Below are 283,497 nucleotides of genomic sequence, written 5' to 3'. Positions count from 1 at the left end.
TGTTCTGTTGTATTAGAAACCCTCTTATCACTGCTTTGCTTGCGTCCCAGATTATTCTTTTTTCCACATTTGTCTTTAAGTTTATTTCAAAATAGTCCTTTAAAACTTTTTGGGCCTTCTTAACAATCTCCTGATCTCTTAACAGGGCGTCATTCATTCTCCATCTGAACGATCCGGTTGTATTTAGTCTCAATTCCATTCTCAAGGCGTTGTGGTCGGAGCAGGTTTTTGGGCAGATTTCCACTTTTCTGGTCTTAGGTGCCAGCCCTCTAGTTATCCATATTTGGTCGATTCGCGTCCATGTCATATGGGCCTCAGAAAAAAAAGTTCCTTCTTTCCCTAGAGGGTTCTTGATCCTCCATATGTCGATCAAATCCAAATTGTCAGTCATTTCAAAAAAGGTTTTTGGTAGTCTGCCATCTTTCGTTATATTAGCACTTTGTGACTTATCCATATTCACTGAGGCGACACCGTTCATATCTCCCAACATGATAATGTTGTTATAGTCCAAATAGTCCAGCATAATCTCGTGCAGCTTCTTAAAAAATTCCGATTTTCCATCATTTGGGGCATAGATTCCTAGAATTAAAAACTTTTCTCCTTGTGTCTGGATTTCAATTGCCAAAATTCTGCCCTGTTCGTCTTTAAATACAAATTTTGGGGACAAGTTCTCCTTTGCATAAATCACCACTCCTCTTTTCTTAACTTTATCCGATGAAATAAATTCTTGGCCTAACCTTTTATTGATTAACACTTTTCTATGGAGTCTTGTCACATGTGTTTCTTGCAGGCAAATAATGTCCAATTGTTCTTTTTTCAAAATATGAAATACTTTTCTGCGTTTTTCTGGAGAATTCCCGCCATTTATATTCCAACTAAGAAGCTGTAGAGACATCCCGGTCTACTTCTTGGGTATCACAGTTGGGTATCTAATTTGTCGTCCTTTTCCGGAAGCTGTGGTGCCGGGCCGCCTCCAGATGGTATGGATCCTGGTGGTAATCCCGGTGGTGGAGGCCAGGAATCTGCGGCTCTCTTTTGGAGGTCCTCCTCGTTGTCGTGTAGGAACTTCTGGTGGTCTTCTGGTGTTTTAATTCTTACCTTCTTTCCTTTATAGGTGAATGACATGTTATTCTAAAGCACCAAGGCTGCAGCAAGCAAAGGCAGCACCGTCTGCTGCTTGTGGCTGGAAAGCCAAACAGGATGTTTGTGACTGTTGCCATGGGAACAAAGGGGCAGTCCATTCTGTACTGAGCACCGGATGTTAGCTCAGTGGGTTTGTCATATGACCTGTACAGGAAGTACATGTGTGGAGTTTCTCTCTGTATGTTGAAGAGAGCAGACATGTTTTCTGGATGACTGCTAAAAGACACAAATAAAAGGACATGTAGATACGTTACTGTCTGTGTCTGATTCCCCTCCCTGGGGATATGCAGGGAGGAGGAGAGAAGGAGAAGCAGTTGGTGTGTTTTCCTCACAGCCTGAGGAAAATCGCCGGAACGGACCTCGTGTTGTTTATCCTGCCGGGAGACGCCGGAGGGAGGTCTAAGGAATTCAGCCGGTGCCTGATCAGATAGGCACATACCGATGACCGGGTAGCAGAATTCCAACATTGGTAGCAGAGCTGATGGTTCCGGTTTTCATCGCCCTCTGCATCAAGAGGTGGCTTCCATGGATGCCTGAGGTGAGAAAGCTGATTCTCTGCAGCCAGAAGCTGACCAGAGCAAGCTGGAGGCAAAAGCCACGGAGCCCAGGTATGTGATTTTCGGGCTTAGAAGAGTGAACGCAGATTGAGTTATTTCTCTGCTTCGAGGGAGCAGCGTATGGGAAACGGCTCCGGTTAAAAGTGAAACCGCATACCAAACATTCCTGTGGTTTCTTCTCCAAGGGATTGGAATGTGCTGTTGCTAAGCGACGCCTTTCAGTGAAGGCTAATCCTCAGAGAGGAGAAGTGAAAGCAACAGTGAATTGTTATGACTACGAAGTCTGAGGAGCTCCTGGAAATTTCCAACGCAGCCAGCGTTGAGAGCTGCCAGGTGGCACAGAGTGTAAACAAGCCAGCTTTTGGATTTTAGAGGCTTGTGTTTGAGAGTCAATGCAAGGACTCAAAATGGATGCCAAGAAGGGGGGAGCCCTGCCTTCTCCGCCCCTTTTGACCAGTGACAATTATGCATCTTGGTCTATTAAGATGAAGGCCCTGCTGCAGAATCAGAGACTGTTTGACGTGATTGAGAACCCCATTCCTGCAGCGCCAACGCGTGCTTGGGAGTCACAGGATGTGAAGGCCAGAACTGCTATAATTCTGTGCGTGTCAGATTCGCAGTTGATACACATACAAGGCTTAGAGCACGCGAGAGATGTTTGGAACACGCTAAGAAGGACACATCAGAGAGATGCAGGTTCTTCAGCGTTGCTGTATTTTGAGAAGCTGACCAACCTGAGGCTTGCGCCTGATGGAGATGTTCAAGCGCACCTGACGGAAATGAAATTTCTGCGTCAACAGATGGTGGAACGCAATTTCCGTTTGCAGGAGGAAGTGTTTTGCTTCATGGTGATCAACAGCCTGAATCGGACTTACAAAACAGTTGCCAGTCAGCTGGGGTCCCTCCCAGCGAATGATCTCACGTCGGAGAGGGTCTTTGCCGTGGTTCTTTGTGAACATGACAGACTTGCCGCCCTGGAAGTCAAGGACAGGGGGAGCCAGGAACGGAGTTCTAACACCCCCACTGCTGAAGCTACTGGAGGAGATGCTGTAGCTTTGAACGTTGTCCGATGCTACAATTGTGACCAGACTGGGCATCTACAGCGGAACTGTACGAAGCCACGTCGGAAGAAAGGAGCTAAGGCGAGCTCCACAAAGTCTGAGGCGTCAGACAAAGGTCACACCAAGCCAAAGGCAAAGACTGCAAAGGCTTTGATGTCGCTAAAAGCCACACCAGAAGCGGGGAATTTCTTTGTTTTGGATACTGGAGCCACAGTTCACATGACGGGACACAGAGGACTGTTTTCTACATTTAAGAAGCAAAGCTTCGCTGTACAACAAGCCAACGGTCAAGAGCTGGAAGCGACCGGAATTGGGACTGTGTATCTTAAAAGTCTGAACTTGACTATAAACAATGTTTATTTGGTTCCAGAATTGAAGTACAATCTGCTCAGCGCTTCGCAGATTGCCAAGAAGGGACTAAAACTGTCCTATGATGATCAGAACTGCGAGATCTACAAAGATGGAGAGTTGTATCTTTCTGCCAAAGAGAAAGATGGACTGTATTTGTTGACTTTTGATCAAAGTGATTACATGGAATGTAATTCTTGTGATTCTAACATGATTTCTTTTGCAGGTGTAGCTGAGAAAGACGTCAAGCAGGTCTCCTCGAGGGTCAACAGAGCATTTAAGCGGGTGTATGCTGATGTGATTGGTCCTTTAGCACCATCTAGAGGCAATGCAAAGTATTACCTAATATGTGTTGATTCTTTTACAGGTTTTGTCTGGATTTATCTTTTGGAGAGACCGAGAGAAGCCTTAGAAAGGTTTAAAGAGTTTTGTGACAAGGTTAAAAATATGCATGATGCTGACATAGATTGTCTTTGCACAGATGAGAAGCCAATTTTTCTTTTACAGGAGTTCCAGAGGTTCCTGAAGAAGAAAGGGATAAAACACAAACTTGCAGCTTCCGAAGAAGCTTGGAATAGATGTGTTTGTGTTAGGGTGAACAAAGAATTGCAAAAGGGAATGTATGCGCAATTGCTAAGTTCACATCTGCCACATGAGTACTGGGCTGAATCGCTAATGTCATTTTGTTACACGTGGTTGAGAAAGTTTTCAAAAGAGTTGGGATGTTCTCCTTTTGAGAAACTGTTCCACAGAAAACCTTCTGTTGCCCATTTCAAGGTTTTTGGGTCTCATGTGAGAACAGAAGCTCCAGGTGGAGTAAAGAATGCCAGAGGCATTTTTGTGGGTTATGAAAAGGGTCTCTACAGAGTAATTTTGTCTGAATCTGGAAAGGCGATTCTCACAAAATTTCTAGAGAGTGCTCCTGAACAGGAGAGAGTGATTGTTCACACATTTCCCACAGGAGATGATGATGATTCTGATGATGATGATGATGTTGATTTTATTGAGTTCAGCAGCACTGATGATGACAGCGATAGCTCAGACAGCTCAGTTGTCACAGTCATTGAGAGGAAATCTCACATAATGACTAGACCCTCAGAAGAGGAGGACGAACCACTGATTAAGCTTAGTACTGGTTCTCCAGAGAGTCCAAAGGCTGAACCAGAAAGCAGAGAAGAGCAGCACCTCTTACGTAGGTCTGAGAGAGCAACGAAGGGTGTACCACCCAAGAGGTATTCACAAGAGTTTGCTTACCTAACTGTTGCTGTTGTAAATGACCAAGGTCAGATTGAAGCTGTGTCTGAGTCAGAGACAAAGGCACAACAGAGAGTTGTTAACCAAGGTAATGCAGAAGCACTCATTCCTTGGAAGTCACACAACCAGAGAGGTACATTGGTAAAACCAGTGGCGGGTAGTTCCAAGGGTGGAACTGAAACAACAGGGGAATGTTATAAGTATAACAACTGTTTGTTTTCTTCTCTGGATGACGCTTTGCTCGCAGCACGCATTGATACTTTAGGGGGAGGATGTTATTCTAAAGCACCAAGGCTGCAGCAAGCAAAGGCAGCACCGTCTGCTGCTTGTGGCTGGAAAGCCAAACAGGATGTTTGTGACTGTTGCCATGGGAACAAAGGGGCAGTCCATTCTGTACTGAGCACCGGATGTTAGCTCAGTGGGTTTGTCATATGACCTGTACAGGAAGTACATGTGTGGAGTTTCTCTCTGTATGTTGAAGAGAGCAGACATGTTTTCTGGATGACTGCTAAAAGACACAAATAAAAGGACATGTAGATACGTTACTGTCTGTGTCTGATTCCCCTCCCTGGGGATATGCAGGGAGGAGGAGAGAAGGAGAAGCAGTTGGTGTGTTTTCCTCACAGCCTGAGGAAAATCGCCGGAACGGACCTCGTGTTGTTTATCCTGCCGGGAGACGCCGGAGGGAGGTCTAAGGAATTCAGCCGGTGCCTGATCAGATAGGCACATACCGATGACCGGGTAGCAGAATTCCAACATGACAGACCTTGAGGAAATTCCCACCTATAAGGGATTGCGTTGTATCTTAACAATTTGGCCAAGTCTGTGTATGTGGCTCTAAGGTCCAACAAATATTTAGGAATGTCTCTATAAATTTCTGCCCTTTTGCCTTCGACTTCCAGGGATTTTTTAAAATGTTGGCCTAATATCTTGTCTCTTTCCTCTCTTGTTCTCAAACAAACCAAACAGTCTCTGGACTTATCTTTCTTAACCGATCTTCCCAGTCTGAAGGCCGTCACAATCTTGAAATCTTTATCTTCTTCAACCCCCCAAAATTTAGAAAACAACTCCGTCAAGAATTTCTCTAGGTTGCCCTGTTCCAACTCTGGGACAGCCCTCAGCCTAAGATTACATTCCTTACTTTTCAGTTCCACCATTGACAGGTAGGCTTGCTGTTCTCCTACCTGTCTTTTCAGAGGTCTTACTTCCCCTTTGATCTCTTCCACCTTCTTGCACGCTTGCTCAGCTTTTTGATTGGCTTCTGCAGCTAATTTGTAGTTCTCCGCCGTAGCTCCTTGCAGTTTCTCAATAGCCTGAGTGTGTTGCGAAACCTGATCTGTTAACTTACTGATAGTAGATGTAGCTCTATCAATTTTAGATGACTGATCGTCCACCTTCTTATTCAAAAGTGCCAATTGTTCCAAAATTTGTTTCAAGACTGGATCAGTTCCTCCAGCTGCCATTTCTTCTGTAGCAGGCGTTTCAACTTCTTCCTCCTGCGCCGTCAACACAGTTGGCACCGAGGATCTACGATGATGAATCAAGGTTGTTTGGACAAGCTGCCCAGCTCTCTTATCTTTTTTCTTTTCTTTAGCTTCCTCAGCTAAAGCTTCCTTAGCTTTAGCTGCTCTTGTTTTCGCTGGGCCACTCATTCCCCAGCTGCTGTTCAAGGTCAAATAGTCTTTCAATCCATGAGAAAGGCAAGTCCAGAGTATAAACAATTAAACCACAAAAAATCCCAATAGGATACAGTTCCCAGACCTCTATGCCTCCGCAAATCCACTAGGGGGGGTTTCCAAAGGAAAGAAAGTTTCTTTTCCACCATCAAAGCTCCTATTTCAACTGAAGTCCCCAAGTTCAGAAAGGAGGATTTCAGAAAGTTCTGTTTCAAATTAGTGCCACAAGGTAACGGAGAGGTTTCGATGACAGTATTAAAGCGATAGTGTATCCATCAATGCAACAGTTTATGTTAAGAAAAAAGTTTCAGCAGCCTGACAGTACTCGTTTGCAACACTGGCAGTCCAATAACTCGGTTATCCCCTTCAATTCCACATCTCTTCACAATAGGAGGAGGATTCTCTAGCACACTGAACCAAAACATTTATTTCTTCACTCTTTTTCGATTTCTAGAAACACACAGTCTATTAATGCCCCTTCTTACTTCTTTCAAAGTCTCTTTTTAACGCTTCAGCCCGCATCGGGTTCTTTGCTTTGCTCTGATTAGCAGGACCGGAAGGCGGACTTCCTGTTACTCGCCTCCCGTTTTCAGCCGAAATAGACAAATTTAAGTTAATCCTTAATCAGTTCTTTGGTACCCCTTACTCACGGGTAGATTGCAGCCAATCTCGATGTTTTTCAAGAAGAAAGGTCGGCGCTCATCAGCAACAGCAGCGCGGCTTCACTTCCGCGAAAAGAGCGATGAACTCACAGCGCCGCTCCCCCATTCACGATCCGGAGCCTCTTACGAGGTCCCTTCCTCGCTTCTGGGGGGGCTTCTGGCACCCGCCGAGTCCCACGGCCACAGGCTCGCTCTGCCTGCGGTTTATCTGGATGGGTCTCCGCTTCGCCGTAGCGGACGACCCTTTTTCGCGGAGCCCCTCTTCACTGAGTAAAGAGGACCGCCATTGCCGTTTTGCGCCGCCTCCGGAAGTCCTTCCTTGGAGGTTTTGAAGCAGAGGTTGGATGGCCACCAGTCATGGTTGCTTTAGCTGAGATAACTGCATTGCAGAGGGCTGGACTAGATGACCCTTGGAGTTCCTTACAGCTCTGTGATTCAGTTTCTGGATCTCTTGTGTTATGTACTGAGTTGAATAGGATCCAAAATGCAGCAGTCTGATTGGTCCTAGAACAATAGGATCCAGAATGCAGCAGTTTGATTGGTCCTAGAACAATAGGATCCAGAATGTAGCAGTTTGATTGGTCCGCAGGAGCCACCCAATCCAATTCCAGGTGGAAGTGAATCCGCAACCTGATTGGCCTACAGGAGAATCCTGGAATCACATGCAATCCATTGTGTAAATAATGTATATAAAGAGGATTCTTTGGGGAACTTTTGTTCCCCACTACTATGAGCTGAATAAAGAGCATGAAATCCACACTCGACTTCGAGTATATTTCATCTTGGCTCTTGCAAAGCCAACCTGCTCTGCTAGTAACTCAGCACGTGGGCCTCATTGCAAGGACGGCTGTCGTAACTTGTGTGTTGCACAAACTCATTAGGCAGCATGGCGTTGGCACCAGGCTGGGGAGTGGGCTGAAACAGTCGATTGGGCAGTGGTCCCTCTTAATGGATGCCACGTGGCTGTAGCATCAAAGTGCCGGCTCCACTGACATATCTGCTGTGACGGGAACATCCCTCAGGCTCACTTGGATTGTCAAACAAAGACACCAGTCAAGAGTATTGGAGCAAAACAGCAGCCACTTGGCCTGATCTTTATTGTTGCAACAAGACTTCAAACTACCACATGGAAGAAGCAGGAAGAAGCACTGGACAAAGGAAGGCTCCTCTTCTTCCCTGGGGGGTGGCAAGACCAGCAGGAGGTGGCCGCTTCTCCCTGGGGGTGTGTCAGTGGTACCTGTGGGCCAGCGCATGTGCCACCTCCCCAACCAGCTTGTGGAAGGCATGGTGGTAAGCAGGGTTGAATTCCTTCCCAAAATGCACAGCCAGGAGGGTGATGAGGACTTCGTCCAGGAGCTGGAAGAGAAACGAGGGGGTGACTCCTTCTGCCAGGGGGCCCATGTGCGGAACGCCCTCTCCCCACAACAGATCCCACTACGGATTCAACAGATTGAGGCTGAATCCTGACAGGACAGAAGTAGTGTTCTTGGGGGACAGGGATAGACAGGTGTGGAGGACTCCCTGGTCCTGAATGGGGTAACTGTGCCTCTGAAGGACCAGGTGCACAGCCTAGGAGACATTTTGGACTCACAGCTGTCCATGGAAGTGCAGGTCAATTCTGTGTCCAGGTTGGCTGTCTACCGGCTCCATCTGCAATGCAGGATGAGACCCTCCCTACCCACAAACTGTGCTCTCATTTCTCCCGCTGGGACTACCACCATGCGCTTTGCCTGGGGCTACCTTTGAAGGTGACTCAGAAACTACAAGTAATCCAGAATGCGGCAGGTCCAATGATGGCGGAAATGGTGAAGGGGTAGACGATCAACAGGCTGGAGGGAAGGAAGGAAGGAAGGAAGGAAGGAAGGAAGGAAGGAAGGAAGGAAGGAAGGAGAAAGGGAGAGGCACGGATGGTTATGGAGTAATGCCGCCCCTGAGCCAAGGAGACAATCAACTATACAACTTTTAAAAGACACCTGAAGGCAGCCCTGGATAGGGAAGCCACGAAGGAGCGTCTCCACCCCATTGCTCAGCCTGGACACTGAGGTCCACCTCCGGTGATTCAGCTACAGTGTACCAGGGAAAGGGCCCTCTTGGCAGTGGCTCCCTCCCTGTGGAAAGACATCAGATGTCAACCTGGGTGGCCTGAAAGAAGGACTAGGCAGATTCATGGAGGAGAAGCTCTAATGGCTCCTAGTCCGGCTGCCTCTGCTCTCCCTCCACCATCAGAGGCAGTGATGCTTCTGAATCCCACTTGCAGGAAATGACAGCAAGGGAGAGGCTCTGGGGCTCCAATCCTGCTTGCCCATTGGGGTCCATAGTTGGCCATTGTGAGAAGAGGATCCTGGACTCGATGGGTCTCCTTTGGCCTGACCCAGAAGGCTCTGACTTTTGTCATTCCCAAGGAACCTTGGGAAATGGAATTCTGTGAGGGAGCACTAGGAATTTCCAACAGAACTTCCATCTTTCCCTCTGTTGTTCTCTCCTTATGCTGTGAAACCTTAATGTAAGCTCCCTGGAGCAGAGTCCTGTCCTACACTTCAAGGCCCCTCAATTGTTAAACCCTATAATAATAATAATAATAATAATAATAATAATAATAATAATAATCTGAAAGTGCACTTAATTATCCTCAATGGGCTCAATTATCCTCAAGAGACACGTGATTGAAACTCTGTTTGCAATGCTTTCTTGGGCCCTGCTTCCTCCCAGACAACATCCACACCTCCCTCCCTTACCTGGCCTTGAACATGGCTGTCCGACCTCCAGCCCCCATAACCAGCAAATCAGCCTCACTAGCGCGGTCTGCAGAGGGTGAACATGAAACCCCTAGGGGTTGTTTGTATAAATATATAATATACATTCCCTCCTGTAACACTCCCAATCTCCCAGCGCCACCCACCCTTCACATTCCACCAAATTTAATCATCAGTTTTACATACAACCAGCTCATTAAGAAATATGCACAATCCATTTCTCTTCTTTTGCGTCTCAGAAGCCATCAAGATGCTGCACAATGTGGTCCCTCCTGTCCCTTTCCCTCTTCTTGTTTCCACCTTCAGGCTCCAAGGAGGGGGGCTGATGTAGTAATCTCCACAAAATCCTGGTCTCCTCTCCTTCCTCCCCCCTGAACTCATAAATCTTCCTGCTTAGCAGACAGTCGATCCCGTTGTCACCCCTCTTTTCTTCTTTGCTGCTTTTATTTCTCATAAGGAAGTCCCAAGGGGGGGTCAAAATCCCTCAAAAGTCCCCCAAGGTTGTTGCTCTTCATCTTCTTTCAGGCAAAGTCCCTACTTCTAAAACTAACCCATCGCAAAGAGGCAAATTTAAAGTCCGCTCTTCCCGAAATCTTTGCATTCCTTGCTTCAGGGGAAGGGAGATGACGCAGATCCCGAAAAAGCCCCATAACTTAAAACATTCCCTCCCCTCCTTGCCCCGTTCAAGCAAAGCAGAAATCAGCCTCTTTCCACACAGATGCTCTTCTCCTGCAGCAGAAATCAGGATCTCTTCCACGGGGGCGGGAGCCTCTTCGCTTGCCAATTCTGTCCCCATTCAAAGCTGTTCCCCGCCCTCCCCACGGGAGTTGGCCAGGGCTGTTCGGGGACAGTCAGAAATCCTTTGCTGAAGGAGCCAGGCAGCTTTCTGGGCCAGCGAATGGCCTGAGGGCGCAAGGACGGCGCTTGCTCTGCGCCCGAGGACACCTGGCTGGCAGTCAGAAGGACAAAAGCCACAGGGGGAGCGGCTGCTTCCAAGCCTGGGACTGGGGGAGAACCTCGCCTCTTCTTCGTCTGGGAGACAGCGATGTCCATCCCGGCTCACAAACCCCCCCAAAATAAATTACCGGACGAGCGCGGGTCGTGCCCATTCTATACCCTCGGAAGGTTAGGGGAGACCTGCCCCTTTCCCCCCATAGACCTCCGCCTGGGACCCCCAAAGGGCGACTTGCCGCGTTCGCTGCCCCCCGGCATTTTATTTTGCATCGCTTAGTTTGACATTCCAATGAAGGTGGTAAACTCCTTTGATGTTATTATGGGTGTGAAATATGTTGGCGGGGGTGTTTATTGGTTTGTATTTGTTTTTATTTGATTACGTGTTTTGTGTTTTTATATCCTGTGAACCTCCAAATTTAATAAACAAATAAATGGATAAATCGAAATGAATTCCCCCCTCTCTCTGCCGATTCGGAGGCAGCTCCGTCCCCGACACCCATCTGGAAAGAGGCAGGGAGGGGCATTGCGGGGGGAGAGTGGCCCTTGGGGGTCTCCCTGGGTGGCCCCTGTTGATACCCCCACCCCTTATTCAGAGGGATGGAATCCAGAGCAGGGGAAGGGTCCGCAACACCCTCTGAGTCTTTCGCGCCCAATTTCTCCACAAAAGGAATCACAGAGAGGGCAACTTGCCAGAACTGCGTGGGGAGATGACGGGGGGGGGCAATTGGGCCATGGGGGGGTCAGTCTGGCAGGAGCTTTGAGGGTGAAGGATTTGGGGAAACAGTGAGGGTCCCTGGTTCCGAAAAGCACTCCAGCTTCAGGGAGGGGGGCAAAGTGCTACAGAGGCCTGAAACCCCCCCCCCAGTGGTGCTCAATGGTTCCTCTTGAGTGACAGAGAAGCCCCCCATTTCCCAGCCCCCCAACTAAAAGGAGGTGTTTCTACCCCCCCCCACGCCCAGGCCAGTCCCCTCCCTCCGTCCCAGAGAAGGAGACACAGGAAACCAGGTCAGATGCAGAGGGAGGATTTATTAGAGGGTCAAGCGTCACATGGGGCCTGAAAGGGGAGACCAGCAGGAGGCGGCCGCTTCTCCCTGGGGGTGTCTCAGTGGGACCGGCAGGCCAGCGCATGAGCCACCACCCCGACCAGCTTGTGGAAGGCATGGTGGTAAGCAGGGATGAATTCCTGTCTAAAGGGGGGGCTAGCAGGAGGGTGCTGAGGACCTCACCCAGGAGCTGGAAGAGAAAAGAGAGGGTGACTCCTTCTGCCAGGGGGCCCATGTGTGGGTCCCCCACAATGTGGGATGTAAAACACAGGAGCAGTCAATGACAACATTCCTAGAGTGTACATGTTAGAACATGGGGAGGGATGTCTGTCCAGCAAGCAGGTAAACTTCCTGGGGACGGACTTCCTCCGCATGTGACCAGAGGTGGGTGTGGCCTCACCTGTGCAGGTAATGATAAAAGCACAGGGCAGGCAGCCATCTCTCTCTCTTGCCTCTTGCCTCTCTCTTGCCTCTCGCTGCCATCTTCCTTCCATGAGGAACATCTAAGGATGCTCTCTTGGCTCCCAGCCAAGAGAGGAGATAAGGACTATCTTGCTACAAGATAGATTCTAAATGTATTTTACCTTTTTAAGTCTGTGTGCCTTCTGGGATCATATTGTGAACAGAACGTGAGTAAACTCTTTTATACTTTTATAAAGACTGTGTTGTGTCTTGTATTTTAAGAGGGAACAAAGGGGAAATTACCAGAGTAATTATTATAGAGGTTCTAGCGAACCTGTGCAGACGTTACCGTTGCGAACTAAAAGGGGAATGTTTATAAACTCTGCTGATATTTTGGGAACTTGTTAGCACAAGTTGGATTAGGATATAATCTTACAATATATCCTCTCCTGCACCCCTGAACATTCCCACAAAGGGTTATGGGGCCCAGTATTGCATATTTCTGCGCATTTTTGAAGGATTGCTTTGGATTGTGATTTTGAGTTGAGTAGTATTTTTCTGAGTTAACTTCCTGGTAAGCACATGGTCCTTTGTTCCATTGTGCAGTGGGGATTAAGCAACCCCCCCCCTTCCCTCAGAGTTCACAGTGACCCAAGGCAGTGAAGAATTATTTTGAGATTTTTGAGATTTTGATTTTAAAATTTTGAGAAATTTTGAAATTTTGAAGAATTTTCAAATTTTTGGATTTTAAGATGGCTAGAGCAGCTTTTGATAGTGATGCAAAGCTAGGAATGCCTGTGCTGAATGAACACAATTTCATACACTGGAAGCAGCGCTTGATAGCATGTTTAGATTATAAGCACATTTTGGAAGCTTTAAAGCCTCAGCCTACAGGATCGTCTGAGGAGGATTTAGCCAAGATAAGTGCTTGGAAACGCATGAACAGCGAAGCTAGACACATAATTTTGAGTGGACTTCGCGATGAGCAGCTATCATTAATAAATAGTACAGATGATGCATCTCAAATCTTAAGAGATATTGAGCGCGTGTATGGAGAATCTAGCATAAACTGCTTCAGAAACTTGGTGTGTAAATTAACCAGATTGAGGATGAATTCAAAAGAGGAATTCACAGAGCACATCAACAAGTTTACTGAGATTATTCAAAGAATTGATTTGACTCCCAAAGCTTTTGATGAAGATACAAAGATAGCATTTTTGTTATCATCACTTGGACCACGCTTTAGCGCATTTGTAAGTTTGATGGATCATAGACAAGGTCTGACTTTTAAAGACTTGATTGGTTATTTAAAAGAAGAATGCAGAGATAGAGCTGAATCTCCAGTGAGAAATGCTAGAAGCAAAGACAGTAGTTATGCATCTAGGCAATTTACAAAGTCGAAAGAGATGCCTAAGAAAGTGATTTGTTTCAATTGTAACAAAGAAGGACACATTGCAAAGAATTGCAGGGCTCCTAAAGCAAAGAAACCCCACCCCTTTCAGCCAAAAGGAGAAAAGAAGGGGAAATGTGAATGCACATGGCTACTGCAAGAAAGGAATTTAACAGTCCAGAATCGTGAGAATAGACGTAATAAATGGATTTTAGATTCAGGTGCCAGTTCACATTTTTCATATAAAAAGGACTATTTTAATGAGATAAATGATGAAGAAGGATCTGAAATTGAGATTGCAGATGGCAACATTGTTAAAGCAAAAGGTGCAGGTTCCATGAGTCTGAAATGCAATATAAACAATGAATGCATTGAGAACACAATCTCTAGAGTTTTGTATGTTCCAGAGCTGAGCTGCAATTTAATTAGCGTGTCCACTTTGGACAAGAAAGGTTTCCAGATCACATTTGGAAATGGAGAATGTAAAGTGACTAGAAATGGCAAAGTGTTTGCTCAAGCAAAGCTAATCAATGGTGTATATGAGCTTGATCTTTCAGAGAATCAGTCTGCAAAAGTGGCACATTCCAGCCAGAAGGATGAAGCAGATCTGGACCTATGGCACAGAAGGCTTGGACATAGAGACACCAACGTCATTCTGGATCTACAGAAAAGAGATCTTGTAAGAGGTTTGCAGGTAAAGCAGAGCAACAAAGCTCCAGCAAAGTGCATAAGCTGTATTACTGAGAAGGCTGTAAAACCTTCATTTCCACGTTGTGCAGAACAAAGAAGCAACAAAGTGCTTGACATAGTGCACACTGACATATGTGGACCCATGAATGTTCCCTCACTGGGAAAGAATAGATATATTTTAATATTTCTGGATGACTTTTCAAGATTTTGTGTTGTATATTTCCTCAAAGAGAAGAGTGAGACAGTGGACAAGCTCCAGGAATACATTGCCATGGTCAAGAATAAATTCCAAAGAGCTCCAGCTGTGCTAATGAGTGACAATGGAGGTGAGTACTGCTCAAATGAAACGCAGGCTCTCCTGGCCAAGGAAGGAATTGCACACGTAACCACAATTCCTTACACACCACAGCAGAATGCCATAGCTGAGAGAAAGTTTAGGTCCATTATGGACATGACAAGGTGCATGCTAAAGGATGCATGTTTGCCACAGAAGCTGTGGGCCGAAGGAGTGTACACGTCGGTCTATTTGCAGAATAGACTGCCAACTAAAGGTGCAGAGCGCACACCATTTGAACTTTGGCATGGGAAAGCTCCCAATCTTTCGCACATACGTGTGTTTGGAAGTCCGTGTTATTTCCACGTGCCCAAAGAACACAGACACAAGCTTGACTCCAGGGCAAAAGCAGGTATCCTTGTGGGATATGCCTCTGGAGGCAAAGGATACAGAATTATGGACTTACAAACTGGTAAGACAAATGCATACCATGCGGTTTATTTTGATGAATATGGAAAAGTAGACACTAAGAACACTGTTGTGGATTCTTCAGATGAGTCAGAAAGGACTCAAGAGTTTGTATATTTCCCTTTTGAGACCCCACAAAGTAATAATCTGCCTTCGAGTGTTACAGCGCCCCCTACAGGCAACACACTAGAAGACGCAGAGGACCAGAACCCTGGCAGCACCAGAGACGAAGATGAGGACTCAGATGGGGACATGCCTGCATTGGAGGAGGATGAGGAAGCTGATGCGGTTGCAGAACCAGAGGTCAGACGCTCGTCCAGAACCAACAAAGGTGTCCCACCATTACGGTTGTCCTACTTTGCAGGGTCGGCGTTTCCACAGGAACCTTCCACTTGGGAAGAGATACAGGAGATGCCAGCTGCAGAAGCCAGTCTCTGGAGGAAGGCCGCGCAGGAGGAGATGGATGCACTGCATCAGAACAAGACCTGGACACTCACTGAGCTGCCTCCCGGTAAGAAGGCCATTGGCAGTAAATGGGTTTTCAAGGTTAAGAAGGGGTCAGAAGGAGAAGTGCAGCGCTACAAAGCTAGACTTGTAGCACAGGGATTTTCACAGCGTTTTGGTGAAGACTATGATGAAGTTTTTGCACCAACCGTGAGGTACAGCAGTGTAAGAATGCTTTTAAGCATTGCAGCCTCCAAGAAAATGAGAGTGAAACACATAGACATTGCTACCGCTTTTCTACATGGGCAGATTTCAGAAGAAATTTATATGAAACAGCCCAAAGGTTTTGTGAAACCACATGAGGCGCATTTAGTGTGCAAACTCCAGAAAGGACTTTATGGACTTAAACAGGCTGCTAGAGCCTGGAACCAGAAGTTGCATAAAATGCTGACGCAACTTGGGTACAAGCAAGGCGACGCTGACAAGTGCTTGTACAGTAAGTCAAATAATGGACAATTCTCATATATTCTAGCATTTGTTGATGACCTGATTATTGCCACAGCAAGTGAGAAAGACTATACACAGATAGTAAAACACCTTAGCAAAGAGGTGGAGGTCAAGGAGCTAGGAGATGTCCAGTACTACCTCGGGATCCAGGTGGAAAGAGAAGAGGACGGTTCATTTCTTCTCAGCCAAAGACAGAAGATCCACGAGCTAATTGAGCACATGCAGATGCAAGACGCACATCCAGTTGCTACACCGATGGCTACTGACTTCCTGAAGAATCAGCAGGATTCGAAGCAGTTGCCAGACAACAATGACTACAGGTCGGCGATTGGTAAACTTTTGTATTTAGTTACCACATGTAGACCTGACTTAGCTAATGCTGTGGGGATTCTTAGCAGAAAAGTGAATTCTCCCACTGAGCATGATTGGGCAGGTGTAAAGAGGGTGGTGCGATATTTGAAGGGTACCATGAATTGTAAATTAAGGTTACCAGCCGTCAGAGACCCTAAGTTGGTTGGGTATACTGATGCGGATTGGGCTGGGGATAATGCTGATTATAAATCAACAAGTGGTCATGTTTTCATGTTTGGTGATGGACCTGTTGCATGGGGCAGTTATAAACAGAGCTGTGTAGCATTATCTTCCACAGAATCAGAGTACGTTGCAGCAACAGAAGCCTGCAGAGAGATCGCCTGGCTTGATCAACTCATAAAGGACTTTGGGTTGGTGAGAAAAGGGCCTGTCAGCTTGCTGGAGGACAATCAAAGTTGCCTGAAGCTGACACAGAGTGAGAAGTTCCTGGCCAGAACAAAACACATTGGGGTTAAATACCACTACATACGCCAGATGATCCAGGATGGACTTGTGGAGCTATCCTACTGCAGCACCCAAGAGATGACTGCTGACATCCTGACGAAACCCCTACCAAGAGAGAGTTTCCAGAATCTACGTGTCAAGCTGGGACTCTGGGTGGTTGAATAAAGTTGTTTATATTTTGTGTATGTTGTATTGCCTGAGAAGGGGTATGTGGGATGTAAAACACAGGAGCAGTCAATGACAACATTCCTAGAGTGTACATGTTAGAACATGGGGAGGGATGTCTGTCCAGCAAGCAGGTAAACTTCCTGGGGACGGACTTCCTCCGCATGTGACCAGAGGTGGGTGTGGCCTCACCTGTGCAGGTAATGATAAAAGCACAGGGCAGGCAGCCATCTCTCTCTCTTGCCTCTTGCCTCTCTCTTGCCTCTCGCTGCCATCTTCCTTCCATGAGGAACATCTAAGGATGCTCTCTTGGCTCCCAGCCAAGAGAGGAGATAAGGACTATCTTGCTACAAGATAGATTCTAAATGTATTTTACCTTTTTAAGTCTGTGTGCCTTCTGGGATCATATTGTGAACAGAACGTGAGTAAACTCTTTTATACTTTTATAAAGACTGTGTTGTGTCTTGTATTTTAAGAGGGAACAAAGGGGAAATTACCAGAGTAATTATTATAGAGGTTCTAGCGAACCTGTGCAGACGTTACCGTTGCGAACTAAAAGGGGAATGTTTATAAACTCTGCTGATATTTTGGGAACTTGTTAGCACAAGTTGGATTAGGATATAATCTTACAATATATCCTCTCCTGCACCCCTGAACATTCCCACACACAACAGATCCCACAACAGATTCAACAGATTGAGGCTGAATCCTGACAAGACAGAAGCACTGTTTAGGGTGGACTGGGGGCAAGCGGGTGGGTGGGGGGGACTCCCTGGTCCTGAATGGGGTAACTGTGCCCCTGAAGGACCAGGTGCGGACCCTGGGAATCATTTTGGACTCACAGAGGTCAATGGAGGCACAGGTCATTTCTGTTTCCAGGGCAGCTGTCTCCCAGCTCCATCTGGTCCACAGGATGAGACCCTACCTGCCCGCAGACTGTCTCACCAGAGTGGTGCATGCTCTAGTTATCTCCCGCTTGGACTACTGCAATGCCCCCCATGTGGGGCTACCTTTGAAGGTGACGCGGAAACTGCAACTAATCCAGAATACGGCAGCTAGACTGGTGACTGGCAGTGGCTGTTAAGATCGCTGAGCACAATTCAAAGTTTTGGTGCTGACCTTGAAAGCCCTAAAAGGCCTCAGCCCTGTATACCCAAAGGAGGGTCTCCACCCCCATTGTTCAGCCCAGACTCTGAGGTCTAGCTCTCTTTTGGCGGTTCCCTCACTGTGAGAGGTGAGGTTACAGGGAAGCAGGCAGAGGGCCTTCTTGGTAGTGGCCCCTGCCCTGTGGAATGCCCTCCCACCAGATGTCAAGGAAATGAAAAACTAACTGAAATCTGAAGGCAACCCTGTATCAGGAAATGTCTAATGTCTTACCATGTTTTATGTCCTGTAAGATACCCAGAGTGACACACACACACACACACGGCACCCCCAGTCCTCCCCCCCTGCCAGGCATCCCCTTGGGGCGGGGGAGCAGCCTCACCCTGAAGTTGAGGGGGTCCATGTGGAGATTGTCACAGAGCAGTTCACGCAGCTCAGAAAAAGCCTCCTAGACCTTGCTCAAAGAGGGCTGCAGAGGCTCCTAATGAGAGGTCAGGGCTGGAGAGGTTCCCAAAGTTAGCAAAGGTCCTCTCGCACCAGGGGTAGACCACCAGCAGGCTGCAAAGAAGGAAGGAAGGAAGGAAGGAAGGAAGGAAGGAAGGAAGGAAGGAAGGAAGGAAGGAAGGAAGGAAGGAAAAAGGGAGAGGCATGGATGGTTATTATCCAGGTGGAAAGAGGAGCACCTACCCAACCTGCTAAGAGAGGCAACCACCCCTGGCCTTACCTGCCAAGGGCTTCCGCACCACTGACGTCCATATCCCATCTCATCCAAATAGTGGTGATGAGATCGGTCATGATGTCTGGCTGTGGGCTGGGAGCTTCTCTCGGCTGCTGGAGAAAACCTTCTGGGCTGAGCTGGAGCTTCTTCCAGGCCTGGAGCCTTTTATACCCTGCGCCTACCCTCCCGGATTTACAGAAGCTGTCCTGGTTTCTGATTTGATCTAAGAATGTCCTGCTTTTCCTGAAGACATCCCTATTTTCCCCTGAGAAATCCTGGAGGGTATGGAGTAATGCCACCCCTGTGCCAAGGAGACAAGCAAGTATAAAGGCTTTAGAAGACATGTGAAGGCAGCCCCAAAGGAGCGTCTCCACCCCCATCGCTCAGCCCAGACACTGAGGTCCTCCTCCTCCTGTGATTCAGCTACAGGGTACCAGGCAAAGGGCCTTCTTGGCAGTGGCTCCCTCCCTGTGGAAAGATGTCAGATGTCAACCTGGGTGGCCTGAAAGACAGACTAGGCAGATTCATGGAGGTAGAAGCTCTAATGGCTCCTAGTCCGGCTGTCTCTGCTCTCCCCCCACCATCAGAGGCAGCGATGCTTCTGAATCCCACTTGCAGGAAACGGTGTCAAGGGAGAGGCTCTGGGGCTCCAATCCTGCTTGCCCATTTGGGTCCATAGTTGGCCATTGGGAGAAGAGGATCCTGGACTCGATGGGTCTCCTTTGGCCTGACCCAGAAGGCTCTGACTTTTGTCATTCCCAGTCTTAAGGAACCTTGGGAAATGGAGTTCTGTGAGGGAGCACTAGGAATTTCCAAGAGAACTTTCAGCAGACATTCTAGACCTTCAAGTCCCCAGAATTCTGCAATTGTTTGTTAAATTTTCTCAAGCCTATAAAACTTGATTGAGTGTATTAGCCCAGACTGATTCAGGGGACCTTTCAAGGGACGCAGAATCAGATTTCGCCTGTGGCCTCAACTTTTCTGGTTGTATGACTTTGGGTCACTTTAGAAGTCCTCAATTCTTTCCTCACTCATGCCCCCTTCTGTACACCTGTTCTGCTTCAAAGCCCATATTCTGAGCCAAGCTCTTGCTCAGAGATGGGAAACCTGAGATCTTCCGGATGTGGTCTGACTCTGCTTCCCATTGGCAGGCAGTGGGCTCCCAATCCTTGCCCTTGTTGAACCTCCCTGTCTTCCTGCCCCTGCCGCTTCCAACTCTCCCTCTGCTGTTCTCTCCCCACGCTGTCAAACCTGAATGTGAGCTCCCTGGGGCAGAGTCCTGTCCTACATTCCAAGGGCCCTAAATTGATACATGGTGAAGTAATAATCATCATCTGTAAGTGCACTTAATTATCCTCAGTGGGCTCAATTATCCTCAAGCAATTGCAACTCTGTTTGCAATGCTTTCTTGGGCCCTGGTACAGATCAGGGCATGTGGCCAGGATTGCCCAGGGCCACCCCTGTCATTGGGAGTGAGGTGGCTGCTTCAGGGGCAGATGCTGGGCTGGAGGACACAGTGGTGAGGCATCGTAGGACAAACACAGCCTGCCACCCCCAAGCTGGCTTGCTGCCTTCAGGTGCAGGAGAGAACATTGTCCCATCTCCAGCACTGAAGAAAGAGATTCAGCTTCCAGCTGAATCACGGGAGCTGCAGTTTGTTAAGTATTGTGGCTCTTTGAGGGGGTAAGCTACACTTCCCAGCAGTCTTTGGGGGAAATCATGTGCTTTCACTGTATGTTGAGTACAGAGCCTTAGAAGATTTGGGTTTCCCCATCTTTGCTGAGGGTGGGGACAAAACCCATCACCCTCATGCCCTGGCTGACCACCATCAGTGACAGAGCACTGGGCTAAATGGATCTTGGTCCAAACTGACAGGGCCGTTTCAAATTTCCCAGGAACTCGCCTTAAAGCCCTGCCAGAGATATCTATAATTTTGTGTTGGGAGTTACCTGTGAGTAAAAGGGTAAAGGTAAAGGGACCCCGGACCATTATGTCCAGTCGTGGCTGACTCTAGGGTTATGGCTCTCAACTCGCTTTATTGGCCGAGGGAGCTGACATACAGCTTCCGGGTCATGTGGCCAGCATGACTAATCCGCTTCTGGCGAACCAGAGCAGTGCACGGAAACACTGTTTACCTTCCGGCCAGAGCGGTACCTATTTATCTACTTGCACTTTGACATGCTTTCGAACTGCTGGGTTGGCAGAAGCAAGGACCAAGCAACAGGAGCTCACCCCGTCACGGGGATTTGAACCTCTGACCTTCTGATCAGCAAGTCCTAGGCTCTGTGGTTTAACCCACAGTGTCACCCATATCCCAATATTTGTAAGACCCATCAAATTCAAGAAGACACCCCTCTAGCTAGATACGCCGAGAACTGCGCTGTTACTTGTTGCCCTTAAATCCCATTTGTATTGGCCATGATTAACTTGATTTTGATGAGTTCTAAGCTCAACAAACTTAGTTTGCATTCCACTGTATGTTCTAATCTGTCAAATGGGAATAATAGGGACTTCCTTTGAAGGACTGTACAAGATTATTCATTGCTAACCACCAGGCAGCATTTCTGGGCTTCTCAGAGGTGCCTAATACATTGCCCCCTTATGCTCCTGATGAGCTTTGCAAGTTGCAGCACCATTAAGAAAGGCCATGCTAGTCCGCCATGACAAGTGCTGCTAGAGAAAGCAGAGATGGAAGGGGGTGTCCTTTGTGGAGTGTAAAGGATTCACCCAGCACACGCTTGAGCTCATGGGAAAGAACACATGTCCCCCCCCCCCAGACTGTGGCTGAATCCATTCCCCACAACCCATAGGACAGGCTGTCCGCCAGACGGCACCCAGCAGAGAACTGAGCAGATCTCCCACTGAAGATTCATCCTTGCTACCAACCTTCGGGCATGTAGTCGTGTAAAAGTGTCAGCAGTCTCTTAACAGAAATCTAAACTCAAGAAACCTACTGCACCTGAGGTTATTTACTGCAAGGAGCAGGAGTGATTTGCAAGTGATTTAAGTTTCGGGTTTTGATGCACCCATAATTCCTTGGCAAAAGCAAATGAAAACATTAGTGGAGTAACTGGTGCATTGCAAGGCAGAAAAGACCCTCAACGCTGATATTAAAAGCACTTGCATTTGAATTCTATGTCCTGTTGTTGCCTGGTTATTTGACTGACCAGTTCCCAGATGCAGGGCTGGGGAAAGTTCTGAACAAAACAAAACCAGAAACACTTTCCTGTGAGAAAACAGCACCAAAGGTCTTGCGCATGATCAGGGCCTGAAAGCTGCCCATCAATCAGCTGTCTTCCTCTTTTGGCAGAGGGAATTGCTAGCCTGATGGACGGCCCTCTTATCATCAGAGAAATGTGATCCTGGCTGCTGAAGATGGCTGGAAGGTCGTTAGTCCCGTCAGCTGGATGAGCTGATCTGCAGAGCCAAGCGGGGCTCTCTGGGCAGTCTATAACTGAGGATTTGGGCTTCAGTTCCCCAACTGAAGCGGTAGGTAAGCCAGAGCAGTTGCTCTTTTGCTCAGCCTGTTAGATACATCAGCAGTCAGTCTACTAGCATTTAGGAAAAGATGCTGCGATTACTGAGACCCAGCATAGGTTTCCCCAAAATAAGTCAGCCAGACCAATCGGATTTCTTTCCTTCTTTCTTTCTTCTCTTTTTGGACGGAGTTACAAACTTGGTGGATCAGGGAATGCTGTGGACATAGTGTATCTTGAATTCAGTGAGCCTTTTGACAAAATCCCCCATTATATTCTAGCGAGGAAGCTGTTAAATGGAGGTTGAACAAGGTAACAATTTGGTGGATTTGTAGATGCTTGACTGAGGAAACCCAAAGAGGACTCCTTAATGGTTCCTCATCAACCTGGGGAGAAGTGATAAGTGATGTGCGCAGTGTGCTGTCCTGGGTCTGTTGTTGTTTGACGTCTTTATAAAGAACTTGGATGAAGGAATTGAGGGTGTGTTCATCCAATTTGCAGTTGAAACCAAACTGGGAATGGTAGCTAATGCTGCAGAAGACACAATTGGGATTCAAAATGACCTTAACAGTCAACCAAAAACTCTTTGAGATTACAGGATTACAGGAATAGAGGAATCGACTTTTCATTGGAGATTGAATGCGAATTTATTAGATGATCAAGAAATATATGAAAAAGCACAATAAACTTTAAAAGACTATTTTATGCCTAATTGGAATGGAGAAATAAAAATCAATGTAATGTGGGGGAGACCTGGCTTACTAGCAGTACATGTGAAAAGGATCTAGGAGTCTTGGTGGACCACAAGCTCAACATGAGTCCACAGTGTGATGCAGCAGCAGCAAAAAAAGCTAATACTATTCTAATCTGCTTCCACAGAAATCTAGTGTCCAGATCCAGGGAAGTCATAGTCCTGCTCTCTTCTGCCTTGGTCAGACCACACCTGGAACATGGTGTCCACTTCTGGGCACCACAGTTTAAGAAGGATGTGGACAAGCTGGAAGGTGTGCAGAGGAGGGAGACCAGGATGATCAAGGGACTGGAAGGCAAGCCGTATGAGGAGCGGTTGAAGGAGCTGGGTATGTTAAGCCTGGAGAAGAGGAGACAGAGAGGAGATATGAGAGCCATCTTCAAATATCTCAAGGGTTGTCCCATCGAGGAAGGAGCATGCTTGTTTTCTCCTGCTCTGGAGGGCAGGACTCAAACCAAAGGCTTCAAGATGCAAGAAGTGAGATTCCAGCTGATCATTCAGAAAAGCTCTCTGACAGTAAAAACAGTTCAGCAGTGCAACAGACAAGCGGAGGTGGACTCTCCTTCCTTGGAGGTTTTGAAGCATAGTTTGGATAGCCAACTGCCAGGAATGCTTCAGCTGAGATTCCTGCGTAGCAGGGGGCTGGACTAGATGAACCCTGGAGTCTACGATTACAGGTCTACGATTAAGTTTCTGGATCTCTTGGCTCTTGCAAAGCCAACCTGCTCTGCTAGTAACTCGGCACCTGCGACTCAGTCCAAGGACGGTTGTCGTAACTTGTGTGTTGCGCAAACACTGTGGGCTGCATGGCGTTGGCACCAGGCTGGGGAGTGGGCTGAAACAGTCGATTGGGCAGCGGTCCCTCTTAATGGATGCCACGTGGCTGTTGCATCAAAGTGCCGGCTGCCCTGACATACCTCTCCGTCTGGTGGAAATAGGGACATCCTATTCCCTAAAAGAATATAATTCATGCCCTGCCCTTCTGACTGGGTTGCCGCAGCCACTCTCGGCGGCTTCCAACATATACAAAAACACAATAAAACATTCACAAGCTTCCCTTTCCAGGGCTGCCTTCAGATGTCTTCTAAAGGTCGTATAGTTACTTATTTCCTTGGCTCGGGGGTTGCCTGACTCCATACCCTCCACCATTTCCCCGATGAAAACAGGGATATCCTAAGGGAAAGTGGGACATTCCGGGATCAACTCAGAAACTGGGAAAGAGGGACGCTTGGAGGTCTTGCCTTGAATGTCATGCTTAGAACTAGGAGCAGCCTCTCGTTTATCGATCCTGGTTGTGTCCTAGTAATCTGCGAAGGAGTTTGGGATATGGGTCTTCTTGTCCCATTGAATCCCCACAAAGACCCTGGGAGGTGGCCAGGCCAAAGCACAGGCGAGCTTTTGGGCAGGGGTTCGAGCGCAAGTCTCCTTGCCCCTTTATCCTGCACCCGACAACAGCTGCCTCTCCTTCAACACTCCCCAAGTCCATGGCACATATTGGACTGCTTCTGTTTTCAATATGCATTTCGTGTTTTTACGTTGTGATTTTATCCTGTGAGCCGCCTGAGACCTGTGGGTATAGGGTGGCCTACAAATTCGGATGATGATGATGATGATGATGATGATGATGATGCAGTCCTATCATGGTGCCTTGTAGCTGCCTCCCCTCTCCACTCAGAGCTCCACTTGTTTCTTCACAGGGCTGGAACAGGAGCTGCTCTGGCATCCCTTTCTGGAAGGCTGTGGTGCACGGTCCCTGCTCCAGGGTCCTGATCCTGCAGCCCCTTCTCTTCACCACTTTGCAAATCTGCCCAGCCTCCTGCTGAGTCAGGCCTGGCTCGCCCTGATAGCTCCGCTGCAAGAGGCCGACCTGTTGCTCAGGAGGAGGTGAAAATGACTCTGCTGCAGATCACCCAAACAGCAGTGATTCTGACACAGCAAAAATATACTTTCGCCAAGCGAGCATTGGAATTAAAGGAGCATAACTCAGTCTGCAGGAGCATCACTGGTTGTTGGCAAGACTCGTTTGACAACAGAGAGAAACTGAACCTTTAGTGTCCTCAGGCCAGTGGAACTCTCTGCCACTGGAGATTCAGGGGGCACCTTCCATGCAAAGCTTTAGTTGCCTGCTGAAAACATTTATATTCCTCTCGGACTGTGCAGGCAATTAAGAATGTATCCTTTTACAAATGGTTAATTGATGTCTGTTGTTCACTTTTTCAAAGGTTAAACAGGTATTATGTCTTTACTGATGTAAATCTCTTGGATATACATTTGTATGACACAGTGGTGTACCAATATTTTTATAAATAAATATGAAATGTTTTTTATAAATAAATATGAAATGTTTTTATAAATACACATGAATGAAGGAAATAAACGAGGAGAGCTGGGCTCCCGTTCCTCCCACTGGCCAACCAGATGTCCAACGGAAGCCCCCCCTCCCCCAGCCCCCCTCCCGTGCTTTGCTCTCCCCTCCCCCAGTCACAGGCACTCAGTGGCTCAGAGCATATCCCCTCAACTGTGCCAGAACAAACGGGACATCTCATATTTCTCTGCGTGAGGATGGCAGTCATTTGGGCCCCCCTGCTCTCACGCAATGTCGGAATGCGATGTCCCCTCGAAAAAGCACATTGGGGGGCCAGGGACCTTGTGTGGGTCACGTGATTCACACAGGAGTTCGGCCCCAGAAGATGGGGTCCCGCTTTCCCCCCATGTGGCATTTGACAGTGTGCCATGGGCTGGCTTAAAGAAGCCTGGTAGCCACTGTGCCCAAGGTCCACAGAAAGGTCATCTTCTGCTGCTGTGAATGTAATATCTTATTCTGAAATATTGTTTTGAGTTTGGGGTGGGTGGCTTAGCCAGTAGGATGCTGGAGCGAGTCCCTTCTCATTCCTGGACCCAGCAAGGGTTGAAATCATTTGCTGAAGGAGCCAGGCAACTTTCTGGGCCAGCGAATGGCCTGAGGGCGCAAGGAAGGCGCTTGCTCTGCGCCCGAGGACACCTGGCTGGCAGTCAGAAGGACAAAAGCCACAGGGGGAGCGGCTGCTTCCAAGCCTGGGACTGGGGGAGAACCTCGCCTCGGCTTCGTCTGGGAGAAAGGGATTTCCATCCCGGCTCACAAACCCCAAAAAGACAGGCAGTGGGCTCCCCATCCCTGCCCTTGTTTAACCTCCCTGTCTTCCTACCCCTGCCGCTTCCAACTCTCCCTCTGCTGTTCTCTCCCCACGCTGTCAAACCTGAATGTGAGCTCCCTGGGGCTGCGTCCTGTCCTACATTCCAAGGGCTCTCACTTGATTAATGGTGAAATAATAATATTCATCTGAAAGTGCAATTAATTATCCTCCATGGGCTCAATTATCCTCAAGAGACACACAATTGCATCTCTGTTTGCAATGCTTTCTTGGGCCCTGGTACAGATCAGGGCATGTGGCCAGGATTGCGCAGGGCCACCCCTGTCATTGGGAGTGAGGTGGCTGCTTCAGGGGCAGATGCTGGGCTGGAGGACACAGTGGTGAGGCATCGTAGGACAAACACAGCCTGCCACCCCCAAGCTGGCTTGCTGCCTTCAGGTGCAGGAGAGAACATTGTCCCATCTCCAGCACTGAAGACAAAGATTCAGCTTCCAGCTGAATCACGGGAGCTGCAGTTTGTTAAGTATTGTGGCTCTTTGAGGGGGTAAACTACACTTCCCAGAAGTCCTTGGGGGAAATCATGTGCTTTCACTGTACGTTGAGTACAGAGCCTTAGAAGATTTGGGTTTCCCCATCCTTGCTGAGGGTGGGGACAAAACCCATCACCCTCATGCCCTGGCTGACCACCATCAGTGACAGAGCACTGGGCTAAATGGATCTTGGTCCAAACCTACAGGGCCGTTTCAAATTTCCCATGAACTTGCCCTAAAGCCCTGCCAGAGGTATCTATTTCTCTGTGATGGGAGTTACCTGTGAGTAAGACCCATCAAATTCAAGAAGACACCCCTCTAGCTAGACACGCCGAGAACTGCACTGTTACTTGTTGCCCTTAAATATCATTTATATTGGCCATGATTAACATGATTAACTTGATGGAAATCCCTGTCTCCCATACGAAGCAGAGGCGTGGTTCTCCCCCAGACCCAGGCTTGGAAGCAGCTGCTCCCCCTGTGGCTTTTGTCCTTCTGACTGCCAGCCAGGTGTCCTCGGGTGCAGAGCAAGCGCCTTCCTTGTGCCCTCAGGCCATTCGCTGGCCCAGAAAGCTCCCTGGCTCCTTCAGCAAAGGATTTCAACCCTCGCTGGGTCCAGGAATGAGAAGGGACTCGCTCCAGCATCCTACAGGCTAAGCCACCCACCCCAAACTCTGGCCCCCCAATGTGCTTTTTTCGAGGGGAAATCGCATTCCGACATTGCGTGAGAGCAGGGGCCCCCAAATGACTGCCAAGCTCACGCAGGGAAAAATGAGATGTCCCGTTTGTTCTGGTACAGTTGAGGGGATATGCTCTGAGCCACTGAGTGCCTGTGACTGGGGGAGGGGAGAGAAAAGCACGGGAGGGGGGCTGGGGGAGGGGGGCGTCCGTTGGACATCTGGTTGGCCAGTGGGAGGAACGGCAGCCCAGCTCTCCTCATTTGTTTATTTCCTTCATTCACATATATTTATAAAAACATTTCATATTCATTTATAAAAATATTTGTACACCACTGTGTCATCCAAAATTTATCCAAGAGATTTACCTCAGTAAAGACATAATACCTGTTTAACGTTTGAAAAAGTGAACAGACATCGATTAAGCATCTGCAAAAGGATACATTCTTAATTGCCTGCACAGTCCGGGACCTGAAGGCAGCAAGCCAGCTTGGGGGTGGCGGGCTGTGTTTGTCCTACGATGCCTCACCACTGTGTCCTCCAGCCCAGCATCTGCCCCTGAAGCAGCCACCTCACTCCAAATGACAGGGGTGGCCCTGGGCAATCCTGGCCACATGCCCTGATCTGTACCAGGGCCCAAGAAAGCATTGCAAACAGATTTGCAATCGCTTGAGGATAATTGAGCCCATTGAGGATAATTAATTGAACTTTCAGATTATTACTGTTATTATTACTTCACCATTTATCAAGTGAGGGCTCTTGGAATGTAGGACAGGATTCTGTCCCAGGGAGCTCACATTCAGGTTTGACAGCGTGGGGAGAGAACAGCAGAGGGAGAGTTGGAAGTGGCAAAGGTAGGAAGACTGGGAGGTTAAACAAGGGCAAGGATTGGGAGCCCACGGCCTGACAATGGGAAGCAGAGTCAGACCACATCCGGAAGACCTCAGGTTCCCCATCCCTGAGCAAGAGCTTCGCTCAGAATATGGGCTTAGAAGCAGAACAGGTGTACAACAGGGGGCAGGAGTGAGGAAAGAATTGAGGACTTCTAATGTAACCCAAAGTCGTACAGCCAGAAAAGTTGAGGTCACAAGCAGGCGTTTCTCTGGAGAAACATGATTCTGCGCCCCTTGAAAGTGTTGGTTTCTGCTTTCTTCTCTGTGCAGCGAAGTGCTTGTCACGAGACAGGTTGTTTACATTCCACAGAGTCTGTACTGTTGGAGGTTTTCTCACGGGAACGGGAGACTGGATATGACGTACACTGGTTTCCTGTTTTTCACTGTTCTTTGCAGTTTCTGTTTTGTGATTCTCTCCGTGCTTTAGAGGAGAGAGGATGCCTTTCTCTGCTCTCGCAGAGGGAAGATGTTTTTCTGTAACTTACCAGCTTTGAAATGTAAATAAAGCAATATAGAGTATGTTGGCACGTACTTTTCATCATTCCGCTGTGCACTGGACACTGCTTATCCCCAACAGAAAGGTCCCCAGAATCAGTCTGGGCAAATACACACATGGTATTCAGAAGCATCGCTGCCTCTGATGGTGGAGGGAGAGCAGAGCCAGCCAGACTAGGAGCCATTGATAGCCTCTCCTCCATAAGTCTGCCTAGTCCGTCTTTCAGGCCACCCAGGTTGACATCTGATGTCTTTCCACAGGGAGGGAGCCACTGCCAAGAAGGCCCTTTGCCTGGTACCCTGTAGCTGAGTCACCAGAGGATGACCTCAATGTCCAGGCCAAGCAATGGGGGTGGAGACGCTGCCTTCAGATGTCTTCTAAAGCCTCTATACTTGCTTGTCTCCTTGGCCCAGGGGTGGCATTACTCCATACTCTCCAGGATTTCTCAGAGGAAAATAGGGATGTCATAAGGAAAATCACAGCATTCTTTGATCAAATCAGAAACTAGGACAGCTTCTGTAAATCCAGGAGGAGGAGCTTTGGCGCAGGGTATAAAAGGCTCCAGCCCTGGAAGAAGCTCCAGCTCAGCCCAGAAGGTTTTCTCCAGCAGCCGAGAGAAGCTCCCAGCCCACAGCCAGCCATCATGGCAAGTGTCATGATGACAGTTGACGTGGCAGAATTGGGTGGGGATAACCCTGTCTAGTAAGTCCAGGGGTGGTCGCCTCTCTAAGCAGGTTGGGCAGGAACTCCTCTTTCCACCTGGATAATAACCATCCGTACCTCTCCCTTTCTCCTTCCTTCCTTCCTTCCTTCCTTCCTTCCTTCCTTCCTTCCTTCCTTCCTTCCTTCCTTCCTTCCTTCCTTCTCTCCAGCTTGTGGATCGTCTACCCCTGGACCCGGCGTTTGTTTCCCCTGGACCCTAATTTTGGGGACCTCTCTGGCCCTGCCCTCTCTTTAGGAACCTCTCCAGCCCTCTTTGCACAAGGTCAAGGAGGCTTTTTCCGAGCTGCGTGAACTGCTCTGCGACAAGCTGCACGTGGACCCCCTCAACTTCAGGGTGAGGCTGCTCCCCCGCCCCAAGGGGCTGCCTGGGGGGGGGACTGGGGGTGCCGTGTGTGTGTGTGTCACTCTGGGTGGCTCACAGGACATAAAACATGGTAAGACATTAGACATTTCCTGTTACAGGGTTGCATTCAGATTTCAGTTAGTTTTTCATTTCCTTGACATCTGGTGGGAGGGCATTCCACAGGGCGGGCGCCACAAGCGAGAAGGCCCTCTGCCTGGTTTCCTGTAACCTCACCTCTCACAATGAGGGAACCACCAAAAGGGTCGCCTTCAAAGGTAGCCCCACATGGGGGGCATTGCAGTAGTCCAAGTGGGAGATAGCCAGAGCATGCACCACTCTGGCGAGACAAGCTGAGGGCGGGTGGGGTCTCATCCTGTGGACCAGATGGAGCTGGGACACAGCTGCCCTGGACGCAGAAATGACCTGTGCCTCCATGGACAGCTGTGAGTCCAAAATGACTCCCAGGCTGCCCACCTGGTCCTTCAGGGTCACAGTTTCCCCATTTAGTACTAGGGAGTCCCCCACACCTGCCTGCTCCCAGTCCACCCTAAACAGTGCTTCTGTTTTGTCAGGATTCAGCCTCAGTCTGTTGAATCTGCTGTGGGATCTGTTGTGGGGAGAGGGTGCCCCATACATGGGCCCCCTGGCAGAAGGAGTCACCCTCTCTTTTCTCTTCCAGCTCCTGTTGAAGTCTTCATCACCCACCCCCACCCCCTTTGGTTACCACCATGCCTTCCACAAGCTGGTCAGGGTGGTGGCTCATGCGCTGGCCTGCCGGTCCCACTGAGACACCCCCCAGGGAGAAGCGGCCGCCTCCATCTGCTCTCGCCACTCACCAGGTTTGGTGGGGGCCACCCCTTCGAGTCCCCATGTGACGCTTGACCCTCTAATAAATCCTCCCTCTGCAATCTGACCTGGCTTCCTATGTCTTCTTCTCTGGGACAGAGGGAGGGGACAGGCCTGGGGGTGGGGGGTTAGTTGGGGGCGTGGAAAGGGGGGTCTTCTCTGTCACTCAAGAGGAATCATTAAGCATCAGTGGGGGTTTTAGGGCGCTATGGTATTTTGCCCCCTCCAAGCTGCAGTGCTTTTCAGAGCCAGAGACCCCTGCTGTGTCCCCAAATCTTTTATCCCCCTAATTCCTGGCAAGATCCCCTCCCCCGATGCTCCCAGCCCCCCCCCCCGTCTCATTGGTTGTCTTCCCTCCCATTTCTTGCTTTTTGCTCCTGTTCTGTTGCCCTCTCTGTTCTTTCTACTCTGGAGAAATTGGGGGTGAGAGACTCAGAGGGGGATGCGGACCCTTCCCCTGCTCTGGATTCCATCCCCCAGAATAAGGGGTGGGGGTACCAACATGGCCACCCAGGGAGACTCCCAAGGGCCACTCTCCCCCCGCAATGCCCCTCCTTGCCTCTTTCCAGATGGGTGTCGGGGACGGAGAGAGGGGGGAATTCATTTCTATTTATCCATTTATTTGTTCATTAAATTTGTGGGTTCACAGGATGGAATGACAATATAAAAACACAAAACACATAATCAAATAAAAACAAATACAAACCAATAAACACCCCCGCCTACATATTTCACACCCATAATAACATCAAAGGAGTTTATCACCTTCATTGGAATGTCAAACAAAGCGATGCAAAATAAAACGCCGGGGGGGGGGCAGCGAACCCGGCAAGTCGCCCTTTGGGGGTCCCAGGCGGAGGTCTATGGGGGGAAAGGGGCAGGTCTCCCCTAATCTTCCGAGGGTATCGAAAGGGCACGACCCGCGCTCGCCCGGTAATTTATTTATTTTTTTGAGGGGGGGCGGGTTGTGAGCCGGGATGGAAATCCCTGTCTCCCAGACGAAGAAGAGGCGAGGTTCTCCCCCAGTCCCAGGCTTGGAAGCAGCCCCTCCCCCTGTGGCTTTTGTCCTTCTGACTGCCAGCCAGGTGTCCTCGGGCGCAGAGCAAGCGCCTTCCTTGCGCCCTCAGGCCATTCGCTGGCCCAGAAAGCTGCCTGGCTCCTTCAGCAAAGGATTTCAGACTGTCCCCGAACAGCCCTGGCCAACTCCCGTGGGGAGGGCGGGGAACAGCTTTGAATTGGGACACAAAAGCAAGCGAAGAGGCTCCCGCCCCCGTGGAAGAGATCCTGATTTCTGCTGCAGGAGAAGAGCATCTCTTTGGAAAGAGGCTGATTTCTGCTTTGCTTGAACGGGGCAAGGAGGGGAGGGAATGTTTTAAGTTATGGGGCTTTTTCGGGATCTGCGTCATCCCCCTTCCCCTGAAGCAAGGAATGCAAAGATTTCGGGAGGAGCGGACTTTAAATTTGCCTCTTTGCGATGGATTAGTTTTAGAAGTCAGGACTTTGCCTGAAAGAAGATGGAGAGTGAAATATACTCAGAGTCGTAAAGTGATTTCATGCTCTTTATTCAGCTCATAGTGGTGAGGAGGAATGAATTGTTTCCCCACAGTATCTGCTTTATATACATTATTTACAAAATAGGCTGCATGTGATTTGCTAATTCTGGAATTCTCCTGTAAGCCAATCAGGTTGTGGATTCACTTCCATCTGGAGCTGGATTGGGTGGCTCCTGCAGACCAATCAGACTGCTGCATTTTGTTTTTTTGTTTTTTAAAATAATATTTATTAAAGTTTCAAAAGAATTACAAAATGAAAAAAGAAAAAGAAAACAAAAAAATACAAAATACAGGAAAAATAAAAAAGCAATTAAAAACATTTCAGTCTTTCCATATCTTGTCTTTCATTTGCTTATTTCCCTGACCTCCTCACACCTCCCTCTTTTGTATTCTAGTTCAATAGTTGTTTCAGCAAGTCCTTACCCTTTTTTGCATTTATCTTGATACTTTGTCGTATATTATAACTTTACATTTTTACATGTTAACAATCCATTTTTACATACCCCTTAACCACATTATTGCTAAAACCACTTAGCTCCATTCCAACCTCCCTCTAACATTCCTTAATTTTACAGTGTTTCTGTAAATAGACTTTAAAATTCTTCCAATCTTCTTCTACCGACTCTTCTCCCTGGTCTCGGATTCTGCCAGTCATTTCCGCCAGTTCCATATACTCCATCACCTTCATCTGCCATTCTTCCCGGGTGGATAGATCTTGTGTCTTCCAATACTTCGCGATGAGTATTCTTGCTGCTGTTGTCGCATACATAAAAAATGTTCTATCCTTCTTTGGCATCAATTGGCCGACCATGCCCAGGAGAAAGGCCTCTGGTTTTTTTGAAAAAAGGATATTGAAATACCTTTTTCATTTTGTTATAAATCATCTCCCAGAAATCTCTAATCCTTGGGCACGTCCACCAAAGGTGAAAAAATGTACCTTTATTTTCTTTACATTTCCAACATTTATTATCGGGCAAATGATATATTTGGAGGGACTAAGCTGGCACTCCTGTCTGCCGTGGATGCTTTAGTTGAGATTCCTGCACTGCAGGGGGTTGGACTAGGTGGCCCTGGGTGTCCCTTTCAGCTCTACAATTCCCTGATTCACTTCTTCCATGCTGTGCATCATTTTATAAACTTCCATCATCTTCCTCGCCTTGTCCCTAAATGAAAAAAGTCCCAAAGGCTGCAACTATTCTTAAGAGGGGAGTCACTCCATCTCCTTGGATCGTTTGGGCTGCCCTTTTCGGTGTTGGGATGTGTCCAGGGAGACGGGGGCATTTGGCAGGCCCCCAGCTGGCACCAGCCACCGGCCGGCAGCCGGGCAAACTCTGGTTCTCGTAACAGCATCAATCAGCAACTCAAGCCTCAGAAGCCTTTAGAGACTGAGCACGCTCTAATCAGCAGAGTGAATAAATCTAATCAGAAGAGTGAATAAATCTTCACAACGGAAGTGGCGGATAGAGACATATGTAAGCATATTTACAGCATTTTATTCAGCAGCAGGACAAAGGAAAAAACATGTCTGATTCCCTTCGTGTCCAAGCAAACAGCACCATAGCAAAAGCAATATACAGTGGTACCTCAGGTTAAGAACTTTATTCGTTCCGGAGGTCCGTTCTTAACCTGAAACTGTTCTTAACCGGAAGCACCACTTCAGCTAATGGGGCCTCCCGCTGCTGCTGCGCCATGCAATTTCTGTTCTCATCCTGAAGCAAAGTTCTTAACCCAAGGTACTATTTCTGGCCTAGTGGAGGCTGTAACCTGAAGCATCTGTAACCCGAGGTAGCACTGTACAACGGAAGTAAAGTAAACAGACATGTGACATACAACAATCCACAAATCTGTTCTAAAGGTGGAATGGAAATATGTCCTAACATTCGGAACCTTTTCCAACTCTGCGATATCCTCCAGACCACCCCGGGCTTCCCTTTGTTAACGGAGAAATCTGCGGGCTCCCTTGGACAAAAAACAAGGACACCAGCCAGGAATAGCAGGACAAAAGAGCAGCCAGTCAGCTTGGTCTTGACTGAAGACTGTGGCGACAGGACTCCCACCTGCCACAAGGTGGAACAAGATGGAAGCCCCAAAAAAAGAACTCCCAAACTTTTATTAGCTGCTAATCCCCATGTTACACCCCCCCCCAAACTACATCACAGTTACATCATGGAAGGGGAGGTCTGGTGGCAGTAATCTGAGCATCCTGGACCCTGCCCCATGGTTCCCCTTGCCCTCCACCAAACACCCATGGAGTGTAACAAAAGAGATATTTACATTTCCCTGTTTCCCAGCCAAGTCAATCACACCCTTTTGTCTTCCTCTGGGTTTGTTATTTCTAGAATGGCTACCTGTCTGGCACTCAGGTATCAGGATGCCAGGGATTATCCCTCAGGCAGAGGAGCTGCTGAGTAGCTGAGCTCACATGTCTATAGGAATTCCGAAGGTTTCCCAGTGAGCTAGTAAAGGTAAAAGTAAAGGGATCCCTGACCAATAGGTACAGTTGTGGCCGACTCTGGGGTTGCAGCACTCATCTCGCTTTATTGGCCGAGGGAGCCGGCGTACAGCTTCCAGGTCATGTGGCCAGCATGGCTAAGCCGCTTCTGGCAAACCAGAGCAACGCATGGAAACGCCGTTTACCTTCCCACCGGAGCGGTACCTATTTATCTATTTGCACTTGGACGTGCTTTTGAACTGCTAGGTTGGCAGGAGCAGGGACCGAGCAACGGGAGCTCACCCCGTTGTGGGGATTCGAACCGCCAACTTTCTGATTGGCAAGTCCTAGGCTCTGTGGTTTAACCCACAGCACCAACCGCACCCCAGTGTGCCAGTACATAGATACATTTATCAGTGAATTCTTACATTTGGTATTGTGCAGTAGAGGCCCTTTGAATAGATAGGACGAAACGGTGATGAAGTGTTTTGTGGGCCAAGTCACAAAAGTGATGGGGCTGATTTTGGTAGTGGGCTGCATGTGCATGACATTTGCTGGAAGGGCAACCTCCCCCCCCAACCTATACATAAATTCCTGCAACACCTTTCTGAAGAAAGACCATGATTTTGGCTCTGGATGCTCCCAGCCCCACAGCTGCTGCGACGCACGACCCTGATCGCCTTTCCTCCTGCTCCCTGTTATCTCTGCCCCCAGTGAGGGTGGAGCGGGCGTCCTATCAGGTCTCCCAGGGCTCTGGGTGCGGGTGGCTGCCTTCAGCTGCTTCACCCAGATAGGGCGAGGGCTGGGAGGAGCAGGCCTGTGCCACGGCAGGGCGCACCCAGGAACCTTCGAGAAAGCATTGGCTCAGCTCCAAGGCCAAGGAAAGGGGAAGCTGCAGGCAGAAGTCCACCTGGTCAGTCCATTGCCAGGACCAGGGAAGGGAAGAGTCACAAAAGTGAATTGAGGGGAAGAAGGGTCATGGAGTTCGGCCATCGCCTCTGACCATCGGTCATGCTGGCTGCAGTGTTGTCTGCTGGGCGGCCAGAATTTTAGTAGCAAATTTAGTAGAAAAACACGACAATACCCAAAACGGAAGATTGGCACATCCTATTGGTAGAATATCTGCAGCTAGCGAAAGGGACAGGAAGAGTAAGAGTCCAACCAAAACAAAAAGTCTATAAGGATCGGAGAATCTTTAAAGAATGTTTAGAAAACTATGGAATAAAAGGAAACATCTTGGCAGAGTTAGACTGATCCCTGTATTGTATAAATATAAGTTTGTAGGGAGGTAAAAAGAAATTATATAAGAAATATGTAACTGTGTGGTATAAAGGAATGGATAGATAAAGTACAGTGAGATTAATTGGAAGTCAGTTTTAAATTTCTTTTCTGTAAATTTTATAATTGTGTTCAATACCACGAGTACATATGATGATAATTATATTAATTTTCTTGTGTCTTATGGTGTGGTGGTTTGTTTGATTTTTCTGTTATTTGTTTGTTTGTTTGATTGTATGTTTGTTTACTTGTATGTACGTCTGTTTTTCATAAGTGTATTTATTTTAAATTAATAGAGATATATTTTTTAAAAAGAACCGTAGAATGGCAGTTGGAAGGGACCCCAAGGGTCATCCAGCCCAGCCCAGCCCCCTGAGACGGGAATGTCAGCCTCGGAAGAAGGCACTATCCCAGCAGCAAAGCGGTCTCAGTACGCCAGGCAGCAGCTCAACAGGTGCAGCAGAGAGGCCTGCAGGGTCATAGTTGCCAGCCATCCTTTCTTGGCGCCCAGAGGTTGTGGCGGTGCCTCTGCCCACCTGGCAAGCCATTCCTGGTCAGTCATATGGCATGCTGCTGAGAGGCCCTGCAGAACCAACACTCCCATTACCTGCCTCACAGCCTAGGTCACCCAGCAAGGTTCTTTCAGTCCCCCATCCAGATCTGAACCCAGATGGAAAAGGACACAAATACTCCTCTTGGTCTATATGCCATGATAGGAATTTTTAGGTCTTAGATATATGTTAAATGTTCATAAGTGTACCAACCAAACACATACAAGATCAGCACAGGAAGACCGACCTGAAACTATTCTTATTCTCTGCAAGGTCAAAGGAAAATGGAAAAGCCCAACAATACCTCTTGCCCAGAACTTTGTTATGAATATTCAGAACCGTTGCATTGTAGAATTGGACGGGACCCCAAGGGTCATCTATTCCAACCCAGGAATCACAGATAAGGAAACCCCAGCAGGTGGTCACATGACCTCTGCCTTAAGACCTCCGTTTTCTATTACTGCATTTATAGCCCAGATTTTCCTCCAGGGAGCTCCAGGTGGTGTGCAAGGGGGTTCTCCCAGCACCTCATTTAATCCCCTCAACAACCCTGCGAGGCAGACTAAGCTGAGAGGCAGTGGCTGGCCCCCAGATTCATGGCTGAGCGTGGGATTCGAACCCTGGCCTCTCCCAGGTCATAGTCTGACACTGACCACTATAACACGGCGACTCTTCTGTGATATTTTCTGGTTCCGTTCAAGCACCGTCTGAACTGTATGTGTGCCGCACTATCACAGCACTTTGAGCAGTCATGGCACCCCACCCCCCAAAGTATCCAGGGAACTAAAGTTTGTACTGGGTGCTGAGAGGATAGACCCCCCCCCATTCCCCTCCCAGAGCTACAGTACTCAGAGTGGTTTAACCATCGAGCCCTCTTGACAGGGGGCTCTGGGAACTGTAGCCCTGGGAGGGGGAACTCTCAGCACCCTTAACAAACTACAGTTCCCAAGAGTTTGTGGTAGTGGCTGGGAAGCCACGGCTGTTGAAAGTGGCATGCTACTTTGCCACCTTGCCAACAAAGGTCCGTATAGTTAAAGCCATGGTTTTCCCAGCAGTGATGTATGGAAGTGAGAGCTGGACCATCAAGAAGGCTGATTGCCAAAGAATTGATGCTTTTGAATTCTGGTGCTGGAGGAGACTCTTGAGAGTCCCATGGACTGCAAGAAGATCAAACCTCTCCATTCTGAAGGAAATCAGCCCTGAGTGCTCACTGGAAGGACAGATCCTGAAGCTGAGGCTCCAAGACTTTGGCCACCTCATGAGAAGAGAAGACTCCCTGGAGAAGACCCTGATGCTGGGAAAGATGGAGGGCACAAGGAGAAGGGGACGACAGAGGATGAGATGGTTGGACAGTGTTCTCGAGTTTGACCAAACTGCGGGAGGCAGTGGAAGACAGGAGTGCCTGGTGTGCTCTGGTCCAGGGGGTCACGAAGAGTCGGACATGACTAAACAACAACAACTGCTTTAAATGCCAAGTGCTGGTGGGGGTCTCAGAGAGCCATAGCTGAAGCAGCAACATTTTTTATCAGTGAGCTGCCCGTCCAGGCCCACCAGGAGATGGAGACGGCTGGCTCATACCTAGCTGGAGAGACTGGGGGCTACCATGAGATCATAAGGAGAGCCTGCTAGATCAGGCCAACGGCGGCTCATCCAGACGAGCACCTGTTCACACAGAGACCAAATACTCATGAGGAATCGAGATAGACTGTCTGTAGACTTGGAGGTTCCATAAGAGCATTGGAAAAGCATTGCTGGATCAATGGCTCACCTAGCCCATTCTGTTCTTGCCATGGCCGACCAGGGGCTCATGATGGGGAACCCAAAGTGAGGCCTGAAAACAGGACCCAAGCCGGGAGCACTCTCTCCGCTTATCTGAGTCCCTGTTGACCGAACGCCCAAAGTCCCCACAATCTGCAGGGCGGTATCTCCCCTCTCGCGCCCTCAGCTTGCAGGAGGGCAGAGCCATTATCTTCCTCGCGCACATGAGGAGGCCCAGGGAGATGGGCTGGGCAGGCAGCCATGGGGAGCTGGGTGGGGAGGTGTCCTTGACTATCCGACTTTGAAAAGCTGTCACCACTGGATCAAGCCCATCCGCTTTGTTGCATTAATTAAACTGGATAGTTTTCACTGGGTTTTGAATAGACGTGTATTTGATTGTTGCAGTTTTGAACTTCATTGGGTCCTTATCTTCCAGAGTGGGCTGTGCACTCTGCTTTTCTGAATCATGGTTTTGGTAGGGGAGGGGGCAGTGGGGAGGGGGGTTATCAAGAGGATAGTCTTCTCCCAGCCCCCAAAATATTCCATCAACTTCCCCCAAATTCCTCTTCTGGTACTTTAGGTGTTTACTTCCCTTGCTTGTTTTTCCCCTATTGCACTCTTTAAATTAAATATTGTTATATCCTTAACATTTTTGTACCATACTTATTTTCAAATTACCTCTTGCACTTTGCTATTTTCCAGTTATTACGTCTTAATTTCTATGTTTGTTAATTGCAAGTGTTTACTCAAACCCTGCTAGTGAGTCCACTTCTTTACAAGGTTTCTGTATGTACGACATAAACGGTTCCCAGTCCTTTTTAAAGTCTCTTAAGTTTTCCAGTTCCACTTTGCCATTTCAGCACATTCCATGAGTTTTTCTTGCCATTCTTCTTTCATGGGTACCATGTTGTCTTTCCATCTTTGGGCTAGTGATATTCTAGTCACTGTTGTCACATACACAAATAACTTCTTCTGCTCTTTTGGGAAGTCTTGGCCTGCAATGCCGAGCAAGAAAGCCTCTCGTCTTTTAACAAACGTTATCTTAAACATTTTTTCATTTCATTATAAATCATTTCCCCAAAACTTTTGGTTATTTTACAGTACCACCACATATGGAAAAATGTCCCTCCACTGTCTTTACACTTCCAATGTAAGGGTATCCCTCTGTTTCCAGCAGAAGTCCCAGAGCAGGGCTGGGGGGGGGTGAACAGGCCGCCCTGATGTGGCCCCTCACCCCAACACCTGGGAGTCCCAGGCAGGTAGATGCAGTTGCAAAAGGTTCAGAAAAGGGTCCCTCAAAACGGATCGAGGGGGGTGAAGTGACTCCCCTATGAGGAAGGCTTGCAGCATTTGGGTTTTTCTTTTTTCTTAAATTTTATTTAACATAATTATTACAAAATACAAGCAAAATACTGCAAATACATACATACATACATGTATATTTCAGATAAACACACACATATAAAAAAGAACAAAAAAGAAAAAAAGAAAGAAAAAGAAAACTTAAGGAGGAGAAGAAGAATTGGAAGAATTTCTTCCAAATTTATTCTACAAATATCTCAATAATAATAATAATAATGATAATAATAATAAATTTTATTTATATCCCGCCCTCCCCAGCCGAAGCCGTGCTCAGGACGGCTAACAACAATAAAACAGTACAAAAGTACAGCACAAACAACACTCTAAAATCATTCATTATAAAATTAATTAATTCAAGCCACTGGCAACCATTGGGCCAGAGCTCTGCGAAGAATAAAATTTCATTGATTGACTTCTGTCTCTTACACTGCACTTCCTATATAGATTTTAAGCAAAGTTGTATCTGTTATTCCGTGTTTTTCCCATAAAGTCTCATACAAATCTTCTAATCAACAAGTTTTCTAGTCTGGGGTTTTCTAGCTCAGAGGCAAGGCGGGCAAGGAGTTTGCACAGTTCTGCATGGCCTTGGGAAAGGGGAGAGAGGAAAGCCTTCGTCCATCTCGCCCAACGCCAGAACACAGGGGCCTCCAGTGAAGCTGAGGGTTGGAAGATTCCGGAGAGGCGAGAGGAAGGACTCCTTCACAAGACGCAGAGTTAATCTGTGGAACTCCCCCCCACAGGAGTCAGTGGTGGCCACCAGCCTGGGTGGCTTTGAAAGAGGATTGGGCAAATTCATGGCGGAGGAGAGAGCTGCCCATGGCTGTGATCTGGGATGGCTGTGCGCTGCCTCCACAGGCTGAGGTAGCAATGCTTCTGAAGACCAGCTGCTGGCAGAGGGGAGAGGGTTGCTCTGGTGCACAGGTCCCAAGAGAGGCATCTGCCTGTGAGAACAGGATGCTGGACTAGGCGGCCCATTGGCCTGATCCAGCAGCCTCTTCTGATGTCCTTGTGTTAGGTAGATAAGACATAGATAGTCTCTGATTAAAGAGGAGGAAGGGTCTGTAGCCCCAACAGCACAACCCCAATCTCTCCACTGCTGACACCCCCTACTTTGCCCAGAACAGGGGTTGGACTAGACAACCTGGAGAGGTCAAGTTGTATGCAACCTCTCCCAGTGGCGCCAGCCCTCAGCCCTGACCTCCGAGACTCCCAAGGGCTGGGATGAACCTCACCCCACAGAGAGGACCATGGGAGGCCTCCTGTAAGAACTAAGAAGAACTTGCTGGATCCATCTGGTCCAGGACTCTCTTCTCACAGGGGCCAGCAAGATGCCCGTTGTGCAGTCAGAGCAGAGCCATGCTGGCTAGGAGCCACTGATAACCTGAATCTTGCCCAGGCCTCTATCAAAGCCATCCAGGTTGGTGGTTGCCTCTTGTGGGAGGGAGTTCTGCAGTTTAACTCTGTGTTGTGCAAAGGACTTTCTTCATCTCCGTCCCAAATCTTCCAACTCTCAGAGGCAGAGGGAGAGAGGGAGCGGGAGAGAGAGAGAGAGAGAGGGCAGCTATCTGGGGCCTCCTGCCTGGCCTATGTAGCCCCACCCCAGGGCTGGCTGCCACCCTGTTCTGGCTCAGCCCCACTGAGCCAGACCACCCAACCTCTGGCCAAGGATGGCCCCGCCCACACGAGGAGGAGGAGCCGCAGCTTTGGCCCAGGGTATAAAAGGCTCCAGCCATGGAAGGGGCTTCAGCTTCGCCCAGAAGGTTTCGTCCAGCATCCGAGCAAAGTACCCAACCCTCAGCCAGCCACCATGGTGCAATGGACCGATAAAGAGAGGGAGATCATCACCCAGATCTGGAACAAAAGCGACGTGGGCGTGATTGGGGCCGAAGCCCTTGGCAGGTAAACCTTCACCCCTCCCCTCCACTCTCCCACTTGGGACAGGGCAGGTGTGTGTTCTTCAGCCAAGATGACCACCTCTCTCTTTCTCTCTCCTTCTTTCCAGCTTGCTGGTGGTGTACCCCTGGTGCCAGAGGCTCTTTGCTCACTTTGGCAACCTCTCCAGCCCTGCCGCCATCATGGGCAATCCCAGGGTCAAGGCACACGGCAAGGTGGTCATGGCCTCCTTCGGAGAAGCCATCAAGAACCTTGATAACGTCAAGTCCGCCTTTGCCAAGCTGAGCGAGCTGCACTGCAACAAGCTCCACGTGGACCCCGAGAACTTCAAGGTGAGGCCCCCATCTCCCCAAAGGGCTGCCCAGAGTGGCGTCTCCGCACGGGGTGGGTGGCAGGGAAGAGGGTGCCTGAGTTCCCCTCTGTGGAGACCAGAAGAAGGGAGCAGGAGGCATGTGGGTGAGGAGATAAGGACCCATCCAGACCACTTATTTCCTGGCCAAGAAGCCAGAGGCCCTCAGGCCACTCCTTAACATTCAGCAGAGCAGCGAGGAGAATCATAGACCTGCGGAGTTGGGAGGGAAGTTGTCTTTGTCAACAAAACTTTTCTGAACTGTCTTTTTCTTTGCAAACTGGCTGCAAAATGTGGAGCCACAGAGCAGAGTGCTTTAGGTGTCTGGTGGGACGGCTCTTGGCTTCCCTTCCAACTCTGCAATCCAATGATTCTATCGTTCACAGGAGGTCTTTAAGCAGAGGGTTGGAGGGCTATCTGCCAGGGCTTCTTTAGTAGCAATTCCTGCATTTTGGGGGGCGGGAGGGCGGTTGGACTAGATGACCCTCTACAATTCTAAAGTTCTATGGGTGTTATGCTGGAGATGTAAGAGGGAGGTGGGAACCTTTTATCATACATGGTGGGGATGTAAAACTGTAAGGAAATTTTGGAACGAGGTAAATGTGGAGCTGAAAAAATTATTCAAGATTTCGTTTGCCAAAAAGCCAGAGGCTTTTTTTTGTTAGGCCTAATATCAAAAGACATTCCCAGAGATAAGAAAAAATGTATTCCTTTAGGCAACAGCAGCGGCCAGGATACTGATTGCAAAGAACTGGAAGGGGGAGAAAATAGCACCATTATTAGAATGGCAAAGTAAACTCTGTGAGTTTGTGGAAATGGCAAAATTGACGGCAATCGTTAGAGGCCATTCAAATCCGAGACTAATTAAAGAGTGGGAGGGAGTGAAGGAATACATGAAAAAATATGGTTCCGGAACTGGAATATTATAAGCCAGGAAATAATAAAAGAATCAATTGAATAATGATTAAATTATAACAACACAACAAGACGGAAAAAGTGAAAATAAAAAATTGAGATCACACATGGGTGAAGGGGAATGGGGGGGCATAGGGGAATTTGAAATATTATTTATAATATGAAAGCTTTAACCTAAAATTTCTAACTGTGTCGTATTTGTATACAGCAAAGAGAAGTTTAGAGTACCGGTAATTAGGTACACTTTAATTTAGTTAATGATGTAATGGGTTTATGTTAGAAAATGAATATGGGTGTTGAATTTGGAAAAGAAAGAAATAAATCTAAAGTTCCATGGGGGGCTGTTTGTGACTCGGCTCTGCTCAAGCCTGGAGCCACCTGGGCTTCGGGACCCCCGTCTCCAGCACCCACCGCCCTTTCCAAACCCCGTGGCAGAGCCTGCCTGGCGAAATACACGCGTGGCACCGTGGTGGCAGCCTCTGAGGAATGGTGGGGGGCAGATGGGGGCGCCCCGCCCAGATCCCGACCCTTCCCCCCCCCCGCCCGGCTCCCTCCCCCTTCGCGGTCTCCACCGAGCGCCTCTCTTCTCTTGCAGCTCTTGATCAACATGCTCCTGATCGTCTTGGCCTCCCACTTCGGGAAGGACTTCACCCCGACCGCCCACGCCGCCTTCCAGAAGCTCGGCAACGTGGTGTCGCACGCCCTGAGCCGCCACTACCACTGAGCGACCCTCGACCAGGGCCAGCTGCCTCGCGGCCGCCCGGTCGCCCACGCCACCAGCACCGCCAGCGCTTTCCCTCGCGGGGAAACCCCCTGCCAGACCCCCCACGCGGGGCCACTAGCTAATAAACGTCACTCCCTGCAAGATGAGCCGGCTCCCGTGTGTCTTTGGGGGGGGGGCCTTTGGGGGGTGGGAGGACGGGAGAGGTGACCCTTGCAGGACGTAAGATCCTGCTCTCTCAGTGACCAAACCCAGGAATATAGGCGGACTGCCTTTGGACGTGGAGGTTCCATGAGATGCTGCCTGTCACTGAATCCTTGCCGAAAGGCCCCCAGAGGGCTGGAGAGGGGGCTTACCTTATTGGCTGCTTGCAAGAAACCCCCCCCCCCAATCTGGTTGCACAAGGGGGCTTGATGGAATATAAGCCAGCGTTCTTTGAAGCCCCCCCCCCCACCCGCGCTTTAATCCCAAAGTCCCGCACTGCACAGTCAACACAATTACATATGCTGGGGAGAGAGCTGTAGCCTGGCCAAGTTGAGCTGCCCCATCAGGCGGCCGAGTTCTCCTTCTAGGGTCTCTGTGTGTTTTCCAGCCCTTTGCAGCGTCCTTGGGGGGGGGGGGAATGCCCCTCCAGGAAGCCCCAGGATCTGTGCTGTGAGGCCCAGTCCTGGCGCCAAGACTACGCCGTGGCGTAGCGTGGGTTGTCAGCACCAGGGGCAAGGCAAGTACGGTAATTTGCGCCCCCTAACCCGTGGATTTGTGCCCCCTAACCCACAGATGTTGTGCCCGGTGCGGCCAGCCCCCCTGCACCCCCCACGCTACGCCACTGAGACTACTCAAAGAGAGTCATTGAGAGACAGAGTGGTGTAGTGATTAGGGTGTCGGACCCTATAATAATAATAATGATTTATTATTTATACCCCGCCCATCTGGCTGCCACTCTGGGTGGCTTCCAACAGAACACTAAAATACAATAACCTATTGAACATTAAAAGCTTCCCTAAACAGGGCTGCCTTCAGATGTCTTCTAAAAGTCTGGTAGTTGTTTATCTCTTTGACATCTGATGGGAGGGCATTCCACAGGGAGGGCGCCACTACCGAGAAGGCCCTCTGCATGGTTCCCTGTAACTTGGCTTTTTGCAGTGAGGGAACTGCCAGAAGGCCCCCAGAGCTGGACCTCAGTGTCCGGGCAGAATGATGGAGGTGGAGATGCTCCTTCAGGTCTACTGGACTAGGAGCTGGGTTTGAATCCCCACTTAACCACGAAGCTCCCTGAATGTGTTCTCAGCTGGGGTGTGGTGGGGTGGGGGCACAGCCATTGCCTTCCAGCCTCATCTACATCACATTGTGAGGAGGAAAAACATCTACACCAGCTAGAGCTGCTTGGAGAGAAAGCTGGGATATAAATGTATCAAATGAATTTATATTCATCCACGAGGACCAGGTCTCTGGGGGTCTCCCAGCCATGCACCCTCCTCCTCAGTGACATGACTGCATTCTCTTGCCCCCCCCCCCCACAAATCCTCACTGGGCATGACATGTGAACAGCTCTGAAATGCTGCGTGTCTGTTGTGCAAACCATAATTCATTGCTAGAGTCTCCTGTCCAAAGGACTGAGAGCTAGAGTTCCCCTGAGCGTGTGCAGAGTAACTGAGCAGCTGGCTGTGGGTGGAAAGGCTGGGCACCTGTTGCCCTTTTGCAGGACAAAGAGATCTTGTGGGGTGGGGGCCTTGATTTCCTCTCCCATGGCCCCAGCAAACATGGAACATTCTTTATTATCTTTATTACTTATGAAATTTCTATACTGCCCTTCACCCACCCAACTCAGGGAAGTTCACAACACACAAACACGAAGTGCATGATAGAAACAAGAAAAACACGTGCAAACCAATAACCCCCACCCCCATGTTCCACTTGGGGTGGGGCAGCAGGGAGAGAACCCAGCAGGCCGTTTCAAAGATAAAGACTCCCTTGCGGGCGGATATCTGGCAACATCTGCACCTCACCCTCCTCCTGCGTGATCACGATGGCCGTGACACAAGGCAATGTGCCTCTTGCGCATCTGCAAGCACCTCCCGGGTGTGCCAAGGGCTCTCTCACAGAATTGTAGAATGGTAGATTCACAGCTAAAGAATCCAACCTCTGCTTAAATACCCCCAGCTCTTTCAACTTCTCCTTAGTCCTGGTTCCCAGACCCTCGATCGTCTTGGTTGCCCTCCTCTGCACACCTTCCAGCTGGTCAACAGCCTTCTTGAATTGTAGTGCCCAGAACTGGACAGAGTATTCCAGGTGTGGTCTGACCAAGGCAGAAGAGAGAGGGACTATGACTTCCCTGGATCTGGAGGTGGATGCAGCCTAGAATAGCCTTTTTTGCTGCTGTATCACACTGTTGACTCATGTTGAGCTTGTGCTCCACCAAGACTCCTAGATCCTTTTCACATGTACTGCAATAATAATAATAATAATAATAATAATAATAATAATAATAATAATTTATACCCTGCCCATCTGGCTGGGTTTCTCACAGTGAGGAACCGCCAGAAGGCCCTCAGCACTGGACCTCAGTGTCCAGGCAGAATGATGGGAGTGGAGACGCTGCTTCAGGTATACTGGACCGAGGCCGTTTAGGGCTTTAAGGGTCAGCACCAACACTTTGAATAGTGCTCAGAAACGTACTGGGAGTAGGCTATCTGGTTCTTTCTGCCAAAGTGCAGAACCTGACATTTGACGGTGATGACGACGAGGACGACAAAGCAGACCAGACTCCTTTGACTGGGTGCACGAACGTGGAGCTATGCATGGAAACGGAATGTGAGAATTGCCACCCCCGCATTTCTAAGCTTTGGATCAGGCGTCATTTCTCATCCACCTGCATCAAAGGAAACTCTGCAGCACTGGGGCTAGAGATCTCTGCCCGTAGGTGTTGTTGTTATTTTAAAAAGAACCCTGCAAGTTTATTCTTAGCGCCCTCTAAACTCTGGGCTCCAGGGTGGTCCCATGTGGGGCAGCAGCCCCTGGAGCACCGCCAGGTGAGCCTGTGCATAAGAGCTTCCTCCCAGCTGCTCCTTTGGTCTCTCCTGCCGCAGAGAAAGAAGGAAAGGCTCAGGACAGGCAGCAGAGAGTCTCCCAGCAAAGGCGGAGTGGGGTGCTCAGCCTTCCAGGTAAGGGAGTGGGTGCTGAAGGATAGGATCCAAGAATTGTAGAGTTGGAAGGGAGCCCAAGTGTCATCTAGTCCAACTCCCACAATGAAGGAATGAGGTAGCCACCACCACCAGACCTGCAGTTGAGTTCCTCCTCTGCCACAATGGGTCTGGCCAGGCCCATGTTGTTGCCAGGGATTCAAATGACGAGAAAGAAGGATCTGACTAAACATCCGTGTGGGAGTGATGCTCCACCTGTGCTGAGGCACACCTCGCACCCGGCATGCCACAGCGTGCCAAGGAGCCTCGTGGCTACTCGCCCTGAACTCTAGCCTCGTGGCTAGCAAACAGGGTTTTCCCCCCTGACCGTTTGTCCTCTTACAGATTTGGTTACTAGACTTAACGCTTGGCTGGAGCATGACCAGGGACACAGATGTAATCAAGTATCGGGAAAAACATTTTAGGGAAACACCTGCTGACACGTGTATTTGACAATGTGCTTAGATGGAGATACGTCATGTTCAGGGTGGTTTCACTACTGTTTCCAATTCTTGACTTCTGTTAATAAAAGGAGCCTCTGCACAGTTAGTCAGCAGCCTGCTTGGAGCATGCTTGCCAGCGTGCTTCTGCACAGCTCACCTGCATTCAACCTCCCATTGTCCTTCATTATTCCTACATATCAGGAAGGACTTTCTGAGAACCAGAAGGGGTGGGCTCTCCTTCCTTGGAGGTTTTTAAGCAGAGGCTGGATGGCTATCCATCCCTACTATCCTGGGTAAAGAACAGGCATCTGCCCAAATGATCTCTTCCAAAGATGGTTGCTAGCTGTCCAGGCCCTCAGCTCATCTCTGCTCAGCATCTGGAGGCAGCTGGTGGGTTTCATCCTTGGAAGGGGCCTTTAGTTAAGCTGCTCTCACAGATTTAGCTGTGCCCCCCCAAAAAAACCCCCACGTCTCTCACCTCCAAGAGCCAAGAGAAGGCCACCTCCTGCCTTTGCTCTCCCTGAGCTCTGGCCGACCCAAGCACTGCTGGTTCTCAAGCTGTGGGGTGGACTCCCCTCTGGGCTGTGGGGGGAAAGTCCTACGTGGCACAATGGGTCAGAGCGCCTGGGTGTTAACCAGAAGGTTGGTGGTTCAAGCCCACCCAGAGACCGCTGTGGGTAGGATTCATTCATGGCAGGGGTGGGACTAGATGTCCTCTAGAGCCCCCTCCATATGAGGCTGAGGATTCAGAAACAGGCGGTGCCTTTTCCCCTCCTCCCTCCCAACCAAGGCTACTGTGCAGATCAGGATGAGCCGTCCCCCAACCCAGAAATGTGGGTGTGACGGACTGTGCACCTTTATGGGGCCCCCACAGATGCTGAGAGACACTGTCTTAGCCTTTGGACAATTTGTGCCTTCAAGGGATGGGGGGGGGATTGCAGTCCTCAATCAGCTGTGAGTCCTGCATTGCAAGGTCTGTATGACTCTTTGCTTCCCTTCCAACTCTGAAATTCTACCGTTCTAGAATTTCTTCTCCAGCTGTTAGGAGGGTGGGGTGTGTGTGTCGCTGGGTTCCACACTTATCATCTGCAAGCAGCTGCCTGAAGTTCATTGCCCTCATATTTTTATTATTATCAATTCCAAACCAAACCTCTCAACTGCCTCCTGAGGGTGGAATAATCATTTTCTCCTTCCTGATTTTGGGGGGGAAATATTTTTTATTAGGAATTTCAACATAGTAATTTATCAAAAACACATCATCCTCATCCCCCCCCCCATTTCCCCTCCCCCCTCCTCAAAAAAGAAAAACCCACCCCCCAGACTTCCCTCAGCTCCTCTCTCTGGTTTTTCAACACATGTTATTCTCTGCATATTATAAAATTGTAAAGATCCTTAATTTATCTATCTATATATTACCAATAAAAAGTTTGTGTATGTTTATTCAAAACCTGCCAAGGAGCCCAGTTCATTTTGTTGTTTCTTTAAGTACAATGGTACCTTGGGTTACAGACGCTTCAGGTTACAGACTCCGCTAACCCAGAAATATTACCTCGGGTTAAGAACTTTGCTTCAGGATGAGAACAGAAATCGTGCTCTGGCGGCGCGGCAGCAGCAGGAGGCCCCATTAGCTAAAGTGGTGCTTCAGGTTAAGAACAGTTTCAGGTTAAGAATGGATCTCCGGAACAAATTAAGTACTTAACCCGAGGTACCACTGTACTTTGTAAAAGGTTCCCATTCTTCTTTAAAGTCACAGTTGTCCTTATCACGTGGTTTATGAGTCAATTTCGCCAATTCCACTTAGTCCATCAGTTTCCCTTGCCACAGTTCTTTGGTCAAGATTTCTTTGTTCTTCCATCCTTGTGCTATTAAGACTCTTGCCGCCATTGTCGTGTACATGAAGATGTTTTTCAATTTCCTTGGCAGGTCTTTTCCTACAATCCCTAACAAGAATGCTTCAGGCTTTTTTTTTTTTTTTTACAAATGTTAATTGGAACATTTTCTTCAACTCATTGTATATCATTTAGTTGTTTGCTTCTCCTGACCTGTGGCTAGAATGATCTACGACAGATCAGTAATTAACTCTTCTCTGGCAATGGTGATAGGATCATAGAACAGTAGGGTTGGAAGGGACACCAAGGGTCATTTAGTCTGACCCACTGGGATACAGGAAACTCAGCAAAAGCATCCATGCTTGATGGCCGTGCAACCTCTGCTCTGCTCAAAACCCTCGCCACTGAGTTGTAGTGGCACCCCCACCCCCACCTGTCCACCAGCACCCAGACTTGCCTATTCCCTCCCACTAAATCCACTTTTAAGGAAAAGCAGATCTGTTCAGCTGAGTGGATGTGGCTGGATTTGTCTTCAACCGCCTGCCATCTACTGCCACCTCCTGGCTGATGGACAGAAAAATGCAGGTTTCCAGGTTCACAAGTGCTAGCAGCCCTCTTCAGTTCCACGTCTAGCTTTTTGGCGTGATAACCACTGGGAAATGCTCTGGCTGTATGGTTCAGCTTTACGGTCAAGTCCTAAACACCTTCTGCTGTGCTTGGCCAGTGGCCCGTGGAGGCCAGTGTTTTGCTACTTTGGCTAACGGGGTCCTCCCCCCTCTCTCACACACAGAGAGAGCACTCTGATAGTAAGAGCCTCTGGACAGTGGAATGGACCTCTGAGGAAGGTCATGGACCAGAGCTGGATTTAGGTTTGATGAGGCCCTAAGCTCCTGAAGGTAATGGGGCCCTTTATATGTCCAGCTGTCCTTTGTCAACAACAAATAGTCGCTGTTTTTTGTGTTGAATTTTGAAATTGAAATATTGAAATACTTGATTGTCACTTGTACAACTTGTATACAGTGAGATTACATGAGCACCCCCCCCACTCAGCTCTCTTAGTCTTAATTCCCCTCATTTACTGACACCCACCCACCAAACCCAAAAGTCAGTTGCCCTGTTGTTATCTTTTCATAAAGCAGCCTAACAGCCCATGGATAAAAGCTGTTCTTTACCCTGTTGGTGCAACTAACCATGCTTCTATATCTTCTGCCTGAGGGCAGGCGATCAAGAAAGTGCCAGCCAGGGTGTGAATCATCCCTGAGAATTTTCCTCACTCTCCCGAGGCAACGTTCTTCCGCTATTTCATCCAGCGGATTCACGGGACAGCCCATAATATCTTGTGCTGTATTCACCATCCTCTGTAGGCACTTCCTATCAGTTGGTGTCAAACCAGCGTACCACACCGTGATGCAGTATGAAAGGACACTTTATATTGTGGACCAGTAGAAGGAGATCATCAGATGTTGATTGACATCGTTCTTTCAAAATACTCGTATATGCTATATGGTAATCTATGGACATAATAGTTATCTAAAGCCATTTGCACATGTTGCCCTGCAACCAGCCCATGCAGAATTTAGGCACCCTGTATATAGAAAGGAGCAAACCAGTGATATTTGAGGGAGCAGGCTAGTAGGCGGGGGCCATTGCTTACATCAGAGGAGCCTACACAACACAAAACACGGTTGCTGGATGTAGGTTTTATTTTATTTGTTTTTTATATTTTGGAAATGTACATCCAGTTGTTTTTTTCTTTAATTTTTGGGGGGTCCCTCAAGAGAGTGGGGCCCTGAGCTATAGCTTGTTTCGCTTATATGTAAATCCCACACTGTCGTTCGGTGGAAGTTCTAAAGCAGAGGCTGGGTGGCCGTCCCTCATGAGTGCTTTGGCTGTGATTCCTACATTGCAGTGGGTTGAGTGAGGTGACACTTGGGAACCTTTCTAACCCTACAATTCTGTGATTCTTTGTCCCTAGTCTATGGTTTTCAATACACTGTCTTTATCTGCTGTGAGAGCTTCTGGTCATTTTCATGCCCCATCTCTAGACTTGGAGCAGAGGAGCATCAGTGTAGCAAACCCCACTGGTGCCTGGGGTGGAGAGATTGCCCACAGTTGTTGAGCTTTTTTGGGGGAGATTGCACAGTGGCTCCAGGGCCCTGTATCCCCCCAGTGCCACCCCTACCACTCAGTGCACCTTCCTTCCTTCCTTCCTTCCTTCCTTCCTTCCTTCCTTCCTTCCTTCCTTCCTTCCTTCCTTCCTTCCTTCCTTCCTTCCTTCCCTGGATTTCCACTCTGACTTTCTCTTGACTTCCCTTGTCTTTATATTTTAGACCCTTGCAGCAGTTACTCCAATGTTTCCCACTTGACCTTCTTCTCAGCAGCTCACTGATGGAGTCTTCCCTCTCTCTCCTCTCCTCTCCCCTCTCCCCTCACTCTCCTCTCCTGCCATGTGCTTCCCTCTCTCTTGTCCCGTGGCCAGAAGCCTCCTGGTCCTTCTTGTTTCCTTTCCAGGGAAATCCAAAGCCCACGAAGGGGTGCATGGAAGAGCTCAACCTCACCCGCTTCCAGCCTGCCACCTTCCACCTCACTGGCTTCCCAGGCCTGGAGCAGTTCCACTTGTGGATTGCCATCCCCTTCTGCTTGCTGTACGCCGCCTCCATCGCTGGCAACTGCACCATCCTCGCCATCGTCAGGGGGGACCGGCGGCTCCACGAGCCCATGTATTTCTTTCTGTGCATGCTGTCCTTCAACGATTTGGGGGTTTCCCTCTCCACCCTCCCAACGGTCCTGGCCATCTTCTGCTTTGGCCTCAGTGACGTCCTCTTCGATGCTTGCCTGGCCCAGATGTTCTTCCTCCACTCCTTCTCCTTCATGGAGTCAGGGATCCTGCTAGCCATGTCCTTCGACCGCTTTGTTGCCATCTGCAACCCTCTCCGGTACTCGTCCACCTTGACCAACCCCCGGATTGCCCGGATCGGCTTGGCCATCGTCCTGAAGAGCACCATCATGCTCTTCCCCTTCCCGTTCCTCATCAAGCGTCTGCCCATTTGCAAGTCCAACGTCCTGTCCCACTCCTACTGCCTCCACCCGGACATGATGCGCCTGGCGTGTGCCGACATCACTGTCAACAACATCTACGGCTTCTTCGCCGTCCTCTTCACCTACGGCCTGGACTCCACCTTCATTGTTCTGTCCTACGCCATGATCCTGAAGACCGTCTTGAGCATCGCGTCCCGGGAGCAGCGGCGCAAGGCCCTCAACACCTGCGTCTCGCACATCTGCGCGGTCCTCTCATTCTACGTCCCCATCATCGCCGTCTCTGTCCTGCACAGATTTGGGAAGGGCGCCCCTCCCGTGGTCCACATCATGATGTCCAACGTCTACCTCTTCGTCCCCCCGCTGCTCAACCCCATCATCTACAGCGTCAAAACCAAAGAGATCCGGAAGGGAATTGTCAAGATATTTTCATGAGCGGCAAACGCAGATCGAACAGGCGTGGTGTGGCAAGTCTTAGCGCATCTGTCTAGGACCTGGGAGGGACCAGGGTTCAAATCTCCCCCACTTGGCCACAAAGCTGACCTTTGGGGGTTGGTCACTGCCTCTCTCTCTCTCTCTCTCTCTCTCTCTCTCTAAATAAATATTTATTGTTTTAAAATACAATCATACAACTAAGGTAAGTATAACAAAGTTAAGTACAAAAAAAGAAAAAGAAAGAATTTAAGGAGGCGAATAAAAAAGAAAAAGAAATTATAAAGAAAGAACCAAATTTTTATACAACATCATGTCTTATCCAATAAAGTTTTCTGTAAGAAACTTCCAATCGTTCTCATTACACTTTTTCTGTTGTCATGATTTTATCACACAGTTTTGTTTTATATCTTTTTTCATACATTCCGCTAAGATGATTAATCCATTTATTTATTGTACACAAGTATCATTCCAGTTCTGCTAGGATGATATCATTTTTACAGTATAATCTTATATATTCCTTGAATATTTTCCATTCTCCCTATGCTTTCTGGTTTGAGGCCCCCCTGACTTTTCCGGTCAGCTTTGCTAATTGGAGATATTCTATCATAAGTGCTTGTCAATCTGTTATTGTTGGTGTTGTTTCGCATTTCCAGCTTCTTGCTACAAGTATTCTTGCTGCCGTGATTGCGTACATGAACAGTGGTCTTGTGTTTTATTATTATTATTAGGAATATTACCAATAGAAATTAAAAAAAAATCACTGCCTCTCTCAGCCTAACCTCCCTCGCTGGGTTGTTGTGAGAATAAAATGGGGGGGGGAGGACCATGCACACTTCTTTGTTCTCCTCGGAGGAAAAGATAGCACATTAATGTAATAAAAAAACCCAAAATGAATGAATAAATGAATGAGTGTTCACATACTGAGTCATAATTGTGAATAATTTTTGGAAGGCTGGATGCTCTCTGGGTGTCCCTGCATCCCTTCCTCTGGCCTCCAGCTCTGTGGCGGAGCATTACAGAAGATCTTGGGTTCTAATCTTGGCACCTCCAGGCAAGGCTGGAAAGGTGTCTTGGCTGAAACCCCGTAAAGCAGCTCCAGCGCTGTGCATGATGGGGCAAAGGTTTTTCTTCCTACATGCCTGGTCTTGGAGGTTTGGCCTCTAAACGCAAAGGCTCTGTTTACCTGTGATGCATATTCATTTAGGCAATTTCTATATAGTACTTAATTACAATTGTTTCTTAAGCCAGTCAAGGCTCAGTGCCAGTGGGTGTGATGGTTGGGTCTCTCCCAAAGAAGCGAGACAACTCTGGCAGCAATTAACTCAGGTTTATTGCTCAAAACACACAAATCACTCTGGAGCTCAGTCACTCAGTGACTGCTTCCAAATTAGCCGTTGCCGAGTCTGACTTCCGCCTCTTTCTCTTCCCACCTTTAAAGCCCCACTTACGGTGGTATGATAAGGTCAAAGCTCATAAAGCATTTAAAAACCATATTGTCAGAGAAGCACTGTTTAATGTCTGGATAAGATATAAGGACTTGCTAGAAAATAAAACCCCAAGGTGGTTGTCACCAATGGAAGCGAAGGCTCAGAAAAAGCTCAAAATGGAGGCCAAATGGCCGAAATATTGGGAAATTTTGGAACAAGAGGGAGACAGATTAAAACTACAGAGTTTTGAAAAATTAAAAAATAGAGTGCAAGACTGGCTCCATTATTACCAAATAATGGAGGCTTATAATTTGGACAAAAAAATTGGTTTCCAGGTGGAAAAATCAAAATTGGAAACAGAACTGTTAGATCCCAAAATTAAGAACTTGTCAAGCATGTATAACTTGCTGTTGAAATGGAACACTCAGGATGAAACGGTGAAATCTGCCATGATTAAATGGGCACAAGATGTTGGACATAACATTATGATGGCTGACTGGGAACAGTTATGGACCACAGGTATGAAGTTCACGGCATGCAATGCCTTAAGAGAGAATATAATGAAAATGATCTACAGGTGGTACATGACACCAGTCAAGCTTGCAAAAATTTACCCGATTTGCCCGATAATAAATGCTGGAAATATAAAGAAAATGAAGGTACATTCTTTCACCTTTGGTGGGCATGCCCAAGGATTAAGACTTTCTGGGAGATGATCTATAACGAAATGAAAAAGGTATTTAAATATACCTTTCTGAAGAAACCAGAGGCCTTTCTCCTGGGCATGGTCGGCCAATTGGTGCCAAAGAAGGACAGAACTTTCTATATGTATGCTACAACAGCAGCAAGAATACTTATTGCAAGGTACTGGAAGACACAAGATCTACCCACCCGGGAAGAATGGCAGATGAAGTTGATGGACTACATGGAACTGGCGGAAATGACTGGCAGAATCCGAGACCAGGGAGAAGAGTCGGTGGAAGAAGATTGGAAGAAATTTAAAGATTATTTACAGAAACATTGTAAAATTAATGAATATTAGAAGGATGTTGGAATGAAGTTATATGGCTTTAGCAGAAATGCTATGAAGAATTAAGTAAAAATAGATGGTTAATGGGCTAAAGGGGGAAAAATAAGGTTAGATTGTGTCAAGACAAATTATAGGACAAAAACTGAGAAAGATGGAAAGGATTTGCTGAAACAGTTAATTTTTGTTCTTGTTTTATTTCTTTATATCTCACCTTTTCCCCAGACTGGGACTCAAGGCAGCTTATGCAAATTCAGTTGGTAGAGCACAGGACTCTTAATCTCCGGGACATGGGTTCAAGCCCCACAGTGGGCAAAATATAGCTGCACATGTTGTAGAGGAAAGCGAAGGGTAGGCGAGGTTCACCCACCTGGGAAGGCAGTGCATCTATGAGAAAGAAAACTCTGGTCTTAAACCTCTTCTGCCTTGAGGGACATCTTCAGGAGAGGAAAAGGCTCAAGAGTAAACCCCACACAAATCTGGAGTCCCTAAGACAGTTGGGTGGCTCCCTGTACTCCTTCTTCCGACAACTCCTGCAGCCAAGCATCTTGCTCTGCTTTCATTTTGGACCACATTAGCAAGTCTGAAATGTGTTGTCGTCTGGGTAGCCCAGGAGCTCCATACACACTGTCCAGGCTTGCACCCTGAGGAGGTCACTTTGGTGCCGCTAACACAGTGGCTTGGCTTCACCCCAGAGGCGCACTCCATTGTCCCTCAAGACAGATGGATGCCAGCTAGTGTATTTCTGTTAATTCTCACATTACCTCACATTTTTAATTATGAACAGGTTATAAATACCTAGAATCCCACTGTTATTCTCTTCTCTTCTTGTCATTCTCCTCTATCATTTTTCCCCTTGCCACACACAAACACAAAATTGGTCCACATCCTTGGCTGCTGTTTTTGCTGCTGCAGCTGCTGCAACCTGCTCTGTTGAGGAAGGAAAGTGCTTAGCATCAGAAGAGTCTCCTTTGGGTTGGTGCCCCTTGGGGTCTCTGCAAGCTGCTGGCAAAGAGTCTCATCTCCTCCTCCTCTAGGGATTCCCAAGAAAGCAGCATAAATCTTTCTGCCGCGGAGTCTCTGGCAGAACTGGATCTCGCTCCTAACCACCAGCAGAGACCAAGGAGATTCCATTCAGGTGGGTCTTTTTATTTTTCCAGTTTGAAACTTGCTCTTCATCAGAGAAGGTTGCCACAAACTTCCTTCTGGCTTCGGCGATATTGCTCCACGATTCAATTCCTATAATGGACAGCCTTGTTGAGGTATAGAGTGTGCCATAATTGTCAAAGGTGGCTGTTCTGAAGCATTTGTGATGGCAGATGGAAGATCAAATGTGCCCAAAGTCCTCCATCTCTTAAAAGACATTCTGAATTGTAGGAAATAAGTATGTTGGGGAGAAGGTGTCCTTATAAACCTCCCATGAAGGAGAGTCCACCACTTGTGAGGTCATCCATTCCACAGCTGAACAGCTCTTACCGCCAGAAAGTTCTTCTGAAGTATTAGTTTGAATCGCCTTCCTTGTCATTTGAATCCATTGATTCAGGTCCTCCCTTCTGGAGCAGCAGAGAACAAGCTTGCCCCACCTTCCATGTGATAGCTCTTTGGTCTATGGTATTCAACCATAGATGAAAACCCACTCCTTAATCTCAGGAACCATCCTGCAAGGTTTGGTTAAAATATGTTAAAAGGTGTCCAAATGCAGAGCAAACAAACCAACCAGCAACTTTCCCCCCAAAAGTGCTAGATTTACTGAGTTTTTTAAAAGACAGTTTTTGTGATGCTTCAATATTAATTGCTGTCATTGTGTGGGTTCTTTATTATTTTTATTTTTTTGGTGACCAAAAGGTGAGCTACCAAATAAATAAGATTAAAAAAAATATAGCTCATGAACGGTATGGACATCCCAAAAATGCAGAACCAAGGCACCAAAGGCTCCCATGTGGATAATGGTGTATTTTTCTTTCCTTATGTCCATCCAGGTGCGGCTGGATGGGAGAACTTGATCACTCACCATGGAGCTGTTCAGTAACCAAAGCTTCCTCCACCCCACCGTCCTTCTCACTGGCATCCCAGGGCTGCAGGCCAGAAATATTGGGGTCTCCATCCCTTTCTGCTTTGCCTATGCGGTTGCTGTCTTGGGGAATGGCGTTGTTCTCCTAGTGATTGTGAAGGATCAGACCTTGCATAAGCCCATGTACCTCTTCCTCTGCATGCTGGCTGTGAGTGAGCTGGGGGTCTCCCTGTCTACCCTCCCCACAGTGCTGGGCCTCTTCCTGTTTGATGCCAGGGAGATTGGGCTGGATGCGTGCCTCAGCCAGATGTTCTTCATCCACTCCTTCTCCATCATGGACTCCGGGGTCCTCTGGGCAATGGCCCTGGACCGCTTCATAGCCATTTACAACCCTCTGCAATACACCACCATCCTGACAAACCTTAGGATCATTTTGTTGGGATCTGGGATTGCCTTGAGGAGTGTTCTCCTGATGACCCCACTGCCTCTACTCCTTAGGAGGTTGCCGTTTTGCAGGTCCAATGTGCTTGCTCATCCTTACTGTCTGCACCCCAATTTAATCCAGCTCCCCTGTGCAGACACAACCATCAATAACCAAACTGGTCTGTTTGTTGTGCTCTCCACATTTGGCCTCGATTCCTTGTGCATCGTCTTGTCCTACGTGATGATCCTCAAAACCGTGCTGAGCATGGCCTCCAAGGAAGGCCGTTTCAAGGCCCTGAACACCTGCGTCTCCCACATCTGTGCTGTCGTGCTCTATTACACACCAATGATCGGTGTTTCCATGGCACACAGGTTTGGCAGGCATAATTCTCCAATGCTGCACTCTCTGATGGCCAACATCTATCTCCTGGTTCCTCCCATTCTGAACCCCATCATCTACAGCATCAAAACCAAAGAGATCCGCAAGGCCTTTAGCAGGTTTTTGTCTCAACAGAGACTGATCTGAAGTGTTAAAGTGTGTTGTGATATCCTCAAGAGCGTTTATGGGTTCGCAAGCTCAGCAGAGGGAAGTTGAGTGACCATTTGGTTTTTCCCCTTTTCAGAAGTTACTGGCATTTCTTAAAGCACATCCACACACAGAGTAGATTCTTTACAAGCTCGTATTTCTATTCTTTCCTTGTTGTGCATCATGTCATTGTGAAATGGTACTAGAAAGGTATGTTCTGCAGAGGGTCTGTGCATTGGATCACATGGCCTGACTCTGTGGAAGCATCAGCTTCTGAGCATCTACTGAGACCTGCGGGTGTAGGGTTGTATATAAATTTAATAATAAGACTTCCCACATATCTTTGACAGTGTCCAAAAGACCTCTTATGTTGCATCCATAAAGACATTCAAAAGGAGTTAAGCCAGGGCTCTCTTGGCCTTCCTTTCTGTGGGCAGATAGGAGGTGTTGCAAGTTCTGGTCCCAATCATTGAGATGTGTTGCTAGGTACATCTTCAGAATTTGTTTTTAATTCCCAAAAAAATAATCTCTGGGCGAGATGCGATACTTGTCACTTTCTTCACAGGCCTTGCACTGTCTCTGCATTAAATTAAACTGAGATCTGGAGTAATTATACACTCAGCATTAGGGATTTTAAGATCAAAATTCAAAACTGGGGGGAAGGGCTTCAATATTATCTTCCTTCTGGAACCTGGGCGATGTCTTTGTATCAACAACAAGGTCTTCTTGCACGGCTCTTGCCTGTCCCAAATCTGCCACCCATCTCAACTCCTCCGGCTTAAGTTTCTGATGCTCAGTTCCATTTTGGGCTTCTTCCTGCCTTAGTTCACACTCTCTGGCTTCTCTTTTTCCCTTTCGTGAGCCACACACACCAATCTCAGACTGTGCAGGCAAAGGCAAAAGAACTGGAGGTGGCTGTTGTTGTCTTTATTTGGTTTTACGAACAAGAATGATGTTATACTAATAAGTATACCAAGTTTTCTCGTGTCATTTGTCTATCACAAAAATAGCATAATAAATGTGAAACTGGAGGTTGTTTTAATCTGTTTTTGAAATATTGTGTTTCAATGTTGTAACCTATCCTGGGACCTTAGGAAGAAGGGAGAGTAAGCTCTGTGGGGCTTTGCACAGGAGGTCTATCAGCAGGGTCTGTCAAGCCTCCTTTTGGCATAGCTGCACCTTTACCTGCCCTGCACCTGATGTCAAACATGGACAGGTGGCTTATTCAGCCTCATGGCCCAATAGGGAGCCTTGGCAGACCCATTTAGGCCCATGGACCAGAGGACGGCATGAAGTGTTTGCATGTAACTAAATGTAAAGCATTGCTGTCAGTTAAGCACTTCACATAACCACTCCTTAAAATGTTTGTAAACTAGGCAATGAAAGGCTGGAATTCCACTGCCGTTCACTTCTTTTATGGCATTTCTGCCTGCTTCCCTCTCCTCCAGCCTTGACACACACAGAAACACACAGAGTTGGTTCACAGCCTTGACTACTGTTGTTGAGGCCGCAGCTGCTGGCACCTCGTTTGTTGGGGAAAGATGGTGCCCAGCACCTGCCCTGCCCAATGCGGAAGAGTCTCCTTTGGGTGTCCTCTGGAGTCCCAGAGAGCTGCAGGAGGAAAGTCTCCTCTCCTCCCTCTCCAGGGATTCCCAAGAAAGCAGCATAAATCTTCCTCCAGCTGAACCTCTGGCAGGATTGGATCCGTCTCCTGGACACCAGCAGAGAGAGTCCTTTTATATTCCACTTTGGAACTTGGTTCTTCATCAGAGAAGCTTGTCGCAGATTCCCTTCTGGCTTTAGGGGTAATAATCCAGGATCCATTTGCTGTCATGGAGAGTGTTGCTGAAGTATGGCTATGCTAGAGTAGGCAAGGATTGCTGCTCCAAAGCATTTGAGAGGGCAGGTGGAGGATCAAATGAGTCAGAGGTCCCCTGATATATGGAAATCTAGCAGGTTGTGGCGAAGGTGCCCTTATCCCTGGCATTCTAGCTTTCCATGGGCAGGTGGTTCTGTTCTGTTCACCTGCACCAGTGGCCTTAGATGCTCACCTGCTGCCACGGAAAGACTTCAGGTGGAACCAGGCAAGAAGAGAGGCGAGATGGAGCCAAGTACTCGCTGGGTGAATTGGGAAACATGGGAGCCATTGCAAGGCCTGACCAGATCACCCCACTGCTTCCTCTCAAAACTGCAGGGATGATGAGTTATTCATATCCACACCGCTTTATACTTTCAGGAAAAAGAAAATCTCAAACAACCGACATTAAAAGATCAAGTAAAACAACCCAGAATAAAAAGTTACTGGAGAAAGTCAAGAATACATTCAAAGCAACCTATTTAACTGGAAACAAAAGTTTTATCTTAAAAAAATCAAAATAGAATGTTGCTAAAGGAAGTAAGACATAGAATGCACATTTAAAAGAGCATAATTAAAGAATATAAAACTGTGCGAAGAAAACTATGGCAGTATAAACAGTACAATGAGAATGATTGGAAGACTCTTTTTGTCAGAAGTCTTTTTTATATGAGTGTTTAGTTGGGAAGAATGAGGTTTTTTGTGCATGTGGATCTGCCTTTTCTTCTTTCTTTTTTCTGTGTTTTCTTCTTTTTCTTCTTCTTGGTTGCTTGATTTTCTTTTTGTGGTGTGAGATTGTAGATTCTTTGTAGATTCTTTGCATATGTGTGTGATTTAAATTAATAAAGATTATTGTAAAGAAATAAAAGAGCATAATTAGCAAAAGAATGAAATATTACCACACGCAAAGGACATACCTGCTGTTGCTGATGTTCATCATGCCCAAGGTGGGTGTTGGCTGTGAAAGCTCAAAGACCTGATATGGATGAACCAAAATGCATTGTTTGGGCATTTTTCTTCTTCACTGAATAATAATAATAATAATAATAATAATAATAATAATAATAATAATAATAATAATATTTATACCCCAGCCATCTGGCTCGGTTTTCCCAGCCACTCTGGGCTGCTTCCAACAAAACACTAAAATACAATAACCTATTAAACATTAAAAGCTTCCCTAAACATGGCAGTCAATGTTGAAGGCATAGCTGTCAAAGTTTCCCGTTTTTTTAAGGGAAATTCCCTTATTCCGAATATGATTCCTCACTAGAAAAGGGAAAAGTTGACAGCTATGATTGAAGGTACTCATCTGTGGATGAACATGCACAAAATCACATGGGGGAAATCAATCTTATGGGCCACCATGCACATTAACACTCTGCTGTGTACACAGACTCTGCTAGCTGTTTATTTATTTGCTTGCTTCAATATCATTCTATTTGCATAGAACAGTTTCCCCCGAATCTGGTCCCCCCGAGATGTTTTGCGCCATCAGTTGCATCAAGGTCGGCAGGGAGATGTCCTTCTTGATGCAGATTCTGTTCCAGATTGCAGAACATGATTCGCTGTGGCTGATGGGAGATGTAGTCCAAAGTATCCGGAAGGTGCTGTGATTTGGAAAGGGTTGCTGGGAATGGTAACACTGTGAGGCCCAGAATTCTTTGAGGGGAAGAATGTGCTTAAGAGCTATAGTGTTTGTACACAGTTGGGTGCAGCGTGAAGACATTCCCTGTGCAACGCAGACATGGCTGTGTTCGCAGACTGTTCTGATGTCCAGAGCGAGTCCAGAAGGGAATATATAACAGAGCAGTGGATAAATCAGGGCAGTTTTGGAAGGTTTAGTCCATCATCTTGATTGAAAATGGCATCTCTTTGTGACCCAAAGTAGATGAAAACCCGTTCCTTGATCTCAGAAAGAATCCTGCCAAATTTGGTTAGGGTAGACAAAGAGCTTTCCAAACAGGTTCCCCAAATATATGGCAGTTTATTGATTGCCACTGTCTGTTTGACTGGCTGTGCAAGAAACAGACGACAGTAAGCCTAAGTTCCTGGGAAGAAGAACTCAATGCCCTGTCATTTTCACTCATGGATGGTGAATGGATTGATGCAACTGTTTCAAGACATCAGAGTTTCTGTGAAATGTCCTATACAAGTGTATCAAGACAATAGATCCTGTTTAGCTTTGCTGAACTCAGAGAGTTGCAAGCAAAGAACCAAAACTTGCAGATTAAGTTACATGGTGCAAGAGAGTGTATTCAGAAAGGACTCATTCAGGTGTCCTACATGCCAGGAAATGAAATTCCTGCAGATCTGTTGTCTAAGGTTGTTAACAGAGAACAACTTAAGATTTATGTATAGAGGTTGCAATTGGGTTGAACCACAGGTACTACAGGCTACACAGAAAGGGGGAGGATGTTAGGATATAGTTCCGTTCCACCTTAAAAGGGAACAGGCTGTTGTGTGTCACATGCCTGTTTACTTCCAGCTGTCTGCTGGGAACTTCCGTTTTGTATATAGCCTTTGTTCCAGCTGTTTTCCTGGACATGGAGGCAAGCAGTCATGTTTTTCCTTTGTTCTGATCTACGTTGAATAAAGCTGTAAATATGCTCTCCTGTCTGCATCTTTTGTCATGGAGATTCTGCTGAAAGGGTGTGCACGGGTCTTGGAATGTCTCTGAGGCTCGTGTCACTAATTGACTGACACTGTTCCATGAGAGACCGGTGGTCGTCCGGAGACAACTGGGGGCCTGCCTGATGCCCCTGTCTCCCTGGCAGCATCCCAACAGGCAAAGAGTGTTGCAATGTCCCCAGAGTGTTAGCGACTTCTCAAGTTCAGAAGAGAGAAATTGGGTGACCAAATATGACATAATAGGCATCACTGAAACCTGGTGGGATAAGTCCCACAATTGGAATGTAATAATGGAGGGATACAATCTATTTCAGAGAAACAGACCAGACAAGAAAGGAGGAGGAGTGGTGTTATATGTCAGGGATGTGTATACCTGTGAAGAGATCCAAGATTTAGAACCTCAAAGCCAAAGTGAGAGCATTTGGGTCAAAATTAAGGGAGAGAAGAATAACAGGGACCTCATTGTGGGAGTTTACTACAGATCCCCAAGCCAAACAGAGGACATAGATGATGCCTTCCTGGAACAGATGGCCAAGCATGCAAAAGGAAGGGAGATAGTAGTAATGGGGGACTTCAATTACCCGGATATTTGTTGGATGTCAAACTCAGCCAAGAGCATAAGGTCAAACAGATTCCTCACTGGCCTTGCAGACAACTTCATTGTCCAGAAAGTGGGAGAAGCAACAAGAGGAGCAGCCATTTTAGATCTGGTCCTAACCAATGTTGATGACCTGGTTATTGGGGTAGAAGTGGAAGGATCATTAGGCACGAGTGATCATGCTCTTCTGAAGTTCTGTCTTGTCAGGATTCAACTTCAATCCATTAGCCGCCATCCATCCTCCAACCGCCTCCAGGCATGCACCTTGTAATTACATGCACCTTGTAATGACAGAATAATTCTGGAGAGGAGCTCACTCTGCAGCTCACGCTGCTTCCGACCATGAAACATTGCTATCATTGCTAGCTCAATAGCCCATTGCTAGCTCAATAGCTCAATTGCTAGTCATAGCTAGCTCAATAGCACTACACATTCATTCCAATCTATGTTACCAGAGAGAAGATGGTGGCATCGCTCATGCTCCTCTTCTGGTTTTCAGTCTAGCAAGCACACTGAAGTCTATGTCCAAGTAGTCTTCAGGTTCATCTACATTGGAATCCAAACAGTCTGTGCATTCATAGAATCATAGAATTGTGGAATTGGAAGGGACCCTGAGGGTCATCAGAATTGGTTATGCTGTATGGGAAGTGGGTGGCGCTGTGGTCTAAACCACTGAGCCTCTTGGGCTTGTTGACTGGAAGGTTGGCAGTTCGAATCTACTCAATGTCCAGAGTGTGATGGCCTGGGAATCTGATTCAGAGGCTGAACTGGAGGAATCCCAGCCTGCACAGGAGTCCCCGCCTCCAGGGCCGGCTGAGCCGGGGCAGGGGCTTGAATCTGAAGGGCCCACACCTGTGCCGGATCCTCAGGAGCAGATACCAGATGAATCCACTCTGGCTCCGGGGGTGATTGAGGACCCATTGCCTACAGGTGCGTCTCTCCCAGCCCTGTCCCAGGGGAAGGTGAGGCAGTCTCTGGGTCCAGTAACCCTCCAGCCTCTTCTGAGCTGCAGAGGCTCAGGGCAGAGAGGCGGAGGGAACTAAGTTCTATCAGGAGGAGTGCTCGCCTTAGGGCCATGAGAGGCGAGTCACTTGTGGGCTGGGACCACCCTAGGCCCCAGAAGAGATAAAGGCCAGTCAGCCCAGTCCCAGGTTGCGGGAGCAACATCGTTGGAAACCTGTTTCTGCCAGCACCCAGACCTGTTTTTCCAGAGTTCCTGACCATGCCCGGCTTCTTGCTTTGAACCCCGCTTCACCCTTGGTGGACAGTCTCCAGACCCTAGACCCAGGACCGGACTCTGATTGCGGCTCACGGTAAACCCCCCCCCCCCCCGGACCAGCACAGTGAGGTCCTGTTGCTCTGTCCCAGCTCCTGCCAACCTAGCAGTTCGAAAGCACACCAGCACAAGTATATAAATAGGTACCACTGTGGCAGGAAGGTAAATGGTGTTTCCGTGTGTTCTGGCTTCTGTCACAGTGTCCCGTTGCACCAGAAGCGGTTTAGTCTTGCTGGCCACATGACCTGGAAAGCTGTCTGTGGACAAACATTGGCTCCCTCGGCCTGAAAGCAAGATGAGTGCCACAACCCTGTAGTCACCTTTGACTGGACTTAATTGTCCAGGGGTCCTTTACCTTTACCTTTTACCTCCTATGTCCATTGTCAGAGGCAGCGTGGACATCACAGGTGGGGAGAGTGGCTCTTGTGCTCAGGTCCTGCTCATTGGGGCATCTGGTTTGGCCTCTGTGAGAGCAGGACGTTGGTCTAGATAGGCCACTGGCCTGATCCAGTAGGGGTTTTCTTATAAACAAACAAACAAAATCAATATTGATATTTCTCTCTTTTTTTTAATAGATATTTATTAAAGTTTCAAAAGTTATATAAAAACAAAACAAAACAACAATACAAACAAAAAAAAACAAAAACAAGTATAATTTCAGTCCCTTATTTTCTTATACCTTACTTCCCCGACTTCCTCATACCTCCCCTTTCTGTATTCCAATTTCTGATTATTAATTCAGCAAATCCTCTCCCTTATTTTTCATTTAGTTTTTAACCTTTCTTTTCTTTTTACTTAACCATTACAGCTGGAAACCACATAATTTCTAAACCAACGTCATTCTAACATTCATTAATTTTGCAATGTTTCCTAAGATAGTCCTTAAATTTCTTCCAATCTTCTTCCGCTGTCTCTCTTCCCTGGTCTCGAATTCTGTCAGTCATTTCTGCCAGTCCCATATAGCCTATCACCTTCATCTGCCATTTTTCCAAGGTGGGTAGATCTTGTGTCTTCCAATACTTTGCGATGAGTATTCTTGCTGCTGTTGTAGCATACATGAAGAAACTTCTATCCTTCTTTGGCACCAATTGGCCGACCATACCCAGGAAAAAGGCCTCTGGTTTCTTCAGGAAGGTATATTTAAATACCTTTTTCATTTCATTATATACCATTTCCCAGAAAGCCTTAATCTTTGGGCATGTCCACCAAAGGTGAAAGAATGTACCTTCAGTCTCTTTACATTTCCAACATTTATTATCAGATAAGTGGTAAATTTTTTGCAAGCTTGACTGGTGTCATGTACCACCTATAAATCATTTTCATAATATTCTCTCTTAGGGCATTACATGCCGTAAATTTCATACCGGTGGTCCACAACTTTTTCCAGTCAGCAAACATAATGTTATGACCAATATCTTGTGCCCACTTAATCATGGCTGATTTCACCGTTTCATCCTGTGTATTCCATTTCAACAGCAAGTTATACATTTTTGACAAATTCTTAGTATTGGGTTCTAACAATTCTGTTTCCAATTTTGATTTTTCCACCTGGAAGCCAATTTTCCTGTCCAACTTGTAAACCTCCATTATTTGATAATAATGAAGCCAGTCTCGCACTTTATCTTTTAATTTCTCAAAACTCTGCAATTTCAGTTTGTCCCCTTCTTGTTCCAAAATTTCCCAATATTTTGGCCATTTCAATATTCATATTTCTCTTGGTGCAACCACCAATATAGTATTGCAGCTAATTAGCCACTTCACATAGCCAATGCTTAAAATGTACAGATAAGACAGTGGAACTCAGTAATTGCATGGTTGCAGCTGCTGTGACCTAGTTTGCTGTGGGAGGATGGTGCTCAGCACCAGTGTCTCTCTTGGCTTAGTGCCCCTTGGTGCCCTGCAAGCTGCAAGAGGGACATCTCATCTCCTTCCTCTCCAGGGATTCCCAAGAAAGCAGCATAAATCTTTACACAGCTGAGCCTCTGACATGACTGGATCTTTCTCCTGGCCGTCAGCAGAGACTAAAACGCTTCCATCCAGATGGGTCTTTTTATGCTCCAGGTGGAACTTGTTCTCCATCAGAGAAGGTTGCCACAAACTGCCTTCCGGCTTCAGGGATATTGATCCAGGATTCAGGGCTCATCCACTCTGGCCAGTGCTTTCTAGACACAGGACAAGCAGAAGTCTAGATGAGCCCAGAATCGCCATAATAGAGAACCTTGCCGAGGTATGGAATGGGCCTGAATATTCAAGGGCTGTGGCTCTGGAGTGCTGCAAGTGGCAGGTAGGGGGTCAAATGGGCCAGATGCGCCCACTTTCTTTAAAAAAAACTGAATCCTGTGTACTTGCTGCCCCAGCTAGAAATGCTTCTCCCTGGCTTCTCCCAAGATGATGGAGTTCAGGGACAAGGCTCCTCCAAATTCCTGCAGAGCAGAGCAGCTCTTCTGCCTCCTCTTCCAGAGTGGCTTCTGGGATGTCTGTTGGCACCCATTATTTATTGGGATTTTTAAAAGAGGGTGTAATTTATTTATTTTATTATTATTATTATTATTATTATTATTATTATTATTATTATTATTTATACCCCACCCATCTGGCTGAGTTTCCCCAGCCACTCTGGGCAGCTTCTAACAAAATATTAAAATATAGAGTCTGATAAACATTAAAAGCTTCCCTAAACAGGGCTGCCTTCACATGTCCTCTAAAAGTCTGGTAGTTGTTGTTCTCTTTGACATCTGGTGGGAGGGTGTTCCACAGGGCGGGTGCCACTACCGAGAAGACCCTCTGCCTGGTTCCCTGTAACTTAGCTTCTTGCAGTGAGGGAACCGCCAGAAGGCCCTCGGAGCTGGACCTCAGTGTCCGGGCAGAACAATGGGGGTGGAGATGCTCCTTCAGGTATACTGGGCAGAGGCTGTTTAGGGCTTTAAAGGTCAGCACCAACACTTTGAATTGTGCTCAGAAACGTACTGAGTATTGAGATGCTTCAGTATTAGGGTTTACTCAGATTTTATCCAGACCAAGGTTTTAAAGCTCCACGTCTGAGCGAGGTTTTTTCTTGTGTGTCCTGACTTCTACCCCAAGAAAAACTTGTGTTTCACTGCTGAATCAGAGCAAGTGGATTGCTGTTTGCGCCAATTCACTGGTAAAACGTGGGTTTTCCCATTGAAAGTGTCAGGACAAAAAACAGCCGCCACCACTTAGACATGGAGTTGCTGAGGTCTGTCATGCGCATGATGCGCAAACTCTGCAGATCCCTATGTTCAGGTGTCGGTTGGCATTGGTCACTGTGATGTTTGGGCTGAAGAAAACTTTTGAAGCTCCCAAACAAAAGACCAGGAGAGAACATGCCAGTCAGGCATGAGTTTCTGCCAGGGTCCTACTCGAGTGTAGGCTGAACTCCTGACAGGAGTAAGCTTGATTTCTGCTGCTCCAGAGAGCACGACCAAAACAAATGGATTCAAATTGCATGGAAGGCGATGCTGAGTAAACCACCCTTCTGAGTAATACCCCTCCCCACCTTCTCACTATATAGAAGGGTCTGGTGACTTCTGTTTCAGTGTATCTGAAGAAGTGTGCATGCACACGAAAGCTCATACCAAGAACTAACTTAGTTGGTCTTTAAGGTGCTACTGGAAGGAATTTTTTTTGCTGAGTAAACAGTGAGAGCTGTTCAACAGTGGAATGGACTCCCTTGGAAGGTGATGGACTGTTCTTCATTGGATGGCCATCTGTCAAAGATGCTCTAGCTCTGATGCCTGCTTGCAGGGGGTTGGACTAGATGGCCCTTGGGGTCCCTTACAACTCTACATAGCTATGATTCCATGAAGCTCCCATGTTGATGATGAGGCCTTTTCCTCCCTTATGTCCATCCAGGTGCTGCTGAATCGGAGAACTTGATCGCTCACCATGGAGCTGCTCAGAAACCAAAGCTCCCTCCATTCTACATTCCTCCTCACGGGCATCCCAGAACTTCAGGCTGGAAATATCGGGGTCTCCATCCCTTTCTGCTTTGCCTATGCAGTTGCTGTCTTGGGGAATAGTGCTGTATTCCTAGTGATTGTGAAGGATAAGAGCCTCCACAAGCCCATGTACCTCTTCCTCTGCATGCTGGCTGTGAGTGAGCTCGGGGTCTCCCTGTCTACCCTCCCCACAGTGATCGGCGTCTTCCTGTTTGATGCTAAGGAGATTGGGCTGGATGCGTGCCTCAGCCAGATGTTCTTCATCCACTGCTTCTCCATCATGGATTCAGGGGTCCTCTGGGCGATGGCCCTGGACCGCTTCATAGCCATTTACAACCCTCTGCAATACACCACCATCCTGACAAACTTCAGGATTGCCATGATAGGCTCAGGGATTGCAGCAAAGAGCATTATCCTGCTGGCCCCACTGCCTCTTCTCCTGAGGAGGCTGCCATTCTGTAGGTCCAATGTGCTTGCTCACCCCTACTGTCTGCACCCCAATTTGATCCGGCTCCCTTGTGCAGACACCACTGTCAACAGCCTCTATGGGCTCTTTGTCTTGCTCTGTACATTCGGCCTCGATTCCCTGTTCATTGTCCTGTCCTACACAATGATCCTCAAGACCGTGCTGAGCATGGCCTCCAAGGAAGGCCGCCTCAAGGCCCTGAACACCTGCGTCTCCCACATCTGTGCCGTTGTGATCTATTACACTCCAATGATCGGCCTGTCTATGGTGTACCGGTTTGGCAAGCATGCTCCACCTCTGGTTCACTCCCTGATGGCCAACATCTATCTCCTGGTCCCTCCTCTGCTGAACCCCATCATCTACAGCATCAAGACCAAGGAGATCCTCAAGGCATTTGGAAGGGTTCTCCATCGGAAGAAGTTCTGACATGGAATGGCAATGACCTGAACCATGATTTTTATATTTTCTGAGAATCCTCTGGAAAAACAATCTCTCAAAGGACCTGTTTATGGCATTTTACCATTCTACTGTGGAGAGTGTGTTAACTTATGGTCTGTGTGTGTGGTTTGGGAGTTGCACGGTCAGGGAAAAAACAATGCTGCCCAGGGTTGTAAAGACTGCGGAGAAAATAATTGGGTGCACTCTTCCCACCTTGGATCAAATTCTACGCTTCCAGGTGCTATAAGAAAGCTGCAGAGATAGTGCAGGATAGTGCACACCCCGGAAACGATCTCTTTCAGCTTCTGCCTTCTGGAAGAAGGTACAGGGTTATAAAGACTAGGTCTAGCTGCCTGAGAAACAGTTTCTATCCAAAGGCGATTTTAGTTTTAAATGCATTGTAAGGAGTCTCTATGGGAGTATATTGTAATTAAAAATCAGAGTTTTTAGGGGGCTAACCAGGTTGGGATAGCTGGGATAGTAGGCTTGTTGGTTTTGAATGTCTTATGCAGATTTCTTTCTTTCTTTCAATTTCGTTGTTCTGTATGGGACAATGACAATAAAGATTATCATATTGTATAGTATCATATGATGCAGTCACATCCCAGCTTTTTCTCCAAGGAGCTCAAGGTGGTAAACCTTTCCTTGCTCACCCATCTTTTCATTGACTACAGAATGCACTCACTTTAGCATGGTGGGACTGATCCATGGGGCAAGTTCATTCATATGCTCCAGCCCTAGTTGGGGGTGGAGTAGTCTGAGACCAGAAATGACAGCTCCAGTTCGGAGAGAAAACTCTGTGGGTGTTTAGTGACTTTTAAATGTACCTGAGAGACAGCTTTTAGCTATGCTCAATCCTTTTCTTCTTAAAAAATGTTCAGAGGTACTCTCATTTTCCTACTCTTGTTGAAATACTGCCCCTCAATGAGGCCAAACTTAGATTCACAAAATGTTTAGGGGTATGTGTCCCCCTGAGTCCCCACAGAAAACAACATTGGCTATGCTTATTAAGATGGGACACGGGTGGTGCTGTGGTCTAAACCACAGAGCCTAGGACTTGCCAATCAGGTCAGTGGTTCGAATCCCCGTGATGGGGTGAGCTCCCATTGCTCGGTCCCTGCTCCTGCCAACCTAGCAGTTCAAAAGCACGTCAAAGTGCAAGTAGATAAATAGGTACCAGTCTGGCAGAAAGGTAAATGGCTTTTCCGTGCACTGCTCTGGTTCGCCATAAGTGGCTTAGTCATGCTGGCCACATGACCCGGAAGCTGTACGCCGGCTCCCTCGGCCAATAAAGCGAGATGAGCGCCGCAACCCCAGAGTTGGTCATGACTGGACCTAATGATCAGGGGTCCCTTTACCTTTACCTTTACCTTTATGCTTATTAAGAAATGACCATGGACTCCATAGGACTGTGCACCCTCTGACATAAGTCATTTTATTTTGCAAATCAATGCACACATGTATTTTCATTTATTGTTGCAGGGTGTGTGTGTGTTTTTTTTGGGGGGGGCAGTCCAGTCGCATTGATACTCTGAGTCCTGTATTTTCCACATGGGAGCAAATGATCAAGGCTGCTTGTCAAAAGAAAAGGAAAAAATACCCACATCGGTTTGCATCATCATTAATTATAATTAAAATCATTTTATTTATATACCGCTTATATGCATGATTGCCTTCTTGCATTTCTAGTTCCTATCGCTTTCAGTTAGGTGAAGCCTGCCTGTCTTCCTTCGCTGTCATCCTGCTTAGGTCTCCTTTCAACTCCCCTCCCCACTCCCTCCAGAAGCATCTCTCGGAGCCAAGGGTTTGGGGTCCAGTGCAGTCGTCAACCTTTCACCCATCCAGGTGTTCTATTCTTTTCTAAACTGCCTAGACCAGTGGTTGCCAACTGATGGTCCACGTAACCCACCTGGGGGGGGGGGTCTGTGGCCCCATTCACATAACAAAAACTACCACCAAGATGTCAACGTTTTCAAAAGTAGGAGGTCCGTGGCTTGGCTTTCAAAAAACAGGGGGTCTGCGGTGCTTAGCTAATTGGGACGTTCATCAGTTTTGTTGATTAATTCAGCTAAATGGTTTCAATTGGATTTCGAACAAATGTGCAATTAATTGTCACTGTCCTGAATTTCATTCTGCTTTTGTCTTCCTTGGTGGGTCTTGCAAGCCACTGTTGTGAATGACGCTTTTTACAGGGCAGGGGCACTGGGGGTGAGTTCATGGAACCAAGGGGATGGCGTCCTGGAAAAGTTTGGGAACTGCTGGTCGACGAATTTTATTGGCGGGTGGCCGCATAATGACTAACAGCAACAATGAGGTCATATGAGTACTTCCTTTTCAGGCAAATGCTACTTTGACGTCAGTCAGCTCTAGTTGTATCCAACAGGTGGTACAAGTCCCAGGTGATGGTCCTATCTTTGTGTGTGTGGGTGACTAGACTCTCTCCACCTGAGGCAGGTGTGGATGGTAACATTTGAAGTGATGTTTTCTTTTCTTTTTTAATATGATTTTTATATATTTTCCATTTAATATTATACATTCACATCCGCTATACCACCTTGGCTCTAAGACCCTATTGACTTCCTTCCCACCCACCCACCTCATGGCTTTCAAAATTAACCTTTATATCATTGCAATTTAAACATTTTCCAATTCTAATTACACTCATTACAGAATATTTCTAAAATTTAAATGAATAGAGAAAGATAGAAATGTCTCATTACAAGTCTTCAGACAACCCTGCTAGTGATCTTAATTGCTTACAATGATCTTTCAAATATCGTATCAATTTAGTCCAATCTTTTTGGAATACTTGATCGTGCTGGTTTCAGATTTTTCCCGTCAGCTTCGCCAGTTCTGCAAAGTCCATCATCTTCCTCTGCCCCTCTTCTTTCGTTGGTACTTCTTGTTGTTTCCATTTACAGGCTAAAATAATTCTTGCCACAGTTGTTGCATACATGAATAGTCTTTTATCTTCCCTTGGTGTTTCTTCACCCACTAGACCCAATAGAAAGCTTCTGGTTTTTGAACAAAAGTATTTTAAAACATTTTCTTTAACTCATTATATACCATTTCCAAGAAAGCCTTTACTTCTTTGCAAGTCCACCACGTCTGGTAAAAGATACCTTCCCTTTCTTTACATTTCCAACACTCATTAGTTCTTGTCTTCTACATTTTAGCAAGTTTGGCTGGTGTTAAATACCATCTATACATTATTTTCATAACATTTTCTTTAAGTGCACTGCATGCCTTCCTTCCACAACCTTTCCCAAGATTCTAACTGAATATTATATCCAAAATCTTTAGCCTATTGTCTCATCACCCCTTTGAGCTCCTCATCCTTAGTGTGCCATTCCAATAGTAATTTAGATGTTTTTGATAATATTTTCCTCTTATCATCCAATAATTCTATCTTGAACCTAGATCTTACTGTATCAAAACCCTTCTTCTTTTTATCCTCCTTAAACACGTCATTTATCTGGTGATATTGCATCCAATCCGTCAATAGGTCTTTTATTTCTTCAAATGTTTAAAAACATCTTAACTGACAACCAATCTCGGTCAATAATCCTACTGTTTTCTTCTTCCCCTGGAGAGTGCCTGGAGCTAGGAGGCCAGATCTCACATAGTGGAACAACCTCCTGCAAGGTGTTTTCCCCTAGATGAGTGTATACCAAACTTGGGTCTCCAGCTGACTACAACTCCCATCATCCCTAGCTAGCAGGACCAGTGGTTGCAGATAATGGGAACTGTAGTCCAAAACAGCTGGAGACCCAAGTTTGGGAAACCCTAGATGTTTGAGAAGACAATTCCCCTTAGCCCCAGTCAGCACAGCTGTGCACTCAGCTTCACACAACATCCTTCAAAACCATCCCATGAGCTGTATGTAAACAAACCATACAAGGCAGAGAGCAAACATATTATTTATTTAGTTATTAAATTTATAGACGGCCCTTCATCTGAAGATTTCAGTCTGGTTCACCAGACGAAAATATAGGATAAAAACACAAATAAATAATTGGAACAAAAGGAAAACAAGTCAATAACCCCCCCAACACATTTAAAAGAGCATCAGATGTCAATCAGCCAAAGGCCTGGTTGAAGAGGAATGTTTTTGCCTGGTGCCTAAAGGTGTATAATGAAGGCGCCAGGCAAACCTCCCTGGGGAGACCATTCCATAGACAGGGAGCCACTGCAGAGAAGGCCTCATTCTTGTGTTGCCATCCTCTGGACCTCTTGAGGAGGAGGCACACGAAGGAGGGCCTCGGAAGATGATTTCAGGGTCCAGGTAGGTTCATATGGAAAGAGACGTTCCTTGAAGTATTGCGGTCCTGAGCCATTTAAGGATCTATAGGTCAAAACCAGCACTCTGAATTGGGCCCAGTAACTATTTGGAAGCCAGTGCAGTCGGACCAGGATTGGTTTAATATTCTCAAACCGTCCTGCTTGGTGAGCAAACTGGCTGCTGAATTCTGCACCAGCTGAAGTTTCCGGACCGTCTTCAGAGGCAGTCCTACACAGAACACATTGCAGTAATCTATCCTTGAGGGTAACAGAGCATAAAACAAACTTAGTTAGTCTTTAAGGTGCTACTGGACATTTTTTTATTTATATAGACTACAGTAATTAGGCTATTCCTGTTCAGATAGGGGTATAGCTGGGCCACCAACCGAAGCTGATGGAAGGCACTCCAGGCCACCGAGGCCACCTGAGCCTCAAGCAACAGCAAAGGATCCACGAGGACCCCAAAGCTACAAAGCTGCTCCTTCAGGGGCAGCGTAACCCCATCCAGAGCAGGCAACCTCCTGTCAGGAGCTCATCCTACACTCGAGTAGGACCCTGGTAGAGACACATGCCCAAGGCATGTTCCCTCCCTCCTGGTCGATCGTTCGGGAGCTTCAAACGCTTTCTTCAGCCCAAACATCACAGCGACTGGTGCCAACAGACACCGGCACACTTAGGGCTCTGCAGAGTCTTCACAACTTGTGTAACAGACCTCAGCAACTCAGCATTCTGGCTAATCTACTTTATTTACATATAAACATACACGGAGCACTGCAACACAGCTCCCTCTCTCTCTAGCATCAGACAGCAAAGAGAAAAAGAACAAAGGACAACAGTCCCACTTCACGGAACACAAACATCCTGTCTCCGTCACTTCCCACTCTGTGGAGTCAAAACATATACCGTCATGTAATAGATAACAATCCCATGATTGCAGTCATGGAGCAGGAATTCTAACACCTCCCACCCATCTAGTCTAAGGAAGCACAAGCTAACAGTTGCCTCAGTCTTATCTGGATTGAGCTTCAGTTTGTTGGCTCTCATCCAGTCCATTACCGAGGCAAGACAACGGCCCAGCACTTCCACACTGTCTCACCTGCAGATGTAAAGTAGAAACAGTGCTGAGTGTCATCAGCATGCTGCTGACAATGTACTCCAAACCCCACCCAGCGGTTTCATGTAGATGTTAAACAACATGGGGGGTAGGATTGAGCCCTATGGAACCCCACGTTGACATGCAGTCATCAGGGCAAGAAACAGTTGTTCCCAGAGCCAGGGAATGTGCAGAGATGCCTCCTCATCAGGCAGTCACAATTCACCACTCAGAGGCAGCAATAAACAGTGACGGCAATACATACAGAGAGCCCCTTCCTGCTATGCCCCATTGGTCAGGGGTGGGGCTCCAGTTTTGGGACTGAGAAACGCCCCCACCCCTTGCAAGAGGAGGCGCCTGGCCGCTTCCCGAATCTGCTTCGTTTTAACCCCGTAGACGATGGGGTTGAGCATGGGGGGCACGATGACGTAGAGGTTGGCCAGCAGGATGTGGACGTGGCGAGGGATGTTGTGCCCAAAGCGGTGAGTGAGGAAGGAGAAGAAGGCCGGCGTGTAGAACATCAGGATGACGCAGAGGTGGGAGCCACAGGTGTCCAGGGCTTTGTGGCGAGCATCCTTGGACGGGAGCCGAAAGACGGTCCTGAGGATCAGCGAGTAAGAGATGGCGATGAGGACGGAGTCGACCCCCAGGGTGGACAGAGCTGCTGTCAAGCCATATACCACATTGGGGGTGATGTTTCCACAGGCCAGGCGAGCCACACCCATGTGTTCACAGTAGGTGTGCGGGATGACGTTGTGGCCACAATAGGGCAGCCGGAGCAGGAGGAACACAAGGATGACCACGGCGAAGAAGCCCCGGAGGACACAGACCACCCCAATCCTCCCGATCACCACGCGGGTCAAAATGGCCGCATGCCTCAAGGGGTTGCAGATGGCCACGTAGCGGTCAAAGGCCATGGTCATCAAGATGGCTGACTCCACGGCAGAGGTGAAGTGGATGAAGAAGACCTGGGTGAGGCAGGCGCCGGAGGAGATGGCCCCAGCACCGAACCAGAAGATGCCCATCGCTCTGGGGATGGTGGTGCTGGAGAGGACCACGTCGGAGGCAGCCAGCAAGGAAAGGAATAAATACATAGGCTGGTGGAGGGCAGGCTCTGAGGCGATGGTGGCCACCAGCATGAGGTTGCCCAGCAAGGCCACCATGTACATCCAGCAGAATGGGATGGAAATCCACACATGGAAGTCCTCCAGTCCTGGGATGCCGGCAAGGAAGAACCAGGGAGGGATGAAGCTACTGCTGTAGTTGGGGGCAGACATGGCCAAGTGAAGCTCCCTGAGCAATTCATTCATTTGTTTGTTGTGGGTTTGAGCCCCATGCTGGGCAAAAGGTTCCTGCATTGCAGGAGCTTGGACCACGTGGCCCACACGGTCCCTTCTAATGCTGCAAGTCAATGGTTCTATGCTTTCAACATTTTTTACTTGCAAACCTCAGAAGGAAGATGGTCCCTGCTGCCTACAATCTAAGAGGCATGGTATGAAAGGCAAGCGGATTGGGAAGGAGGAGGCAGAAAGCAAACTATCCACTGTTTGCTCTGCTGCTTTTTGCAGGCTCAAAAGATGTCCAAGCTGAAAAGATCTGTGTCTGGCTGCTTTTGTTTCTTTGTATTTCGCCCCAAGCTTTCAGGATGAAAACCTGCTCTTTATAGGGCTCAGAGAGAGCAAACATCAATTTGCGGATTGCCATTTGCTCTGACTGAGCTTTAAAGAGCAAGTTTTTATGGGGAAAGCACTGGAGCAAAGGGAAAAAAGGGTGGGTGTGCTCAGATACAGAGTTTTAAAGTGAGGACCGTGCCTGGAAAGAGCGGAGGAAAGGTAATTGTGGACAAACCCTTAGTTTTGTGTCCAGTTGGTTCAACAGGCCTTGAGGCTGGATCCAAGCTCAATGGAAGGACTGTGGCTGCCTCCCCTTCTGCTGGGTGACAGAGGCTGGGAAGAAGGCGGGTTCTCAGCTGGACCTCTATCCAGGTGCAACCTGCTGCTTTCTCTCCCTTGGGTGACATCAGAAACGGCAGCTGGTAGCTGGAGAGATTGGGGGGGCTCTCAGGTGCAGGCGTTGCTGTCGACCCTTTTTAACACCAAAAAGGGACCCTTGTTGCTGCTCCCCTCTTATCAGAACTGGACTTTTCATAGAGTTGGAACGTACCCCAAGGGTCATCTACCTCAACCCACTGCAATGTAGGAATCTCAACTAAAACATCCAGGACAGATGGCCATCCAACCTCTGCTGACTGAGCTGTTCATGACTGAGCTTCTAGAGATGATCCATTCTGGTGATGGTCACTGCCTTGGTGCCCTTGGGGAGGATAAGGAATGTATATGAATGGATGGGTGGAAAAATGAACAAGGTGGGATGATGCAACAACAACAACAACTGGAAGCACAGCAAGATTTTTGAATGCTCCACTTGGCCAGGCCAGAAAATGAATGATATGCCAAGCTGTATGCAGCCAACCTAGTCTGGAAATCAAGCTTTATGGTAATGGTTGGGGGAGTTGGGGGCATTTAGTCAGGAGAAGAGGAGACTGAGACATGAGAACCATCTGAAGGGCTTGTTTTCTTCTGCTCTGGAGGGTAGGACTCAAACCAACTGGCTTCAAGTTACAAGAAAGGAGATCCTGAACTAAATACACGGAAGAACTTTCTGATGCTAAGAGCTGTTTGACAGTGGAATGCTCTCCCTCAGGAGGTTGTGGGCTCTCCTTCCTTGGAGGTTTTTAAGCATGTTGGTCGGTCATGGATGCTGTAGCTGAGATTCCTAAACTGGAAGGGGTTGCGTTGCAGGTACCTGTGGGAACCCCGTAAACAGGATCTGAGCACAAGAGCCCTCTGTCTAATCCTCTTCTAAGGCCAATCAATTGCTGGCCATCACGGTTTCTGTGTGATAGCACATTCCACAGTTTAACTATTCACTGTTTGAAGACATATCCCCTTCTCTTTTTTGGTCAGCCATAAGAACGTGAGAAGAGCTTGCTGCTGGGTCAGGTCAACAGACCATCTCATCCATCACCCTGTTCTCACAGTAGCCAACCAGATGCCTGCAAGCAGGACCCAAGCACAACAGTCGTCTCTTCTCTTGTGGCTTCCAGCTACTGGTAGAATCATAGAATCATAGAGTTGGAAGAGACCACAAGGGCCATCGAGACCAACCCCCTGCCAAGCAGGAAACACCATCAGAGCACTCCTGACATATGGTTGTCAAGCCTCTGCTTAAAGACCTCCAAAGAAGGAGACTCCACCACACTCCTGGGCAGCAAATTCCACTGTCGAACAGCTCTTACTGTCAGGAAGTTCTTCCTAATGTTTAGGTGGAATCTTCTTTCTTGTAGTTTGGATCCATTGCTCTGTGTCCGCTTCTCTGGAGCAGCAGAAAACAACCTTTCTCCCTCCTCTATGTGACATCCTTTTATATATTTGAACATGGCTATCATATCACCCCTTAACCTCCTCTTCTCCAGGCTAAACATGCCCAGCTCCCTTAGCCGTTCCTCATAAGGCATCGTTTCCAGGCCTTTGACCATTTTGGTTGCCCTCCTCTGGACACGTTCCAGTTTGTCAGTGTCCTTCTTGAACTGTGGTGCCCAGAACTGGACACAGTACTCCAGGTGAGGTCTGACCAGAGCAGAATACAGTGGCACTATTACTTCCCTTGATCTAGATGCTATACTCCCATTGATGCAGCCCAGAAGCATCACTGCCTCTGAAAGTGGAGAAAGAGGAGGTGATACAAGCCGTCTGTCCTGCAGGGTTGCCACTGCAATAGCTGGCAAGGTCCCTCTCCTTCTCAGAAAGCCGGTGTGGATTTCTGCTTTGGATGTAACATTTCCCACCGATCTTTCCTTCCCTGAGACCCACACTAGGATCCCTCCCTACGTCGAAAAAAGCATTCCGCTCTTACTCAGAGGGGCACAGCCCGTTTTCTCTCATGTCCTGAAATCCATCTTCATTGCAGGCAACCCCTGATTTTGGGACGGAAAAGTATTTCAGGGAAGGGACAGAACTGCAGCCTGAAGTGGAGTAACATGGGGGAGGGAGCCCAGGCGAAAAGATGCCAAATGAAACTGTAGTCTCCTGGGATGAGGGCTGCATTTCAATATCATTGGGGAGGTGGCTTGGCTCCTTCCTCCAGTGCCCCCTGCCAAAAACCCCAAAGAGGCACTTTTTAGCTTCTTCAGAATTCTCTTTAAAATCATAGAATTAGAGAGTAGGAAGGGACCACCAAGGACCATATAATCCCTGCAGTGCAGGAATCACAGCCCATGAACCCCTGACCATCTAAGGTCACCCAACGTCTGCTTAAAAACCTTGCTCCATCTTCCCTAGGTCAGCCCTTCAGTGATTTGAAGATGGTTATCTCCTCTTTCCCCAGCTAAACATACCCAGCTCCTTCAACCATTCCTCACATGGCTTGGTCTTCAGACTCTTGATCATCTTGGTCACCCTCTTCTGCACATCTTCCAACTTGTCCATGTCCTTCCTAAACTGGGGGTTGCCCAGAAGAACTGGACGCAGGACTCCAGATGGAATCTGACTGGGGATGGGAGATGGTGATATATTTTTTAAAAAGTTCTTCCCAGGGTATAAAAAGACTCACCAAGCTCTTTTCTATATGGAAATACTCACATTTGTTGGTGAATCAGAAGAGGACTCTGCAGTGTCGCCAGCAGTCTGACCATGGCAATTTATGCAGTTTCCTCTGGAATCCCAGGAGGAGGGACAGAGGAGGGTTCAGGTGAGCAGAGATCCCAGGAGGTGCAGGGACTGAATCCCAGGTGTGATGAAGCAGCAGAAGCTGGTGTTGACTCCCCCAACTCTCTCTCTCTCTCTCTCTCTCTCTCTCTCTCTCTCTCTCTCTGTGTGTGTGTGTGTGTGTGTGCTGTACTCTTGAAGATTTGATTCTGTTAACAATCAGCAGCAAACGGGAGCTGTAAAACAACTACTACGGGTGTCATTATGGAACTGAGAGCTGTATAACAGCTGATGCTCTTTATGCTCTGGGGCAGCTAAAGCTTGATTTCCAGACTAGGTTGGTTGCATACAGCTTGGCAGATCATTCATTTGCTGGCCTGGGGCTGGGGTCCTTCAATTTGGCTAACTGGCATGCTGTCTAGGCGGGTGAGAAGCTGTGGTTGTGTTGGGTTGTGGGCAACCTTTAGTCCCTGTCGTCAGGCATGGCTTGCCGGTGTTGGTGTTAGAATTCCTGCTCTATGATTGCAGTCATGGGATTTTTGTCTATCACATGACGATGTATGTTTTGACTCCACAGAGTGGGAAGTGACGGAAACAGAATGTTTGTGTTACTGTGTTCTGTGAAGTGGGACTATTGTCCTTTGTTCTTTTCTCTTTGCTGTATGACGCTAGAGAGAGAAGGAGCCATGGTGCAGTGCTCTGTGTGTGTTTATATGTAAAGAAAGTAGATTAGCCAAAATGCTGAGTTGCTGAGGTCGCTCTGATTGTTTAGAAATACACAATCGCTTTGAGGTCCTCTCCCCTAGCATGGAAGACGAAGAGCAGACTCCATTTGAGGACCTCTCCCTCATTACAGTTGATCAGGTATATGAAGACGAGCAGCAAAGTCAGTCCTCAGGGAATGTGCAGGCGTCCTTGGAACCGACAGCTCACGGAAGAACCCCGACCAAACCTAAGAGGAGGCGTGTAGTGGTGATAGGGGATTCCCTACTGAGGGGAACCGAAGCAGTGATCTGTGGGCCTGACAAGATGTCTCGGGAAGTGTGCTGTCTCCCCGGGGCTAAGATCCAAGATGTAACTGAACGACTGCAAGGAATCATAAAACCCACTGACAAATACCCCTTCCTCTTGGTTCATGTGGGAACCAATGACACTGCAAGCAATAGCCTCCAGAAGATCAAAAGAGACTACGAGGCTCTGGGCAGGAAATTGAAGCAATTAAATGCACAAATTGTCATCTCATCTGTCCTCCCAGTTGAACGACGTGGCCCAGGGAGAGAGGGAAAAATACTGGAAGTGAACAGCTGGCTTCGCAAATGGTGTAAACAGGAACGGTTTGGATTCTTAGATTCTTAGTTTCTTGAAGATGGACTTCTGGCAAGTGATGGGCTGCACCTCACAACGGTCGGGAGGAATGTTTTTGCCAAAAATCTCAGAAACCTCATCAGGAGGGCTTTAAACTGACTAATGTGGGGGAGGAGAAAGTGCTCCTGAAGGTAGGAGTCTATCAATTGATGAAGATGATCATCCAAATGTCATAGACCAAATGGAGCAAACAGCACGCAGACCTAGTGGTGAGAGGAAAAAATCCTTAAATAAGAGACACGGGGGAATGATTAATGGACTTCAATGTCTGTACACTAATGCGCAAAGCATGGGAAATAAACAAGATGAGCTTGAGCTCTTGGTACAGCAAACTAAATATGACATAATAGGCATCACTGAAACCTGGTGGGATAAGTCCCACAATTGGAATGTAATAATGGAGGGATACAATCTATTTCAGAGAAACAGACCAGACAAGAAAGGAGGAGGAGTGCCATTATATGTCAGGGATGTGTATATCTGTGAAGAGATCCAAGATTTAGAACCTCAAAGCCAAAGTGAGAGCATTTGGGTCAAAATTAAGGGAGAGAAGAATAACAGGGACCTCATTGTGGGAGTTTACCATAGATCCCCAAGCCAAATGGAGGACATAGATGATGCCTTCCTGGAACAGATGGCCAAGCAAGATGGAGAACAGGTGAAGTCCTGGCAGACTGGAGGAGGGCAAATGTTGTCCCTATTTTCAAAAAGGGGGAAAGAGAGGACCCAAATAATTACTGCCCAGTCAGTCTGACATCAATACCAGGGAAGATTCTGGAGCAGATCATTAAGCAAACAGTCTGTGAGCACCTAGAAAGGAATGCTGTGATCACCAATAGTCAGCATGGATTTCTGAAAAATAAGTCATGTCAGACTAACCTGATCTCGTTTTTTGACAGAATTACAAGCCTGGTAGATGAAGGGAACGCAGTGGATGTAGCCTACCTTGATTTCAGCAAGGCATTTGACAAGGTGCCCCATGATATTCTTGTAAAGAAGCTGGTAAAATGCGGTCTTGACTATGCTACCACTCAGTGGATTTGTACCGTAACTGGCTGACTGACCGAACCCAAAGGGTGCTCATCAGTGGTTCCTCTTCATCCTGGAGAAGAGTGACTAGTGGGGTGCCACAGGGTTCTGTCTTGGGCCCGGTCTTATTCAACATCTTTATCAACGACTTGGATGATGGACTCAAGGGCATCCTGATCAAATTTGCAGATGACACCAAACTGGGAGGGGTGGCTAACACCCCAGAGGACAGGATCACACTTCAAAACGACCTTGACAGATTAGAGAACTGGGCCCAAACAAACAAGATGAATTTTAACAGGGAGAAATGTAAAGTATTGCACTTGGGCAAAAAAAATGAGAGGCACAAATACAAGATGGGTGACACCTGGCTTGAGAGCAGTACATGTGAAAAGGATCTAGGAGTCTTGGTTGACCACAAACTTGACATGAGCCAACAGTGTGACGTGGCAGCTAAAAAAGCCCATGCAATTCTGGGCTGCATCAATAGGAGTATAGCATCTAGATCAAGGGAAGTAATAGTGCCACTGTATTCTGCTCTGGTCAGACCTCACCTGGAGTACTGTGTCCAGTTCTGGGCACCACAGTACAAGAAGGACACTGACAAACTGGAACGTGTCCAGAGGAGGGCAACCAAAATGGTCAAAGGCCTGGAAACGATGCCTTACGAGGAACGGCTAAGGGAGCTGGGCATGTTTAGCCTGGAGAAGAGGAGGTTAAGGGGTGATATGATAGCCATGTTCAAATATATAAAAGGATGTCACATAGAGGAGGGAGAAAGGTTGTTTTCGGCTGCTCCAGAGAAGCGGACACAGAGCAATGAATCCAAACTACAAGAAAGAAGATTCCACCTAAACATTAGGAAGAGCTTCCTGACAGTAGGAGCTGTTTGACAGTGGAATTTGCTGCCCAGGAGTGTGGTGGAGTCTCCTTCTTTGGAGGTCTTTAAGCAGAGGCTTGACAACCATATGTCAGGAGTGCTCTGATGGTGTTTCCTGCTTGGCAGGGGGTTGGACTCGATGGCCCTTGTGGTCTCTTCCAACTCTATGATTCTATGATTCTAGGTCTGTTACACAAGCTGTGAAGACTCTGGGATCCCTAAGTGTGCCTGTGTCTGTTGGCATCGGTCTCTGTGATGTTCGGGCAGAAGAAAGCTTTTGAAGCTCCTGAACGAATGACCAGGAGGGAGAGAACATGCCAGTCGGGCATGTGTCTCTACCAGGGTCCTACTCGAGTGTAAGATGAGCTGCTGACAGTTGGCGGGTGCCCCTTTGACTTCACGCACTCATCAGGGTGAACATTGGCCAATGGGGTCCACTGGGAAAGGAGTCTTGGGAAACCTTGTTGTGTGAACACAGCGTTCGGCTGTTAACTTGCGCAGGCGATGGAGGTAGAAATTATCCCCATCTGTTAACGAACTCCTGCCCAGACTTGATTTGATTTGGTTACAATGCTTAGCTTTGCAGATCCCAGACCCTCCAAGTGGTCCTATTTTCCAGGGACGTCCCTGATTAACAGAAGCCATCCCAGTTTCTGATTTGATCCCAGAATGTTCTGCTTTTCCTTAGGATGCCCCTATTTTCGTTGGAGAAATGTTGGACGGTATGGAGTTATGCGACCTCCAAGCTGTCTGAAGGCACTCCTGTAATAGGGAAGGGTTTTTTTAATGCTTACTGTTTTATTATGTTTTTTAGATATGTTGGAAGCTGCCCAGAATGCTGGGGCAAACCAGTAAGATCTGTTGGGTATAAATATTAAAATTGTCATTATGGAATGGGCACATGAAGAGTTGTTACAGTTCCACAAAACCCTTTCACAGAGTCTCATATGTAATACTGTATTACAGGATAGTGGAACTTATATCATAGTAATTATAGCATAGTTATAGCATAAGATCCACTATTCTGTGATATTACATATGAGCCTGTTCTACTGATGATGCCTAGGATGGCGAAGCAAGACTAATATTCCGGAAATCCTTGTCTTAGACTCTGTGAAAGGAAATGCAATAAAGAAGAGAAGCCAAAATGAGAAAAAAGATAAAATCTTGGAGAAGATAAAAGAGGGGGGAAAGAAACTAAGAGCAAAACCAAAGTCTCAAGAGATTTTGAGAGAAATCAAGTTATATCAAACACAATATATGGAATTGATGAACCAAGAAATAGAATGGAAAATTAAACAAATGAGACAAAAGACATTTGAATCCGCAGATAAATGTGGTAAACTATTGGCTTGGCAAATGAGGAAAAGACAAAAATTAAATACGGTTACAAATCTAGGTGGAAGGAAAGAACATTTATAACCCAATTGAGATCAGAAATTGCTTCCAGAGGTACTTTAAACAATTATACTCACAAGGGCCACAGAAAGAAATGGACATAGACCGGTTTTTGAGATAAATGGATTACAAAAAATTTCCCATGAAAGTAAAATACTGTTGAGCCATAAAAAAACTGAACAGGAAATAGAAGGTGCCATTCAAAACATGCAACTGGGCAAGTCTCCGGGACCGGATGGGCTGACTTCCAGATATTATAAAGCTTTGAAGGAGTGGCTATTACAACCTTTGAAGGAAGTCTGCAATGAAATTTTGGAGGGGAAAAGGGCACCAGAAACGTGGAAAGAGGCTTATATTACACTTATACCGAAAACAGAGACTGAAAAGACTCAACTTAAGAACTACCGCCCCATTTCGTTATTAAATGTGGATTACAAAATTTTTGCTGACATTTTGGCTAAGAGATTGAAAAAAGTATTGATGGAGGAGATTCATGGAGACCAAGCGGGCTTTCTCCCGGGAAGACACTTGTCAGATAACGTGAGGAATATAATTGACATTTTGGAAAAATTGGAAGTGAACATAAACACTAAAGCAGTTTTGATATTTGTTGATGCGGAGAAAGCCTTTGACAATATTTCTTGGAGCTTTATGAAAAAGAATCTTCAGGGGATGGGGGTAGGCCAAGGGTTTGAAAATGGTATAGGTGCAATATATTCTGAGCAAAAAAGCAAAATTAATTGTAAATAATGTGGTTACCGAAGAATTCAAGATAGAAAAAGGGACACGTCAGGGGTGCCCAATCTCCCCATTGCTTTTTATATCAGTCCTGGAGGTTTTGTTGAACATGATCAGAAGGGACCGGTTGGTTAAAGGTATACAGGTCGGAGCTAAACAGTACAAATTGAGAGTATTCGCAGATGACCTAGTACTAACATTACAAGAGCCAGAATCTAGTACCAAAAGGGTTTTAGAGTTAATCCAAGAGTTTGGTCAAGTAGCAGGATTTAAACTGAATAAGTAAAAAACTAAGGTTTTAGAGAAAAATTTAACAGCAATTGAAAAAGAGAGGTTTCAGAATGAGACAGGTTTAAATGTGGTTAAGAAGGTGAAATATTTGGGGATTAATATGACAGCGAAAAATGTGAATTTATTTAAAGATAATTATGAGAAATGTTGGACAGAAGTGAAAAAAAGATTTAGAAATCTGGTCAAATTTGAAGCTTTCCTTGTTGGGCAGAATTGCAGCTATAAAGATGAATGTATTGCCTAGAATGTTGTTTTTGTTTCAAACATTGCAAATTGTGGACAAGATGGACTGTTTCAAGAAGTGGCAGAAAGATATTTCTAGATTTGTCTGGCAGGGCAAGAAGCCCAGAATAAAATTTAAGATTTTAACTGACGCAAAGGAAAGGGGGGGATTTGCCCTGCCAGACTTTAAACTTTATTATGAATCAGCAGCATTCTGCTGGTTGAAAGACTGGCTGCTTCTTGAGAATACAGACATTTTGGACTTAGAAGGTTTTAACAATATTTTTGGGTGGCACGCATATTTGTGGTATGACAAGGTTAAAGCTCACAAAGCATTTAAAAACCATATTGTCAGGAAAGCATTGTATAATGTCTGGATTAAATATAAAGACTTGCTGGAAAATAAAACCCCAAGGTGGTTGTCGCCAATGGAGGCAAAGGCTGGGAAAAGACTTAATATGGAGTCCAAATGGCCGAAATATTGGGAAATATTGGAACAAGAAGGAGAGAAATTGAAATTGCAGAGTTTTGAGAAATTAAAAGATAAAGTGTGAGACTGGCTTCATTATTATCAAATAATGGAGGCTTATAAGTTGGACAGTAAAATTGGCTTCCAGGTGGAAAAATCAAAATTGGAAACAGAATTGTTAGAACCAAAAACTAAGAATTTGTCAAAGATGTATAACTTGCTGTTGAAATGGAATACACAGGATGAAACGGTTAAATCAGCTATGATTAAATGGGCACAAGATGTTGGTCATAACATTATGTTTGCTGACTGGGAACAGTTGTGGACCACCGGCATGAAATTTACAGCATGTAATGCCCTAAGAGAGAATATTATGAAAATGATTTATAGGTGGTACATGACCCCAGTCAAGCTTGCAAAAATCTATCATTTGCCCGATAATAAATGTTGGAAATGCAAAGAAAATGAAGGTACATTCTTTCACCTTTGGTGGACGTGCCCAAGGATTAAGGCTTTCTGGGAAATGATATATAATGAAATGAAAAAGGTATTTAAATATACCTTCCTGAAGAAACCAGAGGCCTTTCTCCTGGGCATAGTCGGCCAATTGGTGCCATAGAAGGATAGAACATTCTTTATGTATGCAACAACAGCAGCAAGAATACTCATCGCAAAGTACTGGAAGACACAAGATCTACCCACTTTGGAAGAATGGCAGATGAAGGTGATAGACTATATGGGACTGGCAGAAATGACCGGCAGAATCCGAAACCAGGGAAGCTAGACGGCGGAAGAAGATTGGAAGAAACTTAAGGACTATCTTGGGAAATATTGTAAAATCAATGAGTGTTAAAATGATGTTGGATTAGAAATTAAGTGGTTTACAGCTGTAATGATTAAGTAAAAAGAAAAGAAAGGTTGAAAATTAAATGAAAATTAAGGGTGAGGATTTGCTGAGCTTATAATTAGAATTGGAATACACAAAGGGGAGGTATGAGGAGGTCTCATACATCCTCATAAGGGAATGAAATTTTACTTGTTTTTTTAAACTTGTTTTTAATTTTGTATTTTTTCATATTTGATATGTTTTTTTTGTTTGTGTTTTGTTTTTATTGTTGTCTTTTTTGTAAAAAAAAAAATTGAAATGCTAATAAATATCTTTTAAAAAAAAAGACTGTGAAAGGATTCTGCGGAACTGTAACAACTCTTCATGTAGATTATTGGATTCTATGAACAGACAGGTGGAATACATGTATGGACTTTATGCATGAACGGGATATAGAATGAACTGATCCACTGGGTCTTCTGCTTTTTTCGTTGAACTTTATGAAACTTCCATTGAAATCTACAATTTGATACAATGAATAGTATACTTTATTTATTCAAAAGTATAGCCGGTTACATCTTGTGTGTTTATTAAGTGGATTTGGAGACAACGTTGGCACCTGGGCTTGTTGCAGGGTCTGTCCCCCCATGTTTGTATCTTTGTTATGTAGGCTGTTGTTTCTGGGAAGCAGCTGTTTCGGGGTGGAAGGGCTGCCTGCAGGCAAGCAGGGATAGGACCACCGCACAAGGCATGTGTGTGAGACCCACCATTGCCTAGGATGAACTGCAGAGCAATGGTCGTGACGCTGGAGTGGCTGCAACTGGCAGGCATCAGGGACAGCTGCTTAACATAGCAAACATGGGCATCCAATAAAGTGAGATGCTGTGAGATTCAGGACCAAATAAAGGTCTTCTTCATGCTGAACGATGGAACTTGGCTGCCACAGAAGGCAGAGATGGACACCAACCTAGTTGCTTTAAAAGAGGATTAGTCAAATCCATGGAGGAGAGGGCTGTCAATCACTATGAGTTGGAGGCACCAATTCTTCTGAATGCCAGTTGCTGGAAACCCCAGGCAAGGAGAGGGCTCTTGTGGTCGACTCCTGCTTGTGGGTTTCTTGCAGGTATCTGGCTGGCCACTGTGAGAACAGGATGCTGGACTAGATGGGCCGTTGACCTGATCCATAGGGATATAGGAAGTTACTTTATACTGACCCAGACCAGTAGGTCCCTCTAGCTCATTATTGTCTGCACTGACTGGCATATACTCTCTACGATTTCATACAGGAGTCTCTCTCCCAAGCCTAACCTGAAGGTGCCTGGCACTGAACCTGGGACCTTCTGCAGGGGCAGATGTTCTACCACTGAGCTACAGACTTTCCCCATAAGCAGAGTTGTGTTGGATCAGGCCAATAGCTCATCTGGACCAGCATCCTTTTCTCATCCTTTTCTGTGGAAAATAAGCACCATTTTACTGCCTGTGGCACACTCATGTGTGCTCTGACCTGTTGTGCAACTTGAGGATTGACGCCACATGGTTGCCTACAGTCCAAAGCGAAAAAGCAGATTAAGAAGACCAATCTGGTACCCAGGAATTATCTACTTCAAGAGAAAGCAGTGGTGCTCCCAGTAAAGGCCACTCCAGTTTATCAAAAGCCTCCTTCAAGCATAGCTTGGATCTGCTGGTTCTGCCTTTGATGGAGCATCACAGGAGCCCAGATGGGGGCCCAGACACCTTCCTGTGAATTGTTGGGGGCTTTTCTTTCTGTGCAGAGATGCTGACCCGAGAGGGACTTGCCCACAGCATATGCCCACCCCCTTTCATGGGAAGATGTTCAAAGTGCAGACCCTGGTTGGCGCTGAGCTCCCCACCCAGTCCCGAGACCCCGCAGAGTGTCTGCACAAGCGGGAAGTTTTGCAGCATGGAAAAGGCACCAGCAAACTAAGACTTCTGAGGGAGCTAAGCTGCTCACTTCAGCAGCTTTGTGTGCCCAGCCACACGGCCACCCAAAGGGATGTGGGCGAAAGGAACTGAAGCCCATGCCCACTAGGCCCACTGAAACTCTTGGTCCTGGGTATCTTAATGCTCTGTGACAGAAAGATATAAGCCAACTAGAAGGAGAGAGGAAGAGAAGACTAGAAGCAGCTCCAGAGCTTTGGCTGAGACCAGCACAACAGCTTCCCAGTTGGAGTCCTGAAGTGCTGGAGGACATCCTGGGTCAAGGCAGCTCCTCTGCCAAAAATCCCTCCAGCATTGTCAATGAAGTTCCAGGAGGCCAGCAGGAGACCAAGAGGGGCTAAGGGCTTTCTGGACAGCTAGGGCGGACCCAGCTAGGGTGGACCCAGCTAGGGTGGACCCAGCTAGGGTGGACTCCTCTGTTCCCCCTAAGACTGAGGGAGCCAGAAAGGGCCCCAAAGGTGATGACGCAACACACACCTACTTCCTCGGTGGCTTTCAGGCATCTGCTGAGGATGGTTTTTAATGTAAGGTCTTCCTTCCCAGGCTCTTATATGCAGAGCCACCTCACCCCTAAGAAAACCCAGCCTGAGTAAAGGAACACTGAGGCAAGGCCATTGTAATATCCACCATGCTGACTTTAGTGTGTCAGGTGACCCTACAAGAGGCAAAGGTAAATCTGTTGCTAGGATGCACGAGAGTTCGTAAGCTTTTCAACCGCTGCACCAATATCTCCATCTGTGTCAATTAAAGCTTGCAGGTTCAGTTCCTGGTTCTGGAAGCCCATCATCTGGAGCTGCTGCAGCTGCATCTGATAGAGGACCACTGGAGCTTGCTGATCCATTTCTTCGTCTTCCTCCTCCTCCTCCTCCTCTCTTCCTCCTCTTCTTCTTCTTCTTCGTCGTCCCCGTCTTCTTTCTTCTGCTTTGGATTCACTGCTTTCTAACTCCAGGCTTTCGTCAGCCGAGATGAGGCTCCCTGCTTCCGAGGACGGGCTCTCTCCCTCGTCAGAGTCTTCCATGCTCTCGGGCTCAACGTCTGGGTCCGTCAAGGCTTGGAGGAAATCGGGCACTTCTCTTGTCAGGGTCAGCAGGCTCATCTGCAGCTGGAGGAGAGCCTGGACCGCTCTGGGGTTGGTCAGCAGTGCAGCGGCCTCTGACCTCTCCAGTTTTGCAGGGAGCTGCTGCACCCACCCTTGAGGCAGAGAAGCATCGTTACTCTCGGGGGAGTTGCAATGGCTGAGGAATAACTGGGTAGGCCCATCGGGTTTCGAGAGGGCATTGGACATGTTCTGCATGAACTCCAGGTTCTCTGTGAGTTGGTGAACCATGTTTTGGATGCTTTCGGACTTGCTCAGCTCAGGCTGGACTCCTGGGCCTAAAGCAAGCAGGATGTAGCCCTGACCAGCATCATTATTGGTACCATTGAGGTCACTGTTGCAGAAATTGTCGCCACCACTGTTGTTGGACTGAGGAGCCCAGGGATTTGGCAGGGGCTCTCTGTTTTCTGTCCGGGCCAGAGGGCTGATCCCCCCAGAAGGGGGCTTGTTCTCTGATGGGGCAAACGTGTTGCCCTGGAACTGGGCTTGGACTGCGTTCAGCATGGGGGCCTCTATGTCATTGTAGAGCTGCTGCAAGGCACTGTACCCACCTGGGATGCTTTCGAGGTTGCTCAGGGCTCGGTCGTGGTTCCTGATGATCTCGTCCATCACCGCCGGGCTGGTGGCCACGTCGATCATCTCCCGCAGGAACTCGGAGTTGTTGAGGATATGGTTGATCTCAGGGTTCTGCTCAGCCAGCTGCTGCATCTGCGGGACGGACATGATCATCTGCCTGACCTGCTCGGTGTCACCAAAGAGGTTCTGCATGAAAGGATGCTGCATCACCTCGCTGATGAGCTCCTGCCGGGTCATGTCCTGTTCGTGGGCCTCGCCCACAATGTCAGACACGTCCATGGAGCTCAGGCCCAGAACGTTCATGCCAGTGACGCCAACGAGGAAGCCCAAGAGAAGCGGGTTGTTGTTCAAGGTGGAGGCATCCAGGTTCAGAGTGACCATCTGCAGCAAGAGGTTCTCCATGGTCCGTGCAACCAGCTTGTGGCATGAAGCCATCAGCTCTTCCGGCTGGTTGCTCCACTCGGACAGGTCAAGGCTGTGCTCCGAGGAGGCCTCGCTGGAGAGCAACATGCTTGTGGGTGGCACGGGCAGGAAGGCAGCGGGGCCGGTGTTTCCCAGGGAGGGCACAGGGTTCCCCGACAGCCTCCTCTGCGACTTGATGAAGAGGTGTACCTTGGACCCACTGACAATCTTGTGCTGCGCCAGAGTGTCCTGGTCCTTGAGGATCTCGCCGGCAAAGATCAGCGACAGCTGCTCCAGGGGCATCTTGAAGCGCTCAGAGATGAGCTTTTTGAAGTCCTGCACCAGGGTGCTCTCAGCCACCTCAAAGTGCTCCTTGCGCTTGAGGGTCTTGACGGTCACCTTGATGACGCGGGTGCCAGCGGCAGCCCCGTGGGGCTTCTTGCTCTCGGACATGGCTGCTGAGGAGCAGAGGTTCAGGGAGAAGGAGGAAAGCGGGACGTCTTCTTTTCCTTCCGGTGTGGCGGCGATGCTGCTGCTGCTGCTGCCGCCGCCACTTGTTCCCGTAGAGGACGCGAGAGGTGGGAAGGGGCCAGTGGTCTGCTGCTGCCCCCCTTTGTCTCAACACTAGCCAAGGCCAGAGCGCACATAACAGCGAGATGTTGCCTTCCTCTTCCGCTTGCTCACAACCTGGCAGGCACCTTCATTTTCCTCTTCTCCCCTCTGCTGCTGCCAGAAGACATGGCCTCTCTGTGAAGCTGCCTGGACTGTGAGGTCACCGCTGACCTCACAGAGAACCGGGAGGGGAGGCCCTGGTGGGCCAGGCCTCCATGGGTGCCCCCCTCCCCAATAAAGGGGAGTGCAGTGGTGCACTTAACTGGAGTGACGGGGGAGTGTGCTTTTGTTGCTAATTTTTTTCTTTTTAAAAAATTTTATTGGGAATTTTATTTACAACATAACATAGACCCCCCCACCCCCCAACAGAGAAATCCACCTTCATTAAACGTGAACAATACATACAATAAGCATAACATAAAGGTAAAGGTAAAGGGACCCCTGATTGTTAAGTCCAGTCACAGATGACTCTGGGGTTTCGGCACTCATCTTGCTTTACTGGCCGAGGGAGCCGGTGTTTGTCCGCGGACAGTTTCCGGGTCATGTGGCCAGCATAACTAAGCCACTTCTGCCGAATCAGAGCAGCACACAGAAACGCCGTTTACCTTCCCGCCGGAGCGGTACCTTTTTATCTACTTGCACTTTGATGTGCTTTCGAATTGCTAGGTGGGCAGGAGCAGGGACCGGACAACAGGAGCTCACCCCGTTGCGGGGATTCGAACCACCGACCTTCTGATCAGTAAGCCCAAGAGGCTCAGTGGTTTAGACCACAGCGCCACCCGTGTCCCTAAGCATAACATACAACAATACAAACAACCAAACAAAAGACTTCCTTTATCCTGTATCTGGCTTCTTTATTTACTTCTTATAAGCTGTTTCCTTTATGAATAATTATTAAGATTTTTCTAATTATAACTTAAATATCCACAAAGTCTCCTGCAGACATTAATGGAAACAAGTCCAGGTATGTATTTTAGGGCACTGCTTTGTGAAGTATTCTCTGCATGCACCCCATGCTTTTTGAAACTCTTGTCTAGTGTGATCTCTCATTGCTCTGTTAATCTAGCCAGTTCAATATACCCTAGCAGTTTGTCTTGCCATTCCTTTCATTGCTAAATTCAATGACATCTAATGACCTGGATGTTGGAAGATTCAGGACAGATAAAAGCAGCACAGATTTAAACTGTGGAACTCATTGCCACAGGAGGCAGTGATGGCAATCAACCTAGATGGCTTTAAAAGAGGATTAGATGAATTCGTGGAGGAGTGGAGGGCTATCAGTGGCGACCATCCAAGATGGCTGTGCTTTGTCCTCCACATTTGAAGGCAGCAATCTTTCTGGATCCCAGTTGCTGGAAGCCACAGAAGGGGAGAGTGTTGCTTTTCTTGTGCTGGAGTTTTGCTTGCAGGTTTTCCATGGGGCTCTGAGTGGTCACTGTTGAGGACACTGTGAAAAGAGCAGCACTCCTCTTCTGTTCTTAGGAATTTGCCTACTAGGCCAAGCAACCTCTGCTAGTCTTGTTGGATTGCTTGCTTTTACTTACATTCCGCTTGGCCTTTGGCTTGGAATCAATTTGATTCCGTCCCCCTCTTTCTTTTTTCCCTTCTCCTCTGTGATGGAACTCCTATTTGGGGACTTCCCTGGCTTTTTTCTGGCCCATGTAGGACCAGTCTGGATAGTTAGCCTTGGTGAAGACTTGACGTTTTTATCCCCCCCAAACGTTTTTGAGTGAGTTTCCACTGAAATGAGGCTGCATTTTAATGTTTTAATGTATTTTAACCTTGTTTTTCAAGCTGTATTTCAATCAATTGTTTTTATATTTGGTGTTAGGCACCCTGAGCCTATTATTATTATTATTATTATTATTATTATTATTATTATTATTATTACATGCCGTTTTCCCACAATGTGTTGTGCCCAAAGGGGCTGACAGAAAGCATCCCTAACATCAAAATAGAGAACACTGGGAATACAACCAGAACACGCCAGTAAGTTCAAAATAACAAAAGTCAACTATTTAGCAAACACAGAATAAATTCAATTAAAACAAAACAAAACCCCAACCCATTAGGCTTAAGAACACAAATACAAAGCGAAAATGTATATTAACCAACAATAAAGTTTCTGGTCCTGGCTTTGCTGCTCTGCAAGGAGCCTGGCTTAAATGCAGTTCAGAGGGGAGAGCATGCAGCTGGCTCCCATGTCTTTACTCCAGAGGAGGCTGGCGGCAGCAAAAGGTCAATCTCGGGGAGGACAACGATGGTCCGTGTCTGCCTCAGCCTCCTCAAAGTACCAGCTGCTGGTGCAGGTCTAATTGCACTTCCCTCCTCCTCATTCTGTTGAAGGGGGCACTGGATATCTGCCCCCAAAGTCTCACCCTATTGGCACCAAGTGGCTGAGGATTTAATACATTTACACACAAGTTTTCAATAACAACCCTTCCCAAAGAGGTTTCAGAGATACCACAATGTCACGTTCAGGGATCCCCTTCTTTCTTTGAATTCTAGGAAGAAGAGCCAGTGTGGTGTAGTGGTTAAGAGTGGTGGACTCGTAATCTGGTGAACCGGGTTTGCTTCCCCGCTCCTCCACATGCAGCTGCTGGGTGACCTTGGGCCAGTCACACTTCTTGGGCTTCCCGTCGGAGGCATTGGGTTGGCCAGTGTGAAAACAGGACACCAAGCTAGATGAACCCTCTTTGGCCTGATCCAGCAAGCCTTGGCCTCTTGCATGATCAACAGCAGTGGGATTTACACCTAGGAAAGGTCAAGACTCCCAATAGTTTGGAAGTCAGTTCTAATGGAAGTGTCAGAGTTGGGTAGCACCAGGAGCCAACTGTCCGCAAGAAGTCCTGGAGAAGATAGGCATTTATTTATTTATTTATTTATTTATTTATTTATACATACATACATACATACATACATACATACATACATGTTGTTGTTGTTTAGTCGTTTAGTCGTGTCCAACTAAACAACAACATGTATGTATGTATGTGTGTATGTATAAATACATACATACATACATACATACATACATACATACATACATACCCCGCCCATCTGGCTGGGTTTCCCCAGCCACTCTGGGCAGCTTTCAACAGTGCAGTACCCACTGCACCTCACAAACAGCCACCTCTCCAACCATTTTCCAACGCCAGGGTCTCTTTGGCAGTGTGACTGAGCAAATGATGGACACTTTTAGACATCATTCTTCTCCACAGCAGGGACGTGGGTGGCGCTGTGGTCTAAACCACAGAGCCTAGGGCTTGCGGATCAGAAGGTCGGTGGTTCGAATCCCTGTGACGAGGTGAGCTCCCGTTGTTCAGTCCCTGCTCCTACCAACCTAGCAGTTCGAAAGCACGTCAAGTACAAGTAGATAAATAGGTACCGCTCTGGTGGGAAGGTAATCGGTGTTTACATGCGCTGCTCTGGTTCACCAGAAGCGGCTTAGTCATGCTGGCCACATGACCTGGAAGCTGTACGCCGGCTCCCTCGGCCAATAAAGCGAGATGAGCACCGCAACCCCAGAGTCGGCCATGACCTTTACCTTCTCCACAGCAGCCTTGCAGAGCAGGCCTGGAACACAGGGAAACCCACAAGTGATGGTGTGAGGCTGAGTGGGTGGTTTGGCTCCAATGTGGACCTGGTTCTAGCATAAGGTTGTCTAGGCAGCAGCCAACTTCATCTGAAGCACAGAACAGCTGGTTCTTGCTAGATGCCCAGAAGGAAGATGGGAACCACGTTGAAATAAACCAGCCAGGCTCCTTCCACAGACAGCACATTTATTGTAGCATAGCCACCCCTCTGCTTGTTTGCTTTTTCTGTGGCATCTGCACAGCATCAGGAACAAAACATCCTCCTCTTAGGTTTTCCCTTTTTGGCTCCCATCCCCTCTAGAGCTCAGAAGACCCACCTTTTAAAGGTGCAATGTCCAAAAGAGTGGATGGCCCACGGCATTGCTTGTTAGCCTGTTGAAACCTATACAGTCACTTCCCAAATTGGTCTCTGTGTTCCCCTCTTCGTGGCCTGCCTCTCCTCTGTAGGAATTGGCTCTGTCACCCCAACTCTTCCCTTTCCAAATATCATTGTGACCATATCACTCCCTCCTCCTTTGCTCCCTCACTCCTAAATTGTCGGCAAGTGGGGGCACAGCCATGACCGAGAGTGCAATGGCGAGGGAGGGTGTGCTTAACCTTTTCTCCTCTCAGGAGAACCAGGGTCGTGCAGTGGTTAGAGTGCTGGTCTAGGACCTGGGAGAGCAGGGTTCAAATCCCCCCACTCTGCCATGAACCTCACTGGGAGACCCTGGGGCCAGCCACTGCCTCTCAGCCTAACCTACCTCATAGGGTTGTTGTGGGGGTTAAAAGAAGAAGAAGAGGAGGAGGAGGAGGAGTTTGGATTTGATATCCCGCTTTATCACTACCCTAAGGCATTTCCGTGCGCTGCTCTGGTTCGCCACATGACCCAGAAGCTGTCTGTAGACAAATGCTGGCCTATAGAGTGAGATGAGCATGCAACCTGAGTCATCTGCGACTGGACCTAATGGTCAGGGGTACCTTTACCTTTAAGGAGTCTCAAAGCGGCTCATAATCTCCTTTCCCTTCCTCCCCACCACAAACACTCTGTGAGGTGAGTGAGGCTGAGAGACTTCAGAGAAGTGTGACTGGCCCAAGGTCACCCAGCAGCTGCATGTGGAGGAGCGGAGACATGAACCCAGTTCACCAGATTACGAGTCTACTGCTCAGTCCAGTATACCTGAAGGAGCATCTCCACCCCCATCGTTCTACCTGGACACTGAGGTCCAGCGCCGAGGGCCTTCTGGCGGTTCCCTCATTGTGAGAAGCCAAGTTACAGGGAACCAGGCAGAGGGCCTTCTCGGTAGTGGCGCCCGCCCTGTGGAACGCCCTCCCACCAGATGTCAAAGAGAACAACCACCACCAGACTTTTAGAAGACATCTGAAGGCAGCCCTGTTTAGGGAAGCTTTTAATGTTTGATATATTACTCTATTTTAATATTGTGTTGGAAGCCGCCCAGAGTGGCTGGGGAGGCCCAGCAGATGGGTGGGGTATAAATAAATAAATTATTATTATTATTATTATTATTATTATTATTATTATTATTATTATGTTTAGGTGTACTCTCTGACAAGAAAATTACAATTTTATAGTTCAAAATGGGGAAAATACCGGTAAATACAGTAATTGGACAAAAGTTACAAAGATTCACAAAATGTTGAGGGGTAAGTGTACCCCTGCATCCCCCCAGAAAAAAAACACTGATTATTATACCGGAGAGACATGATTTGTTGCAACTTGGGCAGATGAAGGTGTCCAGTTGCTGTGTTGCAGAAGCGCCATGCAGATGCTTCCAACTCTACTTTTCTTTGATTATGACTCAGGGCCCCACCCTCCCCCACCAACCCATCTCCTGGTCCCACCAGAGGTTTTGGGGGCCCCCAGTGACTTTGCCCCAAAGCCCAGACCTGTAGCAACCAAGAGTGGAGATGGCCACCACTATTGTTGAGAAAGAGAAGCAGGAGAGCAGTGAGACTGTTGGCTTTTGTTTATAACATTGCGTGGACATTAAAGTCAACCCATTTCAGAAGCCCCAGCCTACCAGAGGAGACCCTTTCACCGCCCTCACAGTCAGAACAGCCTCCGGTGGCCCCCCAACTGTTCAGCAAGAAGGGGACCCCTTCCCTCCAAGCTTCCTGCTCTTGTCCGTGGGCAAAGGGTGCTGTCGGGGCTTTGTGGTGGCGCAGCAAGTTTATTCTTGGGAGATCTGAAGCTTGCCCAGGAGTTGGGTGGTCTTGGTGCCTTATTCAGAAGCTGCCGACCCCGGGCAGGGGTAGCCATTGACCCAGGGGCTCACCCCCGTGGAGTAGCCTTTCAAGCGCAGCATGAACCATGGAACCAGCACGGGCGCCTCGGCCATCAGCGCCTGGAGCCCTTGTTCCATCTGCACCCAGGCCTGGATGGCTTTGGGGTTGGACATGGCGGCCACCATCTCTGGGCTCTGCATCTGCTGGGAGAAGTGGAGGACCTGCTCCTGTTGGGCCACCGGAGGACCTTCTGCGGCCCACAGGGCGCTCTGCATGAGGGAGAAGATCATGCGCTTGGTGTAAGCGTTGCAGAGGTTGACAATCAGCTTCGGGATCTCACTGGCGTCCGGTGGTGGGAGGCTGCCCAGGCCAAACGCCCCAGCCCCGGACGTGGGCGGCAGGTTGGGCATGGAGGAGCTTTGCCCTGGAGGGGGAGCCAGGCTACTGAAGGCAGTGCTCTCCTCGCTGCAGGTGCTGTGGGTGCTGTGGGAGCTGTGGCAAGGGGGCAGAGAGCCCACACGCTCCAGGCTCTCCAGCTGGGACCCATGGCTCCTCCCCAGGGTGGAGGCGAAGAGCTCCTGGATGGCGTTCAGCCCTGGTTCTGGTAGCTCACTGTTCAGCTGCCTCAGAGGGTTGTCCCCTCCAGGGATGCTGCCGTGGAGGCTGATCAAGGCTTGGTCTGGAGCCTTCAGGTCCTGGAACATCTCTGGGTTCTTTGCCAGGTCCACAATCTCCCTCATCTTGTCCAGGATCACCCTCATGATGTCCATATTGTTGAGTATGTGTCTGATGGCCGGGACTTGCTGGGCCAGCTGCTGGATCTCTGGGTTGGCCAGGATCACCTGCCGGACCTTCTCGACAATCATCTCTGAGGTGGGCACCAGCTGCCACTCGGAGCTGGAGGGGGCTGCTTCAAGGGACCCCCAGGAGCCCCGCAAGCTCGAGCCGAAAGCCGGGGAGGGAAGGCTGCCCCCAGATGGTGTCAGGGCAGGTGGCATAGTCCCAGGAACATAGGGAGACTGAGGAGGGTCTTCCAGGTCCCTTTTGAGAGTCCTGATCACCAGGTGTACAGTCATCCCATCTGTGATCCCGCAGTGGCGGAGCGTGTCCTTGTCCTTCAGGATCCTCCCAAAGTAGACCAGCACCAGCTGGCTGGTGTCGCAGGAGAAGTGCTTGGCAAGCTCCTCCTTGAACTGCTGGATGGTGCTGAGCTCTGGGAGCAGGAACTGGGCGCTGCTCTTGGGGGACTTTGCCGTGATGCAGATGAAGTTGGGGTTGGAGGCGAGGATGGGGCAGGCCGCTGGGGGCCCTTCCGGGTCTTTGTCCATGGTTTCCATGATGCACGGAGGAGGAAGAGGGGCTTGCATGGGAGAAGCGGGGCAGAGGCGTCTCGCTAGGTAGAGAAGGTGCCTGGGGAAGGACGGCACTGCTTAAGTCACCTGGAGGACTGAGCTAAGACAGCCACTGCGGTTGTGGTCCTTTAGGAAAGCAGCTGGCTGCCCCATACACTGGCGGTGGGGCAAGCCTGATGGCGTGCGTGACAGCCCCCTCCCTGGACCTTCTTCTCTCCCCTCCCTCCCTCCCTCCCTCCTCCTGAGCGAAGGAGCTGCTCTCCACACCGCAGGTACATCAAGGAGTGGGGGGGGTCACTGTGACATCGCCAGTGATGCCAGCAATGATGTCGCCGCCACCCGCAAAGCTCTTGGTAGCTGGCAGAAGGAGCCTCCAGGAGGGATCGCAGCCCTCAGGTCCCCTCTGGAAGGGACAGGGCTGCTGCTCTGAGGCAAGGCCACCCGAGGCCAGGACCTAGAGTTACCACTTCATAGAATTGAAGAGTTGGAAGGGATCCCCGAAGGTCCTCTATTATGATCCCCTGCAATGCAGGAATCACAGCTAAGGAATCTCTGACAGATGGCCATCCCAACCTCTGCTTACAGACCTCTAAGGAAGGAGAGTCTGCCGCCTTCTGGATGAGTCTCTTCCATAGCTGTCAACTTTTTCCTTTTTTTAAGGGAAATTCCCTTATTCCGAATAGGATTCCTTCCAAGAAAAGGGAAAAGTTGACAGCTATGGTCTGTTCCACCGTCCAGCGGTTCAGGTCACAAAATACTTAATTAGGCTCTCCTGGTGTATGTGCTGGAATCTTTTTGGGGGCTGGTGGGGAGCTTTTATCCTCCGAGGCTTTTCAGAAACTCATTTTTTTCATGCATTTCAGCTTAAAAAACAGCAGCCCTCTTTTACTCTCCCCTTTGGATTTTAAAGCTTTTTATACTGATTTCTTTTTTTAAAAAAAAGAAGAATACTTTATTTAGAATTCAACAATAACAAAGGGGGAAAAACCACAGTAATTGTTACACCAATTCATTACAAATAACCTGATTTTAACAATATACAAATAGTAATAGAAAAATTACACAACATCACTTTTAACTTACTGAAGTTTTCATATTACACTTTTTTATCTTTATCTCTTTCTTAACAAATCAAAAAGAGAAAAGCTAAAAAAAGGAGGCACAAAAAAAGAAAAGAGAAAAGGAAGAAGAAAAGGGGGAGGGGAAAAAAGAAGGAAACAAAACAAAACAAAATAAATATATTTGACTTCCGAGTAGACTCATTGTATTACTATTTCTACTATTTTTTCACACACAGTTCCAATATGATAGAATACTTTATAGTGATTTTATGCTGCTCTATGATAGCATTATATCGGCCACGCTTGGTGTGGATTGTTTTAGGGTTAGAATTTGAATATTGCATTTCTATTGATTCCCCCCCCCCCCCGACAATGGGTGGTGATAACATTCCAAAGGCGGAGGGATAGTGAGCAGAATACACCTCTCTCCTTTTCCAAACCGTTTCCTGTGCCTGACGAGCCGCAGAAAAGATTCCTGCATTGCAGGGGGTTGGAATAGACAACGTTTGTGGTCCCTTCCAACTCTACAATTCTATGGTTCCATGAGTTCCCTCATCCTAAACAACCCTTACCTTTCCATCCTCTGGACAAGACCTTCCTCACTGCACTGCACCAAATATCATATTACTGGCACAAAATAAATGTTACATCTTTCTCTCTCTCTCTCTCTCTCTCTCTCTCTCTCTCAAACACACACACACACACACACACACACACCATTTCTTCTTCATCTTCTTCCTCATCCTCTTCTTTCTTCTTTGGCGGCCCCTCGTAGCCAAGTTAAAACATGGTTTTAACAATGAGTCTGTAAGTGTCTGTGGAGGCCAATTCTGGATCCACAAGTCCTTCCACAGGGGGGACATTGGTTTCTGGGTGGGAGTTGATCCCAGTGAGGGTTTGGCAAGCGTGCCTTCCTCTTAGCACATTTTTCCCTTGCGTCCTGAGTTCTAGCATCTTCAAAGTCCATGGCACCTTTGGTCAAGGCTGTTCTCCAACTGGAACGCTCACAGGCCCGTGTTTCCCAGTTGTCAGTGTTTATATTACATTTTTTTTAGATTTGCCTTGAGGCAGTCTTTAAACCTCTTTTGTTGACCACCAGCATTACGCTTTCTGCTTTTAAGTTTGGAATAGAGTAGCTGCTTTGGAAGACGATCATCAGGCATCTGCACTCGCTGGATCATCACCTTGTCGTGGTGAGTGGGCTTGCATGTTCCTATGACTCTTGTGAGCGAAGCCATCGGGAATCTCGTACTCCTAGCAGGGTCACCCAAGGTGGTACGGTCAAAGAGAAGGAGCTAGACAAAGAATGATCCAAGAAGTCCTCAACGGCTTTGAAGGCGGATGAAGGCTGCAGCAGATAGGAATCTACTGGTTTGTCGTGACTACTTCATACCATCGGAAAAGAGCCCTACTGTGAAGACTGTGCATTGGTCAGCGTGCACTGATCTACACACATAAAACAAATTCACGCACAGGTGTCTTCCAAAACACACACACCTAGCAGCTCATCTGTACAATTCTTGATGCATTCTGCAGAAGGCACATGCAGAAGACGATGGTAGGGGCAATCTTTTCTGGAAGATATTTGTATTTCAAGGAGTTTAGTGATCTGACATGGTCGTCTCTTCCTGCCTCTCTTTACCTCCCCTCTCTGTCTCTTGTTCTGCTCTTTGATGGCTGAGAATAGCCTTTTAATGCCCTGGTTTGTGGAAGGAAGTAATAGTGTTGGGCACTGTCCTTCTTTGAAGTGAGACATTGGAGAGGTGGGTAGCTAAGGAATCATCTGCGCTAGCTAGTCGGGCGAGGCACGTAGGCTAACAAGTTAGCTATCTATAAATCAAATGGTTTGGGGGCATAGCTCTCAGAAGCTCATGCTACCTGAGTCCACCTGGGGTCCCTTCACCACTTCTTGATGGCTTCCCAGTGGCAGATCAAAGTGCTTCCTTGGTAATGTATATAATGCTTGTTGTTTAGAATAAAATCTTTAATCTCGCTTGTGTTTGTATTGCTTCTGAATCTCATCAAAAGAACCATCTGCATTTGGCAAAACAACAGCCTAGCTCAGGGTGCTGAGCACAGCACTGCTATGGTTACTCTTGGTATATTAAAAAATGTAGATGAATACATCAGATGGAAACCTCTCTCCCTTCATTCTAGGGATCGCCCTCCATCCCTTCAACTTTCCTTGTCAGTGAATGGGGAGCTGCTTTTAGGTAACTGGTCTGTTGAAACATTGGTGGAACAAGCTGGTGACTCTCCGCAGGATCTCCTTGGTCTTCACCCCATAAACAATGGGGTTCAGCATGGGAGGGATGAGGACATACAAGTTGGCCAGTAGGATGTGAACATAGCCTGGGATGTGGTGGCCAAAGCGATGGGCAAAGAAGGAGAAGAATGCAGGTGTGTAGAACATGAGGATGACGCAGAGGTGGGAGCCACAGGTGCTGAGTGCCTTCAGGCGAGCGTCTTTGGAGGAGAGCCGAAACACAGCCCTCAAGATCAGACCGTACGATGCTGCTATCAGCAAGGTGTCCACACCGATGGCCAAGATGGCCACCATGAAGCCATACCAGATGTTGACCGTGATGTCGGAGCAAGCCAGCCGGGCAATGCCCATGTGCTCGCAGTACGTGTGGGGAAGGATGTTGCGTTGGCAGAACGTCAAGCGCTTAACGAGGAAGATGACCGGGAAAATCACGCAGAAGCTTCGGACCATGGCAGCCAGCCCAATTCTCCGGATGACTGAATTGGTCAGCAAGGTGGTGTAGCGCAGCGGGTCGCAGATGGCGATGTAGCGGTCGAAGGCCATGGCCATGAGGATGGCCGACTCGGCGATGAAGATGCTGTGGATGAAGAACATTTGGGCTAGGCAACCTTCGAAGGAGATCTCCCCGGCCTTGAACCAGAAGATGGCCAGCATTTTGGGAGCGGTGGAGGTGGACAGAAGCAAGTCAGTGACAGCCAGCATGGAGAGGAAGAAGTACATGGGCTGGTGGAGGCTGCGCTCTGTGAAGATGGTGAACAACAGAGTGCTATTCCCCACCAGAGCCACAATGTACATCAGGCAGAAGGGGATAGAGATCCAGATGTGAAAGGCCTCCATCCCTGGGATGCCAGTCAAGATGTAGGTGGTGGGGGGCAAGGAGCTGTGGTTGGCTGGCAGCATCTGGGGCCTTGGAAGGGCTTCCTGGTAGCTGTGGTGGATGTAATCAGGAATCCGTTCCCTCTCCAGCAGGCGCTGGATGGAAGACAGTTCACAGGGAAGAAAATCTACTGGGATCCGGAACAAATCCTGAGGAAGATGAGGCAAGTATGTCTTCTGCTGCTCCAAAGGGGAGGACCCAAACTGATGGATTCAAACCACAAGAACGGAGATTCTGATAAGCATTAGAAATAATTTTCTGAGGCCAAGAGCTGTTCGACAGATGCCCTCGGTGGATTTTTTAAACAAATTTGGGTATTCTTTTGTATTGTGCTTCCTGCATTTACGAAGACAGCAGAGTCAACACAGAGTTAAGCCAGAATGTGGAAACCCTGCAGCCGCGTAGCGGGTCTGTCTGGGGGGGGGTCTCCTCTCCCGCCCACCCTGAACAAGGAAGCTTTGTGTGTGCTAACAAATAATAAATAAATAAATGATACACACGTCTAGGGAACTCATTCAGCTGTCAAACCTCTCCTTCCTTCCTTCCCTCCCTCTGGCCTTCGTCTCCTGTTAATCTGACTTTAGCAGGAATGGCACAGCAGACACACAAAGGTGTACGAAAACACTTCTGTGTTTCTTTGAAGAGGGTCCACCTGGCAGCAATGGCAGGTTGCAAGCAATAGGTGTCAAGTTTAATGCATATACCTCTTTAATTCCCCCATAATTTCCATCTCACATTGGACTTCCCTTCTGTGGTTCCCCGTATTTTCTAATATTGCTGCATATGATAACTTATTCTGCACCCTGCCCTCACCATACTATTCCAAAAGTCATCATTTACTGCTGCTCCTTATTCAAATCCCACTTGTGTCTTTATATGTTTACAATAGCTTTTTAAACATTCTGCAAATAGTTTCCAGTCCTCCTTAAAACCTGCCTTTTCTGGATCTCTAATTTCACTGGGCAGCAATGTCAAGGGCCCTGCCAGATAAGTCCTTTCTAGTCCACGCTGCCCCTCCTAACCCCGTCTAACAGATTTGAACCACACCTGCCCCGGATATTTTGCCCAGCTCCTCCTTGGAAGGCGGCAGCAAGAAACGGCTCTGTGCAAAGTTCTCACCTGCCTTTAGCCCCAGCAAGCAGAGAAGCTCAGAGATGGGATTTGGGTCCCCCCGGCAGCAGCAGAGACAGGCATTTGAAGGAGGCTGGGTCCAAGGAGCTGAGGGACTTGATCTGCCTCGTGTCTCCTTGGGAGTCCTGAGGGGGATTTGGAGGCAGGTGCTGGTGGAGGAGAAGGGACCTCCTGGGACCCATTTTTCTCAGGCTCAGGGGGAATTTTCAAAAGGCAAGGAGAGCATAACCCTTAGTTTGCTCTGGGAGGCTAAACGATCTTTTCTTTTGTTGCACAGTAAGGTACTTGCTTTGTAGTCAGGTCCCAGTCCCACCTGCGCCTTGGGTTCAGGAGAGTCTGGGATTTCCCCAGACATCCTCAGTGGGCATGTTTCCCTACATGCAAACTCTGTGGCCCAAGAACCCCACCCCTGACTCTGTGGGCTTCACAGATAGCCGTGGATTTGAACCCATTTGCAGAGAATCAGAGACTCAACTTGTAGAGTTGGGAGGGACTCCTAGAGTCATCAAGTCCAACCCCCTGCAATGCCAGAATCCCAATTAGAGCATCCATGACAGACGGCCATCCAACCTCTGCTTGAAAACCTCCAAGGAAGGAGAGCCCAACACCTCCCAAGGGAGACTGTCCCACTGTTGAACAGCTCTTACTGTCAGAAAGTTCTTCCTGATGTATCTTCGGAACCTTCTTTGTTGTAATTTGAATCCATCGGTTCAAGCTTGCTCCACCCGCCATGTGGAAGCCCTTCAGCCTACAGTGGTACCTCAGGTTACAGATGCTTCAGGTTACAGACAGTTCAGGTTACAGACTCTGCTAACCCAGAAATCGTACCTCAGGTTAAGAACTTTGCTTCAGGATGAGTACAGAAATTGTGCTCCGGTGGCGCGGCAGCAGCAGGAGGCCCAATTAGCCAAAGTGGTACCTCAGGTTAAGAACAGTTTCAGGTTAAGAACAGACCTCCAGAAAGAATTAGGTTCTTAACCGAAGGTACCACTGTATTTGAAGATGGCTATCACGTCAATTCGCTGTCTTTCCTTCTCCATCTCCATCCTTTGTCCCAAAGTGTCCACCTCGATCTCCAGAGCAGCCTTGAAGCCATAGGGATTCTCAGCTCCTAAGAGCTGAAGCACTTTTGCCCCCTGGGGGGTTTTTGGGCCACCGAGAAGAGGCTGCTGGACTAGATGGTCCCCTCTTTGGCCTGGCCCAGCTTTTTAAGTTCTTATAGTTGGTTTAATGGTTTATTTCATTTTTTAAAAAATGTACACTGCTTGATTGTTGTTGTTGTTGTTTTTAAACCCACCCTCAAAGCATTTTACAAAAAGATGAAACAAGAAAATCAAGAACAAATGGCAGCCATACCATGTCCCCCAACATTCCTGGGATGAAAATAGGGACATTTCTCAGCCCCCCCCATGACCCTCATTGATGTCCCATTTTTGTGACCCCCCCCCCAAGCATTTCCTATCTGGAGGACGCTTGCAAGTATTCCCTCCCCCCACAAGCAGGACACCCTCTACCGTCCTGAGAAAACCCATTGATCCCAATTTTATTCTTTGGTAGATTTACACAAAGAAAAACACACAGAGATAAAAAAAAAAATAGATGCGGACACACAAATCATTTCTTTTCTTACTTTTTTTTTAAAAAGTCAAGACTCCTTGTGCTCCAGTCCCCATTTCTTTACCCCCCCCCCCCAGGGCGGCTCTGTCCTCTGCCTGCACCCCAGAGCTGGTGTATTATGCAGGTGGGGCCTTGGCAGTGATGGCCTCTCTTCATCCTCACCCGCTCTTTAGCAGCTGCCATGAGCTGCCCAAGGGAGGAGAGGCCACGGAGAGACAACGGGATGCTCCCTCGCCACCACTCAGGGCAAACGCCAGCTCACCCCAAGCTGGGTGGTGGCAGCACTGGCAGGAGGAATAGGGACATTCTGGGATCCAATCAGAAGCTGGGGTAGCTTCTGTATACCTGAAGGAGTGTCTCCGCCCCCATCGTTCAACCCAGACACTGAGATCCAGCTCTGAGGGCCTTCTGGCGGTTCCCTCACTGTGAGAAGTGCGGTTACAGGGAACCAGACAGAGGGCCTTCTCGGTGGTGGCGCCCTCCCTGTGGAACGCCCTCCCATCAGATGTGAAGGAAATAAGCAGCTATCTTATCTTTAAAAGACATCTGAAGGCAGCCCTGTTCAGGGAAGTTTTAAATATTTAATGCTGTGTTGTTTTTAACACTCGATTGGGAGCCGCCCAGAGTGGCTGGGGAAACTCAGTGGCTGGGCAGGGTATACACAGATTATTATTATTATTAGTAGTAGTAGTAGTAGTAGTAATTCCATGACTGTCCCTGGGAAATCGGGGCGCTTGGAGGGTACGCCTACCAACAGAGGAGCCAACAGATGAGACTTTTTGAAAGATTTAAAGCCTTTTAATCACAAACCATGCAATCCACGCCTTTGCAGAGCTCCAGCATCGGCACAGCAGCTGCAGGAGTCCAGCCTCGGCTCAGCTTCCGTCCTCTTCCGCCTCAGAGTTTGTACGTCCGCTTCTGCTTGGAAGATGGCTGCGCGGACGAGCCCCGCAGGCGGCTGGCGGTCTTCACGCCAGCTAAGAAGTCAGCGCCCACCAGAGTCTCCAAGATCTGCTGGGCAGTGACATCCTGGCGCCCCACCCTCGAGACGGGGGGCACCATGTCGCAGAGGGAAGTGATGGAGTGTGCCCTCCGTGCGGGCCGCTCGGATCTTCCTCGCCTCTCTGTTCCCGGCTCGTCTGTGGCGAGTGCCTGCAGCCTCTGCTGGATTTCTACGAGCCCCTGGATCTCCTTGGGGCTCCAGTTGGCCAACAGGATGTCTGTGTTTTGAATCTGCTGGAGGAGGTCTGGGACCTGCGGGGCCGCCTGCCCCCGGGGACTCCTGGACACGGAGGTGTTCCTGCGGACCATCTTGGCCACCACCTCTGGGGTGTGGCTGCTCCTGGATGGGCTGCTAGATGCGAGGTTCTGCATCAGATGCTTTATGATTTGGTGGAGGAGGTTCTTCACCGCTGCCGAGGCGAGTTGTCCTGTCTCTCCTCTGAAGGCGCCGCTTTCCCCGTTGCTCTGATCGTTGCCGTTGGGCACTAGGTTCTGGGCACCAGGCTTTGGAGGCCAAGTTCTGGGAGAAGGCAGCCTCTCCCGGGCCCGTTCAAGCCTTTCTCCGTGGTCAAAGGTGGGTGGGTGGCCCCCCAGGGATCCTGGCGAGGGGCTTGCCCCACACCGCTTTGGAGTGGCCTTCTGCCCTAGTGCTCTTTGAGCTTCAGGGAACGCACCCTGAAGGACACTGTTGTTGTCTCCACCGGGGACGCTTCCAGGACAAGTGGTGGCCTGGGGAGGCGATTTGATGAACTCCTTCACGACCGCTGGGTTCCTTGCCAGTTCCACCACCAACCTCATTCCTTCTGGGGAGCTGAAGACGTGGCTGATCTCAGGGGCTTTCTGCATCACCTGCCGCACCTGCGGGTTGCTGGTGACCAACTCCTTCATCAGGTCAGGGCTGGAGAGCTTGCTCTGGATGAAGGGGTTCTCCAGCAGTTGCACCATCATGTCTGGGTTGGACATGAGCTGGCTCTGGAACTCTGAAAAGTTGGCTGTGTTGAGGCCCAGGCTGGCGGTCAGCTCCCGGAGGCCATCACTGGCAAAAGCGTCTCCCCGGGGAGGCTTCTGATCTGGGGCAGTGCTGGTAGGGCTGGCGGAAGCCTGTCGGGACAGGCGCCCCCGGGGAGATCGGACAACCACGTAGACTGTTGCGTCGTAGTCTAGGTGGATGCCATGCTGGCCAAGGGTCTTGTGGTCTTTCAAGATCCTTCCAACATACACCAGCACAATTTGGTCAGGAGAAGAGGAGAAGTGCCTGGCGACATGTTCTTTGAATTCTCGGACCAACATCTCCCTGTGGACCAGAAACTCTTCCTTCTGCCACGGAGTCTTCACAATGATCCGAACAACTTGGGGCTCAGCGGCTCTGAGGTCAACCCCCGGGATTCTCTGGCTTTCGACCATAATGCTGCCAAGATTTGAGAGCAAGAAGCAAAGACCAAAGTCAGGCTTGGCTTCTCATCGCACTCCAAAGTGGTCCTGCCTTCTTTCCTCTGTCACCACGCAAGCTGTGGGGTCCCTCTTCTCGACACCCCCTCCCTCCCCCAGCCCAGAGGCCCTACACAACCTTCTGGTGTGGAACCCGTGATTTGTGATGTCAGCGCTGAGGTCGCCAGATGCAACTGCCCTTGGCCCAGTGACCCAAGAGGGACTCTGTAGCCCAACCCAGCCCAGAATTCCTCCCCGGCCCCCATATAATTTTAACTGGAGTTTTAACATTCCTTATTTTCCGACTGTAAATCATTCCTTTTCTTACAATGCTACAGTTTACAGAAAGAAAATAAGGAAGAGCAGTGAGAGAAAGATGATACAGAGAAGGGCCACCACGATGATCAAAGGTCTGGAGACCAAGCCTTGTGAGGGAGCAGGTTTAGCCTGGAGAAGAGGAGGCTGAGAAGGGATATGAGAGACATCTTAAAATATGTTAAGGGCTGCCACATGGAGGATGGAGGAAGCTTGTTTCTCCTGCTCTAGAGGGTAGGACTGGAACCAACAGATTCAAGAAAGGAGATTCTGACTAAACTTGAGGAAGAACTTTCCAACAGAGCTGTAGAAAGGACTCCCTTGGGAGGTTATGGACTCTCCTTCCTTGGAGGTTTTGAAGCAGAGGTTGGGTGGCCACAGTCATTATTGTGATTCCTGCACTGCAGGAGGTTGGACTAGATGGCATTTGGTGCATCTTTCACCCCTACATTTCTATGATTTTATGCAGCATCAATGCAGACATGGAGTATGACATGCAGCGTGAGTACAGCAGGGTACTTTTGAGGCTGAGCAAATATTCCTACATCTTTGGAAAAGAAAATACCGCAGGAACTGTTGGTATGCTGAACACAAGGGGGATGAAACAGAAATGTCAATCCTAATTCCCTCACTTTCTTATCATGTGGACACCATATGGACAGAGATGCAAAGGGCTTAGGACTGCAATACCCCCCAAGGACCACCTCTCCCCATATGAACTGACCTAGACCCCGTGATCATCAGCTGAGACTCTTCCTCATGCGCTTCCCCCACAAGGGGTGCATAGGGTGGCAACACGAGAACAGGGCCTTTTCTGCAGTGGCTCCCCACTTGTAGAATGCTCTGCCCAGGGAGGCTCACCTGGTGCCTTTGTTACATATCTTTAGGTGCCAGGAGAAAACCAGGCCTTAGGCTCATTAACATTCTATGGCCTTTTGCGTGTGTTTGTGGGAGAGGGCTGTTGGTTTGTGTTTTATTATGTATTTTGTCTTCTCGTTTTCTATTTTTATGCTGTGATCTGTCCTGTGGCCTTTGGAGGAAAGACGGTATGCAAATTTAATTACTAAATAGAATAAAATAAAACACAATATAAACAGATAAAATAAAAGAGCATGGGTGCGTTGCATCTTATTGGTTATATTTTCATGCAACCCACACTTTAGCATAAGTTGAAGGGCCCATCCATCCATTTGACTCCAGTCCAGAATTCCCTCCTCGCATTCCCCAAAGGTTCCCACCACATCCAGAATGACAGAGTTGTGAAGAAAATTCCTGAAACTAAAATCCAAGCCAACCTGCTGCTGTTGAATGCACTGCCAGGGTCCTTTTCAGAGTTAGCAACGAACATACTCAACTGTTACAACCATAGTTTCCCTTTTGCAAAACACCCTTCACAAGCAACGCTTCCTGGGATTATTTGGGGGGAGTCATGTGCTTTCAATGTGCACTGAATGTGCTTTGAATGTAGAGTGTGGGTCCGCCCAGAAAATCACCCGGCTACCGATTCGACATTAGAAGCTGCCTTCTCTTGAGTTGCCACGCAGGTGGTGCCGTGGGGGTGATTCCACTGTCCTTCAGACCTTGTGGGGAGCCAAACTATATATTTGGGGGGGGGGATGAACGAATTCCTATGCCCCACAAATAGCCCATAGATAGGTTTTAAATAAAAGCACACAATCTACTCATGTAAAAACATGCTGATTTCCAGGCCATCAGCAGGCCAGATTTAGAAGGCGATTGGGCCGGATCCAACCCCTGGGTCTTAGTTTGCCTACCCATGGCCTAGGGCTTGCCGATCAGAGGGTCGGCGGTTCAAATCCCCACGACGGGGTGAGCTCCCATTGCTCGGTCCCTGCTCCTGCCCACCTAGCAGTTGGAAAGCACGTCAAAGTGCAAGTAGATAAATAGGTACCGCTCTGGCGGGAAGGTAAACGGTATTTCTGTGTGCTGCTCTGGATCACCAGGAGTGTTTTAGTCATGCTGGCCACATGACCCGGAAGCTGTCTGCAAACAAATGCTGGCTCCCTCGGCCAGTAAAGTGAGATGATCGCCACAACCCCAGAGTTGTCCGCAACTGGACCTAACGGTCAGGGTGAGGAGATTTCACCCCTCCCATATCCAAGAATCTCCTGATGAGTCTGCTGATTCTCCAGAGAGGAGGAGGCGTGTTCTGCTCTCTACTTATTCTACTCCAGCACCAAATCAGTCAGTCAGTGAAGAGAGAGAGACTGAGTGTTACAGATCGTGTGTAGAGATAAGGTTGCTGCTAAGAGCAGCTGCAGACACTCAGTGTAGTGCAGCATTCATTTATGCTTAGACCTCGTCAAGCTCTGTACATAGCTGTATAATAGCTGTAGATAGAATAAAAGAAGTTATTCTACAGAGCTGCTCCCCAAGTCGTTTATATACTCTGCTAGACTCTGCTGTACTCTGCTATGCGATGACTGTCTTCTTGTTGGAGTGAATCCGGTGCTCACAACTCTAAGCTGTGAGTCCACAGCCCTTTGACCTGTTCCTGTCCAGAAGGTGGTCTCTGGAAGTGCTACCCAGCTCGCCTAGCCCAGTCGGGGCTGAGTGGATGAGTCCAGTTGGTGGTACTGGCTCAAGGGCGATGCTGACACAGGGGTCCCTTTACCTTTACCTTCTCTTGAGTCAAACCATTGTTCCACACAGCTTAGGGTTGTTCCTTCTGCTGCACCAACTGGAAGTGGCTGTCATGGGTTTCAGCCTGGAGGTGCCCTTGGGAACTGAAATTGGGACCATACACACACACACACACACACACACACACACCATATATATATATATATATATATATATATATATATATATATATATATATATATAATATTTTTATTAAATTTTCAACAAAAATAACAAAAACAAAACAAAAACACACAATAACCAATACAATAACAACCACAAAGAAAATTGTGCACAAAAACAATGTCAAATCCATAAAACGGGATTCTCTTAACCCTGTGACTCCCCCTCCCGCCCCCCCCGCCGTTCCTTAAGTTTTCTACATTCCAAGCAGGGGCTCTACCACTTAACAACGAGGCTTCCCAATTCCAATGGACTTTCAGTATCACAGCTTAGGGCTGTGTCACATTCTGTGTCACAGTGGCTGACCACATGTCCTAACGAGACGCCATCAAGCAGAATCTGAGCACAGAGCACCTGTGGTTTCTAGCAACCAGTATTCAGAAGCATTGGTGCCTCTGATTGTGCAAGCAGGGCAGAGCCGTTGATGATCTCCTCTGTGAATTTGTTTAATCCTCTTATAGGTTGGTGGTCATCGTCTGGTGGGCATGAGTTCCACAGTTTAACTCTGTGCGGAAAAAGTCATTTCTTTTATCTGCCATGAATCTTCCAGCATTCAGCTTTATTAGATCTCCATCGTGTTAGGTGAGAGGGAGAAAAACGTTTCTCTATCCATTTTCTCCATGCCAAATACAATTTTATCATGGCACCTCTTCGTTTTCGTAAACTAAATATTCACAAAAGTTGCTACATTTCCTTGTTGGGGAGTCATTTCACCCCTTGATAATTTCGGTTGCCCTTTTCTGAACTTTCCCCCAGCTCTATGAAACTGAGAGCAGAGAGCCGGGTAAGAATCGCACCATAGCTTCCTGCTCACCCAATTTCTCAGCTGCCTACCTTCCTTCTCTCATGAAGGAGGGTCTCCATATCTCAGGCAACCTTCCGCAAAGGTTCGGGGGGCTGATGCACAAAGCACAGCCTTCTAGCAGCACCTCCACCTCCCTGTCCGCGAGAACACGAGGGTGACTCGCTCCCGTATCTGCCTCGTTCTCACCCCATAGACGATGGGGTTGAGCATGGGAGGAACGATGACATAAAGGTTGGCCAGCAGGATGTGAATGCAGCTGGGGATGTTGTGGCCAAAGCGGTGGGTGAGGAAGGAGAAGAAGGCAGGCATGTAGAACATCAGGATGATGCAGATGTGGGAGCCGCAGGTGCGGAGAGCCTTGAGGCGGGCCTCCTTGGAGGAGAGCTGGAAGACGGCCCTGAGGATCAAGCCGTAGGACAAGGCAATGAGCACCACGTCCACCCCTGAGGACAGGAGGGTCGTCGTGAAGCCATACCAGATGTTGATGGTGATGTCTCCGCAGGCCAGGCGGGCAATGCCCATGTGTTCGCAGTAGGTGTGCTGCATGGTGCTGTGGCCGCAGTAGGGCAGCCTCTTGAGGAGGAAGATGGGTGGGGACATGATGCACAGCCCCCTGACCACGGCCGCCAGGGCCACCTTCCCAATCACCGATGGGGTCAGGATGGCCATGTAGCGCAGTGGATCGCAGATGGCAACGTAGCGGTCAAAGGCCATGGCCAGCAGGATGGTGGACTCCGCAATGAAGCTGAAGTGGGTGAAGAACATCTGGGCAATGCAGGCATCGAAGGAGATCTTCCTGGAGCCGAACCAGAAGATGACCAGCATCTCGGGCACAGTGACCGTGGACAGCAGGAGGTCCGACACAGAGAGCATGGCCAGGAAGAGGCACATGGGCTGGCGAAGGCTGTGGTCCGTGGCAATGAGGAAGAGGAGGAACGAGTTCCCCAGGAGGGCCACGACGTACATGAGGCAGAAGGGGACAGAAATCCACACGTGGGATTTCTCCATGCCAGGGATGCCAGTCAGGACAAACGTGACGGGGTCAAAGCTGCTGTCATTGAGAGCAGCCATGATGATGGGAGGCGAAAGGTCTTCTCCACTGGTGTCTCCTGCTCCTAGGGAGAGAGAAAGAGAGAAAGATTACAAAATCAATAGCCCGCAGGACCACATCAAGGAAGTAAGAGCACCACTGGACTGTAAGCAGGAACAGAGGGAAGGAGAAGCAGCACTTTGAGGGTGTGTGTGTGTGTGTGTGTGTGTGTAATGCAAATCTTTAAATATGTGTTGAATTTGAATTAATTTGTTCTGAATTTCTTAACAAAGTTGGAAAACTAATAAAAATTATTTGGTAAAAAGAAAAGGTAGCAGCACCCCTGTATTCTGCCTTGGTGAGGCCCCACCTGGACTCTGGTGTCCAGTTCTGGGCACCCCAGTTTCAGAAGGATATTTTCAAGCTGTGCAGAGGAGGGCAACCAAGATGATCCAGGGTCTGGAGACCAAGCCTTATGAGGAACGGTTCAGGGAGTTGGGGATGTTTAGCCTGGGGGAAAAGGAGACTGAGAGGTGATGAGAAAGCCATCTTCAAATATCTGAAGGGCTATCACATGGAAGATGGAGCAAGCTTGGCTTTTTGCAGTTTTGGACGGCAGGACCCAAACTAATGGATCTAAATGACAAGGAAGGAGATTCTGGCTAAACATTTGGAAGAACTTTTTGACTGTAAAAGCCTATTGGCGGTGGAATGGGCTCGCTTGGGAGGTTGTGGACTCTCATTCTTTGGTGGCTTTTAAGGTCCGTATAGTGAAAGCTCTGGTTTTCCCAGGAGTGATGTATGGAAGTGAGAGCTGGACCATAAAGAAGGCTGATCGCCGAAGAATTGATGCTTTTGAATTCTGGTGCTGGAGGAGACTCTTGAGAGTCCCATGGACTGCAAGAAGATCAAACCTATCCATTCTTAAGGAAATCAGCCCTGAGTGCTCACTGGAAGGACAGATCGTGAAGCTGAGGCTCCAAGACTTTGGCCACCTCATGAGAAGAGAAGACTCCCTGGAAAAGACCCTGATGTTGGGAAAGATGGAGGGCCCAAGGAGAAGGGGACGACGGAGGACGAGATGGTGGGACAGTGTTCTCGAAGCTACCAGCATGAGTTTGACCAAACTGCGGGAGGCAGTGGAAGACAGAAGTGCCTGGCATGCTCTGGTCCATGGGGTCACAGCTAAACCACTAAACAACAACAATAAAGCAGAGGTTGGATGGTCACCCTCATTGCAGGGGGTTGAACTAAATGACCCTTGGTGTCCCTTTCAACCCTACAATTCTATGATTCTGTTACTCTCTTTCAGCAAGCTGAATTGGTACATCTGTGGAAAGCCAGTACGAAGAGTTCCCTGATCCTGATTGTCCAGAGCTACAAGGGTTTGTTTGATAGCTGCCAGCGTTGGTCTCACCTTTGACCTTTTCACACCTTTTCTGGGCTCTCTTGGTGCTTGGCACTTCCCCATCTGCTGCTTCTGGCCCCATTGAGAGACACAGACACAGCCTGTTGTTACAGCAGGAGGCAGGGGCAGCCTTTGGGCAAGCCTTTTGGAAGGGAAGGAGGGAGGGAGGGAGGAGGGAGGGATGTCCAGAAATTAGAAACACAAGACGCATTTAGGTGTTCCGTTCCCTGCACAGCTTTTAAAAATGATTAACGAAATAATTATTTGGGTGCCCCAGGCTGTTCTAGACGTGTCCTGGAAACAGGGCAAAGGAACAAGTTCTGCACTCCCTGCCCACTTATCCCCAGCCGCTGAGAGACACAAAGATTAAATCCTAGGAGCATTATTAGCCTCCCTGGGGGCCCCATGTTGTTGTCTTGGTCTGCTTCTCTGTGCGGCATCTAACTGGATCTCTTTGGCCTGTTTCAGCTGCCAGACACCTCTGAGGTTCTCATGCAAGTAAGGCAAACTCTGCTTTCTCGGTGAATTCAGCCAGACTTGAGTCCAGTCCTTCACTGCCAGAAGGTGGCTTTGAATAGGTCTCCCCATAGCTCAGGAAAAATCCCGTAATAGCACATGACAAACAATGATGCTTTCATGGTCCTACATTCCATTCCCAGGGCCACGCACAGAACGGTCTCACAGAAGTTCGTTCCTGCCCTGAGTGTCCTCATCAGTTGGCAGCAGAGCCACGATGGGAAGGATCTTGGTGCCTCTGCACTGTCATTGCTCAGTGGGTGACCTTCACGGCCAAGTGGAGATCTGAACCCTGGTGTCCCAGGTCCCTGTCTCTCAGGGCCAAGCATTGTCTGCTCCCCATCTCGGGCCAGTCATCCTGTCTCCACCAAACATAGGAATGTAGGAAGCTGACTGATACGGAGCCAGCCTCTTGGTCCATCTAGCTCAGGGAGTCCAGCACACAGCCCAAGGGCCACATGTGGCCCTCAAGGCCTTTCTGTGGCCCTCAACAACATTTGGTGCCTTTCCAAAACCGGTAAGCAAGGCACTGGGCTTTGGGAAGGAAATGTGAGAGCTCTGCCAGTGAACTGGGACCTCCGCCATGCCTGACAGAAAAGCTGAGCCACATCCCTTCCCTTGCAGGGTTGCAGTGAGGATAGAACAAGCCCGAGGGGCAGCTGTTTAAGCACCTTGAGTTTTCAGGGCATGAAAGCAAAGCAACAAGCAGGACTTACTTTCAGGGTGGCTGCTCTTGAGTTCTCAGGGGCTCTCCTTCGTGAGTGAAGGCCAGTTGGCTCGCCTTGAGCAGCAGGAGGTGAGGAAATGCCTTTGCTAGGAAGAGAACGGGCAGAAAAGCCCCACCACCGCTGGGGAAGGAAGTGGCACTGGTCTCAATGCTTCCGGACTGGGAATTCCAGCAGGGGGGGCGTGCTATGGGGAGCTCCCAGCTGCAGTGGGGCATCCAGGCTTCGAATTAAAGATTAACAGGACCTGTCTGAGCTCTTTCCTTCCTGCCTGCTCCTTTGGCATTTGCATGCCAAGGGATGGGAGTCCTCTGCATTGCCATGGAAACCTCTGCCTGCCCACCCCCACCCTTGTCTTTCCCTGTCCGTGCCAGCCCCTTCTCCCTAAGACTGCCAGCAGAGCCCTTTGCGGTGGAGGGAGAGAGGAGAACCATCTGCTACCCGCTGCCAAGGACTGGCGAAAGAGGCGCAGCCTGCTTAGCAACTGGGAAAGGGGACGTCCAGGCAGGATACCTACATAAGAACCTAGGAGGAACCTAGGTTCATCTAGTTCCAGTGCCCTGTTCTCAAAGTAACCAGGGTTTGCCCCCCACTGGAACTCAGTTCAGGCCCCTCTCAAGTGGGTGCCATTGCCATTATAAGAGAACAAGGGAGAAGTTCATGGTGAGTTCCGGCAGCTCTTTTTCTAGGAAAATTGCACAGGCAGTAACCAACAAGTTGCCCCCAGTGGGAAGCCCTCAGGCAGGATTCAGGAGCTCTCTCCCTTCCTGTGTTTTCCAGCGACTGCCCTTCAGAAGCATCGCTGCCTCCAACTATCAAGAGCCCTTTCCGCCTCCATGAATTTTGAAATGTGGTTGTGAAGAAGAGCAGAGGTCGCAGAGAGAGAGCGAGAGCGCAGGGAGAGTTATTGGCACGGGGTGATGGCAGGGTCATGCACTGCCTTTGAAGGGTGCTGAGTCCCTGCAGTTCCTGAATTATCTGGGAGGTGCCCCTTCATCATTGCCCAGGGAGCTTCTCTTGAGTGCCACCTGTGTCTGCAGAGCAGACACCATTCTGAGCGTAGGTCAGCCAACCTTTTCAGCAGGGGGCCGGTCCACTGTCCCTCAGACCTTGGGGGGGGGCAGACTATATTTTGGGAAAGGGGGAATGAACGAATTCCTATGCCCCACAAATAACCCAGAGATGCATTTTAAATAAAAGCACACATTCTACTCATGTAAAAACACACTGGTTCCCAGACTATCTCCGGGCCAGATACAGAAGGTGATTGGGCTGGATCCGGCCCCTGGGCCTTAGTTTGCCTACCCATGGCGTAGGATATGCAGTGTGGCGAACAGAGCTATTAGAAAAATCATCTCATAAGACCAAGGGGACAAGAGGACAAAAGGACCACGGCCATTTTCATGCTATTGGGCATGATTTTATTGTACAAATGAATAATGAAGCACACAGATGCACCTTCAGCATATAATATGGTCTGGCTTGTATGAATGTGTCTTATCATCATCATCATAATTTTTGACCCATTACAATCTGACTCCTTCAGAGAAACAGTTAGTAATGAAATAGCTGCAATAATAAGAGAAAACCAGTGGGTTATAATTTATCCAATTCAGATCTGAAGCGGGTTTCATGTATATGCAAAAATTCGTTTATGATGTCTCATTATCCTGCATTTTGTTGATTTTTTTAATGATGATATTAGTTATAGCTTTTGCATTTTAAGCTGTCTTTCTATTGACAATTCCACCAAAAATTCAGCAAGACCCTGTGGTTTGTTGATACTGCAGATTGAGCAACATCCCAATTAAATTTCATTTCATGTATTTTATAAAATTTACACAGTGCTTGATTGAAACAACAACAACTACAGGCAAAAATAAAATAAAGTAATTGAACACATTCCTGGATTCCTCAGCGCCACTTCCCAGGCCGCCAGAGCAGCTGAACCAGGCACTCGCGGATCTGCTTGGTTTTCACCCCATAGACAATGGGGTTCAGCATAGGGGGCACAGTGACAAAGACATTGGCCAACAGGATGTGAGCAGGGCGAGGGATGCTGTTGGCTGCAAACCTGTACGCGAAGATGGAGAAGAAGGCTGGGACATAAAACATTAGGATGACACAGACATGGGAGCCACAGGTCCCCAGGGCTTTGGCCCGGGCGTCCCTGGACGGGAGGCGGAAGACGGCACGGAGGATCAAAGCGTACGAAATGGCGATCAAAACCGTGTCGACCCCAGTGGTCAAGAGAGCCACAGTCAGTCCATACCAGATGTTGAGCGTGATATCAGCGCAGGCCAGCCTAACGATGCCCATGTGCTCACAGAAGGTGTGGGAAATGACGTTGCGGCCGCAGAAGGGCAGCCGCAGTAGGAGGAAGGTCAAGGAGGCCATCAGGCAGAAGGCCCTCACCACTGCAGCCACCAAGATCCTCACAATCCATGAGGGTGTCAGCACAGTGGTGTAGCGCAGCGGGTCGCAGATAGCAACGTACCGGTCATACGCCATCGCCAGGAGAATGGCCGACTCGGCTACGAAAAGGAAGTGGATGATGAACATTTGGGTGACGCAGGACCCAAAGGCGATCTCCTGGGCGTGGAACCAGAAGATGCTGAGGGTCTTGGGCATGGTGGTGGTGCACAGCGTCATGTCAGCCACGGCCAGCATGGCCAGGAAGAGGAACATGGGCTCGTGGAGGCTGCGCTCCTTGGCGATGACGAAGAGGAGGAGGCCGTTGCCCAGGAGAGCGAGGAGATACATGAAGCAGAAGGGAATGGAGATCCACGTCTGAGATTCCTCCAGGCCTTCCACACCAACCAGGATGCACTTGGCAATGGTGAAGCTGGAGCGATTGACAGCTGCCATGGCGGGGAGATGTTTCTCTCTTGATGGCCCTGTGAAAATGGAAGGAAGTGCAAGCATCAGCCAGGTGAGCAGCCATTCCCTCCCCCTGCCCAGCAGCATCCAGCGCATGATCTGTAGACACACATTCACACATTCTGCTTCCACCCAGGTCCTCCCACTATTGAGCTGTGAGTTGGCTGAGGTACATTGGGAGGTCTGAGGCAGAGGCGACTGCAGAATGCCCCCTTGCTCAACCTTCCATTAGCTGCCACGTGTGGGATGTGACATAAGCAGTCAAATACAACATTTCCTGTTTGCCTAGAGTGGACTCACAGGGGGGATGTTGCTCCAGCCAGGAGGACTTCCTGTTACACCTGGTCTGGAGCATCCTTCCTTTGCATGTGACCAGGTAGGTGGACGTGACCCTTCCAGACCCCACAAACTTCAATCATGTTGCCTCTTCCTCATATTTGCTCTAAACTAAAAAGTCCCAAATCCTCCTGCAACCTTTCCAAATATGGGAAGTTGTTGCCATATCTCCCGGATCATTTTTTTCACCCCTTTCTGGACCTTTTCCAACTTTGCAACCTTGTTTTCGAGGGGAGGCGTCCGGATCTCTACACCCTGCGGCATTTGCAAAGTAAATTCATAAAATGGCATTACAATAGCGTCCCCTTTATTTCCCACCCGTTTCCTAATTAATCCTGCCATGGGCTGCGGAGCTCATACCTTTGATCCAGTCACTCTGTTTGGATAAGAAACAGATGAGAAGTGCACTTACGGCAAGTGCAGAACCCAAAGAAAAACAATATAAACTCTACCAGTTCCTTGGTGCAGATGGCCTAGTGAGTTGACCCAGGAAAGCTCTGGGTGGGGCTGGGCTTTTCCTGTTCTTCATAGCTTCCCTGCTTACACAGAGGAGACTGGACAGCTGGCAGACAGTCTTCATGAGTCCAAACTCCTGAGGTCCAGCTAAACTGACAGCATCTGTGTTATCTCCCGCTTGGACTACTGCAATGCGCTCTACGTGGGGCTACCTTTGAAGGTGACTCGGAAACTGCAACTGATCCAGAATGCGGCAGCTAGACTGGTGATTTGGAGCAGTCGCTGAGACCACATAACAACAGTCTTGAAAGACCTACACTGGCTCTCAGTATGTTTCCGAGCACAATTCAAAGTGTTGGTGCTGACCTTTAAAGCCCTAAACGGCCTCGGTCCAGTATATCTGAAGGAGCGTCTCCACCCCCATTGTTCTGCCCGGACACTGAGGTCCAGCTCCGAGGGCCTTCTGGTGGTTCCCTCGCTGCAAGAAGCCAAGTTACAGGGAACCAGGCAGAGGGCCTTCTTGGTAGTGGTGCCTGCCCTGTAGAACCCCCTCCCGTCAGATGTCAAGGCAATAAACAACTACTTTACTTTTAAAAGACAACTGAAAGCGGCCCTGTTTAGGGAAGCTTTTAATGTCTGGTGCTGTATTGTTTTTAATATTCGGTTGGAAGTCGCCCAGAGTGGCTGGGGAAACCCAGCCAGATGGGCGGGGTATTATTATTATTATTATTATTATTATTATTATTATTATTATTATTGGAATCTGCTGGATCACCTTTTCCAGCCTCCTGTTCTCACAATGGCCAACCAGATACCCCAATGGGGAAGCAGGACCTGAGCACAAGAACAGCTCTCCCTTCCTGGGGTTTCCAGCAACTGGCACTCAGGAGCATTGCTGCTTCTGAGGGTGCCTAAGAGCCATTTATAGCCCTCACCTCCTCCATGAATTTGCCTAATCTTCTTTTAAGGCCATCTAGGCAGGAGGCCATCACTACCTCTTGTGAGAGGGAGATAAGAAGAAATTTCTCTTATCTGTCCTGAATCTTCACCATCTTCTATCCTGCCAGTGCCTGTCCACTGGGAGTGTTTGCCTGCTTGCTCTTGCCAGGCGGTTCTGTCATTCCCCTTACCTCAGTCACCAAAAAGGTTGTGCAACGTCTTCCTGCTTTTAGCAAGCATAAGGCAATAAACAGTCCGATCTGGGACTTTTCAGCCCTGATGGAAGATGGACCTCAAAGCGACTTCTCCAGAGCACTTCATGAGAAGGCAGCCACTGAAGGTCAGCAAACGGGGGAAATTTATATGTCTTCTTCCTCCTCCCTACCTCAGAGTCCCAAGAGAGGACCTGCAGACAGCAGAAGTCCAGAGGGAGAGAGTCGGTTGCAGTAAATGAAAGCGCAGGGACATCATTTATCCCAAGAGCTTCAGGGCTGAGCAGGGATTTCAGCAGGAACTCCTATGTTCAAAAGCAACAGAGCATCCCCCAAAGAGGTCCCTATTCACTCTCCCCAGTTCTGCAAGTGAAGTCCAGAGCTACAGAACTGCTAGGTTTAGTTATTTTCTTATTGCACACTAACATTTCTCTGCTTTAAGGGGGGGGGGGTGAGCCAAGGTTCAGCTCCAGTTTCTGCTGCTTTCAAAACTGTGAGGAATACTAAGTTAAGGGTCAGAATTCAATCACGCACCAAGACCTCACATCCTCCCTCTTGGCCAGGATTAGTAAAGGTAAAGGGACCCTGACCATTAGGTCCAGTCATGACCGACTCTGGGGTTGCGGTGCTCATCTCGCTTTATTGGCTGAGGGAGCCAGCGTACAGCTTCCGGGCGTCATGTCGCCAGCATGACTAAGCCGCTTCTGGCAAACCAGAGCAGCGCATGGAAACGCCGTTTACCTTCCCGCCGGAGCAGTACCTATTTATCTACTTGCACTTTGACGTGCTTTCAAACTGCTAGGTTGGCAGGAGCAGGGACCGAGAAACAGGAGCTCACCCCGTCGCGGGGATTTGAACCACCATCCATCTGATCGGCAAGCCCTAGGCTCTGTGGTTTAACCCACAGTGCCACCCGCGTCTCTTGGCCAGGTTTGGGTTGTAGCAATTGCTTCTGGGAAACAGAGCGCCTTGTATACACTAGCCGGACCAGGACATTTTATTGCCCCCACTGGCCATCTTGGATGAGCCCAGGTTGGTGTGGGGCATCTGAACCTGGGAAAGCCAAGTCTTTCCTGGTGGGGGGGGGGGGGCAGAATGTCACCTCCTAAGCAAACGACAGAACAGAACGACCTTGCCTGCTCTTCCACCGTCTCCCAGATTCCATGGACTTGCATTCTTGCCAATCCAGCACTTCCCACTACTCTCCTATCTTTTGGAGGTGCCACATTAAAGCTTGCTTTGTGGCCCAACAGCTTGCAAATTTGTCACAAATTCTGCCACATACACACACCTGAGATGTGGCCAAATCTCCTCCCCACTTGATAGAATGATACAGTTGCCCAAACTACAGGAGAGCAGGAGGGCGGCCCTTGGGCAGAGTGCTGGAACTAGTTAGATCCTGTTAGATCTGGACGGTGGCGTTAGCAGTGCACATAATTCCATGTGTCAATTTATGGCTGTCAGTGAAATTTTGGACCCATCTACCACCTGCTAGCTTTGTAACCTGCAGTGTTGACATAAGCACTATCTCAACAAGGAAACACTATTTATTGATTAGGGACAATCCCAGGAATGACTATAAATTAGCGGTTTGGTCTCCAGTTTCACAAGGCGACATCGGTGGACTGCAGAGAAGATGGGTGGCCCAACTTCAAGGTCCCTGCTCTTCCTCCTCGTCCATGGCATCTGTGTGGCCAGCATGAGCACCACCATTACCACAGAAAGCGAGGTAAGGAGAGGGTCCCATGAGTCATGGCAACAGGGACAAGGGGAGAGAGGAGACACAACAGCCAGAAATCAGGAAGCAGGAAGGAGGCTGGATTCACAAAGACCTGCTTGGTCTGTGCTGGAGCCAAAGCTGTGACTGATGGGGAAGCAAGATCTATTGAGGTGTTAATGTTGAGATTCCCCACTCCATCTTATACTCAGGTTGTATACATGTTTAAATAAAACCATATTTCCTAAAGACACCACTGTCTCCACCGACCATTCTAAGGAGACCAAATTTAGCTAAGCAACTGGAACACCCTGGAGTCTTTCACTGCTCAGAGATCAAGGTGCTGTGTAAAATAAACCAGAAGGTCTTAAAGCATCTAAGATTCTAAAACAAAAATGCTTCACAAACATGCAAGATTTAAAAAGAAACCTGCAGTCCAGCAAGAAGTTTTGCTGACCTAGTTCAGTTATTAACACATCCTTTTTTCCAGCTTTAGGTCTCTCTGTGACCCCATCACTGGGCGGAGAATGCTGTAAAGAATACAAGCCATCCACCATTTTTGCAGAAGCAATTACCTTGCCCTGCTTCTTAATAAAACACTCATCACCCTCAAAAATAAATTCAAAACCAACATTTGTAAGGCATGAAACTGACAATAAAGAAAATTCTAGTTCTTCAACAAACAATACATGCCCCAATTCTGCATCTAGGCATGGCAAATAGCCCTTGCTCACATCCTACTTTGGAACAAGACACTGGGTGGTAGTCAACTAAAGGAATGCATGAGCAGAACTTCTCCCACTTGCACACTGGGACTTCCTCCCCTATTCTCTCCCCATGGGTGCCCCACACCATCCCCAGATATGCTCTGGAGTGTTGAAGGAACCCCCAGAACAGATTTAGGGGGTGCAGAGGGGGAGGGAAGAGGGGAAGTCCCATTGTACAGCAGCAGATTTGCTGCTTCTCAATGCCACATTGACTACCTTCCGTCATGTGTCATCATCACTGCCTTGCCACCCTGATCCACCCTCTGGTAATCTCCTGATTAGACTACCGCAATGTGCTGTGCATGGGCTTCCCTTTGAAAACTGCTCAGAAACTTGAAATAACTTCCCATGTGATGTTTGTGTTTTCCTCTGGTAGACATTGGTTACAGAAGCCCCATTTCCAAGCGTCTTTTCCCGACTGCCCAGCTGGAAAGCGACATCTACCACCGCCTCCCAGGTAGGAAACAATCTTGCTGTTCAATGGCGATGTGTCTTACCTGAGGGCACAGAAAGAGGAGGTTCTGCCTTGAACTCTCATGAGAGTCAAGCGGAATCAGAAGCATTGGTGAAATCAAGAAAAAAACACTCTTGGTACTTCTGTGCAAACAAACCACCTCTGTTTCGCTTTGGGACAGCAAAAGCCACAGGTTGGTGGCAATCACAGGTGTGGGGAGACCTCTGCTTGTAGGCTTCCTGTTGGGGGAACTGGTTGGCCACTGGGAGAAGAACAGGGTGCTGTGCTAAGAGGGCCTATATGCCCTAGTCCAGCTGCAGAACTCCTTGGGTGTTCTTACCCTTTCCCTCCTTGCTCTTGCAGCTGGTCACACGTGTCAATGGCTCCATGGACAATCACGGGATATGCCAATGCTCCGTGTTCCTGCCAGAAGACGCTTTCCCTGCCCAGCAGGTGGAGGCCTTGGAAAAGCTGGCAGGGTCGCTCTCGGAGAGGTTCAACAAGGAGCTTTCCAAGGTGAATGAGGACTTGATTTTAGGAATGCAGGCCTTAGGCCTTCTTAATGACTAAACGGCAAGAAATTGGTATTCCATTCCCAATGAAATGTAGGAGGATGTGGTGCCATGTATATGATCAACACACTGTATCTTGAGCCCTGCATTGCAGGGGGGTGGGCTAGATGACCCTTGGGGTTCCTTCCAACTCTACAATTATATGATTCTATGATTAGCTAATAAAGCAAAACCTGCCGCTGGGCAAGACTTGCAGTTCTTTTCTCATATTCATATTTCCTGGGTTAATGTATCATTTGTTCACTCCTTGCCCATTCCTGCCCCCAGTTCTGCCCCAAACAAGACCATATTCTAGGGATGAAATAAATTATGCAAGTCAAGTAGTTGGTTATTAAGATTAAGACAGCTTTGCTGGAGCAAGGGCTGCAGACTGGAGCAGTTGTCACTCAAAACAAGACTGAATAGGCCGGCTCTACAATCACACCAGGACCTCTCTTTCTTTTGGAGAAACATCTGCCTCTTTTTGGAAGCAAGCCTCTCTTCTCCTCTCCTTCCATATTTCCTCCATCCTCACCTTGACCACTCTTCATTGCTTTCATGACTTTTCACCTTATCTAGTTTGCCAGTTGTGCTTAGCCTTCAACACCAGAGCAAAAGAAGCTCTCCTCATGTGAAATCTTGAGAAAAGAAGGAGGGAGCTGCTTCAGTTTAAGAGTGGGAGGAGAACATGAATGGGCCAGTTCAGTAAAGGGGCGCTCATCAGTTCCTTCCCTTCTCTCCCTGCCTGGCTTCTCCTCCTCCTTCTTCCTATAGGTGACCGAGTATATGAAGATTGTGGATGTCTATGGCCATAAGCTCTTCAACCTCACGCAACGGGTGGAGGAGATGCACAAGAGCCAAACCTCCTACACGGAGCTGGATTTCGAGGTCCTGAAGCTGGAGATCCAGGAGATGGAGAGTCTAGTGGTTCAGTTGAAGGCCTCCATGGGAGAGAGCAACGTGGTGGTCCAACAGCTCTATGTGGAGGTGAGGCTGGATCAGACAGACAGACAGATGGATAGGTTTTATCTTTTGTGAAATATAAAAAACCCCAATAGAGCATAGAATTTTTTAAAAAATAAAATAAAAAGGCACATATTAGAAAGGCAGAAGGACATCAGTGTGCCTGCATTAATTCAGGTTGTCCCTGAGTTGACAAAGGGGGTTGCCAGTGGGGAATGGCCAGGAGACGGAGACAGGAGTTGCAGCCCAACAATATCAGGAGGGCAGCGTGTTGGTCACGAGATCTGTATCTTTCCTTTTCTCTTCAGATTAAGAACATGAGCCTGATGGTGGCTCATCTGGAGAATCTGGACAAGAACAATGTCCTGGCCATCCGACGGGAGATCCTGGCCCTGAAGCAACGGCTGAAGGAATGTGAAGAGCCAGGCTCTGGTCAGCTGGTTCCACCAGGTCAGCAGGGCTTCTAAGATAGTCCGTGGGAGACAGTGGAGGCCCTCAGCACTGCTTGGGACTTTGGGGTGGGGGAAGCCTGAGGATTGGAGCACATTCATTGGTCTCGTATGGCTGGTTTCTAGCTGCTTCCACAGTTCTTGGGTCATTGCATACCTAACTAAATCCTCCCCACACCCCACCATAAACCATAGGTGAAGATCCTCTTCACAATTTCCTGGAATTTGCAAAGTGACAGGGAAATGCATGGAAAAGTGTGGGTTGAAAGAGCAGCTAATGGGAAGACATTCAAACCAGGGCAAATGATCCTGCACCATAAATAGGTTGTTTGGCGTTCTGCATGGTGGAAGCATAATGTATGTGTCTGCAAGGATCTGGGCCTCTCATAGGGCATGATGGGCTTCCCTCATGGAGTGGAAAGAAGAGAGTCAGCATGAAGTGCGTGAAAAGGTGAAGGAAGTATGGGATGTTTGAGGTTTTTGACCAGTAATGCTGCCTTTCCTGTAAAGCAAGTTTCTTTTGGTTCCTTATTAAATGAGTTGCAATGACTTTGTCATCACTATAAAAGCTGTTAACCTCTGAATGGCAGTAGAAACACCCTTTCCATCAGCTCAGAAGATTGCCTAGCTGGTGGGGTTTTCTCCAGCTCAATTGCATTGACTTAATCAGAAGAGTCTTGAAAACAGACTTCTTAAACCCTAGCAGACTTTTACCCTACACCACGATGTGAAGGCTTAATGTTTCTCTCACCATGTTCATGTCTCCCAGTAGTTTCAAATCATCTTCTCTTTCTCTGTTTGGTTCTAGGCTTCTGCAACCACAGTGGCCTTGTGAACATCAGCAAGCCACACCTCCACAGCTGGAGCTGGAGAGGGTCTGGCTACCGGTATGGTGTCTGGGGCAAGGGCTACTCTCCAGGCAGCCCTACAAGTGAAGCCTATTGGGCGGCCCCAATGTATGATGAAAGGAACATGCAGACAATTGATCTTTACTCATCCTATGAAAACCTATTATTTTATGCACCATCTAAGAGACTTAGTCTATCTGGGCAAGGAAGTGGAGCAACAGTATACAAGAATTTCCTGTACTTTAATTACTACAACACCAATCAGATGTATAAATTAGAATTGAACTCTAACACTGTGGTTTTGAAAAGCACGATCACAGGGGCTGCCTACAACAACCGCTTTTCCTATGCAGGGACGGCTTGGCAAGATATAGACTTGGTTGTGGATGAAAGTGGGTTGTGGGCCATTTATTCCACAGAGGCAAACACAGGGAACATCGTGATTAGCAAGATAAACGAGGACACCCTCCAGATGCAGAAGACCTGGTTCACACGGCAGTACAAGCCGTCTGTGACAAGTGCCTTCATCATCTGCGGAGTCCTGTACGTCACTCGGTCTCTGAACACACAGCAAGAGGAGATCTTCTATACATTTGACACAAACACGGGGAAGGAGGGCCGGATTAGCATAGTGCTGGAGAAGCCTTTTGGTACCGTGCGGGGGGTTGACTACCACCCAACAGACCGCAAGCTCTATCTGTACAATGATGGCTTCTTGGTTTCTTACAACCTGGTGTTCCAGCTAGCCTCTCCATGAAGGTAACACTACAGTTCTATGATTCTTAGCTTCCTTTTCTTTGCAAATCTTCTCTGCTGACCAATCATGTCCATGATTACAATTAAAAAAACAATCTAACAAGTGAAATGTGGATGTAAAATTGGATCAAATAAAAGTCCATTGTAACTGCAAAGATGAATGGTGTGTGTGTCCTTCAGGCATTGCAATCCTTGGGTCAACGAGTGTCAGTGTAGGCTGAGTCAAAAGTAAGTCCCGTTGAGTACCCTGGGGTTTATTCCCAGGTATGTGGGTTGAGGATGGTAGCCTAGTTACTTCTTACTAGCTTGAGCAGAATCTTAGGTTTCAGAGCATGTACAGAGTTCCATGCAACACAAAGGTATTGAGAGAGACAGCATCTTTGGACTCCAGTTAGATGTTTCCTGGAAGAAAAGGTCCACAATTAAAGCCTCACAGATTTATGGGAATATGAGACTAGATGAATCTGGCCTTTTTACCAAGACAGACTGTGGTTTTGTCCAATGGTGAGTCACACCTGATTTCTGATGTAATCAGTCTATGCAGCCGTGCTAAGAGGCTACCTCTACTTTCCTAACGACACTGCAATTAGGTTTGAAAGGTGGACAGTTAGCATTTGTGAGCAAAAAGTGGGGAAGCATATCTAGAAACAAAACATTGAACAGCTACCTATTTGTGGTTTATGGCAGCGGTGTGTAAATCCCAGGTGCTCTAGGTGGCAGTCTTGAGCTACATTTGAATACAAGGGCTTGTCATAGGAACCCTCTACCACCATCAGAACTCCCTACTTTCAGGTGGGGGGGGGTGTGAGTTATGAGACCCAAGAGAGATGGGAGAGATAAGAAGCCAGCTGGAAAAGGAGGCAGGAGGAATCCAGTGCTAGCGGAGGAGAGTGAGACACCTCAGTGGAAAAGCTTGAGAGCTGGCAGAAATGGGGGTGAGAGGTGAGGGCAGAAGAGACGGAGGGTGATTGGGGAGGAAGGGTGGAAAGGGCGAACAGGGACACGGAAGAGAGAAAAGGGGAGGGTGGCAGTAAAGGAACTGCAGCCCATAAAGCAGCATCTAAGGAGATGGTTTGGCAGGCTCTGTCTCGAAGGCTAAGTAGCAAAGCAGGATAGTGACCCTGGATCATAGAATTGTAGAGTTGGAAGGCACCCCAAGGGTCATGTAGTCCAACCCCCTACAATGCAGGAATCTCAGCTGAAACATCCATGATAGATGGCCATCAAACCTCTGCTTAAAATCCTGCAAGAAAGGAGAGTCCACCATCTTCTGGTGGAGATCGTTCTACTGTCCAACAGCTCCTCTTACCCTCAGAAAGCTCTTCCTGATGTTTAGTTGGGATTTCCTTTCTTGCAATTTGAAGCCACTGGTTTGAGTCCTTCCCTCCAGAGCAGCAGGAAACAAGTCTTGCTCTACCTTCCATGTGACAGCCCTTGAGATATTTGAAGGTGGACATCAGAGCAGTTGTAGTTCTTGGGATGCCCATATTATACGCCTGCCCAGAAGAATGACCGCCTGGGATGCCTTGAGTTCTGCCATGGGCAAAAGGTAGGTGCAAATGTAATAAAATATTAATTTCTGCATTGAATCACAGTTATAATTCTGCTTCTGGGTGATAAGCAACCACTCATCAGCCCTGGTGTGGAAAGGGCTTGCGTAAGCAGAAGTATGAACTTTGTAGCCAGTCATCATAAATCTTCTATTGCAACAAGACAATGGGTGGGGAAGCTGCTATGGCCTGGCCCTGGGAGACCCATCCTTCACATGGGTGTGGCAGCCTTTTCAGAAAATGGATCTTGTCTCTTGAGCCCTTTTAACTAAACGTGCTGAGGCTGAAGCTAGGAACTTCTGCTCCTCCACCCAAATGTAAGGTAAAGGGACCCCTGACCATTAGGTCCAGTCGTGAACGACTCTGGGGTTGTGGCGCTCATCTCGCTTTACTGGCTGAGGGAGCCGGCGTACAGCTTCTGGGTCATGTGGCCAGCAGGACTAAGCCACTTTTGGCAAACCAGAGCAGTGCACAGAAACCCCATTTACCTTCCCACTAGAGCGATACCTATGTATCTACTTGCACTTTGACGTGCTTTCGAATTGCTAGGTTGGCAGGAGCTGGGATGAAGCAATGGGAACTCACCCTGTTGCGGGGATTCGAACCGCCAACCTTACGATCGGCAAGTCCTAGGCTCTGTGGTTTAGACCACAGCGTCACCCGCGTCCAAATGAAGTCCTACCCAAATAAACTGCCTTGCAGGGGGTCTTTTAAACAGAAAGGCAGGAAACAAACTACTGTGGAGGCTGCAGTGACAGAGCCCTGCAAAGCTGATTCAAGGATCGGCAGCACTGCTGTCCGCTAAAGGAGTACCCCTTTGCCCGCCATAGGCTCTGCTTGTCCATCAATACAAGCCCACACTCTTGTCTGAAACCCAAGTAAACCCAGTAGCCTCCTGGCCCCCTGGGCATCGCCCTACTTGGAGTAGTGCATCCCTGGCTGAAATTCCAGCTCAGCCCTGAGGTTCTCCCTTTTCACTTATGGTAACCGACTTTATTCCTCTGGAGTCTAATTGGCTCCCCTCCTGGGACTCTGAGGTAGGGAAGAGGAGGACACATAAACTTCCACTATTTACTGCTCTGGCTGATGCTTTCTATGGCTTCTTCTGAGGTGGTCTGGAGAAGCCACTTGGCGGTCCATCTTGGGTCTAATAACTCAGATTTTTCACCAGTTTGACAGGACAGCAATGTCCCAGTTCTGACTGTATATTGCCTCAGGATTGGCAAAAATGGATAAACAGCACATACCTGACTGCAAGAGAGGAAATGCCATGTAGCCCCTGACTGGTCGTTTCTACCAGGGAGAACTTTGTGGTCTGAAGATCAGCACCAGAACTGGACTGAGGGCAGAGGAGGTGGTTCCCCTGCACACGGCCCTGATCCGAGGAGGGGCAAAATTGAGAAGACCCACCACTGAGTAGATTCATTTTGGGGCGCCAAATATTGGCCTCACTCAGAGTGCCATACTACCAAAGAATACCCAAGTCCACCCCTGACCAGCACAAAGAAGGAAAGAGACCCAGAGCTGGATCTTGGTGACTTGTTTGCTCTCCATGTCTGGGTTCCCGGCTAGAACAGGAATACCTGAATGGCTGGGGGGGGCAGTAGAGCCTGCGAGGAAAGCAGGGGGCAAGGAGGGGCATAAAAGCAGAGGGGGGGTAGAGGAGGGATGGCCCAGAAAACCCAACACTGTCATATTTGTTTTCAAAAGAGGAAGCTTCCTATAAGTGAAGAGATTGCTAAAAGGGAATCTGGGGGGGGGGGGGAAGGAAGGAAGGAAGGAAGGAAGGAAGGAAGGAAGGAAGGAAGGAAGGAAGGAAGGAAGGAGGAAGGAAGTAAGTTATTGGGGGATGGGGCGGGAGAAGACGGAGTACTGAATCAGTGTTGGAACTGCTGGCCAGGAAATCTGTCAAGCAGCTTGTGGAACCAGACAGAAGAAGTCAGTCTGCCCTAATAAATAAAAATAAAATAAAAAAATTGTCCAGTAGCACCTTAGAGACCAGCTAAGTAGTTCTGGGTACAGTGGTACCTCGGGTTGCATACGCTTCAGGTTACAGACTCCGCTAACCTAGAAATAGTACCTCAGGTTAAAAACTTTGCTTCAGAATGAGAACAGAAATTCTCATTCAGGATGAGAACAGAAATCGTGCTCCGGTGGCGCAGCAGGAGGCCCCATTAGCTAAAGTGGTGCTTCAGAACGGACCTCCGGAATGAATTAAGTACTTAACCTGAGGTACCACTGTATAAGCTTTCGTGTGCATGCACACTTCTTATACCCATAGCTTATACCCAGAACTACTTAGTATTCTCTAAGGTGCTTCTGGACAATTTTTTAATTTTTTAATTTATTTCGACTGCTTCAGACCAACATGGCTACCTATCTGAGTCTGCCCTAAGTATGGAAGGGAAAGTGAGCCCTGCTTTGTAGGTGCACATTTTATGTGCCCCCTAAATTTGATGAAGAGGAGTAGCCAGCAGCCCAGCTGAGGATTCAGGAACCAACCGGTCATTGGAAGCTCTTTCTAATCTGACGTTCTTATGAGGCATGGCAGTCGGATGGGATCAGCTTTTTCTGAGGGCACCCTAGGAAAATGCCCTCCCTAGAGTAACCTCAGCATGGCGCTTTGCAGTTTAATGGGGCTGTTCTCCAGTCACCTCTGCTCCGATAAATCTCGGCGGAGTCACAGCTTGACACTGGGAGGAGTTGGGTGGGAGCAGGTGTGTGATTGTGTGTGTGATTGTAAATGTGTGTCCACAGAGCATCCACTAGCTTCTTCCTGGATGAATGAAGCCAGTGGCTACTAACTGGGCTGGCCCTGGCAATTCCTCCCGTTTTCACAGGGGTACCAAGAGAGAAGCTTCCCCACACCTTGGTGGCTGCCAATCGCTCCAGCTTCACCATCACCAAGCGCCTCTTTTGTTCCTCTAAGCCGGCTGGAAGAATCTGAGAAGTCATGTCTGCCATGTCCCCTTCCAATCACACAGGCATCAGCCCTTCTTTCTTTATCTTGGTGGGCATCCCAGGCAAAGAGGATCTCCACCTCTGGATCTCCATCCCCTTCTTCCTGATGTACCTGGTGGCCCTTTCAGGGAATTCTGGCCTCCTCTTGATCATCGCCACTGAGCGCAGCCTCCACCAGCCCATGTACCTCTTCCTTTCCCTTCTGGCGGGGGCCGATCTCATGCTCACCACCACTACGGTGCCCAAAATGCTCGACATCTTCTGGGCGGATGCCGGGGAGATCCCCTTCGCCGCCTGCATTGCCCAGAATTCCCTGCTCGTTTTCCTTTTTGTTTCAGAGTCGGCCGTCTTGCTGGCCATGGCATTTGACCGCTATGTTGCCATCTGCAGGCCGCTCAGGTACACCACGGTATTGACGCCTCGGCTGATGGTCCAGATGGGGGTTGCTGGGGTGGTCCGCAGCTGCTGCACAGCCATCCCCTTTGCCTTCCTCTTGAAGAGGTTGCCATATTGCAAGACGAACGTAATTCCCCACACGTACTGTGAGCACATGGCTGTGGCCGCTCTGTCCTGCGGAGACATCACCGCCAACAACATCTACGGGTTAGCCGTCTCTCTCCTGTCTACGGGGCTGGATGTGGTGCTCATTGCGATCTCCTACATCCTGATCCTAAGGTCCATCTTCTGGATGCCGTCTAGAGATGCCCGGGGAAAGGCGCTCAGCACCTGTGGCTCCCACGTCTGCGTCATCCTCATGTTCTACACCCCAGCCTACTTCACCATCCTGGCGCACCGCTTTGGCCAGAACATCCCCGGTACGTCCACATCCTCTTAGCCAACATGTACCTGCTTCTTCCACCCATGTTGAACCCCATAATTTACGGGGTGAAAACCAAGGAGATTCGGGAGCAGGCAGTTCTCCTCTTCTCCCAAATTGGGAAGAGGTGCTGAATGCTGGCTCTTAGCTGAGGGGTGGAACCGAGAACCAACTTCTTGCTGAAGGTTGACCTGAAGTCGGGGCTCTTGGCTGCTCCTGTGGGCACATTTGGGAAAATTGCCGTGGGCACTACTGTAACTATTATATCTTTGTTCTGTGTGATTCTTAAAGTTCTTTTAATGTTTAAAATATCTTTCAGTAAAAAACCGGAGGCATTCATTTTAGGTTTAATTACAAATGATATTCCCTAAAATCAAAGGAAAGTATTCCTTTATGCAACAACAGCTGCCAGGATGCTTATAGCAAAAAACTAGAAAGGGAGAAAAATTCCATCAGTGAAAGATTGGCAAATTAAATTTTGTGAATACATAAATCTGGCAAGACTCACAGCATACATAAGGGGACAATCGGACCAGAAATTATTAAAAGAATGGGGTTGTGTTATAGAGTATATGAAAAAACATTGTTCTGCAGTTAGTATATTGGTATGTAATGAATGATGCTTTACAGGGTTAAAGAACAAGAAAAATGGTGTAAAAAAAAAGTACAAAGGTGGAAGTAATCTAATTAGACACAACAATATAGTAAGAGTAAATTTTTGGAGGTCTTTTTTGTGTAAATCTTTTGAGGAAGGAAGTCAATATGTGTTTATGTACGTAATGATACGGTTTTTTTCTGTTGATGTTGCTTTTTCGTTTTTGTTTAGTTTAGTTTTGTTTCCTTTGGGTTTTTTTCCCTTTTTCTTTTCTGTTTTTTTTTTTCATTTTTTTTTTTGTATAGTATTATTTTGGATTCAATGTTTGTAATTTTTGTTATGATTCTGCATTAGGGGGGAAATTAAAAAAAATGGTATTTTCTTCATCAATAGTTTTGTTAAGGGTCTCTGAAGAGACTTTGAAGGATTTATACACAGGTAAGTAGCATAGACCTCTCACACATCAAATGGCTGTACATGAACTTTACACAAATGATAAATCTGCTGGCCAAAAGGTCTAAGGAAGTGAAGGATGTGGAAAACTAATGGTAACTTCTGCTGGTGTAGATGTGTTGCAGGTGAAATTAAAGTGGTGGAGCAAGAAATAAAAAGTGTGTCATGATGCAGCAACAAGAAAAGCTAATGCAATTCTGGCTGCATTAACAGAAGTGCAGTGTCCAAGGGAAGTCATAGTACTGATCTGTTCTGTCCTGGTCAAACCCCACCTAGAGTCCTGGGTTCTATTCTGGGCACCCCAGTTGAAGAAGGGTCTTGACAAGCTGGGGGTGTTTAGCCTGGGAAGGAGGAGACTGAGACAGCATCTGAGAGTCATCTTCAAATCACTCTAGAGCTGCCCCATGGAAGATGGAGCAAGCTTGTTTTCTCCAGTGTGGTGTAGTGGTTAAGAGCGGTGGACTCATAATCTGGTGAACCGGGTTCGATTCCCTGCTCCTCCACATGCAGCTGCTGGGTGACCTTGGGCTAGTCACACTTCTCTGAAGTCTCTCAGCCCCACTCACCTCACAGTGTTTGTTGTGGGGGAGGAAGGGAAAGAAGAATGTTGGCCGCTTTGAGACTCCTTAGGGTAGTGATAAAGCAGGATATCAAGTCCAAACTCCTCCTCCCCCTCCTCCTCCTTTCTGGTCTGGAGGGTAGGACTCAAACCAATGGCTTCAAGTTACAATAAAAGTGATTCCAACGAAACATCAAGAAGAAGGTCCTGATAGTAAGAGCTGCTTGACAGTGCAAAGGTGGTGGGCTCTCCTTCCTTGGAGGCTCTCCCATCAATTCCACGTTCTCCTTGTGTTTCTGAGTGTCCAAGCCACATTATTGCAGGTGAGACTGAATAAAACGCTTCCTAGGGAAATCCTTTGGGATCCCTTTCCCAAAATGGAAAACTTTTCTCCCAGCTGTTGCCCACAGGGTCAACATTTTCTGCCACCCACTCCCACCCCCCTCCGATGACCACCCTCAGTCATGGGGTCACAGAAGTGTGGTTTCTAAACTGGCTGAATCTAGAGTCTGGATACATCAACGAAGTGCTTCAGTTAAAGGTGTTGTAAATTCAAACACTGAAAACAGGTAGAGAAAATCAGGACTCCACTGCACCATCCGGTGGCACAATGTTATATTGCACATACAATGCATATCAATCGCTTTTTCTTTGCCCATCTAATGATGATGATAATAATAATAATAATTTATTATTTATACCTCACCCATCTGATTGGGTTTCCCCAGCCACTCTCAGTGGCTACCAATTGAGTGTTAAAACAATACAGCATCAAATATTAAAACTATTAAAACTATTATTAAACTATTAAAAATAACTATGTGCACAAACAAGGGCTTTCTCGCCCCCCCACCCATCCTGAATCTTCCATCATTCAGCTTCATTCACATACCTGTCAACTGATAAATGTATCTATGTACTGGCTCACTGGGAAAACTTCAGAAATTCATCTAGACCTGTGAGCTCAGCTACTCAGCAGCCCCTCTGCCTGAGCGATAATCTGTGGCATCCTGAAACCTGAGTGCCAGACAGGTAGCCATTCCAGAAATAACAAACCCAGATTGAGACAAAAGGATGTGATTAAGTTGGCTGGGAAACAGGGAAATGTACGTAAATATCTATTTTGTTACACTCCATGTGTGTTTGGTGGAGGGCAAGGAGAACCATGGGGCAGGGTCCAGGATGCTCAGATTACTGCCACCAGACCTCCCCTTTCATGATGTATTAGTGATAAAGTTGGGGTTGTATAACATGAGGATTAGCAGCTGATAAATGTTTGGGGGCTCTCTTGTTCTGGGCATCCATCTTGTTCCACCTTGTGGCAGGTGGGAGTCCTGTCACGACAGTCTACAAGAAAGACCAAGCCTACTGGCTGCTCTTTTGCTCTGCTATTCCTGGCTGGTGTTCTTGTTTTTTGTCCAAGGGAACCCCCAGATTTCGCCATTAACAAAACATGCCCAAAGCCTTCAAAATGTGCCCTTTCCTGCATTTTGCAGCTCAGCAATGTGTAGTCCCAGGAGAGGCAGGGACAGCGTGTCTTCCTGTTCCTCCCTCAGCTGAGACCTGGCTGGATGGAGACCTGAGAGCCACATCTCAATTTCTGGGGGGCTGACCCATGGAAGAGGGAGCCAGCTTGTTTTCTCCTGCCTTAGAGGGGAGCACCCAGAATAAGGGACCCAGAGGACCAGAAAGCAGTTTCTGCTGCCTAAAGAGCAGGAAGAACATTCTGAGGGGAAGAGCAGCAGAATCCCTTGGGAGATGGCGGACTCTCCTTCCTTGGAGGTTTTGAAGCAGAGGTTGGATGCTTTGGCTGAGATTCCTGCCTTGCAGGGGGGCTGGAATAGATGACCCAGGGGGCTCCCTCCCATTCTAGGAGGAGGTTCCTTGCTTCCTGCAAACCCCTTTTCCCTGCAACCTCTTCCTCCAGTTTCTGGCCAAGGGAGGGAGCGGATCACAGACCAACCAAGAGCAAAAATAAAATGAGCATCTCTGGGATTCTGCAATGCAGGAGAGAAAAGGCAGAGAGGACTGAGCAGGGTGGACTCAGCTCTGCAAGGGTTAAAGGGAACCGAGCTGCATTCCTAGAGAGGACAGGATGTAAAGGGGGGCCAAGTCCTCCAAAGGAAAAGTCTCTCCCTCCCCTTCCTGCAAGCGGGGGGGGGGCAGGGTTGCTTTGTGCTATTGCAAAGGCTGCATTGCTCTCTTCCACGGGGATCTGGTGAGTCTCTTCCTCCTCCTCCCAGAGGGTGCAGTGGGGAGAAGGGGGGGGGTCCCAGGGATGCAGCAGGGGAGGGTGGCTCAGGTGGGGGGGGGAGCCCCAGGGAGCAGGGGGTCCTGCCAGGGAGGGGCGAGGTTGCAGGAACTGTCTCCTTCCTTTAGATATTTTGTGGGGGGGAGGAGGTTACCGCCCCCCTTCCAGAAAAATAATTATTCAGAGCCCCCTGGGAAATCTAGCAGATAGAAATCTGGCTTCTTTAAATAAGGCTCTCAGTAGGACTTCTGCTGTGTGTGACACGGGTCAGCGTCATTGCACAAGAGAGGAAACGTGTCTGAATGGTTGCTCCCAAACCTCTTTGTCTGTTTCCCTTCTTTCTTTCTCCTTATTGGCAGAGGAGGCCAGCCAAGCAGATCAAGCCAAGCTTTGTGAGGAGCTGGGTATGTTTACATGGAAAAGAGAGGAGACAGGAGAGCCATGTCAGATTAGATAATTTATTACGGTCAGAGACCAGCTTATAAAACACACTTGGGGGTACAGTCACAGAAGTAAAACAGGCAATTTATGTACAACAACAAATTTAAAAACAATGCACACCAACAAACTACACCAGGGACTTGACTCAGAGTCACCCATGAAACTGAGTTTGGGGATTTTCATGACGGACTATTTTGAGTTGGGAGATGGTCTGCGCCTACAGATCTGTACACAGAATCTGGCGACCATCCAGGTCATCTTCTGATCTAACAGGAAAAGGTCTAATTTTTGCTTTTGCGGGAGGTCAGCGAGCCTCACCAGCAGGGGACCAATGGTCTTACTACGTGTCTCTTCGTAAAAGGGACGTCTAAAGAGCAAGTGTTTTGGCTTCCTATCTCTCCCAATGGGCAGGTGAAAAGTCTCTGAGCATACGGGACTTTTCTAAAGGCTCCATCCAGGACCAGCGAGGGAAGAGCCGAGCTTCTGGCGAGTGTAAAGGCCCTTCTTGCATTTCTAGATGCGAGAAAGAAGAGATATTCTGCCAGTGCAGCTATATATTTCTCGATTTCTCCAATTATATAGTCTGAGCACCTTGCGCAGTCCTGTTCTCTCTCGGTATCTAATATTCTTTGCCTGGCCCAAGCCCAGACTTAGAAGGGCTTGAGGGGCAAAACCCAGTTTCTGGAGGGTGTTCAGGACTGCAGTCTGCCAGCCTGCTTGGAATTGGTCGCAGAGGGTCAGTGGGGCTATCCCTCGGGGCAGCAGGTTCAATGTCAGCCATTTGTAGATTGATGTTAGGCAGATGCTAGCCTCCACTCTCACCATCCCCGTTTCTCATCTAACCCATGCGTTTGAGACACATCTGGGCACTTGGAGGAGAGCTCTAAGAAGTCTAGATTGAACTCTCTCAAGGGGGGAGAAAGCCGAGGAAGGCGGGCGCAAAAAGGAACCATAAAGGAGTTGTGCCAAAGTTTTGTGGTTTTTTTTGTTTGTTTTTTATATAAATTTTTATTAAGGTTTTTTTTTAAATACAAATGCATAGTTAATAAACAACTTTGCTTATATAACATCTTTTCATTACTACTTTGGACTCCCTCACGTCTCCCGCTCCCACTTACATCGTTGTAAAATTTTTCCAAACAAATTATCATTTTGTTTACAATCTTAATTCCAATCATTTAAATACAATCTGTTCCTTTCTCCAAAAAGAAATGTATACTTTCCTAATTTCACTTATCGTCAAATTTCAGATCTAATTTAGTGGTAAACAGTTGTTTCTAATCTGGCGTCCTTATTAACATTCAACCAAATTACAATACTTTTGTAGATAAATCTTAAATTTCTTCCAGTCTTCTTCAACCCTCTCTTCTCCCAGGTCTCGGATTCTGCCAGTCATCTCAGCTAGTTGCATATAGTCCATCAGCTGCATCTGCCACTCTTCCAGTGTGGGTAAATCTTGAGTTTTCCAGTTCTTAGCGATGAGTATCCTTGTTGCATACATAAAAAATGTTCGGTCCTTCTTTAACACATTCTGGCCGACAATACCCAAAAGTAAGGCCTCTGGTTTCTTGGTAAAGGTGTATTTAAACACCTTTTTCAGCTCGTTATATATCATTTCCCAGAAGGCCTTCACTTTAGGGCAAGTCCACCAGAGGTGAAAGAATGTTCCTTCGTTTTCCTTACATTTCCAACATTTATTATCAGACGAATGGTATATTTTAGCCAATTTAACTGGGGTCATGTACCATCTATATATCATTTTCATTACATTTTCCTTCAGAGCATTACATGCAGTGAAGTTCAGCCCTATGGTCCACAACCTTTCCCAGTCTTCAAACATAATATTATGCCCAATATCCTGTGCCCACTTTATCATAGCCGATTTAACCATTTCGTCTTGTGTATTCCATTTCAGCAGCAAGTTATACATTCTTGAAAGTACCTTAGTTTTAGGTTCTAACAATTCTGTTTCCAACTTCGATTTCTCCACCTGGAACCCTAACTTTTTATCATTTTTGAACACTTCTTTAATCTGAGCATAATGTAACCAGTCTCGCACTTTGTCTTTCATTTTCTCTAAACTCTGCAATTTCCAATTGTCTCCATCTCTCTCTAATATTTCCCAATACTTTGGCCATTTGGCCTCCATATTGGGTACTTTTCGGGCCTTGGCTTCCAGGGGTAAAAGCCACCTCAGAGTTTTGTTTTCCAATAAGTCTTTATATTTTGTCCAGACATTAAACACTGCTTTCCTGACAATATGGTTCTTAAAGGCCTTATTGATCTTAACCTTATCATACCATAAGTATGCATGCCATCCAAACGCATTGTTAAAGCCTTCCAGATCTAGTAGGTCCGTGTCTTCGAGAAGTAGCCAGTCTTTTAGCCAGCAGAAAGCTGCGGCTTCATAATACAACTTTAAGTCTGGCAGGGCAAAGCCCCCTCTTTCTTTCGCATCCGTTAATATCTTGAACTTAATTCTGGGCTTTTTGCCCTGCCAGACAAATTTAGAAATATCTTTCTGCCACTTCCGGAAGCACTCCGTCTTGTCCACAATTTGTAATGTTTGAAACAAAAACAACATTTTTGGCAATACATTCATCTTAATGGCAGCGATTCGGCCTAACAAGGAAAGTTTTAGTTTTGACCAACTATCCAAGTCTCTCTTAATTTCCAACCAACATTTTTCATAATTATCCTTAAATAGACTCAGGTTTTTTGCTGTTATATTTACCCCTAGGTATTTCACTTTCTTAACCACAACTAATTCTGTCTCCCTCTGAAACCGTTCTGACTCTGTGTCTGTCAATTTTTTTCCCAACACCTTAGTTTTCTGTTTATTTAGTTTAAATCCCGCCACCCGACCAAAATCTTGAATCAGTTGTAATACTCTTTTCGTACTAGATTCTGGCTCCTGCAATGTCAAAACTAGGTAATCTGCAAAAGCTTTAAGTTTATATTGTTTCGCTCCGACCTGGATCCCTTCCACCAACCGGTCCCCTCTGATCATATTCAGGAGCACCTCCAGAACCGAAATAAATAGCAGCGGGGAAATCGGGCAGCCTTGTCGTGTTCCTTTTTCAATTTTAAACTCTTCTGTAACCACATTGCTAACTATCAGTTTGGCCTTTTGTTCTGAATATATTGCATCAATCCCATTCTCAAACCCCCGTCCCACTCCCATTTCCTTTAAATTTCCCTTCATAAATTTCCAGGATATGTTGTCGAAGGCCTTCTCCGCGTCTATAAAAATCAAAACTGCTTTTGTGTTTATGTCTGTTTGCAAAAGTTCCAATATGTCAATAATATTCCTTGTGTTAGCAAACATGTGTCTGCCTGGGAGAAAGCCTGCCTGGTCTTTATGAATTATTTCATTTAAAACCTTTTTGAATCTACTTGCCAAAACATCTGCAAATATTTTGTAATCCACATTTAAAAGGGAGATGGGACGGTAGTTCTTAAGGAGTTGTGCCAAAGTTTTGGCCTTGTATAGTTTTCGAGCTGCGGGAACGAAGAAGCCCCCTTGTGCTCTGAAAAATTTAAGGATACAATTTGTGGGTTTTTCCGCTGAACTCCCGATAGAGTTTATGTGTAGTTTGTTGGCTCCTGAGGTCTGTACCACCATTCCTAGATACTTGTAGTTTGAGACTTGTTTTAATTTATGGCCTTGGAGTTCCCAGCTTTTAAGCTTTGGTTTTGCCCCCAAAGCGAGTATCTTAGTCTTTTGATAGTTGATTTTGAGACATTCAAATTGACAGTTTGCTGTGAGCTTTCTTGGTGCCCTTTTGAGTCCAATGGGGGTTCTAGATAGAATTACTGCATCGTTGGCATATAGCAGGACCGAAATATGCCGATTTGCGAGCTTCGGAGGGTGGAGTTCTGAGTCATGGAGTGCAGATACTAAATTATTTAGACCGAAATTGAATAGTAGAGGGGCCAATAGGCACCCTTTCCTGACTCCTTTAGAGGTTTTAATAGGGTCCGTTAGGTGTCCTAGGCGGCTACACCTGACTCTAAGAGCCGTGTTTGTGTGCAGTGCCTGAATTAAGAGCAGAAGCTCTTAATTCTATGTAGGTACCCTGTAGTCTGTCCCAGAGTCTGGTTCTGGAGACTATATCAAAGGCTGCTTTTAGATCAACAAAGGCAGTGTATCGTGAGGCCGGCCTTTAGGAGAGCCATGTCACCTGGGCGTAGGATTCCAACCAATGTCTTCAAGCTACAAGAAAGGAGATTCGGACTCAACACACCTAGTCATTTTTCACTAGGAACCAATGACTCCCTTGTCAATCAGTTCTGATTTCATGCATTGACTGGAATGAAGGAGCAACCAGGCTGATTCGCCTCGCATTAATCTCTTCGCTTGACTCCACATTTCCACAATCTCCCTTCTAGAGGCCTACATCTCCTCCTCCTCCTCCTCCTCCTCATTTATAGAAAGATAGCTCAAAGTCTGGGCTGTGGTGCAGTCCTACCCTGGTTCCCAGCAACTCATCCATGCTTGCTCAGGGAACCTTTTTCTTCTCCTGATATTGTACAACTTTTGTAACAGAACAATGTATTTGCTTTGTAGGATTTGCTAGAGCTTCTCCTTAAGACAGACAGAACTTGGCAGAAGACCAAAAGGTTCCTTCCGATCTCTCAGAAGCTTCCTGAGAGCACAGATGGATGAGCGAGACACAGCTGGTCCTAGAGCAGGAAGAGGCCATGTCATCCAAACTGGGAGCAGTGGGGGATTCTGGGAAAACTCTGTGCAGAAGATCCTGGGTGAGGAGGATACTCACTGCTCAGAGGTGCAGAGCCAGCAATTGAGGCAGTTCTGCTTCCAGGAGGCCAAAGGACCCCGAGAGGTTTGCAGCCGACTCTACCACCTTGACCGGCAGTGGCTGAAGCCAGAAAGGCACACGAAAGCTGAGATGCTGGACTTGGTGATCTTGGAGCAGTTCCTGGCTGTCCTTCCTCCGGAGATGGAGAGCTGGGTGAGGGACTGTGGAGTGGAGACCAGTTCCCAGGCAGTGGCCCTAGCTGAAGGTTTCCTCCTGAGTCAGGCAGAGGAGAGAAGAGAGCAGGCAGAGAGAAAGCAGGTGAGAGAGACTTTCCTCTGGATACTCCCAAGGGGCTCCAAATAGGATGGAGAACATCCAAAAATGGTCTGCTGATGGCCCCTCCTTTTTCAGGGAATAAGATCTAACACCCTTAAAGTATCTGTCTTTGCGTTCTCTTTCTAATATTTCTCACCTTTCATGTATGTTTTGAATTCTTGTTGTTCTTTCAGAAAAGGGATCATTTTGCAGAAATGGACCTGGATTCCTGTGAGGCAGAGAGGCCTCCGTTGGACACCAGAGAGAGGCCTCTGGGTAAGGAGGAAGGTGGTTTTTCTCTGTTTGATCTCGTTCTGTTGGCTTTCCAACTCATCTGAGGGTTCTTTTCATCTTGGTTGTCTTTTGTTTTGTTTTTTGAGGGGTGGGGGTTGGGGTTCAGAGGAGGGGAGATGTATTTCTGCACACCTAACATGAAATGGGCAGAAACCTCCAACTGCACTCAGCAGGTAAGGCTTTCTCAAAGCCCATCTGTCCTGTTTCCCCTGTGAGAGAAGCAGGCAATCCTGCTTACCTTTTTTTCTCTTGCAGGTGACGGAATGATGCCGGCACGACCTCCCTATCCACGTTTTCATGGGGGCAGAAGGGAAGCAGTGGCTGTGGAACCAGATCAGGTCAGGGGAAGCTGCCTTGTGGGGACAGAGGCCGAGGGATGGAGCAATGTCATGGACTGGTTGGGCACAGAGGAGAGGTGGGAGGAAGCAGCCAGGGAACCAGGAACAGAAGTGTCACGGCTAAAATGGCCGCTGTTTCTTTAATGCGAATAAAGCTGGGTCAGCATGACTCAGCGGTCTGCACCAAGTTGTATATATAAGTGAGAAATGTTAGTTTGTTGCTGAGGCTGGTGTTTGGGTTGGTTGATGCTGGTGTGTGGAGTTATTCAGTCGTGTTTTGCACAAAGACTTTTAAGAATAAAACTCTGCAAGGATATTCTCGTGGACTCTTTTTGTGCCGACAAGGGTCCGAGGACCAGGCTGAAGAGGCAAAGGGAGGTCAGAACCTTTTCCTCCTTTTTTTTGCTTTTTACAAACACTGACAGGTTATGGGCCCAGTGTTTCTGAGCATGTGCAGAGTGCAAAATGACTGACAGCATCTCAGCAGGGAGCTGGTGAGTCCTGGTGGTGTATGGAGCCGGTGGCTGTGCGTTGGAGCAGTTGGTGGCAAGCTGTAACTGTCTGCAGCGACGCTGGAGCAGCTAGGATCTGAGGACCAGAAAAGCACTCAGCGTCGGCTACTGGAACAGTTTGAACTGCTAGAGGACCACAGTAGGCGACTCACAGAGCAGCTACACCAGTTGCAGAGCCAGGCGGGACCTGAGGGTCAACAGAGGCAGCAGCTAGAAGCCGGTGAGTGCCAGCCAGGACCATCTAGTGGGACTCTAAAGAGAGAGTCTGGAGAGTTTGCTGGAGGCCCCACAGAAGGGGCTCAGCAAGCACCAGCAGAGATGGCAGATTTCCAGTCTTCCCAAGTTGTAAATATTGGGGGAGGCATCCCTTTTGAACTTCTCTCAGAAAGCAACTGGCTGAGTTGGTCAATTAAAATGCAGCAGTTGTTAAGGAGAGATGTACTATGGGACTGTGTTGAAACTGAGGTTTTGAGGACTGACTCTGCTGAGAAAAAACGGCTAGATGAAAGGGCTCGTGCCCAAATTATGCTGTGTTTGAGCAACTCTCAGTTATTGCATGTAGCAAATGCCAGCACAGCGTTTGAGTGCTGGAATTTATTAAGGGCAATGCATGCCAGAGAAACTGCTGGAACTATAATTTCTCTGACCAGAAGGCTGTTCAGGACTGTTATGAAAGAAGGTGAGAGTTTGGCAACTCATCTTCAAACGCTGAAATCTCTGTTTCTTCAACTACAGCAGAGAGGTAAGCGTTATGATGAGACTGACCAAACCTACATTATTCTTTCAAGTTTGCCTGAAAGCTGGTTGCCCGTGATTAACAGCATGGAGAGTATGCGTCCCCGAGATCTGACCCTTGAGTATGTGGTTGGAAGATTGACCGAAGAAGCAGAAAGAAGGTCAGATAAACAAGCTGAACTCCAAGAGCGGAGGAATTACAGTCGAGGGGGCCAGCAGCAGAATCTGCCAATGGAGCAACGCCAAGGTTTGGACTTGGCCATGGCAGTGAGGAGATGCTATAGATGCAACCAACCCGGGCATCTCCAACGTCAATGCAGGGCAAGACTTCCAGGAGACGACGTGGAGCAGAGACAGCAATCAACGCAGAAACGTAAGCAGAAGGGGTTCTCTTCAGAGAAGAAGAACACGCGTTCTGCTCAGTTTGTTTCTGCATTTTCTCGAGAGGAGAGGAAGATACCTCGAGGAACATGGTTGCTGGACTCTGGGAGCAGCAGGATTATCTGCAACAGTCGGGAGGACTTTAAGACCCTGGGGAAGCCAGCTGATGGAAAAGACTCAATTTATCTTGCTGATGGTCGTAGAAGCAAGATTGATGGCCAGGGAACATGTTTCCTGCAGTGCTTGAACACTACTCTACCAGAGACTCTGTTTGTCAGCAGTTTGGACTATTGTTTGCTGTCTGTAAGCTGTTTGATTAATGCAGGGTATAGTGTTAACTTCACACGGGATGGCTGTCTGATAAAGAATGGAACTCAGGTATGTGGCCATGCAAAGTTGGAAAATGGGTTATATGTAATGCAGGACAAGCCTGTTAAAGCAGCCCAGGTGGTTCAGGATAATTTGCCAGTTCATAAGGGGTGTGTACATGAACTGCACAGAAAACTGGGTCACGCCAATTTCCGTGTGCTTTCAGAGATGCAAAAGGTGTGCAAGAACCTAAAAGTAAACAGCTGTAACTGTTTCCTAGATTGCAATGTATGTAAAATGGCCAAATCTAAGAGGAAGCCTGTGGCTTCTAAAAGTGACAGAGTATCTAAAGAGGTTTTAGAACTTGTCCATTGTGACGTGATAGGCCCTTTTCCACAGAAGACTGAAGGAGGCGCCAGATATGCTTTTCTGGTAATTGATGATAAATCACGTTTTAGTTGGTTGTTTTTGTTAAAGCAGAAATCTGAGTGTTTCCCCACATTCAGAGAATGGGTTGCCCAAGCTGAAAAGCTCTTCGCTCGCCCTGTTGTGCAGTTGCAAACAGATAGGGGTGGAGAATTTCTGAACAAACAATTTGGGACATGGTTGCGACGTAAGGGGATCACTCATCGTTTGACTAACCCTTATAGCCCTGCTGAAAATGGTCTGTGTGAAAGGCGTGGGGCTGTAATACAGTCAGTAAAGGACTGCCTGCTAGTGGATGCAGGATTGGGTCACAACCATAGGCTGTGGGGCGAAGCTTTTCTGACAGCGAACTTTTTGATTAATAGAACCTGGTCTAGCTCTATAAAAGATATTCCTTATCGTGTGTTGTTTGGGAAAGAACCAGAGTGGACAATGCTCCATAACTGGGGTGCTTGGGCACATGTAAACATCCCCAAAGCTCAGCGCCAGAAAGGGGGTGCTAGAGCGCAGAGACTGCGGTTTGTGGGATATCAGTCCTATGGCAAAGGGTGGCGTTTCAATTTACGCCCAGGACGAGTAGTTCTGTCACGAAGTGCAGACTTCGCTGACCAGGACAGATGGACTGTGATCCATGCCAACCCAGATTGCCTACTGCCCCTGCAAGTAAGAGAAGAGGCTTCTTCTCAGCCATTGGCAACGCAGGAGCAAGAGGAGGAGGAGGCACAGATTTCCCCAAAAGATGTGGCAAAAGATAATACTTCTCTAGAGGAAGAGGAAGAAGAGCCAGAGATAAGGGGGGAAGAAGAAGTAATAGTGCCTAGGCGCTCCCAGCGTTCAAACAAGGGTGTACCTCCTCAGCGTTTGACCCTAGGAGGAGTGAGAGTATGCAATGTGAGTTGTGTGGAACCACAAAGTTATAATGAAGTCTTAGACTTACCCCCTGGGGAACGTGCTTTGTGGGAACAAGCTATGAAAGAAGAAATGGACTCTTTTAAACGTAACAAAGTGTTTGAGGTCATAATGCCGCCACCTGGTGGCAGAGTGGTGTCATGCAAGTGGGTTTACAAAAGGAAAACCCTTGCATCTGGGGAACCACGTTTTCGAGCCAGATTAGTAGCCAGAGGGTTCACTCAGATTAAAGGGGAGAGTTATGATGAAGTGTTTTCTCCCACTGTAAAGAGTGAAACTTTTCGCTTAATGCTTTCCATTGCTGCTGTAAGACAACTAGCAGTGCACCATTTTGATGTTGATGCTGCATATCTGCATGCAAATTTAGACCATGAAGTATTAATGAGACAACCCCCTGGGTTTGAAGAGGAGAATGGTGCAGTCTGGCGTTTGAGAAAGGCTGTTTATGGTCTCAAACAAAGTGGAAGGTGTTGGAACCAGTGTTTAAATGAAGCCCTTGTAAAACTTGGTTTTAAAAGGAGTGTGGCTGATCCATGCCTGTACACCAAGGGATCAGGCAACAAATATCTAATGCTCTTAGTCTTTGTTGATGATTTGCTTGTGGCAGGGAGTTCCACAGATGAGATCCAGAAGCTCACAAGTCAACTGGAAAAGAGGTTTAAGCTTAAAGCCTTGGGGCCTGTAAGCAATTACTTGGGAGTAGAAGTAAGGCAGGAAGCTGATGGAAGCTTCCTATTGAGTCAGAAAGAGAAAATTCTTCGCTTGATAGAGCAGTTTGGCATGGAAAACTGCAAGCCAGTTCAGACTCCCATGACACCAGATTTCCCAAAGACAGTGTGTGATGATAAATTTGATCAGCCTGAGTTGTATCACTCAAAAATAGGATCGCTGTTATATTTAAGCCAGTGGTCAAGGCCAGACATTGCATGTGCTACAAATGTTCTGAGTCAACGTGTATCTAAACCCAGTACTGCTGATTGGTGTGCTTTGAAAAGGCTTATCAGATATCTAAAGGGGACATTAAATGTATGTTTGAAGATATCTAGTACACAAGACGAAAAACTAGAAGTATTTGTTGATGCGGACTGGGGAAGCTGTGTAGCTACCAGAAAACCTACAAGTGGAATGGTTATGATGTTTGCCAATTCCATAATTGGATGGAGGTCAAAGAAACAAGGATTTGTTGCAACCTCATCCTGTGAGGCAGAATATGGGAGCCTGTCGCTAGCATGCAATGAAATCATGTGGTTTATACAGATACTAAAAGATCTAGATTGTAAAGTTGATTTGCCTATCCAAGTGTATGAAGATAGCCAATCGTGCATTGCATTAGCGGGCTCGGAAATAATGAAATCCGCATCAAAACATATTGCTATCCGTCATGCGAATGTTAGAGATTGTGTACAGAATGGGGTAATCAAACTGGAGTATTGTCAATCACAAGATAATATTGCTGATTTGTTCACCAAGCCTTTGCCAGCAACATGCCATAATGAACTGATGACAAAACTGGGTTTATGTATATAATGTATGTATGTATTGTTTCTGTTGGGGTTTTTCGCATTTAAAGAAACAGAAGGGGTGTCACGGCTAAAATGGCCGCTGTTTCTTTAATGCGAATAAAGCTGGGTCAGCATGACTCAGCGGTCTGCACCAAGTTGTATATATAAGTGAGAAATGTTAGTTTGTTGCTGAGGCTGGTGTTTGGGTTGGTTGATGCTGGTGTGTGGAGTTATTCAGTCGTGTTTTGCACAAAGACTTTTAAGAATAAAACTCTGCAAGGATATTCTCGTGGACTCTTTTTGTGCCGACAAGGGTCCGAGGACCAGGCTGAAGAGGCAAAGGGAGGTCAGAACCTTTTCCTCCTTTTTTTTGCTTTTTACAAACACTGACAAGAAGATGGCTCAGAGCCCAAGGAGTGGAGGTGGAGGAAGGATGAGCAGTCAGAGGGAGAAGAGGGAGAAGGCTGGGAAGAGGAGGTGTCAGAAGCTGAAGAGGTAACAGGGCTTAGTGAGCTGGGAGACTCTGTGGCAGAATCCAGTGCAGAATCAGAGGCAGAAGAGGAAGGAGGCGAGTGGGAGGAGGAAGGTCGAGAGGCACAGGTGAGTCAGGAGGAGGAGTCAGCGGGGGCTCCTTCTCCTTCTGCCAGAATCCACCCTCCCTGCTTGTCTCTCAGAGCCAAGAGAGGTCTAACATGGAGGAGCAAAGGCAGGCTGCACACTGGCGCACTGTTCAATCGCTTGCCAGAAACCCCAAAAAAGAGGGGACTTGGAAAGCTGTGGGGAGCCGGGGGCCTTCACTCTCTGCAACTGCTTTTGTGGAGGAAGAGGCTCGAAACTCAGCCAAGTCTGTAAACATCGTGCTCTTGCTAATAAAGAGTAAACTCCAGCTGTGAAGTGTGGGATTTCCTGCCCATATGTGACTCCAGCCTTCTGAATGTTTCCAGTAGGATTCATCTGTAGTTGCAGTTTTCATAGAATCCTAGAGTTGAAAGGGACCCCAAGGGTTATCAGGTCCAACCCCCTGCATTGCAGGAATCTCAGCTAGATAATCCAAGACAGATGGCCTTCCAAACTAGGCTTCTTGTATTTCTATATTCATCAGTGAATGCTAAAATAGGCTTCTAAGAAGCGGACAGACGATAACAAATAATTTCCAGGATTCACCTAGCTAGCCCTATCTGCTGCAAAATGGGGCCTGCTCCCCAGTCCTCCCCCTCTCCATGCCCCCATGAACCCCTTGAATTTGGATCTAGGGCATTGGGAGGGAACCTCCCCAGAACAACGCACGAGGAGAGGAGAGGAGAAAGTGGATCCTTCCATCGGGGAAACTGGAATGCTTGCGTAGGCAGAATAACGTAAACATAAGCTGGAGTACGACCTATTTGCACAAAGACGAATACCCATAGTTAAAATGCAGAATGAAAGAAATCATTTAAAGCGTTAGAATAGGTACCCATAATTAAAATGTACAGCAAAGGAATCATGTTGAAATAACACAGCAATTAACAGGAAGGAAATAACAGCGCATTGTGTAGCAGATCATATTTCTGCTGTCTCAGAGGAGGACATTTCCCTTTTTCTTTTAGGGTCCAGTGTGCTTTGAAGATGTCGCTGTTCGCTTCACGGACGAGGAGTGGGAGTTGCTGGATCCTGACCAGAGAGCTCTGCATAAGGACGTCATGGAGGAGAATCGGGGGATCGTGGCCTCTCTTGGTAAGCCTCCGTGTGGGATCGTCCTATCTGCCAGGAAATTCAAAAAATACCTCTATGTGACAAACCTCATATATTTTCACAGCGCCCCCTACAACACCTGGGAACCTAACACCCCCACAAGAAATAGTAGGTTACAGTTTTTTCTGTGAACAATCTTCCTCCAGTTCTGCCTCCTTCTGCCACAATTGGGCTGATCTGAACTGCCCAGGCATCTTAAATGTCGGCTTCAGAATTGTTAGAATAGATAAGTAGCTTCTGTCAGGATTTCTGTTTTTGTTTTTGCTGCTGTCAGTCTTGGGTTGACCAAAGAGACGACTGACATTGGCGATGGAGGGGATGCCATGACTGGGCCAAACAACATCTGCCCCAGAGAAGAGCCAGGCTGACTGAATCTCAGGTAGTACTAGCAGTGAAAATAATAATATTAATAATAGTTTTTATATATACCCTGACCATCTGGTTGGGTTGCCCCAGCCAATCTGGGAAGCTTCCAACACATATACAGTCGTATTTCTGGTTGCAAATGGGATCCGTTCCGGAGATTCGGCCAGATCCCGAGGTTTTCGCAACCCGAGGATCACTGTTCTGGGCATGCGCATGGATTTGTCGCTTTCATAAGCTGATGTTTATATAACCCGAGGGTTACGTAACCCGAGGTGCTACTGTATAAACATGAAACAGTAATAATAGCATCTAAAACAATGAAAAAAGTACATTTTTTTTACAAAAAGTACAAAAATTTTAAAATGCGTAACTTACTTCAAACAAAGCAACATTTAACCAACGATTAGAATCCAATAATAAATACATTGGTTTATTGCAAATAACAAAGGTAATGAAGACTGCCTTCTCTACAACAAATTTAATGAACATTATTCCCTAACTGGCGTCTCCATTTGTTCCTGAGGCGCTAATCCCTTTTTCTCTCCATTGCAGATTGTGATGAATTGGAAATCAAGAACAAAGGTGACCACAACACAATCTGCAGAGTGGAGAAGTCACGTAAAAATTTGGAATGTGGAAAGAGCTGCAGTCAGAGCTCCCATTCCAGTTCCCATCAACGAAATCTCATTGGAAAGAAACCCTATCAGTGCATGGAATGCGGAAAGATATTCAGTAAGAGATCCTCTCTCACTTCCCATCAAAGAATTCATACAGGGGAGAAACCCTATCAGTGTGTGGAATGTGGAAAGAGCTTCAGTCACAGCCACAGTCTCACTGCCCATCAAAGAATTCATACAGGGGAGAAGCCCTATCAGTGTATGGAATGTGGAAAGAGCTTCAGTACGAGCTCCAATCTCACTTCCCATCAAAGAATTCATACCTGGGAGAAACCATATCAATGCATGGAATGTGGAAAGAGCTTCAACTACAGCTCCTCTCTCACTTCCCATCACAGAATTCATACAGGGGAGAAACCATATAAATGCTTTGAATGTGGAAAGAGCTTTAATAAGAGCTCCGATCTCCGTAAACATCAAAGAATTCATACAGGGGAGAAACCCTATCAGTGTATGGAATGTGGAAAGAGCTTCAGGCAGAGCTCCAATCTCACTTCCCATCAAAGAATTCATACCTGGGAGAAACCCTATCAATGCATGGAATGTGGAAAGAGCTTCAACTACAGCTCCTCTCTCACTTCCCATCACAGAATTCATACAGGGGAGAAACCATATAAATGCTTTGAATGTGGAAAGAGCTTTAATAAGAGCTCCGATCTCCGTAAACATCAAAGAATTCATAAAGGGGAGAAACCCTATCAGTGTATGGAATGTGGAAAGAGCTTCAGTCAGAGTTCCGATCTCACTTCCCATCACAGAATTCATACAGGGGAGAAACCCTATCAGTGTATGGAATGTGGAAAGAGCTTCAGTATGAGCTCCAGTCTCACTTACCATCAAAGAATTCATACCGGGGAGAAACCCTATCAGTGTATGGAATGTGGAAAGAGCTTTAGTATGAGCTCCAGTCTCACTTTCCATCAAAGAATTCATACAGGGGAGAAACCCTATCAGTGTGTGCAATGTGGAAAGAGATTCAGTCAGAGCTCCGATCTCGCTTCCCATCAAAGAATTCATACAGGGGAGAAACCCTATCAGTGTATGGAATGTGGAAAGAGCTTTAGTATGAGCTCCAGTCTCACTTCCCATCAAAGAATTCATACAGGGGAGAAACCCTATCAGTGTGTGCAATGTGGAAAGAGATTCAGTCAGAGCTCCAGTCTCACTACCCATCAAAGAATTCATAAAGGGGAGAAACCCTATCAGTGTATGGAATGTGGAAAGAGCTTCAGTCAGAGCTTCAATCTCACTTCCCATCAAAGAATTCATACAGGGGAGAAACCCTATCAGTGTATGGAATGTGGAAAGAGCTTCAGTCAGAGCTCCAGTCTCACTTTCCATCAGAGAATTCATACAGGGGAGAAGCCCTATCAGTGTATGGAATGTGGAAAGAGCTTCAGTATGAGCTCCAGTCTCACTTCCCATCAGAGAATTCATACAGGGGGGAAACCCTATCAGTGTGTGGAATGTGGAAAGAGCTTCAGGCAGAGCTCCAATCTCGCTAAACATCAAAGAATTCATACAGGGGAGAAACCCTATCAGTGTATGGAATGTGGAAAGAGCTTCAGTATGAGCTCCAGTCTCACTTCCCATCAGAGAATTCATACAGGGGAGAAACCCTATCAGTGTACAGAATGTGGAAAGAGCTTCAATCAAAAGGCCAGTCTCACTTACCATCAAAGAATTCATACAGGGGAGAATCACGGAATTGTAGAATATTTGAGCTTGAAGTGATCCCTGGTGCAATCTATTCCACCCATGTGATGCAGGAATAGCAAGTAAAGCATCCATAACAGATGACCATCCAACTTCATTTGAAAACCTCAAAGAATGGAAATTCCAGCACTCCCATGGGAGTCCAATACACTAACAGCTCTTGCTGTCAAAAATTTCTTCCGCATCTTTAGTCAGTCTTTTTTAAAAAAAAAACTTGAAGGCATTGGTTTGTGTCCTACCCTGTGGAGCAGGCGTCCTATTGGGAAGACCCAGTTCTCTGAGTGCATATTCTGGAAGTTGGGCAATAGGCGCAGTACAGGATTCCTTTTGGTGTACAGAGCTCCCCACTGCACCAAGGATTCCCTGCCCGAGTTGCTCCAGGTCATGGCGGATATTCTCCTGGAGACACCTAGTTTGGTTGTCCTAGGGGATTTTAACATCCACACCGACACGACCTTACAAGGGGCCGCTTGGGACTTCGTGGAAAGCATGGCCTCCATGGGGCTTTCCCTGAATATGTTTGGCCCAACTCATAGTCGCGGACATGCCTTAGACCTGGTGTTAACCTTATTGAGAATGCCTGCCGGAAGGTGAAAACGAGATGCAAAGAGCCAGAAAATCATTATTGGGACTCACAATTTCTCTAAAACAAAGAATCACCAGAGAGCCAACGGCATCTTCCCTGGCTCAGAAACAGAACAGGTTGAGGAAGCCAAGAAAACGGAGCAAATAGAAGAAGCAGTGAGTAACAACGTTGGGGGAACCTTACCCCACTTTAAGGAGGATGACAATGACCCGACCCCCCTCCTCACAGAAAAAGCTAATCCATCCAAGAGGGCAAGAGCAGGAGCAGGAGGGATTCCTCCCACTCCTAGCGCTGACCCACCCATGCCTCTAGAACAAGATATCAGAGGAGCCTACTTTCAACCGATTTCAGATAAGTACCCCTACCAAGAGATTTGCATCTTGTCTGCAGAAATTATGGTTCTGGTTCTCCAAAGACTGAATGAAATCCTCACCAAAATAGTTAACATTGAGAAACAATTGGATACTAGCTCCTCCCCTTTAAATGCCCAAGGGCTTAAAAGGATGATAAGAAATGACTTTGTTAACAACTCACCAACTCAATCTATGGATGAAGTGAGGTCCTGTCAAGTCTTGCAAACGAACCAGATAATGCTTGAGATTCACCGATACACTCATAGATGGATGAACCGCAGACAAATTACTATGTTCTTGTCTCAGTTCCTGAATTACCATTACCGAAATGTAGCTCTAGAAAATTTCCACTTCCTGCCTACTGTGAGAAACACCATGCGCTTATTTATGACCTTTAGGTCATCAGCCCTCCCATCTCGACTCATGGAGATAAAGGATACTCTATGGTGGTTCCATTCTCTCCGCCCAGTGAGGGTATTTAAGGACGAAACAAGGAGGCAATTGCTCCCTTGCATAGAATCAAAGCTATTGCGGATAAAGGAAACCAAGCTCAACACTAGAAACACTAATTGCCCAAAGGAAGAAAAGAACTCTGCAAGCCTAGAATTACAAGACCTGAAGAAGAGGCTAATGAGTATAAAGACTGAGATTTCTACCCAAAATATAAGGACAGTAGAGCCTAGAGCACAATGTTTAAAGACGTCCAACAGCTCTTTATCCCATGGAAAGACATCAGTGCAACTCCCTGTTCCCTTTTCAAACGACACCGAATTAGATGAGGAATTTGGCACCTCCGACATTTCTATGGCAACAACACCTAAAGAACTCTATGTTGCTGACAATCTGGAGATATCCAGCACCAAATCTACATCTGGACCTTTGCCTAATGTTCCAAAAACTTATCAGAATGATCAGCCTTCTCTACTGTACTCTTGGCGAGACAGGATGGACAGATCTTCCAAATTCGAATCTGGCTCTTTGTTGGCCAGTGATCCACATCTTATAACACATACCTCATTAATACTTCCACAGCCACAGATAGAACCAACAATCCTCCAATTAACCCAGGAGGGAGAGGGGGATTGACAGTTAACGAAACACCATGGGACTGTCCTCCCCGCTTGGGGTGTGGTTGGTTGGGTTCTATCTTCTAGGGATACTTACCCTATCAAACCTCCACCTCTTCCCCATACCATTTTGACCCAGGAGTCCTGGCCCAAGGATGACTTGTTATTGAGGGGATGATACCCATCTATTGGGGAGGGTAGTATGGGATCTGGGATTTCCACAATTGAAGGGCTAGGGAGGAATGGCGGTGGGGCTAGATATCTCTATTGGTGAAGGGCTTCGAGATGCAGTGATCCTCGAACCCCTTCCAATCTATGCCCCATCCCAAAGGATGAGGGTAGGGCGAGCAAGGATTACCCACCTCCGTCATTGGTGCTTTGCAATGCCAGGTCCATAGGCAACAAAACCGCCACAATGCATGACTTTTTTCTCACGGGATTGACCTGGATTGCGTGACGGAGACCTGGGTACGGGAAGGCGAAGTAGTCTCCCTACATGAGAGAACACCCACAGGTTTCTGTCCTCTATCAATCGCGGACTGTGGGTTGGGGGGGAGGAGTAGCGTTGTTATTCCGGGAGGATTGCTCTTTCAGAGCTCTGCCATCCCCGGCGATCTCCGGCATTGAATGTGTTGGTCTCGTGTGGGGCACCAAGGAGAGCTTGGATGTCTGGCTGGTGTACTGACCACCCAGCACACAGGCAGCCACCCTGTCAGACCTGCTGGAGGTGGTGGCGGGCTGGGCCTTGGAGTTCCCACACCTACTAGTTTTGGGAGACTTCAACGTCCATGCCGATGCTGCTCCCTCCTCACAGGCTCTGGACCTAGTGACTTCCATGGCAACACTAGGGCTTTCCCAGTTTGTTTTGGGCCCCACTCATCAAGCAGGCCACACGCTGGATCTGATCTTTGGGGCTGGCATAGATGTGATCATGCTCCCCCCTGTGGAAGTGCCATGGTCTGATCACTACGCTCTGAAAGCCAAGATTGACTTTCCGCTCCTCCCCGGCTCGGGTGGCGAACCTATTTGGGCTCGTCCGCGAAAACTGATGGATCCTGATAGATTCCAACAAGTCTTGCGGGACCCTGCTCCTCCTGGCGACTCATTAGATGACCTTGTTGAGGACTGGAATAACCGGCTCTTGGCAGCCATTGATGAGATCGCGCCTAAGTGCCCTCTGCGACCCCGTCGAAACCAGGCCCCTTGGTTTACTAAGGAGCTCCGGAAAATGAAGCGGGATCTCAGACAGCTAGAGCGAGTATGGCAACGGACTCGTGACGGAGCCTCAAGAACATCTTATAGGACGCTTATGAAAGCCTATGAAATGGCTATGAAAGCTGCTAAGAATTCTTACTTTGCAACTTCCATTGCATCCGCTAGCTCTCGCCTGGCACAACTTTTTAGAATAATTAGGTCAATAACGTCCTTAGGAGGACAACCAAATTTAAGCACAAATTCAACCCACAGCTGTGAGGCATTCGCGAGCTTTTTTGTGGAGAAAGTCCTGTTGCTCCGCTGTGACCTCCCTGCCAATTTAGATACAGTGACTGAACTGGAGGCCCCTCAACTGACCTCAGGTCCAGTGTTGGACCATTTCGATCGGATACTCCCAGCTGACGTGGATAGATTCCTCCAAGTTAGTAGGCCCACCACCTGCCTCCTTGATCCGTGCCCATCTTGGCTGATTAGGGAGTGTCCAGATGTTGCGCGGACCCCCCTGGTTGAAATTATCAATTTGTCCCTTGACACGGGGACATTCCCAGGGGAACTGAAGGAAGCAGTGGTGTGTCCACTCTTAAAGAAAACTTCATTAGATCCCTTAGACCTATCCAATTACCACCCAGTTTCAAATCTTCCATACCTGGATAAGGTAATTGAGAGAGTGGTTGCTGAACAGCTTGGTAGGTTTCTGGAGGAAACATTGGCTTTAGATCCATTTCAGTCCGGGTTCTGTCCTGGTTTTGGGACCGAGACGGCTCTGGTTGCCCTAACAGATGATCTCCATAGATAACTGGATTGAGGCGCGTCAGGACTGCTGATCCTTTTAGATTTGTCAGCAGCCTTTGACATGGTCGATCATGATCTTCTGGACCACTGCCTCGCAGACGTAGGGATACAGGGCATAGCCCGTAACTGGCTGTGCTCTTTTATCTCTGGTCGGGCACAGAGGGTGGCACTCGGGAGGGAAATGTCATCGCACCATTCCTTGGTGTGTGGAGTGCCGCAGGGTGCAATTCTCTCCCCAATGCTTTTTAACATCTTTATGTGCCCCCTTGCCCAGATTATCCAGAGCTTTGGGCTGGGCTGTCACCAATATGCTGAAGACACTCAGCTCTATCTGCTGATGGATGGCCACACTGACTCGGCCCCGAACATACTGACCAGATGCTTGTAAGCTGTAGCTGGATGGTTTCGTGGGAGCCGATTGAGACTAAATCCTTCGAAGACAGGTCCTATGGCTGGGTCGGGATGTCATGGGGATGAGGGACCAACTCCCTTCTCTTGCGCCCATGGTTTTGAGGGTCCCCGCATCGCCGGCGCGGTGGGACCCAGCCCCTGCCTAACCCTCCGGAGCTTGGAGGGAGTCCGCCATTCAGCGATGGCGCCAACCCGGAAGTCCTTGTGGGGGGGGGGCCAATTAGTGCCATTGCCTTCCGTTAAGAGTTTGGGTGTAATCATTGACGCCTCCCTTTCCATGGAGGCGCAAGTTACAGCAACAGCCAAGGCGACATTTTTCCACCTTTGCCGCATCAAGCAGTTGGTCCCTTACCTTTCCCACCCCGACCTGGCCACAGTGATCCATGCGACGGTCATCTCCAGGCTTGACTACTGTAATTCGCTCTATGCGGGGCTGCCCTTGAAGCTGTCCCAGAAACTCCAGCGGGTACAGAATGCTGCAGCGAGGCTCCTCACGGGGTCTCTGCCATGTGAGCATATTCACCTTGTGCTTTTCAAGCTGCACTGGCTCCCGGTAGAGTACAGGGTCAGATTTAAGGTGCTGCTTTTGACCTTTAAAGCCCTTCACGGCCTAGGACCCTTGTACCTACGGGACTGCCTCTCCCGGTATGCCCCACGGAGAGCCTCAAGGTCCATAAATAGCAACACCCTAGGGTCCTGGGCCCTAAGGAAGTTAGATTGGCTTCAACCAGAGCGAGGGCCTTTTCAACTCTGGCTCCGGCCTGATGGAACACTCTGCCTCATGAGACCAGGGCCCTGCAGGATCTGATTTCTTTCCGCAGGGCCTGTAACACAGACTTGTTTCGCCTGACCTTTGACTTGGAGCCAATTTGATTCCCTCCCTCTTTCTTTTTTCTTTCTCCTGCTGCGAAGAGGCTAAATTTTAATATTTTAATATTTCAATATGTTAATATTGTATTTTAATTTTGTTTTTAAATTGTAATCATTCAACTTGTTTTTATTATTGCTTGTAAGCCGCTCTGAGTCCGGCCTTGGCTGGGGAGGGCGGAGTATAAATAAATAATTATTATTATTATGGATGTTCGTGATCTGCCACGGTCAGATCACTTCCTGGTGCAACTGGACTTCTCCGTGAACCTTCCCCTCTGCAGAGAGGTGGGACCGATTCAGATGGTCCACCCCTTAATGGATCCAAATGATTTCCAGTGGTTGGGGATGTTTTATGCCATGTTGATGGCCTTTCAGTTGATTCCTGGTGGCCCGCTGAAATGTGGAGTTAACCAGGGCTATTGACTGTTTGGCTCCGAAGCACCCTCTCCGATTGCATGGAGCTCGGACAGCCCCGTGGTTTTCCCCGGAGCTGAGGGTGATGAAACAATCGCTGAGACGGCTAGAGCGCCAGTGGCAGATAACCCATTCTGAAGCTGACCAGATACGGGTTAGAGCTCAATGTCGAGCCTACCAAGTGTTGATAGTGACGGCAAAGAAGACTTTCTTCACCGCCTCTATTACATCTACAGAAAACAGCAGCAGGAGACTCTTTCAAGTGCTTTGCAATTTAGCAGAACCACCTGCTCCAGTAGGGCCCAGTACAGGCCACATGATCTCCTGCAATGATTTTGCAAAGTTTTTTTGCAGACAAAGTCGCTCAGATTCGAGAAGATGTAGACTCCACCATGGGAGCAGGGCGGGAGAGTGCTAGAGCCCTGTCTAGTCAAGTTGTGTGGTATCAATTCCAATCTGTTACCCCCGAGGATGTGGACAGGCTGCTTGGACGAGTGAAACCAACCACTTGTCTCCTTGACCCTTGTCCATCCTGGCTTATAAAAGAGAAGGGCTGGGCGATGGGCTTCGTGGGGTGGTGAATGCTTCCGTGAGGGAGCCTTCCGGGACCCATCTTTAGATGCGGCCACGATGGCCAAATATCGCCCAGTCTCAAATCCTCCATTCTTGGGCATGGTGATTGAGCGAATGGTTGCTGAACAACTCCAGGCACGCCTGGAGGAAGCGGACCATTTGGATCCCTTCCAGATGGGATTCAGGCCTCAACATGGGACTTGAAACTCCCTTGGTCGCGCTGGTTGATGATCTCTGGTGGGTTAGGGACAAAAGTGAGAGCGGCGTTTGATACCATCGACCATAACATCCTTCTGGAGCGTCTTGAGGGGCTGGAAGCTGGGGGCACTGTCATACCGTGGTTCCGCTCCTTCCCCCTGTGCTGTGTTCAGAAAGTGGGGGGGGTGAGTATTCAGACCCCTGGGCTCTCACTTGTGGGGTGCCTCAGGGATCCATCCTCTCCCCAATGCTTTTTAACATATATATGAAGCTACTGGGAAGGATCATCAGGGGGTTTGGGCTGGGTGTTCATCAGTATGCGGATGATACCCAGCTCTACCTCTCTTTTAAATCAGAACCAGTGAAGGCGGTGAAGGTCCTGTGTGAGTGTCTGGAGGCAGTTGGGAGGATGGATGGCAGCTAACAGATTGAGGTTGAATCCTGACAAGACAGAATTACTGTTTTGGGGTGACAGGAGGGGGCAGGTATGGAGGACTCCCTGGTCCAGAATGGGGTAACTGTGCCCCTGAAGGACCAGGTGCGCAGCCTGGGAGTCATTTTGGACTCACAGCTCTCCATGGAGGCACAGGTCAAATCTGTGTCCAGGGCAGCTGTTTACCAGCTCCATCTGGTACGCAGGCTGAGACCCTATCTGACTGCAGACTGCCTCGCCAGAGTGGTGCATGCTCTGCTTATCTCCCGCTTGGACTACAGTAATGCGCTCTACAATGGGATACCTTTGAAGTTCTACCCAGACACTTCCTATCTGCTCAAAGGGCCTCTGCTGCACGATACCAAATGTAACAATTCACTGATAAATGCATCTATGTACTGGCTCACAGGGAAAACTTCAGAAATTCATCTAGACCTGTGAGCTCAGCTCCTCAGCAGCCCCTCTGCCTGAGGGATAATCCCTGGCATCCTGATACCTGAGTGCCAGACAGGTAGCCATTCCAGAAATAACAAACCGAGAGGAAGACAAAAAGGTGTGATTGACTTGGCTGGGAAACAGGGAATATCCGCCCACCCTTCCCCACAGGTGGGCGGGGTTTGTGGCACCAAGCGAGGCTCACCTGGGCGGGTGCCACCCACCTGCTTGAGCTGGCCTTTGACCCGCCCTCGGCCAGGGAGGACAATGGACGGCTGGCTGGGGGTGGGCCTAAGGCCAAAAGAAAAGAGGCTGACCCCTGAGGTCAAGCCTCTTTTGCTGTTCTTCCTTCTAGGATCAAGATCAGGATCAGGAGCGTATCCAGGCGGCCGGACTGAGGTAAGTAACCGGCCTTCTTTACTTTTGCTTGCATTTGGGTGACGGGGGGGCATAGCTCCCCACCACCGCCTGTCCGGTGCCCCTTCCGACCCAGGCGGGCAGCGCGGGGCTCCAGCGAGGCTGCGGCTGGGCCTGCTTGCTTTTTTTGGGCGGGGGGGCACCGGGAGGGCAGTGTGGGCCTCACTAGGCCTCAAAACGCGGCCTAGTCCCTTTCTCAGCGGCGTGGGGGCGGCGGCATTGCCCCCGCAGGAGGCCCTGCTGACCCGGGAGGCTCTGTTGAGATTTATGACTTAATTTGTCTGTTGAGGCTTATTGTTGTGGTTTGTTGAAGCTGCTGCTGCCGACCCGAGCAGGATGCACAGGCCCTAGCTAGGCAGCAGCCACTGCCTGCTTGTTTTTTGCAGCTGGGGGGTGGCATTGCTGCCAGCCACTGGTGTTGCTGGCCAAAATGTGGCGCAGGCCTCAGCTGGGTCGCTAGGCTGGCCTGCTGTTTTGCCACCCGCAGAAGAGGGCCATAAGGCGACCTTTTTGACTTGAATCACGCTGGGGGGGGGTGCCTTGCTGGGCTGCAGGGCAACCCACTTCAGTTTTTCCTTATCGGGGGGGGGGGGGACTAAGTCAGGCCACATGGCGGTCATGCTTCCACCCCCACCCCCCGTTCCCCCAAGTTGGTCTTGTTACAGGAAAATCCGAGGGCTCTCTTGGACAAAGGAAGACACCGACCAGGGCAAATCAGAGCAAAACAGCAGCCAGTAGGCTCGGTCTTTATTAAGGAAAAGACTGTCGCGACAGGGCTCCCACCGTCCACGAGGTGAAGTAAGATGGAAGCCCCGAACAAAGGATGACCCTAACTTTTATTAGTTGCTAATCCCCCAAACTACACCCCCAGAATTACATCATATTTACATCATGATTACATTAGAATTAGGAGGAGTCGAGGAGGGGCTTCACAGGTAATCCGAGTGTCCTGACACCTGGCCAGAGCTTCCTCTCCCCTCCCCACATGAGTCACCCTGAAAAACAAAGGAGAAGGGTGAAGTTTCCTGCCCCCTGAGGGGAATCCGGTCAGTGTCCTTTGTGAGAGTCTGCGTGGAATACACTAAGATATGCAAGTTATTGTATCCCTGATAGCCTTGTGTCTGATCCCATCACGATGGCTATCAAGGTTGTCCTGTCAGCGGGGAAGGGTCGCCGAGTACGTGACCGCTCGGTCGAGGGATTATGGCCGCTCCGACCCAAGTCACCCCCCTTTGATAGTCCTTGTAACGTGCAGTGGAATAAAAGCGGTCCGATGAAAATCCGACATACGGCTGATTTTTGGTGAATATAAAACGGCAAAAGACTTTGAAGTTCAAACCAGCTCCAAGTTCAGGAAACAATGTAGCAAGGTCTTGATTGGATCAGTCACGGTTGACTGAACTCGGAAACGTTGTATCAGTGAGCTGTCAAACAGGGACGCAGCGAATGCCGGCTGCAGTACCAGTGTAGTCACCACCAGGGGCGCTGTTTGGCAACGATGATTGGCTGAGGCGGCCGTTGTTTGACCTAGAGTTCAGGCGCCCGGTCTACTCACAGTAAAATGGGGCGAAGCGGATCGCTTATGGTGAAAAAGCTGTCAATCTAGCACTTCCTTATTTACGGAAGGCTTTTAAGAGATGACCCTCTAAAGGGACATCTCTCGGGTCAGGGAGGGGAGATGCGTGTATGTGTGTGTGCTTATGCGGTACACGTGTAGATGAAAAAGGGGGGGGTGATTTCCGGTGACAGTCTTCAGGATGTGTGCTAACTGTCTCTATTTTTTGCAGTCTTAGCGTTTGTGCGCAGTTAGGTTGGCTGGTTCTGTCTTTCACCTAAACATTCCAATTGCAAATATAAATAAATCTAATAATTATAATTAATATAACAAACAAGCAAAAACAAACAAACAAAAACAAATACAACAAACTGCCATCATACTTAGGTATTTGTAGGCCTTAGTAGTGGTTGACTTGCTTCAAGGTGCATTATGTCTCTAGCCGTGGCTGCTGATCAAAGAGAAGGCTCCCCCTCACACTCTCTTGGTGCCGTAGGGGTGGGCACCCCAAGAGCCGCATCGAGGGGTACCCCTAGCAATGCAGTAAAGGCGGCCAACAGGATTTTTAAAAAGGGCCTTTCAGCCGGAAGGTCCCACCTATGAAGTTAATTATCTCTAAGAAAAAAGTGAGGGAGTATGGCCCCTCCACCTTTGATGCCAGGCCCTACAGGGCCCTTCCTAAGAAGAAAAAGCGGACATACACAGAGGAGCTCACTGCTGAGAGTGATTCTTCCCAGTCCAGTGACAACGATGTGCAGGAATTGCTGCGTCAGAACCGCATCCTGCAGCGTCACCTGGCTAAGGAGCGCTTAGATAAGTCTAAGTCCCCTCGTCGACGCTCCCGCGAGGGTAGGCATAGGCATAGCTCACCGGTTTCGAGTTCATCAGACAGCTCCTCCAGCCCTGATTCACGCAGAACAGGTCGCAGGAAGAAGAGGTCTTGCAGATTGAGGAAGCATGGGCGTAAGTGCAGGAGGGACTCTTCGGATTCTTCAGATCTTTCAGGTACGTGTGATTCCTCCTGTGGCGAGTCGGAAGAACGGTGCAAAGGGTACTGGGTTACTACCCACAAGGCCCCTGGCCTGCCTAGTTGGATTTGGGAAGGTCGCACCCGGCGCCATCGCCGTGCCTTTGTGGCCAAGGAACCATGTGGGGAGGATGTGAAAGGGAAGGTGCGGGCATCTAACTTCAAGGCCACGGATCAGCCTCCTGGCATCCGGTTTAAAAAGAATATACCCAACCGTATTCTAAATGGGGAATTTGTGGACTTGTTTGCCCTGCTCTCCCCAGCTTATTCTTGTAGTTCCAAGTTTAAGGCTGAATCGCGTCGCAAGAAGGAGAAGGCAGTGGATATTGATACAACTTTTGACAATTGGCTAGCTGTCCACCTCTCCGCGATGCTACCTTTGTTACAGGCTTATCCCAACAGGACTGCAGCCAATTACTTGGAAGCAGGGTTTCGTTTTGGCTTCCGCATCCCTGTCTCCAATACACCGGTATCCAGAACCCCTCCTAATCAAAAGTCGGTAATGGAAATGCCCCTTGTTGCTTTTAACAAAATTGAAAAAGAGCGGCGTTTAGGCAGGGTGGCCGGCCCTTTCCCGGCTCCCCCTTTCAAAAAGTTTATAGTTTCCCCTCTTGGCATAGTGCCCAAAAAACTTCCTGGTGAGTTCCCCATGATACACAACCTTTCTTATCCTAGGGGTGGGTCTGTAAACGATGCCATACCGCGGGAGCTTTGTTCAGTTAAATATGCATCCTTGGATGTGGCCATTAAAATGATTAGGGAATTGGGCACTGGGGCCTTATTGGCAAAATGTGACATCGAGTCAGCCTTTCGGCTGAAAAATTTGGCTGCTTGGATTCAAATTCAGGGATAGCTGGTACTTTGACAAGGCTATGCCCATGGGCTGCTCTGTGGCCTGCGTAGCCTTTGAAACCTTCAGCACATTCATTGAATGGGCCTTCAAAACCACATCTGGTTCCCCTTTTGTGACCCATTACTTAGATGGCTTTCTTATCTTTGGGGCTCCAGACTCCCCCAACTCTGCCCTATCCCTAGCTACATTCATGCGCCTTGCAGCTGACTTTGGCATACCTCTGGCTGCTGACAAGACCGAGGGCCCTTCGACTCTCCTTTCCTACTTGGGTATTGAATTGGACACAATTCAGCAGTCGTCGCGCCTACCGCAAACCAAGTTGGAATCCTTGAAAGCTTTGCTGGAGGCAATGCTTGGGGTTAAGAAGACCACCCTTCGCCAGGTGCAATCCCTGTTGGGTCATCTTAATTGTGCGTGTAGAGTAGTGGCGCCAGGCCGTGCCTTTTGTGCCCGTCTGGCACGGCTCACAGCCATGGGGGTAGCCCCCCACCATCACATCAGGGTGACAAGGCAGATAAAGGACGATCTGAGGGTTTGGCTTGCATTCCTGCAGGATTATAATGGGGTGTCTTTTTGGCAGAAGTGCCTTAACCCCGGGGTGGAGTTCCAGGTTCATTCTGATGCTTCTGGCCGCTTTGGCTGTGGCGTGTTCTTCAGGGGACATTGGTGCGCCCAGCCATGGCCATCTTCTTGGCACGCAGCAGGCATTACTCGGGATTTAACCTTTCTGGAGTTCTTTCCTATTCTAGTCGCCATTCGCATCTGGGGAACCCTCTTTTCGAATTCCAGGGTCTGTTTCTGGTCTGACAATCAAGCAGTGGTAAGAGTTATATCTAGGCAGTCAGCAAAGTCCCAGAGGGTCATAAGGGCCCTGTGCCTGTTTGTGCTGGAGTGCCTGCAGCACAATATTTCTTTCACTGCCCACTTCATACCTGGCCTTAACAATAACATTGCTGATGCCCTGTCTCGTTTCCAGATGGAGCGTTTCCGCAAACTGGCACCAGGAGCAGCCCAGTCCCCAGACGCCTTCCCAGACAATCTGTGGGAGATTGGAAGCGAGAAGTAAACCAGGGAGTATTGGCAGCAATAGCAGCCTCCACTAGACGTTCTTATTCCAGGGCCTGGGATGCCTTTGGGCGCTTTTGTGGCTCTGTAACACGGCGCGCATCCGAGGAGGAGGTGCTTCAGTTCTTGGTGCTCCTAAAGCGCAAGGGCCTTGCCATAAAAACTTTAATGCTTTACAGGGCAGCTATTTCTTTCTTTTGTAAGTTCCGTCACTGGCCAGACCCCTGTGACAGCTTCCATGTCAAGAAGTTACTGGCTGGGTGGCAGCATGTCATTCCCCCTCGTCAGGATGGCAGGAAGCCTATCACCATAGACATACTTTATCTAATTTGGAAAAAACTACCAGAGATCTGCTGGTCAAATTTCGAAACGCGTCTCTTTTGGGCAGCATTTTCCTAGCCTTTTTTGGTGCCATGCGCATTGGGGAGTGTTTGGCTGGGCCCCTGCAATCAGGGTTGGCAGACAACGACATCAAGTTCTCTGGGCATACGTTGAATGTTAAGATTCGGTCCTCAAATACTGACCAGTTGCGGAAAGGGGTCACGCTCGCGCTGTCCCCAACGGAACAGGCGGGCCCCTGCCCATATCACGACACACGCTGCTTCTTCAGGGTCCGGCCCCAGTGCAAGGGCCCTTTCTTCATTCACTCAAACACAGGCCCGTTGACGTGATCACAATTCACAGCGGTTTTACGCAAAGCCTTATCTGCTTGCGGTGTTAGTCCCCAGGAATATTCCGGGCACTCGTTTCGTATTGGGGCTGCTACTTCAGCAGCGATACAGGGTTGGGACCCCGCACACATCAAGACACTGGGCCGCTGGCGCTCGACAGCCTACAAAAGTTACATTCGTCCCGGCTCCTCCTCCTTATCACTTGCAATTTAATTGTCTTACAGGTTTGCCCACCATGAAGATCTGGGTGATAGGCCACAGCATTGTCCATTGGGCAGCAGATTATGCACGGTCTCAAAATTGTGGCCTTAACCTTAACATCCACCCCAAGGTACGCTTTTATTGGATGGCCCAGCGGGGCATGCGTTGGCGGAGCTTGATGCCCATGCTGCGTAGTGCCGCAGCGGCCCAGGGCCCTCCAAGGGTCTTGATTATGCATGCGGGGGAGAACGATCTAGTGGAGCAAAAAGGCATTGCCCTTACCCTTGCTGCAAGGGCAGATCTAAAAAGCCTGCATGCCTTGTACCCATCAATGACCATCGGCTGGTCCAATCTCCTACCCCGTCTTCGCTGGAGAGGGGCTTCCAATTGCGGGGTTTAATTGGTCCTCGGTTGTGGGACTTGGCGGCGAGGCCCTTTAGGGCCTCGAGTGGCGGTTTTAGGCCTTGGCAAGGTAGCCTTTAGTCTAACATCAAGTTGGGGGGGGATGCATTCATGCTCCCTCCCCATGCGGCGGTGCGTGCAGGGCCTGTTAAAGGGCAAACTGGGAGTCCCTGGCCCTAGAGCGGCGGCATATAGGTCAAACTCCCCGGACGAGGTCAGTGGAAGGCCATGCTGTGTAAGCTTGCGCTTTGCAGTCCCCTCTCACTGGGCCTCAACTGCCTGCATATCCTCAGCCAGGCGGGCTGAGAGGGTTACCTGCCAAGGCCTATGCCAAGTTTCCCACTTCTGAAGTTCAATAAAGTTGTGGCCAATTTGAACCCATACTCTGGTCTCTTGTGTTATCATTTGGGAAAAGGGATAGGCACCACAGACAGGGTTTAGCGTGTGTGCCTGCAAATGTAAATATCTCTTTTGTTACACTCGATGGGTGTTTGGTGGAGGGCAAAGGGAACCATAAGGGACGCAGGTGGCGCTGTGGGTGAAACCACAGAGCCTAGGACTTGCATATCAGAAGAACGGCGGTTCAAATCCCCGCGACCGGGTGAGCACCCATTGCTCAGTCCCTGCTCTTGCCAACCTAGCAGTTTGAAAGCACGTCAAAGAGCAAGTAAATAAATAGGTACCGCTCCATTGGGAAGGGAAACGGCGTTTCCGTGCACTGCTCTGGTTCGCCAGAAGCGGTTTAATCATACTGGCCACATGACCCGGAAGCAAGATGAGCGCCGCAACCCCAAAGTCGGCCATGACTGGAACAAACGGACAGGGGTCCCTCTACCTTTACAGGGAACCATGGGGCAGGGTCCAGGATGCTCAGATTACTGCCACCAGACCTCTCCTTTCATGATGTAACCATGATGTATTAGTGATAAAGTTGGGGTTGTATAACATGAGGATTAGCAGCTGATAAATGTTTGGGGGCTCTCTTGTTCGGGGCATCCATCTTGTTCCACCTTGTGGCAGGTGGGAGTCCTGTCGCCACAGTCTTCAATAAAGACCGAGCCAACTGGCTGCTGTTTTGCTCCGGTATTCCTGTCTGGTGTCATTGTTTTCTCCTCAGATTTCTCCATTCACAAAATATGCCCAAAGCCTTCAAAATGTGCACTTTCCTGCATTTTCAGCTCAGCAATGTGTAGTCCCAGGAGAGGCAGGAACAGCGTGTCTTCCTGATCGCCCCTCAGCTGAGACCTGCCTGGATGGAGACCTGAGAGCCACCTCTCAATGTCTGGAGGGCTGACCCATGGAAGAGGGAGCCAGCTTGTTTTCTCCTGCCCTAGAGGGGAGCACCCAGAATAAGGGACCCAGAGGACCAGAAAGCAGTTTCTGCTGCCTAAAGAGCAGGAAGAACATTCTGAGGGGAAGAGCAGCAGAATCCCTTGGGAGATGGCGGACTCTCCTTCCTTGGAGGTGTTTAAGCAGAGGTTGGATGCTTTGGCTGAGATTCCTGCCTTGCAGGGGGGCTGGAATAGATGACCCAGGGGGCTCCCTCCCATTCTAGGAGGAGGTTCCTTGCTTCCTGCAAAGCCCTTTTCCCTGCAACCTCTTCCTCCAGTTTCTGGCCAAGGGAGGGAGTGGATCACAGACCAGCCAAGAGCAAAAATAAAATGAGCATCTCTGGGATTGTACAATGCAGGAGAGAAAAGGCAGAGAGGACTGAGCAGGGTGGACTCAGCTCTGCAAGGGTTAAAGGGAACCGAGCTGCATTCCTAGAGAGGACAGGAAGTAAAGGGGGACCAGGTCCTCCAGAGGAAAACCCCCTCCCTCCCCTTCCTGCAAAGGGGGGGGTTGCTTTCCTGTGCTGCAAATGCTGCATTGTTCTCTTCCAAGGGGATCTGGTGAGTCTCTTCCTCCCCCCCCAGGGGGGAGTGGGGAGAAGGGGGGGGTCCCAGAGCTGCAGCAGGGGAGGCTGGCTCATGTGGGGGGGGGAGCCCCAGGGAGCAGGGGTCCTGCCAGGGAGGGACGGGGTTGCGCGAGGTTTGCAACTACAGTACTCTATATTCTGCATTTGTATAAAGACGCTGCTTACTCCTTTGGGAAGGGCGATCCTCTCCTGGGATCTGGTGAGTCTCCTCTCGCTCCCCCCCCCCCGAGGGTGCAGTGGGGAGGGTGGCTCATGGGGGGAGGGCAGACCCCGGGAGCAGGGGGTCCTGCCAGAGAGGGGCGAGGTCGCAGGAACTGTCTCCTTCCTTTAGATCTTTTGTGGGGGGGAGGGGAGGAGTTTACCGCCCCCCTTCCAGAAAAATAATTATTAAGAGCCCCCTGGGAAATCTAGCAGATGGAAATCTGGCTTCTTTAAATAAGGCTCTCAGTACGACTTCTGCTGTGTGTGACACAGGTCAGCGTCATTGCACAAGAGAGGAAATGTGTCTGAATGGTTGCTCCCAAACCTCTTTGTCTGTTTCCCTTCTTTCTTTCTCCTTATTGGCAGAGGAGGCCAGCCAAGCAGATCAAGCCAAGCTTTGTGAGGAGCTGGGTATGTTTAGTTGGAGAGGAGACAGAGAGGAGACAGGAGAGCCATGTCAGATTAGATAATTTATTAGGGTCAGAGACCAGCTTATGAAACACACTTGGGGGTACAGTCACAGAAGTAAAACAGGCAATTTATGTACAACAACAAATTTAAAAACAATGTACACCAATAAGCTATCCCAGGGAGTTGACTCAGAGTCACCCATGAAACCGAGTTTGGGGATTTTCATGACGGACTATTCTGAGTTGGGAGATAGTATGCACCTACAGTTGGGAGATGGTCTGTGCATCTTCTGATCGTTGCCTAACACGAAAAGGTCTCATTTTTGCATTTGCGGGAGGTCAGTGAGCCTCACCAGCAGGGGATCAATGGTCTTACTACGTGCATCTTCATAAAAGGGACGTCTAAAGAACAAGTGTTTTGGCTTCCTATCTCTCCCAGTGGACAGTGTATAGTGAGGCCGGGCTTTAGGAGAGCCATGTCACCTGGGCGCAGGATTCCAACCAATGTCTTCAAGCTACAAGAAAGGAGATTCGGACTCAACACACCTATTCATTTTTCACGAGGCATCAATGACTCCCTTGTCAATCAGTTCTGACTTCATGCATTGACGAGAAGGAAGTAGCAACCAGGCTGAGTCCCCTTGTATTAATCTCTTCGCTTTACTCCACATTTGAACAGGCATCCTACAGGCCTACATCTCCTCCTCCCCCTCCTCCTTTTTAGAAAGATAGCTCAGAGTCTGGGCTGTGGTGCAGTCCTACCCTGGTTCCCAGCGAGACTCATCCATGGTTGCTCAGGAAACCTTTTTCTACTCCTGATACTGTACAGCTTTTGTAACAGAACAATGTATTTGCTTTGCAGGATTTGCTAGAGCTTCTCATTCAGACAAACAGAACTTGGCAGAAGCCCAAAGGGTTCTTTCCGATCTCTCAGAGGCTTCCTGAGAGCACAGATGGATGAGCAAGACACAGCTGGCCCTAGAGCAGGAAGAGGCCATGTCATCCAAACTGGGAGCAGTGGGGGATTCTTGGAAAACTCTGTGCAGAAGATCCTGGGTGAGGAGGACACCCTCCGCTCAGAGGTGCAGAGCCAGCAGTTGAGGCAGTTCTGCTTCCAGGAGGCCAAAGGGCCCCGAGAGGTTTGCAGCCGACTCTACCACCTTGATCATCAGTGGCTGAAGCCAGAAAGGCACACGAAAGCTGAGATGCTGGACCTGGTGATCTTGGAGCAGTTCCTGGCTGTCCTTCCACCAGAGATGGAGAGCTGGCTGAGGGACTGTGGAGCAGAGACCAGTTCCCAGGCGGTGGCCCTGGCCGAAGGTTGCCTCCTGAGTCAGGCAGAGGAGAGAAGAGAGCAGGCAGAGAGAAAGCAGGTGAGAGAGACTTTCCTCTGGATACTCCCAAGAGTCTCCAAACAGAACGTAGAAGATCCAAAAATGGTCTGCTGATGTCCCATCCCTTTTCTGGGAATGAGATCTAACATCCTTAAAGTTTCTGTCTTTGCCGTTCTCTTTCTTATATTTCTCACCATTCATTTACTGTTTTGAATCCTTGTTGTTCTTTCAGAAAAGGGATCATTTTGCAGAAATGGACCTGGATTCCTGTGAGGCAGATGAAAGAATGAAGCCAACAAGACCTCCATATTTAACTTTTCATGGGGGCAGAAGTGAAACAGCGGCTGTGGCACCAGATCAGGTCAGGGGAAGCTGGCTTGTGGGGACAGAGGCTGAGGGATGGAGCAGTGTCATGGACTGTTTGGGCACAGAGGAATGGTGGGAGGAAGCAACCAGGGAACCAGGAAAGGAAGACATCTCAGACCCCACGGAGTGGAGGTGGAGGAAGGATGGGCGGTCAGAGGGAGAAGAGGGAGAAGCCTGGGAAGAGGAGGTGTCAGAAGCTGAAGGGGAAACAGGGCTTAATGAGCTGGGAGACTCTGAGGCAGAATGCAGTGCAGAATCAGAGGCAGAAGAGGGAGGAGGCGAGTGAGGGGAGGAAGGTCAAGAGGCAGAGGTGAGTCAGGAGAAGGAGCCACCGGGGGCTCCCTCTCCTTCTGCCAGAATCCACCCTCCCTGCTTGTCTCTCAGAGCCAAGAGAGGTCTAACATGGAGGAGCAAAGGCAGGCTGCACACTGGCACACTGTTCAATCGCTTGCCAGGGTCATCAAGTCCCACCCCCTGCATTGCAGGAATCTCAGCTAGATAATCCAAGACAGATGGCCATCCAAACTAGGCTTCTTGTATTTCTATATTCATCAATGAATGCTAAAATAGGCTTCAAAGCAGTCGACAGACGAGAACAAATAGTGTTCAGGATTCACCTAGCCAGCCCCATCCACTGCAAAATGGGGCCTGCCCCCCACTCCTCCCCCTCTCCATGCCACCATGAACCCCTGGAATTTCGCTCTGGGGCATTGGAAGGGAACCTCCCCAGAACAACTCACGAGGAGAGGAGAAAGGGGATCCTTCCATCGGGGAAACTGGAATGGTTGCGTAGGCAGAAAATCGTAAACATAAGCTGGAGTACCACCTATTTGCAAAAAATCAAATACCCACACTTAAAATGCAGAATAAAATAATTCAATTAAAGCGTTAAAATAGGTACCCATAATAAAAATGTGCAGCAAAGCAATCCTATTGAAATAACACAGCAATTAACAGGAAGGAAATAACAGAGCATTGTGTAGCAGATCATATTTCTGCTGACTCAGAGGAGGACATTTCCCTTTTTCTTTTAGGGTCCAGTGTGCTTTGAAGATGTCGCTGTTCGTTTCACGGACGAGGAGTGGGAGTTGCTGGATCCTGACCAGAGAGCTCTGCATAAGGACGTCATGGAGGAGAATCGGGGGATCGTGGCCTCTCTTGGTAAGCCTCCATGTGGGATCGTCCTATCTGCCAGGAAATTCAAAACATACCTCTATGTGACAAACCTCATATATTTTCACAGCGCCCCCTACAACACCTGGGAACCTAACACCCCCACAAGTAATAGTAGATTACAGTTTTTTCTGTGAACAATCTTCCTCCAGTTCTGCCTTCTTCTACCACAGTTGGGCTGATGTGAACTGCCCAGGCATCTTAAATGTCAGCTTCAGAGTTGTTAGAATAGATAAGTAGCTTCTGTCAGGATTTCTGTATTTGTTTTTGGTTGCTGTCAGTCTTGGGTTGACCAAAGAGACAACTGACACTGGAGATGGAGGGGATGCCATGACTGGGCCAAACAACATCTGCCCCAGAGAAGAGCCAGGCTGATTGAATCTCAGGTAGTAGTAGCAGTGATATTAATAGCAATGGCTGATTAGTGCGTGTCCAGACGAGGTGCGGGCTCCCCTGGGGGATATCATAAATTTGTCCCTTGGCACCGGGATATTCCCAGGGGAACTGAAGGAGGCAGTGGTGCACCCGCTCTTAAAGAAAACATCATTAGATCCCTTAGATCTATCCAATTACCTTCCGGTTTCGAATCTTCCATTCCTGGGTTAGGTAATTGAGAGAGTGGTTGCTGAACAGCTTGGCAGGTTTCTGGATGAAACATTGGCTCTGGATCCATTCCAGTTCGGCTTCCACGCTGGTCATGGGACCAAGACGGCTCTGGTCGCCCTAACAGATGATCTCCGCAGGCAGCTGGATTGAGGCGGGTCGGGGCTGCTGATTCTTCTAGACCTGTCAGCAGCCTTTGACATGGTCGATCACGAGCTCCTGGACCACCACCTTGCCAACATGGGGATCCAGGGCACATTCCTTCAATGGCTGCACTCGTTTCTCTCTGGTTGGGGACAGAGGGTGGCGCTTGGGGGGAATTGTCATCGCGCCACTCCTTGGTGTGTGGAGTGCCTCAGGGTGCGATACTCTCCCCGATGCTTTTTAACATCTTTATGCGCCCCCTCGCCCAGCTTGTCCGGAGTTTTGGGCTGGGTTGCCATCAGTATGCTGATGACACCCAACTCTATCTGTTGATGGATGGCCATTCTGACTTGGCCCCTGCTGTGAGATCACATTCATCCAGTACTATACCAGCTGCACTGGCTCCCGTTGGAGTACAGGATCAGGTTTAAGGTGCTGGTTTTAACCTTTAAAGCCCTAAACGGCCTAGGGAGACTTCCGGGTTGGTGCCTCCGGCAATGGCGGAATTCCTCTGATCGGGAGTAATTTGCCCCGTGGGAATCTGGGTCTGGCTGCCACGGCGAAGGCGGAGACCCGCAAAAAATCACAGGCGGGAGAAGCCTGTGAGCATGGGATTCGGCGGGCACCTTTTGCGCCTCCCCTACTCGCGGGGAAACCCGGTTTCGGGGATCCAGAGCGAAGTGGGGTGAGCGGCGCGGTGCTTTGAATCGTCTGCTTCTTCCACTGAGCGAAGTCGCATAGCTGTTGCCGGAGAGCACTTTTTCCTGTGGACAATTTGACTCCAAAGTAATTACCCATGAGTAGAGCTGAAGCGGGAGAATTGGATTTTAAACATTTAATTTGGCATCGAAACGGGGAGGTTCAATACAGGAAATCCGCCTTCTCTATTTGTAAATAGACTGAGGCAAGGAGGCTGCAAGCTGAAGTCTTGGAAAGCCTTCTGTAAAAGACTAGATTTCCATCGGCAAAGAGCATAAAACCCCCCTTGGAGGCAGGAGAAAAGGGGGGGAGTTGTGGATTGAGTATGCCTGCAGGAGAGAGTGAAGAGAGTTAAAATACCGCCGCTCTGACCCTGGAAACGGGCTGCTAGCAGGACTGACGTTTTGGAATGTTCATTGACAGCACTTAGAACGTTCCTTGACAGCTAGCAAAATAAGAGAAACACATTGTTTCTACTGTCTCCAGCTGCTTCTAAAAAGGACTAAAAAGTAACTGAAAACTGAAACTAACTTTGGATTGTATGAGTTGCGTTTAAAGGGGACATTATCGACTATTATAAATAGAAACTGTTTCCCCCTAGTGGAAATCTCTGAAATTGGTTGCTTTATAAGAGCTGGGCTAGGGGAATTTCCAGCTGCAAGATAAAAAATTGTGAGACTCTGGGATTGACCTTGAATCTCTTAAGTGTTATGGCAAATGGAAAGGAAAAAACAGACGAAATGTCGACAGAAGAGGCCTTAGTGGTCGCATTAGTGAAAATAAACGATTCGCTGGAACAGCTTCACAAGAAAACAGACGTGATAAATGTGAAAGTGGATGCTGCAAATATTAAAATCGACTTAATTGTAGAAAGTTTAAATAATCTGGGACAAAAGGTGAACACCAATACGGAAACCATCCAGAAATTGATACAGGAATCTACTTTGATATGGCAAACTGCGGATGAAGTCAGGGAGAAAACCCTTGTTGCTGAATGCAAAGCAATACAACTGGAGAGAGAGAGAGTCCCATCCATTCAGAGGCAACTCGATGAACATAAGCTGACATTTGTTATGATGGAACATAAAGAAAAACAGACGAATTTGAGGACCAGAGCCCTACCTGAATTGGGAAAGGAAAGTTTGACAGAGTTTCAGGAGGAGACAGGACTAACATCGGTTGAGAAAGAGAGGTATTTGGGGGTCAGTATGACCGCCAAAAATGTGAATCTATTTAAGGATAACTGTGAAGGACGTTGGATTGAAGAGAAGGGGGATTGGGAAATATGGGCAAATCTGAAGTTGTTATTGTTGGGCCGAGTTGTTGTAGTGGGGATTGTTGGAATCAAGCCTTGTCAGAGGAATGTGCCACTTTTCAGGCACCGGCTGATATCCTTGTTGACCTCCCCGGCAGGATACAAGCGAGGTCTCTTATCGGTGATCCTTCTCAAATGTGAGAAGAACACACCACTCCTTCACTCTCCTCCCTGCTATCCCCAGGGAGGGGAAAGAGACAGACAGAAATATATTTACATGCCTTTATTTCTGTCTTTAGCAGCAGTACAGAGAAACATGTCTGCACTCACAGCAGAGAGACTATAACTCCTCCCATGTACTTCCAGTACAGGTCAGATGACACACACTGAGCTAACATCCGGTGCTCAGTACAGTGAATGGACTGCCCCCTTCTTCCCACGGTAACAGTCACAAACATCAACATCCTGTTTGGCTTTCCAGCCAGATGAAGAAGCTGCTGCTCGCTGCTGCATTGCTCCTTTTTGGTAACAGGGATGAAGGTTGCTGTGTTGCCGGGGATGTTGCTTTTGTTTCAAACAGTGCAAGTTTTGGATGGGATGGATTGTTTCAGGAGGTGGCAGAAGGATGTTTCTAATTTGTTTGTCAGGGCAGGAAGCCTCGAGTAAAATTTAAGATATTGACGGATGCCAAAAAAGGAGGTGGACCTGCCCTGCCAGACCCCTAAACTTTGTTGTGAACCATCTGCTTTTTGCTGGCTGAGAGAATGGCTGCTTCTTGAAAGCACTGAAGTGTTGGATAATGGCAGATGAAGTTGATGGACTATATGGAATTGGCGGAAAAGTCTGGCAAGATCCGAGACCAGGGAGAAGAGTCGGTGGAAGAAGACTGGGAAAAGTTTAAAGACTATTTATAGAAATACTGTAAAATTAATGAATGTTAGAAGAATGTTGGAATGAAGTTATATGGCTTTAGTAGAAATGTTATAAGGAATTAAGTATAAATACATTAATAGAGTATTAAAGGAAAAATAAGAGTAAAATGTGTTAAGATAATTATAGGATAGAAAACGGGAAGATGGAAAGGAATTGCTGAAATAATTAATAGAAGTGGAATACAAAAAGGGAGGTGTGAGGAGGCCGTGGAAATATGTGAAAGAAAGATAAGATTTTGAATTTTTTTTCTTTTTTTGATGTGTTTTTAAATTGTTTTTGTTTTGTCTTATTAGTTTAATGTTTTAGTGTTATGTAGTGTTTTTGTATTGTAATGTACTGTTTTTTCTTTGTTTTTTGTAAGTGTTTAAATTGTTGTAAAAGTAATAAATATTATTTTAAAAACTAAAAAAATAAAGCCCTATACGGCCTAGGACCTTCGTACCTACGGGACCGCCTCTCCTGGTATGCCCCATAGAGGAACCTACGGTCTGCAAATAAAAACATCCTGAAGGTCCCAGGCCACAGAGAGGTTAGGCTGGCCTCAACTAGAGCCAGGGCTTTCTCGGCTGCGGCTCCAATCTGGTGGAACGCTCTGTCACAAGAGACTAGGGCCCTGCAGGACCTGACATCTTTCTGCAGGGCCTGCAAGACAGAGTTGTTCCACCAGGCTTTGGGTCAGGGCGCAGCCTGACTCCCTCCTCTGGCAACCTGCACAGAATTTTGCTTAACGGTTGCCATCAATTTGATTTTAATTAATTTTTATAATGAAATATTTTTAGAATGTTGGATTATTTGATTGTTGTTAGCCGCCCTGAGCCCGGCTTCGGCTGGAGAGGGCGGGATATAAATAAAAATTATTATTATTATTTATATTATTATTAATTTTTATTTATACCCTGACCATCTGGTTGGGTTGCCCCAGCAAATCTGGGAAGCTTCCAACACATATACAGTCGTACTTCTGGTTGCGAATGGGATCCATTCCGGAGGTCCGGCCAGATAACGAGGTTTTCGCAACCCGAGGATCACTGTTCTGCGCATGCGTATGGATTTGTAACTGTGATGGGACGATGAGCTGCTTGTGCGTAAAATGCAAGTCCCTCAGAGTTTGATCAGGTTTTCAAACCTCTGCCTGTGACGGAGCCCCTCCAGCATGGCTGCGTCAATCACTAGTAGAATCCGAAAGTGGCTGCTTTCGGAAACGTTTCCAACATAAAAGCTCCTTAACGGAAACACGTCGTCTGGCCTCTCGGCGTGACAGTTTCCGTCGAGGTGTGGGTGTCCCTATAGGAGGTCCTGAGACCTCCCCACTGGTTTCGCTTGAAGCGTCTCTGAGCCATCCCTCCGACTCACTTTCCCTTGGAGTTCTTGCTCGCCCTCTACTGGTTCCCTCTTCCGCTGCTACTGCTCTCTCAACCTCAGGGAGCCTTTGCACCTGTGGCGCTTTAGATGTCAGTTCCCTGACATCCACCTCCCCTCCAGGGCCCCCTTCACCCCCTCCCGTCTCCTCTCCTACTGGCGGTGAGGAGGTAAAACCCCTGAAAGAACCTCCCTCATCTTCCGACGTCGCGAACACTTCCTTCCACTTGTTGCTGTTCCTACTCTCTAGGTACTCTTCGTCATCAGAGTCCACTCCATCTTCCAACTCCGACTCCGCGAACCCTTCCATTTCCTCTTCCTCATCGGTGGTGCTGAAATACTCCCTCCTAAACCTTGCTATAGGCTGAGGTTTCCTCGGGAACCTTTGGTGGAACGTTTCTGTTAAAACCTCGTCATTGACTTCCTCTGCACTTACCCAGGTGTTTTCTGACTCCGGTTCCCCTTCCCACGCCACCAAATACTCCACCTGATTACCCTTCCACCTGGAATCGAGGATTTCCGCTACATGGTTGCGGCGTTCCCTCTCTTCCAAGGCTGGTCCCCTGACGTGCTCCCCTTCACGTCCCCCCCTGTATGGTGACAGTAACGACCTGTGGAACACTGGGTGCAATTTCATGTGGTTGGGTAATCGGAGTTTGAAAGCTACCGGGTTGACCTGCTGAATCACCTCAAAGGGTCCCAATCTTCTGGGCCTCAGTTTCTTACAACCCCCTTTGAACGGCAACCCTTGGGTTGACAACCACACTTGATCCCCCACCCTTATGGTTTCACCTTCCCTTCTGTTCTTGTCTGCCTGCTTCTTATATTGTGCCTTGGCCCTTTCTAAGTTGAGCTGGAGCTGCTGATGGATGGCTTCCATCTCTTCTACAAAATGTTCAGCCGCTGGAACGCTCCATCTCTCCCCTCCTTCCCCTGGAAATGCCCTGGGGTGACACCCGTAATTAGCCAAAAAGGGACTCATCCCTGTGGACACATTCTCCGCATTATTGTAGGCAAATTCTGCCAACGCCAACTTTTCGACCCAATCGTTCTCTCTGTCATTGACATAACACCTAAGATATTGTTGAAGAATGCCATTTGCCCTTTCCGCCTGCCCGTTGGTTTCAGGGTGCCGGGCAGTTGAAAAATTAACTTCCACGTGTAGCAAGCTCATGAGCTTCCTCCAGAACCTGGAAGTAAATTGTTTGCCTCGATCTGAGATCACCCTCGAGGGAGCCCCGTGCAACCTAAAGATATGTTCCACAAACAACTTCGCCGTTTCTTCCGCTGTAACTGCATGTGAGCATGCTACAAAATGGCACATCTTAGTTAACAGGTCTACTACTACCATGATGGCTGTTTTCCCCTTGGACCTTGGCAGATCCGTCATAAAATCTATTGATATCGCTTCCCAAGGCCGTTCTGGTGTGGGTAAAGGTTCTAATAACCCTGCCGGCGCCCTTCTTTCCCCTTTGGCTCGCTGACATTGGTCACACCCTCTTACATACTCCCTTACATCTTCCCTCACCTTAGGCCACCAAAATTCCCTGGTAACCAACCACATGGTTTTGTGTTGCCCAAAATGTCCCGCCGTGGGGCTATCATGCAACTGCTTGAGTACTCTCCCCCTCAATTCACCTTCGGGTATATACAGTGCCCCTTTGTAATACAATGCCCCATTTCTTTCCTCAAAACCTCCGGGGCTCTCGCCCTCCCCCCTGAGACCTCTGAGCTTATCCTGGGCATATTCATCATTTTCCGTTTCCTCCACCAGTTCCCGTTGCCCCACCAGCGCCGCCCCACACACCCAGCGGTCCTCCGGGATGACATGTCTCTCTTCGATCACCTCCTCCCCTTCCCAATATTCTGGTTTGCGTGAGAGCGCATCCGCCCTGACGTTTTCTGGGCCTGGCACATAACAAATCTCAAAGTTAAATTTGGAGAATTCCTGTGCCCATCTCACTTGTCGTTGGTTGAGCACTCGAGCTGTTCTCCAATACTCTAAATTTTTGTGGTCGGTGCACACTTGCACCTTGTGTTGTGCCCCAATTAATAAATGTCTCCACCTCCGGAATGCTTCGTGAATGGCAAGTAGTTCCCTGTCATACACCGTGTAATTCCTCTCGGACTTATTCAGTTTCCGCGAGAAGAATGCACACGGTCTCCACTCCGACGCACTCCTCCCCGGTTGAAGAAGGACCGCCCCTATAGCCCGGTCGGATGCATCTGTTTCCACTCTCATGGGTTTTTGTAAATCCACATGCAGAAGTTGTTCTTCCGAGGCGAAAGCCCTTTTCAGTTCTTCAAAGGCTCGATCCGCCTCCACCGTCCAAACAAATTTCTTCTTGCTGCTGAGGCAGTCGGTGATGGGCGCCGTCAAGTGGGCAAAGTTCTTGATGAACTTCCGATAAAAGTTCCCAAACCCCAAGAATCTTTGCACGTCCTTCTTGGTCTTCGGTGTCTTCCATTCCAGTACCGCTTGAACCTTGCCTGGATCCATGGCCAATCCCTTGTCTGACAAGCGGTACCCCAGGAATTCCACCTCCTTGGTATGAAACTGGCACTTCTCCAGTTTCACCCACAGCTGGTTGGCTTGCAGCCTGCCCAACACTTCTCGAACGTCCCTCACATGCTGTTCCTCATCTTCCGAATACACCAACACGTCGTCTAAAAAGGCCACACAGTTCTTGTAGAGCAAAGGTCCCAGAACGTGGTTTATAAAAGCTTGAAAACAGGCGGAGCCCCCTTGTAGACCGAAGGGCATAACGAGGTATTCAAAGGCTCCCAAAGGGGTAAACATGGTGGTCTTCCATTCATCTCCCTTCCTTATGCGTATCAGATTGTACGCCCCCCGCAGGTCCAGTTTTGTAAAAATCTTTCCCTTCCTTACTCTGGTCAAAATGTCGTCAATTCGGGGCATAGGGAAAGCCAGGGGCTCCGACACTGCATTGAGGGCCCTGAAGTCACACACCAGTCTCGGTTTGTCTGTGTTCTTTTTGTCCACAAAGAACACTGGGCTGCCCCCCACCGCTCGGGACTCTCTGATGAAACCTCGCTTCAAGTTTTTGTCAATGAACTCCCTCAGCTCCTGCATCTCCCTGTCTGACATGGCGTACAGCTTGCCTACTGGGAGTTGGGCCCCTGGGAGTAGGTTGATTTGACAGTCAAAGGGTCTATGCGGTGGCAGTTTGTCTGCTTCCCTTTCGCTGAATACGTTGCTCAGATCTGCGTATTGCGGGGGCACCTTCCCTTTGCCCATCACTTCCATCCCCGCTAGGGTGACTCTGTCTCCTCCCGAGACCTTCCCCTCCTTGCAGTGTTCTAGGCAATGCGCTGACCCAAAGGAGACCACCCTCTGATGCCAGCCCACTAGCGGATCGTGTAGCGCCAGCCAGCTCATCCCCAAAATGATGGGCGCTCCTCCCAGGATGGCCACATTAAACGCTATCTGTTCGGTGTGCCTTGCCACTCTCATTATCATCGGGACAGTCTGTTGGCTAACTTCTCCCCCCAACAGCTCTCTGCCGTCAATCGTAGTCACCTGCAAGGGGTTACTTAAAGGGATGGTCTGTATCTGGTGCTCAGCTGCAAACTCCTTACTCATGAAATTACAGGAGCTGCCTGAATCCAAAAGCGCCTTGACCTTTAGTGGGTGTCCGTTTGGCAGTTCTAGTAACACCTCTATCACTAAAGCAGGTCTGGGAGGTTCTGGCATGGGCACTTTCATTGCTCTTTGGCCTGGCTGCTGTGCCCCGACGGTGGCAGCCAGGCGTTGGCTTTTACTTGCTCCTTGCTTTCCTCTTCCTTTCCCCCAACAGCTCCTGCCATCCCTTGCCATTCCTTTCTTTGTGGGCAGACTCTGGCAAAGTGCCCTGGCTGTTGGCAGAGATAACATCTCTTGGCGCTCTTTCCCTCCTTCTTCCGCCCTTCACTGGGATTTGAAACTGCGCGCGCCCGCGCTGTTCCAACTTCCATCGGCTCTGCCGGCGGGAAAGATGGCTCTGGAATGTCTGGAATGCGGAACTCCCTCCAACGGTCTCCTTTCCCTTCCCGCCTTTCCAAAGCCCTCGCCTCCTGGCGCGCTCCTATGGCCAGCGCAGATTTGGTTAATTGGTCCATAGACTCCGCCCTGGGCCCCCGGGAAAGCTCATCTTTGACGGCTGAAGAAAGCCCCTCTTCGAAAAGCATTTGGATGGGCTCCGCCGATAGGTCCCACCCCAATTTATGAATCAGCATAGTAAATTCAGTCCAGTACTCACGGACAGATCTGCTTCCTTGCTGGCAAGCCATTAACTGCCTTCGCACCACCCCCTGCTCAATATCGCTGGAAAACATCAGGTCCATGGCACGAAAAAACTTCCTCGTGTCCTTTAAGATCTCATTATTCGCTGCCATCAGGGGTCTAACCCAATCTTTCGCCCCGGATTCGAGATGGCCAATCACATACGCCACTCGCGATTCCTCGTCGGGGAAGTCATCAAACTGCAAGTTTAGAGCGTATTGCATCTCTGTTCTAAAGGCATGATAGTTCCTGGGATCCCCCCCGAATTTCTGCACCAATCCTGGTACCTTTCTGGCGAGCGGGGTGGTTTTCTCCTTTCCCTTTTCTGCATCCTGAGCCCTCCTCTCCTCAAGCCTCGCCGTTTGCAGCGCCAGCTGGATCTCCAACGCTCTGTACCTTTCTTCCAGGCTTGGACCCCCTCCAGCTGCTCCTGCACCCCCGGTTCCGGCTGGGTTGCTCATGATGCTTCTCTCTGCACAAGCTGGCTTTCGGTGACTTTCGGATTGCTGTGATGGGACGATGAGCTGCTTGTGCGTAAAATGCAAGTCCCTCAGAGTTTGATCAGGTTTTCAAACCTCTGCCTGTGACGGAGCCCCTCCAGCATGGCTGCGTCAATCACTAGTAGAATCCGAAAGTGGCTGCTTTCGGAAACGTTTCCAACATAAAAGCTCCTTAACGGAAACACGTCGTCTGGCCTCTCGGCGTGACAGTTTCCGTCGAGGTGTGGGTGTCCCTATAGGAGGTCCTGAGACCTCCCCACTGGTTTCGCTTGAAGCGTCTCTGAGCCATCCCTCCGACTCACTTTCCCTTGGAGTTCTTGCTCGCCCTCTACTGGTTCCCTCTTCCGCTGCTACTGCTCTCTCAACCTCAGGGAGCCTTTGCACCTGCGGCGCTTTAGATGTCAGTTCCCTGACAGTAACTTTCATAAACTGAAGTATATATAACCTGAGGGTTACGTAACCCGAGGTGCTACTGTAAAAACATGAAACAGTAATAATAACAACAATATAATCTAATGTAAAAAGTACAAAAATTTTACAAAAAGTACAAAAATTTTAAAATGAGTAACTTTCTTCAAACAAAGCAACATTCAAACAACGATTAGAATCCAGTAATAAATACATTGGTTTATTGCAAATAACAAAGGTAATAAACACTGTCTTCTCTACAACAAATTTAATGAGTATTATTTCCTAACTGGGGGCTCCATTTGTTCCTGAGGCTCTAATCCCTTTTTCTCTCCATTGCAGATTGTGATGAATTGGAAATCAAGAACAAAGGTGACCACAACACAATCTGCAGAGTGGAGAAGGCACGTAAAAATTTGGAATGTGGAAAGAGCTGCGGTCAGAGCTCCCATTCCAGTTCCCATCAACGAAATCTCATTGGAAAGAAACCCTATCAGTGCATGGAATGCGGAAAGATATTCAGTATGAGATCCTCTCTCACTTCCCATCAAAGAATTCATACAGGGGAGAAACCCTATCAGTGCATGGAATGTGGAAAGAGCTTCAGTAGAAGCTCCGACCTGACTAAACATCAAAGAATTCATACAGGGGAGAAACCCTATCAGTGTGGGGAATGTGGAAAGAGCTTCAGTCACAGCCACAATCTCACTTTCCATCAAAGAATTCATACAGGGGAGAAACCCTATCAGTGTGTGGAATGTGGAAAGAGCTTCAGTAGAAGCTTCGATCTCACTAAACATCAAAGAATTCATACAGGGGAGAAACCCTATCAGTGTGGGGAATGTGGAAAGAGCTTCAGGCAGAGCTCCAATCTCACTTCCCATCAAAGAATTCATACCTGGGAGAAACCCTATCAGTGTGGGGAACGTGGAAAGAGTTTCAGTATGAGCTCCAGTCTCACTTCCCATCAAAGAATTCACACAGGGGAGAAACCCTATCAGTGCATGGAATGTGGAAAGAGCCTCAGTACGAGCTCCTGTCTCGCTATCCATCAAAAAATTCATACAGGGGAGAAACCATATAAATGCTTTGAATGCGGAAAGAGCTTTAGTAAGAGCTGCACTCTCACTTCCCATCAAAGAATTCATACAGGGGAGAAACCCTATCAGTGTGGGGAATGTGCAAAGAGCTTCAATAGAAGCTCCACTCTCACTAAACATCAAAGAATTCATACAGGGGAGAAACCCTATCAGTGTGTGGAATGTGGAAAGAGCTTCAGTAGCAGTTTAGATTGCACTTCCCATCAAAGAATTCACATAGGGGAGAAACCCTATCAGTGCATGGAATGTGGAAAGAGCTTCAGTAGCAGCTCCATTCTCACTAAACATCAAAGAATTCATACAGGGGAGAAACCATATAAATGCTTTGAATGTGGAAAGAGCTTCAGTATGAGCTACAATCTCACTTCCCATCAAAGAATTCATACAGGGGAGAAACCCTATCAATGCGTGGAATGTGGAAAGAGTTTCAGTCAGAACTCCTCTCTCACTTCTCATCAAAGAATTCATACAGGGGAGAAACCCTATCAGTGCGTGGAATGTGGAAAGAGTTTCAGGCAGAGAGGCCATCTGAATACCCATCAAAGAATTCATACAAGGGAGAATCATGGAATTGTAGAATTTTCAAGCTTGAAGTGATCCCTGGTGCAATCTATTCCACCCATGTGATACAGGAATAGCAAGTAAAGCATCCGTGAAAGATGACTATCTAACTTCATTTGAAAACCTCAAAGAATGGAAATTCCAGCACTCCCAAGGGAGTCCTATCCACTAACAGCTCTTGCTGTCAAAACGTTCTGTATTATTTAGTCAGTCTTTTTTTAAAAAAAAAAACACACTTGAAGGCATTGGTTTGTGTCCTACCCTGTGGAGCAGGCGTCCTATTGGGAAGACCCAGTTCTCTGAGTGCATGTTCTGGAAAGTGGGCAATAGGTGGATAAATTTTGGAACAAGAAGGGGACAGATTAAAATTGCAAAGTTTTGAGAAGCTAAAAGGGAAAGTGAGAGACTGGCTTCATTACTATCAAATAATGGAAGTTTTTAAAATGGACAGGAAAATTGGCTTCCAGGTGGAAAAATCAAAATTAGAGACTGAACTGTTAGAACCCAGTACTAAGAATTTGGCAAGAATGTATAACTTGCTGTTGGAATGGAATACACAAGATGAAATGGTTAAATCTGCAATGATTAAGTGGGCACAGGCCATTGGTCATAACATTATGTTTGCTGACTGGGAAAGGTTGTGGACCACCGGTATGAAATTTACGGCATGCAATGCCCTAAGAGAGAATATTATGAAAATGATTTACAGGTGGTACATGACCCCAGTCAAGCTTGCAAAAATCTATCATTTGCCCGATAATAAATGTTGGAAATGTAAAGAAACTGAAGGAACATTCTTTCACCTTTGGTGGACAAGGATTAAGGATTAAGGATTAAGGGATTAAGGCTTTCTGGGATTAAGGATTAAGGCTTTCTGGGAAATGATCTATAATGAACTGAAAAAGGTACTTAAGTACACTTTCCCTAAGAAACCAGAGGCCTTTCTCCTGGGCATAGTTGGCCAATTGGTGTTAAAGAAGGACAGAACATTCTTTATGTATGCTACAACAACAGCAAGAATACTCATTGCAAAGTATTGGCAGACGCAAGATCTATCCACATAGGAAGAGTGGCAGATGAAGGTGATAGACTATATGGGTTTGGCAGAGATGACGAGCAGAATCCAAAACCAGGGAGGAGAAACGGCGGAAGAAGATTGGAAAAAAATTAAGGACTATCTAAAGAAATACTGTAAAATTAATGAATGTTAAAATGACGCTGGATTATAAAATAAGGAGTTAATAGCGGTAAGGGATAATTTAAAGAAAATGAATAACATTAAAATTAAGCTAAAAGTAAGGGAAGGATTTGCTGACAAATTAATCAGAAACTAGAATACAGAAAGGGGAGGTATGAGGAAGTCGGGAAAGTAAGCTATAAGAAAGTAAAAATTGAATTTGCATGTGTTTTTTGTTTGTATTTTTTATATTGTCTTTTTTCTTTTTTGTTTGTTATTGTGTTTTCTTGTTGTGTTAAAAATTTGTGGAAACCTCAATAAAAAATTATTTTTAAAAAATGGAAAGTGGGCAATAGGGGCAGTACAGGATTCCTCTTGGTGTACCGACCTTCCCACTGCACCAAGGATTCCCTGCCCGAGCTGCTCCAGGTCGTGGCGGATGTTCTCCTGGAGACACCTAGTTTGGTTGTCCTAGGGGATTTTAACATCCACACCGACATGACCTTACAAGGGGCCGCTTGGGACTTCGTGGAAAGCATGGCCTCCATGGGGCTGTTCCTGAATATGTTTGGCCCAACTCATAGCCGTGGACATGCCTTAGACCTGGTGTTCACCTCTATGGATGTTGGTGATCTGACACTAAGTAAAAGCGAAACTAAAGAAGTGTCATGGTCAGATCACTTCCTGGTGCAACTGGACTTCTCCGCGAACCTTCCCCTCTGCAGGGAGGTGGGACCGATTCAGATGGTCGGCCCCTTAATGGATCCAAATGGTTTCCAGAGGGGGGTAGGGGATGTTTCATCCCATATTGATGGCCTTCCAGCTGATTCCTGGTGGCCTGCTGAAATGTGGAGTTAACTAGGGCTATTGACTGTTTGGCTCCGAAGCGCCCTCTCCGATTGCATGGAGCCCGGACAGCCCCGTGGTTTTCCACGGATCAGAGGGCAATGAAACAATTGCTGAGACGGCTAGAGCGCTGGTGGCGGATAATCCATTCTGAATCACAGTTTCTTCCTATATTCTGCACTATACCAAATGTAAGAATTCACTGATAAATGTATCTATGTACTGGCTCACTGGGAAAACTTCAGAAATTCATATAGACGTGAGCTCAGCTACTCAGCAGCCCCTCTACCTGAGTGATGATTTCTGGCATCCTGATGCCTGAGTGCCGGACTGGTAGCAATTCCACAAATAACAAACCCAGAGGAAGACAAAAGGGTCAGGTTACATTCCATGGGTGTTTGATGGAAGGCAAGGGGAACCATGGGGCAGGGTCCAGCATGCTCAGATTACTGCCACCAGACCTCCCCTTTCATGATGTATGAGTGATGTAGTTTGGGGGGGGTGCAACATGGGGATTAAAGGTAAAGGTACCCCTGCCCGTACGGGCCAGTCTTGACAGACTCTAGGGTTGTGCGCCCATCTCATTTAAGAGGCCGGGGGCCAGCGCTGTCCGGAGACACTTTCCGGGTCACGTGGCCAGTGTGACAAAGCTGCATCTGGCGAGCCAGCACAGCACACGGAGACGCCGTTTACCTTCCCGCCAGTAAGCGGTCCCTATTTATCTACTTGCACCCAGGGGTGCTTTCGAACTGCTAGGTTGGCAGGCGCTGGGACCAAAAAAACGGGAGCACACCCTGCTGCGGGGATTTGAACCGCTGACCTTTCGATCTGCAAGCCCTAGGCGCTGAGGTTTTACCCACAGCGCCACCTGCATCCCCAGAAAGGTTACATGGGGATTAGCAGCTGATAAAAGTTTGGAGGCTCTGCTTTTCGGGGCTTCCATCCTGTTGCAGCTTGCAGGTGGGAGTCCTGCCACGACAGTTTTCAAGAAAGAACAAGCCTACTGGCTGCTGTTTTGCTCTGGCATTCTTGGCTGGTGTCCTTGTTTTTTGTCCAAGGGAGCCCTCAGATTTCTCCACTAACAAAACGTACCCAAAGGTTTCAAAATGTGCACTTTCCTGCATTTTGCAGCTCAGCAATGTGTAGTCCCAGGAGAGGCAGGAACAGCGTGTCTTCCTGTTCGCCCCTCAGCTGAGACCTGCCTGGATGGAGACCTGAGAGCCACCTCTCAATATCTGGGGGGCTGACCCATGGAAGAGGGAGCCAGCTTGTTTTCTCCTGCCCTAGAGGGGAGCACCCAGAATAAGGGACCCAGAGGACCAGAAAGCAGTTTCTGCTGCCTAAAGAGCAGGAAGAACATTCTGAGGGGAAGAGCAGCAGAATCCCTTGGGAGATGGCGGACTCTCCTTCCTTGGAGGTGTTTAAGCAGAGGTTGGATGCTTTGGCTGAGAGTCCTGCCTTGCAGGGGGGCTGGAATAGATGACCCTTAGGGCTCCCTCCCATTCTAGGAGGAGGTTCCTTGCTTCCTGCAAAGCCCTTTTCCCTGCAACCTCTTCCTCCAGTTTCTGGCCAAGGGAGGGAGCGGATCACAGACCAACCAAGAGCAAAAATAAAATGAGCATCTCTGGGATTGTGCAATGCAGGAGAGAAAAGGCAGAGAGGACTGAGCAGGGTGGACTCGGCTTTGCAAGGGTTAAAGGGAGCTGAGCTGCTTTCCTAGAGAGGACAGGAAGTAAATGGGGCCAGGTCCTCCAGAGGAAAAGCCCCTCCCTCCCCTTCCTGCAAGGGGGGGGGTTGCTTTCCTCTGCTGCAAAGGCTGCATTGCTCCACGGGGATCTGATGAGTCTCTTCCTCACCCCCCCCCCCCGGATGGTGGAGTGGGGAGAAGGTGGGGGGTCCCAGGGCTGCAGCAGGGGAGGGTGGCTCGTGTGGGGGGGGGGGCGAGCCCCAGGGAGCAGGGGGTCCTGCCAGGGAGGGGGGAGGTTGCGCGAGGTTTGCAACTACTGTACTTTATATTCTGCATTTGTATAAAGACGCTGCTTGCTCCTTTGGGAAGGGCAATCCTCTCCTGGGATCTGGTGAGACTCCTCTCCCCCCCCCCCAGGGTGCAGTGGGGAGGATGGCTCATGTGGGGGGGAGCCCCAGGGAGAAGGGGGGGCAGGTCCTCCAGAGGAAAAACCCTCCCTCCACTTCCTGCAAGGGGGGGCAGGGTTGCTTTTTGCTATTGCAAATGCTGCATTGTTCTCTTCCACGGGGATCTGGTGAGTCTCTTCCTCCCCCCCCCCCCAGGAGGGTGCAGTGGGGAGAAGGTGGGGGGTCCCAGGGATGCAGCAGGGGAGGGTGGCTCATGTGGGGGCGAGCCCCAGGGAGCAGGGGGTCCTGCCAGGGAGGGGCGAGGTGGCAGGAACTGTCTCCTTCCTTTAGATATTTTGTGGGGGGGGGAGGAGGTTACCGCCCCCCTTCCAGAAAAATAATTATTCAGAGCCCCCTGGGAAATCTAGCAGATAGAAATCTGGCTTCTTTAAATAAGGCTCTCAGTAGGACTTCTGCTGTGTGTGACACGGGTCAGCGTCATTGCACAAGAGAGGAAACGTGTCTGAATGGTTGCTCCCAAACCTCTTTGTCTGTTTCCCTTCTTTCTTTCTCCTTATTGGCAGAGGAGGCCAGCCAAGCAGATCAAGCCAAGCTTTGAGAGGAGCTGGGTATGTTTACATGGAAAAGAGAGGAGACAGGAGAGCCATGTCAGATTAGATAATTTATTACGGTTAGAGACCAGCTTATAAAACACACTTGGGGGTACAGTTACAGAAGTAAAACAGGCAATTTATGTACAAGAACAAATTTGAAAACAATGTACACCAACAAACTACACCAGGGACTTGACTCAGAGTCACCCATGGAACCGAGTTTGGGGATTTTCATGACGGACTATTTTGAGTAGGGAGATGGTCTGCGCCTACAGATCTGTACACAGAATCTGGCGACCATCCAGGTCATCTTCTGATCTTTGCCTAACAGGAAAAGGTCTAATTTTTGCTTTTGCGGGAGATCAGAGAGCCTCACCAGCAGGGGATCAATGGTCTTACTACGTGTCTCTTCGTAAAAGGGACGTCTAAAGAACAAGTGTTTTGGCTTCCTATCTCTCCCAATGGGCAGATGAAAAGTCTCTGAGCATACGGGACTTTTCTAAAGGCTCCATCCAGGACCAGCGATGGAAGAGCCGAACTTCTGGCGAGTGTAACGGCCCTTCTTGCATTTCTAGATGCGAGAAAGAAGAGATATTCTGCCAGTGCAGCTATATATTTCTCGATTTCTCCAATTATATAGTCTGAGCACCTTGCGCAGTCCTGTTCTCTCTCGGTATCTAATATTCTTTGCCTGACCGTGGCATTTGCCTGGCCCAAGCCCAGACTTAGAAGGGCTTGAGGGGCAAAACCCAGTTTCTGGAGGGTGTTCAGAACTGCAGTCTGCCAGCCTGACTGGAATTGGTCACAGAGGATCAATGGGGCTATCCCTCGGGGGAGCAGATTCAATGTCAGCCATTTGTAGATTGATCATAGAATCATAGAGTTGGAAGAGACCACAAGGGCCATCGAGTCCAACCCCCTGCCAAGCAGGAAACACCATCAGAGCACTCCTGACATATGGCTGTCAAGCCTCTGCTTAAAGACCTCCAAAGAAGGAGACTCCACCACACTCCTTTTTTAAAAAAAAATATTTTTATTCATTTTCCACAAAAGAAAAAAAACAACAACCATTTTTATACAATTAATTCACATTTTATCACACATTTATCTCTTTTTTTGACTTCCTTCAGCTCCTCTGCCGATCTTTCGTTTGCATCAATATTATTAACAATATTCCTCTGTTTTTCACAGAGTCTCTTGAAAACCAACAAACGTTATCTGTTCATCACATATGCCTTTCAGATAATCTGTAAATCTTCCCCAGTCCTCGATGAACTTTGGTCTCGTTGATATCGGATCTTCCCTGTTAGTTTGTCCAGTTCTGCATATTCAGTCAATTTCAGTCTCCATTCTTCCACCGTCGGTAACTCTTCCTGTTTCCATTTTTGGGCCAGAAGTATTCCCGCTGCTTTAACTGCGTATTGGAAAGGTTTACATTCTTTCTTACTTATCTCATTTCCTACGAATCCCAATAAGAAGGCCTCCGGTTTCTTAATAAACGTATATTTCAACATCTTTTTCAATTCATTATATATCATTTCCCAGAAGCCTCTCACCTTTTTACACTCCCACCACATATGATAGAATGTCCCTTCTTTTTCTTTACATTTTCAACACTTATTACATGTTTTGTACATTTTAGCTAGTTTTACTGCTAGCCGTTCCTCATAAGGCATCGTTTCCAGGCCTTTAGCTAGCTGTTCCTCATAAGGCATCGTTTCCAGGCCTTTGACCATTTTGGTTGCCCTCCTCTGGACATGTTCCAGTTTGTCAGTGTCCTTCTTGAACTGTGGTGCCCAGAACTGGACACAGTACTCCAGGTGAGGTCTGACCAGAGCAGAATATAGAGGCACTATTACTTCCCTTGATCTAGATGCTATACTCCTATTGATGCAGCCCAGAATTGCATTGGCTTTTTTAGCTGCCGCGTTACATTGTTGGCTCATGTCAAGTTTGTGGTCAACCAAGACTCCTAGATCCTTTTCACATGTACTGCTCTCAAGCCAGGTGTCACCCGTCTTGTATTTGTGCCTCTCATTTTTTTTGCCCAAGTGGAATACTTTACATTTCTCCCTGTTAAAAGTCATCTTGTTTGTTTTGGCCCAGTTCTGTAATCTGGAAAGGTCGTTTTGAAGTGTGATCCTGTCCTCTGGGGTGTTAGCCACCCCTCCCAGTTTGGTGTCATCTGCAAATTTGATCAGGATGCCCTTAAGTCCATCATCCAAGTCGTTGATAAAGATGTTGAATAAGACCGGGCCCAAGACAGAACCCTGTGGCACCCCACTAGTCACTCTTCTCCAGGATGAAGAGGAACCATTGATGAGCACCCTTTGGGTTTGGTCAGTCAGCCAGTTACAAATCCACTGAGTAGGTAGCATAGTCAAGACCGCATTTTACCAGCTTCTTTAGAAGAATATCATGGGGCACCTTGTCAAATGCCTTGCTGAAATCAAGGTAGGCTACATCCACTGCGTTCCCTTCATCTACCAGGCTTGTAAGGCAGATGTTAGGCAGATGCTAGCCTCCACTCTCATCAATTTGCGGGTTTTTCCGCTGAACTCCCGATGGAGTTTATGTGTAGTTTGTTGGCTTCTGAGGCCTGTACCACCATTCCTAGATACTTATAGTTTGTGAGTAGTTCTAATTTATGGCCTTGGAGTTCCCAGCTTTTAAGCTTTGGCTTTTCCCCAAAATCAAGTATCTTGGTGTTTTGATAGTTGATTTTGAGACATTCAAATTCACAGTTTGCTGCGAGCTTTAAATTATTTAGATAGAAATTGAATAGTAGAGGGGCCAATAGGCACCCTTGCCTGACTCCTTTAGAGGTTTTAATAGGGTCCGTTAGATGTCCTAGGCGGCTACACCTGACTCTAAGAGCCGTATTTGCATGCAGTGCCTGAATTAAGAGCAGAAGCTCTTAATTCTATGTAGGTCCCCTGTAGTCTGTCCCAGAGTCTGGTTCTGGAGACTGTATCAAAGGCTGCTTTTAGATCAACAAAGGCAGTGTATAGTGAGGCCGGTCGTTAGGAGAGCCATGTCACTTGGGCGCAGGATTCCAACCAATGGCTTCAAGCTACAAGGAAGGAGATTCAGATTCAACACACGTAGTCATTTTTCACTAGGAACCAATGACTCCCTTGTCAATCAGTTCTGATTTCATGCATTGACTGGAAGGAAGGAGCAACCAGGCTAATTTGCCTCGTATTAATCTCTTCGCTTGCCTCCACATTTCCACAATCTCCCTTCTAGAGGCCTACATCATCTCCTCCTCCTCCTCCTCATTTTTAGAAAGATAGCTCAAAGTCTGGCCTGTGGTGCAATCCTACCCTGGTTCCCAGCAAGACTAACCCATGCTTGCTCAGGGAAACTTTTTCTTCTCCTGATACTGTACAACTTTTGTAACAGAACAATGTATTTGCTTTGTAGGATTTGCTAGAGCTTCTCATTCAGACGGACAGAACTTGGCAGAAGACCAAAGGGTTCCTTCCCATCTCTCAGAGGCTTCCTGATAGCAGAGATGGATGAGCAAGACTCAGCTGGCCCTGGAACAGGAAGAGGCCATGTCATCCAAACTGGGAGCAGTGGGGGATTCTTGGAAAACTATGTGAAGAAGATCCTGGGTGAGGAGGACACCCTCCGCTCAGAGGTGCAGAGCCAGCAGTTGAGGCAGTTCTGCTTCCAGGAGGCCAAAGGACCCCGAGAGGTTTGCAGCCGACTCTACCACTTTTGCCACCAGTGGTTAAAGCCAGAAAGGCACACGAAAGCTGAGATGCTGGACCTGGTGATCTTGGAGCAGTTCCTGGCTGTCCTTCCACCAGAGATGGAGAGCTGGGTGAGGGACTGTGGAGCGGAGACCAGTTCCCAGGTGGTGGCCCTGGCCGAAGGTTTCCTCCTGAGTCAGGCAGAGGAGAGAAGAGAGCAGGCAGAGAGAAAGCAGGTGAGAGAGACTTTCCTCTGGATACTCCCAAGGGGCTCCAAACAGGATGGAGAACATCCAAAAATGGTCTGCTGATGGCCCATCCATTTTCGGGGAATGAGATCTAACACCCTTAAAGTATCTGTCTTTGCGTTCTCTTTCTAATATTTCTCACCTTTCATTTGCTGTTTTGAATTCTTGTTGTTCTTTCAGAACAGGGATCATTTTGCAGAAATGGACCTGGATTCCTGTGAGGCAGAGAGGCCTCCGTTGGACACCAGAGAGAGGCCACTGGGTAAGGAGGAAGGTGGCTTTTCTCCATTTGGTCTTGTTCTGTTGGTTTTCCAATTCATCTGAGGGTTCTTTTCATCTTGCTGTGGTTTTTTTGTGTGTTTTTTTTTGAGGGGTGGGGGTTGGGAACAAGGGTTCAGAGGAGGGGAGATGTATTTCTGCACACCTAACATGAAATGGGCACAAACCTTCAACTGCCCGCAGCAGGTAAGGCTTTCTCAAAGCACATCTGTAGTTAAAGATGTCCTGTTTCCTCTGTGAGAGAAGCAGGCCCTCCTGGCATCCTGATTACCTTTTTTTCTCTTGCAGGTGACAGAAGGATGCCAGCAAGACCTCCTGATCCGCGTTTTCATGGGGGCAGAAGGGAAGCAGCGGCTGCGGAACCAGATCAGGTCAGGGGAAGCTGCCTTGTGGGGACAGAGCCCGAGGGATGGAGCAATGTCATGGACTGGTTGGGCACAGAGGAATGGTGGGAGGAAGCAGCCAGGGAACCAGGAAGAGAAGATGGCTCAGAGCCCAAGGAGTGGAGGTGGAGGAAGGATGAGCGGTCAGAGGGAGAAGCTTGGGAAGATGAGGTGTCAGAAGCTGAAGGGGCAACAGGGCTTAGTGAGCTGGGAGACTCTGTGGCAGAATGCAGTGCAGAATCAAAGGCAGAAGAAGAAGGAGCCGAGTGGGAGAGGAAGGTCGAGAGGCAGAGGTGAGTCAGGAGAAGGAGGAGCCACCGGGGGCTCCCTCTCCTTCTGCCAGAATCCACCCTCCCTGCTTGTCTCTCAGAGCCAAGAGAGGTCTAACATGGAGGAGTAAAGGCAGGCTGCACACTGGCGCACTGTTCAATCGCTTGCCAGAAACCCCAGAGAGGAGGGGACTTGGAAAACTGTGGGGAGTCGGCGGCCTTCACTCTCTGCAACTGCTTTTGTGGAAGAAGAGGCTCAGGGAATGAGCTGCTGTTCTCATGAAGGCCGAAACTCAGCCAAGTCTGTGAACATCGTGTTCTTACTGATAAAGAGTAAACTCCAGCTGTGAACTGTGGGATTTCCTGCCCAGACAACTCTGTCATACCAGCCTTCTGAATGTTGACAGTAGGATTCATCTGTAGTTGCAGTTTTCATGGAATCCTAGAGTTGAAGGGGACCCCAAGGGTCATCAAGTCCCACCCCCTGCATTGCAGGAGTCTCAGCTAGATCCTCCAAGACAGATGGCCATCCAAACTAGGCTTCTTGTATTTCTATATTCATCAATGAATGCTAAAATAGGCTTCTAAGCAGCGGACAGGCGATGACAAATAATTTCCAGGATTCACCTAGCCAGCCCTATCTGCTGCAAAATGCAGCCTGCCCCCCACTCCTCCCCCTCTCCATGCCCCCATGAACCCCTTGAATTTCACTCTAGTGCATTGGAAGGGAACCTCCCCAGAACAACTCACGAGGAGAAGAGAAAGTGGACCCTTCCATCGGGGAAACTGGAATGCTTGCGTAGGCAGAAAAACGTAAAGATAAGCTGGAGTACCACCTACAGTGGTGCTCGCAAGACGAAATTAATTCGTTCCGTGAGGCTCTTCGTATAGCGGTTTTTTCGTCTTGCGAAGCAAGCCCATTGACAGCTTAGCGGATTAGCGCTATTAGCGGTTTAGCGGCTTTTAGCGATCAGCTGTTAAGCGGCTTATCAGCAGATCAGCTGATAAGCGGCTTAGCGGCTTAGGAAAAGGGGGGGAAGGGGAAAAAACCCGAAGGAACTCGCAAGACTTTTTTGTCTTGCTAAGCAAGAGCATAGGGAAATCCGTTTTGCGAAGCGCCTCCAAAACGGAAAACCCTTTCGTCTAGCGGGTTTTCCGTCTTGTGAGGTGTTCGTCTTGCAGGGCACCACTGTATTTGCAAAAAGACGAATACCCACACACTTAAAATGCAGAATGTTGTTGTTGTTTAGTCGTTTAGTCGTGTCCGACTCTTCGTGACCCCATGGACCAGAGAACGCCAGGCACCTCTGTCCTCCACTGCCTCCCGCAGTTTGGTCAAACTCATGCTGGTAGCCTTGAAGACACTATCCAACCATCTCGTCCTCTGTCGCCCCCTTCTCCTTGTGCCCTCCATCTTTCCCAACATCAGGGTCTTCTCCAGGGAGTCTTCTCTTCTCATGAGGTGGCCAAAGTACTGGAGCCTCAGCTTCACAATCTGTCCTTCCAGTGAGCACTCAGGGTTGATTTCCTTCAGTATGGAGAGGTTGGATCTTCTTGCAGTCCATGGGACTCTCAAGAGTCTCCTCCAGCACCATAATTCAAAAGCATCAATTCTTCGGCGATCAGCCTTCTTTATGGTCCAGCTCTCACTTCCATACATCACTACTGGGAAAACCATAGCTTTAACTATACGAACCTTTGTTGGCAAGGTGATGTCTCTACTTCTCAAGATGCTGTCTAGGCCTGTCATTGCCCTTCTCCCAAGAAGCAGGCGTCTTTTAATTTCGTGGCTGCTGTCACCATCTGCAGTGATCATTGAGCCCAAGAAAGTAAAATCTCTCACTACCTCCATTTCTTCCCCTTCTATTTGCCAGGAGGTGATGGGACCAGTGGCCATGATCTTCGTTTTTTTGATGTTGAGCTTCAGACCATATTTTGCGCTCTCCTCTTTCACCCTCATTAAAAGGTTCTTTAATTCCTCCTCACTTTCTGCCATCAAGGTTGTGTCATCTGCATATCTGAGGTTGTTGATATTTCTTCCGGCAATCTTAATTCCGGCTAGGGATTCATCCAGCCCAGCCTTTCGCATGATGAGTTCTGCATATTAGTTAAATAAGCAGGGAGACAAAATACAGCCTTGTCGTACTCCTTTCCCAATTTTGAACCAATCAGTTGTTCCATATCCAGTTCTAACTGTAGCTTCTTGTCCCACATAGAGATTTCTCAGGAGACAGATGAGGTGATCTGGCACTCCCATTTCTTTAAGAACTTGCCATAGTTTGCCGTGGTCGACACAATCAAAGGCTTTTGCATAGTCAATGAAGCAGAAGTAGATGTCTTTCTGGAACTCTCTAGCTTTCTCCATAATCCAGCGCATGTTTGCAATTTGGTCTCTAGTTCCTCTGCCTCTTCTAAATCCAGCTTGCACTTCTGGGAGTTCTCGGTCCACATGCTGCTTGAGCCTTCCTTGTAGAATTTTAAGCATAACCTTGCTAGCGTGTGAAATGAGTGCAATTGTGCGGTAGTTGGAGCATTCTTTGGCACTGCCCTTCTTTGGGATTGGGATGTAGACTGATCTTCTCCAATCTTCTGGCCACTGCTGAGTTTTCCAAACTTGCTGGCATATTGAGTGTAGCACCTTAACAGCATCATCTTTTAAAATTTTAAATAGTTCAGCTGGAATACCGTCACTTCCACTGGCCTTGTTATTTGCAGTGCTTTCTAAGGCCCATTTGACTTCACTCTCCAGGATGTCTGGCTCAAGGTCAGCAACCACACTATCTGGAGTATACGGGACATCCATTTCTTTCTGGTACAGTTCCTCTGTGTATTCTTGCCACCTCTTCATGGATCACTGCCTTGTCGTGGCGAAGGGGCTTGAAGAACTCAGAGAAGCTATGAACTATGCCGAGCAGGGCACCCAAGATGAACAGGTCATAGTGGAGAGTTTTGACCAAACGTGATCCACCTGGAGGAGGAACCGGCAAGCCACTCCAGTATCCCTGCCAAGAAAACTCCATGGACAAAGACAACAGGCATATAAAAGTTATGACGCTGGAAGATGAGCCCCTCAGGTCGGAAGGCGTCCAACATGCTACTGGGGAAGAGCGGAGGGCAAGTACAAGTAGATCCAGAGCTGATGAAGCGGCTGGGCCAAAGCCGAAAGGACGCTCAGTTGCGGATATGCCTGGAAGCGAAAGGAAAGTCCAATGCTGTAAAGAAAAATATTGCATAGGAACCTGGAATGTAAGAACCATGAACCTGGGTAAGTTGGAGGTGGTCAAAAATGAGATGGCAAGAATAAATATTGACATCCTGGGCATCAGTGAACTAAAATGGACGGGAATGGGCGAATTCAGTTCGGATGACCATCATATCTACTACTGTGGGCAAGAAACCCGTAAAAGAAATGGAGTGGCCTCATAGTCAACAAAAGAGTGGCGAAGGCTGTACTGGGATGCAATCTCAAAAATGATAGAATGATCTCGATACGAATCCAAGGCAGACCTTTTAACATCACAGTAATCCAAGTTTATGCACCAACTACTGGTGCCGAAGAAACTGAAATTGACCAATTCTATGAAGACTTACAACACCTTATAGAAGTGACACCAAAGAAGGATGTTCTTCTCATTATAGGGGATTGGAATGCTAAAGTAGGGAGTCAAGAGATAAAAGGAACAACTGGCAAGTTTGGCCTTGGAGATCAAAACGAAGCAGGGCAAAGGCTAATAGAGTTCTGTCAAGAGAACAAGCTGGTCATCACAAACACGCTTTTCCAACAACACAAGAGACGACTCTACACATGGACATCACCAGATGGGCAGCATCAAAATCAGATTGATTATATTCTCTGCAGCCAAAGATGGAGAAGCTCTATACAGTCAGCAAAAACAAGACCTGGAGCTGACTGTGGCTCAGATCATCAGCTTCTTATAGCAAAATTCAAGCTTAAACTGAAGAAAGTAGGAAAAACCACTGGGCCGGCAAGATACAATCTAAGTCAAATCCCTTATGAATACACAGTGGAAGTGAGGAACAGGTTTAAGGATTTAGATTTGGTGGACAGAGTGCCTGAAGAACTATGGATGGAGGCTCGCAACATTATACAGGAGGCAGCAACGAAAACCATCCCAATGAAAAGGAAATGCAAGAAAGCAAAGTGGCTGTCCAATGAGGCCTTACAAATAGCGGGGGAGAGAAGGCAAGCAAAATGCGAGGGAGACAGAGAAAGATACAGGAAATTGAATGCAGATTTCCAAAAAATAGCAAGGAGAGAGAAGAAGACCTTCTTAAACGAGCAATGCAAAGAAATAGAGGAAAGCAATAGAATGGGAAGAACCAGAGATCTGTTCAAGAAAATTGGAGATATGAAAGGAACATTTCGTACAAAGATTTCCATAATAAAGGACAAAAGTGGAAAGGACCTAACAGAAGCAGAAGACATCAAGAATAAAACATGCAGACATGAAGACATGCAGAATAAAAGAATGCAATTAAAACGTTAAAATAGGTACCCATAATAAAGATGTGCAGCAAAGCAATCCTATTTAAATAACAGCAATTAACAGGAAGGAAATAACAGAGCATTGTGTAGCAGATCATATTTCTGCTGTCTCAGAGGAGGACATTTCCCTTTTTCTTTTAGGGTCCAGTGTGCTTTGAAGATGTCGCTGTTCGTTTCACGGACGAGGAGCAGGAGTTGCTGGATCCTGACCAGAGAGCTCTGCATAAGGACGTCATGGAGGAGAATCGGGGGATCGTGGCCTCTCTTGGTAAGCCTCCGTGTGGGATCGTCCTATCTGCCAGGAAATTCAAAAAATACCTCTATGTGACAAACCTCATATATTTTCACAGTGCCCCCTACAACACCTGGGAACCTAATACCCCCCACAAGAAATAGTAGATTACAGTTTTTTCTGTGAACAATCTTCCTCCAGTTCTGCCTCCTTCTACCTAATACCCCCCACAAGAAATAGTAGATTACAGTTTTTTCTGTGAACAATCTTCCTCCAGTTCTGCCTCCTTCTACCACAATTGGGCTGATCTGAACGGCCCAGGCATCTTAAATGTCAGCTTCAGAATTGTTAGAATAGATAAGTAGCTTCTGTCAGGATTTCTGTTTTTGTTTTTGCTGCTGTCAGTCTTGGGTTGACCAAAGAGACGACTGACACGAGATGGAGGGGATGCCATAACTGGGCCAAACAACATCTGCCCCAGAGAAGAGCCAGGCTGACTGAATCCCAGGTAGTACTGGCAGTGATAATAATAATAATAATTTTTATTTATACTCTGACCTTCTAGGAAGCTTCCAACACATATACAGTGGTACTTCTGGTTGCGAATGGGATCCGTTCCGGAGATCCGGCCAGATCCCGAGGTTTTGGCAACCCGAGGATCACTGTTCTGGGCATGCGCATAGATTTGACGCTTTCATAAGCTGATGTTTATATAACCCGAGGGTTACGTAACCCGAGGTGCTACTGTATAAACATGAAACAGTAATAATAGCATCTAAACCAATGAAAAAAGTACAAAATTTTTACAAAAAGTACAAAAAATTTAAAATGTGTAACTTACTTCAAACAAAGCAACATTCAACCAACGATTAGAATCCAATAATAAATACATTGGTTTATTGCAAATAACAAAGGAAATGAAGACTGCCTTCTCTGCAACAAATTTAATGAGCATTATTCCCTAACGGGGGGCTCCATTTGTTCCTGAGGCTCTAATCCCTTTTTCTCTCCATTGCAGATTGTGATGAATTGGAAAACAAGAACAAAGGTGACCACAACACAATCTGCAGATTGGAGAAGGCACGTAAAAATTTGGAATGTGGAAAGAGCTGCAGTCAGAGCTCCCATTCCACATCCCAACAACGAAATCTCTTTGGAAAGAAACCCTATCAGTGCATTGAATGTGGAAAGAGCTTCAGGAAGAGGTCTGACCTCACTTCCCATCAAAGAATTCATACAGGGGAGAAACCCTATCAGTGTATGGAATGTGGAAAGAGTTTCAGTCAGAGCTCCAGTCTCACTTCCCATCAAAGAATTCATACAGGGGAGAAACCCTATCAGTGTATGGAATGTGGAATGAGCTTCAGTAGGAGCTCCAATCTCACTAAACATCAAAGAAGTCATAAAGGGGAGAAACCCTATCAGTGTGTGGAATGTGGAAAGAGCTTCAGTCAGAGCTCCAATCTCACTTCCCATCAAAGAATTCATACAGGGGAGAAACCCTATCAGTGTATGGAATGTGGAAAGAGCTTCAGTCAGAGCTCCAATCTCACTTCCCATCAAAGAATTCATAGAGGGGAGAAACCCTATCAGTGTATGGAATGTGGAAAGAGCTTCAGTTTGAGCTCCAGTCTCACTTCCCATCAAAGAATTCATACAGGGGAGAAACCCTATCAGTGTATGGAATGTGGAAAGAGCTTCAGTATGAGCTCCGATCTCACTAAACATCAAAGAATTCATACAGGGGAGAAACCCTATCAGTGTATGGAATGTGGAAAGAGCTTCAGGAAGAGATCTGACCTCACTTCCCATCAAAGAATTCATACAGGGGAGAAACCCTATCAGTGTATGGAATGTGGAAAGAGCTTCAGTCGGAGCTCCAATCTTAGTTCCCATCAAAGAATTCATACAGGGGAGAAAGCCTATCAGTGTATGGAATGTGGAAAGAGTTTCAGTCAGAGCTCCAATCTCACTTCTCATCAAAGAATTCATACAGGGGAGAAACCCCATCATTGTATGGAATGTGGAAAGAGCTTCAGTTTGAGCTCCAGTCTCACTTCCCATCAAAGAATTCATACAGGGGAGAAACCCTATCAGTGTATGGAATGTGGAAAGAGCTTCAGTATGAGCTCCGATCTCACTAAACATCAAAGAATTCATAGAGGGGAGAAACCCTATCAGTGTATGGAATGTGGAAAGAGCTTCAGTTTGAGCTCCAGTCTCACTTCCCATCAAAGAATTCATACAGGGGAGAAACCCTATCAGTGTATGGAATGTGGAATGAGCTTCAGTATGAGCTCCAGTCTCACTACCCATCAAAGAATTCATAGAGGGGAGAAACCCTATCAGTGTATGGAATGTGGAAAGAGCTTCAGTCAGAGCTCCAATTTCACTTCCCATCAAAGAATTCATACAGGGGAGAAACCCTATCAGTGTATGGAATGCGGAAAGAGCTTCAGTATGAGCTCCAGTCTCACTTCCCATCAGAGAATTCATACAGGGGAGAAGCCCTATCAGTGTGTGGAATGTGGAAAGAGCTTCAGTCAGAGCTCCAATCTCACTTCCCATCAAAGAATTCATACAGGGGAGAAACCCTATCAGTGTGTGGAATGTGGAAAGAGCTTCAATCAAAAGGCCAGTTTCACTTACCATCAAAGAATTCATACAGGGGAGAATCACGGAATTGTAGAATTTTTGAGCTTGAAGTGATCCCTGGTGCAATCTATTCCACCCCTTGTGATGCAGGAATACCAAGTAAAGCATCCATGACAAATCACCATCCAACTTCTTTTGATAACCTCAAAGAATGGAAATTCCAGCACTCCCAAGGGAGTCCAATCCACTAACAGCTCTTGCTGTCAAAAATTTCTTCCGCATCTGTCAGAGCTGCCTCTAGGTCCCAGCTCACAGAGGACCAACGCTAGTCAGTAATAACGTACAAAAGTCTTTATTGAAGATTAGTTTCCATTTCCAAACCGCAGCGTGCAGCTCTACGTCTTAGAACTTAGACCGGTGAAGCTCCATCTGAGTCTCCGCCCCCTAGACACCAATTTAAGACTCTAGCCTTACTCCACCTCTTCCGTTGTTCTTTCCTCCTCTGGGTCCTTCTGCCCCCTAGGGTTTCATCCTTTCTGGACTCTTCTGACGCTGACCCCCCTGATTCTTGCCCCTCCTTCCGGCGGGCTTTAGGACCTGGTTCCCTATCCGGGCTATCTGCTGTGCCGCTCGCCTGTACATTTGAACTTGGCGTGCGCGTGCCCAGCCGGTAACCTTCCTCTTGACTTTCCCCGCTCTCCGATGGAGGCGTGGTCAATCCTGACTCATCTCCTCTCGCTGGTGGTGAGAACACTGGTCCCGGTGCCTGAGACTCCTCCCCCCCACTGCGCTCTGGTGGGGAAGCTGGTCCTGATTTCCAACTGCTGCTCTGGGAGTCCCCGCTGGCCCCTTCCTTCTGGGGTATCCCCCTTGGCACCCCCCTTGCCCTGGCCATCGGCGCTCCCTTCTGTGAATCTTCCGATTCGCTGGAGAGGCTCATGGAATCCCTCGGACCACTGTCACCGCCTACACTCCCCTCGGATTCCTCCCCCTCGCTCTCCATTTCCTCCCTCTCCTGTGCCTCTGCTCCTGAGCCCCTGACAGCATCTTTAGTCAGACTTTTTTTAAAAAAACTTGAAGGCATTGCTTTGTGTCCTTCCCTGTGGAGCAGGCGTCCTATTGGGAAGACCCAGTTCTCTGAGTGCATGTTCTGGAAGTTGGGCAATAGGGGCAGTACAGGATTCCTTTTGGTGTACAGACCTCCCCACTGCACCAAGGATTCCCTGCCCGAGTTGCTCCAGGTCATGGCGGATATTCTCCTGGAGACACCTAGTTTGGTTGTCCTAGGGGATTTTAACATCCACTCCGACACGACCTTACAAGGGGCCGCTTGGGACTTCGTGGAAAGCATGGCCTCCATGTGGCTTTCCCTGAATATGTTTGGCCCTACTCATAGTCGTTGACATGCCTTAGACCTGGTGTTCACCTCTCTTCCTTATTGAGAATGCCTGCCGGAAGGTGAAAACGAGATGCAAAGAGCCAGAAGATCATTATTGGGACTCACAATTTCTCTAAAATAAAGAATCACCAGAGAGCCAACGCCATCTTCCCTGGCTCAGTAACAGAACAGGTTGAGGAAGCCAAGAAAATGGAGCAAATAGAAGAAGCAGTGAGTAACAACGTTGGGGGAACCTTACCCCACTTTAAGGAGGATGACAATGACCCGACCCCCCTCCTCACAGAAAAAGCTAATCCATCCAAGAGGGCAGGAGCAGGAGGGATTCCTCCCACTCCTAGCACTGACCCACCCATGCCTCTAGAACAAGATATCAGAGGAGCCTACTTTCAACCGATTTCGGATACGCACCCCTTCCAAGAGATTTGCATGTTGTCTGCAGAAATTATGGCTCTGGTTCTCCAAAGACTGAATGAAATCCTCACCAAAATAGTTAACATTGAGAAACAATTGGATACTAGCTCCTCCCCTTTAAATGCCCAAGGGTTTAAAAGGATGATAAGAAATGACTTGTTAACAACTCACCAACTCAATCTATGGATGAAGTGAGGTCCTGTCAAGTCTTGCAAACGAACCAGATAATGCTTGAGATTCACCGATACACTCATAGATGGATGAACCGCAGACAAATGACTATGTCCAAATCAGCGAACTTACCCTTGCTTCCTGCGGAATGGTTCAAAGCCAAACGTAAATATAAATATCTGATTAAAAGAAAAAGCTTCAGGCCCAAAGGGGGGAGTGGCAATGCTTATTAGAGGCCTCTCGAAGGAAAGACTCAGCCACGTTTGGGAAAATAGTTGCAAAAAGTTGGCAAGACTCCCCAATTGAAATTGATTATACTATACCAGTTGGGATTTGGGAGGCTTACTTTTCATCTTTATATACATCAAATCAACATTTGCAGGCCATGCCCCCAGCTTCGAGTGATATTGGCGCCGAATGGCGCCCAGTAGCAACTGAAGAGATCTATAGGCTCATCCAATCCCTTAAACCTGGAAAAGCACCCGGCGTAGACAACATTACACCGGAACTCCTTAAGGCTAATGCTGAATGGTGGGCCCCTGTCCTAGCTGCCCTATTTACCAGCATAGATCAATCGGCCACTATCCCTGAGGACTGGGGATTAGCAATCATCATCCCTTTATTCAAGAAAGGGAGCCGATCAGATCCGGCTAATTACAGGCCAATTAGCCTCCTAAGTATCATTAGCAAATTGTGCGCTGCCCACCTATGCGATAAATTAGTGGACTGGCTGGAACAAAACCACATTCTTTCAGAAGCACAGGCGGGTTTTAGGGCAAATCGGTCAACCTTAGACCAGGGCCTTGTTCTCCAACATCTTGCGGAGAAATATACATCAAGAAAAGGAGGTTCCCTATACGTGGCCTCTATAGATTTCAAATCTGCTTTTGATTTAATACCGAGGGACAGGCTTTGGGGAAAGCTAAGCGCCGCAAATATAACCAAACGCCTACAGTCTATATGAAAATACACGAATCCGGGTAAGGTGTGACCGACAGGGCCACCTATCCAAGGAAATCCAAATCTATCAGGGGGTTAGGCAAGGGTGCGTCCTTGCGCCTACTTTATTTAACTTCTATATCAACTCGCTAGTAGGAAATATGGAGAAAGAAAATGCCCATCCCCCCAAATTGGCTGGTACGCCCCTCCCGGTCCTTTTATATGCGGATGACACAGTTTTAATTTCTTTTCTTGTGTTGGATTAAGAAAACTTTTGAGATCTTTTACCAAATACTGCAGCATCAAACAACTAACAATTAACTACAACAAATCCAAAGTCATGGTGTTCTCTAAAAAAAGGAGGCGGCACAAATGGAGAATAGACAATCGCTCAATAGAACAGGTAGCAACCTTTAAATACCTGGGTGTAACCTTCCAGGAAAGGGGCTCCTGGCGCTTTCAGATTAATAATACTATTGCAAATGCAGAAAGATCTACCAAAGCGTTAATAAGATTCTTTTATGGGAAAGGGGGCCAACACATAACGGCAGCCTCCCAGGTCTTTGCTGCCAAAATACTATCACAATTGTTATATGGATCCCAGATCTGCAGCTTTAAAAACCTTACTCTCTTAGAGGCATTCCAAGCTAAGTTTTCCCGCTGCCTGCTGGGGATTCCCTCTTGCGTATCCAACATAGCGGTTCGTTTGGAGGTTGGGCAAATTCCTATCAGTACTCGGATATGGATATTGAAGATCCATTATTGGCTAAAGCTTATTTTCTTCCTGGTTGGGCTGGCACCTTTAACATTATTAGATACCTACCAATCCAGATGGAAAGCTACACTGCTGGAAAATTTAAAGGCTTGGGGATCCCACAGCAGACCCTGATAGCGATAGGCTTCGAGAAAGCTAGGACTACAATTCACCAGCGTATCTGGGACATAGAATTACAATGCCACATGAGCGAAATGATCAAACATCCAGCAATAAGGGACCATGGAAGAGGTTTCTCTCCAGCTAACTATCTGTCAGGTCTTCAGGTACCCAAATACCGACGGTCTTTTACCCTCGCCAGATTTAACGTTCTCCCTTCTGCCTTACTTCGGGGTAGATTTGAGGGTAAACCATACACAGCACGGGTCTGTCCTTGTGGCTCGTTGGAAGTTGAAACTGCTTCACATGTATTATTACGTTGTCGTCTTTATGAGGATATACGTTCGACTTTTATTACACCTGTTTTGCATAAGTCCAGGAAAGAATCGGAATACCATAGTTTAAAACTACAGCTAGAGGACAAGAATCCCAAGACTATATTAAATGTAGCTAAATTCTGTGCGTCTGCAATCAATCGCAGGAAGCAAGTGGTATCCCATAATGACCAAACCCCTAAATGTTAATTACAGGGGGCACGCTAACAATTAATTTTAATTTTTATATTTAAATCCTTGTTATATTCATATTGTCCCTTGTATTTCTGATATTTTTTATGATCTGTTATATTGTGTGTGTTGACGCTGGTCTGTGACCGTATTAATAAATTCATTCATTCATTATGCCCTTGTCTCAGCTCCTGAATTACCATTACAGTGGTGCCCCGCAAGACGAATGCCTCGCAAGACGAATGCCTCGCAAGACGAAAAACCTGCAAGACGAAAGGGTTTTTCGGTTTTTGCGTCGCTTCGCTAGACGATTTTCCCTATGGGCTTGCTTCTCAAGATGAAAGCCCATAGGGAAATCTCCGGGGACCTCTTTTAAATGCTGGCGGTGGGGAGCAAAGCCTTCCCCCCCCCTTCGGACTTCAGAAGAGGTCCAGGAAGGCCGACGGGGGCCGAAAGGCTTTTCTCCCCACCGCCAGCATTTTAAAAGCGGTCCGGGATAGCAGGGAAGCGCTTCCTGCTATCCCGGACGGCTTTTGAAGGCAGGCGGGGGGGGGAGCAAAGACTTTTGCCCCCCGCCAGCCTTCAGAAGAGGTCCAGGACCTCTTCCAAAGGCGGGCGGGGGGCAAAAGTCTTTGTCCCCCCTGCCTTCCCGGGGGCTTTTAAATCGCCCCGGGACTGTCCTGGGGCGATTTAAAAGCCCCCGGACGGCTTTTTGAAGGCGATTTAAAAGCCCCCGGGAAGGCAGGCAGGGGGGACAAAGACTTTTGCCCCCCGCCCGCCTTCGGAAGAGGTCCTGGACCTCTTCTGAAGGCCGGCGGGGGGCGAAAGTCTTTGCTCCCCCCCCCCCCGCCTGCCTTCAAAAGCCGTCGGGGAGAGCGGAGAATCGCAGTGCGTTTTTCCGCTTTCCCGGGAAGGTCAGGCAGGGGGGAGCAAAGACTTTCGCCCCCCGCCGGCCTTCGGAAGAGGTCCAGGACCTCTTCTGAAGGCCGGCGGGGGGCGAAAGTCTTTGCTCCCCCCGCCTGCCTTCAAAAGCCGTCCGGGGGCTTTTAAATCGCCCCGGACAGTCCCGGGGCGATTTAAAAGCCCCCGGGAAGGCAGGCAGGGGGAACAAAGACTTTTGCCCCCCGCCCGCCTTTGGAAGAGGTCCTGGACCTCTTCCGAAGGCGGACGGGGGGCAAAAGTCTTTGTCCACCCTGCCTGCCTTCCCGGGAGAGCGGGAAGGCAGCGCTGCGTTTTCCGCTCTCCCGGGAAGGCAGGCAGGGGGGAGCAAAGACTTTTGCCCCCCGCCAGCCTTCAGAAGAGGTCGGGGGACAGACTGTCCCCGGACCTGGTCTGAAGGCGGTTTCCATAGGAACGCATTAATTGATTTCTAATGCATTCCTATGGGAAACCGTGCTTCGCAAGACGAAAAACTCGCAAGACGAAAAGACTTGCGGAACGAATTAATTTCGTCTTGCGAGGCACCACTGTACCAAAATGTAGATCTAGAAAATTTCCACTTCCTGCCTACTGTGAGAAACACAACACGCCTATTTATGACCTTTAGGTCATCAGCCCTCCCATCTCGATTCATGGAGATAAAGGATACTCTATGGTGGTTCCATTCTCTCCGCCCAGTGAGGGTATTTAAGGACGAAACAAGGAGGCAATTGCTCCCTTCCATAGAGTCAAAGCTAATGCAGATAAGGGAAACCAAGCTCATCACTAGAAACACTAATTGCCCAAAGGGGGGGGGAAGAAAAGAACTCTGCAAGCCTAGAATTACAAGACCTGAAGAAGAGGCTAATGAGTATAAAGACTGAGATTTCTACCCAAAATATAAGGACAGTAGAGCCTAGAGCACAATATTTAAAGACGTCCAACAGCTCTTTATCCCATGGAAAGACATCAGTGCAACTCCCTGTTCCCTTTTCAAACGACACCGAATTAGATGAGGAATTTGGCACCTCCGACATTTCTATGGCAACAACACCTAAAGAACTCTATGTTGCTGACAATCTGGAGATATCCAGCACCAAATCTACATCTGGACCTTTGCCTAATGTTCCAAAAACTTACCAGAATGATCAGCCTTCTCTACTGTACTCCTGGCGAGACAGGATGGACAGATCTTCCGAATTCGAATCTGGCTCTTTGTTGGCCAGTGATCCACATCTTATAACACATACCTCATTAATACTTCCACAGCCACAGATAGAACCAACAATCCTCCAATTAACCCAGGAGGGAGAGGGGGATTGACAGTTAACGAAACACCATGGGACTGTCCTCCCCGCTTGGGGTGTGGTTGGTTGGGTTCTATCTTCTAGGGATACTTACCCTATCAAACCTCCACCTCTTCCCCATACCATTTTGACCCAGGAGTCCGGGCCAAGGATGACTTGTTATTGAGGGGATGTTACCCCTCTATTGGGGAGGCTAGTATGGGGTCTGGGATTTCCACTATTGAAGGGCTAGGGAGGAATGGCGGTGGGGCTAGATATCTATTGGCGAAGGGCTTCAAGATGCAGTGATCCTCGAACCCCTTCCAATCTACACCCCATCCCAAAGGATGAGGGTAGGGCGAGCAAGGATTACCCACCTCCGTCATTGGTGCTTTGCAATGCCAGGTCCATAGGCAACAAAACCGCCATGATGCGTGACTTTTTTGTCTCACAGGGGATTGACCTGGATTGCGTGACGGAGACCTGGGTACGGGAAGGCGAAGTAGTCTCCCTACATGAGATAACACCCACAGGTTTCTCTGTCCTCCATCAATCGCGGACTGTGGGTCGAGGGGCAGGAGTACGGTTATTCTGGGAGGATTGCTCTTTCAGAGCTCTGCCATCACCGGCGATCTCCAGCATTGAATGTGTTGGTCTCATGTGGGGCACCAAGGAGAGCTTGGCTGTCTGGCTGGTGTACTGACCACCCAGCACACTGGCAGCCACCCTGTCAGACCTGCTGGAGGTGGTGGCGGGCTGGGCCTTGGAGTTCCCAAACCTACTGGTTTTGGGAGACTTCAACGTCCATGCCGATGCCGCTCCTTCCTCACAGGCTCTGGACCTATAGTGACTTCCATGGCAACACTAGGGCTCTCCCAGTTTGTTTTGGGCCCCACTCATCAAGCAGGCCACACACTGGATCTGATCTTTGGGGCTGGCATAGATGTGATCATGCTCCCCCCTGTGGAAGTGCCATGGTCTGATCACTACGCTCTGAAAGCCAAGATTGACTTCCCGCTCCTCCCCGGCTCGGGTGGCGAACCTATTTGGGCTCGTCTGCGAAAACTGATGGATCCTGATAGATTCCAACAAGCCTTGCGGGACCCTGCTCGACTCATTAGATGACCTTGTTGAGGACTGAAATAACCGGCTCTTGGCAGCCATTGATGAGATCGCGCCTAAGTGCCCTCTGCGACCCCGTCGAAACCAGGCCCCTTGGTTTACTGAGGAGCTCCAGAAAATGAAGCGGGATCTCAGACGGCTAGAGCGAGTATGGCGACGGACTCGTGACGGAGCCTCAAGAACATCTTATAAGACGCTTATGATAGCCTATGAGATGGCTATGAAAGCTGCTAAGAATTTTTACTTTGCAGCTTCCATTGCATCCGCTAGCTCTCGCCTGGCACAACTTTTTAGAATAATTAGGTCAATAACGTCCTTAGGAGGACAACCAAATCTAAGCACAAATTCAACCCACAGCTGTGAGGCATTCGCGAGCTTTTTGGGGAGAAAGTCCTGTTGCTCCGCCGTGACCTCCCTGCCAATTTAGATACAGTGACTGAACTGGAGGCCCCTCGACTGACATCAGGTCCAGTGTTGGACCATTTCGATCGGATACTCCCTGCTGATGTGGATAGATTCCTCCAAGTTAGTAGGCCCACCACCTGCCTCCTTGATCCGTGCCCATCTTGGCTGATTAGGGAGTATCTAGATGTTGTGCGGACCCCCCTGGTTGAAATTATCAATTTGTCCGGCAGAAAGACATTTCTAAATTTGTCTGGCAGGGCAAGAAGCCCAGAATAAAATTCAAGATATTAACTGATGCAAAAGAAAGGGGTGGATTTGCCCTGCCAGACTTTAAACTTTATTATGAATCAGCAGCGTTCTGCTAGCTGAAAGACTGGCTGCTTCTTGAGAACACAGACATTTTGGATTTAGAAGGTTTTAACAATGTTTTTGGGTGGCATGCATATTTGTGGTATAACAAAGTCAAAGAACATAAAGCATTTAAAAATCATATTGTTAGGAAAGCTTTGTTTAATGTTTCGATTAGATACAAGGATTTATTGGAAAATAAAACCCCAAGGTGGTTGTCACCAATGGAAGCGAAAGCTCAGAAAAAGCTCAATATGGAGGCCAAATGGCCGAAATATTGGGAAATTTTGGAACAAGAAGGAGATAGATTGAAACTGCAGAGTTTTGAGAAACTAAAAAACAAAGTGCAAGACTGCCTTCATTATTTTCAGATAATGGAGGCTTATAATTTGGACAAGAAAATTGGCTTCCAGGTGGAAAAATCTAAATTAGAAACAGAATTGTTAGAACCCAAAACTAAGATTTTGTCAAAAATGTATTACTTGCTGTTGAAATGGAACACTCAGGATGAGACGGTTAAATCTGCTATGATTAAATGGGCACAAGATGTTGGACATAACATTATGGTTGCTGACTGGGAACAGTTGTGGACCACTGGGATGAAATTTACGGCATGTAATGCCTTAAGAGAAAATATTATGAAAATGATATACAGGTGGTACATGACCCCAGTCAAGCTTGCAAAAATTTACCATTTGCCCAATAATAAATGTTGGAAATGTAAAGAAAATGAAGGTACATTTTTTTCACCTTTGGTGGACGTGCCCTAGGATTAAGGCTTTCTGGGAAATGATTTATAATGAATTGAAAAAGGTATTTAAATATACCTTTGTGAAGAAACCAGAGGCCTTTCTCTTGGGCATGGTCGGCCAGTTGGTGTTCAAAAAGGATAGAACTTTCTTTATGTACGCTACAACAGCAGCAGGAATACTCATTGCAAAGTATTGGAAGACGCAAGATTTACCCACTCTGGAAGAATGGCAGATGAAGTTGATTGACTGTATGGGATTGGCAGAAATGACTGGCAGAATCCGCGACCAGGGAGAAGAGTTGGCAGAAGAAGATTGGAAGAAATTTAAGGACTATTTACAGAAATACTGCAATATTAATGAATGTTGAATGATGTTGGATTGAAACTAAGTGGTTTCTAGCTGTAATGGTATAAAAGAATATGAAAAAATGGTTTTTTATAAGTAAAAGTTTAAGCTACAATAATTTAAGATATTGGATAGAAAATAAGGTGTTTTTTAGCTGTAATGCTATGAAATAAGGATTTGCTGGACAAATAATTTGAACTGGAATACAAGAAGGGAAGGTATGAGGAGGTCAGGGAAATATGTTACTGAAAAATAAGTTGTGAACTTTATGTGTTTTTTAAAAAAATTCTTTTTACTTTTTTCTCTTTGTTTGTATAAAATTGAAAACTCTAATAAATATATTATAAAAAAAGAGAAATTATCAATTTGTCCCTTGACACGGGGACATTCCCAGGGGAACTGAAGGAAGCAGTGGTGTGTCAAATCTTCCATATCTGGGTAAGGTAATTGAGAGAGCAGTTGCTGAACAGCTTGGTAGGTTTCTGGAGGAAACATCAGCTTTAGATCCATTTCAGTCCAGGTTCCGTCCTGGTTTTGGGACCGAGATGACTCTGGTTGCCCTAACAGATGATCTCCGTAGACAACTGGATCGAGGCGGGTCAGGACTGCTGATCCATTTAGATTTGTCAGCAGCCTTTGACATGGTCGATCATGATCCTCTGGACCACTGCCTCGCAGACGTAGGGATACAGGGCATAGCCCGTAACTGGCTGTGCTCTTTTATCTCTGGTCGGGCACAGAGGGTGGCATTAGGGAGGGAAAGGTCATCGCACCATTCCTTGGTGTGTGGAGTGCCACAGGGTGCAATTCTCTCCCCAATGCTTTTTAACATCTTTATGCGCCCCCTTGCCTAGACTATCCGGAGCTTTGGGCTGGGCTGTCACCAGTATGCTGATGACACTCAGCTCTATCTGCTGATGGATGGCCACACTGACTCGGCCCCGAACACACGGACCAGATGCTTGGAAGCTGTGGCTGGATGGTTTCGTGGGAGCCGATTGAAACTAAATCCTTTGAAGACAGAGGTCCTATGGCTGGGTTGGGATGGCATGGGGATGAGGGACCAACTCCCTTCTCTTGCGGGGGCCCAATTAGTGCCATTGCCTTCCGTTAAGAGTTTGGGTGTAATCCTTGACACCTCCCTTTCCATAGAGGCGCAAGTTACAGCAACAGCCAAGGCGACATTTTTCCACCTTCGCCGCATCAAGCAGTTGGTCCCTTACCTTTCCCGCCCCGACCTGGCCACAGTGATCCATGCGACGGTCATCTCCAGGCTTGACTACTGTAATTCGCTCTACACGGGGCTGCCCTTGAAGCTGACCCAGAAACTCCAGAGGGTGCAGAATGCTTCAGCGAGGCTCCTCACGGGGTCTATGCCATGGGAGCATATTCACCCTGTGCTTTTCAAACTGCACTGGCTCCCGGTAGAGTACAGGGTCAAATTTAAGGTGCTGCTTTTGACCTTTAAGGCCCTTCACGGCCTAGGATCCTCGTACCTACGGGACCGCCTCTCCCGGTATGCCCCACGGAGAGCCTCAGGGTCCATAAATAGCAACACCCTAGGGTCCCGGGCCCTAAGGAAGTTAGATTGGCTTCAACCAGAGCCAGGGCCTTTTCAACTCTGGCTCCGGCCTGGTGGAACGCTCTGCCTCATGAGACCAGGGCCCTGCAGGATCTGATTTCTTTCCGCAGGGCCTGTAAGACAGAGTTGTTCCGCCAGACCTTTGACTTGGAGCCAATTTGATTCCCTCCCTCTCTTTCTTTTTTCCTTCTCCTCCTGCGATGAAGCTAAATTTTAATATTTTAATATTTCAATATGTTAATATTGTATTTTAATTTTGCTTTTAAATGTAATCATTCAACTTGCTTTTATTATTGCTTGTAAGCCGCTCTGAGTCCGGCCTTGGCTGGAGAGGGCGGGGTATAAATAAAAAATTATTATTATTATTATTATTATTATTATTATGGATGTTGGTGATCTGAAACTAAGTAAAAACGAAACTAAAGAAGTGCCATGGTCAGATCACTTCCTGGTGCAACTGGACTTCTCTGCGAACCTTCTCCTCCTGCAGGGAGGTGGGACCGATTCAGATGGTCAGCCCCTTAATGGATCCAAATGATTTCCAGTGGTTGGGGGTGTTTTATCCCGTGTTGATGGCCTTTTAGTTGATTCCTGGTGGCCCGCTGAAATGTGGAGTTAACCAGGGCTATTCACTGTTTGGCTCTGAAGCGCCCTCTCCGATTGCATGGAGCCCGGACAGCCCCATGGTTTTCCCCGGAGCTGAGGGTGATGAAACAATCGCTGAGACGGCTAGAGCGCCGGTGGCAGATAACCCATTCTGAAGCTAACCGGATACGGGTTAGAGCTCAATGCCGAGCCTACCATGTGGTGATAGTGACGGCCAAGAAGACTTTCTTCACCGCCTATATTACATCTGCGGAAAACAGCAGCAGGAGACTCTTTCAGGTGGTTCACAATTTAGCAGTACCACAATTTACCCAGTACAGGCCACATGATCTCCTGCAATGATTTTGCACAGTTTTTTGCAGACAAAGTCGCTCCGATTCGAGAAGGCGTAGACTCCACCGTGGGAGCAGGGCGGGAGAGTGCTAGAGTCCTGTCTAGTCAAGTTGTGTGGGATCAATTCCAATCTGTTACCCCCTAGGATGTGGACAGACTGCTTGGACAAGTGAAACCAACCACTTGTCTCCTTGATCCTTGTCCATCCTGGCTTATAAAAGCTAGCCGAGAAGGGCTGGGCGATGGACTTCGTGGGGTGGTGAATGCTTCCCTCCATGAGGGACCCTCCCCGGACCCATCTTTAGATGTGGCCACGATGGCCAACAATCGCCCAGTCTCAAATCCTCCATTCTTGGGCAAGGTGATTGAGCAAATGGTTGCTGAACAACTCCAGGCACGCCTGGAAGAAGCGGACCATTTGGATCCCTTCCAGTTGGGATTCAGGCCTCATCATGGGACTGAAACTGCCTTGGTCGCACTGGTTGATGATCTCTGGTGGGCTAGGGACAAAGGTGAGAGCTGTTTCCTAGTTCTGCTGGATCTCTCAGCGGTGTTTGATACCATTGACCATAACATCCTTCTGGACCGTCTTGAGGGGCTGGAAGCTGGGGGCACTGTGATACAGTGGTTCCGCTCCTTCCTCCTGGGCTGTGTTCAGAAAGTGGTGGGGGGGATGCTGGGCTCTCACTTGTGGGGTGCCTCAGGGATCCATCCTCTCCCCCATGCTTTTCAACATCTACATGCAGCCGCTGGGAGAGATCATCAGGGGGTTTGGGCTGGGTGTTCATCAGTATGCGGATGATACCCAGCTCTACCTCTCTTTCAAATCAGAACCAGTGAAGGTGGTGAAGGTCCTGTGTGAGTGTCTGGAGGTGGTTGGAGGATGGATGGCAGCTAACAGATTGAGGTTGAATCCTGACAAGACAGAAGTACTGTTTTGGGGGACAGGACAACAACTACCAGACTTTTAGAAGACATCTGAAGGCAGCCTTGTTTAGGGAAGCTTTTAATGTTTGATGTATTAGTATTTTAATATTTTATTTGAAGCTGCCCACAGTGGCTGGGGAAGCCCACCCAGATGGGCGGGGTATAAATAATAAATAATAATAATAATAATTATCATTTTATTTTCTTTCTCCTATAGTAACCTATGTTATCCATCATTTGAGAACCATGATATTCTTCTCCCTTTGCTCTTCTTTCATTTTTATCACAGTCTTTGAACTCTAATACTTTGAAGGAGCGAGGTTTTAATTTCATGAAGTGAGGCAGCTCATCCTCTATTAACAGTCGTAGCTGAGATAGGAAGACCATGTTGAGGGTCTGGAGAGAGTGTTCAGACGGGACTTAATCTGGAGGGAGAAGCTGTGGGAAGACTCTTCTTCTGGGGTCTCCTTCCATTCGGGAGGGGAAAGTTTTTCTAGGAAAAGGAGATTTCTGAGTCAGTAAAAAGGACTCAGATGATCCCCTGGGTCTGACATACAAAGGAAAATACCTTGGGAGTGGGATTGCTAAGAGAGAGGGGAACCGAGGAAAAGTGGCCCCTCGCTCACGGACCAAAGTATGAAGCCATGAAGGAAACTGGGCTGTCCTGTCATAACTAAGGAAGGGAATGAGAGAGAAGCAGCAGAAACAGAGAAGCAGTGGCGCCCGCCCTGTGGAACGCCCTCCCATCAGATGTCAAAGCGATAAACATCTACCTGACATTCAGAAGACATCTGAAGGCAGCCCTGTTCAGGGAAGTTTTTAATATGTTTTTAATATGTGACATTTTAGTGTATCATTCATCTTTGTTGGAAGCCGCCCAGAGTGGCTGGGGATACCCAACCAGATGGGCGGGGTACAAATAAATTATTATTATTATTATTATTATTATTATTATTATTATTATTATTATAATAAACAGAGTTAAGCCTTTTAGCATTTATTCTGGATACCTGAAGTGTAACAACTGATTATGAGAGAAGGAAGTTTAAGAGAAGCTGTGCCTGTACAGTGGTACCTCGGGTTAAGTACTTAATTTGTTCTGGAGGTCTGTTCTTAACCTGAAACTGTTCTTAACCTGAAGCACCACTTATCGAATGGGGCCGCCGGAGCACGATTTCTGTTCTCATCCTGAAGCAAAGTTCTTAACACGAGGTACCATTTCTGGGTTAGGGAAGTCTGTAACTTGAAGCGTATGTAACCTGAATCATTTGTAACCCGAGGTACCACTGTAGTACCTTGTTTAATCCTGTGACATTTAGCTGAAGTAATAAGTTAGCGTCTACCTGACAGAGGCCTTCCAGAATCTGATTCAGAGCCAAATTTGGAGACATATGTCACACAGACAATTTCAGAATGGATGGGAGAAAGCAAAGATTGGTTGGATGGGCTTTCAGAGAGCTGTTTCAGAATTAGATTGCGTGAAAATTGAGAACGGAGGCAGCCAGGAGATGTTTTATTAACACTAGTAACAAAAAGAGTGAAGGACGCAATCCTTCAGAACAGTTTTTGAAAAAAATCATGTGGTTGCCAGACAGAAAGTAGATATCTTTAGAGAGATTCCACTGAAATTGAGACTTAGTACCAAATATAGATATTTAACAATAGCACTCAGGAGAGCTGACATTAGATATAAATGGGAATTCCCAGAGGGCATTTCCTTTACATACATGAAAAGGAGATACAGGCTAACATCAGAATTTCAGAGAGTCCTTTGACAAATAAAGGAGAGACTATTAGATTCCAACTGCTGAAAGGTACATACGGTATTCTGTTAGAATGGGAGACGAAAGACGAAGAGGTGAAACCAGTTATGATTAAATGGGCACAAGATATAGGTCATAATATTATTGTGGAAGATTGGGAAAGGTTATGGAAAACCAATTTAAAATTCACAGAGTGTTTCTTGCTGAAAGAAAATTATATGATGTATAGATGGTGTATGACACCAGTGCAGTTAGGAAGAATGAAGAAAACCAGCTCAAATATGTTTTGGAAGTGTAAAGAAAGAGACGGGACTTTTTACCATATGTGGTAGGATTGTAATGAAATCAAAAAGTTTTGGGAAATGATATATAATGAGTTGAAGAAAATGTTCCAATTAACATTTGTTTAAAAACCTGAAGCATTGTTGTTAGGGATTGTAGGAAAAGACCTGCCAAGGAAACTGAAAAATATCTTTATGTATGCGACAACGACGGCAAGAGTCTTAACAGCACAAGGATGGAAGAATGAGGAAATCCCAACTAAAGAACTATGGCAAGAGAAATGGATGGAAATCACAGAATTGCCAAACTTGACACACAAACTACGTGACAAGGATAACTGTGGTTTTAAAGATGAATGGGAACCCTTTACAAAGTACTTACAGAAGCAACAAAATGAACTGGACTCCTTGGCAGGTTTTGAATAAACATTTACAAACTTTTTATTGATAACATTTAGATAGATAAATTAAGGATCTGTACAGTTTGGTAACATGCAGAAAATAACATATGTTGATAAACCAGAGAGAGGAGCTGGGGGAAGTTGAGGGGCTCAGGTTTTTTGGAGAGGGGGAAAATAAGGGGGGGTGAAGGATGATATGTTGGATAAAATGTTATATTGAAATTACTAATAAAAATATTTTTAAAAAACATTTTGAAAGTGTGTGTGTGTTTTTACAATCAAGCAATGTATACATTTTATGAAAATTACAATACATCATAACATCATATAACATAAGAAAGAGTTATAATTTTTTTCATAAAATAGCGCACTGTCTTTCAGTTTGCATCTTCCTGGAGTTCCACAACTCTTCTGGGTGGAGAGGGAATGGTCTCTCCTCCTTCATCTCAGCTCCACAGCAGTTCTCTCAAAAAGGCTTGGCACTCCAGAAGGCGGAACTCAGAGCCCTTTATAACATAAAAACATCATCAAACAAGGAACTTATGGTGCTGGGAAAATAATAATAATAATAATAATAATAATAATAATAATAATAATAATAATAATAATAATAATATTTATTCAATTTATATACCACCCTTTATCAGAATATCCCAGGGGGGTGTACAACATTAAGAGCACAATACAGAACAACAATGATAAAAACATAATGGGATTGATGGGAATTGTAGTCCCAAAACATCTGGAGGGCCGAGTTTGCCTAAGCCTGCCATAGTCAATATGTCTGCCTTTCCCACTGGCTGAGATGCTTCTACCCATTTCATCTGCTTAGCCAATCCAGATATTCACGGCCAACAGGTCCCACCCCTGCCTCCAGCAATCTCTTTTGTTACACTCAATGGGTGTTGGGTGGAGGGAAAGGGGAACCATGGGGCAGGGTCCAGGATGCTCAGATTCCTGCCACCAGACCTCCCCTCTGAGGTCCCCCCAGGGCACCTGCTCAGCTGAGAGGAGGGCGTCATAGCACAGGTAGCAAATCAGCTGCTGCTCCGTCCCTTGAGGGATTCCCTGCCTCACTTAATTGGCCAAATATTCCCTAAGGGCATCACCCGCCACTATATAAACCCTCTCACCCCCGGCAGCAGCAATGAGGTGGTACAGCTTTCGGGTGCTAAGAGTGTGTCCCTGCTTTGGGAGGGGGAACACAGCCCCCCAGCAAAGTTTGTAGGACGAGCCAAGAGGTATAGCCAGACACTGGAAAGCAAACAGTTGCAGGAATTTATGTATAGGTTTTTTTGAGGGGGTTACCCCTGCAGCAGATATCATGCACATGCAGCCCACTACCAAAATCAGCACCATCACTTTTGTGACATTTGTGATGTAGCAGGAACCCCACCCCACCCCAATCATTCTGTTTGTACAAACTTCACACACACACTCACACACTACATACGCCACATTTCTGTTATAAATTCATAGAAAATCAACCATACATCGGATTTGCACGGTTCCATTTTTATTTTACTCCATATGACAAGAACTAACAAAGGGGGGTGGCTTGGTTCTGGTCAGCCATAATCCCTTCACTGTCTCAGCACATCCACAGGAGCCCTGATGATCCCAGACAGAAGACAATCAAGATCACAAAGAACTTGCATATGGGAGTGGATTCAGAATGGACTGAAACAAAGGCCAATGATCAGATCTTCCCTCTGGGGGCAGGAAACTGCAAACTCCCCTTTGTCTCCTGGAAGTGACTCATGGGGGGGGGGGAGGAACCAGCCAGGTGACAAGACACTCAGGTTACCACCAACTCCTCCCTCAACCCCTCCTTTCTGTAATGTTTGCATGATGTTTCTGGGGGTGGGCTTGACCTAGAGGAGGGGAATTTCAAAAGTTTTTATAAGACCTTGCACACTATTTTTCTAGGTCTTTCCTCTTACCTGCAAGTGAGGGGAGCACCCTGTAGTGACAGTCTTTCTTCAATAAAGACCAAGCCTACAGGCTGCTGATTTGCTTCAATTTACTCTGGTTGGTGTCTTTACTTTTTGTCCAAGGGAGCCCTCAGATTTTTCCGGTAACAGTGACTTGTCCCCACAAAACACTTCATCACAGTTTCTTCCTATCTGCTCAAAGGGCCTCTGCTGCACAATACCAAATGTAAGATTTCACTAATAAAGGTATCTATGTACTGGCTCACTGGGAAAACTTCAGAAATTCATATAGACATGTGAGCTCAGCTACTCAGCAGCCCCTCTACCTGAGTGATGATTCCTGGCATCCTGATACCTGAGTGCTGGACAGGTTGCCATTTCAGAAATAACAAACTCAGATGAAGACAAAAGGGTGTGATTGACTTTGTTGGGAAACAGGGAAATGTAAATATCTCTTTTGTTACAGTTACAGATAGGTAGCCGTGTTGGTCTGCCATAGTCAAAACAAAAAAAATTCCTTCTAGTAGCACCTTAAAGACCAACTACGTTAGTTCTTGGTATGAGCTTTCGTGTGCATGCATGTGTATCTGAAGAAGTGTACATGCACACGAAAGCTCATACCAAGAGAACTAACTTAGTTGGTCTTTAAGGTGCTACTGGAAGGAATTTTTTTTCTTTTGTTACACTTGATGGGTGTTTGCTGGAGGGCAAGGAGAACCATGGGGCAGGGTCCAGGATGCTCAGATTACTGCCACCAGACCTTTCCTTACCCTGATGTATGAGTGATGTAGTTGGGGGGGTGTAACATGGGGATTAGCAGCTGATAAAAGTTTGGGGGCTCTGTTGTTCTGGGCATCCATCTTTTTCCACCTTGTGGCAGGTGGGAGTCCTGTCGCCACAGTCTTCAAGAAAGACCAAGCCAACTGGCTGCTGTTTGGCTCTGGTATTCCTGTCTGGTGTCATTGTTTTCTCCTCAGATTTCTCCATTCACAAAACATGCCCAAAGCCTTCAAAATGTGCCCTTTCCTGCATTTTGCAGCTCAGCAATGCGTAGTCCCAGGAGAGGCAGGAACAGCGTGTCTTCCTGTTCGCCCCTCAGCTGAGACCTGCCTGGATGGAGACCTGAGAGCCACCTCTCAATATCTGGGGGGCTGACCCATGGAAGAGGGAGCCAGCTTGTTTTCTCCTGCCCTAGAGGGGAGCACCCAGAATAAGGGACCCAGAGGACCAGAAAGCAGTTTCTGCTGCCTAAAGAGCAGGAAGAACATTCTGAGGGGAAGAGCAGCAGAATCCCTTGGGAGATGGCGGACTCTCCTTCCTTGGAGGTTTTGAAGCAGAGGTTGGATGCTTTGGCTGAGATTCCTGCCTTGCAGGGGGGCTGGAATAGATGACCCTTAGGGCTCCCTCCCATTCTAGGAGGAGGTTCCTTGCTTCCTGCAAACCCCTTTTCCCTGCAACCTCTTCCTCCAGTTTCTGGCCAAGGGAGGGGGCGGATCACAGACCAACCAAGAGCAAAAATAAAATGAGCATCTCTGGGATTGTGCAATGCAGGAGAGAAAAGGCAGAGAGGACTGAGCAGGGTGGACCCGGCTTTGCAAGGGTTAAAGGGAGCTGAGCTGCATTCCTAGAGAGGACAGGAAGTAAAGGGGGGCCAGGTCCTCCAGATGAAAACCCCCTCCCTCCCCTTCCTGCAAGGGGGGGGGGTTTTGCTTTCTGCTATTGCAAAGGCTGCATTGCTCTCTTCCAGGGGATCTGGTGAGTCTCTTCCTCTCCCCCCCCCCAGAGGGTGCAGTGGGGAGAAGGTGGGGGTCCCAGGGATGCAGGGGAGGGTGGCTCAGGTGGGGGGGGAGCCCCAGGGAGCAGGGGGTCCTGCCAGGGAGGGGCGAGGTTGCGCGAGGTTTGCAAGGAAGGTAAAGGTAAAGGTACCCCCGCCCGTACAGGCCAGTCTTGACAGACTCTGGGGTTGTGCGCCCATCTCACTCAAGAGGCCAGGGGCCAGCGCTGTCCGGAGACACTTCCGGGTCACGTGGCCAGCGTGACATCGCTGCTCTGGCGAGCCAGAGCTGCACACGGAAACGCCGTTTACCTTCCCGCTGGTAAGCGGTCCCTATTTATCTACTTGCACCCGGAGGTGCTTTCGAACTGCTAGGTTGGCAGGCGCTGGGACCAAAAAAACGGGAGCACACCCCGCTGCGGGGATTCGAACCGCTGACCTTTCGATCTGCTGACGCCACCTGCGTCCCGGTTTGCAAGTACAGTACTCTATATTCTGCATTTGAATAAAGACGCTGCTTACTCCTTTGGGAAGGGCGATCCTCTCCTGGGATCTGGTGAGTCTCTTCCTCCTCCCCAACCTCGAGGGTGCAGTGGGGAGAAGGTGGGGGTCCCAGGGCTGCAGCAGGGGAGGGTGGCTAATGGGGGGGGGAGCCCCAGGGAGCAGGGGGTCCTGCCAGGGAGGGGCGAGGTGGCAGGAACTGTCTCCTTCCTTTAGATATTTTGTGGGGGGGGGAGGGGAGGAGGTTACCACCCCCCTTCCAGAAAAATAATTATTCAGAGCCCCCTTGGAAATCTAGCAGATAGAAATCTGGCTTCTTTAAATAAGGCTCTCAGTAGGACTTCTGCTGTGTGTGACACGGGTCAGCGTCATTGCACAAGAGAGGAAACGTGTCTGAATGGTTGCTCCCAAACCTCTTTGTCTGTTTCCCTTCTTTCTTTCTCCTTATTGGCAGAGGAGGCCAGCCAAGCAGATCAAGCCAAGCTTTGTGAGGAGCTGGGAATGTTTAGTTGGAGAGGAGGAGACAGAGAGGAGACAGGAGAGCCATGTCAGACTAGATAATTTATTACGGTTAGAGACCAGCTTATGAAACACACTTGGGGGTACAGTCACAGAAGTAAAACAGGCAATTTATGTACAACAACAAATTTAAAAACAATGTACACCAACAAACTACACCAGGGACTTGACTCAGAGTCACCCATGGAACCGAGTTTGGGGATTTTCATGACGGACTATTTTGAGTTGGGAGATGGTCTGCGCCTACAGATCTGTACACAGAATCTGGCGACCATCCAGGTCATCTTCTGATCTTTGCCTAACAGGAAAAGGTCTCATTTTTGCTTTTGCGGGAGGTCAGTGAGCCTCACCAGCAGGGGATCAATGGTCTTACTACGTGTCTCTTCGTAAAAGGGACGTCTAAAGAACAAGTGTTTTGGCTTCCTATCTCTCCCAATGGGCAGGTGAAAAGTCTCTGAGCATACGGGACTTTTCTAAAGGCTCCATCCAGGACCAGCGAGGGAAGAGCCGAGCTTCTGGCGAGTGTAAAGGCCCTTCTTGCATTTCTAGATGCGAGAAAGAAGAGATATTCTGCCGGTGCGGCTATATATTTCTCAATTTCTCCAATTTTATGGTCGGGGCACCTTGCGCAGTCCTGTTCTCTCTTGGTGTCTAATATCCTTTGCCTGACCGTGGCTTTGGCCTGGCCCAAGCCCAGACTTAGAAGGGCTTGAGGGGCAAAACCCAGTTTCTGGAGGGTGTTCAGGACTCCCTCGGGGGAGCAGATTCAATGTCAGCCATTTCTAGATTGATGTTAGGCAGATGCTAGCCTCCACTCTCACCATCCCCGTTTCTAATCTAACCATGCGTTTGAGACACATCTGGGCACTTGGAGGAGAGCTCTAAGAAGTCTATTTTTTTTTAATAATATTTTTTAAAGTTTTAAAAGTTACAAAAAGAAAAAAGAAAAACACCATATTAAACAAAAACAAAACAGCACATCACAATAAGAAAAAAGAAAAAAAGGAACAGAAATAAAGCAGAAAAATAGAAACAAGTAAAAAACACATCAAACCTTCCCATAACTTATCTTTCATTTGCTTGTTTCCTTGACCTCCTCACACCTCCCTTTTTTGTATTCTAGTTCAGTTAGCTATTTCAGCAAATCCTTCCCATCTTTTCCACTTTTTGTCCTGTAATTTATCTTAATATAATATAACTTAACTTTCCCTCCTTTCACCAATTAACAGTCTGTTTTTTCCTAAACCTTTATAACATTTCTGCTAAAACCACATAGCTTCATTCCAACATCCTTCTAACATTCATTAATTTTACAATGTTTCTGTAGATAGTCTTTAAATTTCTTCCAATCTTCCTCCACCAACTCTTCTCCCTGGTCTCAGATTCTGCCAGTCATTTCCGCCAGTTCCATGTAGTCCATCACCTTCATCTGCCATTCTTCCCGGGTGGGTAGATCTTGTGTCTTCCAGTACTTTGCAATAAGTATTCTTGCTGCTGTTGTAGCATACATAAAGAGAGTTCTATCCTTCTTTGGCACCAATTGGCCGACCATGCCCAGGAGAAAGGCCTCTGGCTTCTTCAGAAAGGTATATTTAAATACGTTTTTCACTTCATTATAGATCATCTCCCAGAAAGCCTTAATCCTTGGGCATGTCCACCAAACGTGAAAGAATGTACCTTCAGTCTCTTTGCATTTCCACCATTTATTATTGGGCAAATGATAAATTTTTGCAAGCTTGACTGGTGTCATGTACCACCTGTAAATCATTTTCATAATATTCTCTCTTAAGGCATTACATGCCATAAACTTCATACCTGTGGTACATAACTGTTCCCAGTCAGACATCATAATATTATGTCCAACATCTTGTGCCCATTTAAGCATAGCTGATTTCACCATTTCATTCTGAATATTCCATTTCAACAGCAAGTTATATATTCTTGACAAGTTCTTAATTTTGGGATGTAACAGTTCTGTTTCCAATTTTGATTTTTCCACCTGGAAGCCATTTTTTTAATCCAAATTATATGCTTCCATTATTTGGTAATAATTAAACCAGTGAGAGCTCTAAGAAGTCTAGATTGAACTCTCTCAAGGGGGGAGAAAGCCGAGGAAGGCGGGGGCAAAAAGGAACCATAAAGGAGATGTGCCAAAGTTTTGGCCTTGTATAGTTTTAGAGCTGCGGGAACGAAGAAGCCCCCTTGTGCTCTGAAAAATTTAAGGATACAATTTGCTGGTTTTTCCGCTGAACTCCCGATGGAGTTTATGTGTAGTTTGTTGGCTCCTGAGGCCGGTACCACCATTCCTAGATACTTGTAGTTTGTGACTTGTTCTAATTTATGGCCTTGGAGTTCCCAGCTTTTAAGCTTTGGTTTTGCCCCAAAAGCGAGTATCTTGGTCTTTTGATATTTGATTTTGAGACATTCAAATTCACAGTATGCTGCGAGCTTTCTTAGTGCTCTTTTGAGTCCAATGGGGGTTCTAGATAGAATTACTGCATCATCGGCATATAGCAGGACCGAAATATGCCGATTTGCGAGCTTCGGAGGGTGGAGTTCTGAGTCATGGAGTGCAGATACTAAATTATTTAGATAGAAATTGAATAGTAGAGGGGCCAATAGGCACCCTTGCCTGACTCCTTTAGAGGTTTTAATAGGGTCCGTTAGGTGTCCTAGGCGGCTACACCTGACTCTTAAGAGCCGTGTTTGTGTGCAGTGCCTGAATTAAGAGCAGAAGTCAGGCAGAGGAGAGAGAGCAGGCAGAGAGAAAGCAGGTGAGAGAGACTTTCCTCTGGATACTCCCAAGGGGCTCCAAACTGGATGGAGAACATCTAAAAATGGTCTGCTGATGGCCCATCCGTTTTCGGGGAATGAAATCTAACACCCTTAAAGTATCTGTCTTTGCGTTCTCTTTCTAATATTTCTCTTTTTTATATATAAGATATTTATTAAAGTTTTCAATATTAATAAAGTAAAAAGAAAATCAAAAAGAAAAAAGAAAAATATAACAAAAATACAAAACAGAAAATACTTAAAAACACACAAAATTTCAATAACTTATTTTTCATTAACTTATTTCCCAGACCTCCTCGTACCTCCCTTTTCTGTATTCCAATTCAATTGTTAGTTCAGCAAATCCTTATCAATATTTTTTTTAACCTACTTCTGAACCTTTTTTCCGTATTCACTTATAACATTACAGTTGAAAACCACTTAATTTCTATCCGACATCATTCTAATATTCATTAATTTTATAATATTTCTGTAGATAGTCTTTAAATTTCTTCCACTCTTCTTCCGCTGACTCTTCTCCCTGGTCTCAGATTCTGCCGGTCATTTCTGCCAGTCCCATATAGTCTATCACCTTCATCTGCCATTCTTCCAGAGTGGGTAGATCCTGTGTCTTCCAGTACTTTGCAATAAGTATTCTTGCTGCTGCTGTAGCATACCTAAAAAAGTTCTATCCTTCTTTGACACCAATTGGCCGACCATGCCCAGGAGAAAGGCCTCTGGTTTTTTCAGGAAGGTATATTTGAATACCTTTCTCATTTCATTATATATCATTTCCCAGAAAGCCTTAATCCTTGGGCACGTCCACCAAAGGTGAAAGAATGTACCTTCATTTTCTTTACATTTCCAACATTTATTATCGGGCAAATGGTAAATTTTTGCAAGCTTGACTGGTGTCATGTACCACCTGCAAATCATTTTCATAATATTCTCTCTTAAGGCATTACATGCCGTAAACTTCATACCTGTGGTCCATAACTGTTCCCAGTCAGCCAACATAATGTTGTGTCCAACATCTTGTGCCCATTTAATCATAGCAGATTTCACCGTTTCATCCTGAGTGTTCCACTTCAACAGCAAGTTATACATCCTTGACAAAATCTTAGTTTTAGGTTCTAACAACTCTGTTTCCAACTTTGATCTTTCCACCTGGAAGCCAATTTTCTTGTCCAAATTGTATGCCTCCATTATCTGGTAAGAATGAAGCCAATCTCGCACTTTGTTTTTTAATTTCTCAAAACTCTGCAATTTCAATCTGTTTCCTTCTTGTTCCAAAATTTCCCAATATTTTGGCCATTTGGCCTCCATATTGAGCTTTTTCTGAGCTTTTGCTTCCATTGGTGACAACCACCTTGGGGTTTTATTTTCCAATAAATCTTTATATCTTATCCAAACATTAAACAATGCTTTCCTGACAATATGGTTCTTAAATGCTTTATGTGCTTTAACCTTGTTGTACCATAAGTATGCATGCCATCCAAAAACATTGTTAAAACCTTCTAAATCCAAAATGTCTGTATTCTCAAGAAGCAGCCACTCTTTCAACCAGCAGAATGCTGCTGATTCATAGTAAAGTTTGAAGTCTGGCAGGGCAAATCTACCCCTTTCCTTTGCATCAGTTAATATCTTAAATTTTATTCTGGGCTTCTTGCCCTGCCAGACAAATCTAGAAATATCTTTCTGCCACTTCTTGAAAGAGTCCATCTTGTCCACAATTTGCAATGTTTGAAACAAAAACAACATTCTAGGCAATACATTCATCTTAATAGCTGCAATTTAACCCAACAAGGAAAGCTTCAAATTTGACCAAATTTCTAAATCTTTTTTCACTTCTGTCCAACATTTTTCATAATTATCTTTAAATAAATTCCCATTTTTAGCTGTCATATTAATCCCCAGGTATTTCACTTTCTTAACCACAGTCAAGCTGTTTCATTCTGAAACCTCTCTCTTTCAATCGATGTTAAACTTTTCTCTAAAACCTTAGTTTTTAACCTGTTCAGTTACGTGGGGCTCTACGTGGGGCTGCCCTTGAGACTGACCCAGAAAGTCCAGCGGGTGCAGAATGCTGCAGCGAGACTCCTTACGGGGTCTTCGCTGCGAGACCACATTCACCCGGTGCTATACCAGCTGCACTGGCTCCCGGTGGAGTACAGGATCAGGTTTAAGGTGCTGGTTTTAACCTTTAAAGCCCTATACAGCCTAGGACCCTCGTACCTACGGGACCGCCTCTCCTGGTATGCCCCACAGAGAAACTTACGGTCTTCAAATAAAAACATCTTGAAGGTCCCAGGCCACAGAGAAGTTAGGCTGGCCTCAACTAGAGCCAGGGCTTTTTTGGCTGTGGCTCCGATCTGGTGGAACGCTCTGTCACTAGAGACTAGGGCCCTGCGGGACTTGACATCTTTCCGCAGGGCCTGCAAGACAGAGCTGTTCCACCAGGCCTTTGGCCAGGGCACAGCCTGACTCCCTCCCTCAGCAATTTTCGTGGAGCTCTGCCACAATGGTTGCCAGTGGCCTGATTTGAATCAATTTTATAATGAATGATTTTAGAGTGTTGTTTGTACTGTACTTTTGTACTGTTTTATTTTTGTTAGCCGCCCTGAGCCCGGCTTCGGCTGGGGAGGGCGGGATATAAATAAAATTTATTATTATTATTATTATAAATCCTGCCACTTGACCAAACTCTTGAATTAGTTCCAACACCCTTTTAGTACTAGATTCAGGCTCCTGTAACGTCAATACTAAATCATCTGCAAATGCTCTCAGTTTGTACTGTTTGGCTCCGACCTGTATACCTTTAACCAACCGGTCCCTTCTAATCATATTCAGCAGGACCTCCAGGACTGATATCAAAAGTAATGGGGAAATTGGGCACCTCTGTCATGTCCCTTTTTCTATCCTAAATTCTTCCATAACCACATTATTTACAATTAATTAGGCTTTTGTTCAGAGTATATTGCACCTATACCATTTTCAAACCCTTGGCCTACCCCCATACCCTGTAGGTTCTTTTTCATAAAACTCCAAGAAATGTTGTCAAAGGCTTTCTCCGCATCCACAAATATCAGGACTGCTTTAGTGTTCATATTCACATCTAACTTTTCCAGAATGTCTATTATATTCCTCAAATTGTCAGACAAATGTCTTCCCGGGAGAAAGCCAGCTTGGTCCTTATGAATCTCATCCATCAGTACTTTTTTCAATCTCTTGGCCAAAATATCAGCGAAAATTTTGTAATCCACATTTAATAACTATATGGGACGGTAGTTCTTAAGTTGGGTCTTTTCAGTCTCAGTTTTTGGTATAAGTGAGATATACGTCTCTTTCCATGAATCTGGGGCCCTTTTCCCTTCCAAAATTTCGTTGCAGACTTCCTTCAAAGGTTGTAATAGCCACTCCTTTAAAGATTTATAGTATCTGGAAGTCAGCCCATCCGGTCCTGGAGACTTGCCTAGTTGCATGTTTTGAATGGCGCCTTCTACTTCCTGGTCAGATATTTTGTAATTCAACATCAATTTACTCTCTTGAGAGATTTTTTGTAATCCGTTTATCTCCAAAAATCGATCAATGTCCATTTCTTTCTGTGGCCCTTGTGAATATAGCTGTTTGAAGTACCTCTGGACGCAGTTTCTAATCTCCACTGGATTGTGTATGTTCTTTCCTTCCACTTCTAAATTAGTAATAGTATTTAGTTTTTGTCTTTTTTTCATTTGCCAAGCCAAGAGTTTCCCACATTTATTTGCTGATTCAAAAGTCTTTTGTCTCATTTGTTTAATTTTCCATTCTATTTCCTGATTCATCAGTTCCATGTATTGTACTTGGTATAGTTTTATTTCTCTTAGGATCTCCTGCGACTTTGGCTTTGCTCTCAATTTTTTCTCTCCATCTTTAATTTTCTCCAGTATTTTATCTTTTTTCTCATTTTGACTTCTTTATTGCATTCTGTTGAATCAAAAACCCTCTCATAACAGCTTTACTTGCATCCCAGATTACTCTTGTTTCAACATTGGTCTTCATATTTATTTCAAAGTAGTCTCTCAAAGTTTTTTGAGCCTTTCTATATATTTCTCCATCTCTAAATAAGGTGTCATTCATCCTCCATCTAAAGGAACCAGTTGTTGTTTGTTTCATCTCCATCCTTACAGCATTATGGTGGGAGCATGTTTTTGGGCAGATTTCCACTTTCTTTATCTTTGGTGCCATTCCTCTAGTAATCCATATTTGGTCAATTCTAGTCCAGGTCATCTTGGCTTCAGAGAAGAATTTTCCTTCTCTTCCAAGGGGATTCTTTGTTCTCCAAATGTCAGTCAGGTCCATATTGTCAGTCAATTCAAAAAAAGTTTTTGGTAGTCTACCATCTTTGGTGACTACCTGTTTTTGTGCCTTGTCCATATTTGTAGATACTACTCCATTCATGTCCCCCATCAGAATTAAGTTATAGTCCATGTGATCCAATAAAATCCCATGCAACTTCTTAAAAAATTCAGATTTCCCCTCCTTCAGTGAATAAATTCCTACAATCAGAAATTTCTCTCCTTGAACTTGGATTTCAATTGCCAAAAATCTTCCTTGTTCATCTTTAAAGATTAATTTCGGTAGCAATCTCTCCTTTGCATATATCACTACCCCTCTTTTTTTAACTTTATCAGACGAAATAAATTCTTGTCCCAATCTCTTGTTAATAAGTATTTTTCTATGTAACCTCATCACACGTGTTTCCTGTGGACAAATCAGGTCCAATTGTTCTTTTTTTAATATGTGAAAAACTGATTTTCTCTTCCGAGGTGAGTTCAGACCATTACAATTCCAAGTTAGAAGTTGCAGAGCCATGGTGATGGGGTTACTTCACTTTACCTCCTACTGCTCCAAGTAACTGTTCTTGATCTGTCGGTGGTGTCTCTTTCCCTGGACTGTCCAATCCAAAAGAAAGGTTTGCTATGTCGAGTATTCCTTTTTCCAGTGGTCTTGGGTCTTCTCCAGATTCTATTTCTTTTTGCAGGTTTTCTCCGTGGTCATACAAAAACCTCTCTTTGTCCTTAGCTGTTCTTATTCTTATCTTTCTTTCTTTTTTTATATAAAATTTTTATTAAAGTTTCAACAAATTTTTATCACAACAAAACAAAACAACACAGTAACAAACAAAACACAATGTAAAACATAAAAACAAAAAACAAATATAAGTTCAAATCTTAATTTCTTGTCACTTACTTTCCCGACTTCCTTGTACCTCCCCTTTCTGTATTTCAATTTCTAATTTATTTTCAGCAAATCCTTCCCTTACTTTTAGCTTAATTTTAATATTACTTATTTTCTTTAAATTAACCATTGCCGCTACTAACCACTTATTTTCTAATCCAGCGTCATTTTAACATTCATTAATTTTGCTATATTTCATCTTCTGTATTCCATTTCAACAGCAAGTTATACATTCTTGACAAATTTTTAGTACTGGGTTCTAACAGTTCAATCTCTAATTTTGATTTTTCCACCTGGAAGCCAATTTTCCTGTCCATTTTAAAAACTTCCATTATTTGATAATAGTGAAGCCAATCTCTCACCTTCCCTTTTAATTTCTCAAAGCTTTGCAATTTCAATCTATCCCCTTTCTTCCTTTATATTTAAACGATAGGCGTTGAGGAAATTCCCACCTGAAAAGGATTCCGTTTCTTCTCAACAGGGCGACTAAATCTCCGTAATTTGCTCTTAGTTCCAGAAGTTGTTTTGGAATGGCCTTGAAAATCTCCACTCTTGAGTCTCCAATTTCCAGAGGTCTTTGATAATGCAGATTCAAAATTTTATCTCTCTCCTCTTTTGTTTGAAGAGTAATCAGACAGTCTCTTATTTTGTTCCTCTTTTGTCCTTTGCCAAGTCTAAAAGCAGTCACTATCTTAAATTCTTCCTTCTCTAATTCCTGTTGCCAAAAATCTGTAAATTCACGTGTAAGGAAGTCAGCCGAATTGTCTTTCTCACTTTCTGGCACCGCCCTGATTCTTAGATTCTTCTCCTTATCTCTTAATTTGATCATAGAAAGTGTCAGGTCGTGATCCTGTAGTTTTTTATATACTGGTGGTAACTTCTCTTGAGTAGCCGTTGCAATTTCCTTTGCTTCTTCAGCAACCTTTCGAGTCGTAGCAGATTCTTCGATTAATTTTTCGATGGACTGTGTATTAAAATTCACTTTCTGTCCCAAATTGTCGATACTTGTAGTATTCACATCAATTTTGGCAGATGCTTAAGTTACTTGTTTATTTGTCTCAGCTACTTGCTTAGCCAGATTTTCCAAAGATGCATTAATTTTCCCAAGGGCCTGTGCCAGAACGTCTTCAGACATAACTTTTGCTTTAGCTTGTAAGGGTACAGCCCCTGTTGTACCAGCTCCAGATGTTGAAGCCCTGCGCTGATGTGTTGTGTACAATCTGCCAGACCTCGTAGTCTTTTCCTGTAGCTGCTCTAATTTTCCTTTACCATTTGCCATAACACTCTCATGAAGATCCAAGGTCACTTCCCACAGCTAGTAGAGATTGTTTTGAAAAGGAAATTTCCCAAAGCCCAGTTGTTCTTGCAACAATAGCAATGTTCCTCTAGGGGGACACAGTTACTGTCCAAAGTTTGCAACTTTCTTAAAGCAAAAGTCTTTTAAAGTCCCCCACCTCCCTTGGAAAACATCAGTTTCAAAGTAGCTCAAAGTTACTTTATAGTCAGAAGTCCAAAAACACTGTATCCCTTTCGCAGAGTCAATTCACAAAGTCTTACTTTGCAGACTGGCTTTTCACTAGCCGGCTTTCTCTGTCTGGTGGCAGCCCGTTCCCAGGTTTTAAGCAACGGATGTTAACTTTCTTTCCCCCTTTTTCATGCAGGTAAATAACTCCCAGTTCTTTTTTTCCCCCTACACCCCTGCAATCTGGAGGGGAATCCACCTTCTTAATGTCCGGATTTACGTCTTTTAAGAAGACTTTCAAAGTTTAAAAGTTTCCGCTTTGCAGTCTCTTTGCTTTGATCTGTTTACAAGTCGGGGAGGAAGACTTCCTGTTTATGCCTTCCCCGTTTCAGCGCCCAATTTCATCCAAATTTCTCTAATTTTCCTCCAATTAATTCTATAGACCTACTCACGGGTAGATGTTTTTTGTGTCCGAATGTCCCAGGAAAAAGTCAGCGCTCTCCGATAACGGCTGTGCGGCTTCGCTCCGCGGGAGAAGCAGTCGACTCTCATCCCTTGCGCCTCACCCCCTTTCCGCTTCAGAGCCCTTAAAAGGATTCCTTTGCAGTTTAGGGGGGCGCCCGCCGAGTCCCCACGCTCGCAGGCTTCCTCCGCCTGCGATTTTTAAAGGGTCCCCGCTTCGCCGCAGCGGCAAGACCCGAACCCACGGAGCTACCCCCTCTGAGCTCAGAGGGAATCCGCCATTAATCGTTGGCGCTGACCCGGAAGTCCGTCCTCTTTCTAATATTTCACCTTTCATTTACTGTTTTGAATTCTTGTTGTTCTTTCAGAAAAGGGATCATTTGGCAGAAATGGACCTGGATTCCTGTGAGGCAGAGAGGCCTCCGTTGGACACCAGAGAGAGGCCCCTGGGTAAGGAGGAAGGTGGCTTTTCTCCATTTGGTCTTGTTCTGTTGGTTTTCCAACTCATCTGAGGGTTCTTTTCATCTTGGGTTTTTTTTTGAGGGGTGCTGGTTGGGAACAAGGGTTCAGAGGAGGGGAGATGTATTTCTGCACACCTAACATGAAATGGGCACAAACCTTCAACTGCCCTCAGCAGGTAAGGCTTTCTCAAAGCCCATCTGTAGTTAAAGATGTCCTGTTTCCTCTGTGAGAGAAGCAGGCACTCCTAGCATCCTGCTTACCTTTATTTCTTTTGCAGGTGAAAGAATGATGCCGGCAAGACCTCCTGATCCATCTTTTCATGGGGGCAGAAGGGAAGCAGTGGCTGTGGAACCAGATCAGGTCAGGAGAAGCTGCCTTGTGGGATCAGAGGCTGAGGGATGGAGCAATGTCATGGACTGGTTGGGCACAGAGGAATGGTGGGAGGAAGCAGGAAGGGAACCAGTAGAGGAAGACGTCTCAGACCCCACGGAGTGGAGGTGGCGGAAGGATGGGCGGTCGGAGGGAGAAGTCTGGGAAGAGGAGGTGTCAGAAGCTGAAGGGGTAACAGGGCTTAGTGAGCTGGGAGACTCTGTGGCAGAATGCAGTCCAGAACCAGAGGCAGAAGAGGAAGGAGGCGAGTGGGAGAGGAAGGTCGAGAGGCAGAGGTGAGTCAGGAGAAGGAGGAGCCATCGGGGGCTCCCTCTCCTTCTGCCAGAATCCACCCTCCCTGCTTGTCTCTCAGAGCCAAGAGAGGTCTAACATGGAGGAGTAAAGGCAGGCTGCACACTGGCACACTGTTCAATCGCTTGCCAGAAACCCCAGAAAAGAGGGGACTTGGAAAGCTGTGGGGAGCCGGGGGCCTTCACTCTCAGCAATTGCTTTTGTGGAGGAAGAGGCTCAGGGAATGAGCTGCTGTTCTCATGAAGCCCGAAACTCAGCCAAGTCTGTGAACATCGTGTTCTTGCTGATAAAGAGTAAACTCCAGCTGTGAACTGTGGGATTTCCTGCCCAGATAACTCTGTCATACCAGCCTTCTGAATGTTGACAGTAGGATTCATCTGTAGTTGCAGTTTTCATGGAATCCTAGAGTTGAAGGGGACCCCAAGGGTCATCAAGTCCCACCCCCTGCATTGCAGGAGTCTCAGCTAGATCACCCAAGACAGATGGCCATCCGAACTAGGCTTCTTGTATTTCTATATTCATCAATGAATGCTAAAATAGGCTTCTAAGCAGCGGACAGACGATAACAAATAATTTCCAGGATTCACCTAGCCAGCCCTATCTGCTGCAAAATGGGGCCTGCCCCCCACTCCTCCCCCTCTCCATGCCCCCATGAACCCCTTTAATTTCGCTCTAGGGCATTGGAAGGGAACCTCCCCAGAACAACTCACGAGGAGAGGAGAAAGTGGATCCTCCCATCGGGGAAACTGGAATGCTTGCATAGGCAGAAAAACGTAAACATAAGCTGGAGTACCACCTATTTGCAAAAAAACGAATACCCACACTTAAAATGCAGAATAAAAGAATTCAATTAAAGCGTTAAAATAGGTACCCATAATAAAAATGTGCAGCAAAGCAATCCTATTGAAAAAACACAGCAATTAGTAGGAAGGAAATAACAGAGCATTGTGTAGCAGATCATATTTCTGCTGTCTCAGAGGAGGACATTTCCCTTTTTCTTCTAGGGTCCAGTGTGCTTTGAAGATGTCGCTGTTCGTTTCAAGGATGAGGAGTGTGAGTTGCTGGATCCTGACCAGAGAGCTCTGCATAAGGACGTCATGGAGGAGAATCGTGGGATCGTGGCCTCTCTTGGTAAGCCTCCGTGTGGGATCGTCCTATCTGCCTGGAAATTCAAGAAATACCTCTATGTGACAAACCTGATATATTTTCACAGCACCCCCTACAACACCTGGGAAACTAACACCCCCACAAGAAATAGTAGATTACAGTTTTTTCTGTGAACAATCTTCCTCCAGTTCTGCCTCCTTCTACCACAGTTGGGCTGATCTGAACTGGCCAGGCATCTTAAATGTCAGCTTCAGAGTTGTTCGGAAAGATAAGTAGCTTCTTTCAGGTTTTCTGTTTTTGTTTTTGCTGCTGTCAGTCTTGGGTTGACCAAAGAGACGACTGACACTGGAGATGGAGGGGATGCCATGACTGGGCCAAACAACATCTGCCCCAGAGAAGAGCCAGGCTGATTGAATCTCAGGTAGTACTAGCAGTGATAATAATAGTAATAATAATAATTTTTATGTATACCCTGACCATCTGGTTGGGTTGCCCCAGCCAATCTGGGAAGCTTCCAATACATATACAGTCGTATTTCTGGTTGCGAATGGGATCCATTCCGGAGATCCGGCCAGATCCCGAGGTTTTTGCACTCCAAGGATCACTGCGCATGGATTTGTCTCTTTCATAAGCTGATGTTTATATAATCCGAGGGTTACGTAACCGGAGGTACTACTGTATAAACATGAAACAGTAATAATAACAACAATCTAATCCAATGAAAAAAGTACAATTTTTTTTCAAAAAGTACAAAATTTATAAAATGAGTAACTTACTTCAAACAAAGCAACATTCAACCAACGATTAGAATGCAATAATAAAAACATTGGTTTATTGCAAATAACAAAGGTAATGAGCACTGCCTTCTCTACAACAAATTTAATGAGCATTATTCCCTAACTTGGGGCTTCATTTGTTCCTGAGGCTCTAATCCCTTTTTCTCTCCATTGCAGATTGTGATGAACTGGAAATCAAGAACAAAGGTGACCACAACACAATCTGCAGAGTGGAGAAGGCACGTAAAAATTTGGAGTGTGGAAAGAGCTGCAGTCAGAGCTCCCATTCCAAACCCCATCAACGAAATCTCATCGGAAAGGCACCCTATAGGTGCCTGGAATGTGGAAAGATATTCAGTAAGAGCTCCCATCTCACTTACCATCAAAGAATTCATACAGGGGAGAAACCTTATCAGTGTGTGGAATGTGGAAAGAGCTTCAGTAGCAACTCAAATCTCACAAAACACCAAAGAATTCATACAGGGGAGAAACCCTATCAGTGTGTGGAATGTGGAAAGAGCTTCAGTCACAGCCACAATCTCACTTCCCATCAGATAATTCATACAGGGGAGAAACCCTATCAGTGTGTGGAATGTGGAAAGAGCTTCAGTATGAGCTACAATCTCACTAAACATCAAAGAATTCATACAGGGGAGAAACCCTATCAGTGTATGGAATGTGGAAAGAGCTTCAGTATGAGCTACAATCTCACTTCCCATCAAATAATTCATACAGGGGAGAAACCCTATTGGTGCATGGAATGTGGAAAGCGCTTCAGTAGAAGCGCCGATCTCACTAAACATCAAAGAATTCATACAGGGGAGAAACCCTATCAGTGTTTGGAATGTGGAAAGAGCTTCAGTATGAGCTCCGATCTCACTAAACATCAAAGAATTCATACAGGGGAGAAACCCTATCGGTGCATGGAATGTGGAAAGAGCTTCAGTATGAGCTCCCATCTCTCTTTTCATCAAAGAATTCATACAGGGGAGAAACCCTATCAGTGTGTGGAATGTGGAAAGAGCTTCAGTATGAGCTCCAGTCTCACTTCCCATCAGATAATTCATACAGGGGAGAAACCCTATCAGTGTGTGGAATGTGGAAAGAGCTTCAGTAGAAGCTCCGATCTCACTAAACATCAAAGAATTCATACAGGGGAGAAACCCTATCGGTGCATGGAATGTGGAAAGAGCTTCAGTAGAAGCGCCGATCTCACTAAACATCAAAGAATTCATACAGGGGAGAAACCCTATCAGTGTGTGGAATGTGGAAAGAGCTTCAGTATGAGCTCCGATCTCACTAAACATCAAAGAATTCATACAGGGGAGAAACCCTATCAGTGCATGGAATGTGGAAAGAGCTTCAGTCAGAGCTCCAATCTCACTTCCCATCACAGAATTCATACAGGGGAGAAGCCCTATCAGTGTGTGGAATGTGGAAAGAGCTTCAGTAGCAGCTTTGATCTCTCTAAGCATCAAAGAATTCATACAGGGGGAAAACCCTATCAGTGTGTGGAATGTGGAAAGAGCTTCACTAATAGCTGCGATCTCGTTTGCCATCAAAGAATTCATACAGGGGAGAAACCCTATCAGTGTGTGGTATGTGGAAAGAGCTTCAGACAGAGCTCCAATCTCACTTCGCATCAAAGAATTCATACAGGGGAGAAGCCCTATCAGTGTGTGGAATGTGGAAAGAGCTTCAATCAAAAGTCCAGTCTCACTTACCATCAAAGAATTCATACAGGGGAGAATAACGGAATTGTGCAATCTATTTCACCCCTTGTGATGCAGGCATAGCAAGTAAAGCATCCATGACAGATGACCATCCAACTTCATTTGAAAACCTCAAAGAATGGAAATTCCATCACTCCCAAGGGAGTCCAATCCACTAACAGCTCTTGCTGTCAAAAAGTTCTTCCGCGTGTTTAGTCAGTCTTTTTTAAAAAAAACAACAACTGGAAGGCATTGGTTTGTGTCCTACCCTGTGGAGCAGGCATCCTATTGGGAAGACCCAGTTCTCTGAGTGCATGTTCTGGAAGTTGGGCAATAGGGGCAGTACAGAATTCCTTTTGGTGTACCGACCTCCCCACTGCACCAAGGATTCCCTACCTGAGCTGCTCCAGGTCATGGCGGATGTTCTCCTGGCGACACCTAGTTTGGTTTTCCTAGGGGATTTAAACATCCACGCCGACATGACCTTACAACAGTTACACTGTTTAGTGTTGTTAGCCGCCCTGAGCCCAGCTTCGGCCGGGGAGCGCGGGATATAAATAAAATTTATTATTATTATTATTGCAAGGGGCGGCTTGCGACTTCGTGGAAAGCATGGCCTCCGTGGGGCTTTCCCTGAATATGTTTGACCCAACTCATAGCCGCGGACATGCCTTAGACCTGGTGTTCACCTCTATGGATGTTGGTGATCTGACACTAAGTAAAAGCGAAACGAAAGAAGTGCCATGGTCAGATCACTTCCTGATGCAACTGGACGTCTCCGCGAACCTTCCCCTCTGCAGGGAGGTGGGACCGATTCAGATGGTCAGCCCCTTAATGGATCAAAATGGTTTCCAGAGCGTGGTAGGTATGTTTTATCCCATGTTGATGGCCTTTCAGCCGATTCCCTGGTGGCCCGCTGAAATGTGGAGTTAACCAGGGCTATTGACTGTTTGGTTCCGAAGCGCCCTCTCCGATTGCATGGAGCCCGGACAGCCCCGTGGTTTTCTTCAGAGCTGAGGGTGATGAAACAATCGCTGGGACGGCTAGAGCCGGTGGCGGATAACACATTCTGAAGCTGACTGGATACGGGTTAGAGCTCAATGTCGAGCCTACCAAGTGGTGATAGTGACGGCCAAGAAAACTTTCTTCACTGCCTCTATTACATCTGCGAAAACAGCAGCAGGAGACTCTTTCAGGTGTTTCACAATTTAGCAGTACCACCTGCTCCATTAGGGCCTAGTACAGGCCACATGATCTCCTGCAATGATTTTGCACAGTTTTTTGCAGACAAAGTCGCTCCGATTCGAGAAGACGTAGACTCCACCGTAGGAGCAGTGCGGGAGAGTGCTAGAATCCTGTCTAGTCAAGTTGTGTGGGATCAATTGCAATCTGTTACCCCCGAGGATGTGGACAGGCTGCTTGGACGAGTGAAACCAACCACTTGTCTCCTTCATCCTTGCCCATCCTGGCTTATAAAAGCTAGCCGAGAAGGGCTGGGCGATGGGCTTCGTGAGGGAGCCTTCCCAGACCCATCTTTAGATGCGGCCACGATGGCCAACTATCGCCGAGTCTCAAATCCTCCATTCTTGGGCATGGTGATTGAGCGAATGGTTGCTGAACAACTCCAGGCACGCCTGAAGGAAGCGGGCCATTTGATCCCTTCCAGACGGGATTCAGGCCTCAACATGGGACTTGAAACTGCCTTGGTCGCGCTGGTTGATGATCTCTGGTGGGCTAGGGACAAAGGTGAGAGCTGTTTCCTAGTTCTGCTGGATCTCTCAGCGGCGTTTGATACCATCGACCATAACATCCTTCTGGACCGTTTTGAAGGGCTGGAAGCTGGGGGCACTGTCATACAGTGGTTCCGCTCCTTCCCCCTGGGCTGTGTTCAGCCTGGGAGTCATTTTGGACTCACAGCTGTCCATGGAGGCACAGGTCAAATCTGTGTCCAGGGCAGCTGTTTCCCAGCTCCATCTGGTACACAGGCTGAGACCCTATCTGCCTGCGGACTGCCTCGCCAGATGGTGCATGCTCTGCTCATCTCCTGCTTGGACTACAGCAATGCGCTCTACAATGGGCTACCATTGAAGTTCTACCCAGACACTGAGGTCCAGCACCAAGGGCCTTCTGGAGGTAACATCACTGCAAGAAGCTAAGTTACAAGGAACCAGACAGAGGGCCTTCTCGGTAGTGGCGCCCTTCCTGTGGAACGCCCTCCCAGTAGATGTCAAAGACAACAACTACCAGACTTTTTGAAGACATCTGAAGGCAGCCCTGTTTAGGGAAGCTTTTAATTTTTGATGTATTAGTATTTTAATATTTTATTTGAAGCCGCCCAGAGTGGCTGGGGAAGCCCAGCCAGATGGGAGGGGTATAAATAATAAATAAGAATAATAATTATCATTTTAATTTCACGGACCAAAGTATGAAGCCATGAAGGAAGCTGGGCTGTCCTGTCATAACTAAGGAAGGGAATGAGAGAGAAGCAGCAGAAACAGAGTTCAGCCTTTTAGCATTTATTCTGGATACCTGAAGTGTAACAACTGATTATGAGAGGAGAGAGTTTAAGAGAAGCTGTGCCTGTACAGTAGTACCTCGGGTTAAGTACCTAATTTGTTCTGGAGGTCTGTTCTTAACCTGAAACTGTTCTTAACCTGAAGCACCACTTTAGCAAATGGGGCCGCCGGAGCACGATTTCTGTTCTCATCCTGAAGCAAAGTTCTTAACCCGAGGTACTATTTCTGGGGTAGCGGAGTCTGTAGCCTGAAGCGTATGTAACCTGAAGCGTTTGTAACCCAAGGTACCATTGTAGTACCTTGTTTAATCCTGTGACATTTAGCTGAAGTAATAAGTTAACATCTACCTGGCAGAGGCCTTCCAGAATCCGATTCAGAGCCAAATCATGTGGTTGCCGGACAGAAAGTAGATATCTTTAGAGAGATTCCACTGAAATTGAGACTTAGAAGAACCAAATATAAATATTTAACAATAGCACTCAGGAGAGCTGACATTAGATATAAATGGGAATTCCCAGAGTGCATTTCCTTTACATATATGAAAAGGAGATACAGGCTAACATCAGAATTTCAGAGAGTCCTTTGACAAATACAGGAGAGACTTAGATTCCAACTGCTGAAAGGCACATTCGGTATTCTGTTAGAATGGGAGACGAAAGAGTGTGTTTGTGTGTTTTTACAATCAAGCAATGTATACATTTTATGAAAATTACAATACATCATAACGTCATATAACATAAGCAGGAGTTATAAAACATAATAATAAAATAGTGCACTGTCTTTCAGTTTGTGTCTTCCTGGAGTTCCACACCTCTGCTGGGTGCAGAGGAAATGGTCTCTCCTCCTTCATCTCAGCTCCACAGCAGTTCTCTCAAAAAGACTTGGCACTCCAGAATGCGGGGAAATAATAAAATTAATAATAATAATAATATTTATTCAATTTATATACCCCCCTTTATCAGAATATCCCAGGGCGGTGTACAACATTAAAAGCACAATGCAGAACAACAATGATAAAAACATAATAAAAAGCATCCTGTGAGACAGCCGAGTAATGCAGCACTCCTTTTAAAACTTGAGGGGAGACTCACTGCTCACCTGCTTTTATGGCCACTATGGGGGTGTGGTGATTCATCCAAGGGAGGCTCCTCTGCTGGCCCTTCGAAGATTCTGACATCGTCCACTCTTTCTCCTGTCACCCACAGCCATAGAATATGAAGAGAGTTGTCCTCCCAAACTCTGCCTACCCTCCAACATGTTGGAGAGGGAATTTGGGACCTGCGACTTTTGGGGCCACACTCCTGAATGAGTCACGTAAATCACGCAAGAGCAAGGACCCCCCAAAATGGGCGTCTTTTGGGGCCACAGTTTCACGGGAGCCCAAACAGGATATCCTGGGAGCCAATCAGAAGCCAGGGTGGCTTCTGGAATTGCAGGACGTCCCACTCAAAGCAGGACAGTTGACAGGTATGTGAAGACCGCCAAAGATGGAGAGTCCACAACCCATAGTGCAGGCATCCCCAAACTCGGCCCTCCAGATGTTTTGGGACTACAACTCCCATCATCCCTAGCTAACAGGACCAGGTGTCAGGGATGAAGGGAATTGTAGTCGCAAAACATCTGGAGGGCCGAGTTTGCCTATGCCTGCCATAGTCAATATGGCTGCCTTTCCCACTGGCTGAGATGCTTCTGCCCATTTCATCTGCTTAGCCAATCCAAATATTCACGGCCAACAGGTCCCACCCCTGCCTCCAGCAACTCTCTCCCATGGGAATGGCTTGGCCAGGAGGTGGCTCCTGTTGTCACTTGTCCCCCCTTCTCTCTGTGAGAATCCAGGGAACGGGAAGGGGAAAGAAACCAAGCTAGAAGATGATCACAGGTTGTTGGGGTTTTTTTGGGGGGGGGGCTTCTTAGCAGTCCTGTGTGACACCTTGAAGGCTCTCCTATTGAAATATACTCGGAGTTGAGTGTGGATTTCATGCTCTTTATTCAGCACATATTTATGCGGAGGAATGGAAGTTCCCCCGGAATGTCTGCTTTATATTCATTATTTACACAATGGGCCCGACGTGATTGGCTTAGTCCAGGACTGACCTGCAGGTAAAATCACTTTTGTGACTTTTGTGCTCTGTCCCCACAAAACACTTCATCACAGTTTCTTCCTATCTGCTCAAAGCGCCTCTGCTGCACAATACCAAATGTAAGAATTCACTGATAAAGGTATCTCTGTACTGGCTCACTGGGAAAACTTCAGAAATTCATCTGGACATGTGAGCTCAGCTACTCAGCAGCCCCTCTGCCTGAGGGATAATCCCTGGCATCCTGATACCTGAGTGCCAGACAGGTAGCCATTCCAGAAATAACAAACCCAGACAAAGGCAAAAGCGTCAGGTTACATTCCATGGGTGTTTGATGGAAGGCAAGGATAACCATGGGGCAGGGTCCAGGATGCTCAGATTGCTGCCACCAGACCTCCCCTTACCATGATGTATGAGTGATGTAGTTTGGGGGGGTCTAACATGGGGATTAGCAGCTGATAAAAGTTTGGGGGCTCTGTTGTTCTGGGCATCCATCTTGTTCCACCTTGTGGCAGGTGGGAGTCCTGTCACGACAGTCTACAAGAAAGACCAAGCCTACTGGCTGCTCTTTTGCTCTGCTATTCCTGGCTGGTGTCCTTGTTTTTTGTCCAAGGGAACCCTCAGGTTTCTCCATTAACAAAACGTACCCAAAGCTTTCAAAATGTGCCCTTTCCTGCATTTTGCAGCTCAGCAATGCGTAGTCCCAGGAGAGGCAGGAACAGCGTGTCTTCCTGTTCCTCCCTCAGCTGAGACCTGCCTGGATGGAGACCTGAGAGCCACCTCTCAATATCTGGGGGGCTGACCCATGGAAGAGGGAGCCAGCTTGTTTTCTCCTGCCCTAGAGGGGAGCACCCAGAATAAGGGACCCAGAGGACCAGAAAGCAGTTTCTGCTGCCTAAAGAGCAGGAAGAACATTCTGAGGGGAAGAGCAGCAGAATCCCTTGGGAGATGGCGGACTCTCCTTCCTTGGAGGTTTTGAAGCAGAGGTTGGATGCTTTGGCTGAGATTCCTGCCTTGCAGGGGGGCTGGAATAGATGACCCTTAGGGCTCCCTCCCATTCTAGGAGGAGGTTCCTTGCTTCCTGCAAACCCCTTTCCCTGCAACCTCTTCCTCCAGTTTCTGGCCAAGGGAGGGAGCGGATCACAGACCAACCAAGAGCGTCCCCTCAAAATGAGCATCTCTGAGATTGTGCAATGCAAGAGAGAAAAGGCAGAGAGGACTGAGCAGGGTGGACTCGGCTTTGCAAGGGTTAAAGGGAACTGAGCTGCATTCCTAGAGAGGACAGGAAGTAAGGGGGCCAGGTCCTCCAGAGGAAAAGCCCCTCCCTCCCCTTCCTGCAAGCGGGGGGGGGCAGGGTTGCTTTCTGCTATTGCAAAGGCTGCATTGCTCTCTTCCAGGGGATCTGGTGAGTCTCTTCCTCTCCCCCCCCCAGAGGGTGCAGTGGGGAGAAGGGGGGGTCCCAGGGCTGCAGCAGGGGAGAGTGGCTCAGGTGGGGGGGGGAGCCCCAGGGAGCAGGGGGTCCTGCCAGGGAGGGGCGAGGTTGCGCGAGGTTTGCAACTACAGTACTCTATATTCTGCATTTGTATAAAGACGCTGCTTACTCCTTTGGGAAGGGCAATCCTCTCCTGGGATCTGGTGAGTCTCTTCCTCCCCCCCCCCCCAGGAGGGTGCAGTGGGGAGAAGGTGGGGGGTCCCAGGGATGCAGCAGGGGAGGGTGGCTCATGGGGGGGGGGAGCCCCAGGGAGCAGGGGGTCCTGCCAGGGAGGGGCGAGGGGGCAGGAACTGTCTCCTTCCTTTAGATATTTTGTGGGGGGGAGGAGAGGAGGTTACCGCCCCCCTTCCAGAAAAATAATTATTCAGAGCCCCCTGGGAAATCTAGCAGATAGAAATCTGGCTTCTTTAAATAAGGCTCTCAGTAGGACTTCTGCTGTGTGTGACACGGGTCAGCGTCATTGCACAAGAGAGGAAACGTGTCTGAATGGTTGCTCCCAAACCTCTTTGTCTGTTTCCCTTCTTTCTTTCTCCTTATTGGCAGAGGAGGCCAGCCAAGCAGATCAAGCCAAGCTTTGTGAGGAGCTGGGTATGTTTACATGGAAAAGAGAGGAGACAGAGAGGAGACAGGAGAGCCATGTCAGATTAGATAATTTATTACGGTCAGAGAGCAGCTTATAAAACACACTTGGGGGTACAGTCACAGAAGTAAAACAGGCAATTTATGTACAAGAACAAATTTAAAAACAATGCACACCAACAAACTACACCAGGGACTTGACTCAGAGTCACCCATGGAACCGAGTTTGGGGATTTTCATGACGGACTATTTTGAGTTGGGAGATGGTCTGCGCCTACAGATCTGTACACACAATCTGGCGACCATCCAGGTCATCTTCTGATCTTTGCCTAACAGGAAAAGGTCTAATTCTTGCTTTTGCGGGAGGTCAGTGAGCCTCACCAGCAGGGGATCAATGGTCTTACTACGTGTCTCTTCGTAAAAGGGACGTCTAAAGAGCAAGTGTTTTGGCTGCCTATCTCTCCCAATGGGCAGGTGAAAAGTCTCTGAGCATACGGGACTTTTCTAAAGGCTCCATCCAGGACCAGCGAGGGAAGAGCCGAGCTTCTGGCGAGTGTAAAGGCCCTTCTTGCATTTCTAGATGCGAGAAAGAAGAGATATTCTGCCAGTGCAGCTATATATTTCTCGATTTCTCCAATTATATAGTCTGAGCACCTTGTGCAGTCCTGTTCTCTCTCGGTGTCTAATATTCTTTGCCTGGCCCAAGCCCAGACTTAGAAGGGCTTGAGGGGCAAAACCCAGTTTCTGGAGGGTGTTCAGGACTGCAGTCTGCCAGCCTGCTTGGAATTGGTCGCAGAGGGTCAGTGGGGCTATCCCTAGGGGCAGCAGGTTCAATGTCAGCCATTTGTAGATTGATGTTAGGCAGATGCTAGCCTCCACTCTCACCATCCCCGTTTCTCATCTAACCCATGCGTTTGAGACACATCTGGGCACTTGGAGGAGAGCTCTAAGAAGTCTAGATTGAACTCTCTCAAGGGGGGAGAAAGCCGAGGAAGGCAGGAGCAAAAAGGAACCATAAAGGAGTTGTGCCAAAGTTTTGGCCTTGTATAGTTTTCGAGCTGCGGGAACGAAGAAGCCCCCTTGTGCTCTGAAAAATTTAAGGATACAATTTGCATGTTTTTCCGCTGAACTCCCAATGGAGTTTATGTGTAGTTTGTTGGCTCCTGAGGCCTGTACCACCATTCCTAGATACTTATAGTTTGTGATTTGTTCTAATTTATGGCCTTGGAGTTCCTGAGTCATGGAGTGCCTTCTGAGTCATGGAGTGCAGATACTAAATTATTTAGATAGAAATTGAATAGTAGAGGGGGCAATAGGCACCCTTGCCTGACTCCTTTAGAGGTTTTAATAGGGTCCGTTAGATGTCCTAGGCGGCTACACCTGACTCTAAGAGCCGTGTTTGCGTGCAGTGCCTGAATTAAGAGCAGAAGCTCTTAATTCCATGTAGGTCCCCTGTAGTCTGTGCCAGAGTCTGGTTCTGGAGACTGTATCAAAGGCTGCTTTTAGATCAACAAAGGCAGTGTATAGTGAGGCCGGCCTTTAGGAGAGCCATGTCACCTGGACGCAGGATTCCAACCAATGGCTTCAAGCTACAAGAAAGGAGATTCAGATTCAACACACATAGTCATTTTTCACGAGGCACCAATGACTCCCTTGTCAATCAGTTCTGACTTCATGCATTGACTGGAAGGAAGGAGCAACCAGGCTGATTCGCCTCGTATTAATCTCTTCGCTTGCCTCCACATTTCCACAATCTCCCTTCTAGAGGCCTACATCATCTCCTCCTCCTCCTCCTCCTCCTCCTCCTCCTCCTCCTTTTTTGAAAGATAGCTCAGAGTCTGGCCTGTGGTGCAATCCTACCCGGGTTCCCAGCAAGACTCACCCATGCTTGCTCAGGGAAAGTTTTTGTTCTCCTGATACTGTACAACTTTTATAACAGAAATGTATTTGCTTTGTAGGATTTGCTAGAGCTTCTCATTCAGACAAACAGAACTTGGCAGAAGACCAAAGGGTTCCTTCCCATCTCTCAGAGGCTTCCTGAGAGCACAGATGGGTGAGCGAGATTCAGCTGGCCCTGGAACAGGAAGAGGCCATGCCAACCAAACTGGGAGCAGTGGGGGATTCTTGGAAAACCCTGTGCAGAAGATCCTGGGTGAGGAGGACATTCTCCGCTCAGAGGTGCAGAGCCAGCAGCTGAGGCAGTTCTGCTTCCAGGAGGCCAAAGGACCCCGAGAGGTTTGCAGCCGACTCTACCACCTTTGCCGTCAGTGGCTGAAGCCAGAAAGGCACACGAAGGCTGAGATGCTGGACCTGGTGATCTTGGAGCAGTTCCTGGCTGTCCTTCCACCAGAGATGGAGAGCTGGGTGAGGGAATGTGGAGCGGAGACCAGTTCCCAGGCAGTGGCCCTGGCCGAAGGTTTTCTCCTGAGTCAGGCAGAGGAGAGAAAGCAGGTGAGAGAGACTTTCCTCTGGATACTCCCAAGGGGCTCCAAGCAGGATGGAGAACATCCAAAAATGGTCTGCTGATGGCCCATCCATTTTCGGGGAATGAGATCTAACACCCTTAAAGTATCTGTTTTTGCGTTCTCTTTCTAATATTTCTCACCTTTCATTTACTGTTTTGAATTCTTGTTGTTCTTTCAGAAAAGGGATCATTTTGCAGAAATGGACCTGGATTCCTGTGAGGCAGAGAGGCCTCCGTTGGACACCAGAGAGAGGCCCCTGGGTAAGGAGGAAGGTGGCTTTTCTTCATTTGGTCTTGTTCTGTTTGTTTTCCAACTCATCTGAGGGTTCTTTTCATCTTTTTTTTTTTTTTTTTTTTGAGGGGTGGGGGTTGGGAACAAGGGTTCCGAGGAGGGGAGATGTATTTCTGCACACCTAACATGAAATGGGCACAAACCTTCAACTGCACTCAGCAGGTAAGGCTTTCTCAAAGCCCATCTGTAGTTAGAGATGCCCTGTTTCACCTGTGAGAGAAGCAGGCAATCCTGCTTACCTTTTTTCTCTTGCAGGTGACAGAATGATGCCGGCAAGACCTCCTGATCTGCCTTTTCATGGGCTTAGAAGGGAAGCAGCGGCTGGGGAACCAGATCAGGTCAGGGGAAGCTGCCTTGTGGGGACAGAGGCCGAGGGATGGAGCAATGTCATGGACTGGTTGGGCACAGAGGAATGGTGGGAGGAAGCAGCTGGGGAACCAGGAAGGGAAGACGGCTCAAACCCCACGGAGTGGAGGTGGAGGAAGGATGGGCGGTCGGAGGGAGAAGTCTGGGAAGAGGAGGTGTCAGAAGCTGAAGGGGCAACAGGGCTTAGTGAGCTGGGAGACTCTGTGGCAGAATGCAGTGCAGAATCAGAGGCAGAAGAAGAAGGAGGCGAGTGGGAGAGGAAGGTCGAGAGGCAGAGGTGAGTCAGGAGAAGGAGGGGCCACCGGGGGCTCCCTCTCCTTCTGCCAGAATCCACCCTCCCTGTTTGTCTCTCAGAGCCAAGAGAGGTCTAACATGGAGGAGTAAAGGCAGGCTGCACACTGGCACACTGTTCAATCGCTTGCCAGAAACCCCAGAAAAGAGGGGACTTGGAAAGCTGTGGGGAGCTGGGGGACTTCACTCTCAGCAACTGCTTTTGTGGAGGAAGAGGCTCAGGGAATGAGCTGCTGTTTTCATTAAGCCCGAAACTCAGCCAAGTCTGTGAACATCGTGTTCTTGCTGATAAAGAGAAAACTCCAGCTGTGAACTGTGGGATTTCCTGCCCAGGTAGCTCTGTGACACCAGCCTTCTGAATGTCACCTGTAGGATTCATCTGTAGTTGCAGTTTTCATGGAATCCTAGAGTTGAAGGGGACCCCAAGGGTCATCAAGTCCCACCCCCTGCATTGCAGGAGTCTCAGCTAGATCCTCCAAGACAGATGGCCATCCAAACTAGGCTTCTTGTATTTCTATATTCATCAATGAATGCTAAAATAGGCTTCTAAGCATCAAACAGACGATGACAAATAATGTCCAGGATTCACCTAGCCAGCCCTATCTGCTGCAAAATGGGGCCTGCCCCCCACTCCTCCCCCTCTCCATGCCCCCATGAACCCCTTGAATTTGGCTCTAGGGCATTGGAAGGGAACCTCCCCAGAACAACTCAGGAGGAGAGGAGAAAGTGGATCCTTCCATCGGGGAAACTGGAATGCTTGCGTAGGCAGAATAATGTGGAAAACATAAGTTGGAGTACCACCTATTTGCAATTAGAATAATACCCACACTTAAAATGCAGAATAAATGAATTCAATTAAAGCGTTAAAATAGGTACCCATAATAAAAATGTCCAGCAAAGCAATCCTATTGAAATAACACAGCAATTAGCAGGAAGGAAATAACAGAGCATTGTGTAGCAGATCATATTTCTGTTGTCTCAGAGGAGGACATTTCCCTTTTTCTTTTAGGGTCCAGTGTGCTTTGAAGATGTCGCTGTTCGTTTCACGGACGAGGAGTGGGCGTTGCTGGATCCTGACCAGAGAGCTCTGCATAAGGACGTCATGGAGGAGAATCGTGGGATCGTGGCCTCTCTTGGTAAGTCTCCCTGTGGGATCGTCCTATCTGCCTGGAAATTCAAGAAATACCTCTATGTGACAAACCTCATATATTTTCACAGCGCCCCCTACAACACCTGGGAACCTAACACCCCCACAAGAAATAGTAGGTTACAGTTTTTTCTGTGAACAATCTTCCTCCAGTTCTGCCTCCTTCTACCACAGTTGGGCTGATCTGAACTGCCCAGGCATCTTAAATGTCAGCTTCAGAGTTGTTCGGAAAGATAAGTACAGTGGTACCTCGCAAGACGAATGCCTCGTAAGACGAAAAACTCGCAAGACGAAAGAGTTTTTCGTTTTCTGAGTTGCTTCGCAAGACAAATTTCCCTATGGGCTTGCTTCGCAAGACGAAAACGTCTTGCAAGTTTGTTTCCTTTTTCTTAAAACCGTTAATACCCAGGGTGCATTGCTTGAAGAGGTGCAGTTGCGACTTGACTTCGAGGAGCAACTCATAGCACGCGGTGTGGTAGCCTTTTTTGAGGTTTTTGAGGACTCTGGTGATTTTTGAAGCTTTTCCAAAACTTCTTTTGCAGCCATTTGGTAAGTTAAACTTTTAAAACTTTTTTGTGGTTTTTGGATTTTGGGTTGTGGTGTTTGGAATTCAAGGACTTGGTGTTGGGTAGGGGTTTGCAAGAATCTGGAAGCCTGTGTGGTTTTCCCCCCTGAATTTTTATGATTTTCTGTGACCATTGGGCCACTCTGCTGTTTTTTTAAAAAAAATCTGGGTTTGAATTTCTGTGTGGTGGGTGGCTGGGGGAACAGTTGGGGAGGGGTTTGCAACAGTTGGGGAGGGGCTGGGGGAAAACTTGGGGAGGGGTTTGCAAGAGTTGGGGAGGGGCTGGGGGAACAGTTGGGGAGGGGTTTGCAAGAGTTGGGGAGGGGCTGGGGGAACAGTTGGGGAGGGGTTTGCGACAGTTGGGGAGGGGTTTGCAATTTCTGTGGTGGGTGGCTGGGGGAACAGTTGGGGAAGGGTTTGCAATTTCTGTGTGGTGGGTGGCTGGGGGAAGACTTTGGTGATTTTTGAAGCTTTTCCAAAACTTCTTTTGAAGCCATTTGGTAAGTTAAACTTTTAAAACTTTTTTGGGGGGGTTTGGATTTTGGGTTGGGGTGTTTGAAATTCAAGGACTTGGTTCTGGGTTTGAATTTCTGTGTGGTGGGTGGCTGGGTGCTTTTGAATTTTTTGGATTTGAAGGACTGATTTTTTTATTTGGGGGGGGTTTGCGAAGGTAGGAGCTGTGCTGCCATGGGACCCAAGAAGACTGCTGCTGCAGAGGCCGGCGAGAGGAAGAAGGAGAAGGTTACGCTGGAAATGAAGAAGGAGATCATCCGGAAGCACGACGGTGGAATGCGTGTGACAGACCTCGCCAGGGAGTACGGGAGGAATCCATCAACCATCGGGACCATCTTGAAGATGAGGGAGAAGATCCTTGCGACTGATGCAGCCAAGGGAGTCACCAGGATTGTGAAGAACCGCCCAGCTGTTCTGGAGGAGGTCGAGAAGTTGCTGCTCATCTGGTTAGAAGAGAAGCAGCGTGCAGGGGACACAGTGACTGAGGCCGTCATTTGTGAGAAGGCCAAGGCCTTGCACGCAGACCTCGTCCGGGAACAGCCAGGAACCTCAGGCGAGCCAGAAGTCTTCAAGGCAAGCAGAGGCTGGTTTGACCGGTTCAAGACAAGATCTGGAATCCACAGCGTGGTCAGGCATGGAGAGGCTGCCAGTTCTGATGTTCCTGCGGCTGAAGACTTTGCAGCGGAGTTCCTGGAGGTTGTGAAGACGGAGGGCTACGTTCCACAGCAGGTCTTCAACTGCGACGAGACCGGGCTGTTTTGGAAGAGGATGCCCAAAAGGACTTTCATCACACAGGAGGAGGCCAGGTTGCCTGGCCACAAGCCCATGAAGGACCGTCTGACCCTGCTCTTCTGTGCCAACGCAAGCGGCGACCTGAAGATCAAGCCCCTGCTGGTGTACCACTCGGAGAACCCACAGGCCTTCAAGAAACACAAGGTTGACAAAGAGCAGCTGAGTGTCATGTGGCGATCCAACAGTAAGGCGTGGGTCACACGTGTGCTGTTTGTGGACTGGGTCAATCTTGCTTTTGGCCCTGCTGTCAAACAGTACCTGCTGGACAATGACCTGCTGCTGAAGGCTTTGCTTCTGATGGACAATGCTCCTGCTCATCCTAAAGACCTTGAGGAGGACTTGTTGGAGGAGTTCAGCTTCATCAGCATCATGTTCCTGCCGCCTAACACCACGCCACTGCTCCAGCCGATGGATCAGCAGGTCATCGCCAATTTCAAAAAACTCTACACCAAGGAGCTTTTCAGGCGATGCTTCAAGGTGACTGATTGCACCACCATCACCCTGCGGGAATTCTGGAAGGACCACTTCGACATCGTCACCTGCTTGAAGATGATCACCATGGCCTGGAACGGGATCAGCCAGAGAAATTTGAATTGCGCTTGGCGCAGCCTGTGGCCGGACTGTGTGGCACCAAGTGACTCTGATGCACCAGAGTCAACAGTGGTGCAGGACATTGTTTCATTGGGGAGGACCATGGGCCTGGAGGTCACAGAGGAGGATGTCAGTGAGCTGGTGGAGGAGCACGAGCACGAGCTGACCACCCAGGAGCTGGTCGAACTGCAGGCAGAGGCTGCGCAGGAGCAGGCCTCGCTGGAAGAGGAGGAAGCAACTGAGGAACGGCTGCCTGAAGTGGAAGGATGTGCAGGCTTTTGCACAGCGGCACCACCCTGACAAGCACGTGGCACATGACCTTGTGAACACTTTTGATACGAGGGTCATGTCGCCTTTCAGGGAGGTGCTGAAAAGGCAGATGAGGCAGCAGACCATGGGTTCTTCAGCAAGAAGCAAAGAGTGGAAGAGGAACCTTCTTCGAGTTGTCCCCCAGAGTCTTAGAAAATGTACTGTACACTTTGTTGATTTTTTAATGTTTTTCTATCATGTTTAGAAACTTAATTTATTGTTCCTTAGATTTTTGAAATGCTCTTTACAGTATGTGTGACTTTAAAGAGCAGTTAATAAACTCTTGTTGTACCATATTTGGCTTTGTTTGGACTTTTTTTGACCATAGGAACGCATTAATTGAATTTCAATGCATTCCTATGGGATTTCGTGCTTCGCAAGACGAAAAATTCGCTAGATGAAAAAAACTCGCAGAACGAATTAATTTCGTCTTGCGAGGTACCACTGTAGCTTCTGTCAGGTTTTCTGTTTTTGTTTTTGCTACTGTCAGTCTTGGGTTGACCAAAGAGACTACTGACACAGGAGATGGAGGGGATGCCATGACTGGGCCAAACAACATCTGCCCCAGAGAAGAGCCAGGCTGATTGAATCTCAGGTAGTACTAACAAAATAAATGTATTTATTTTTCAGTGTATCTGAAGAAGTGTGCATGCACACGAAAGCTCATACCAAGAACTAACTTAGTTGGTCTTTAAAGTGCTACTAGAAGGAATTTTTTTATTTTGTTTTGACTATGGCAGACCAACACGGCTACCTATCTGTATCAGGTAGTACTAGCAGTGATAATAATAGTAATAATAATAATTTTTATGTATACCCTGACCATCTGGTTGGGTTGCCCCAGCCAATCTGGGAAGCTTCCAACACATATACAGTCGTATTTCTGGTTGCGAATGGGATCCATTCCGGAGATCCGGCCAGATCCCGAGGTTTTTGCAACCCAAGGATCACTGTGCATGGATTTGTCGCTTTCATAAGCTGATGTTTATATAATCTGAGGGTTACGTAACCCGAGGTGCTACTGTATAAACATGAAACAGTAATAATAACAACAATCTAATCCAATGAAAAAAGTACAAAAATTTTACAAAACGTACAAATTTTTTAAAATGAATAACTTACTTCAAACAAAGCAACATTTAACCCACGATTAGAATCCAATAATAAATACATTGGTTTATTACAAATAACAAAGGTAATGAAGACTGCCTTCTCTATAAGAAATTTAATGGGCATTATTCCCTAACTGGGGGCTCCATTTGTTCCTGAGGATCTAATCCCTTTTTCTCTCCATTGCAGATTGTGATGAATTGGAAAGGAAGAACAGAGAAGAACACAACACAATCTGCAGAGTGGAGAAGGCACGTAAAAATTTGGAATGTGGAAAGAGCTGCAGTCAGAGCTCCCATTCCAAACCCCATCAACGAAATCTCATTGGAAAGGCACCCTATCGGTGCCTGGCATGTGGAAAGATATTCAGTGCGAGCTCCTCTCTAACATCCCATCAAAGAATTCATACAGGGGAGAAACCCTATCAGTGCGTGGAATGTGGAAAGAGCTTCAGTACGAGCTCCCATCTCACTTCCCATCAAAGGATTCATACAGGGGAGAAACCCTATCAGTGTATGGAGTGTGGAAAGAGCTTCAGTCACAGCCACAGTCTCACTGCCCATCAAAGAATTCATACAGGGGAGAAACCCTATCAGTGTGTGGAATGTGGAAAGAGCTTCAGTACGAGCTCCGATCTCACTAGGCATCAGAGAATTCATACAGGGGAGAAACCCTATCAGTGCATGGAATGTGGAAAGAGCTTCACTGATAGCTCCTATTTCATTTCCCATCAAAGAATTCATACAGGAGAGAAACCCTATCAGTGTGTGGAATGTGGAAAGAGCTTCATTCGGGGCTCCTCTCTCACTTCCCATCACAGAATTCATACAGGGGAGAAACCCTATCAGTGCGTGGAATGTGGAAAGAGCTTCAGTAGCAGCTTCGATTTCACTTCCCATCAAAGAATTCACACTGGGGAGAAACCATATCAATGCGTGGAATGTGGAAAGAGCTTCAACTACAGCTCCTCTCTCACTTCCCATCACAGAATTCATACAGGGGAGAAACCATATAAATGCTTTGAATGTGGAAAGAGCTTTGGTAAGAGCTGCACTCTCACTTCCCATCAAAGAATTCATACAGGGGAGAAACCCCATCAGTGTGTGGAATGTGGAAAGAGCTTCAATCAGAGGTCCTCTCTCACTTCCCATCAAAGAATTCATACAGGGGAGAAACCCTATCAGTGTGTGGAATGTGGAAAGAGTTTCAGCCAGAGAGCCCATCTGAATATCCATCAAAGAATTCATACAGGGGAGAATCATGGAATTGTAGAATTTTCAAGCTTGAAGTGATCCCTGGTGCAATATATTCCATCCCTTGTGATGCAGGAATACCAAGTAAAGCATCCATGACAGATGACCATCCAACTTCATTTGAAAACCTCAAAGAATGGAAATTCCAGCACTCCCAAGGGAGTCCATTCCACTAACAGCTCTTGCTGTCAAAAATTTCTTCCGCATGTTTAGTCAGTCTTTTTTTAAAAAAAACAACAAAAAAACCAAAACTTGTAGGCATTTGTTTGTGTCCTACCCTGTGGAGCAGGCGTCCTTTTGGGAAGACCCAGTTCTCTGAGTGCATGTTCTGGAAGTTGGGCAGTAGGGGCAGTACAGAATTCCTTTTGGTGTACCAACCTCTGCACCGCACCAAGGATTCCCTGCCTGAGTTGCTCCAGGTCGTGGTGGATGTTCTCCTGGAGACACCTAGTTTGGTTTTCCTAGGGAATTTTAACATCCACGCCGACATGACCTTACAACAGTTGCACTGTTTTAGTGTTGTTAGCCGCCCGGAGCCCGGCTTCGGCCGTAGAGGGCGGGATATAAATAAAATTTATTATTATTATTACAAGGGGCCGCTTGGGACTTCGTGGAAAGCATGGGCTCCATGGGGCTTTCCCTGAATATGTTTGGCCCAACTCATAGCCGCGGACATGCCTTAGACCTGGTGTTCACCTCTATGGATGTTGGTGATCTGACACTAAGTAAAAGCAAAACTAAAGAAGTGCCATGGTCAGATCACTTCCTGGTGCAACTGGACTTCTCCGCGAACCTTCCCCTCTGCAGGGAGGTGGGACCGATTCAGATGGTCCGCCCCTTAATGGATCCAAATGGTTTCCAGAGAGCAGAAGGGGATGTTTTATCCCATGTTGATGGCCTTTCAGCTGATTCCTGGTGGCCCGCTGAAATGTGGAGTTAACCAGGGCTATTGACTGTTTGGTTCCGAAGCACCCTCTCCGATTGCATGGAGCCCAGACAGCCCCGTGGTTTTCTTTGGATCGGAGGCCAATGAAACAATCGCTGAGACGGCTAGAGCGCCGGTGGCGGATAACCCATTCTGAAGCTGAGCAGACACGAGTTAGAGCTCAATGTCGAGCCTAACAAGTGGTGATAGCGACGGCGAAGAAGACTTTCTTCACCACCTCTATTACATCTGCGGAAAACAGCAGCAGGAAACTCTTTCAGGTGGTTTGCAATTTAATAATAATAATTATTATTATTTATATCCCGCCCTCCCCAGCTGAAGCCGGGCTCAGGGCGGCTAACAACAACAAAACAGTACAAATGTACCGCACAAACAACACTCTAAAATCATTCATTATAAAATTAATTCAAATCAAGCCACTGGCAACCATTGGGCCAGAGCTCCGCGAAGATTGCCGAGGGATTCCTTATAAAATCAGTTCAAATCAAATTAATGGCAACCATTGGGCTAGAGTTCTCTGAGGATTACTGAAGGAGGGGGTCAGGCTGTGCCTTGGCCAAAGGCCTGGTGGAACAGCTCCGTCTTGCAGGCCTTGCGGAAAGATTTCAAGTCCCGCAGGGCCCTAGTCTCTGGTGTTTCACCAGATTGGAGCCACAGCCGAAAAAGCCCTGGCTCTAGTTGAGGCCAGCCTAACTTCTCTGTGGCTTGGGACCTTCAAGATGTTTTTATTTGAAGACCGTAAGTTTCTCTGTGGGGCATACCAGGAGAGGCGGTCCCGAGGGACGAGGGTCCTAAGCCGTATAGGGCTTTAAAGGTTAAAACCAGCACCTTAAACCTGATCCTGTACTCCACCGTGAGCCAGTGCAGCTGGTATAGCACCGGGTGAATGTGATCTCACAGCAAAGACCCCGTAAGGAGTCTCGCTGCAGCATTCTGCACCCGCTGGAGTTTCTGGGTCAGTCTGAAGGGCAGCCCCACGTAGAGCGAGTTACAACAATCCAGTCTGGAGGTGACCGTTGTGTGGATCACAGTGGCTAGGTCAAGGCGAGAGAGGTAAGGAGCCAACTGCTTAGCTTGGCGGAGATGGAAAAATGCCGCCTTTATTATAGCTGCAATCTGCACCTCCATGGAAAGGGAGTTATCGAAGATTACACCCAAACTCTTAACGGACGGTGCTGGCACTGATTGCACCCCTGCAAGAGATGGGAGTTGCCCCCCCAATCCCATATCGTCCCATCCCTGCAGAACCACCTGCTCCATTATGGCCCAGTACAGGCCACATGATCTCCTGCAATGATTTTGCCAAGTTTTTTGCAGACAAAGTCGCTCAGATTCGAGAAGACATAGATTCCACCGTGGAAGCAGGGCGGGAGAGTGCTAGAGTCCTGTGTAGTCAGGTTGTGTGGGATCAATTCCAATCTGTTACCCTCGAGGATGAAGCTAGCCGGGAAGGGCTGGCGATGGGCTTCGTGGGGTGGTGAATGCTTCCCTCCATGAGGGAGCCTTCCAGGACCCATCTTTAGATACGGCCACGATGTCCAAGTATCGCCCAGTCTCAAATCCTCCATTCTTGGGCAAGGTGATTGAGCAAGTGGTTGCTGAACAACTCCAGGCACGCCTGAAGGAAGCGGGCCATTTGGATCCCTTCCAGACAGGATTCAAGCCTCAACATGGGACTTGAAACTGCCTTGGTCGCACTGGTTGATGATCTCTGGCGGGCTAGGGACAAAGGTGAGAGCTGTTTCCTAGTTCTGCTGGATCTCTCTCATTCGATACCATCAACCATAACATCCTTCTGCAACGTCTTGAGGGGCTGGAAGCTGGGGGCACTGTCTTACAGTGGTTCCGCTCCTTCCTCCTGGGCCGTGTTCAGAAAGTGGTGGTGGGGGATGAGTGTTCAGATCCCTGGGCCTTCACTTGTGGAGTGCCTCAGGGTTCCATCCTCTCCCCCATGCTTTTCAACATCTACATGCAGCCGCTGGGAGAGATCATCAGGGGTTTTGGGCTCGGTGTTCATCAGTATGCGGAAGATACCCAGCTCTACCTCTCTTTCAAATCAGAAACAGTGAAGGTGGTGAAGGTCCTGTGTGAGTGTCTGGAGGTGGTTGGAGGATGGATGGCAGCTAACAGATTGAGGTTGAATCCTGACAAGACAGAAGTACTGTTTTGGGGGGACAGGAGGCGGGCAGGTGTGGAGGATTCCCTGGTCCTGAATGGGGTACCTGTGCCCCTGAAAAATCTGTGTCCAGAGCAGCTGTTTAACAGCTCCATCTGGTACGCAGGCTGAGACCCTATCTCCCTGCGGACTGCATCGCCAGATTGGTGCATGCTCTGCTTACCTCCCACTTGGACTACAGCAATGCGCTGTACATGGGGCTACCTTTGAAGTTCTACCCAGACACTGATGTCCAGCACCGAGGGCCTTCTGGAGGTTAACTCACTGTGAGAAGCTAAGTTACAGGGAACCAGCCAGAGGGCCTTCTCAGTAGTGGCGCCCTTCCTGTGGAACGCCCTCCCACCAGATGTCAAAGAGAACAACAACTACCAGACTTTTAGAAGACATCTGAAGGCAGCCCTGTTTAGGGAAGCTTTTAATGTTTGACGTATTAGTATTTTAATATTTTATTTGAAGGTGCTTAGAATGGCTGGGAAACCCAGCCAGATGGGCGGGGTATAAATAATAAATAATACTAATAATTATCATTTTATTTTCTTTCTCCTGTAGTAACCTATGTTATCCATCATTTGAGAACCACAATATTGTTCTCCCTTAGCTCTTCTTTCATTTTTATCACAGTCTTTGAACTCTAATACTTTGAAGGAGCGAGGTTTTAATTTCATGAAGTGAGGCAGCTCATCCTCTATTAACAGTCGTAGCTGAGATAGGAAGTCCATGTTGAGGGTCTGGAGAGAGTGTTCAGACGGGACTTAATCTGGAAGGAAAAGCTGTGGGAAGACTCTTCTTCTGGGGTCTCCTTCCATTCGGGAGGGGAGAGATTTTCTAGGAAAAGGAGATTTCTGAGTCAGTAAAAAGGACTCAGATGATCCCCTGGGACTGGCATACAAAGGAAAATACCTTGGGAGTGGGACTGCTAAGAGATAGGGGAACCGAGGAAAAGTGGCCCCTCGCTCACGGACCAAAGTATGAAGCCATGAAGGAAGCTGGGCTGTCCTGTCATAACTAAGGAAGGGAATGAGAGAGAAGCAGCAGAAACAAAGAAGCAGTGGCGCCCGCCCTGTGGAACGCCCTCCCATCAGATGTCAAAGCGATAAGCATCTACCTGACATTCAGAAGACATCTGAAGGCAGCCCTGTTCAGGGAAGTTTTTAATATGTGACATTTTACTGTATCGTTCATCTTTGTTGGAAGCCGCCCAGAGTGGCTGGGGAAACCCAACCAGGTGGGCGGGGTACAAATAATAAATTATTATTATTATTATTATAAACAGAGTTAAGCCTTTTAGCATTTATTCTGGATACCTGAAGTGTAACAACTGATTATGAGAGAAGGGAGTTTAAGAGAAGCTGTGCCTGTACAGTGGTACCTCGGGTTAAGTACTTAATTTGTTCTGGAGGTCTGTTCTTAACCGGAAACTGTTCTTAACCTGAAGCACCACTTTAGCGAATGGGGCCGCCAGAGCACGATTTCTGTTCTCATCCTGAAGCAAAGTTCTTAACCCGAGGTACTATTTCTGGGGTAGCGGAGTCTGTAGCCGGAAGAGTATGTAACCTGAAGCGTTTGTAACCCAAGGTACAATTGTAGTACTTTGTTTAATCCTGTGACATTTAGCTGAAGTAATAAGTTAACGTCTACCTGACAGAGGCCTTCCAGAATCCGATTCAGAGCCAAATCATGTGGTTGCCGGACAGAAAGTAGATATCTTTAGAGAGATTCCACTGAAATTGAGACTTAGAAGAACCAAATATAAATATTTAACAATAGCACTCAGGAGAGCTGACATTAGATATAAATGGGAATTCCCAGAGGCCATTTCCTTTACATACACAAAAAGGAGATACAGGCTAACATCAGAATTTCATAGAATCCTTTGACAAAAAGAGGAGAGACTTAGATTCCAACTGCTGAAAGGCACATACGGTGTTCTGTTAGAATGGGAGACGAAAGATGAAGAGGTGAAATCAGTTATGATTAAATGGGCACAAGATATAGGTCATAATATTATTGTGCAAGATTGGGAAAGGTTATGGAAAACCGATTTAAAATCACAGAGTGTTCCTTGCTGAACGAAAATTGACACACAAACTACATGACAAGGATAACTGTGGTTTTAAAGATGAATGGGAACCCTTTGCAAAGTAATTACAGAAGCAACAAAATGAACTGGACTCCTTGGCAGGTTTTGAATAAACATTTACAAACTTTTTATTGATAACATTTAGATAGATAAATTAAGGATCTGTACAGTTTGGTAACATGCAGAAAATAACATATGTTGATAAACCAGAGAGAGGAGCTGAGGGGAGTCGGGGAGGGGAGGGGAGGGGGGGTCAGGTTTTTGGGAGAGGGGAAAATAAGGAGGGGTGCAGGATGATATGTTTTTGGATAAAATGTTATGTTGAAATTACTAATAAAAATATTTTTAAAAAACATTTTGAAAGTGTGTGTGTGTGTTTTTACAATCAAGCAATGTATACATATTATGAAAATTACAATACATCATAACATCATATAACCTAATAAAGAGTTATAAAATTTTTCATAAAATAGCACACTGTCTTTCAGGTTGTGTCTTCCTGGAGTTCCAAAACTCTGCTGGGTGGAGAGGAAATGGTCTCTCCGCCTTCATCTCAGCTCCACAGCAGTTCTCTCAAAAAGGCTTGGCACTCCATAAGCCCTTTATAACATAAAAACAGAATCAATAGTAGTCGTCGTCGTCGTAGTAGTAGAAGTATTTATTCAATATATATACCACCCTTTATCAGAATATACCACGGATGTCTACAACATTAAAAGCACAATGCAGAACAACAATGATAAAAACATAATAAAAAGCATCCTGTGAGACAGCCGAGTAATGCAGCACTCCTTTTAAAACTTGAGGGGAGACTCACTGCTCACCTGCTTTTACGGCCACTATGGGGGTGTGGTGATTCATCCAAGGGAGGCTCCTCTGCTGGCCCTCCGAAGATTCTGACATCGTCCACTCTTTCTCCTGTCACCCACAGCCATAGAATATGAAGAGAGTTGTCCTCCCAAACTCTGCCTACCCTCCAACATGTTGCAAAGGGAAATTGGGACCTGCAACTTTTGGGGCCACACTGCTGAATGAGTCACGTAAATCACGCGAGAGCAAGGACCCCCCCAAATGGGCGTCTTTTGGGGCCACAGTTTCACGGGAGCCAAAACAGGACATCCTGGGAGCCAATCAGAAGCCAGGGTGGCTTCTGGAATTGCAGGACGTCCCACTCAAAGCAGGACAGTTGACAGGTATGTGAAGACCGCCAAAGATGGAGAGTCCACAACCCATAGTGCAGGCATCCCCAAACTCGGCCCTCCAGATGTTTTGGGACTACAGCTCCCATTATCCCTAGCTAACAGGACCAGTGGTCAGGGATGATGGGAATTGTAGTCGCAAAACATCTGGAGGGCCGCGTTTGCCTATGCCTGCCATAGTCAATATGGCTGCCTTTCCCACTGGCTGAGATGCTTCTGCCCATTTCATCTGCTTAGCCAATCCAAATATTCATGGCCAACAGGTCCCACCCCTGCCTCCAGCAACTCTCTCCCATGGGATAGCTTGGCAAGGAGGTGGCTCCTGTTGTCACTTGTCTCCCCTTCTTCTCTCTGTGAGAATCCAGGGAATGGGAAGGGGAACGAAACCAAGGTAGAAGATGATCACAGGTTGAATTTGGACAAACTTGAAGCTTTCCTTACTGGGTAGAATTGCTGTTATCAAAATTTATGTATTGCCAAGAATGTTGTTTTTGTTTCAGACGTTACAAATCATTGACAAAATGGACTGTTTCAAGAAGTGGCAAAAAGAAATTTCTAGATTTGTCTGGCAGGGCAAAAAGCCCAGAATAAAATACAAAATTCTTACTGATGCAAAGGAAAGAGGGGGGTTTGCCCTGCCGGACCTTAAGTTATATTATGAAGCAGCAGCTTTCTGCTGGTTGAAGGATTGGCTACTTCTTGAAAACACGGACATTTTAGACTTGGAAGGATATGATAATGTTTTTGGGTGGCATGCATATTTGTGGTACGGTAAGGCTAAAGTTTATAAAGCATTTAAAAACCATATTGTCAGGAAAGCATTGTTCAATGTCTGGATGAAATATAAAGATTTTTTGGAAAATAAAACCCCAAGGTGGCTTTCACCTATGGAAGCAAAGGCCCTGAAAAAGCTTAACATGGAATCTAATTGGCCAAAATATTGGGAAATTTTGGAGCAGGAGGGAGACAAAGTGAAATTGCAGAGTTATGAGAAACTTAAGGATAAGGTGCGAGACTGGTTACATTATTTTCAAGTAAGAGAGGCCTCCTATTTGGATAGGAAAATCGGTTTCCAGGTGGAAAAATCAAAGTTGGAAACAGAATTGTTAGAACCCAATGCTAAGATATTGTCGAGAATGTATAATCTGCTGTTGAAATGGAACACTCAGGACGAAACGGTAAAATCTGCTATGATAAAATGGACACAAGATGTTGGTCATAATATCATGTTTGTTGACTGGGAACAGTTGTTGACCACTGGTATGAAATTCACGGCATGTAATGCCTTAAGAGAGAATATTATGAAAATGATATATAGGTGGTACATGACCCCAGTCAAACTTGCAAAAATCTACCATTTGCCCGATAATAAATGTTGGAAATGTAAAGAAACTGAAGGGACATTCTTTCACCTTTGGTGGACGTGCCCAAGGATTAAGGCCTTCTGGGAGATGATATATAATGAACTGAAAAAGGTATTTAAGTATACCTTCTTGAAGAAACCAGAGGCCTTTCTCCTGGGTATGGTCGGCCAATTGGTGTCAAAGAAGGACAGAACCTTTTTTATGTATGCTACAGCAGCAGCAAGAGTACTCATTGCAAAGCATTGGAAGACGCAAGATCTACCCACCTTGGAAGAATGGCAGATGCAAGTAATAGACTATATGGAACTGGCTGAAATGACCGGCAGAATTCGAGATCAAGGAGAAGAGCAGGTGGAAGAGGACTGGAAGAAGTTTAAAGTCTACCTACAAAAACACTGTAAAATTTTTGAATGTTGAGGACATTGAAAAGGAAAAGAAGGGGTTCTAGTGACTAAGTTAAATAAGAGTACAAAGGGGAGGGATTAAGAATGAAAATGAATGAATGATCTTGCTGAATTAATTACTACATAGAATACAAGATCGGGAGGCGGGTGGAATAAGGAAAATAAGATTTTGAAGGTTATAATCGGAAAGTGAGTTTTTTTATACTAAAATTTTCTTTTCTCTTCTTTTTTGTCTATGTTCTTTTTTCTTTTGTAATATTTGTGGATTTTTATGTTGGAATGGAAATTTGCTTTTTTGTTCTTTTTCGTGTGTAAAACTCAATAAAATATTATATATATATATAAAAAAATAAAAGATGATCACAGGTTGTTGGTTTTTTTTGGGGGGGGGGGCTTGTTAACAGTCCTGTGTGGCACCTGGAAGGCTCTCAGATTCTGACTGCAGTCCTACCTGGGAGCCACTTCCTTTGTGGGATTTATCAGCCCCTCTGAGGTCCCCCCAGGGCACCTGCTCAGCTGAGAGGAGGGCGTCATAGCACAGGCAGCAAATCAGCTGCTGCTCCGTCCCTTGAGGGATTCCCTGTCTCATTTAATTGGCCAAATATTCCCAAATGGCATCACTCGCCACTATATAACCCCCCTCACCCCCGGCAGCAGCAATGAGGTGGTACAGTGTTCAGGTGCTAAGAGTGTGTCCCTGCTTTGGGAGGGGGAACACAGCCCCCCAGCAAAGTTTGGAGGACGAGCCAAGAGGTATAGCCGGACATTGGAAGGCAAACTGTTGCAGGAATTTATGTACAGGGTTTTGGGGGGGGGGGTTGCCCCTGCAGCAGATATCATGCACATGCAGCCCACTACCAAAATCAGCACCATCACTTTTGTGACTTTTGTGACTTGTCCCCACAAAACACTTCATCACAGTTTCTTCCTATCTGGTCAAAGGGCCTCTGCTGCACGATACCAAATGTAAGAATTCACTGATAAATGTATCTACCGTATTTTTTGCTCTATAAGTCGCACCAGACGACAAGACGCACCTAGTTTTTGGAGGAGGAAAACAAGAAAAAAATATTCTGAATCTCAGAAGCCAGAACAGCAAGAGGGATCGCTGCACAGTGAAAGCAGCAATCCCTCTTGCTGTTCTGGCTTCTGGCATAGCAGCTTGCATTCGCTCCACAACACACACACATATTTCCCCTTACCTTTTAGGAGGGAAAAAGTGAGTCTTATAGAGCAACAAATACGGTATGTATTGGCTCACTGGCAAAATTTCAGAAATTCATCTAGACCTGTGAGCTCAGCTCCTCAGCAGCCCCTCTGCCTGAGGGATAATCCCTGGCATCCTGATACCTGAGTGCCAGACAGGTAGCCATTCCAGAAATAGCAAACCCAGATGGAGACAAAAGGGTGTGATTGACTTGGCTGGGAAACAGGGAAATGTAAATTTCTCTTTTGTTACAATCAATGGGTGTTTGGTGGATGGCAAGGAGAACCATGGGGCAGAGTCCAGGATGCTCAGATTGCTGCCACCAGACTTCCCCTTACCCTGATGTATGAGTGATGTAGTTGGGGGGGGTGTAACATGGGAATTAGCAGCTGATAAAAGTTTGGGGGCTCTGTTGTTCTGGGCATCCATCTTTTTCCACCTTGTGGCAGGTGGGAGTCCTGTCACGACAGTCTACAAGAAAGACCAAGCCTACTGGCTGCTCTTTTGCTCTGCTATTCCTGGCTGGTGTTCTTGTTTTTTGTCCAAGGGAACCCCCAGATTTCGCCATTAACAAAACATGCCCAAAGCCTTCAAAATGTGCCCTTTCCTGCATTTTGCAGCTCAGCAATGTGTAGTCCCAGGAGAGGCAGGAACAGCGTGTCTTCCTGTTCGCCCCTCAGCTGAGACCTGCCTGGATGGAGACCTGAGAGCCACCTCTCAATGTCTGGAGGGCTGACCCATGGAAGAGGGAGCCAGCTTGTTTTCTCCTGCCCTAGAGGGGAGCACCCAGAATAAGGGACCCAGAGGACCAGAAAGCAGTTTCTGCTGCCTAAAGAGCAGGAAGAACATTCTGAGGGGAAGAGCAGCAGAATCCCTTGGGAGATGGCGGACTCTCATTCCTTGGAGGTTTTGAAGCAGAGGTTGGATGCTTTGGCTGAGATTCCTGCCTTGCAGGGGGGCTGGAATAGATGACCCTTAGGGCTCCCTCCCATTCTAGGAGGAGGTTCCTTGCTTCCTGCAAACCCCTTTTCCCTGCAACCTCTTCCTCCAGTTTCTGGCCAAGGGAGGGAGCGGATCACAGACCAACCAAGAGCGTCCCCTCAAAATGAGCATCTCTGGGATTGTGCAATGCAGGAGAGAAAAGGCAGAGAGGACTGAGCAGGGTGGACCCGGCTTTGCAAGGGTTAAAGGGAACTGAGCTGCAGTCCTAGAGAGGACAGGAAGTAAAGGGGGGCCAGGTCCTCCAGAGGAAAAGCCCCTCCCTCCCCTTCCTGCAAGCGGGGGGGGGGCAGGGTTGCTTTCTGCTATTGCAAAGGCTGCATTGCTCTCTTCCAGGGGATCTGGTGAGTCTCTTCCTCTCCCCCCCCCCCAGAGGGTGCAGTGGGGAGAAGGGGGGGTCCCTGGGCTGCAGCAGGGGAGGGTGGCTCATGGGGGGGGAGCCCCAGGGAGCAGGGCGTCCTGCCAAGGAGGGACAGGGTTGCGCGAGGTTTGCAACTACAGTACTCTATATTCTGCATTTGTATAAAGACGCTGCTTACTCCTTTGGGAAGGGCAATCCTCTCCTGGGATCTGGTGAGTCTCCTCTTTCCCCCTCCCCCCGAGGGTGCAGTGGGGAGAAGGTGGGGGGTCCCAGGGCTGCAGCAGGGGAGGGTGGCTCATGGGGGGGGGGAGCCCCAGGGAGCAGGGGGTCCTGCCAGGGAGGGGCGAGGTGGCAGGAACTGTCTCCTTCCTTTAGATCTTTTGTGGGGGGGAGGGGAGGAGGTTACCGCCCCCCTTCCAGAAAAATAATTATTCAGAGCCCCCTGGGAAATCTAGCAGATAGAAATCTAGCTTCTTTAAATAAGGCTCTCAGTAGGACTTCTGCTGTGTGTGACACGGGTCAGCGTCATTGCACAAGAGAGGAAACGTGTCTGAATGGTTGCTCCCAAACCTCTTTGTCTGTTTCCCTTCTTTCTTTCTCCTTATTGGCAGAGGAGGCCAGCCAAGCAGATCAAGCCAAGCTTTGAGAGGAGCTGGGTATGTTTACATGGAAAAGAGAGGAGACAGAGAGGAGATAGGAGAGCCATGTCAGATTAGATAATTTATTACGGTCAGAGAGCAGCTTACAAAACACACTTGGGGGTACAGTCACAGAAGTAAAACAGGCAATTTATGTACAACAACAAATTTAAAAACAATGTACACCAACAAACTACCCCAGGGAGTTGACTCAGAGTCACCCATGAAACCGAGTTTGGGGATTTTCGTGACGGACTATTTTGAGTTGGGAGATGGTCTGCGCCTACAGATCTGTACACAGAATCTGGCGACCATCCAGGTCATCTTCTGATCTTTGCCTAACAGGAAAAGGTCTAATTTTTGCATTTCCGGGAGGTCAGAGTGCCTCACCAGCAGGGGATCAATGGTCTTACTACGTGTCTCTTTGTAAAAGGGACGTCCGAAGAACAAGTGTTTTGGCTTCCTATCTCTCCCAGTGAACAGGTGAAAAGTCTCTGAGCACACGGGACTTTTCTAAAGGCTCCATGCAGGACCAGCGATGGAAGAGCCGAGCTTCTGGCAAGTGTAAAGGCCCTTCTTGCATTTCTAGATGCGAGAAAGAAGAGATATTCTGCTGGTGCGACTATATATTTCTCAATTTCTCCAATGTTATGGTCGGGGCACCTTGCGCAGTCCTGTTCTCTCTCGGTGTCTAATATCCTTTGCCTGACCATGGCTTTGGCCTGGCCCAAGCCCAGACTTAGAAGGGCTTGAGGGGCAAAACCCAGTTTCTGGAGGGTGTTCAGAACTCCCTCGGGGGAGCAGATTCATTGTCAGCCATTTGTAGATGGATGTTAGGCAGATGCTAGCCTCCACTCTCACTATCCCAGTTTCCAATCTAACCCATGCGTTTGAGACACATCTGGGCACTTGGAGGAGAGCTCTAATAAGTCTAGATTGAACTCTCTCAAGGGGGGAGAAAGCCGAGGAAGGGAACAAAGAAGCCCCCTTGTGCTCTGAAAAATTTAAGGATATAATTTGCGGGTTTTTCCGCTGAACTCCCGATGGAGTTTATGTGTAGTTTGTTGGCTCCTGAGGCCTGTACCACCATTCCTAGATACTTAAGTTTGTGACTTGTTCTAACTTATGGCCCTGGCGTTCCCAGCTTTTAAGCTTTGGCTTTCCCCCAAAATCAAGTATCGTGGTCTTTTGATAGTTGATTTTGAGACATTCGAATTCACAGTATGCTGCGAGCTTTCTTAGTGCTCTTTTGAGTCCAATGGGGGTTCTAGATAGAATTACTGCATCATCGGCATATAGCAGGACCGAAATATGCCGATTTGCGAGCTTCGGAGGGTGGAGTTCTGAGTCATGGAGTGCAGATACTAAATTATTTAGATAGAAATTGAATAGTAGAGGGGCCAATAGGCACCCTTGCCTGACTCCTTTAGAGGTTTTAATAGGGTCCGTTAGGTGTCCTAGGCGGCTACACCTGACTCTAAGAGCCGTGTTTGCGCGCAGTGCCTGAATTAAGAGCAGAAGCAGAAGCTCTTAATTCTATGTAGGTCCCCTGTAGTCTGTCCCAGAGTCTGGTTCTGGAGACTGTGTCAAAGGCTGCTTTTAGATCAACAAAGGCAGTGTATAGTGAGGCCGGCAGTTAGGAGAGCCATGTCACCTGGTCGCAGGATTCCAACCAATGGCTTCAAGCTACAAGAAAGGAGATTCAGATTCAACACACATAGTCATTTTTCACGAGGCACCAATGACTCCCTTGTCAATCAGTTCTGATTTCATGCATTGACTGGAAGGAAGGAGCAACCAGGCTGATTCGCCTCGTATTAATCTCTTCACTTGCCTCCACATTTCCACAATCTCCCTTCTAGAGGCCTACATCTCCTCCTCCTCCTCCTCCCAGCCCTCCTCCTCATTTATAGAAAGATAGCTCAAAGTCTGGGCTGTGGTGCAGTCCTACCCTGGTTCCCAGCAAGACTCACCCATGCTTGCTCAGGGAAACTTTTTCTTCTCCTGATACTGTACAACTTTTGTAACAGAACAATGTATTTGCTTTGTAGGTTTTGCTAGAGCTTCTCATTCAGACAGACAGAACTTGGCAGAAGACCAAAGGGTTCCTTCCAATCTCTCAGAGGCTTCCTGAGAGCACAGATGGATGAGCGACACACAGCTGGCCCTAAAGCAGGAAGAGGCCATGTCATCCAAACTGGGAGCAGTGGGGGATTCTGGGAAAACTCTGGGCAGAAGATCCTGGGTGAGGAGGATACCCACTCCTCAGAGGTGCAGAGCCAGCACTTGAGGCAGTTCTGCTGCCAGGAGGCCAAAGGACCCCGAGAGGTTTGCAGCCAACTCTACCACCTTGATCATCAGTGGCTGAAGCCAGAAAGGCACACGAAAGCTGAGATGCTGGACCTGGTGATCTTGGAGCAGTTCCTGGCTGTCCTTCCACCAGAGATGGAGAGCTGGGTGAGGGACTGTGGAGCGGAGACCAGTTCGCAGGCAGTGGCCCTGGCCGAAGGTTTCCTCCTGAGTCAGGCAGAAGACAGAAAGCAGGCAGAGAGAAAGCAGGTGAGAGGGACTTTCCTCTGGATACTCCCAAGGGGCTCCAAACAGGACAGAGAACATCCAAAAATGGTCTGCTGATGGCCCATCCTTTTTCTGGGAATGTGATCTCTAACACCCTTAAAGATTCTGTCTTTGTCATTCTCTTTCTAACATTTCTCACCATTCATTTACAGTTTTGAATCCTTGTTCTTTCAGAAAAGGGAACATTTTGCAGAAATGGACCTGGATTCCTGTGAGGCAGAGAGGCCTCCGTTGGACACCAGAGAGAGGCCACTGGGTAAGGAGGAAGGTGGCTTTTCTCCATTTGGTCTTGTTCTGTTGGTTTTCCAATTCATCTGAGGGTTCTTTTCATCTTGGTGTTTTTTGTTGTTGTTGTTGTTTTTTGAGGGGTGGGGGTTGGGAACAAGAGTTCCGAGGAGGGGAGATGTATTTCTGCACACCTAACATGAAATGGGCACAAACCTTCAACTGCCCTCAGCAGGTAAGGCTTTCTCAAAGCCCATCTGTAATTAGAGATGTCCTGTTTCCTCTGTGAGAGAAGCAGGCACTCCTGGCGTCCTGATTACCTTTTTTCTCTTGCAGGTGACAGAACGATGCCGGCAAGACCTCCTGATCCGCCTTTTCATGGGGGCAGAAGGGAAGCAGCGGCTGTGGAACCAGATCAGGTCAGGGGAAGCTGCCTTGTGGGGACAGAGGCCGAGGGATGGAGCAATGTCATGGACTGGTTGGGCACAGAGGAATGGTGGGAGGAAGCAGCCATGGAACCAGGAAGGGAAGATGAGCTGTGAGCCCAAGGAGTGAAGGTGGAGGAAGGATGGGCAGTCAGAGGGAGAAGCTTGGGAAGAGGAGATGTCAGGAGCTGAAGGGGTAACAGGGCTTAGTGAGCTGGGAGACTCTGTGGCAGAATGCAGTGCAGAACCAGAGGCAGAAGAGGAAGGAGGCAAGTGGGAGAGGAAGGTCGAGAGGCAGAGGTGAGTCAGGAGAAGGAGGAGCCACCAGGGGCTCCCTCTCCTTCTGCCAGAATCCACCCTCCCTGCTTGTCTCTCAGAGCCAAGAGAGGTGTAACATGGAGGAGCAAAGGCAGGCTGCACACTGGCACACTGTTCAATCGCTTGCCAGAAACCCCAGAGAGGAGGGGACTTGGAAAGCTGTGGGGAGCCGGGGGCCTTCACTCTCAGCAACTGCTTTTGTGGATGAAGAGGCTCAGGGAATGAGCTGCTGTTGTCATGAAGCCCGAAACTCAGCCAAGTCTGTGAACATTGTGCTCTTGCTGATAAAGAGTAAACTCCAGCTGTGAACTGTGGGATTTCCTGCCCAGATAACTCTGTGGCGCCAGCTGTCAGGGAGGATTCTGAGGAGCAATGGACAGAAGAGGCAGAATAGGGGCCAGAGACCGGTCAGGGAGAGCCAGGGGCTCTGGGATGCTGAAGAGCCCCTCAACCACCTAGAGGCTCAGGGAGGAAGCTGAGACTCCGGAAGGGAGGGGGCTTTCAAATCAGCACAGACAAGGGAAATGAAACGTAAGGATCAAAGACGTCTTGCGCGGGAATCGTAGGAAGCCGCTCCCCGAATCTGACTCAACAGGTTTGGACGTGTAATTCTGAACTGTAGCTGTTTCTTGTATATGTGTAAAAAAGACTCTTAAGTACCGCGCTGACTGTGCCAGAGTGTTACTGCGAAGGGGAAACACCACCTTCACACCAGCCTTCTGGATGTTGCCAGTAGGATTCATCTGTAGTTGCTGTTTTCATAGAATTCTAGAGTTGAAAGGGACCCCAAGGGTCATCAAGTCCCACCCCCTGCATTGCTGGAGTCTCAGCTAGATCCTCCAAGACAGATGGCCATCCAGACTAGGCTTATTGTATTTCTATATTCATCAATGAATGCTAAAATAGGCTTCAAAGCAGCGTAGAGACGATAACAAATAGTGTTCAGGATTCACCTAGCCAGCCCTATCTGCTGCAAAATGGGGCCTGCCCCCCACTCCTCCCCCTCTCCATGCCCCCATGAACCCCTTGAATTTGGCTCTAGGGCATTGGAAGGGAACCTCCCCAGAACATCACACGAGGAGAGGAGAAAGTGGATCCTTCCATTGGGGAAACGGGAATGCTTGCGTAGGCAGAAAAATGTAAACATAAGCTGGAGTACCACCTATTTGCAAAAAGATAATTACCCACAGTTAAAATGCAAAATAAAAGAATTCAATTAAAGCGTTAAAATAGGTCCCCACAATTAAAATGTGCAGCAAAGCAATGCTATTGAAATAACACAGCATAATAAGAGGAATAACAAGAAGGAAACAACAGAGCATTGTGTAGCAGATCATATTTCTGCTGTCTCAGAGGAGGAAATTTCCCTTTTTCTTTTAGGGTCCAGTTTGCCTCGAAGATGTCGCTGTTCGTTTCACGGACGAGGAGTGGGAGTTGCTGGATCCTGACCAGAGAGCTCTGCATAAGCACGTCATGGAGGAGAATCGTGGGATCGTGGCCTCTCTTGGTAAGGCTCCCTGTGTGGTCGTCCTATCTGCCAGGAAATTCAAAAAATACCTCTATGTGACAAACCTCATATATTTTCACAGTGCCCCCTACAACACCTGGGAACCTAACACCCCCACAAGAAATAGGAGATTACAGTTTTTTCTGTGAACAATCTTCCTCCAGTTCTGCCTCCTTCTACCACAGTTGGGCTGATCTGAACTGCCCAGGCATCTTCAATGTCAGCTTCAGAGTTGCTAGAATAGATAAGCAGCTTCTGTCAGGTTTTCTGTTTTTGTTTTTGCTGCTGTCAGTCTTGGGTTGACCAGAGAGATGACTGACACTGGAGATGGAGGAGATGCCATGATTGGGCCAAACAACATCTGAACCAGAGAAGAGCAGGGATGACTGAATCTCAGGTAGTACTAGCAGTGATAATCATACTAATAATATTAATTTTTATTTATACCCTGACCATCTGGTTGGGTTGCCCCAGCCAATCTGGGAAGCCTCCAACACATATACAATGGTACCTCTGGTTGTGAATGGGATACGTTCCGGAGGTCCAGCCAGATCCCGAGGTTTTCGCAACCCAAGGATCACTGCGAATGGATTTGTCGCTTTCATAACCTGATGTTTATATAATCCAAGGGTTACGTAACCCGAGGTGCTACTGTATAAACATGAAACAGTAATAATAACAACAATCTAATTGGGGGAAAAAGTTTATCTTCAGAAATATTGTAAAATTAAGGAATGTTAGAAAGATGTTGGAATAAAATTATCTGGTTTTAGCAGAAAAGATATAAAGGATTAAGCAAAAATGAATTGGTGAAAGAAGCGAATGCAAAATCACAGTATATTAGGATAAATTATTAAGATAAAAACAAAGCTAGAAAGGATTTGCTGAAATATCTAACTGAACTAGAATACAAAAATGGGAGGTGCGAGGAGGTCAAGGAAGTAAGCGAATGAAAGCAAGTGATGTAAAGGTTTGACTTGTTTTTTTCTTGTTTTTTTGTTCTTGGATTATGTTTGTTATTTATATATAGTTCTTTCTTTTTCTTTTTTGATTGTTCTGTTTTGATTTATATCTTTTTTTCTGCAACCTTTTAAAAAAAATCCTAATAAAAAATTATTCCAAAAAAAATAACAATATAATCCAACGAAAAAGGTACAAAATTTTTACAAAAAGGTACAAAATTTATAAAATGAGTAACTTACTTCAAACAAAGCAACATTCAACCAACGATTAGAATCCAATAATAAATCCATTTGTTCCTGAGACTTTAATCCCTTTTTCTCTCCATTGCAGATTGTGATGAATTGGAAAGCAAGAACAAAGGTGACCACAACACAATCTGCAGAGTGGAAAAGGCACGTAAAAATTTGGAATGTGGAAAGAGCTGCAGTCAGAGCTCCCATTCCACTTCCCATCAACAGAATCTCATTGGAAAGAAACCCTATCAGTGCATTGAATGTGGAAAGAGCTTCAGTCAGAGCTTCTCTCTCACTTCCCATCAAAGAATTCATACAGGGGAGAAACCCTATCAGTGTGTGGAATGTGGAAAGAGCTTCAGTAGCAGCTCCAATCTCACAAAACATCAAAGAATTCATACAGGGGAGAAACCCTATCAGTGTGTGGAATGTGGAAAGAGCTTCAGTCACAGCCAAAGTCTCACTTCCCATCACAGAATTCATACAGGGGAGAAACCCTATCAGTGTGTGGAATGTGGAAAGAGCTTCAGTATGAGCTACAATCTCACTAAACATCAAACTATTCATACAGGGGAGAAACCCTATCAGTGTATGGAATGTGGAAAGAGCTTCAGTATGAGCTACAATCTCACCTCCCATCAAATAATTCATACAGGGGAGAAACCCTTTCGCTGCATGGAATGTGGAAAGAGCTTTAGTAGAAGCGCCGATCTCACTAAACATCAAAGAATTCATACAGGGGAGAAACCCTATCAGTGTGTGGAATGTGGAAAGAGCTTCAGTATGAGCTCCGATCTCATTAAACATCAAAGAATTCATACAGGGGAGAAACCCTATCAGTGTGTGGAATGTGGAAAGAGCTTCAGTATGAGCTCCCATCTCACTTCCCATCAAAGAATTCATACAGGGGAGAAACCGTATCAGTGCATGGAATGTGGAAAGAGCTTCAGTATGAGCTCTAGTCTCACTTCCCATCAGATAATTCATACAGGGGAGAAACCCTTTCGCTGTGTGGAATGTGGAAAGAGCTTCAGTAGAAGCTCCGATCTCACTAAACATCAAAGAATTCATACAGGGGAGAAACCCTATCAGTGTGTGGAATGTGGAAAGAGCTTCACTGATAGCTCCAAACTCACTTCCCATCAAAGAATTCATTCAGGGGAGAAACCCTATCAGTGTGTGGAATGTGGAAAGAGCTTCAGTATGAGCTCCCATCTCACTTCCCATCAAAGAATTCATACAGGGGAGAAACCCTATCAGTGTGTGGAATGTGGAAAGAGCTTCAGTAGCAGCTCCTCTCTCACTAAGCATCAAAGAATTCATGCAGGGGGGAAATCCTCTCAGTGTGTGGAATGTGGAAAGAGCTTCAGTAGCAGCTTCGATCTCACTAAACATCAAAGAATTCATACAGGGGAGAAACCCTATCAGTGTGTGGAATGTGGAAAGAGCTTCAGTCAGAGCTCCAATCTCACTTCCCATCAAAGAATTCATACAGGGGAGAAACCCTATCAGTGCATTGAATGTGGAAAGAGCTTCAGTATGAGCTTCAATCTCACTTCACATCAAAGAATTCATACAGGAGTGAAACCCTATCAGTGTGCGGAATGTGGAAAGAGGTTCAGTCAAAAGTCCAGTCTCACTTACCATCAAAGAATTCATACAGAGGAGAATCACAGAAGTGTAGAATTTTTGAGCTTGAAGTGATCCCTGGTGCAATATATTCCACCCCTTGTGATGCAGGCATAGCAAGTCAAGCATCCATGACAGATGACCATCCAACTTCATTTGAAAACCTCAAAGAATGGAAATTCCAGCACTCCCAAGGGACTACAATCCACTAAGAGCTCTTGCTATCAAAAAGTTCTTCTGCATGTTTAGTCAGTCTTTTTTTTAAAAAAATAAAACTTGAAGGCATTGGTTTGTGTCCTACCCTGTGGAGCAGGCGTCCTATTGGGAAGACCCAGTTCTCCGAGTGCATGTTCTGGAAGTTGGGCAATAGGGGCAGTACAGGATTCCTTTTGGTGTACCGAACTCCCCACTGCACCAAGGATTCCCTGCCCGAGCTGCTCCAGGTCATGGCGGATGTTCTCCTGGAGACACCTAGTTTGTTTGTCCTAGGGGATTTTAACATCCACGCCGACACGACCTTACAAGGGGCCACTTGGGACTTCATGGAAAGCATGGCCTCCATGGGGCTTTCCCTGAATATGTTTGGCCCAACTCATAGCCGTGGACATGCCTTAGACCTGGTGTTCACCTCTGTGGGTGTTGGTGATCTGACACTAAGTGAAAGCGAAACTAAAGAAGTGCCATGGTCAGATCACTTCCTGGTGCAACTGGACTTCTCTGCGAACCTTACCCTCTGCAGGGTGGTATTATATCTGTGGAAAACAGCAGCAGGAGACTCTTTCAGGTGGTTCACAATTTAGCAGAACCACCTGCTCCATTAGGGCCCACTACAGGCCACATCTCCTGCAATGATTTTGCAAAGTTTTTTGCAGACAAAGTCGCTCCGATTCAAGCAGATGTAGACTCCACTGTGGGAGCAGGGCGGGAGAGTGCTAGAGTCCTGTCTAGTCAAGTTGTGTGGGATCAATTGCAATCTGTTACCCCCGAGGATGTGGACAGGCTGCTTGGACGAGTGAAACCAACCACTTGTCTCCTTGATCCTTGTCCATCCTGGCTTATAAAAGCTAGCCGAGAAGGGCTGTGCGATGGGCTTCGTGGGGTGGTGAATGCTTCCCTCCGTGAGTGAGCCTTCCCAGACCCGCTGAAAGAGGCGGTTATCAAACCACTTCTTAAAAAACCATATTTAGATGCGGCCACGATGGCCAACTATCGCCCAGTCTCAAATCCTCCATTCTTGGGCAAGGTGATTGAGCGAGTGGTTGCTGAACAACTCCAGGCATGCCTGGAGGAAGCAGACCATTTAGATCCCTTCCAGATGGGATTCAGGCCTCAACATGGGACTTGAAACTGCCTTGGTCGCACTGGTTGATGATCTCTGGCGGGCTAGGGACAAAGGTGAGAGCTGTTTCCTAGTTCTGCTGGATCTCTCAGCGGCATTTGATACCATCGAGCATAACATCCTTCTGGACCGTCTTGAGGGGTTGGAAGCTGGGGGCACTGTCATACAGTGGTTCCGCTCCTCCCCCCTGGGCTGTGTTCAGCCTGGGAGTCATTTTGGACTCACAGCTGTCCATGGAGGCACAGGTCAAATCTGTGTCCAGGGCAGCTTTTTACCAGCTCCATCTAGTATGCAGGCTGAGACCCTATCTGCCTGCGGACTGCCTCGCCAGAGTGGTGCATGCTCTGCTTATCTCCTGCTTGGACTGCTGCAATGCGCTCTACATGGGGCTACCTTTGAAGTTCTACCCAGACACTGAGGTCCAGCACCGAGGGCCTTCTGGAGGTTACCTCACTGTGAGAAGCTAAGTTACAAGGAACCAGACAGACAACCTTCTTGGTAGTGGCACCCTCCCTGTGGAACGGCCTCCCACCAGATGTCAAAGAGAACAACAACTACCAGACTTTTAGAAGACATCTGAAGGCAGCCCTGTTTAGGGAAGCTTTTAATGTTTGATGTATTAGTGTTTTAATATTTTATTTGAAGCCGCCCAGAGTAGCAGGGGAAGCCCAGCCAGATGGGCGGGGTATAAATAATAATAATTATACTTATCATTTTATTTTCTTTCTCCTGTAGTAACCTATGTTATCCATCATTTGAGAACCACGATATTGTTCTCCCTTTGCTCTTCTTTCATTTTTATCACAGTCTTTGAACTCTAATACTTTGAAGGAGCGAGGTTTTAATTTCATGAAGTGAGGCAGCTCATCCTCTATTAACAGTCGTAGCTGAGATTGGAAGTCCATGTTGAGGGTCTGGAGAGAGTGTTCAGATGGGAAGACTCTTCTTCTGGGGTCTCCTTCCATTTGGGAGGGGAGAGATTTTCTAGGAAAAGCAGATTTCTGAGTCAGTGAAAAGGACTCAGATGATCCCCTGGGTCTGGCATACAAAGGAAAATACCTCGGGAGTGGGACTGCTAAGAGAGAGGGGAACCGAGGAAAAGTGGCCCCTCGCTCACGGACCAAAGTATGAAGCCATGAAGGAAGCTGGGCTGTCCTGTCATAACTAAGGAAGGGAATGAGAGAGAAGCAGCAGAAACAGAGTCCAGCCTTTTAGCATTTATTCTGGATACCTGAAGTGTAACAACTGATTATGAGAGGAGGGAGTTTAAGAGAAACTGTGCCTGTACAGTGGGTTAAGTACTTAATTTGTTCTGGAGGTCTGTTCTTAACCAGAAACAGTTCTTAAACTGAAGTACCACTTTAGCGAATGGGGCCGCCGGAGCACGATTTCTGTTCTCATCCTGAAGCAAAGTTCTTAACCCGAGGTAATATTTCTGGGGTAGGGGAGTCTGTAGCCCGAAGAGTATGTAACCTGAAGTGTTTGTAACCCAAGGTACCATTGTAGTACCTTGTTTAATCCTGTGACATTTAGCTGAAGTAATAAGGTAACGTCTACCTGACATAGGCCTTCCAGAATCTGATTCAGAGCCAAATCATGTGGTTTCCGGACAGAAAGTAGATATCTTTAGAGAGATTCCACTGAAATTGAGTCTTAGAAGAACCAAATATAGATATTTAACAATAGCACTCAGGAGAGTTGACATTAGATATAAATGGGAATTCCCAGAGGGCATTTCCTTTACATACATGGAAAGGAGATACAGGCTAACATCAGAATTTCAGAGAGTCCTTTGACAAATACAGGAGATTCCAACTGCTAAAAGGCACATACGGTATTCTGTTAGAATGGGAGACGAAAGAGTGTGTTTGTGTGTTTTTACAATCAAGCAATGTATACATTTTATGAAAATTGCAATACATCATAACATCATATAACCTAATAAAGAGTTATAAAATTTTTCATAAAATAGCGCACTGTCTTTCAGGTTGTGTCTTCCTGGAGTTCCATAACTTTGCTGGGTGGAGAGGAAATGGTCTCTCCTCCTTCATCTCAGCTCCACAGCAGTTCTCTCAAAAAGACTTGGCACTCCAGAATGCAGGGACATAATAATAATAATAATAATAATAATAATAATAATAATAATAATAATAATAATAGTATTTATTCAATTTATATACCCCCCTTTATCAGAATATCCCAGGGCGGTGTACAACATTAAAAGCCCAATGCAGAACAACAATGTTAAAAACATAATAAAAAGCATCCTGTGAGACAGCCGAGTAATGCAGCACTCCTTTTAAAACTTGAGGGGAGACTCACTGCTCACCTGCTTTTACGGCCACTATGGGGTTGTGGTGATTGATCCAAGGCAGGCTCCTCTGCTGGCCCTCCGAAGATTCTGACATCGTCCACTCTTTCTCCTGTCACCCACAGCCATAGAATATGAAGAGAGTTGTCCTCCCAAACTCTGCCTACCCTCCAACATGTTGCAGAGGGAAATTGGGACCTGCAACTTTTGGGGCCACACTGCTGAATGAGTCCCGTAAATCACAAAAGAGCAAGGACCCCCCCCCAAAATGGGCGTCTTTTGGGGCCACAGGTTCACGGGAGCCAAAACAGGACATCCTGGGAGCCAATCAGAAGCCAGGGTGGCTTCTGGAATTGCAGGACGTCCCACTCAAAGCAGGACAGTTGACAGGTATGTGAAGACCGCCAAAGATGGAGAGTCCACAACCCATAGTGCAGGCATCCCCAAACTCGGCCCTCCAGATGTTTTGGGACTACAGCTCCCATTATCCCTAGCTAACAGGACCAGTGGTCAGGAATGATGGGAATTGTAGTCGCAAAACATCTGGAGGGCTTAGTTTGCCTATGCTTGCCATAGTCAATATGGCTTCCTTTCCCACTGGCTGAGATGCTTCTGCCCATTTCATCTGCTTAGCCAATCCAGATATTCACGCCCAACAGGTCCCACCCCTGCCTCCAGCAATCTCTTTTGTTACACTCAATGGGTGTTTGGTGGAGGGAAAGGGGAACCATGGGGCAGGGTCCAGGATGCTCAGATTCCTGCCACCAGACCTCCCCTCTGAGGTCCCCCCAGGGCACCTGCTCAGCTGAGAGGAGGGCGTCATAGCACAGGTAGCAAATCAGCTGCTGCTCCGTCCCTTGAGGGATTTCCTACCTCACTTAATTGGCCAAATATTCCCTAAGGGCATCAACCGCTACTATATAAACCCTCACACCCCCGGCAGCAGCAATGAGGTGGTACAGCTTTCGGGTGCTAAGAGTGTGTCCCTGCTTTGGGAGGGGGAACACAGCCCCCCAGCAAAGTTTGTAGGATGAGCCAAGAGGTATAGCTGGACACTGGAAGGCAAAATGTTGCAGGAATTTATGTATAGGTTTTTTTTGGGGGGGGGGTTGCCCCTGCAGCAGATATCATGCACATGCAGCCCACTACCAAAATCAGCATGATCACTTTTGTGACTTTTGTGACTTGTCCCCACAAAACACTTCATCACAGTTTCTTCCTATCTGCTCAAAGGGCCTCTGCTGCACGATACCAAATGTACGAGTTCACTGATAAAGGTATCTATGTACTGGCTCACTGGGAAAACTTCAGAAATTCATATAGACATGTGAGTTCAGCTCCTCAGCAGCCCCTCTACCTGAGTGATGATTCCTGGCATCCTGATACCTGAGTGCCAGACAGGTAGCCATTCCAGAAATAACAAACCCAGCTGGAGACAAAATCTGCCTGGATGGAGACCTGAGAGCCACCTCTCAATATCTGGGGGGCTGACCCATGGAAGAGGGAGCCAGCTTGTTTTCTCCTGCCCTAGAGGGGAGCACCCAGAATAAGGGACCCAGAGGACCAGAAAGCAGTTTCTGCTGCCTAAAGAGCAGGAAGAACATTCTGAGGGGAAGAGCAGCAGAATCCCTTGGGAGATGGCGGACTCTCCTTCCTTGGAGGTTTTTAAGCAGAGGTTGGATGCTTTGGCTGAGATTCCTGCCTTGCAGGGGGGCTGGAATAGATGACCCAGGGGGCTCCCTCCCATTCTAGGAGGAGGTTCCTTGCTTCCTGCAAACCCCTTTTCCCTGCAACCTCTTCCTCCAGTTTCTGGCCAAGGGAGGGGGCGGATCACAGACCAACCAAGAGCAAAAATAAAATGAGCATCTCTGGGATTGTGCAACGCAGGAGAGAAAAGGCAGAGAGGACTGAGCAGGGTGGACTCAGCTCTGCAAGGGTTAAAGGGAACCGAGCTGCATTCCTAGAGAGGACAGGATGTAAAGGGGGGCCAGGTCCTCCAGGCGAAAAGCCCCTCCCTCCCCTTCTTGCAAGGGGGCAGGTTTGCTTTCCTCTGCTATTGCAAATGTTGCATTGTTCTCTTCCACGGGGATCTGGTGAGTCTCTTCCTCCTCCCCCCCCCCCGAGGGTGCAGTGGGGAGAAGGTGGGGGTCCCAGGGCTGCAGCAGGGGAGGGTGGCTCATGTGGGGAGGGGGGCCCCAGGGAGCAGGGGGTCCTGCCAGGGAGGTGCAAGGTCGCAGGAACTGTCTCCTTCCTTTAGATCTTTTGTGGGGGGGAGGAGGAGGTTACCGCCCCCCTTCCAGAAAAAAAATTATTAAGAGCCCCCTGGGAAATCTAGCAGATAGAAATCTAGCTTCTGTAAAGAAGCTTATCAGTAGGACTTCTGCTGTGTGTGACACGGGTCAGCGTCATTGCACAAGAGAGGAAACGTGTCTGAATGGTTGCTCCCAAACCTCTTTGTCTGTTTCCCTTCTTTCTTTCTCCTTATTGGCAGAGGAGGCCAGCCAAGCAGATCAAGCCAAGCTTTGTGAGGAGCTGGGTATGTTTAGTTGGAGAGGAGGAGACAGAGAGGAGATAGGAGAGCCATGTCACCTGGGTGCAGGATTACAACCAATGGCTTCAAGCTACAAGAAAGGAGATTCGGACTCAACACTCCTAGTCATTTTTCACTAGGAACCAATGACTCCCTTGTCAATCAGTTCTGACTTCATGCATTGACTGGAAGGAAGGAGTAACCAGGCTGCTTCCCCTCGCATTAATCTATTCGCTTGCCTCCACATTTCCACAATCTCCCTTCTAGAGGCCTATATCTCCTCCTCCTCCTCTTTAGAAAGATAGCTCAGAGTCTGGGATGTGGTGCAGTCCAGCCCTAGTTCCCAGCAAGACTCATCCATGCTTGCTCAGGGAACCTTTTTCTTCTCCTGATATTAAACAACTTTTGTAACAGAACAACGTATTTGCTTTGTAGGATTTGCTAGAGCTTCTCATTCAGACGGACAGAACTTGGCAGAAGACCAAAGGGTTCCTTCCGATCTCTCAGAGGCTTCCTGAGACCACAGATGGATGAGCAAGACACAGCTGGCCCTAAAGCAGGAAGAGGCCATGCCATCCAAACTGGGAGCAGTGGGGGATTCTGGGGAAACTCTGTGCAGAAGATCCTGGGTGAGGAGGACACTCTCCGCTCAGAGGTGCAGAGCCAGCAGGTGAGGCAGTTCTGCTGCCAGGAGGCCAAAGGACCCCGAGAGGTTTGCAGCCGACTCTACCACCTTTGCCATCAGTGGCTGAAGCCAGAAAGGCACACGAAAGCTGAGATGCTGGACCTGGTGATCTTGGAGCAGTTCCTGGCTGTCCTTCCATTAGAGATGGAGAGCTGGGTGAGGGACTGTGGAGCGGAGACCAGTTCCCAGGCAGTGGCCCTGGCCGAAGGTTTCCTCCTGAGTCAGGCAGAGGAGAGAAAGCAGGCAGAGAGAAAGCAGGTGAGAGAGACTTTCCTCTGGATACTCCCAAGAGGCTCCAAACAGGATGGAGAACATCCAAAAATGGTCTGCTGATGTCCCATCCTTTTTCTGGGAATGAGATCTAACATCCTTAAAGTTTCTGTCTTTGTCGTTCTCTTTTTAATATTTCTCATCATTCATTTACTGTTTTGAATCCTTGTTTTTCTTGCAGAAAAGGGATCATTTTGCAGAAATGGACCTGGATTCCTGTGAGGCAGATGAAAGAATGAAGCCAACAAGACCTCCATATTTATCTTTTCATGGGGGCAGAAGTGAAACATCGGCTGTGGCACCAGATCAGGTCAGGGGAAGCTGCCTTGTGGGGACAGAGGCTGAGGGATGGAGCAATGTCATGGACTGGTTGGGCACAGAGAAATGGTGGGAGGAAGCAGCCTGGGAACCAGGAAAAGAAGACGGCTCAGAGCCCAAGGAGTGGAGGTGGAGTAAGGATTAGCGGTCAGAGGGGCAATAGGGAGAAGCCTTGGAAGAGGAGGTGTCAGAAGCTGAAGGGGTAACAGGGCTTAGTGAGCTGGGAGACTCTGTGGCAGAATGCAGTGCAGAATCAGAGGCAGAAGAGGAAGGAGGCACGTGGGAGGAGGGAGGTCGAGAGGCAGAGGTGAGTCAGGAGAAGGAGGAGCCACTGGGGGCTCCCTCTCCTTCTGCCAGAAGCCACCCTCCCTGCTTGTCTCTCAGAGCCAGGAGCAAAGGCAGGCTGCACTCTTGCGCACTGTTCAGTCGCTTGCCAGAAACCCCAGAGAGGAGGGGACTTGGAAAGCTGTGGGGAGCCGGGGGCCTTCACTCTCGGCAACTGATTTAGTTAAGGAAGACGCTCAGTGAATGAGTTGTTGTTCTCATAAGGCCCGAAACTCAGCCAAGTCTGTGAATATTGTGTTCTTGCTGATAAAGAGTAAACTCCAGCTGTGAAGTGTGGGATTTCCTGCCCAGATAACTCTGTCATACCAGCCTTCTGAATGTTGCCAGTGTTGGCAAACTAGCCCTCTCGGGAGAAGCTGGCCTCTCTCCCAGTTCCCGGAGGTTCTTTTTATTATTATTATTATATTGCCAGTTTATAAATCTTTACAGCTCTTTCCCTTTTACAATACCCTTTCTCATTCACAAAGCCTCTTTAAATCCAACTAGCGTTGTCTGCTCATCACAAATATTTTCCAGATAAATCGTAAACTTTTTCCAGTCCTGAGTGAACTTGTGGTCTTTCTGGTATCTGATTTTTCCTGTCAATTTATCTAGTTCAACAAAGTCTATCAATTTCCGCCTCCATTCTTCCAATGTCGGTAGTTCTTCTTGTTTCCATTTTTGGGCCATTAAAATTCTTGCCGCAGTCACTGCATATTGAAAAAGTTTGTAATCACTTCTGTTAATTTCTCTTCCTGTAATTCCTAACAAAAAGGCTTCTGGTTTCTTCACAAACGTATATTTAAACATATTTTTCAACTCATTAACTTGTTCATATGGCTTCAATTTCCATTTCCCCCCTTCTTTAATTACAATATCTCCATAAGTCATCCAGTCCTCTCTCATATTTGTCTTTTTCACACTCATGACCTCCAGTGGGGATAACCAATGAGGTACATTCGGTTTTAAAATATTTTGGTACCTATCCTATATTTCTATTAGGGCACCTCTAAAAATATGATTGGCGAACCCTTTGTGGACTTTCTTCTTCCCCGACCATAGATAAGTGTGCCAACCGAACCTGTTATCAAAACCTTCTAGATCCAATAACTTGTTATTTTTTAATGTTATCCAGTCCTTTAACCAGCAGAGACAAGATGCTTCATAGTAAAGTTTCAGGTCTGGCAGGGCGAAGCCACCTCTTTCCTTCGCATCAGTTAGTAACTTAAATTGTATTCTTGGCTTTTTGCCCTGCCAGATATATCTTGAGATCATTCTTTGCCACTCTCTGAAGATCTTTGTCCCTTTGATTATTGGAATCATTTGAAATAAGAACAACATCTTTGGAAGTACGCTCATCTTGATTGAAGAAATTCTGCCCCAAAAAGATAATTTCATCCTACCCCACACTTTGAGGTCTCTCTTTATACTATTCCAAGTTGACACATAATTGTTTTGATATAAATCAATATTTTTGGGGGTTAACCATATTCCTAAATATTTTACCTTCGCCACTTCCATCTCTGTTTCTCTTTGCACTTCTTCTGTTAAACTTTGATCCATATTCTTCACCATTAATTTGGTTTTCCTTTTGTTTAATACAAAACCGGCCACACTTCCAAATTGATCAATTTCTTTTATGACTTCATTTAAACTACTTGTCGGATCTTCTACCGTAATTACCAGATCATCGGCGAAGGCTTTTACTTTGTATTGATTTTGACCTACTGTAACCCCCTTTATTAGTTCATTTTGCCTGATTGAACTAAGTAGGACCTCCAGAACCATAATGAATAACAGTGGTGAGAGAGGGCATCCCTGTCTTGTACCTTTCTTTATGTTCACTTCCTCTGTGATTACATTGTTTACAATCAATTTTGCTCTTTGTTCTGAATAAATTGCCTTTATACCATTATAAAAGTCCTTTCCCACTTCCATCATTTCCAAATTTTTCAACATAAATTCCCATGAAACATTATCAAACACTTTCTCTGCATCCACAAACATTAATACGGCTCATCTCTCATTACTGGCAGTCAAATATTCCAAAATGTTTATTATATTTCTCACATTGTCCTTCATATGTCTGCCAGGAAGGAAACCTGCCTGATCTTCATGGATATATTCTTGCAATATCATCTTTAATCTTTTTGCTAAGATACCCGAAAAAATCTTATAATCTGTGTTTAGCAGAGATATTGGTCTATAGTTCTTAACTTGTGTGAGATCACAGTCTTGTTTTGGTATGAGTGTAATAAAGGCTTCTTTCCAAGTTTCTGGTATATCCTGTTGTTTCAAAATATTATTCATAACTTCTTTAAGTGGTACCGTCAAGGAGTCCCTCATTTCTTTGTAGTAAGTTGCTGTAAATCCATCTGGTCCTGGTGCCTTTCCTTTTTTCATCTCTTTTATAATTTCTACTATCTCTTCCTTCTCAATTGGGGCGTTCAGTCTGTCTTTCTTTTCTGTCGGGATCTTTTGCACCTTTTTTTCTTTTAGAAATTTCTCTATCTTCTTTATATTGTTTTTTTCTCGTTTTGCGTACAAATGTTGATAAAAGTCCAAGAATCCTTTTCTGATACCTTTTGGATTTTCTATTTCCTCACCATCCACAATGATTTTGTTAATTGTACTTTGCTCTTTCCTTTTTTTGATTTGCCATGCAAGCCATTTTCCAGGTTTATTTGCGAATTCAAAGTTCCTTTGTCTCAATCTTTTGATGTTCCATTCGACTTCTTTGTTTATGATCATAGCAAACTGTGTCTGCAAAACCTTAATATTTTGTTTTATTTTGATGTTGTTTGGCTTTTTGATTAACTTTTGTTCATTGTCCATTATTTGTTTTAAAATTTCCTTCTTCCCTTTCTCTCTGTTCTTATTTTTAATCGCATTCTGTTGAATAAAGAATCCCCTCATTACCGCCTTGCTTGCGTCCCATACTGTACTCATCTTTGTGCCTTTATTCATGTTGTCTGAAAAGTATTCCATCAATTTTTTACGTGCTTCTTGAATAATTTTTTTATCTTCCAAAAGGTAATCTTTCAATCTCCATCTGAATGTTCTCTCTTCGTAAGCTTTTATCTCCATTTTTATCGGATTATGATCCGAGATTAGTCTGGGTTGAATTTCTATTTGTTGGATTCTGGTAGTTAATTCATTCGAGACCCAAATTTGATCTATTCTTGACATGAACTGATTTGGTTCCGAATAAAATGTGAACTGTTTTTCTAATGGGTGTCTAAGTCTCCAAATGTCAATTAAGTTAAGGTTTTGCACCAATGTAAAAAAGGTCTTCGGTAGTTTACCTTCCTTACTGTCACTTTTTTCTCTTAATCTGTCCATTTCCATTGATACAACTCCATTCATATCTCCCATTATTATCATTTTTTGATCCATGTATTCAAAAAATCTTTCTTCCAATTTCTTATAAAAATCAGTCTTGTTTCCATTAGGTGCGTAGATCCTGACAATTTTTAAATTTTCGCCCTGCCAATTGATCTGTATTGCAATCATTCTTCCTTCTTCGTCTTTGAAAATCTGTTGAGCTTCTATATTTTTTCTTACATAAAGAACTACGCCTCTCTTCTTTTCTTTGTCTGAGGATATAAATTCATTTCCCAATCTATTGTTGATCAAAATTTTTCTGTTTTCTTGCCACATGGGTTTCTTGGAGACAGATGATATCCAAATTTTTCCTTTTTAAATATTGTTCAGTGTTATTCCTTTTCTTCTTATCATTTATTCCGTTAATGTTCCAATTCCATAATTTCAATGCCATATTTTCCGCTGATTAAAAATATAATTTTTTTCCGGCTTACGTTTTTATAATTCCTCTTCTTTTTCTTCTTCTTCCTCCTCCTCATCTTCTTCTTCTTCCTCCTCCTTCTCCTCCTCTTCCTCATCTGTCTCTTTGTTCTTTTTGAATTTTCCTTTTAAAATTTTTCCTCCCGTCGGGTCAATTCCTCCTACTGCTCCTTCTTCTTCCTCCTCCTCTACCATTAATTCTTTATATTGTCTCTGAAACTTACTTGTTTCCTCGGGACTTGTAAGTCTGTGTCTCTTGCTTTTATATACGAAAGAGATCCCCTGAGGGAATTCCCATTTGAATTCAATCTTGTTTTTCTTCAGAATTTGGACCAATGGTTTATACGGGTCTCTCCGTTTCAACAATCTGACCGGTATGTCTTTAAAAATAATTATGTAACTCCCATCGATGTTCAATCGCTTCTCTCTACTTTTCTGGAGTATTAGGTCCCTCATATCTTTGTCTTTAAAGGTGATCAGGCAATCTCCTGTAACCTTCCTTGACTTGGTGGTCCTTACTCTCATTCTAAATGCATTCTGAACCTTCCTCTCTACATCTTCTTTTTGTAATTCCAACCATTGAGCAATTTCCGTTATTAATTTATCTTTAATATCTTCTCCTTAAACCTCTGGAACTGCTCTCAACCTTAAATTCACCTCCCGTTGTCTCAATTCGTTCATGGAGATTGCATCCCATAACTCCTCCTGTGTTTTATTTATTTCTGAAATTCCTGCCTTCATCTTCTCCTCCTTTTTGACCTCTTTCATCTCCACTTTTGTCCTTTTTAGTCCTTCCTCCACAGATTGTGTTCTCTTAGTAACTTCTTTTATTTGGCCTTTTAATTCTTTTACTGTATCATCAATTTTTTGGTCCATTTTCCCAATTTTATTATCCACCTGCTCAGTTCTAGTATCTACATGTTCCAATTTATCCTCTAAGTTCTTTTCACTTTGTCTAATTTCTGCAAACATTTTTAAAATTTCGGCTTTGAAATCTGCCTCAGGTTTTGAACCTCTTCTTTCTCCCGGTGTTCCTCCCTCCCCAGCTTTCTTCGATAAATGAGACATTTTCTCCCACTTTTAATTTCTCCAACCCAAACCCTTTTCCGTTGGGTCGATCCTACTAGCTCCCAATTTTTAGTGGGTCCAACCCCAATATATACTTGTATTCTTCCCCAAAACAATTCTTATAACAGACATATAAATAACACTTCCATCCAATCAAAATCCATCAAATTCAGTCCAAATTAATATAAAAAATTATAAATTTTAAAAGAACAGAATCAGGTTGAATCCCAACAGTTGAAAATGTCTACAAAGATCTTCTTGCCACCAATTAGGCTAATCCAAGCGTGCAAATATTTGTTTTGAATGTGAACAGCTCTTGCCAATCACTGAGTCCAGGAGGAGCTATAGGGAGAATTCCTAAGATGTTGATGTCAAAATCCAATCTTCTGCCACCAATTAGGGTAATCCTTATATTTATTATAGGCGAATAGATCTTTTAATCCAAAAAGCCAAGAGAAGTTTATCTTTTTATATATATATATAAATTTTTATTAAGGTTTTTCAATACAAATGCATATTTAATAAAACAACATTGGTTATTTAACATCTTTTCATTGCTACTTTGGACTCCCTCACGTCTCCCGCTCCCACTTACATCATTGTGAAATTGTTTCCAAGCAAATTATCATCTTGTTCGCAGTCTTAGGTTCAATCATTAAAATAGAGTCTCTTCCTTTCTCTTAAAAAAAAATAATATGTACCTTCCTTATTTCCCTTATATTTAAACTCAAATCTAGCTTAGTGGTAGACGATTATTTCTACTCTGGCATCCTTGTTAACATTCAACCAAATTACAATACTTTTGTAGGTAAATCTTGAATTTCTTCCAGTCTTCTTCAGCCCTCTCTTCTCCCAGGTCTCGGATTCTGCCGGTCATCTCAGCTAGTTGCATATAGTCCATCAGCTGCATCTGCCATTCTTCCAGAGTGGGTAAATCTTGAGTTTTCCAGTTCTTGGCGATCAGTATCCTTGCTGCCGTTGTTGCATACATAAAAAATGTTCTATCCTTCTTTAACACATTCTGGCCGACAATGCCCAAGAGGAAGGCCTCTGGTTTCTTGGTAAAGGTGTACTTAAACACCTTTTTCAGTTCATTATATATCATTTCCCAGAAGGCCTTCACTTTAGGGCATGTCCACCAGAGGTGAAAGAATGTTCCTTCATTTTCCTTACATTTCCAACATTTATTATCCGACGAATGGTATATTTTGGCTAGTTTAACTGGGGTCATGTACCATCTATATATCATTTTCATTACATTTTCCTTCAGCGCATTACATGCAGTGAAGTTCAACCCAGTGGTCCACAACCTTTCCCAGTCTTCAAACATAATATTATGCCCGATATCCTGTGCCCACTTTATCATAGCCGATTTAACCATTTCGTCTTGTGTGTTCCATTTCAGCAGCAAATTATACATTTTTGAAAGTACCTTAGTCTTAGGTTCTAACAATTCTGTTTCCAACTTCGATTTCTCCACCTGGAATCCTAACTTTTTATCATTCTTAAACACTTCTTTAATCTGAGCATAGTGTAACCAGTCTCGCACTTTATCTTTCATTTTCTCTAAACTCTGCAGTTTCCAATTGTCTCCATCTCTTTCTAGTATTTCCCAATACTTTGGCCAATTGGCCTCCATATTGGGTCTTTTTCGGGCCTTAGCCTCCAAGGGTGACAGCCACCTCGGGGTTTTGTTTTCCAATAAGTCTTTGTATTTTGTCCAAACATTAAATACTGCTTTTCTGACAATATGGTCCTTAAAGGCCTTATTAATCTTAACCTTATCATACCATAAGTATGCATGCCATCCAAATGCATTGTTAAAACCTTCCAGATCCAGTACATCTGTGTCTTCAAGAAGTAGCCAATCTTTTAGCCAGCAGAAAGCTGCGGCTTCATAATACAACTTTAAGTCTGGCAGGGCAAAGCCCCCTCTTTCTTTCGCATCCGTTAATATCTTAAACTTAATTCTGGGCTTTTTGCCCTGCCAGACAAATTTAGAAATGTCTTTCTGCCACTTCCGGAAGCACTCCGTTTTGTCTATAATCTGCAATGTTTGAAACAA

At 47.3% G+C, this 283,497-nt stretch overlaps 14 protein-coding genes, 1 long non-coding RNA gene and 2 pseudogenes across 19 annotated transcripts; 10 read left to right on the top strand and 7 right to left on the bottom strand.

Moving 5' to 3' along the window:
• Positions 1–11,474: 11,474 nt before the first annotated feature.
• Positions 11,475–18,558, bottom strand: LOC309369423. The gene is made up of 3 exons (XR_014168118.1): positions 18,436–18,558; positions 18,094–18,269; positions 11,475–11,641 (listed from the first exon to the last, which is right to left on the bottom strand). It is a non-coding gene; the product is annotated as an uncharacterized lncRNA (long non-coding RNA).
• A 22,406-nt stretch (positions 18,559–40,964) lies between these two features.
• Positions 40,965–43,252, top strand: LOC309369346 (hemoglobin subunit beta-1-like). Its single transcript, XM_081910211.1, has 3 exons — positions 40,965–41,127; positions 41,231–41,453; positions 42,981–43,252. Exons 1-3 carry the CDS (start codon positions 41,036–41,038, stop codon positions 43,107–43,109), a joined length of 444 nt encoding a protein of 147 aa, XP_081766337.1. The 5' UTR covers positions 40,965–41,035; the 3' UTR covers positions 43,110–43,252.
• A 6,113-nt stretch (positions 43,253–49,365) lies between these two features.
• LOC309369281 (olfactory receptor 51I1-like) lies at positions 49,366–52,179 on the top strand. The gene is made up of 2 exons (XM_081910091.1): positions 49,366–49,453; positions 51,069–52,179. The coding sequence occupies exon 2, from the start codon at positions 51,096–51,098 to the stop codon at positions 52,026–52,028; it is 933 nt and encodes a 310-aa protein (XP_081766217.1). The 5' UTR covers positions 49,366–49,453; positions 51,069–51,095; the 3' UTR covers positions 52,029–52,179.
• Positions 52,180–56,494: 4,315 nt separating this feature from the next.
• On the top strand, positions 56,495–57,442 carry LOC309369273 (olfactory receptor 51F2-like; the record flags this gene model as incomplete). Its single annotated transcript, XM_081910084.1, has 1 exon — positions 56,495–57,442. The coding sequence occupies one exon, from the start codon at positions 56,495–56,497 to the stop codon at positions 57,440–57,442; it is 948 nt and encodes a 315-aa protein (XP_081766210.1).
• A 10,266-nt stretch (positions 57,443–67,708) lies between these two features.
• LOC309369277 (olfactory receptor 51I2-like) lies at positions 67,709–68,653 on the top strand (the record flags this gene model as incomplete). Its single annotated transcript, XM_081910087.1, has 1 exon — positions 67,709–68,653. One exon carries the CDS (start codon positions 67,709–67,711, stop codon positions 68,651–68,653), a length of 945 nt encoding a protein of 314 aa, XP_081766213.1.
• Positions 68,654–74,320: 5,667 nt separating this feature from the next.
• Positions 74,321–102,009, bottom strand: LOC309368841 (olfactory receptor 52D1-like; the record flags this gene model as incomplete). Its single annotated transcript, XM_081909149.1, has 2 exons — positions 74,321–74,821; positions 101,518–102,009. The coding sequence occupies 2 exons, from the start codon at positions 102,007–102,009 to the stop codon at positions 74,321–74,323; spliced, it is 993 nt and encodes a 330-aa protein (XP_081765275.1).
• LOC309369142 (ubiquilin-1-like) lies at positions 88,537–90,767 on the bottom strand. Its single transcript, XM_081909860.1, has one exon. It carries the CDS (start codon positions 90,447–90,449, stop codon positions 88,605–88,607), a length of 1,845 nt encoding a protein of 614 aa, XP_081765986.1. The 5' UTR covers positions 90,450–90,767; the 3' UTR covers positions 88,537–88,604.
• On the bottom strand, positions 96,157–97,983 carry LOC309369202 (ubiquilin-1-like). The gene has a single exon (XM_081909970.1). It carries the CDS (start codon positions 97,795–97,797, stop codon positions 96,427–96,429), a length of 1,371 nt encoding a protein of 456 aa, XP_081766096.1. The 5' UTR covers positions 97,798–97,983; the 3' UTR covers positions 96,157–96,426.
• A 3,501-nt stretch (positions 102,010–105,510) lies between the features above and the next one.
• LOC309369176 (ubiquilin-2-like) lies at positions 105,511–107,309 on the bottom strand. Its single transcript, XM_081909927.1, has one exon. The coding sequence runs from the start codon at positions 107,138–107,140 to the stop codon at positions 105,632–105,634; it is 1,509 nt and encodes a 502-aa protein (XP_081766053.1). The 5' UTR covers positions 107,141–107,309; the 3' UTR covers positions 105,511–105,631.
• Positions 107,310–110,584: 3,275 nt separating this feature from the next.
• LOC309369265 (olfactory receptor 52B2-like) lies at positions 110,585–114,853 on the bottom strand. The gene is made up of 2 exons (XM_081910075.1): positions 114,781–114,853; positions 110,585–112,225 (listed from the first exon to the last, which is right to left on the bottom strand). Exon 2 carries the CDS (start codon positions 112,179–112,181, stop codon positions 111,225–111,227), a length of 957 nt encoding a protein of 318 aa, XP_081766201.1. The 5' UTR covers positions 112,182–112,225; positions 114,781–114,853; the 3' UTR covers positions 110,585–111,224.
• A 1,741-nt stretch (positions 114,854–116,594) lies between these two features.
• Positions 116,595–117,680, bottom strand: LOC309369267 (olfactory receptor 52Z1P-like). Its single transcript, XM_081910078.1, has one exon. The coding sequence runs from the start codon at positions 117,655–117,657 to the stop codon at positions 116,704–116,706; it is 954 nt and encodes a 317-aa protein (XP_081766204.1). The 5' UTR covers positions 117,658–117,680; the 3' UTR covers positions 116,595–116,703.
• Positions 117,681–121,227: 3,547 nt separating this feature from the next.
• On the top strand, positions 121,228–126,257 carry LOC309369181 (olfactomedin-4-like). Its single transcript, XM_081909941.1, has 6 exons — positions 121,228–121,341; positions 122,473–122,553; positions 122,914–123,066; positions 123,876–124,088; positions 124,373–124,514; positions 125,322–126,257. The coding sequence occupies exons 1-6, from the start codon at positions 121,249–121,251 to the stop codon at positions 126,116–126,118; spliced, it is 1,479 nt and encodes a 492-aa protein (XP_081766067.1). The 5' UTR covers positions 121,228–121,248; the 3' UTR covers positions 126,119–126,257.
• A 4,372-nt stretch (positions 126,258–130,629) lies between these two features.
• LOC309369274 (olfactory receptor 52Z1P-like) lies at positions 130,630–131,718 on the top strand (annotated as a pseudogene). Its single transcript has one exon. The product of its transcript is annotated as an olfactory receptor 52Z1P-like (transcript).
• Positions 131,719–135,229: 3,511 nt separating this feature from the next.
• Positions 135,230–198,541, top strand: LOC309369090 (uncharacterized protein). The gene is made up of 6 exons (XM_081909738.1): positions 135,230–135,270; positions 140,315–140,825; positions 141,017–141,098; positions 141,372–141,454; positions 195,741–195,867; positions 196,850–198,541. Exons 2-6 carry the CDS (start codon positions 140,406–140,408, stop codon positions 198,538–198,540), a joined length of 2,403 nt encoding a protein of 800 aa, XP_081765864.1. The 5' UTR covers positions 135,230–135,270; positions 140,315–140,405; the 3' UTR covers position 198,541.
• Positions 149,041–150,956, top strand: LOC309368806 (uncharacterized protein; the record flags this gene model as incomplete). Its single annotated transcript, XM_081909111.1, has 2 exons — positions 149,041–149,057; positions 149,593–150,956. The coding sequence occupies 2 exons, from the start codon at positions 149,041–149,043 to the stop codon at positions 150,734–150,736; spliced, it is 1,161 nt and encodes a 386-aa protein (XP_081765237.1). The 3' UTR covers positions 150,737–150,956.
• LOC309369095 (uncharacterized protein) lies at positions 185,721–269,507 on the top strand. 3 transcript variants are annotated; one of them, XM_081909747.1, is made up of 8 exons: positions 185,721–185,786; positions 239,359–239,403; positions 239,804–239,848; positions 241,798–242,290; positions 242,483–242,564; positions 242,851–242,933; positions 244,262–244,388; positions 267,252–269,507. In XM_081909747.1, exons 4-8 carry the CDS (start codon positions 241,889–241,891, stop codon positions 268,856–268,858), a joined length of 2,301 nt encoding a protein of 766 aa, XP_081765873.1. In that variant the 5' UTR covers positions 185,721–185,786; positions 239,359–239,403; positions 239,804–239,848; positions 241,798–241,888; the 3' UTR covers positions 268,859–269,507. The 3 variants fall into 3 exon arrangements, with proteins under 3 accessions (XP_081765873.1, XP_081765874.1, XP_081765875.1); XM_081909748.1 differs by lacking the exons at positions 185,721–185,786; positions 239,359–239,403; positions 239,804–239,848; ... (1 more) ...; positions 242,483–242,564; positions 242,851–242,933 and adding an exon at positions 229,390–229,563 and having other exon boundaries at positions 267,252–269,505; XM_081909749.1 differs by lacking the exons at positions 185,721–185,786; positions 239,359–239,403; positions 239,804–239,848; ... (2 more) ...; positions 242,851–242,933; positions 244,262–244,388 and adding an exon at positions 247,175–247,327 and having other exon boundaries at positions 267,252–269,505.
• Positions 244,656–246,541, top strand: LOC309368805 (tigger transposable element-derived protein 1 pseudogene; annotated as a pseudogene). Its single transcript, XR_014173477.1, has 3 exons — positions 244,656–244,948; positions 245,635–246,453; positions 246,525–246,541. The product of XR_014173477.1 is annotated as a tigger transposable element-derived protein 1 pseudogene (transcript).
• Positions 269,508–283,497: the final 13,990 nt, after the last annotated feature.

The sequence above is a fragment of the Podarcis melisellensis genome (assembly GCF_964234715.1).
Source record: "Podarcis melisellensis genome assembly, chromosome: 4".
Taxonomy (NCBI): Eukaryota; Metazoa; Chordata; class Lepidosauria; order Squamata; family Lacertidae; genus Podarcis; species Podarcis melisellensis.
The sequence above is the reverse complement of the archived record's forward strand: the minus strand, read 5'-3'. Positions and strand labels throughout refer to the sequence as shown.

What these genes read in the sequence shown, in the direction of transcription:
- LOC309369265 (XM_081910075.1), bottom strand. Translation starts at nt 112,181, where the DNA reads ATGGCTGCTCTCAATGACAGCAGCTTTGACCCCGTCACGTTTGTCCTG.
- LOC309369267 (XM_081910078.1), bottom strand. Translation starts at nt 117,657, where the DNA reads ATGGCAGCTGTCAATCGCTCCAGCTTCACCATTGCCAAGTGCATCCTG.
- LOC309369176 (XM_081909927.1), bottom strand. Translation starts at nt 107,140, where the DNA reads ATGGTCGAAAGCCAGAGAATCCCGGGGGTTGACCTCAGAGCCGCTGAG.
- LOC309369281 (XM_081910091.1), top strand. Translation starts at nt 51,096, where the DNA reads ATGGAAGAGCTCAACCTCACCCGCTTCCAGCCTGCCACCTTCCACCTC.
- LOC309369181 (XM_081909941.1), top strand. Translation starts at nt 121,249, where the DNA reads ATGGGTGGCCCAACTTCAAGGTCCCTGCTCTTCCTCCTCGTCCATGGC. An exon ending in CATCTACCACCGCCTCCCAG is followed by an intron (nt 122,554 to 122,913) that starts GTAGGAAACAAT and finishes TTGCTCTTGCAG; the next exon opens with CTGGTCACACGTGTCAATGG. An exon ending in TCAACAAGGAGCTTTCCAAG is followed by an intron (nt 123,067 to 123,875) that starts GTGAATGAGGAC and finishes TTCTTCCTATAG; the next exon opens with GTGACCGAGTATATGAAGAT.
- LOC309369090 (XM_081909738.1), top strand. Translation starts at nt 140,406, where the DNA reads ATGGATGAGCGAGACACAGCTGGTCCTAGAGCAGGAAGAGGCCATGTC. An exon ending in AGCAGGCAGAGAGAAAGCAG is followed by an intron (nt 140,826 to 141,016) that starts GTGAGAGAGACT and finishes TTGTTCTTTCAG; the next exon opens with AAAAGGGATCATTTTGCAGA. An exon ending in TGGCTGTGGAACCAGATCAG is followed by an intron (nt 141,455 to 195,740) that starts GTCAGGGGAAGC and finishes TTTTTCTTTTAG; the next exon opens with GGTCCAGTGTGCTTTGAAGA.
- LOC309369095 (XM_081909747.1), top strand. Translation starts at nt 241,889, where the DNA reads ATGGGTGAGCGAGATTCAGCTGGCCCTGGAACAGGAAGAGGCCATGCC. An exon ending in CACCAGAGAGAGGCCCCTGG is followed by an intron (nt 242,565 to 242,850) that starts GTAAGGAGGAAG and finishes TTTCTCTTGCAG; the next exon opens with GTGACAGAATGATGCCGGCA. An exon ending in CGGCTGGGGAACCAGATCAG is followed by an intron (nt 242,934 to 244,261) that starts GTCAGGGGAAGC and finishes TTTTTCTTTTAG; the next exon opens with GGTCCAGTGTGCTTTGAAGA.
- LOC309369142 (XM_081909860.1), bottom strand. Translation starts at nt 90,449, where the DNA reads ATGTCCGAGAGCAAGAAGCCCCACGGGGCTGCCGCTGGCACCCGCGTC.
- LOC309369346 (XM_081910211.1), top strand. Translation starts at nt 41,036, where the DNA reads ATGGTGCAATGGACCGATAAAGAGAGGGAGATCATCACCCAGATCTGG. An exon ending in GGGGCCGAAGCCCTTGGCAG is followed by an intron (nt 41,128 to 41,230) that starts GTAAACCTTCAC and finishes CCTTCTTTCCAG; the next exon opens with CTTGCTGGTGGTGTACCCCT. An exon ending in TGGACCCCGAGAACTTCAAG is followed by an intron (nt 41,454 to 42,980) that starts GTGAGGCCCCCA and finishes CTTCTCTTGCAG; the next exon opens with CTCTTGATCAACATGCTCCT.
- LOC309369202 (XM_081909970.1), bottom strand. Translation starts at nt 97,797, where the DNA reads ATGCAAGCCCCTCTTCCTCCTCCGTGCATCATGGAAACCATGGACAAA.